At 48.3% G+C, this 240257-nt stretch overlaps 5 protein-coding genes and 1 long non-coding RNA gene across 16 annotated transcripts in view; 4 read left to right on the top strand and 2 right to left on the bottom strand.

Annotated features, from left to right (window-relative positions):
* The first annotated feature begins 15375 nt into the window (after positions 1-15375).
* Positions 15376-105331, top strand: MTMR14 (myotubularin related protein 14). Of its 3 annotated transcripts, none has more exons than XM_082209700.1 (19): positions 15377-15755; positions 17247-17395; positions 30833-30941; positions 31567-31642; positions 34246-34306; positions 35525-35647; positions 37469-37542; positions 41639-41709; positions 47248-47322; positions 54855-54921; positions 56599-56684; positions 57962-58038; positions 58774-58810; positions 59942-60012; positions 61242-61291; positions 65700-65838; positions 72213-72389; positions 91724-91867; positions 104805-105331. In XM_082209700.1, the coding sequence occupies exons 1-19, from the start codon at positions 15438-15440 to the stop codon at positions 104980-104982; spliced, it is 2082 nt and encodes a 693-aa protein (XP_082065826.1). In that variant the 5' UTR covers positions 15377-15437; the 3' UTR covers positions 104983-105331. The 3 variants fall into 3 exon arrangements, with proteins under 3 accessions (XP_082065827.1, XP_082065826.1, XP_082065828.1); XM_082209702.1 differs by having other exon boundaries at positions 15510-15531; XM_082209701.1 differs by lacking the exon at positions 91724-91867 and having other exon boundaries at positions 15376-15755.
* LOC309525484 lies at positions 61873-65692 on the bottom strand. The gene is made up of 2 exons (XR_014216336.1): positions 64944-65692; positions 61873-64572 (listed from the first exon to the last, which is right to left on the bottom strand). It is a non-coding gene; the product is annotated as an uncharacterized lncRNA (long non-coding RNA).
* A 1436-nt stretch (positions 105332-106767) lies between the features above and the next one.
* CPNE9 (copine family member 9) lies at positions 106768-168932 on the top strand. 6 transcript variants are annotated; one of them, XM_082210024.1, is made up of 20 exons: positions 106768-107374; positions 121289-121329; positions 129348-129394; positions 131137-131240; positions 132500-132539; positions 136356-136432; positions 139366-139429; positions 141448-141551; positions 142879-142983; positions 144199-144240; positions 148283-148358; positions 158082-158135; positions 159593-159654; positions 160897-160943; positions 161840-162021; positions 165697-165824; positions 166687-166789; positions 167821-167878; positions 168194-168267; positions 168381-168932. In XM_082210024.1, exons 1-20 carry the CDS (start codon positions 107298-107300, stop codon positions 168531-168533), a joined length of 1638 nt encoding a protein of 545 aa, XP_082066150.1. In that variant the 5' UTR covers positions 106768-107297; the 3' UTR covers positions 168534-168932. The 6 variants fall into 6 exon arrangements, with proteins under 6 accessions (XP_082066150.1, XP_082066153.1, XP_082066151.1 ...); XM_082210027.1 differs by lacking the exons at positions 106768-107374; positions 121289-121329; positions 129348-129394; ... (1 more) ...; positions 132500-132539; positions 136356-136432 and adding an exon at positions 138405-138733; XM_082210025.1 differs by lacking the exons at positions 106768-107374; positions 121289-121329; positions 129348-129394; ... (2 more) ...; positions 136356-136432; positions 139366-139429 and adding an exon at positions 139716-139806.
* Positions 168933-185648: 16716 nt separating this feature from the next.
* Positions 185649-208176, top strand: BRPF1 (bromodomain and PHD finger containing 1). 3 transcript variants are annotated; one of them, XM_082209220.1, is made up of 13 exons: positions 185649-186258; positions 189342-190298; positions 193757-193955; positions 194914-195048; positions 195968-196114; positions 198149-198455; positions 201045-201350; positions 203250-203528; positions 204244-204391; positions 205446-205582; positions 205687-205805; positions 206947-207101; positions 207301-208176. In XM_082209220.1, exons 1-13 carry the CDS (start codon positions 185663-185665, stop codon positions 207482-207484), a joined length of 3669 nt encoding a protein of 1222 aa, XP_082065346.1. In that variant the 5' UTR covers positions 185649-185662; the 3' UTR covers positions 207485-208176. The 3 variants fall into 3 exon arrangements, with proteins under 3 accessions (XP_082065346.1, XP_082065347.1, XP_082065345.1); XM_082209221.1 differs by having other exon boundaries at positions 194896-195048; positions 195968-196096; XM_082209219.1 differs by having other exon boundaries at positions 194896-195048.
* Positions 208177-210109: 1933 nt separating this feature from the next.
* OGG1 (8-oxoguanine DNA glycosylase) lies at positions 210110-224616 on the top strand. The gene is made up of 7 exons (XM_082210334.1): positions 210110-210403; positions 212189-212562; positions 215195-215374; positions 217198-217379; positions 218240-218387; positions 220343-220392; positions 222517-224616. The coding sequence occupies exons 1-7, from the start codon at positions 210153-210155 to the stop codon at positions 222622-222624; spliced, it is 1293 nt and encodes a 430-aa protein (XP_082066460.1). The 5' UTR covers positions 210110-210152; the 3' UTR covers positions 222625-224616.
* Positions 224617-224772: 156 nt separating this feature from the next.
* Positions 224773-240257, bottom strand: part of CAMK1 (calcium/calmodulin dependent protein kinase I) — a 45562-nt gene continuing 30077 nt past the window's right edge. For both annotated transcript variants that reach the window (XM_082210444.1, XM_082210445.1), the window contains 7 exons: positions 235178-235304; positions 232858-232933; positions 231314-231426; positions 230916-230994; positions 229296-229383; positions 228010-228106; positions 224773-226457 (listed from right to left, as the gene is read on the bottom strand). In XM_082210444.1, coding sequence (XP_082066570.1) covers positions 226393-226457; positions 228010-228106; positions 229296-229383; positions 230916-230994; positions 231314-231426; positions 232858-232933; positions 235178-235304 — 645 coding nt within the window. In that variant the 3' untranslated portion in view covers positions 224773-226392. The remainder of the gene's footprint in view (positions 226458-228009; positions 228107-229295; positions 229384-230915; positions 230995-231313; positions 231427-232857; positions 232934-235177; positions 235305-240257) is intronic.

Here is a 240257-nt window from a genome sequence, read left to right as displayed (position 1 = left end):
CAGAGATCCTAGACAGTCACTGCCTGTCAGAATAGACAACAGTAAATGGACAAATGGTCTGATTCAGTATCACTGCATGTATTCATCTTCATGAGAGTCAGGCAATTAGTCAAGTCAGATTTATTTATGTATCCACTTCCTGCAATTAGTGCACTCCAAGTAGGCTTGCACCAGATATAAATGCATCATCATTCATTCTCTTTAACAGAGAACTCAGGTGGTGAGGGCTGACAGTTTTGCAACCAAAATGGGGCCAAGTGAGAAACGAGAGAGAGAGAGAGAGAGAAATTGGCATCCTTCGAGTAACTACAAGGTTTCTAGTACACTTTTTAAAACATCATCATCATCATATATTATTAATTATACCCCACCCATCTGGCTGGGTTTCCCCAGCCACTCTGGGCAGCACCCAACAGAATATTAAAAACACAACAAAACATGAAACATTAAAAACTTCAGTAAACAGGGCTGCCTTCAAATGTCTTTTAAAAGTCATATAGCTACTTATCTCCTTGACATCTGCTGGGAGGGCATTCCACAGGTCGGTCGCCACCACCGAGAAGGCCCTCTGCCTGTTTCCCTGTAACCTCACTTTTCGCAGTGAGGGAACCGCCAGAAGGCCCTCGGTGCTGGACCTCAGTGTTCGGGCTGAACTATGGGGGTGGAGACGTTCCTTCAGGTATACAGGGCCAAGGCTGTTTAGGGCTTTAAAGGTCAGCACCAACACTTGTTTGTGCCCAGAAACATACTGGGAGCCAAAGTAGGTATTTCAGGACCGGTGTTATACGACCTCAGTGGCCACTCCCAGTCACCAGTCTAACTGCCACATTCTGGATTAATTGTAGTTTCTGAGTCACCTTCAAAGGTAGCCCCACATAGAGTGCATCGCAGGCAAGTGGGAGATAACTATAACTAATAAAACAAACAAACAAAAACCTATTAAGGGCTAAATCCAGTGGTGCTTGTGCTCATTGGAACTGGTAGTGTGATAAGTAGGGAGACAAACAGTAGGTGGCGCTACAGCCAATGACAGACGGAGCCAACTGATTCCAAATTTGCCCCCATCCTCCTCCCTGCTGAGTTCTATAAGGACAACAGGGAAGCTAAAGAGGAAGATTATTTCAGGCAGTGCCACCTCCTGGTTGTAAGTAAAAAGACAAGGGTTTGGCTGAGGTTGGTGGAGCTGTGACCCATATACCCTGTTAGACCAGCCTCCACTGACTAAATCCCAACAGACCAACGAGAACAGAATAAGGGCGAAAGATGGAATATGGAAGGCCATAGCTAGCTAGTTGGCTGAAACCATATCAGACTATCTCTAGCATTTTCTTTCTGGCCCCACTCGTTTCCTCTAAGAGCAAACTCAGGTGGCTGAACGCTGATAGAATTGGAGCCCAAAACTGGGCCACTGAGAAACAAGGGGAAGACTTGTTTGGATGAGCACAGATGGAAATATCAATGCTATTGTTTTGAAGGCAACCCAAACAAGGCAACCCCTAATGACGCCTGAGCATGTTCAGTTGCTTCAGAAGGTTGAGTGTCATTTGGAAAACCAGGGTGTGGGAGAGCGAATTGGTGTGTTTGAATGCCTTGCAACCTAATAGCATCCTGGAGGAAGTTAGGATGAGGCAGCTGGAATCCTGACCAGGAACACTCCTGTTGGGTGTGAGGCAAGGGCGTAGTCAGGATTTATGGTGCTGGAGGAGACTCTTGAGAGTCCCATGGACTGCAAGAAGATCAAACCTCTCCATTCTGAAGGAAATCAGCCCTGAGTGCTCACTGGAAGGACAGATCCTGAAGCTGAGGCTCCAATACTTTGGCCACCTCATGAGAAGAGAAGACTCCCTGGAAAAGACCCTGATGTTGGGAAAGATGGAGGGCACAAGAAGAAGGGGACAACAGAGGATGAGATGGTTGGACAGTGTTCTCGAAGCTACAAACATGAGTTTGACCAAACTGCGGGAGGCAGTGGAATACAGGAGTGCCTGGCGTGCTCTGGTCCATGGGGTCACGAAGAATCGGACACAACTAAATAACTAAACAACAACAACAACAGTGCCAGATTTACATATTAGCTAAACAAGCTATAGCTTAGGGCCCCACTCTCTTGGGGGCACCCAAAAAAAATTAAAGGAAAAAAAAACCAGGATGTACATTTCCAAAATGTAAGATAAAAAACTAATAAAATAAAATCTACATACAACAACAGTATTTTGTGTTGTGTAGGCTCCTATGGTGTAAGTAATAGATACCTATTAGGTCCATAAATTACCATACAGTATAGCATATATTCAACACAAAAAACAGCGACAATTTGTTGTTGACAAAGGACAGCTGGACATATAAAGGGCCCCATTACCTTCAGTAGCTTAGGGCCTCATCAAACCTAAATCCGGCCCTGTGTTAGAGGGGCAGGCTTCATTAAGTAGTTTTATTGATTTACTTGATTGGGGGGCAGCTGCCCCCCTTGGCTACGCCCATGGTGTGAGCCTGCAAACCTACCACACTCACATTCCATAATAATAAAATTTCCTTCAAAACACGACTAACCAAAAAAACACAGAACAAGCAATGCTAGCAATCAATACAGTCACAGTACATTTGCCCAAACTAGCATTTTAAACGTTATTTAATTGACTTGACACATTCAAAATCCCTTTGTAAGTACTAGTAGCTGCTTAATGCTTGAAACACTCTCCTACAGAATGAGGTTTTGCGCATCGTTCAACATTAAGAGTTCACGAGCTACAATAATCCAACACTATTTTGGCCCCAGCAAGCATTCGGATCTAACGAGCGCCTGTTCAAATTGCAAGCAAAATATGTTGGCTACTGGGATGCACATGAATGCCTCAAAAAGAGTCACCTGGGATATGTGGTGGCGATGGGGGAACCTAAACGGCTCTGCGAATCCACTCTCAGTAATATTCACGGGTGAATTTTCCTTAATTGTTTGCTGAACTTAGCAGTTGCAGGTATTCTCTCACTTGCTTCACACAGAATATTCCAAGGCGATGCCAAAGGTGTCTTGAAGATGCACGAAAATAGAACATGATGGGGCTAACACATTTATTCCTGACTGAGAGGTGCATAGGACAAAGCACTGGAGGAAAGTCTGGAGGCTACATGCTTTTGCAAGGAATCAAAGTGTATTTTACTCCTTCCCACGCAAATCAAACTTTATTTTTAGTTCAATCAGCGTTTTATTAATCGCTGCAGCAAAATTAATTGCTACTACTCAGTTTTAAGGTGGTGGGATGCAGTTTTAATTAGCACCCCCCCCAATCTTTATGTTTTTAATGGAATTTTTTACATCACTTGGAATGGTAGTTGTGTCTTGAATTGATGATTTATTTAACAAATAAGTATTGCATTTTCTTGGCTGGGTAACAATTCCTCAGCAGTAATCACTGCTGTCTGGTTTTTAAAAGGCAAGGTTTCTAGTCCTTAAAGCTGTGTTTGAAAGTATAATGCAACACACTGCGAAATCTCGGAAACCCGAAGAGAGAGCCGAGTAGGATTTTTGGAAGGCAGTGGGTAGAACCTCAGATGAAACTATGAAAATATGAAAATATAGACAGATTTTCTTAAGGGGCATGGTTTATTCTTTTGTCCCTCCCCATGTCCTATTTCTGGGCTTCCCAGGGACACCAGGTTGGCCACTGCGTAGGAAAGAGGATGCCAGACTAGATCGACTCTGTGGTCTGATGGTGCAAAGAGGGCCCTGCTCATGTTCTCTTTCAACTGTGCAGCTCAAAGCCAAACGTGCAGAAGACACTGCTGATGCAGAAAGGTACAATATGGCTTGGGATTGTCGTGATCCCCTGGACGGAACCATTGTTGTGCATCCCCTGGACTGAACCATTTAGGGAACGCAGTGGATGTAGCCTACCTTGATTTCAGCAAGGCATTTGACAAGGTGCCCCATGATATTCTTGTAAAGAAGCTGGTAAAATGTGGTCTTGACTATGCTACCACTCAGTGGATTTGTAACTGGCTGACTGACCGAACCCAAAGGGTGCTCATCAATGGTTCCTCTTCATCCTGGAGAAGAGTGACTAGTGGTGTGCCACAGGGTTCTGTCTTGGGCCCAGTCTTATTCAACATCTTTATCAACGACTTGGATGATGGACTCAAGGGCATCCTGATCAAATTTGCAGATGACACCAAACTGGGAGGGGTGGCTAACACCCCAGAGGACAGGATCACACTTCAAAACGACCTTGACAGATTAGAGAACTGGGCCAAAACAAACAAGATGAACTTTAACAGGGAGAAATGTAAAGTATTGCACTTGGGCAAAAAAAATGAGAGGCACAAATACAAGATGGGTGACACCTGGCTTGAGAGCAGTACATGTGAAAAGGATCTAGGAGTCTTGGTTGACCACAAACTTGACATGAGCCAAGAGTGTGACGCGGCAGCTAAAAAAGCCAATGCAATTCTGGGCTGCATCAATAGGAGTATAGCATCTAGATCAAGGGAAGTAATAGTGCCACTATATTCTGCTCTGGTCAGACCTCACCTGGAGTACTGTGTCCAGTTCTGGGCACCACAGTTCAAGAAGGACACTGACAAACTGGAACGTGTCCAGAGGAGAGCAACCAAAATGGTCAAGGGCCTGGAAACGATGCCTTATGAGGAACGGCTAAGGGAGCTGGGCATGTTTAGCCTGGAGAAGAGGAAGTTAAGGGGTGATATGATAGCCATGTTCAAATATATAAAAGGATGTCATATGGAGGAGGGAGAAAGGTTGTTTTCTGCTGCTCCAGAGAAGCGGACACAGAGCAATGGATCCAAACTACAAGAAAGAAGATTCCACCTAAACATTAGGAAGAACTTCCTGACAGTAAGAGCTGTTTGACAGTGGAATTTGCTGCCAAGGAGTGTGGTGGAGTCTCCTACTTTGGAGGTCTTTAAGCAGAGGCTTGACAACCATATGTCAGGAGTGCTCTGATGGTGTTTCCTGCTTGGCAGGGGGTTGGACTTGATGGCCCTTGTGGTCTCTTCCAACTCTATGATTCTATGATCTGCAGATATAGATGGCAGATCTCTTGCCTGTGCAAGATGCCTGGTCCCCTTCAGCAGATGCATCACGACCCAAGTCATGATGTGCCACAGGTAGGCCTATATGTCTGAACTAAAGCCTGCTCTGCTTCCATTTTCACCAAGGCTACATCAGACTGGAAATCACAATTCCCTATGCAGGTCTAATCAGAAGAAGGCTTCCTTATATTCTCAAATAAGTATACAGTGGTGCCTCGGGTTACAGACGCTTCAGGTTACAGACTCTGCTAACCCAGAAAATATACCTCGGGTTAAGAACTTTGCTTCAGGATGAGAACAGAAATCGTGCTCCGGCGGCAGCAGGAGGCCCCATTAGGTAAAGTGGTGCTTCAGCTTAAGAACAGTTTCAGGTTAAGAACAGACCTCCAGAACGAATTAAGTTCTTAACCCGAGGTACCACTGTTCTGGAAAGCAAGGGAAAGCAATTGTAATAAAAAGATAAAATTTGTTTCTGATTTTTGTGTGTGTGAACACTCCCCTCTCTCCAACCACACATATACACAAAGAAAGGCTACAGCGGAAGACTACCAATTTGTACTCAGATAGCTGGCGTGTGTGTGTAAATGTGTGCGTGTCTTATTTTCCAGCAACTCATACAGTGGAGTGGAGGAATCAAATTTTTAAAAATCAATTCATTAAGATGGCCCCTTGCCATTTCCACACCCTATACAACTACATAGACTCAGGACAAATTGCAAGAAGCATTTAATCAGCGAGAGAAAGACAGGGGGAATCAAGGAGGGTAACAAACTGGAAGGCACTGTTGTGAGATAGAAGAATGTGTTTGGGGAATGCTTTGGGAAGCATCTGAGGCTGCATCCGATAAAGGGTCGTGTGGGGAGGGGGTGGTTTAAGCCCAAATGACCTCCTCCAAGCCCCCCTAAGACGCTGCGACGGCCACCTTTTGAGCAATTCACTCCAGGCATCATTCAGAAACCCGGCGCGTTCTCCTAGCCTCTTGGAAACGAATCAACGCGCCTTGCATTGCTCATTGGCTCCGGCAAGGCCCCAGGCAAGCGAGGAGGCCTTTTACTACTCGCTTGCGGGAGAGCCGCTCTGTAACAGGGAATCCGCATCGCGTGCACGGTTCCCAGGCGGGCGGCGGCGCCCTTCCTCTCATCCTCCTTGCGCAGGGATGCCAAAAAAAGCAGCAGCCCGGGTCCTCCCTAGCATATTAACCAATCGCCGCAGCAGAGGCGTCTCGGAGGATGCTCTGCAGCCAATCCGGCTGCGTCATGATGCTTCTGGTACCTGCGGTGCTGGGGGGGGGGGGGAGAGAGGAGGGAGCCCACCTCCGTTGTGCCAAAAGCTGGTGGTGGAAGCTGCAGGCAGGCAGGCAGGGAGAAGGCAAAGCGGAGCATTGGTGGGAAGAGGAGCGGCTGCCCTGCTTCCCGGGCTCCCTTTCACTCCGTTTGGATCAGATCACGTCTCTTTCCAGAGACTGCTGCAGCCAAGCTGGTGCCAATTAATTGCTCTGCTGTCCTTTGGGCACAGCCATACACAAGGCCTTGCAGAGCCAGGCAGAGGCCCAGGCCAGGTAGATAATGTGCCCCCCCTTTTTTTAACCCATGGGACAACTAAAGTCTTATAAATAAATAAGTATGTATATAAATAAATTTATTTATTTATACTTATATAAATTTATATTTATATATTTTATATTTATAAATTTATAAATATAAATATAAATTTCCCATTTTTACCCACAATGCCCTAGAATGATACTAGGTCTGATGCATTAGGTTAGAAAATGGTTCCCAAGCTGTCATGTCAACACAGTTGCTGCTGCTCTTACTTACAGCCTTGGATAAAGGAGGGTGAGAGAAAAACAATGGTACTGCCACCAGAACAGGGATGCGGGTGGTGCTGTGGGTTAAACCACAGAGCCTAGGACTTGCCAATCAGAAGGTCGGTGGTTCGAATCCCTGCGACGGGGTGAGCCACCGTTGCTCGGTCCCAGCTCCTGTCCACCTAGCAGTTTGAAAGCACGTCAAAGTGCAAGTAGATAAATAGGTACCACTCTGGCGTGAAGGTAAATGGTGTTTCCGTGCGCTGCTCTGGTTCGTCAGAAGCGGCTTAGTCATGCTGGCCACATGACCCGGAAGCTGTACGCCGGCTCCCTCAGCCAATAAAGCGAAATGAGCGCCACAACCCCAGAGTCAGCCATGACTGGACCTAATGGTCAGGGGTCCCTTTACCTTTTAAGCAGCTGGTACCTTAGGATAAAGGACAAGTAATAACAATAATTCCTCCTGCCCTGGAGCAATTCACTGAAATGTTCCATCCACTTTCTTTGCCCACATATACAGTGGATATATTTGATAAGCCATTTGCACACAGCTCTGGTGGGAAGCATCATTGCACATAAGAACCCAAAGGCAAGCACTGCTGGATCAGGTCGAGGGCTTGTTCAGCATCCCGTTCTCACAGAGGCCACCCAGATGCCTGCAGAAAGCCTGCAAGCCACTCTCCCCTCCTACGGTTTCCACCAACTGGTATCCAGAGGCTTAGGGAAATGGGTGGCGCTGTGGTCTAAACCACTGAGCCTCTTGAGCCAATCAGAAGGTTGGCAGTTCGAATCCCCGCAATGGGGTAAGCTCCTGTTGCTCTGTCCCAGCTCCTGCCAACCTAGCAGTTCGAAAGCACGCCAGTACACGTAGATAAATAGGTACCACTACGGCATAAATGGCATTTCCGTGCGCTCTGGTTTCCATCATGGAGTTCTGTTGTGCCAGAAGCGATTTAGTCCTGCTGGCCACATGACCCGGAAAGCTGTCTGTGGACAAACGCCGGCTCCCTCGGCCTAAAAGCGAGTTGAACGCCACAACCCCATAGTAGCCTTTGACTGGACATAACTGTCCAGGGGTCCTTTACTTTCATCTTTTACCTTATTCAGAGACTTGATGCTTCTGACGGTGAAGGGAGAACAGTGGCTAGTACACTCATCATACAATCAAGCGTCTCATGATGAACAGTTTCCAAGTTGTTGTTTTTTAATGGCGTTTCCCAAAACCTTCCAAACCTGAAATTTCCAAATTTCAGGTTTATATATGCCACTTTTCAATGAACAGAAGCTCGCAAGGGGCAGTTTACAAAGCGAAAACAATGCCAAACCCCATTCGTAGCCCCCACCCCAATAAAACTATAGTGGCCAGAGGTGGCAGAAAGCAGGAGAAAAGAAATGCAGACATACCTCAAAGGGAATGGTGTGGGTATCCTATAATACTCTTTATCATCCTCTACCTCTAGCTATATGGGACGTGGGTGGCGCTGTGTGTTAAACCACAGAGCTTAGGACTTGCCGATCAGAAGGTCGGCGTTTCAAATCCGGGACGGGGTGAGCTCCCGTTGCATGGTCCCAGCTCCTGCCAACCTAGCAGTTCGAAAGCACGTCAAAGTGCAAGTAGATAAATAGGCACCGCTCCGGCGGGAAGGTAAACGCCGTTTCTGTGCACTGCTCTGGTTCGCCAGAAGCAGCTTAGTCATGCTGGCCACATGACCCAGAAGCTGTACACTGGCTCCCTCGGCCAATAAAGCGAGATGAGCTCCGCAACCCCAGAGTCGGCCATGACTGGACCTAATGGTCGGGGGCCCCTTTATCTTTACCTTTACCTCTAGCTATATCAGGGGTCAGCAAACTTTTTCAGCAGAGGGCCAGTCCACTGTCCCTCAGACCTTGTGGTGGGCTGGACTATATTTTGAAAAAAGAAGAAGAACGAATTCCTATGCTCCACAAATAACCCAGAGATGCATTTTAAATAAAAGCACACATTCTACTCATGTAAAAACACCAGGCACGCCCCACAAATAACCCAGAGCTGCATTTTAAATAAAAGGACATTCTACTCATGTAAAAACACGCTGATTCCTGGACCGTCCCCCGGCCGGATTTAGAAGGTGATTGGGCTGGATCCGGCCCCCAGGCCTTAGTGTGCCTACCCATGAGCTAGATTTATGAACAGCAGGAGTCTCATTGCAGTCAGGTGACGCCGGGAGCCCTCTCTAAATGCAAACACTTCATTTTCGGCGGGAGACGGAGGTGGTAATAATACCACCCCTGGGCATTTAAGTAGCATATTTCCAGGGTTCAGGGCACCTCCTATTAATTGCATTGATGCCCCTCACGACAGCCTTGCAAAGCAGGCCAGTGTCACCATTCTCCCTGTTGCAGGTGAGGGCTAATGGAATTTGAGCAAATAGTGGCTTCCCCAGGGAGGCTGAGCCCAGGGATTCCCCAACTCGCACTGAATGATGCGCTGTGTCAGCTCTCCTGCAGCTGCTGCTCCATGGAAATGTATTAGTAGCAAGGGGGACTACGGAGAGAGTTGCATCTGGTAATAATCCAAGCTGTGCTTTCCAAAAGTGGCAAAGGGAGACAGGAAAACAGAGCGAGAAGAAAACAGAGCTCTAGCACCACCTGGTGGTTGCAATCCAAAGCTCGTCATGTCTTTAAAAAAAATAATATTTTGGGGGGCTTTTTTTCCCTTTGGGCTAGTTAACAAACCTACTTCCATCTCAGTTCATTTCCACAACAGGGTCCTGTTATCCAGAATTGCAACCTAATTCTTACATCACCGTGTCACATGGAAACACAACCTCCATTCCCTCTGCTACCCTAATCAGTCTACCCAGAACCGGCCCTATCCCTAGACAGAATGAGGCCAATGCTTTGGCTGGTGGATGCAGGAGGGCAGCAGCAACAGCCTCCTGTTTCTCTTCAGTGCCCTGGTTTGCACCATGTGGCCTGTCCTGTACCTCAGAACTACCTTGCTGCCCTCAGGTGAGATGGAAGACACTGCCCCATTGCCGGTATAGGAATAGGTAAAGGTAAAGAGACCCCTGACCATTAGGTCAGGTCGTGGCCGACTCTGGGGTTGCGGCGCTCATCTCGCTTTATTGGCCGAGGGAGCCGGCGTACAGCTTCCGGGTCATGTGGCCAGCATGACTAAGCCGCTTCTGGCGAACCAGAGCAGTGCACGGAAACGCCGTTTACCATCCCACCGGAGCGGTACCTATTTATCTACTTGCACGTTGACGTGCTTTCGAACTGCTAGGTCGGCAGGAGCTGGAACTGAGCAACGGGAGCTCACCCCATCACGGGGATTCAAACCTCTGACCTTTTGATTGGCAAGTCCTAGGCTCTGTGGTTTAACCCACAGCGCCACCCATGTCCCGGTATAGGAATAATAAGATTCAGTTGCCCACCTGGTTGGCTTCTGTATGTGTCCTGTTGTGAGGCAGCAAAATATATTAGGCTGGCCCCTGTCAACCATCCGTTGTTCTGAAGGGCCACTTCAAGAAAGGAGTGTTGTGAGATGGGCCTCAACCTTTATCTCCTAAGCCTAACGTTTAAAAAACACATTGCCACAAATTTCTGCTTTTTATGGTTGGCAATTGGGGAAAGAGGAGGTATGTTCTTTCTGGAGAGCTGGATTTGTCCATGGGATGCTGTTTCTGATTCCTATTGTGCTGCCTAAGTCCTTGCTGGGAAGAATTAATGTCTGAAACTCTGGATAGTTCCTTCCAGTCAGTGCTAACAACCCTGAAGTAGATGGAACCATGGTCTGACTCAGTATAAGGCCTCTTCCAACATAAAATTACAAGCCTCCATTTCAGCCTTTCGAGGGCTGTGTGTGGATATAGCCCTATTTGTTTGACATGAATTACTTTTTTCTGCGTGCGAGATCTGAATCTTCTCAGATCACAATCTGAATTATTTCAGCACACTGGGGACGTGTACACGCCATACATTTAAAGCAAAATACTTTCACCGAAGAATCCTGGGGTCTTTACTTTGTTAAAAGTGCTGGGAATTGTAGTTCTGGGAGGGGTATGCGACAGTTCCCAGCATTCTTTGGGTCTTTTGCTCTAAAAGAATGGTGTATACAGCTATCTGCTCAGTGCTGGCCCTACCACTGGGTAGCAAACGGTTCATATTGTTTTTTCGTTATTAAATTTTATTTATACTTTTCAGATATATACATTTCACTGATTTTACAATCATATTGACATTTTAAAACTCGACTTCCTTCCCTTAAATTTATTTTTAATATCTTCTGCATACCCAAATTAACACAACTTAGTCATTTATTTATCACACATGCACACTTATGTAGCTGCAGGTTATTACAATAATCCTGCCAGTGTTTTTATCTGTTTACAATTTATCTGTAAATATTCAATAAATCATTTCCATTCTTTTATAAAAAGACCGTTATCTTGATTTCTTATTCTTCCGGTAAGTTTCGCCATGTCTTCTTTTCCTAGGACTTCTTTCCATTTGGGGGGCAAGTAACGTTCTTGTTCAGACAGTTCATAATTCAATGTATTTTTATTTATTTTTTCAGCAGTGAGGTGTGTGTGTGGGGGGGGAGAGATAAGGGTGAGATTTTCCTGCTTCAGGTGCCACAATAACTTGGCTGGCTTTGGATACGAGGCGCTTTGACTTACTGAGCATGTGTGTGGCATTTGCTTCTCCACCTCAGAAAATATCTTCCGCCTGCTGAAGGCTATGGAAAGGAGAAATGGGGAAGAGTTCACAGAGACATCTTGTTATTCCTTGCAGAGTCTGAGCTCCACCTCCGCTATGAACCCGCTCACTGGAACTAGAAGCCTGCTGAGGCATGAAAAGGCCTGGCAAAACGGCCTGTCTGGTTTCCACCACCCTGCGGTACCCTCTGCTGAGCCTTGTTACTGGCTAGCACTTCAGCACGTAGCTCAGAGGGGAAACAGCTGACCCTGTCAGGTCTCTGAAAGGGAAGCTGCTCCACAATGCAATGTGACAAAAGCGGGTGGCAGCCGCTAGGATAGCTCCGAGAGCAGCGGCGGTGGTGGTGATGGCAACAGCGGCTGCAGCAGCGTAAGTACCAGAGATCAGGAAGTGGGTTGCTTGCAAGCACTGCCCTTGCTGACTGGCCTTTCATGTATAAACCAGCACTGTATTAAAGGATGGGGAGAGCCTAGGCGAAGCTATATTCCTTCGCCATTCCCCCAGAAAAAGCAGGGTGGTCAGTTACTGCACCTTAGCTTCCTAAGGAGAATTCAGGGAAAGTAAGAAGAGAGAGAGAGAGAGAGAGAGAGAGAGAGAGAGAGGTCTACTGGATTGGGCAGTGGCCCATCTAGTCCAGTGAAATATACTCAAGAGTCGAGAGTGGATTTCATGCTCTTTATTCAGCTCATAGTGGTGAGGAGGAATGAATGTCCCCTCAAAGTATCTGCTTTATATACATTATTTACACAATGGGCTGCACGTGATTGACTAATTCCAGAATTCTCCTGTAGGCCAATCAGGTTGTGGATTCACTTCCACCTGGAGCCGGATTGGGTGGCTCCTGCAGGCCAATCATACTGCTGCATTGTTCTAGGACCAATCAGACTGCTGCATTCTGAATCCTATTGTTCTAGGACCAATCAGACTGCTGCATTTTGGATCCTATTGTTCTAGGACCAATCAGACTGCTGCATTTTGGATCCTATTCAACTCAGTACATAACATCCAGCATCTATTTCTCACAGCAGCAGCCAACTAGATGCCTATGGGAAACCCATAAGCTCAGCAGCGCTCTCACCTGCTTGCAACTGGTATTTAGAGACATATAGCCTCCGGCAGTGGAGTCTCTCCCAGCCCTACCTGAAAATGCTGCCTGCAGCTTTCTGTGTGCACAGCAGATGAACTATTGCTGAACTACGGGCCCTGCTCCTGTTATTTAGAGGCATACTGCATGCGAATGCAGATGACCATGCGCGTAAACTGCAGCTCTTGATCAGACCCTGAACGGCTGGACCCCTGCATCAGTTTCTCAATTTCTGATCCTGTAAATGCAGACCACCAGAGGGCTCAATAAATCCTATTATTTGCTGCCTGCCATAGACAGCAGGAATTGTCAAGCATAAACAACGGTTAGGCTATGTCCGGTTTGGCACATCACAACACCCCCATCCATGGTACATCCAACTTTAAAACTAGCCACATGTGCAGGCATTTGGAGGTTCTCTCTCCATGTTGCTAAACAGTTTCAGCTGCTGATTTCTGCAGTTTGAGGTGCAATTAAAGACACAGGAGCTGATCAGTTGGCAATCTTGGCACTTGATATCATGGACTCTTGTTTTTCTGTTGCCATAGAGCTATGCTGATTAAGACTTATTCCCCCCTCCCCAACACCTGTGTATTTGTAAGTTGTGGTCAGAGTGCCTAGGAGTAAAGGTAAAGGGACCCCTGACCATTAGGTCCAGTCGTGGCCGACTCTGGGGTTGCGGTGCTCATCTCGCTTTACTGGCCAAGGGAGCCGGCGTACAGCTTCCAGGTCATGTGGCCAGCATGACTAAGCTGCTTCTGGCGAACCAGAGCAGCGCACGGAAATGCCGTTTACTTTCCCGCTGTAGCGGTACGTATTTATCTACTTGCACATTGACATGCTTTTGAAATGCTAGGTTGGTAGGAGCAGGGACCGAGCAATGGGAGCTCACCCCGTTGCGGGGATTTGAACCGCCGACCTTCTGATCAGCAAGCCCTAGGCTCTGTGATTTAACCCACAGCGCCACGCGTGTAATTGTAAGTTGTGGTCAGAGTGCCTGAGAGACCAGCATTCAAATCCCCACTCAGCCAGGAAGCCCACTGGGTGACACACACTTACAACACTCACATCATGAATCTGATTAAGACAAAGGTGGGGAACCTTTTTCAACCCACTTTACCCTCCAAGTGTAACTGAAAGTGGAGAATCACCACCAGCTTCTCCAAACATCCTTGTCCCCAAAGCGGATTTTCGCTACTGGGCAATCCAGGGAGGTCTTGTTAAGGAGGGCATGCACCATGGCTTCATTCAAGGCAGATGGTACTTCCCCTCTTCCCTGGACCCATCCAGTCAGTTCCCTACAGCCAGGCCTAAGGAACCACACTGCTTCAAGCAGCTTAGCCACATCCTCAGGTCACAAGAACTGAAACGGATCCAGCATGGATGGAACAGGGAACAGGCAGTGCTCTGCATGCCTCCATCAGACTTGCTCTAGGCGTGGCATCCAACACTATCCAAACCTGTAGCCTGGGGAGTTTGGGGAGAATCGCCAAGCATGGGTAGAGACAACCACACTCATCCACTGGGCCTGAAATCCTGGTCCTTAAGTGGAATCCTGCTCACTTGAGAAATCCACAAGGCGTTGCACGTTTCTTTCTCTCATTTTTTGTTGCAACAGACCAAGGTGTTAGCCTGTTGCATTAACTGGTGGTAAGCCAGGGCTACAACCAAATTACCTGAAATCCAATCTTCGTGTTGTTGTTTTTTATGGTAACAATCAGTGCTTTTTTCTATTAAAAAAAATGTTTAGAGGTACTCTCATTTTGACTTGAGAAAATCACTATTTTATAGTTCAAATCGGGGGGGGGGGGATACACTAAATGAGACAGAAGTACAAGGATTCAAGACATGTTTAGGGGTATGCGTCCCCCTGCGTCCCCCCCAGGAAAAAAAAGCACTGCTGATAATATACATCAGAGTGCAGAAACCGATATTCTTCTTGGCAAAGCATTACTGGGTATTAATAATATTGTTTGTTGTTGTTTAGTCGTGTCCGACTCTTCGTGACCCCATGGACCAGAGCATGCCAGGCACTCCTGTCTTCCACTGCCTCCTTCAGTTTGGTCAAACTCATGCTGGTAGCTTCGAGAACACTATCCAACCATCTCGTCCTCTGTCGTCCCCTTCTCCTTGTGCTCTCCATCTTTCCCAACATCAGGGTCTTCTCCAGGGAGCCTTCTCTTCTCATGAGGTGGCCAAAGTATTGGAGCCTCAGCTTCAGGATCAGTCCTTCCAGTGAGCACTCAGGGCTGATTTCCTTCAGAATGGAGAGGTTTGATCTTCTTGCAGTCCATGGGACTCTCAAGAGTCTCCTCCAGCACCATAATTCAAAAGCACCAATTCTTGGCCTTCTTTATGGTCCAGCTCTCACTTCCATACATCACTCTATATTGTTAGTAGTATCAATAATAACTGATCCACTTGCACGTGCACGCGAGTGGCCAAAGTTTCCATCCTGCAGTCTCTTTTCGCTTTGGGTGCGCGCGCCACAGGAAACACACACAAAAAAAACCCTCGCCGCTGCCACCAAAGTTCCACACGCAGCCATTGGCTCGCAGCCCCGCAATTCCCAGAGCCGGAGTCCGGCCCCGCCCACATAGCCCCGCCCACGGACACGCCCCCTCACATCTCCTCCTCCTTAAGCCCCGCCCTTCCGCTTCTTCCTTTTCTTCCCCTGGAAGAGGCAGAGAGGGAGGGAGGGGGGTGTTTTCGCGCTCTCTTCGGGCCAATAGGGAAGGGGTATCCTTTCCGGGCGGCCGGTGGTGGTGTTGGTGTTCGCTCTCGTGTCGCGCTGTAATGACGGCATCGCTCTCCTTTCCCGGAAGCGGAAGGCGGTTGGGATGGAGAAGGCGCTGGCGCTGCAGGGGCGGCGAGTCCGGGGCTCGGGCCCGTGAGTGCGGGGCGGGGATGGCAGGAGCCCCGGGCGACCCCACCTCCTCCCTTCAGGGGCCCGGCGCCGGGGAGCGCGCTTTTGCGGAGCTGCTGCTGGAGTTCTCGAGGGCGCAGTACCGGGCCCGGGATGGAGGGGGCGGTAGCGGGGGAGGCGGTGGCGGCGGAGGAGGCACCTCTGCAGGTGGAGGCAGCGGCAGCGGCGGGGCCGGCAGCAGCGCCAAGGTGAGCCTGAGGGGTGGGCTGGGCCTGCCTCGTTCAGCGCCGCTCTGCATGGCCCTTGCCTTAAACTGTCCCCCCAGGTTGCTACTGATCCCTCTCCTCTGATATGTGCATGACTGGCACAAAAACAAAAAAAACAACACTCCCACTGGTGAACAATTTCTTCCAGCTTGGAGATGCCTTTTCATTATTATTCCCCACCGACCATCAAAGGCATAAGCAGGACGGCAGCCGGACATTCCTCTGCCGTGCCTGCAACCCAGACGCAGTTGAGAATTGTTTTGTTTTATTATTTGTACCCAGCCCACCACGCTGGGTTTTATAGTCTTGCCTTTCCTCCACCCAGCGGGATCAAGGCACTCGCTTACAGATAAAAATAAGAACTGCTAAAAGCATTGGGGGGAAACCACAACAAGAAGAAAGATAAAAAAATCTGAGAAGTGTTTTTGTGTTGCATTTTAATTGCCTTCCAGAGAGGAGGCCGCATTAGCAGCAAAAGAGGGCTTATCTATAAAGATGTGTCAAATCCATTACAGCGTAAGCTTCTGTTGCTCTGCAGTCTGTCTGATACGTGAAGTGTTACCTGTAGTTGGGTCAATTTGTAATTTACTGTGAACCAATTTTGGAGCCATGCTTTGGCTGAAAAGAGTGGATAGGTGAATCACCATCTGTTCTCTGCAGCGTAAAATCCCTGTCCATTAAAAGAGATCCTTACACAATCCCTGTTAATACTGCAAACCTTCTCCCTTATTTTAGTTCAGTTGTTTTAAAACGAATCCTTATATGGGGATTTTCTGGGTTTCTTGTATGGTGCTTCATTGCAAAATAAACCCTAGGAAAAACAAATTAGGAAAGGAAGGTGGGGTGGAGAGAGAAGGTACTGTGTTGCATGAAGTCATAACTTCCCTAACACAAGTAGACAATACTAGCATCCCTGGTTACTCCATGTCTATACTCCCAAGTGCACAATCGGATTCTCCATGGCCTTTGTGGGTTGGATGTGCTTCATTGATGCACCTTGTCCTCGTTTATAGAGTAACCTAATGCTCACGTGGTGAACATTGCGAGTCTTGTGTTTCCTCTGTCCAAAGGTTGCCAGATAACCAGAATTCTAATGATAAGCATTTTAAATGCTGCAAGTTCATGGGATAGATGCCAGCTATACAGAGGGTCTCATTACTGGATTTTTGGGGCAGCAAAGTTTTCCTTAAGATCAAATGTTTTGCTCCATACTTGCATTTATTTAACCCATATATACAGTGTTTGTACAATGTACCAGGCCTTTGGTTTGGATCACAGTACAGGCAACTCCCCACTTGTGCGCAATCAGAACATGTGTGGCTGCTGACATGCGTGCCATTAGGAGGTGGGACAGGGGCGGAGCGGACTGGAGGGGACTTAGACTTGTCCTGCTGATGTCCCGAGAACGTTACCCCCATGTATAAATAACAATAATTCTGTAATAACTGTTGGTTTGTTCTTTGACTTGACTAGATAGAGCGCATTGAGAAATGCTGCCTTGAGTTGTTCGGCAAGGACTACTGCTTCAGCGTGATCCACAATGGGAATGGTGAAATCTGCAGCCATTACCCCCGCCTGATTGTCTTCTTGGAGTATGAGAGCACAGATCAAGAGAGGCACACGTAAGTCGTGACTGCTTTTGGGAGGACTGTGTCTTACCCAAATTAACCTGAGCACATTTGTGGCCTGCAGAGTGCATCACTGGTTTTTTTGGGAGATGTACTACAGTACTAGCAAGTTACTAATCAGTCTTTTCGTTCCATTTACTTGGCTCTAAAATTGGCTGTTCACATAAATATGCACAATTATTGGGTGCTGCCCTGGTGTTTTTTCTAATGAATGAGAGGCTACTGTGGTGTGTGAGTTAATTAGCAACCAGTGAACATAAAAAACCCTGCTGGATTAGACCCATCTAAGTACAACTTCCTGTTATCACAGTGGCTAACCAGATGCTTGTGGACAGCCTGCAAGGCAGGACCTGATTATAACAACACTCTCCCCTCTTGAGGTTTCCAGAAAATGGTATTTGAAATGGTACTGCCTCCGACAGTGGAGGTGGAACATAGCCATCAGAGTTAGTAGCCATTGATAGCCTTATCCTCTGTGAATTTGTCTAATCCTCTTTTAAACTTCCATGCTGGTGCAACAAGATGGCCTAGATCGGTGGTGTTGCCATCACAAGTGACATTGGGGCTGGCTCAGGATTCAGCAGATCCTACAATGGGCCCTCCTGATGCTATTTCAGGGGTTTCCGCTGATGGGAATGCCACTGTAGGTAACTTCCGTCTACCTGCTGTTCAGGCAGTGCATTGAGGTGCCCCGTGCCAGTGGGATTCCTGTACGCCCGCAGCGCTGGGCAGAGGGACACATCTGCGCTATTCAAACCCTCTTCAGCACAGTGCATCAGTGGCTTGAATTGTTCTGCCTCTTAGATACATGTTGCATGTCATGGGGTCCATCCAGTGATAGCCGAGTAGAAATTCAAGCATATGACAGATCTGCACAGTTGGAGAAGGGTGGGGTGGACTTCCTCTTTTGTTTTCACTTTTCCCACTCCTGTTCTTTGAAACACTTTAGAGTTGCTTCATACAGAACTCAATTCCCATGCAGAACTTGAATCTGCATGCCAATTTTGTCGTGTTGCATGTTCCTTGATAAATTTACCACTATTTTTTTATACTGGCCAGCTCTGTAAGCTTGTTTATAATCCTTTGCTTGCAGTGAGGCCTAACTGCACTTGTTGTTGTTGTTGTTGTTTAGTCATTTAATCGTGTCTGACTCTTCGAGACCCCATGGACCAAAGCACGCCAGGCACTCCTGTCTTCCACTTCCTCCTGCAGTTTGGTCAAACTCATGCTAGTAGCTTCGAGAACACTGTCCAACCATCTCGTCCTCTGTCATCCCCTTCTCCTTGTACCCTCCATCTTTCCCAACATCAGGGTCTTTTCCAGGGAGTCTTCTCTTCTCATGAGGTGGCCAATGTATTGGAGCCTCAGCTTCAGGATCTGTCCTTCCAGTGAGCACCCAGGGCTGATTTCCTTCAGAATGGAGAGGTTTGATCTTCTTGCAGTCCATGGGACTCTCAAGAGTCTCCTCCAGCGCCATAATTCAAAAGCATCAATTCTTTGGCGATCAGCCTTCTATATGGTCCAGCTCTCACTTCCATATGCCACTACTTGGAAAACCATAACTTTAACTATATGGACCTTTGTTAGCAAGATGATGTCTCTGCTTTTTTAACTGTGCTTACCTTCTAACAAGCCTGAGTGTAGCCATAACCATGAGGCAGGTTGCTGATATTTCCAAGGTATGTTGATATCACTAGATGTCACAGACCACCTCTCCCCAGATAAACCAACCCGGACTTTGCAATCATCATCCCAGGCCCTTCTCTTTGCGTGCCTCTTCTATGTGAGGTCCAGAGAGTGGCAACTTGGGAACAGGCCTTTTCAGCAGTGGCTCCCCGTCTGTGGAATGTTCATCCCAGGGAGGTTCACATGGCGCCTTCATTATACACTTTTAGGCACTAGGCGAAAACGTTCCCCTTTAACCATGCCTTTGGCTGACTGATATCCAATGTTCTTTTAAAATGGGTGGGTAGGAGTTACTGTTTTGTTTTGTTATTTGTCTTGTTTAGTTTTTGGTCTGTTATTATGTACTTGGTGGGTTTATTCTGTATTTTAAAGTGTCTTTATTCTGTGAACCTCCTTGAGATCTTTGGATGAAGGATGGTATACAAATTCAGTAAACAACAACAACAACAAGGTATCCAGGAGATACGCACTTGTTCCTTCATAGGGAGTTCATCCCCATCCAGAAGCCCTGCCCTGAAGTGTCAAACGCCATCAATATAGGTGGACTTCTCTTTTTCCATCTTTAATGGCTAAGCCATTAAAGTTATTACCATTTGCAAATTTGACTCATGCACAGCAGCGCTTAGCTGTTAGTAAAGTTATTACCATTTGCAAATTTGACTCATGCACAGCAGCGCTTAGCTGTGCTGCTTCTTAATGTGCCCACCAGCTGCAGGGTGTACCCATGTGATGTTTTTCATGCCTGAGTAGCTTTCGTCGCCCTTTTGGTTCCTCTTAATTTTTTTCACTTCAGCTTTCTTGCTTCTTGGAAAACCAAAACGACGACTTGGATGTAAGCTGTACAGTTTGATAATACTGTCTAGATCAGAAGGTAGAAAGCGGCTTCTGGCCCTGAAGATGGAATCTGAGGATTTTGCAAAAGCAGTTGAAAAATTCTGAGTTTAGTTTCAGTCCCCTCATATTTGTAGTGAGAACTCAGAAAGGTGTGGCGAGTTGCAAAATTCAGTGAGTTGGAAAGGAGGTCTGTCTTGTCCAGGAGTTGGACTGAATCAATGCACCATCTTTTCCCTTCAGCTACCAAACCTTTGCCTGCTCTTTCTGAGGTTGCACTGAGACAGGAGAGGTGGAGACTGCAGCAGCGTCAATTGAATGACGCTTCGTTTTTATTCGAACTTCCCATTGGAGATTTAATTCAAGATTGGATTGGTGTTTCATGAGGTTGCCAAACCGTGATGCATCCTGCCTGGTTAACCAAACCACTAAAACACGCTGCTCTGCAAGGATTCGGGGAGGGAATGCTACTTTCCTGTATTGCAGCTTTGTGCTTCGCTTCTCCTCCTCCTGTGTTACACACCTCACCTGCTTTGCCCCAACACCAACTCCAGTACAGTGGTGCCCCGCAAGACGAATGCCTCGCAAGACGGAAAACTCACTAGACGAAAGAGTTTTCCGTTTTGGAGGTGCTTCGCAAAACGAATCTCCTATGGGCGTGCTTCGCAAGACGAAAATGTCTTGCGGGTTCCTGCGGGTTTTTTTCCTCCCCCCTTTTTTCTAAGCCGCTAAGCCGCTTATCAGCTGATCCGATAAGCCGCTAATAGCGCTAATCTGCTAATCCGTCAATGGGCTTGCTTCGCAAGACGAAAAAAACGCTAGACGAAGAGAATCACAGAACGGATTCTTTTCGTCTTGCGAGGCACCACTGTATCGTAAAGGAGCTAACATGTTTCCCAGCATTGCTTATTGTGCCCCATTTGCCCTTGTCTGTTTGACAGCTAAGGGCGCAGAGCTTACTAACGGTGAAGTGGCTTTTCCAGAAAATTATTGTTGGAAGATCTTCCTATGCATTAGATACTTCTTCTCTATACATGCTAGAGTTGTGCTTGAAAATCTCTAGCCCACGGGCCCAATTAGCCCTGCCAGACTTCCGAGGCTGGCCCGCCAAGCCATTTTTGGCAGGCCAAGCTCCGTAGGGAATATGGCAAAATGCTGTTGATATGATCTTCAGACATTAGCATTTTCACCCACAGCATTGAGTTCTTGACACGTTTCCAGGGCTTAGATCGGTGCAGCCATGGAGCTCTTTGTTTCCTGATACCTCTCGGGGCCATTTTTGCACTTGGTGGTTGCTTGTTTTCTGTATAGTGCAGTATCTGCCCTCTTTGGTTTGAGTCTTGGAGCCCTTTCCCCCCACTTTGCAGTCATAAAACATTGAGGCCTTTTACACGAGAGGAGCCTAGTGATGATGGTAGGCCACTGGGCACCACAGCTCCCACTTCTTGCCCCTCTGGTCTAGTTAGGTGTCCAGCGTCAGTGTGTCCTCCACTCAAATCCCACCTCCCCCTAGTATGCAAGACGCAACTTTAGAACAAAAAGTGGCTGATGGAAATTACCAGGACAGTGACTGACCTCTGCTCGAAGGATTTGTGCAAGATTCTGTACTGCGTAGGGAACCAGCCACGCTGCCTCCTCTTGTCAGAATGAGCAAGCTTCCAACCTACAAAAACATTACTTATGTGGTGCAATAGGAAAGTAACCAAGTATGAGCTGCACAATGTAAGGGTGGTGTGGGGTTGTGTGCTCCCCCCATGTGTATACCCATTTCCTCCTGAAGGGTGCATCATTCTGAATCTGTTCAATTCCGTCTTTGAGACTGGAAAAGGATTTCCCTTCCAAGTTCATGAACGCCCATGAAGAGGGATTTGCTTCCCTGCTATGGCTCGCTTGAAACGTTTGGTATCATTTGCTATAAACTCAGGATCTACGAAGCACCTCCCAGGTGCTTGTGGGATACTGAGACAGCAATGCACAGTTTGACCTCTGCAGAGACAATTCCGTGGAAGTCAGCCCTGTTTGGAATGATTTTGGTCCTTCCACAACTTTTTAAGCAGCCACTTTGCAATAGGTAGCCCCCCCCCCCCCGTCGCAAAAGTACGTTACGTTCCTGGTGTGCTGGCTTCAAGTCATCTCATTTGCTGCCCACAACCAGGATGAGTAAACTTCCGCTTTTCTTCTGAGTGTTGACAAGCTGACAGCTGGCACTGGAAAACATGAGCAGACCTCTGGCTTTACTCCTGAGGAACTTCTATGCCTTCCTTGAACCCAGAGGCATTCAAGATGTGTGAAAGAAAAAGTCAGTTGCCCACTCCTATGTTGTTGTTTTTTTAATATACATTTTTATTAGTTTTTACATATATTTTACAAACATATATTTGCCCACCCCTAAGTCGACAACTTCAGTGTCCTGTGTTTCTGTGTTAATATATTGAAAGTTGTTTTCAGCTTATTTTTATGTTTTGAAAAGTGACCAGTAATTGCAGTTAGCAATTGTAATGGTGACACACTTGCTTACTTTGCCAAACCTTTATTAGGCATTACAAATATAGGCCATCATAAAACATCCATATATATAATTTTTAAAATATATTTTTAAAATATATACAAATAAACAGCCATCTAAAAATATGTAATAATGATGATTTTCATTGGACTTTCTTCCTGTTAAATAGTGCCATTCACCACTCTGAGAGATACTATTGATAAAAAACTCAGCCATCCTTGCAGTTACTTCCGGGTTAATGTCAGACAGATAGAATCTGATGTTCTCATTGTGCCATGATGTTAGAATACTCAAAAAAGGGGATAACACGTTTGCGTAGCTGGTTGTACAATGGAGAGTAGAAACGAATATGTTCTACTGTGTCTGGCATATTCAAAAAACATTTGCAATGTCTATCGTTTCTGGGGATGTTTAAATATCTGCCCTTGACAAAAGCTGAGGGGGAAACGTTCAGTCGGGCTAACATAAAGGCCCTGCGTTGGATTGGAATTATTAATTTTGAAATATAAGCAACCCTGTTACCTGTTGTATTTAAACCATAAAACTTGGGGGGAGCAAATTTTATTTATAGCTGATTCAATGTTTTGTTTTTCAATGTCCCTTAATCTGATTGGAATATGATGATGATGACGACAACGATAATAATTTATTATTTATACCGCACCCATCTGGCTGGGTTTTCGCAGCCACTCTGGGCAGCTTCCAACAGAATATTAAAATACAATAACCTATTAAACATTACAAGCTTCCCTAAACAGGGCTGCCTTCAGATGTCTTCTAAAAGTCTGGTAGTTGTTTTCTCTTTGACATCTGGTGGGAGTGCATTCCATAGCGCGGGTGCCACTACTGAGAAGGCCCTCTGTCTGGTTCCCTGTAACTTGGCTTCTCGCAGTGAGGGAACCGCCAGAAGGCCCTCGGAGCTGGACCTCAGTGTCCGGGCAGAACGATGGGGGTGGAGGCGCTCCTTCAGGTATACTGAACCGAGGCCGTTTATTTTGCTCACTTGAATTATACAAGTGTTCCAAGTCAATACCAATAGATCTGATGTTGCTATGTAAGAGTTGGAACCATCTGGATTTATAAGAGTCCTTAAGTAAGTCAGAAAGCAGACTTGAAGGCTGGCAACGGAAATGGCAGCACAACCAATATTTTATAGTACCTGCCCACACTCAGTATTCTATCGTGTGTATACCTAGTTCTGCACACATAATTTCATACTTGATTGAACTTGGGAGCCCCAGGATACATCTACAGAAACTTGAGTGTATCTTATCTAAATCACTATTATATGCTTGTATTCATATTGGGATCCCAAAAAGTAGCTGGGACGATAGAATAGCAGCTGGTATAAATGGGTTGCCTTTCTGAAAATAAAAGCAAACTGCTGCTGACGAGGTACACCTGGCCTGTTTTATAGCACTTCTGCGATGGTTTGACCAACCTGAGTTGCTCTGGAATAAAATTTCGATATACTTGTGCATCTTTACTTGCTAGATTTCTTGCCCTCTTATTTTCCATTTCTCTAGTTTCCCATCATTTATTATTTGTCTTCCCATCATTTATTGAGAGCTTATTGGTTTCACAATAGGAAATCTGGGAGAGTAAAAGACGTTGCAGACCTCTCTTCATCAGTGATAATAAAGCCACATCATCCGCATGCCGAAACAGTGGGACCGGGTTTTGATTGATGGGGCAGGGGCACGTGAATCTATTTTTTTAATGTTCTCTGGAAGGCCTGATAAAAATGAATTAACAAGAAAAGGGGCGAGAACACACCCTTGTTTCTGACATGCATAAATCTGACCAGTTATAGTTAACCGCTCCGTGTACTGAAGACAGGAGGACCAGCGGAATATGGAATAGGTTGCACAGCAAATCAAAACTACAGGGTTACCTCGGGTTACAGACGCTTCAGGTTACAGACGCTTCAGGTTACAGACTCCGCTAACCCAGAAATAGTACCTCGGGTGAAGAACTTTGCTTCAGGATGAGAACAGAAATCGTGCGGCGGCAGCGGGAGGCCCCATTAGCTAAAGTGGTACCTCAGGCTAAGAACAGTTTCAGGTTAAGAACGGACCTCCAGAACAAATTAAGTTCTTAACCCGAGGTACCACTGTACAGCTGCCACTTCTAATTTACACTTGATTCCGGGTTTTAAATACATAGTGTGTGCCTGCCCCCCTGCTGTGTTTACAGCAACCCTGTGAGGCGGGTAAGGATGAAGGCGTTTGTGAATGACCCGTGGTCACTCAGAGGGCATTTGAACCTGCATCTCCTTGGCCTTTAGCGTCGCATCCTAGCCACTGTGCCATATTGGCTGCTGCTCGTCCTTCCATGTCAAACCCTGCCCAGTTCCTCTTCTGACGCCAGTGAGGGATTACTAGCTCTGTTCAGATACTTTGTGCACGCCAGCAAGCTGTTCGCCAACGAATGCTTGCAAGGTTCTCTGCAAGCAGAACATGAGTGCTCGTTTTGTGGTGGGGGAGGCATAAGGCTCCTTTAAAAGAGAGCCAGTGTGGTGTAGTGGTTAAGAGCGGTAGTCTCGTAATCTGGGGAACCAGGTTCGTGTCTCCGCTCCTCCACATGCAGCTGCTGAGTGACCTTGGGCTAGTCACACTTCTCTGAAGTCTCTCAGCCCCACTCACCCCACAGAGTGTTTGTTGTGGGGGAGGAAGGGAAAGGAGAATGTTAGCCGCTTGGAGACTCCTTAAAGGGAGTGAAAGGCGGGATATCAAATCCAAAACTCTTCTTCTCTCTCTTCTAAAAGCACTCCCTTCTTCCCCATCCAAAATAACTGAGAACTGATTCAGCCCTTCATTCTGTGACCAGATCATACAAGTCCTTTCCCTCCTTGGCTGGGAAATTCTGCTGCTGCAATCCAGACTCCACTTCATTTGCAGATTACTTAGCTGGCAGAAGAACTGAATCATCCCAGCTGCTAGTGGGCTGGGCGGTGTCTGTTTGTGTGTGAGAGAGAGAGAGAAAGAGAGAAAGAGAGAAAGAGAGAGAAAATCTATTGCTGATAAATATCTTGGAGGGACCAAACAGCTCATATAGAGCCAGATCTGTAGTGCAGAGACCCGTGAAACGGCAGAGCAAATGAACTGCAATTCTGTAGGCAACTTTTTTTTTTTTAAGAGTTCCTGTTTTAAATGAGGAAGGGCTGAGGGGACAAGGAATAACAACCCTGCCCAATGAGGCATTCTTGCCCAAATTAGAATTAGCTCCTTTCCTCAAAACCTACCTTCCTCCTTCCCAGAAAGCAAAAGCAGACATGGCCAGGGCGATTGCTTGGAAACCAGAGGAAGGATAGGATCATAGGAAGCTGCTTTTGTGCCAGTACTTCAGAGCTTTGCGGCTCCTGAGTGGGCCCTTGCCATTCTTCGCTTCATAAGGAACAGGAAGCTGCCCTGGACAGTCAGGCCATTGATCCATTTCTCTCAGCATTGTCTACACCAGAGGTTGCCAAATAACTAAATACGGTAGTACCTCTGGTTACATACTTAATTCATTCCAGAGATCCATTCTTAACCTGAAACTGTTCTTAACCTGAGGTACCACTTTAGCTAATGGGGCCTCCCGCTGCCGCCGTGCAATTTCAAATCCACTCTGATAATAATAATATAATAATAATAATAATTTATTCCCCGCCCATCTGGCTGAGTTTCCCCAGCCACTCTGGGCGGCTCCCAATCAGTGTTAAAAACAGTGCAGCATTACATATTAAAAACTTCCCTGAACAGGGCTGCCTTAAGATGTCAGGTACAGTGGTGCCCCGCAAGACGAAATTAATTCGTTCCGCAATTTTTGCCGTCTAACGAATTTTTCTTCTTGCGAAGCACGGTTTAAACGGTTTAACAAAGTCGCAAGACGTTTTCGTCTTGCGAAGCAAGCGCATAGGGGAATTCGTCTTGCGAGGCAAATCGCGAATGAAAAAACCTTTCGTCTAGCGAGTTTTTTGTCTTGCGAGGCATTCGTCTTGCGGGGCACCACTGTAATTATTTATCTCTTTGACATCTGATGGGAGGGCGCCACTACCGAGAAGGCCCTCTGTCTGGTTCCCTGTAGCCTCACTTCTCGCAATGAGGGAACCGCCAGAAGGCCCTCGGTGCTGGATCTCAGTGTCTGGGCTGAACGATGGGGGTGGAGATGCTCCTTCAGGTATACAGGACCGATTTTGAGCATTCCACTGTTCCTTTGCACATACATGCCCCCTGTGTTCAGGGAATTGGCCACCATTGCCCTCTTTGCCCGTCCAACTGAATGGGGCAGGGCGGTGGTGGTGGTGGTTCTGTGAACCCCCCTAGAGGAGTTACTGCTTTGCCCCTTACCCCTTAATGGCGGGGGGGGGGGAGTGCTGCGGCAGCAGCAGCTACGTGACCAGATAAAGCAGACTGTTTTAGGGGTTGGATGTGTGAACTGCACAGGGTAATAGAATATTCTATGGGACTTTAAGCTGGCGCTACTTGCTTCCTCGCTCGTCCTTAAAAGAGTTTTTTTTTTTTAAAAAAAACCACACAACTGGAAATGTTGTACGTTATGTATTTTTCATAAGCAGGGGTCTGGGTTGCCATAGCAACCCTTTGGCTTACAGAAGCTTTTAAGAGGGCTTGGGAAGTTTAATGGAGTTGGCATAAAATCATTGCGCTTTGGGCACGGTTTTCGGCTGGGCACCGGCTCCTGCCTGGCATAACCGCAGCGTTCTCCTGTGTGTCGGAGGGAACTGCAGCCGCGAGTTCAAAAGCGTCCAGTTCCCTGGCACCAATGGGTGGCCGGATGTGTGTTCCTGGCATCCTCCGTCTGGGCAGGTGGCAGGGCTTTTCTCCTGTCCCCGAGGTCGGCGCACATAGACAAGGTGCCCAAACGGCAGCTGTGCCACACGAAATGTTCCATGCTTCTTCTTCTTCTTCTTCTTTTTTTACTAACGCTACGCCGACATCCGTGGAGAAAGAGAAAGCCACTTGCTCCCCCCTAATAAGCAGGAGCTACAGTTCAGGGATTGTCTGTAATGGGGTCATATTATACAACTCATTGGCTGCTGGTGCAAAATAGAAGGATTCTTTCCAGGCGCGATTCAAAGTCCTGGTTATTTCGTTTTGGGAAGCCCCAAAGCAGCTTGGGTTCAGGGTACTTGAAGGATGATGGGGCAGTTGCCTTGGATGATCACCAACTGGGATGGTTTTGAAAGAGGATCATCAGACAAATTCAGGGAGGATAAGACTAGCAGTGGCTGGTAGCCACAATGGTTGTGCTCTGCCTCCATGTTCAGGGGCAGCAAAAGGTCTGCATACCAGTTGCTGTAAAACCTGCTTTGATCCTTAATATTGTCAACTTCCCCCATCCTGCTAAAAAGAAGAACAGTTCTCATATTGTTACGTCCCTTATTGCATGCACACAGCCGGATTTCCTAAAGTGCCAAGCACCAATTATAAGTTTATGTTATAATGCATAAAATATGTTTTAACACTGGAGAAAAATACCTACAGTGGTACCTCAGGTTACATACGCTTCAGATTACGGACTCAGCTAATCCAGAAATAGTACCTCGGGTTAAGAACTTTGCTTCAGGATGAGAACAGAAATCGTGCTCTGGCGGTGCAGCAGCAGCAAGAGGCCCCATTAGCTAAAGTGGTGCTTCAGGTTAAGAACAGTTTCAGGTTAAGAACGGACCTCCGGAACAAATTAAGCACTTAACCCGAGGTACCACTGTATGTGCTTTTAGCATATATATAAAATTATATGATGCAGAAATAACGTACCACATGCGGCTCGTCACTTTTGCATTTCTGTTTCTAAAAAAAAAGCCAAACTCTATGCAAAATTAGATGGGGAAAAAAAATCTTACACAATACATATAACATGCTTCTTCTTCTTCTTCTTCTTCTTCTTCTTCTTCTTCTTCTTCTTCTTCTTTTGCAAAAACAGCAATGCAAAAGGGGCTTAAAATCAGGCGTCTGATGCAGGAGGTGGTCCAGTGTGAGGAAAGCAACACATCTGATATTTCTAGTATTTGGTCTAACTTGTAGATGAGTTCCTCTCCCCATCCCACCTCGGCATTTTTTTGGGGTAGCAAAACATTGAGAGGTGGATTGTTAAAGGTGATCGTTTCAAGGAAGACTTTGCCAGTCTTGTGCCCTCTAGACATTTTAGACTACAAGTCTCAAACATCTGGGGGGCACCAGATGTGGCAAAGGAGCTATCTGGAATATTGTGGAGTTGCAGTGTATCTGTCAGAAAGCTTCGTTTTGCTGCTGTGAGGCATTCGAGCGAACCAGAGTAGCTCTTGAGAGACAAGTTTATTGGAGAGTGCTTTGCACTAAGGCGAAGCTTTGAGCCAGATGCTGTTCCAGGGAACCTCATCCAATGCCGTGTCTCAGTGATGGAGGGGGGGGGCTGTGTGGTTTGGGGTGGATCACAGCTTAATTTGTGGCGCTTCATATATCCCAGTTGCTTACCCAGGCTGAACCTTTGAATTAAATACAGAGGGACCAGGAGCCAACTTAAGCCTCATTAAGGTAATAGAAAGAGTGAGGGGCCAGATCTTTTGATTTGACTACTGGAATAAATTTGAAACCATCAAGTGCTAATTGGCATCCCTTGGGAACTGGCTGCAGTTGACCCTACCCCTCACATGCTCCTTCCCCGGACCTTGGGAGAGTCTCTCAATCAAGCCACTGTTTCTCCAGTGTCTCTCAAGAATCGTGTAGTCAGCAAAGCCTTTCATGGGCAAAGCTACCTTATTTCTCCTCAACTGCTCCTCTTTCACTCTTCTTTTCATCTCTCATCTTTGAATTCATTTAGCAAATACAGACCTCTCTGTGGGGGGAAAGACATTTTTAGCCTTTGTGTTCTCTTATGCAGGCTATATTCAGGTGATCACGCCACAGCTTATTACTCACCATCTGACTGTATGTCCGCTCCTTTCCTCCTTGGTGTGCCACAGTTAAACCTGAAATTCTTCAACTAACCACAGTTTCCTGTTTCATCTGGACCAGGAAACAATGGTTATCAGATTGGAACAAGCCAGGATCTTAAACCACATGCCTAAATAGGTTTAACATCCCGGCTTGTGAAAGATTTCACTGAAATGGGAAACTAGGCTTAATTTGAAGACTTACTGTCTTATTGTGGCGCATTATGGGGTGGGGAAGAGGTGGTATGAGGCTGGAGCAGTTAGGCAAAAGGTTTAGGCATATCTCTGTTTATGAAGCCAAGATATGATGATCCAGAGGTGGCCAATTGGTGCCTATTAAAAGCTGGATTTGTTTTTATCCAGAAATAAAGCAGCAGGTACTCAGACCAAAGTGGAAATAATAAGTGGCATGGAGGTGTGTTAGATCCCTTCCCAGGATTTTTGGTAATCACCTGATCCTGCCTCGTCCCCCCTTCCCATTAAATGCCCACTTTGTTGAGAAGGGATCCAGGCTCACTCATTTTCCATTCTTGGGCAGTGTGTTTGAGCATATGGACACATCTCTGCTCCAGATGTTACTGGATAGTCAAAAAAGATGGCATTCAAGCCCTGGTTGTGGGGCAGACGACTTTGGTAGATCCATATTGGGAAGGCGCAGTATGTCCTAGTTGGTTCTGCTGGACCTCTTTCTTGGAAGCTTTCAGTACTATTGACCATTTGTTCTAGACCACCTGACTGGGGTGGAACTTTTATCATTTTTTTCATGGTGGCTCCAGTACTTCTTTGAGGGACAGTTCAAGAATGTGGCGCTGGGAGGCTTCTAGTGTGTCCTCCCATCTTGTCTCCCCTGCTGTTCAACATCTACATGAAAACACCGAGAGAGGTCATCCAGGGATTTGGAGTTCAGTCTCATCAGTATGCTCGTGACACCCTCTGTCTCCTTTCCATCCAACTCCAAGGAATCCATTATCAGTTCTGAATCGGTGTCTGATATTAGTGGTGGTGAATAAATGGAAACCTGATCATTCTAGACGGTGGAGATCTGCGTTTGGGTCTCTCCTCGGCGATGACCATCAGCCTTGTAGCCATTGCCATCTCTCTGCTTACTTACATACGCTATTCTGGTGGGGAGAGCAGGGTTAAAATTTCCTTCTATTTGCTAGTTAATCTGAGTCTGGATCCAGGATCTGTTAAATTTGCGGCCACTGAGCCTTTTAAACAAGAAGACAGTGAAAGGTGAGGGGCACATCCTTGGTGGCTGTGGAGTTAACAAAATCAAGCCTTTGGTTAGTGGAAGTCTCACCCCCTGCCCCATTCACCCTGAAGTGTTGGCTTCAAAACAAGATGACAGAAGCTACCAGGCTTTACACTGAATGTATGCCAAGATGAGATTTTGCAGTCACTCGTAGCCTGAGAAGCACATCAAGGCAACACCTGTCCCCTCCAATCTGCAATTGGTGCCTGTGCAGGTAATGGCCTGTTTTGCCTCCAATAGATTTGAGAGCACCGTCCAAGTTGGCAAGCTGCAAGACCTCATCCACCGCAGTAAAATGGCCAGGTGTAGAGGGCGGTTTGTCTGCCCCGTCATCCTCTACAAGGGCAAGGTAAGGCTCTCTCTGTCTCTGTGTCTTGTGACTTTCATAGTTTTCTTATGTGAATGTCTCATTGTAGCTTTTGCACGATTTACTGGAGGGTGCCTTCAGCCATGAGCAGAAGGGTCTAGAAAGCGGGTGCAACAATCTCTTGACAACCTTTTTTCGATGCTCCCAAGTCAAGCGGGCATGCACCCGTGCAGACTGAGGCCGGGCTGGCGCCTTTGATAAGCTGCTCCATAACTTGCAGATTTGTTTCAGCTCTGCTACCGATAGGTGAACTTAAAGAGGATCCTGCGGGGACCAGCCTAATCCCGTTCATTAACGGTTTGAGGGAGAGATGGTTCAAAGAGCATGTTAATGAAGCGCACAAGGCTGATATTAGTTAAAAAGGAATTGCAAATAGTGGTGCAAAGTAGAATCATGGGGAAATGTAGCTTAGCAGAGGGTTGGGAAGTAATTAAGCCTGACCTGTGAGCCATGCAGACCTCCATCTGGAAGGCGCAGTGCAGACCACGAGTGCAAAGCTAGACTCTCTTGAGTTGGGAATGAGAAAAGGCTGGGAGAGGAGGAGAAGGAGGGCCCATTGCTTCTCTGTGCTTTGATGGTCATGTGTTGCATCTCTCTCTTTCCTCAGCATATATGCCGATCGGCCACCCTGGCGGGGTGGGGGGAACTTTATGGGCGCACAGGATACAACTACATTTTCTCAGGTAAGGGAGGTGTAGGTTTGGTAATAGTTGCCATGTGTTATCTGTTAACGCTAGTTGGGGGAGCATCCTTGAAAACTGGTGTGAGCAGCAGGCTTGAGCTGCCATTGAGGACAGTGGCTTAGTTCAAAACAGAAACCAAACTCATGTTCCCTAGAAAGCCAAAGCTGGCAAGTTCTGCAAGGAGAGAAAGATGCATAGGGTACTGTCAGGTGGTGGTAACCATTTGTGGCCTTGTCTTGTGGGTCTGCAAGCTCCTCTGTAAGCTTCCTGTTTCAGTATTGGAGTCTGCTCCCAAGGGCATCTTTGTTGCACGTCTTCAGTGATGAAGCAATTGCGGGAATCCCTGGTTGCGCAAGAGAACTGTGACCAGGGTGGCTTTTTTTGTTCTTCAGACACTGCTGCATAGATTCTGCATTTCAGAAACAAAGCAAAACCTGTGGGCCAAGGGAGCTACCCTGTTGCACAAAGAAAATCTGATTTCCAACTTTCAAGTTATGCAAAATATGACATTTAGACAGTTGTCCTCTTAATTATGGGGACACGGGTGGTGCTGTGGGTTAAACCACAGGGCCTAGGACTTGCCGATCAGAAGGTCGGCGGTTCGAATCCCTGCGACGGGGTGAGCTCCCGTTGCTCAGTCCTTGCTCCTGCCAACCTAGCAGTTCGAAAGCACATCAAGTGCAAATAGATAAATAGGTACTGCTCCGGCGGAAAGGTAAACGGTGTTTCTGTGTGCTGCTCTGGTTTGCCAGAAGCAGCTTAGTCATGCTGGCCACATGACCCAGAAGCTGTACTCTGGCTCCCTCGGCCAATAAAGCGAGATGAGTGCCGCAACCCCAGAGTTGGCCACGACTGGACCTAATGGTCCGGGGTCCCTTTGCCTTTACCTTTACCTCTTAATTATGGGGAGCTGCACTCAATGCTAAGACTCCCCTCCCCTATTTTCTGATTGGCCATACACCTTCAGGAGGTCACAGCATCATTAATGTCTTTAACTTGAGTGGGAAACCTCTGGCCATATTTGGTCCAGCACAGGTCTCAATCTGGCTGGTGAGGCTGTGTCCCCCAAACCACACCCAGCTGCTCCATAGCTGACGTCACATATGAGGAGTCAAGTGTAGGGCAGGTACAAGTGCAACTGGATAGGCTGCGTGACAGACTTCCTTGTGGGGCAGCCTGATCACACAGCCTATCGCTGCAGAAAGCAGTATTGAAGTCCCCACCCATCAGCTAAATGGGTGGTGAGGTTACGCCTATTGTGATTGGCTGTGTGCCGGAGTTGTGCTGATGGCCAGTGACTGCAGCCCTGCTTTCTGCAAAGGATCCTCTGCATGACTCAGTTTCCTGAAGGCATCTCTGTTGCATTGCTGATCTCTGCAGAAAGTGGCTGAGCCAGAGCCCTGTCCCTGGTGTCTGGGAAGCACTGAGCAGGACGCTTGAGCAGGTGAGCTGGGCAGGCCATATGTCAATCATCTGACATCATTGTGATGTCAGGTGGTTGTCAAGTAAGCTGTCCCATGGGGTGGAGGCAAATAAGGATCTGGCCCACCGGGCCAAAAAAGTTCCCCAATCCTGTTTTTTGTTTTGTTTCTTTAAAGAAAGAGTTGAAACTGTTAGTGTTACCATGCATCAATTTCTTCACTTAGACTAAATGAACAGTCTTGATTTATGGCCAGCACCACTTGCTTTACCATGCAGGAAGTAGGCACCCGTTCCTTATCCACTCAATAAGTTTCATGTCAAAAAACACTTTTAATACAGTGGTGCCTCGCAAGACGAAAAGAATCCGTTCTGTGATTCTCTTCGTCTAGCGGTTTTTTCGTCTTGCGAAGCAAGGCCATTGACGGATTAGCGCTATTAGCGGCTTTTAGCGGCTTATTTGCTGATCGGATCAGCTGATAAGCGGCTTAGAGGCTTAGAAAAAGGGGGGGAGGGGAAAAAACCAGCAGGAACTCGCAAGACATTGTCGTCTTGCGAAGCAAGCCCATAGGAAATTCGTTTTGCGAAGCACCTCCAAAACGGAAAACTCTTTCGTCTAGCGAGTTTTCCGTCTTGCGAGGCATTCGTCTTGCGGGGCACCACTGTATAATATTTAATGTTATACATAGCACTGAAAAGTAAAAAGATAGGTGTAGTGTCAAATATTCCTGGGTGGTCCAGGAGAATATACGAGCGTGGGACTCTGATCTCTTCAGAGCCATGAAGTCATTGAGTGCCAGTATGGTGTAACTTGTGTCATCTTAGCTGCTATATCTCAGCCTCGCCTACCTCTCAGGGTCGTTTTCAGGGTCTACATCACCTTGGAGCAATTCCCCATCAATGAAACGAGGGGTGGGACTGAAGGCAAAAGCTCTGTAATAAAGCTGGTCCTGTTGGTAGTATCCTTCCAGTTTGTGAGGCGGCAAGCGGGTCGCTTACATGGGACGAGCCTGATGATTTTAGGACATCACAAACGGCATCTTACATTATTGGAACACGTGGGAAGTCCAGAACCATGCTTTGTGGGAGAAGTGCTGAGATTCTTATACCAGCTGATCCAGTCTGTTTAGGGCAGAGGTTGTGACTACTAATATATTGAACTTCTCTCGGTGTCTTCTCTGCAGGGGGCACAGACGATGCCTGGGCAGATACAGAGGACATGTCAGAAGAGGACTCTGCTTTCAGGTCTGTTTGACCCAACCACTTCCTACAAATGTGTCAGACAAAGTTTTGACTCCTTTTTCTTCATGGATCTGCTTTACGCTGGCATGGCAGGGAGAAAATGTAAGAGGGACCTTTCCTGCCACCATGGAGCTGCAGTAACGGAAAAACGTGCACTTCCATAATTTCATCTCTCCCAAGGCAGGGAAGCACTTGGCTGTTGTGGGTCACAAAACAATGGTTGGTGTTCTGTGAGAACAGGGCAGTCCAATGATGCTTTTTCTGGGCTGCAGTAGAGTTCGTGGGGGAAGTAAGGATCGTATGAGAGGTGGACTGAGAGCAAGTCCCACGCACTTGCTGCCAATATTTCTTCTTGGGTTTGCTTGTTTTTTTAATTCCACGAACCTATAGCCTGCTGTACTATATTAAAGCACTTGGAAGTGCTTCAGAGTAGAATTTAAAACAAAACCGGAGAACAACTCATAAAAAGCAGTCCTAAAATCTCAGCATAGAAATATCAATAATAAAATACTTTCAGACTTCGGCAAGATCAAAAGAACAGTTTGAAGCAAAACTTTAAAAACCCATCGGCAGAATGGGCTCCATTGTTAATGCATAGCTTGCAGTTTTAAGATTATTCCTTCTGGTAATTTTAGGCCAATTAAAATCCTCTCTCAAGGACTTGCTTGTTTGCCACTCACAGGGCAGTGTTGGACGTGTGTGACTTCTAAATTTGATTGTTTAACTGGTTTGGCTTTGCTTTCCCCCCTCTCCCAAAGTGAATTCTGGAGGCCTTAATTCTGGAGGTTGTTGGGAACCTCTTTGGAGTTCTCAGCAACTCCTACAGAACCACCCACAGAATATGGGGTGAGGTCAGGACACCTAAATCAATGTACGTTTGCATAGTAGATGTGCTCCCTTACAAGAACCTCCAGAGATTTGGATAAAAAATGTAACCCATTTTCCTAAAGAGGTTCTTCAGATGCTTTTACTACTGAGCTGGGGCACCATCCATCAGGAAAGCTCTCCTGCAAAAGCCACGTTGAAATCAACAGGTCTTGCACAGGAGAATCGCCCGGCTTATCATGTCCTTGGTCTTGGCCATTGTAGAGCATTAGCGCTGTTGTGTGAAGCATTTTGTGTTGGCTTGTAGGACTTGCTTATGCCTCGATTGTGCTAATCTGAGCCTTCTGCATTTCCTCCTCTGGGCGGAAAACCTCACCTCCTTGTCCTGTATTTCAGAAATGCAGACTCGCAGCTGTTCGACAAGGTCCGAGGTCATGACATCAAGCTCTTGAGGTACCTGTCGGTTGCGTACATCTGTGACTTGATGGTGGAGAACAAGAAAGTGAAGTTTGGCTTGAAGTAAGTACGGGTGCCATTTTTGTGTTGTGCGTCCCAATTGGCTGCTGGCAAATTTTGAGAAGCACTGCAGGTGAAGGATGCTCCTGAGAGCAGGTGTAGGACAGCAGTCAGATTTGTTGTTGTTGTTTAGTCGTTTAGTCGTTTCCGACTCTTCGTGACCCCATGGACCAGAGCACGCCAGGCACCGTTGCCTAAAGCTTCCTGAGTAACTAACTTTGAGCAGGTCCCTATCACTCAGCCTCAGCTGCCTTCAAGGGGGTATTGCGAGGATAAAAGGCAGGAGGGTAGAGTTGGGACGGGGAAGCTGTAGCACTCCAGATATTGAACTGCATCTCCCATCATCCCTGACTATTGGCCATGCTGGCTGGGGCTGATGGGAGTTGGAGTTCAGTAACATATCAAGGTTTCTCCATTCCTACTGCGGAGAAAAGGGTGGGATAAAAATATATTGAAATGAGTTTTAAAAAGTAAAGGAAGCCAATTTATTGCTGCTATCTGGATATAGCAACCAGGTTTCATTTTCAGCAGACGTTCCTAGAGTCGTTCTCTCTCTTTTGACTTCTCTTCTCCTGCCCTGCTAGGAAGAGCCCCCAAATGGAGGAATGTGCCGAGTGCCTCTCTGTGTTTTTGGCCTAGGTTTGTTTTTCCTCTAGCGTAGAGCACCCTGAAGTGTGGTTGCAGATAGTTGTTCTGCACATAATGCAAGGATAGAATGCTAGATAGCAGCACTTCAGAATGCAAATGGGTGAGGAAGTTTATTTTTTATTATTATGGTCCCATACATTAAAATGCAAGGACACGGGTGGCGCTGTGGGTTAAACCACTGAGCCTAGGACTTGCCGATCAGAAGGTCGGCGGTTCGAATCCCCACGATGGGGTGAGCTCCCGTTGTTTGGTCCCTGCTCCTGCCAACCTAGCCATTCGAAAATACATCAAAGTGCAAGTAGATGAATAGGTACCGCTCCAGCGGGAAGGTAAACAGGGTTTCCGTGTGCTGCTCTGGTTCGCCAGAAGCAGCTTATTCATGCTGGCCACAGGGCCTGGAAGCTGTATGCCGGCTCCCTCGGCCAATAAAGCGAGATGAGCGCCGCAACCCCAGAGTCGGTCACGACTGGACCTAATGGTCAGGGGTCCCTTTACCTTTACCTTACATTAAAATGCTCTTTGTGTGTAGCAAAATAGAGGTGTCAGGGAGAAGACTACACTGAACTTTTCTCTTATGAGTTTGCTCGCTATGTGCAGGAATAATGTTTTATAGTGCGTTGATCAGCTCAAAGTCTCTGCCATAAGATGCTTGCTTAATTAGGCAGGGTGTTTTTGTTTTTGTTGTTGTTGTTGCTGCAGGGAGCTCTTCCAGGTCTTGGCAGGATGCCTGCCACTTGGTAGCCATGAGCTTAAAAAACTTGGCTTGCTTCATAAATGAAATTGGTTTGTGGCGTTCTGCATTCAGCGTGATGCCATTTCTAATTCCCCACCCCAGACTCATCAAAATTAAAAACAAACAAGCTTCTGTTGGAGAGTAGGCGTGAAGGGTAATCCAGCCAGGTACTTCTTTGTAATCTTCAAGAAAAGGAAAAGAAAAAGAATGCCAGATGGGATAATTTAAGCACAAAGACTAGCTCATGCCTTAATTGGAAAGAGATCCTGAATGTGCAGTTATTCTCTGTAAACTTTGTTGGGGGAAAGCTGAGATTATTCGGGGTGGGGGCGGGGAGCAGCAAGGGAAATTGGGCTGACTTTGTTGAGGTTGGCCCACAATTGCCACGCCACGCTAGCCAGCTTCACACACGTGTAGTGCGTTTCTCTGTTTTCCTTCCTTAGCGTGACGTCTTCCGAGAAGGTGGATAAAGCACAGCGCTATGCAGACTTCACCCTCCTCTCCATCCCGTACCCAGGTAGGAAGGAAGCGTTCTGAGGGACGAGCAGCAATTCTGCACAGCTGTCTAGTGCAGCCTTCCTTAGCCTGGTTCCTTCCAGATGTTTTGGCCTACAACTCTCAACAGCCCCAGCCAGTGCAGTGCAGTACAGTACAGTGGTACCTCGGGTTACAAACACCTTGGGTTACAAACACTTCGGGTTACAGACTTCGCTAACCCGGAAGTAGTACCTCAGGTTAAGAACTTTACCTCAGGATGAGAATAGAAATTGCGCGCCAGCGGGAGGCCCCATTAGCTAAAGTGGTACCTCAGGTTAAGAACAGTTTCAGGTTAAGAACGGCCCTCCGGAACGAATTAAGTACGTAACCAGAGGTACCACTGTATGTCGGGCCCTGGGGCTGATGGGCGTTGTGGTTCAAAACACCCTGAGGACCATTAGGTTGGGGAAAGCTTTCCTACTGGGAAGAGGGCAGAATGGCTGAGTTGTTTCTCCCACAGTAAAATAGGAGCACCTCCAAGGAGACAAAACTCGTTAAGGGGTGCGGAATAAAATCACCTCTTTCATTTACAAAATTGTTCCAGTTTCTTTATCGCACCCAAAGTGTTTCAAGAATTGCATGGTCTCTTATCAGAGTCCCTGCTTGTCTCGTGATGGAGGAGTTCCTTTGTCTTTTGGGAGAAAACTCTGGAAATATAAGGTTCCTCAGTCAGAGTCTAGCAGTCTGTGCCCATGGCTTTTAGACCGGGTCTGGGTTGCCCTTCCATGCTCTCACTCCCACAAACCCCCACGGGAACATAGCCAGTAGCACATTGAAAGTGGATGTTGCTGCAAATGGATGTCGCATGCCGGGATAATGGGTGACAGCAGGAAGGATGCGTCCTTGAATTTGGCATCGCCGCTCACCCACAATGCTGGAATTCGGGCTTTACCCTCCCTGCTATTTCCAAGCCTGGGATTCTGCTGCTAGGAAACAGCGAGGAAACTCACGGCAAGCAGGTGCTGACCTGGAAACTCTGCAAAGTCTTGAAATGCTGTGGGATGTTCCTCGAGAGGCATTACGTGGGGGGAATGAGCACATGCTTAGGTGCTCGACATCTTCTAATGGATGGGAGACCCACACTGGGAGTGTTCCAATTAAGGTCGCATCAAGCCATGGGTGAATTGTCACCACCAGAACATGGCTCTGTAATTGCCAAGGTTGTTTTTATTATTATTAAAGTTTGTGAAGGCTTCTCAAACCAATCTAGGAAGTGCCTTTATGTGTGTGTGTACATATATATTTATATGTATGAGAATCCATTTTGAATTCAAGCGGCATGATGCTCTAATCGTAACTGGCCCAAACCTTGTCCCAGTTTGGCATGACCACTATGCTTCATATAGCCTAGCTTAAGGTCACATCCGCTCCAAACATTTAAAGCACTATTAAACCACTTTCAGCAGCCCTGGAGGATCTCGGGCACTGCAGTTTGTTCAAGAGTGCCGGGAACTGTAACCCTGCAAAGTTAGCACCCTTAAGAACCTACAGTTGTTGGGATCTTCGCTCAGCCAAGCTGATAAAGCTCATTTTCTTCCCCCGAGTCCTTCAGAATCGCCTCCTGACGTGTTTAACGACCTGAGCCTTTGATAAGGCTCCAGGGCACGTTCTATTCAGCAGAGTTTCCAGCACAGGAAAGAGACGAGAGGTTTGGGCTACATGGTTAAAGAGTTTTATTTCTTAACCATGCAGACAAAAAACACACCCTCTCTCTATGAAAGCAGAGAGCAACTGAACAAAGGAAACAGGAAACCAGTAACGTCACATCCGTCTCTAGTCTCCCGTGAGACTTCCAATAGCCTGGACTGTCTCTGGAATGTAAACAGAGTCCTGTGACTCCAAGCAGCTTCTCAGTGGCAAAACAGAAACTAACACAGTTCCCAGGGTTCTTTGGAGGAAGACATGACTGTTAAAGTGGGAAATAATTCTTTAAATGTATGGCCTGGATGGAGAGGAACTACACTCTCATTCTGAGAGAATGTTTTAAAAATCGGCCAGCCAGTGCAGTGTTGTGGTTAAGAACCCGCGTTCAGATGCCCACTGGTCATGACACTCACTGGGTGAGCTTGGGCCCAGTCATTACCTCTCAGCCTAAGCTACCTGAACATACCTCACAGGGTGGTTGTGGGAATTAAATGGAGAGGAGAACCCTGTACATCGCCTTCAGCTCCTTGGGAGAAAAAGGTGGGGCATAAGTCAAACAAACAAACAATATTGTGTATCTGAAGAAGTGTGCATGCACACAAAAGCTCATACCAATAACAAACTGAGTTGGTCTCTAAGGTGCTACTGGAGGGACGCGGGTGGCGCTGTGGGTTAAACCACAGAGCCTAGGACTTGCTGATCAGAAGGTCAGCGGTTCAAATCCCCGTGACAGGGTGAGCTCCCATTGCTCGATCCCTGCTCCAACCTAGCAGTTTGAAAGCATATCAAAGTGCAAGTAGATAAATTGTGGGAAGGTAAACGGTGTTTCCGTGTTCTGCTTTGGTTCACCAGAAGCGACTTAGTCATGCTGGCCACATGACCCGGAAGCTGTACACCAGCTCCCATGGCCAATAAAGCAAGATGAGCGCCGCAACCCCAGAGTCGGCCACGACTGGACCTAATGGTCAGGGGTCCCTTTACCTTTAAAGTGCTACTGGAAGGAGTTTATAAATTTATGATGATGTTGATGATTAAAAATAGACACCCGTTCCTTCTTCCCAAAGGAACCCGGGGACATTTTCATATGGCTACGTGCAAATAACCCCTGAGCATGCATATCGCTTTGCAGGCATGTTGTGGAATAAAACTGTTCAGGAGCAAACGCTTTAAAACATGGTTTGAAGAACCAATGTGTCGCAAACTGTGTTCCCCGCCCTGTGGCCTCTTCTTCACTGCAGCTATTCCAAGCGAGGGGATTTCAGGCTTCTCCCCTGCCAGCAAACACCATTTCAAGAGTCTCTTCCTTTTCCAAACCAGCTTTGGGGGGTGGGGAAGCGGGTAGCTGAGAACCATGTGCCAATGCATGAAATGCACTGGCTGGGGCAGAGTTTGAGAGCGCGGTCCCTTGGCTGGTTTCAGCTTCTGGCAACAAGCCTTGCCTGCTGCCTGGTGAGGGCTGCCAGTCCCTGCTTCCTTGCTTGCCACCAAGCCTCCTGTGACCCCTTGGTGCCGGGCTGGTGGTGGTGATGACAGTGGTTTGCAGCCTGGTTGCTGCAGACCAGGCTGACTGCTTGTCTGACGTCTTGTGACCCAGCAACCGGCTCTAGCCCTTAACACACTGCTTGTCCTGGACTCTTGATTCTGGAGAAGAGACACAGAGTGTATCCTCCCTCTATCTCAGAAGCAGCTGAGTGGCAGGGTGGATAAAAAAACCAATGGTTTTTAAAAATAAAAAACGGGTATTTAAAATTTAAATCAGATTTTTATTATTTAAATTGGGTTTTTAAAATAAAATGCTTCTGGAGGAAAAATCTTCTTAAAGATAGTTTTCTATTTAGGTTACATTATAGTCCAAAGGCTATTTGTCAGGAAATAAGGATTTGTTTTAAGTTTTTCATGTGTGCTAAAACTGAGTCTATTTAAAAAATTAAAAAAAAGTTTAACCACACCACTTAACAAACACGGATGCATATGCTATAATGTTATTGCTTTAGTTAAATAAATTGTTTAAATTGTTATTAAGAACATGATTGTTTTTCTCCTTCCAATAAAGTGCAGCAGAAAAGTTGTCCAAATATAAACAGTTAACTTATTAAACCTCACAATCATTTCATCATTATCTGTCTGTGTGTTTCTAATAGTACAACTAAATCAGTAATTTTTTATGTAACTGTAAAAGCTACTCTGAAAATTTATTATTCCAAAAATGAAACCTTCATCTGGTTGTAAATATTAAGATTATACCAGCAAGAATTAGTCTTTCTGTAAAAAAAATGATTTAAATCAAGTCTTACTGACTAGTGATTTAAGTCGGGATTTAAATCGATTTGATTTAAATCCACCCTGCTGAGTGGGAAGTCAAGTCTGGATACTACCCTGTGCACGTTCATTCACGGATTCCCTCTCACCCTCTCCTTTTTCTCTTCACGCAGGCTGTGAATTTTTCAAGGAGTACAAAGAGCGGGGCTACCGGGCAGAAGGGCTTGTTTTTAACTGGAAGCAGGTACGGGGGCAGGCCGTGAAGCAGAGTTGCCGCGAATCTGTTCCAAAATAAACTTTTTCGTTTTTGCCAATGGCCCAAGCTGTTTGCGAACCAACTCAGGGAGCAGAGACCTGGCATTTGTTTCTCCGTAGTCACCGGAATCTCTTCACAGGCTTAATTTTGCGCCAGAGTCCATGTTCCCAGTGCTAGGACTCAATCCTGGAATGTGAAACAAGTGGGGTTTACGGCCAGCCGGCTGTGTCCTTTCCCAGACTCCTCTGTTTCCTTTTTCTGCCTGCGCTTTTCCACTTCTGAGGGCCCCAAACACTTGATTTCTCTGGCCACTGAGCACTGGGTTCTTTTGGGGTCTCCTTTTTGGGAGTGGGGCTCAGTTTTTTGCACACATATGCAACGCCCAGGGTTCCCCCCCCCCAAGCCCTCTTGTGTGTTGATAGATATGCTTTGGCATAACTATCAACACACAACTATTACAACGATTAAGGATTGTAACTTGGCGAAGGAGTTTCCCATTAGTATGTGCAAGTAGGGGTCACTGCAACATTGACTTGTTTCTCTTCAGGTTTCCATCGTCCCTATTCCATCCCTTCTTTCATAGGTTCCTCTGCTCAACAAGCAGATAATTCAACAGATTACCGTATTTTTCGCTCTGTAGGACGCACCTAGTTTTAGAGGGGGAGAACAAGGAAAAAATATTCTCTCCCCCTCTGCGCAGCGCCCCTTCAGCGAAGCGGCAGGAGAAACAGAGCCCCTTCCATTTCTCCTCCCGCTTCGCTGGAGAAGTGCTGCGCAGAGAGGGAAAGGTGAGCAGCGCCTCTCCAGCAAAGTGAAGCCGGGAGAGCAAGAGGGATCGGTGCGCACCGATCCCTCTTGCTCTCTAGGCTTCAGCGGTTATCACTGAAGCAAGGAGAGTCTTCAGGCGGCTATCCCTGAAGCCTGGAGGCTTCAGGCTTCAGGGAAAGCAACGCAAAGCCTCCAGATCATGGCGGGAGCGCTCCTGCTGCGTTTCGGAGGCTTCACATTGCTTTCGCTGAAGCTATGGCGCCTGCATTCACTTCATAAAATGCGCACACATTTCCCCTTAATTTTTGGAGGGGGAAAAGTGTGTCTTATAGAGCGAGAAATACGGTAATCAGCATGCTGTGCCTGTTGAACATGCTCAGTGGGCTGTTTTGTGCCCCTTTTTTTCTTAAAAATAAAATGGTGAGGGGTAGTCCATTGTGAAGCTATCCAGACAGCAAGATGGTTCATTTGACCCTTTGCATATATCTTTGTTCTCCCCCTTCTAGTTATCTCCTCCCACCGCAGCATTCCACGCTACTTGAGCTATTAAGGGATTATTGGGGTTTTTAGGATTTTCCTTGCTGATTTTGTGCATCCGTTTTGGCTACACAAAGCTGAGAAGGCTCAGATTGGTGTACAGGTTGCCCCTGAGCAGTTAAAAGGATTCATTTCGTTCACCAGGGAATGGGCAGAAGAGCTGTTGGGTCAGAGGGCGGTGTTCCAGGGCAAATGAACCTTGGTGCTATTTTCCTGAAAGTCAGAGAGTGTCTGCTTAGGTCAGTGTTTCCCAACCACTGTTCCGCGGCACACTAGTGTGCCGCGAGATGTTGCCTGGTGTGCCGCGGGAAAAAGTAAAAAATTTGAAAGATTTTTTTTTTTTAAGTCAAATTTTCGATTGGGGCGCCGTCACTAGATGACCCCTGGGGTTCCCTCCCTCCCTCCCGCTCTGCGCCTCCCTCCTCCTCCTCCTGCTCCGGGGAGGCCCTTCCTGGCTCTCGGCCAAGGCTTGGCGGCTGCCACTCACTCACTCGCTTGCCCACCCGTCCCTCCATCCCTGCACCCGGCCTCTCCCCCTCCGTTCCCGGCGCGGAGGCTGCCGGGATCCGTAGTCCCCTCGCCCTTGGGCTCCGCGTCCGCGCGGGGTGCGCAAACTACGTTTCCCAGCGTGGCCTGGCGGGCCGGGCGTTTTGTTTGAAGCGCTCTTCTCCCGGCCATGGAATGAGCGCGGCGGCGGCGGCCGGGCGGGCAGGGGCTCTTCCGCGCAGACCCCGTGCAGCCTGCCTGCGCCCCCGCGGAGATCGGCCGGCAGGATGGAGCCCGGGGATCCCCGCGGAGCGGCGGAGGCGGAGGCTGCCCCCCAGTTTTTGCAATGCTGCATCCGCGCCGGAGGGGACGCATCGGACCGCGGGGAGACCCCTTGGCGGGCGTGCAAGGCAATGCATGCGTGCAGGCGTTGCATGGAATGCAGTGCAATGCAATGGCAATGCAGCGCCCTGCATGCATGCATGCAACTTCCACGGGCGCTCCGGACTTGGCAGGTGAGGGGGTCCCCAGTGGGCGGCAGAGAGAGCCGGGAGGGCGAAGGGGAGCCGGGGGGGAGCAGCGCTGCTCCCCGAGCCCGGGGGGAAACTTCGGCGTCATTGCGCTGGGTGTTGGAAGCGGAGGCTGGCGGGGCCCCCTCACCTGCAAAACCTGGTCGCCTCTCATATATTTCGTGCATTGCATTCATCGCCCGCTTTCTCCTCCAAGGAGCTCCCGGGGGCGCGCGTGGTTCTCCCCGTGTTATCCTCGCAACAACAGCCCTGCAAGGTGGGTCAGGCGAGTGGCCCAAGGGAGCACCCAGGGATTGTCCTGGCCAGGTGGGGTGATTTGAACCCTGCTCTCTGCCCGGTCTTCTTCCTCATTTAGCCCCCACATGTGCATGACTGTGCATGACTGAGGTTTTCCCCCCTCGTCTTGGCTATGGTGTGAGTCTGTCCTGTTAATTAATGGGGTTCTGCCTTGGGAGAAGATGAGCCAGCCCTCAAGGAGGTGATTATGTAATTTGCTAGCAATTCATGTCCCTCCCGGCGTGACGCTGCGTGCTGACATCACGGGGCTGTAATGGTGGTGTGCCTCGAGATTTTTTTCATGAAACAAGTGTACCTTTGCCCAAAAAAGGTTGGGAAACACTGGCTTAGGTGATAGCCGGTCTTGGCAGCACAGTCTCAGGCAGCCCCACCTTCACACTTGCAGCCACAAGAGGGCCTAGAATCTGCAGCAGTTTTGGGAATTGCTTCTTCTGTCTTTCCCCTTCCCCACTGCTGCTCAGGCGGTCCTCTCTGAGAAATCCTTTTGAAAGCATTCAGCCGAGAGGCTTGTTCCTCCCATAGAAAAGGACGCCACAGTAACGCGCTTCACAACGGGGAGACGTAACTCAGGTGGAATACGGTTGCTGTGAAATCTAGCAGGCGTGCAATGCCACACTCCACGGTGTCTTCTTCAGCACTTATGAACCGCCGTAAATCAGGATTCGGAGCTCAGGAGGAAGGCTTTGAAAGCCACTTAATTGTAGAGAAACGGGGCCATTCATTTAGGTAGGGATTGCCAGCTTCTGTATTCCAGGCAGCCAGTGATGTTTCGCTCCCAGGCTGGTCTTGGGAGGGGCAGAAGGGCATATTTTGCTGCACAAACTGGCTTTTTCAGAGATGTGTGGAGCTGAGAGGGACCTTGGGGGTCGTCTCATTCATATATGTGTGTGTGTGTATATACAGTGGTGCCTCACAAGACGAAAATAATCCGTTCCGCGAGTGTCTTCGTCTAGCGGTTTTTTCGTCTTGCGAAGCAACCCTATTAGCGGATTAGCGGCTATTAAAGGCTTAGCAGCTTAGCGGCTAAAAGGCTATTAGCGGCTTAGCGGCTTAGAAAAAGGGGGGAGCGGGGGGAAATCGGAACACTCGCAAGACGTTTTTGTCTTGCGAAGCAAGCCCATAGGGAAATTCGTCTTGCGAAGCAGCTCAAAAACTGAAAACCCTTTCGTCTAGCGGGTTTTCCGTCTTGTGAGGCATTCGTCTTGCGGGGCACCACTGTATATATATATATGTATATATGTGTGTGTGTGTATATACACACACACACACCGTATTTTTCGCTCTATAAGACACACCAGACCACAAGACGCACCTAGTTTTTGGAGGAGGAAAACAAGAAAAAAAGTATTCTGAATCTCAGAAGCCAGAACAGCAAGAGGGATCGCTGCGCAGTCAAAGCAGCAATCCCTCTTGCTGTTCTGGCTTCTGGGATAGCTGCGCAGCCTGCATTCGCTCCATAAGACGCACATACATTTCCCTTTACTTTTTAGGAGGGAAAAAATGAGTCTTATAGAGCAAAAAATATGGTATAGATAGATAGATAGATAGATAGATAGTCTGTTGAAGGAAAAGCTAGACACTTCCTAAGCCAGCCCCTGTCTCACTGTCAAACAGCTTTTACCAGGAGGAAGCTTCTAGCACTTAGCCGAAATCTCCTTCCCTGCAGACTCCACCCATTTGTTCTAGCCCTGCTCTCTGGAGCAACGGGAAAACAAATTTGCACCGTTTTCTGGGGTCTGAGCCTGCTCAGTGGACACAGAATGCTGACTGGGGCAGAGACCCAGAAAAAGACAGAATGAAATAGAAAAGATGGAAGCCTGAAGACAGCCCTTCAGATATTTGAATACGAACATGTCTCCCCTTAATCTTTGCTCCTCCCGGCTAAACATATCCAGATATTTCAAATGTTTCTTATAAGACCTTGTTTCTAGACATCCTGGTCTCCCTTCTCTGGGCATGTTTCAGTTTGTCAGTGTCTTCCTTAAAACGTGCCCAGAACAGGATAGATTACTGATGATGATTAGCCAGAATAGTGCAGTACAGAGCCGAATTCCTGCTTCTCATGATCAGAGCACTATATGTCTATTAATGCATGAGTAGTGCAGGCACCATAATAAAGCCTGTGCCATCTAGTCATAGGGGCTTCTAATGAATGAAATACATGTTGTTAGGCTTGCGGCTGTACACTTAAAAATGTTTGCCACGTGTAAACAAACGAGGGATAGGAAGGCTATCTTAACATGTGAAATATTTTTTTAAATCTGAAAACACTGCCTTTGTATATGTGGAACCGAGTTGAACTTTTGACCCTACCTCATTTTAAATTTTGTAGGACTGATCATTTGAGTGGGGGGCAACTGGCCGTTCCCAATTTAGGCGATGAGAAAATTCAGTGCCTGGAAAAGTCGTTGAGATGCATAGAGAAGTCATTGGGGGAAATGGCTTACAGTGACAACTGGCATGAGACAGCCAGCATAGTGTATTGACTGTAACGTCATACTAAGACTGGGAAGACCTGAGTTCAAATCCTACCCAGGTATGAACCTTCAGGAGGTACCTGGAGCCACCCACTGTCTCTCAACCTCACCTTATCTTAACAGGGTTTTTCTGAAGATAAAATGGGAAGTCCCGTTTGTATCAGGCGAGAGATAGAAATGAAATAAGCAAATGATACACCAGGATACAACTAAGGCTGCAAGTGGTCTTGGGAGCAAACTCCCCCTGAACTCATAGGGACTTAATTACGAGCAAATCTGCATGGGCTCGGGCTGAAAGTCTTGGACCCAAAGCTAAGCTTTAGTTGAGAGGAATAGTCAAATACACAGACCTGTTTGTAGTACAGGATTTCTAGTACATCCTTCATTACATCATCCTACCCCTGATGGACCTTGTGCCTCTTTCTTTGCAGGATTATGTTGATGCTCCTCTCAGCATCCCAGTCTCTCTCACCGAGCGGTTGAACATTGACTGGAGCGAGTATCAGGTAAGATGGCAGGTCGCAAGGACCAAGTTTTCCCCTGACCCCTGGATGGTAGACAGGGCATAATGTCTTACACCATAACCAGTGTTTCTCAAAATTGGACCCCCAGCTGTGTTGGACTACAACTCCCATCATCCCTGACCACTAGTCCTGCTAGCTAGGGATGATGGGATTTGTAGTCTAGCAACAGCTGAGGACCCAAGTTTGAGGAATACTACCATAAAATCATGAGGATGTTTGGTATGGCTAATGTTCTATATTTGTGTTGATGTGATTCTCTCTCCTGACAGCTACTTAATTTGCTTAGTTTATTTCTAGTATTTTATACAAAGTTGTACGGATTCTTTTTTGCTACTGGTATTAACTATGAACTCTGAATTACAATCATTGTTCCCCTGATACGTTGAGAACCATTTTGGGCACAATTTTGCGGGAAAGTTCTACAGAAATCAACAAAGAAATGATACTCCAGTAATTGTTCCACATAAGAGTTTCCAGAGGCGATCTGTGGACTCCTGGAGAGAAAGGTTGGTGACGGTGGTAAACAGTATGCACATTTGAAAAGTGCTTTTATGGTCTGTGTCTGAGTTGAGGGGCCCCGCCCCAATAACCTTATGAGCCTACCATCAGAATAACTTCACCTTACCTGCTTTTTCTCCCTAGACCTGAGAGCAGTTTAATTCTTGGTTCTTGGGCAACCTCCCACCCAGGTAGCTTGCCCTGCTTGGCTTCCTTCAGTTGCAAAATTTCATTGTGTCCTTTCTAGCCATTTTCTGAGCCAATTGGGGTCGGAACAGCAGTGAGTCCACTTAAGAAGGAGCCCTGCTGGACCAGAGTGAGGCTACTTCCAGTGTGGCACTCTGTTTGCAATAGTGAACCGCCAGAAAACTACACACAAGGCACAAAGGGAATAGCTCTTCTCTTGGCATGTCCCAAGCCCATGGTATTCAGAGATACGCAGGTGTACTCTTTCAAGCCGGGGCGCACATTTCCGGGGTAAATTTGCAGCCTACTTTTCTGACAAGCAGTTTATATCCAAAATGCTTACAGTACGTCTTAAAAATGTATGAATGGCATGTAATAATAATAACACAGCTGTCCACTTTTCCTTTTTCTTGCGAGGAATCCTATTCTTTTTTCTTTTTCCTTTCTCCTCCTGTGATGAGGCTGCATTTTAATATTTTAATGTTTCAATCTTTTAATTGTTGTATTTTAATCTTGTTTTTAAGTTATATTCATTCAACTTGTTTTTATTATTGCTTGTTAGCCGCCCTGAGCCCGGCCTTGGCTGGGGAGGGCGGGGTATAAATAAAAATTATTATTATTATTATTCGGAATAAGGGAATTTCCCTTAAAAAAGGGAAAAGTTGACAGCTAATAATAATAATAATAATAGTGTTAAAACAATTTATGTGTTACCTTTAATTTTGAGAAGAAAGACCAAGGCACTTCTCAAACAAACAAAAGCCGACAGCAGAAAAACGGGTACAAAACGGGACTCTAAATCAGGAATGTATAAATAACGCCATTAAAAAGTTTCAAGTGCCTCGAAACCTAAAGCGGCGCCTCTTTAATTGCAAAACACGGTGAAAACATGCTCACAATGGGAGGGCATGTTATCAGAGAGCAGCAATCCATTAAAAGCCTGCATAAATAAGTGGTTTTTTCAATTCCCTTGTGTGGATTAAGCTGAAGCCATTCCGTGTATGTATATAACGGGTGTGTAGGTCAGAGGGGGAGGCGCACTTGAGCAGCTTTCTCAGATGTAGCCCGAAACTTGGGTTCGTGTGGAGAGGAAACACATAAAGAGATGGAGATCTGGCATGACCCCACGTTTTGCTTGCTATCATCTGGACAGCATTGGGAGAATTCTTTACTGAGCACTCCTGTGCTTGTGAGTAGTTTGTTAGACGATAGAGCAGGGCGGTCCGGGCCGTGGGTTGCATGCGACCCGCAAGGCCTGTTTTGGCAGCCCTTGGCAACATTCAAGAAAAAATAAATCTTAAACCTTAAAAAGATTTTTTTTGTGTCAGGCGTGGTTAACGAAAGTGCGTACACCCGTGTATTAGCTTTGCTTTATAATTATATGTATTATTTGTGTATTTAATTATATTTAAATAACTTAATTGTGCTTATTAAATAATATTAAACATATTGCGAACACTTTAATTTACGATATGGTAATTGAGTTAAGTGTGTGGCGGCTTCTGTGTCGAAGTACAGTGGTACCTCGGGTTACATACGCTTCAGGTTACATATGCTTCAGGTTACAGACTCCGCTAACCCAGAAATAGTACCTCGGGTTAAGAACTTTGCTTCAGGATGAGAACAGAAATCATGCTCTGGCGGCGCGGCAGCAGCAGGAGGCCCCATTAGCTAAAGTGCTGTTTCAGGTTAAGAACAGTTTCAGGTTAAGAACAGATCTCCGGAACAAATTAAGTACTTAACCCGAGGTACCACTGTATAGTACTCTTGCGGCCCGCTTGGTATGAAAGGTTGGACTGCTCTGTTATAGAGCAATAAATGTGCCTGAATAGTTGTGATTCCATCCTGTACTGTCTTCTGGGAAACAGGCTTGAGAAAACTTTTCAGAGGATCCTGTCCGTCTGTCTCTCACTCTCTCACAACCACAATTTCCGCATGTGTTGTTCTGAAACAGGCTTCAAGTACCAGAGCATTTTTGCTGCTGACTGACAACCTTTTCCCTGTCTTCGAGGATCTCATTCTACATTCCCTCCCATGCCTAAACCAAGTGCAGTGGTACCTTGGGTTACATACGCTTCAGGTTACATACACTTCAGGTTACAGACTCTGCTAACCCAGAAATAGTACCTCGGGTTAAGAACTTTGCTTCAGGATGAGAAGAGAAATCGTGCTCCGATGGTGCAGCGGCAGCAGGAGGCCCCATTAGCTAAAGTGGTGCTTCAGGTTAAGAACAGTTTCAGGTTAAGAATGGATCTCCGGAACGAATTAAGTACTTAACCCGAGGTACCACTGTATTTCTCACCAGCCCCCCCCCCTTTCCCTTTGACACACACAGCATTTAAGGTTGGAATCAAGGTTCCCTTTATTTCTGTCCTAGTCCTTTCTTTTGAAGCAGGACTTCCCTGCTTAGCCTTAGAGATTTCAAGATAAGTGCTTCCACCCAAAGACACGTGCTAACCGCCATTTCCCAGAACAGGAACAGCATGTGTCTTCTATGAAGAAAAACAAGGGAGGGCCTGGAACTGACTAGGCCGCTGCAAGACTAGGTGGACTGTGTCCCTCACCTCTTGTAGGTGACTTCCTTAAAAATAACATTCGCTGTAACATTCAACACATGCGGAGTAGTGTCTCTGCACTGTGCTGAAAATCTGACGACAATGCAATGGCCTGTAGCGTTCTGCTGGTGCCCTGCAATTTCACCTCAATTCTGCCAAGCATGGCTTGCCGTTAATTGCATTTTTGAGCACATCCTTGCCGGAGAGAGCTTCGCGACGGAATGTCAGTCATTTTCTTTTGATTCCTCGGCAGCCAGTTGGCGCTCGCATCTTGGTGCGTGAGAGGAGATAACCCACCTGTTCCTGTGGCAGGTTTGGCCTTCAGTCCCCACCCACCAGCCTAAGATACTCTTGACTGGCAGCTGCAGGTTGTTAAAAACAAAATGAAACCCTGCTATGCAGAATGTGAATTTGTTTAGAGCTGAATTGTGGAGAAGACGAGAGAGAATTTGTGGGAAATGAATGGCCAAGTATATAGATGGCCAGTCATATGTCTTATAAGGTTAAACCACAGAGCCTAGGACTTGCTGATCAGAAGGTCGGTGGTTCAAATCCCTGCGACGGGGTGAGCTCCTGTTGCTCGGTCCCTGCTCATGCCAACCTAGCAGTTCGAAAGCACGCCCAAGTGCAAGTAGATAAATAGGTACCACTCCAGCAAGAAGGTAAACGGTGTTTCCGTGCGCTGCTCTGGTTCACCAGAAGCAGCTTAGTCATGCTGGCCACATGGCCTGGAAGCTGTACGCCAGCTCCCTCAGCCAATAAAGCGAGATGAGCGCCACAACCCCAGAGTCGGCCACGACTGGACCTAATGGTTAGGGGTCCCTTTACCTTTACCTTAATATGTCTTATGTAGCGCTCTAGGGTGACTTCTGGGGAATCACTTGTCATGGGCCCCATTTTTCTAGAGCATTGATCAGTGCTTTGCAGCTTCTACCATTCAACTTCCCCACAGTGCCCCTAAAATAGTATTGCTCTGTGGGAATTGTGGGAAACCTTTTTTCCTATTTTTTATTTTTATTTTTAATTTTGACAAAGTAATAATCATAAATAAATAAGGATAAAAATGTGCACCCCACCACCGAGGCCATTCCATTGTAACTATCCAACCTCCCAAAATTTCAACACCTCTTGCGATGGTTTGACCTTTCCGTTTCAACAGTACAAATTCTGCAAACGCCTTCCATAAAATCATTTCTCCTGCGTATTCCCCGTCTTACCTTCATGGCACATGTTAATTTATCATGAAAGGCTGGAATTGTGGGAAACTTAAATGGCAGAAGTTGCCCTAGTCTGATCAGAGTGCTACAGATGCCAATTGCCAGTGCCTGTATTACTGTTACTATTTATTAAGATTTATAATACCGCCTTTCATCACAAGAGCTCAGGGCAGTTCACAATTAAGCCCAGGTTGGTTGCTGAATGTTTTCGGAAGTCTAACGGACTTCTGGATTGGATTCCGTTTGACAACCAAGGTGCGGCTGTATTTGAAAAAGGAGGAATGTCTTTAGCAGGCGCTGAAAAGGCAGCATAGAAGGTGTCAGTTACTATTTGTTGGGAGTGGGGGAGTTTCAAAGGGTATCTGCCACCATGATTGGTTGGGTATATAAAAGCCGAAAATACCTTTTGAGTCTCATTATCGTACGTAAGACCATGCTCAAAGCAGCTTACAACATGATTGCATCATTGCCAACAACAAAAGTAAGGTAACCGTTAAGTCCAGTCGCGGACGACTCTGGGGTTGCGGCACTCATCTCGCTTTACTGGCCGAGGGAGCCGGCATTTGTCTGCAGACAGCTTCCGGGTCATGTGGCCAGCATGACTAAGCCGCTTCTGGTGATACCAGAGTAGCGCACGGAAACGCTGTTTACCTTCCTGCCAGAGCGCTACCTATTTATCTACTTGCACTTTAACGTGTTTTAGAACTGCTAGGTGGACAGGAGCAGGGACCAAGCAACGGGAGCTCACCCCATTGCGGGGATTCGAACTGCCGACCTTCCGATCGGCAAGTCATAGGCTCTGTGGTTTAACCCACAGCGCCACCCGCGTCCCAGTACAACAAAAGTAGTCCTAGGCAATAAGGAAAACACATCAAAAGCTATGCCACCAAACTGAACAGTTTCCACATAAGTCATAATAAGATCTAGGAATAAAGGTAAAACGAATTAACACCAATAGCAGCAGCAGCAGCAACAACAAAAACCCAATGGAAACTCCTAAACAATACCCTGGCCCAAGAAGTCTTTTCAGCGGGCTCAGCTTTTGTAGCTGGAGTCAGTCCAGGGCTCCAGGTGGGGGGAAAAGGCTAACCTGGTCCCAAGCCGCATAAGGCTTTATGCACCAAAACTAGCACCTTGAACTTAACCTGGTAGCTGATTGGCAGCCTGTGGAATTATTCCAGCAGAGGGGTAATGTGGGAACGCTGTTCCCAGTGACCCGATGAGCCACTGCATTTTGTGTCAGCTCCAGCTCCGTGTCCGTGTCCAGCCCTACATATAGTGCATTGCCGTAACCCAACCACTAGAAACTTGCAGTGGAAAGATTCCCAAAAGCGCTAACCTTCAGGATATAAACTGGTATGGTGGATGCCGAGTTCTGCCATTCTTTACCAGCCCAGCCCATCACCACTAGAATCTCTCTCTCTCTCTCTCTCTCTCTCTCTCTCTCTCTCTCTCTTTCTCTCTCTCTCTCTCTCTCTCTGTCTGTCTGTCTGTCTGTCTCTCTCCACGGACAATGTGTGATGCAACTTGGGTGAGAGGGAATGCCCTTTCTAGTCTTTGACCAGAGCAGCCATTCTTCATTCCCAAAGTTTGATGGATCCCTGTTGTGTTTGTCTTTTAGCTCTCTTGAGTCACCTCTGAATAATAAATGACAGGATCTTGGGGGTGGGGGGGACAGACACTGCCTGGTAAACATCTGTGGGGGCTTGAAGACTCCTCTCCCTCCTGACTTGCTGTCCCTGGGATCTTGTCAAGCCAGCCAATCCCATGCCAGCTGCTGAAAGTGGGTTAGGACTCTGCAGGCAGCTCGGTGGGGTCATTCCAAGAAATTTCTGGCCCAGCCACCCCAATTACTGGGGGAGGCTGCTGTTCCTAGGAGGGTAGCGGTTTTCCCTTCCCCTGTCCATTCCAACGCCCTCCTGTTACTCACACACTGTATCTGTTTTCCGCTGTGAAGAGCTCATAGACTGAGCTTCCCCATTTTTTTGGGGGGGGGTGTCACTTGCTGAAGTGGGTCGGGACGCAGCAGGGCGTTCATAGACTCTAATCAATGTTTCAGAACGCGCTCCGCCGCTGGACTGTAACAGTTCTTTACTTTAGGGGGTCCTGGACGCACTGTGTGATTCTGTAGGAACCAAATTCTCCTGAACAACTGAGTAATGAGTCAGAAATTAGAGCTCTGTTTCCTTCTCCTCCCACTGCATTCTGAAGTTTCCTTCCAGATTTCTTTTTGGGTAAAACAGTTACGCAAGCGTTCCATGCTTTGCTTCCAATCCAAACGTCACAACTAAGAAACTTAACTGATGTTGCAGCTGGACCAAGAGTTGCAGCGTTGTGCGGCAAAGTAGAATCTACTAAGTAGATTGTGAACTTGCAGGAGAAGTCCCTGCTCAGATATAGGATCATCGAGTCAGAAGAGGGAGCATAGGGAAGACAAGAGAAGGCCTGCTTGTGTACGTTCTAGTTCCTGAGCCTCCTGCAGAAACCATTTGCCTTCACTACCACGGAGACCAGAAACTTTCCCATCTTTCTTTCAAAATGAAAACCCTTTTCTAGGCCTTGCAGATGCATGTGCCCATCAGAGCCTCTGCCTTGCCCCAAAGTAGCCTTTCCCCCTTTAACGTTTGTGTTGTGACCTAGAGAGCGTGCAGCCCTCTTTCCCTTGTGATCCCACGGATGAAGATGGTGGTTGTCAATCTCCTTTGGGGAACTTGGCAAGTGGAGAGGCTTAAGCGTCTGCCCCTAAGAACAGAGAGCTTAAGATGCACGTTCTCCAACAATGCAAGAGGGCTCTATGAGAGTCGCCGCATAGACGTGGTTTCCTGCAAAGTAAGGGCGGCTCTGCATTCTCCTACTTCTTGCTTGCATGCCAGTCCCCCCTAACTTGCAAAATGTAGACACGAAGCAGGTTAGCACAGGTAATAAAATGCGGGTTAAGTGTTTCAGGTAACGAGTGTTGAGCAGGATTGCAAAGATGCTCCAATACGCATCACTTTATCTGTTTTGTTTTCTCTCTCTCTCCTCTCTTTCTCATCTATTGCCCTCCCCTCCCCTGCAGAGCTGGGACCTGGTGCAACAGACACAGAACTACCTGAAGCTCCTGATCTCCATCATTAATGGTGACGGTGAGGTTCTCTTCTTGTTGTGGAGAAGGTGGGAAATGGGGGGAGGGTACCTTTTGGGGGTGGCTTATTTGACTACTTTAGAAAACTCTGGTGTGTGTGTGTGTGTGTGTGAGAGAGAGAGAGAGAGAGAGAGAGAGTGTTTTGGAGAAAACTCAATGGCAAAGAAACCTCATGGCTAAAAGCAGAGGAATTGAGGGTTGGGCTTGTAGACTTAAATACAGTGGTGCCTCGGGTTACATATGCTTCAGGTTACAGACTCTGCTAACCCAGAAATAGTACCTTGGGTTAAGAACTTTGCTTCAGGATGAGAACAGAAATCGTGCGGCGGCGTGGCAGCAGTGGGAGGCCCCGTTAGCTAAAGTGGTGCTTCAGGTTAAGAACAGTTTCAGGTTAAGAATGGACCTCCGGAACGAATTAAGTACGTAACCCGAGGTACCACTGTATTGGCATCCCCTTTCAGTAATCTGAGCTGAGCTGCAGAGTGCTGCTCCCTATGCATTTGACCTTATGAAAGGCCTGTTGCCTCTGGTCTCCTTTGCTCACTGCACCCTGCATGTCTCCCAAGAAAGCTCTTCTGTGGCTGAGAATTTTGGACGCAGCCACTCCATATACCCTGCTTTTCAGAGGCCTCTCATTTCGCTTCGCTCCGTGAGCTTTGAGGCGCCTGTTGCGAGCTCTGCCCCTGTAGCCGACTTGCCTCCCGATCTGCCCCCTCTGATTCGCTCATCAGGGCTGAATATAAAAAGGTAAAGGGACCCCTGAACATTAGGACCAGTCGTGACTGACTCTGGGGTTGTGGCTTTACATCTCGCTTTACTGGCTGAGGGAGCCGGCGTACAGCTTCCGGGTCATGTGGCCAGCATGACTAAGCCGCTTCTGGCGAACCAGAGCAGCGCATGGAAACGCCGTTTACCTTCCCACCGGAGCGGTACCTATTTATCTACTTGCACTTGGACGTGCTTTCGAACTGCTAGGTTGGCAGGAGCAGGGACCGAGCAACGAGAGCTCACCCCATCGCGGGGATTCGAACCGCCGACCTTCTGATCAGCAAGCCCTAGGCTCTGTGGTTTAACCCACAGCGCCACGCGTGTATTTGTAAGTTGTGGTCAGAGTGCCTGAGAGACCAGCATTCAAATCCCCGCTCAGCCAGGAAGCCCACTGGGTGACACACACTTACAACACTCACATCATGAATCTGATTAAGACGAAGGTGGGGAACCTTTTTCAACCCACATTACCCTCCAAGTGTAACTGAAAGTGGAGAATCACCACCACCTTCTCCAAACATCCTAGCAAGTCCTAGGCTCTGTGGTTTAACCCCCAGCGCCACCTGCGTCGCTGGGGCTGAATATACAGGGCAGTTATTTGGCTGGATTTTACTCACAGTGAACCTATTTAAATCCACAGGCCTAACTCAGTAATTTTCAGTAGGTCCTTCTGTTGTTTCCTTTCTCCCGTCCCCCAGGCTTCATATAGTCCCTTGTTGCCTGCCTTGCGGAGCCTGTCCCCGGAGAACGCTGTGCCTTGTGCATCTGGCCTGGCATATGCCACCGCATCTCCTGGGGGGCTAGCGGAGCCCTCGGTGCCCCGGGGGGCTTTTGATCCTGAATGCCATGCAAGTAACACAGCCTTTTCCCCTCCCGCCTTTTGCTTTGCCTTCCTGCTGGCTCAGCGCAGATGACAGTGGGCTCCTGATACACTGTATATCCGGCTGGGACAGGACGCCTCTCTTCATCTCCCTCCTGCGCCTCTCCCTGTGGGCTGTGAGTACCAATGGGCATGTTTCCGCAGGCGAGGCAGTCACCAAGGGGTGCAGCTGGGACCTAGGAAGGGGGCAGGGTGTGTGGAGAGGGGGGTGGTCGCTTTTCATTCGTACCTGATTTGGCAACAAGGGGACCTCTCTGGTTCTTGCCGTGATGCTTCACCCCCCTCCACTTTCTTCTTCAAATGCACGAATCTGCTAGTAGAAAACACAATGTTCAACATGCTAAATTACACGGGGCGCTTTTTGCATTGCTGGTACAGTTGGAAGAGGCGGCAGCTTTCAGACCTGAGGACACCTTGCCCCACTATTCGACTGGGGAAGAAGGTGGGGGTTTGTGGAGCAATTAGGGCTGCCTTTGGGGACAGAGAGGGCTGGAGGATATGGGACAACTTGAGTTGCACCGAATTAAAATCTTGCACTCCTTGTCTGCTGGAGCCTCCGTACAGAGCTAATTCCAGAGGGGCAGGGAAGGAAGTGAGGTCAAACATTTGCTGGCACCTCCAGACTGGCAAAGGAATCACTGCCAGGGGCAGAGCAAGAAGGCTTGGTTTGTGTGTGACCTTTATTTTCAGGTGAAGGGCCCCCCGCTGTGGACCCCTGAAATCCTTAAACTTAATATTCTCTCCCATTTTGGTTTCTAGGCTGTGAATAGCTGAAACTTTTACTCCTCCCTTCCCTGTGACCTTAGAGGCCAGAGTCTCACACACTCTCTCTCTTAACAAAAACTGAATTCCTTGATGTCCTCTGATCCACATCCCTTATTGTTCCTTACCGTTTCTTGTTCCGCAGCAGGAGCAAATTGTGTTCGCTCAAGCAAAAGTGCGTTGAGTCTTTTGCATTTGCATAATTTTCATTTGCTGATAAAGCTGGGATGTCGGGAAATGCAGGGGAAAAAATCTCTGGAATGAGAGGCGACAGGAAGGGTGGAGAAGCAGCAAAAAAAAAAGGGGGTGCCTCTTCAGAACTGTGGGTGTCAAATTTGTCCCATGGTGTTTGTAAAACGTCACGGCTTTTTTCTCTCTTATAACACTGAGGACGAGAAGCTTGCTTTTCAAAAATGGTTTTCAGTCTGGAGCTCCCCCCATGACATAGCTTTGGAGAGAATTGCTGGCATAGCTTCATTGCATTGACAAGAAACCATTTCTCAGTCATAGGAACACAGCGCTTTGGCTTATAACCTGTTTGGGTCTCTCTTCCACACAGCTGCAGGGGGAAATGCAGGACAGCTGAATGTCACTGTCATTTGTGATGTATTGTCAGTTTTTCGTTCCTTAGGATGGGCTGATCCATGCATCCCTGGAACCTGCGGAGATCCTTTATCTGACCGTGGCCTATGACTGGTTCCTCTTTGGGTAAGCATGCTGGATGCTAGCCCTGCCTTGGCTGGGACCAGGGAGGGAACAGTAGGACCAGCTTCAGATTGGATTAATGCAGTTTCCCTTAACTATTTGAATTGAGGGTGGGGGCTCCTTACGCCACACCAGCCATTTGTTTTGAAGGTAAGCATATAGAGACCCTTTCACACAGTTGCACCTGTGCACCCAGCCTACAGCTGTGAGTGATAATCTGTGTACTGGGGCATTGATCATAGAAGGGTATCTCTGATTTCCCCAGACCATGCAGATAGAAGCTTAACTATAACAACAACAACAACAACAACAACAACAACAACAACAACAACAACAACAACAACAACAATTTATTACTTATACCCCGCCCATCTGGCTGGGCTTCCCCAGCCACTCTGGGTGGCTTCCAAAAAAATACTAAAATACCGTAATACAACTTAAAGCTGCCATTGAAGGCTCTGTCCTTCCCAGATTAGTTGGTGATTCTGCGACCAGCAAATCCAGCATTGGCAAATCGGAACCTGTTTGCCAGGAGACCTTCAGTCCAACCTACTTCGCAGCTAGCAGGGGACGGAAAGCTCCAAGCTAGGCCTGTCTCAAGATCCTCCCCTCTTGTGTGAATTCTTCTCATAGTCTGAAGAAACATTGGGTGGGCAATGGAGAAACAGACTGACAGCCTCTGTTTCCTTGCTTGCTCTTGAGTTTGAACGCTACTCGGTTTCCCTCTTTCTCTTGCAGGCACATGCTAGTGGATCGACTCAGCAAAGGGGAGGAGGTGAGTGTCGCTCTCATCAAAAGAGCGGCAGTGATGTCAGCATCCCATGGCGGACTCCACCCAGGCAGGGAGGGGTTGGGGTGAGGGAACGGTAGCCAGAGGCGTGCAGGTCTTGCCTGCGCCCGAAATTTTAGCAGGATAAGCTTAAAAATTTGCATCCTGCGCCACGGGAAGCCAAAGAGCTTCCTATTTCCCATAATGGCCCAGAGCAGAAACCTCCAGCAAGCCTGTAGGCAGTAGACGTCGAACGGTGCAGCGATTGGCGTGTTTCAGTTTAGAGAAGAAAGGCAAGTAAATTAGACATGATAGCAGCGTGGAGAAAGCGGATAGAGGGTTTTGCTCCTTCTGCAATGTAGAGAAAGTGGATAGAAGCTTTTCTCCCTCTCGCACAATCAGTCAAAGCCAGAATTAGCCCCTGAAGCTGGATGGTGGCGATTCAGCGCAGAAAAAAAGGAAGCACTGCTTTGCCCTGTCCCTTAGTTAAACTGGGATGCACCACTCCAAGATTTAACTATGTCTGCCAACTTGGATGTCTCTGAAAAAGGAGTGTTGGGCAAACTTGTGGTGGATAAGGTTAGGTCATAATGAGTACTGGTTGCTAGAGATCACAAACAGGTAAATGCTCGTGGCATTCATGTTTGGCTTATGGGCTTCCCATAGGTATTTCCTTGGTGGGATGCTTGACTGAAATTTGGCTGCATTGGCCAAGGAGTGCAAGCGTGGCTTCCTAATCGTCCTTGCATGGGTTTTCCTCTTCAAATAAAACCCCTGCGCCATGATTTGTTCTTTTAAATTCCAGGATGCCAAAGTGATTTGTAACTCGGCGGGTTCCTAGACCCTCCGGTCATCTTGACTTGGGCATGTGCAACACCTTTCCATAGCCATGTCTCCACTTTAATAATGTCAGCTCTGTGTGTTTGTGTTGTTCTGCCTTCTCACAAGCAGTGCTCAGGCCTGGCCAGCAGGAGACCCCTGGAAAAGTGTTGGCTTATGAGGGGGTCTTGTGTGGTGGTGACGGCCCCCTTCCTGCAGAGATGAGGAAGGCGTACAGTATGACAGCTGTCAATTACCAAGTGCTGTCGCCCCTTGCTCTCTCTTACGCTTTCTCCTCCCTCTCTCTCTTGGCTCCAGATTTTCTTTTTCTGCTTCGATTTTCTGAAGCACATCACCTCTGAGGACTTCTCGGCTGCTAAGCCGCCAAGGTAAGGAGAGCCCCCAGTAGGAGCTTCCTGCTACCAAAGGCAGCCTAAAAGAACGGAGAATCTTGTTAGCGCACGCTCTTTCTACTGGGAGATGGGAGACCCAGGTGCCTTGGCCCAATTTGCTTTAATTTATTCTGCAGCGAAAACGGGGCCACATCACTTTCTCCGAAGAGGTTTGGGCTGCAAAGTCCTACATAAGAAAAAAAAAGTGGCCGTGAGTTTGGGGTGGATTAACGGGCAAAAGGGCCTCTCGCCTCGTACCTGTTGCTCTTGAAACAGCACTGCAGCTGTGGCAGTAGCATCACACCCCTTGAAGATGGTCCAGAAGCAGCAAGCAGAGCAGAATTTGGCGGCCAGGTGCCCCAAAGCGGAATTGTGTCACCCATCCTTAAAGAGCTGCCCTGACTGTCTCTTTCTTACTGGGCACAATTTAAGGTGTTTACCGTAGAGCCCTATACAGCAGGGGACCCACGTCCATTGCATGCCAGCCTATGCCTTAGGGTCTGAAAGGAGATATCCTGCTTGCAGTTCCATCCACAGTTGTGGTTTGCTGTGTGACAGGACAGCCCAGGGCCTTCCTTTTCTGTTAATGGCCCCTGGGATGTGGAACTCTCTCCCACTGGAGAGAACAGATGTCCCCCAGATTACCGTATTTTTTGCTCTATAAGACTCACTTTTTCCCTCCTAAAAAGTAAGGGGAAATGTGTGTGCGTCTTATGGAGCGAATGCAGGCTGCGCAGCTATCCCAGAAGCCAGAACAGCAAGAGGGATTGCTGCTTTCGCTGCACAGCGATCCCTCTTGTTGTTCAGCGTTATATCTCGAAATGGTGGCTAGCAAGAGACTTCTGGGCAGAGCCCAGTCAGGACAAACTCCTATTGTTTACCGGCCCAACTATGAGGCAGGGTGAGGCTGCCACCTCAGGCGGCAGAAGCCCCCAACGCCACGCTGGCAGTGGAGAAACAGCACCAGCGCTAGTTTCCAGTGAACTCTCACAAGACCTTGCCAAAATCTCTCAAGTTCTTGTGGCGTTCACTTCCACTTGTATTTGTATTTTTTTAAGCCAAATACTTCCAAAAATTCCTTTCTTCTGTGGCAGGGCTAAATTCCCTCCTGGTCAGTAGCTGTTTAACCAGTCAAGACCTGGAGGAATCCTGTTTCCAAATCCTTTTTCCATTGGTGGTTCAGTGGCATCTGATGACTTGTCATGTTTTGTCTCTCCCCGCCCTAGAAGGAAGAGCCTGCCACCCGGATTTACTTTGGAAGAGATCTGTATGCTGAGTGAGTGTCTCTTGCCGCCTCCTAACCAGTCCCCCCTCTAGCCTCAGCTGGGTCTGCTTTCTGATGGCATGGGGGGCCAGCAATGTTTCGCTCACTAGGGGAATTTGGGAAAAGCCTTTGAGAGCCCATAGCTCATCGCAGTTTCACAGGAAGGTGGCCAGGTCGCTGGATTCAGATTCCAGAAAAGTTTGGTGTCTCTACAACTGTAACAAAAATCTACTTCAGCTGCTGATTGAAAATGAGGATAACAAAAGGGGCCTGCAACAAAATGTTGCAGTGTAGAGCACTCCCCACTTCCAGGGTATCTCCCCCTTCTCCCCCTGCCCCTCACCAGTTTTCTATTTCCTCGCAAACAGTCAACCAGCCCCCCCTGAGCACGCTCAGTCATCACTGGGCTGCTTGGAGTTCCTTCCCATTTCAAGTTTCCCCCTCCATAAAAAATTTTGTACTAATGCAATGCCGTCCTGTTAGCAAAAAGACTTCTGTTAGTGCAATGGAACTTTCCCTCTTTCCCTGTGTGCCCCCTTCCCTCCCCAAATCTGCTCCAGAGGGACCCCCAAAACATTTTTCTTTTTTGGAGTGGGGGAACACATGGGGAGAAATTTGATTCCACAAACGGTGCACATGGGACGACTTTGCTGGATACAACCATGCTTGTTACATAAGGGCCTATGGGATAAATCCTTGAAACCGCTGAGGGACAAGTGTGTGTTCTGAGATAACCAGACAACTGCAGTTGGTGTGCATGTGCTGCCGCAGAATGTGGCAATAATTCGATTTCCTGAGAACTTGTCACCCTGATCAAAGCACACATACACAAACTGCCCAGTCCTCTTAGATTGGAAGACCCAAGAGTATGTGTGCAGTGCCTGCTGAAATTTCAGGATCTAGAGAGGTGGCAGAGTCAGACCCCATCTACCCTAGATGTTTAAAGTGGTATTGTATCACTTTATAAACAGTCATGGCTTCTCTCTGGGAACTGTAAGGGGAGCCCTATTTCCCCTCAGCGAAATACAGCTCTCAGAGTAACCTCAGAGGAGGGATTGATTGTTAAACCACTGTGGGAATTGCAGCTCCTAACAACTCTCATGACCCTCAACAAACTACAGTTCGCAGGATTTTTCAGGAAGAGCCACGACTGTTTCAAGCGGTCTGGTACTGTGCAGATGCGGCATAAGATTTCCAGTGATGGTGGCGGGAATTGACTTTCCTGCATAAGTCCTTCTTCCCCTTGACACTCCCAGCAGCAGTTTTTCAAAGTTACGCAAAATCAAAGCAGTCGTGCAGGTGTGCTTAATACGCCTAATCCACTGGGCTGCAGCATTTCCTGGTCAGAGAACTTGGCACTAAATTCTGAGTATATACATGCCCCTGGTTATAACTCTTAAGGAGAAAAAAATCTCACATCACGGGTGAGAAGCATAAGATGCTGTTCCCTCCCATTTTGCAGGTGGGGAGCTGTGCTTGGAAAGGTGGGGTGTTGCCCCAGGGACCCCCCCCCCAGCAAGTTTGTCGCTGGGCTGAGATCTGAAAGCAGGTCTGAGTCCGCAATGCTCTCAGATGGGGCTTTGCTGATGGTGGGCAAAGGCCTGCTTGCTGTTGACTAGGATTGTAAAAGACTGCCTGTTTATCTTTAAAAAGAAAAGCTCCGGTTCACCAAGAGGATATAGCAAGCTCTGACTCCCGCCTCACTATTGGCCCATTTATGACTTGTGACCCACACAGTGGGTAGGAGAGGAGAGTGGGCAAATGGGGTCTGCGTCTTCTTAGCCCAGAGTAGTGAACCTGTGGTCCTTCAGGTGTCGGATGTTGTAAACAAAAATTGCCCTTTTCCCTTATAGGGTATCCAAGAGGCCATATAGAATCCTTACATAGGTTCCCTATTGGTAGGAGAAAATAGCAGAGGGCAACCAGAGAATATTGAGAAGCAAAGCAGCTAGTAAGCTTGATCTTTATTGATCTGTTGCAACAGGGTGCTCCCCTCACCCGCAGGAGAGAGGAGGGACCCAGAAAAATGGCGTGCAAGGCCTTATAAAGACTTTTGAAACTGCCACCCTGTAGATCAAGACCACCCTCAGAAACATCATACATCACAGAAGGGGTGTAACCTAAGACCACCCCTCAGATACATCACACCTACATCACAGAAAAGGCGGTCTAAAACAGAAATTTGAATACTGTTTTTCTCCTGTTGTTGTTTATCTCCTGTCTGGCAGATTACTTGATTGGATTGCCTGGGAAGCCTGGCCAGTCTTTTGTAATGATAAATACTTAGTTCCTGGGCCAGGTCACAGGCTCACACCCTATTCAAACACAGACATACCCTTAAGACAGGATTTGTGAAGGAACAGACAATGGGGAGGCTTTTCCACTTTGACCTTGCAGAGAAAACATTTGCTCAGTTTAGGAATAAAAATGGCTTCAGGTTGGCCTTCCTGTGCTGATCTATGTACGTGCGGTTATGAACCTTGCCATATATCTAAGACCTCAAAATTCCTGTCACATGGACTACAACTCCCATCAGCCCCCTCTTTGGGGAGAGGCTGTGGCTCAGTGGCAAAGCACATGCTTGACCCCGGGCAGGCACCAGGCAGCTCCCTGTGTTCCCCATTCCTGGCTTTGCTGCCCTGGGGCTGCTACGCATTTGGGAAGTCGGCAGCATCTGGAATGGCCGCAGCTTCCCCACCTTTTCCTTGCCCCTCCTGAGCTCTTAAATAAACAGGTGCTGCTTCTGAACCGGAGAGCCTGGCAACTCTTGCTCTCACCACTGCAGGTGGTAATGCTCAGTCTTGTGACAGATCACTGAACTGTCATCTTTGCTAGTAATTAAAACAAAAAAAACCAGCCGCCCCTCTTAAGTTCTGCCATGTTTTTGTCAGCTGCAGCTTGGAAACGGTTTGGCTGTTTCTGAGAAGTGCAGAATTGGAGCTACATATATTCCGTGGCAAGAAGAGCCAAGTTCCGTGGTCTGTGTAAATAAGCAACTGTATAAACAGCTCACGCTCTTCTCATTATGGATATGTCTGCTGATACCTTTTGCGCCCATCTCTGGCTACGATGTGGGACACCCGAGTCCCATTTCTGACCACATGGAACCACATTATAACATTGCCTCACCTTCCCCCACCCTTAAAAAAAACCAAAACGCCAATTTTGAAATCTCATCAGGCAGTGAAGCTTGTTTTCTTAACTTTTTTTTTTAAAAAAAAAACCTTTTGCACCCGGTAATCTTATGCTTCTTCAGCATAACTGCACAATGTACATGCAATCTCATGTGATACCTGTTTGCGTAAAGGTAAAGGTACCCCTGCCCGTACGGGCCAGTCTTGCCAGACTCTAGGGTTGTGCGCTCATCTCACTCTATAGGCCGGGAGCCAGCGCTGTCCACAGACACTTCTGGGTCACATGGCCAGCGTGACAAGCTGCATCTGGCGAGCCAGCGCAGCACACGGAACGCCGTTTACCTTCCCGCTGGTAAGCGGTCCCTATTTATCTACTTGCACCCGGGGGTGCTTTCGAACTGCTAGGTTGGCAGGCGCTGGGACCGAACGACGGGAGCGCACCCCGCCGCGGGGATTCGAACCGCCGACCATGCGATCGGCAAGTCCTAGGCGCTGAGGCTTTTACCCACAGCGCCACCCGCGTCCCTTACCTGTTTGCATAGAGTTCATAAACAAGCTCCTGTTCTTTTTGCAAGACTGCAGTTAGACTTGTATGGACTGTACTGAAAAATTGAATCCAAAATATGCCTCCGAACCTCCTGCCTATCACATAGGAGCTATTTATTATGAGTAAGCATACAGATGTTTCTCCTTCTGATTAAAGCTGTTAATAATAAAAAAAAATTATTTATACCCCGCCCTCCCTGGCCAGAGCCAGGCTCAGGGCGGCTAACAACAGTGAAATTACAGTAAAAACATAATGGGGGGGTCACAATTTAAAATACAGGTTAAAATGCAATTTAAAATGCAGCCTCATCAGAACCATAAAGGGAGGGAAACATAAGGGTCAGACTGAGTCCGAACCGAAGGCCAGGCGGAACAGCTCTGTCTTGCAGGCCCTGCGGAAAGATGTCAAGTTCCGCAGGGCCCTAGTCTCTTGTGACAGAGCGTTCCACCAATTTGGGGCCAGTACTGAAAAGGCCCTGGCCCTAGTTATGACCAATCTGACCACCTTGTGACCTGGGACCTCCAAAATGTTGTCATTTGTGGACCTTAAGGTCCTCCGCGGGACATACCAGGAGAGGTGGTCCCGCAGGTACGTAGATCCTAGGCCGCAAATATTAAAATGAACCGTTGCGTGAGTTCATGTGTGGTGGGGATCTCCGTGTGAGGTTTGTTTGCGGGAATGCTGGGTCTGCTACTTGATAGAAGAAAGATAGTCCGACGTTGCTCTCTTTGTGTTCCAGAGCAGAGGGACCGGGGCAGCCCTACTAGTCTCAGCAGCGACTTCTCTCTTGTGATGGAGAACTCACCTGGGGCTGCAGGGAGCTTCACCTACGAAGCAGTGGAGCTGATGCCAGCAGGGTCTCAAACACAGGCTGCTTGGTAAGACCATGTGTGCGTGTATGCATGTGCCTTCAACCATGGGGCGGGTGTATGTGGGGCAGAGCGTGCATGGCTTTAGTGTGCCACAAAAGCAGTCCGTTACAATAGCTTAGACAGGGCCTAAGGTAGCAGCAGCTACATCCAGGCCTCCCACCCTTCCCAATTTTTGAAGTAGTGACCCCAAAGGTACCTTGAGCCAACCTCACCCTCGGTGTGTTGCTGGGCTGGCTGAGGTTCCAACACGCCTCACACGACATCCAGGTGCAAAATTAGGCATGCACATAAACTCAGTATTATTGCAGAGGCCCTGGGGAACCCCTTCATTTGGCAGAGGGCACCTGTCAAGTCAGAAATGGCCTGTCTAGTACCCCATACACACACAGTGCATTCATCTCACCTCACTGGTTCCTCTCCCAGTACTGAATTAGAAAGCCTCTAGGACATTGTGCAGTGGTACCTCGGGTTAAGTACTTAATTGGTTCCGGAAGTCCGTTCTTAACCTGAAGCGGACTTTCCCATTGAAAGTAATGGAATGTGGATTGATCCGTTCCAGACGATGAAAAACACCCCCTAAAACAGCAATTTAACATGAATTTTACTGTTTCACAAGACCACCGATCCATAAAATGAAGGCAACAATCAATGTACTGTACTATAAAATAAATAAGACAGTATTTTAGATGAAAAAAATTAACATTTATTTCTTTTCTTACGTGCACTCATTGTTTGGATGGGGGCTCGGTCCTCTTCCACAATCACAGTCGGCTTGGCTCCTGGCATTTGCAGAGGCCTCAGAGAGCTCCGACGGCTGGAGCCCAGTCGCAGAGCCTCTGCAGACCCTGCAGATGTCGGGGCTTGGTTCCCGGCATTCGCGGAGGCCTCAGAGAGCTCCGTAGGCCCCGCGGATATCTGGGTTTGCCTCCAGGCAGCGGCGAGGCCTCCGAGAGCTCGGACAACTTACTTCTGGGTTACAATCGTTTGTAACCCAAAAAACGTAAGTTGAAGCGTTCGTAACCCAAGGTACTACTGTACAGTCATAGAGTTGGAAGGATCCCGCAGGGGTCATCCATTCCAACTGCCTGCAATACAAGAATCTCAGCGAAAGCATCCATGATAGATAGCAACCCTCTCACTTATAACTAGGAATGTTCTTCAGCCTGGGCATGGGGGGCCCTTCCAAGCCAAGGGGCGGGAGGCAGGCAGGCAGGAGTGACTCAATGGATATAGGGTTCTACCTTCCGTCCCCCATCTTGACTGCACAAAATCCACCTCCTAGGGCTAAAGTTGGCCGTCCTCCATTCCGGAATGCCACTCTGTGATCTGCTGGCAGCAGGGCTTGCGAAGGCTCCTTTCTGGGAAACTGGAGAACCGCTGCCTGTCACCATAGATGACGCTGAGCTTGATGGTCCAGATGATTAAGCAGATGGACTGGATGATTAGGAAGAAGGCAGCTTCCTCTGTAGAAAAGGCTCTCAAATCCAGGGGGGAAGCCAGCCAACCAATTTCGTCCAAGGATGGCATACCACTTGGCCCTAGGATAGGCGGATCCTTGACAGTGAAGGTCGTTCCGCCGTGGCGGGGGGGGGGGGCTTGTCCTTCCCTCCCTTCCATTAGCCTGGACCTTGAAGTCTATGCAGGAGAGGAGCTAGCGGGAGAAGAGGAGAAGCTCTCCCACATGACGGGAGGGTAGGGAGCCAAAGGCTGGGGATTTCAGAGCCTTGCCCGCGGGCCTGCCCTGCTCAGTTTAATTTTTCTTTCTCCTCCCCAAGCACGTGTGCTAATGATATTTTACAGTGCAATTATTCTGAGCTAAATCTGGGCTGTGCTGAGAGGCAGCTGGAAATCCTCTGGGCAACAGTGAACCCTCAGCTTGCTGTTGCATGCCTGGCTTCTTGAAGTGCAAGGGAGAGAGAGAGAGAGAGAGAGAGAGAGAGAGAGAGAGAGAGAGAGATCTGTTCAGAGCATGGGCAGCCCTCAAAATGGTGGCCCTGCCAAGTCTGCTCAGCACCCCAGTCAAATTGCAGGCGGCACACAGTAGCTGACAGTGAAAACCTTGCAGGGAAAGAAGGGCTGGCAGATGATTCCGCAGGAGCTGGAAGCTGTCCTGGGTTGCCCGAGTTGTGTGCAGGGCTGTCTGGAATTCTGAGCTGGAAGGCAGATTCTGTAGCCAGAGGACTTCTTTGTGTGCACACACCGTCTCTGTATTTCTCAATTTACAGCATGTGCAAGGATAATCCTGGTCCCGTGGGGGCTGTTGTATGTGTTGGAAGGGAAACTTGGAGGAGTGTCGGGGGGAACCAGCTGGGGAACCCCCCAAGAGAGGAAGGCTCAGAGCCAGGGGATTGGTGGTGGGACAATGACAAGTGGCCAGAGGGAGAAGAGGGAGCAGACTTGGGGGGAGGAGGCGTCAGAAGCTGAAGAGGCAACAGGGTTTAATGAGCAGGAGGAAGCTGGGACAGAGAGCAGTCCTGATTCAGAAGCTGGAGAGGAGGGAGGCCAGGAGAGAGAGGAGGCCGGCTGCAGAAGAATACAGGGAGTCTCCTGCTGCTGCTACTGCAACCAGCTCCCCCTCCCTCCTGGTCTCCCAGAACACACAGAGAAATGCAAAGAGCAGAGGAGAGATTGATTGTGCACAGGCACAGTCTCCGATTGCTTGGCAAAAACCCTGGAGACTTAGGCAGCCGTGGAAAGGCAGGGACTTTGAGTCCTTGCACCTGCCTCATTGGGGCAAGACCTGCGGGGAAGAGTTGCTGGGATCACTAGGCCTGCACTGTTTTGGGTTCTTCAAATAAAGAGTTAACTTCATTGACATTGTGGGTTTTTATCAGTGACCTACACCTGACTCCGGGACGCGGGTGGCCTAGAACTTGCCGATCAAAAGGTCAGCGGTTCAAATCCCCACGACGCGAGTAAGCTCCCATTGCTCGGTCCCTGCTCCTGCCAACCTAGCAGTTCGAAAGCACGTCAAAGTGCAAGTAGATAAATAGGTACCACTCCGGCGGGAAGGTAAACGGCGTTTCCGTGCGCTGCTCTGGTTTGCCAGAACCAGCTTAGTCATGCTGGCCACATGACCCGGAAGCTGTACGCCGGCTCCCTCGGCCTATAGAGCGAGATGAGCGCCGCAACCCCAGAGTCGGCCACGACTGGACCTAATGGTCAGGGGTCCCTTTACCTTTACCTTTACACCTGACTGCAGTTGCTGACAAGGAGGAAGTTGGTACTCAGCCCAGGAATCGTAGAGTTGAAAGGGACCTTGGCTTATTCGGTCTCCTCTGACCCGGGACCTTCCTTTAACCCAGATGTGCATTTGGGAAAAGGGCCATGGCTCCTTGGGTCGCTGTCTCCAACATGGGTCCCTCCAGGTGTTGGGACTACAAGTCCCATCATCCCTTGCAGCAGCATGGCCACGCTGACTTGGAACTCAACATCATCTGGAGGGTGCCTGGTTGGAGAAGTTTGGCATAAGACATCGGCCGTGTAGGCGGTTTGGCGCAAACCATAGTACACTCTGTCTCCACAGTCAGAGGCACCAGCCCTCCTGGATGTCAGTTGCTGGAAACCGCAGGATGCGGGGAGAGTGCCTTTGTGCTTGCATTCTGCTTGCAGGTTTCCTACAGGCTGGCCACTGCGAGAACAGGATGCTGGGCTAGATGGCCGGATCCTGCAGGGCTCTTCTTGCGTGCAAGGGAGAAAATCGAATCTCTTCCATGCAAGGAAGCCCATTTTTAGCTGCCAGTTCTGGGCCTCTCTCTCTCTCCCCCCCCCCCGTGTGCTCCCCACCCCCCTCACAAAAGCTGGGACGGTTGCGGAAGCTGCGGGGAGCCCTGTCCTGTTTTTAAAAGCCTCTCTCTTTTTTTAATTGCCTCTCTTCTCTGCCTGCCTGCTTGAGTGCCTGTGGCTGTGTTATTAGGCACTTCATTAAGTCGCAGCCTTGTGCCCGCGCACAATGCAGCAATCACAAGGCAAGGGAGTGCATAAAGGCTCTCGAAAGCCTGGCCCCGCTGCCTCGCCGCTCTGGAGAGCGAGTCGCCGAGGGTCTTGCGAGGAAATCCTGGGGTTTCAGGAGAGCCCTTATTAACGTGCACAGCAAGGGGTAATAAGCCATGCCTCTGATAATTGCTCAGCAGGCAGCGAGGGAAACAGAAAGCATTGGGGCAGCAGGGAGGGGGAACGGCTGTGGAAGGTTCAGGTCTCCCAGCTGCTAAGGGCTGGCTTGCACCAAACCTCCCCTTGAACACGAGCAGCCCTATAGCTCTTCCAGGGCTATGTGTGTCTGCAATTGAGAAGGGTGGTTTGTGCAAATCTGGCCGTAGCTAAAGGCAGCCTGCAGGTGTTCCTGTGATCACAGCAGCTGGGGAGAAGGTGCCGCTGTGCAATGGCTGCAGCCCACCTTCCGGATTCACCTAAATGCTATCCTGCTTAATCCTAGCAACGTCTACATTAGACATAGGAAACCCTCTGTGAATTCACCCTTTGGGGCAAAGAATTCCTGGCACCTCTCCTTGGGAGTGGGGAGATGGCTCCCAAGGCTGCATGGTAACACCTGGGAAAGCAGAACGAGATGGAAGAGAGAGCAAATTTGTCACAATTCTGCTCTTAAGCGTGTGTCTGTCCCCCTCCCCCCCAATCTTTTTTCTCTGCTGAGAATCAGTTCTGCAAAGATTAGTATTTGCTGCGTGCACTTTAGCTTGCTTCCAAAATGTAGCCTGTCCTCAGAATTTCGGTACAGTGGTACCTCGGGTTACAGACGCTTCAGGTTACAGACGCTTCAGGTTACAGACTCTGCTAACTCAGAAATAGTACCTCAGGTTAAGAACTTTGCTTCAGGATGAGAACAGAAATTGCGCGGCAGCAGCAGGAGGCCCCATTAGCTAAAGTGGTACCTCAGGCTAAAAACAGTTTCAGGTTAAGAACGGACCTCCGGTACGAATTAAGTTCTTACCCCGAGGTACCACTGTATTTTTGGAAGGGCTTGACTGATAGAAGGTGAGGGAACGATGAATATGAAAGCCCAGAATACAAAGGGAGGAGGGGGAAAGGTAAAGTCCTGGTGTTTTTAGGTCGTGCGGGTGATAAACGTCATGGAAATGTTCAGAGAGCAGAAATGGCACCTGTCACTCAGTGCAAGCTTATCCCAGTCAAGTTTGGGTCTATCTCGCCCTTCTCAGCTCAGGATCCAAGCTTTGCTTCACAATAGCAGGTGCTTGGAAATCAAAAGAGTGAATCTCCATAGCAGCAGCAGCAGCAGCAAAGCCCCATTGTCTTGGGAACCTGAATTAAGAACTGCAGAATAGGCAGCTGCTGGAAGTGCTTGGGGTCTGGCCCCGAGAGAGCTGCTGTAGTAGCAGAGAGACTCAGAGCAGGGGAGGTGAGCTGGAAAGTTTCCTGGTTCAGATCTTGCCCCAGCCATAAACTCGCTGTGCTGACTTTAGGCTTATCATTGTTCTCTTGGGCGTAGCCTTCCCATCTGCGAAATGGGAATAATAGCGACTCTGTAGGCTGTAGAGCGCTATGTAAATGCCCTCTTCAGCAGTCTTTCACCTGACGGCTAAAAATCTTCTAATAAGGCTTTTAGGGTATGAATAGCTTTCAGCTCCTGTTCTGATTGTGATTTGCTGTGTTGCTGGAGGGTGATTGTCCCTTTGTATTCTGGGCTTTCAATTTTTTTTTTTTTTTTATGACAGTGTAACTCCAAAAGTTCAGTAGATTAACCTATTGTTAGCTGCCGTGAGCCATTTCTAACGGAGAGGTGGAATAGAAGTGTTTTATATATATATATATATTATCTCTTTTTCTTGTTGTATAGATTATTATTTTTTAAAAGGGGGGAAAGATCCATGATTATGGGAATGGGCGACCCCCCTGGCTGCTGTTCTCTTTGGAGAGGATGCTGAGCTCCAGTTAATGGTCTGAGCATTTTGAGAGTCCAGGGGAATACCTTATAAACCTTTGGCCTGACCTCCCTGGAAGCCTTTCTGGTGGAGAGGGAGTGGAGCAGTTATGAGGCAAGGAGGAACCTGCCTTGAGGCGGCCTAGACTTCCAGCGTGGTGTAGTGCTTAAGAGGAGTAGTCTTGTAATCTGGGGAACCAGGTTCGCGTCCCCGCTCCTCCACATGCAGCTGCTGGGTGACCTTGGGCCAGTCACGCTTCTTTGAAGTCTCTCAGCCCCACTCACCTCACAGAGTGTTTGTTGTGGGGGAGGAAGGGAAAGGAGAATGTTAGCCGCTTTGAGACTCCTTCAGGTAGTGATAAAGCGGGATATCAAATCAAAACTCTTCTTCTTCTTCTTCCCCACTTGGCTTGGCACTCGCAGCCCAAGTAGGTGCGTTTGCTTATTTTTTCTGTACTACTATTTTAATTTTAATTTTTTGCAGGAGGAAAAACTGCGCCTCCTCCCCACAGACAGTCCTCTGGGGTCGGCCGCAACCGTCCGAGGAACGGCTGCCCGTCCAGGGCGTGCTCGAAGCCAAGTCCTCCAGCTCCTCCTCTTCCAACCACTCGGAGAACTTCTCAAGGCTGGGCAGCAGTCCTCTGGAAGTGCCCAAAGCCAGGTGAGAGACGGAGTGAGGCTTGTATCACTTTGGAGAGTGGGGGGGTTGGGGCAGGTTGCCAAGCTGCGCACGACATTGGTGATGGTCTGCAGGAGAAGCGATGGTGGCAGCATTCTAGCAGCTGCCTATGAAAGAAACCCTCCTTTCCCCCTTTTAGAAAAACCGGGCTTTAGGAAGGAATCGATCATGCAAATGTACACAAATTTCCTTCTCAGGCAGCAGTTTGGGAACTTTTCGCCAAGTGCCGCCGCAAGGAAAAAGCACCCGCTGCCCTTCCCCTTGCGGTAAAAATATAATTAAAGTGGCAATTTGCTGCTCTTTTGTTCCACCCGGATTCTGCCACCTGAGATGTCTGCTCCTGCTGCCTCAGTTCTGGGCCCGGTGCCGACTTAGCAGAATGAGGAGAGGAAGAAAAGCACTGAGTTTGGGGGATGGCAGACTTTGAGGCTGGAGGGGGTCAAGAAACTTCACTGGGTTGTACTGGCTACACAAGAAGCAGTACAGTGGTACCTCGGGTTACAGGCGCTTCAGGTTACAGACTCTGCTACCCAGAAATAGTACCTCAGGTTAAGAACTTTGCTTCAGGATGAGAACAGAAATCACACGGTGGCAGCAGGAGGCCCCATTAGCAAAAGTGGTACCTCAGGTTAAGAACAGTTTCAGGTTAAGAACAGACCTCTGGAACGAATTAAGTTCTTAACCAGAGGTACCACTGTACTAGGTCGATCCAGGTATCCCTAAAAATTCCTGCGTAGCCCTTTTACGGCTTTAGGGATTTCCCACTGTCTGCAGTTTTCAGTTTGTCCATGAGCTCTGGAATTTTTAATTCTGAAAAAAGAGAGTGGGTTCATATTTTTGGCGGTGCCAGAAGTGGTGCTTCCGGGCTTCAGATTATGCGTGTGGCCCAGCAAATCCAGGGACACCTAGGAAAGTGCCCTGTTTATGTCTGTTTGTAAAAGCACCCAGAGGCACTCTGGTACTTTCTCTGCATCTTGCTTTGGAAGGGAATGCTAGAGGACTGTGTTAAAACGTAGGCATGGCTAGCAGGGGGCTGTGCCCATGAATGCTGGAATTGGGGGCTTGGGGAAGAAGGTGCCACGCCATCCGTGGGCAAGAGAAGTTGGGCCGCCTGAAGGAAGCTTTCGGTATCATGCAGGTATAGCTCGATGCAAAATTGTTGAACAACTGCTCCAAATTCGACTCTGCAAATTGTGTGTCTCTTCTCCCTCTCCTGCGGTGTTGAACAAACCCGTCGTAAAGATTTGTTTTAAGTGCTTGAGCACGTTTGGGTGGGTAGGGAGTCTGGGAAGAAGACAACAATTGGTTAGTGCCACGTGAAATCCTTTAGGGACCAGGATCTGCAGTGTTTTAGGAACTACATGGTCTCGCTGTTGAACTTGAAAAGATGTGCAGGTTACCAGCTGCCTTATGCTGGAGATGTGGTCGGCGTTACGTCAGATTTAGTTGTATTTAGAGGAAATGCAAACAGAAAGATTTTTGGGGGCTAAATTGCAATGGAAATCGATCAAATTGTCGTTTATGAGTCAACGATGGGCGCCGCGATTTTTTATTTTAAGGTACCGTATTTTTCGCTCTATAAGACGCACCAGACCACAAGACGCACCTAGTTTTTGGAGGAGGAAAACAATAAAAAAAATATTCTGAATCTCAGCAGCCAGAACAGCAAGAGGGATCGCTGCGCAGTGAAAGCAGCAATCCCTCTTGCTGTTCTGGCTTCTGGGATAGCTGTGCAGCCTGCATTCGCTCCATAAGACGCACATACATTTCCCCGTACTTTTTAGGAGGGAAAAAGTGAGTCTTATAGAGCAAAACATACGGTACATACATCCAACGAAAGAGGGTGAGTTTGGTGGTGCATTCGTTAGCCTTGGCGCATGTATTAATTAGCAAAATATTGGGGGGAAACTGCAGATCCCATCAGTGAATGGGGAAAAGCAATGTGCTTATTTTAAACGTATAAAGGACTCTCTCATGTGGCTTGAAGCCCTGGAGTGTTACTTCCAACCCTTAAGCCAACCAGAGGCCTCTTGAGTCATTAACCAGGCAAGTCTTGAACTATCTGAAGTGCTTTTCTAAAAATGTCAGGGCATTGATTGCAATAAGAAACTAAAACTGGCTCAAATCAAATGCAGTTCTTGTCAAGGAACATGAGTTTGGAAAGGCAGAGAGATGAAAAGCATAGAAGATTTAAGAACTATAGATCTGAACCAAAACAGATCACACACACACACTCAATCTGTAGCAAGGAAGGAATTGGTTATACGAACTGAAAGCGCATAGCAAAGAAAACCACAAAGCTGAAATCTAGATAGCATACAAGTGAGATAGTGCTAAATGTTTCAGAGTAGTGTTTCAAATTTCGGGAATGTGCTCTGCTCGCTTTCTCCCATAGCCCACCCTCGGCTGCAGCCAGAGTTGCTTTAGAGCTGTCTCTTGTTCTGTCCATTGGTGTAAGAGGAGACTTTGCTCGTCCCCCTTCCATTTGAAGAGGAAGGTGGCCTGTGCCCGCAGGCAGGTGATATCTCTTTGCGATGGCACCCAATTCAGGAAATTAATGTACTTACAGAAATTTATCTCCAACTATCTTTGGCAGCGCTGTAAAGCCTCTCCCCCCCCCCCCTTAATTCAGGTGTGCGGTTCGCTGATCTTCCTCCAGCACCGTTCGCGCTTTGTCACTTGTGCAATTGTCTGACTTCGAGATTTTTACCCTTAGGTCTAATTGTATGTTGTATTTCAAATGAGATGGTGCCGCCAAACCTTGCCCTCCCATATCCACCCTGCCATGGAGACGATACCTTGGTTTTGTATCTTCCCTGAACAAAATAAAAAAATTCCTTCCTGTAGCACCTTTGAGACCAACTAAGTTTGTTATTGGTATGAGCTTTCGTGTGCATGCACACTTGGTGTCTGAAGAAGTGTGCATGAACACGAAAGCTCATACCCATAACAAACTTAGCTGGTCTCTAAGGTGCTACTGGAAGGAATTCTTTTATTTCGTTTCGACTATGGCAGACCAACACGGCGGCCTACCTGTAACTATCTTCCCTGAGTACAGGATGGTATCCTATCCGTGGTGTGGCCTGGCTGTTGCATTTGTTCCCTCTGCATATTTTAAATTGGGGTGGTATTTGCAGAGGCTGCTCTGTTGCCAGCATCGTAGTTTGGGCTGTGCACTCCATCTCCTCTCAAGACAGGCAGACCCCAACAACAACTAAGGCTACAACTGCCAGGGAATAAACCTGGGGCCCCTCTGCCTGCAAAACGTGCACTGTGCCTCTGAGCTGTGGTCTCCTCCTCCTGCTTTTGCTCCGGAAAAGGCATGTTCCAGTGTCTTCTGCTTTGGGGGCCGCTTGCCAGGGAGGACCCAGCCCCCTTCTCCCATAGGGTGACGACATTGTTGTGTGTGTGTATGTGTTTGGCGTTACAAGGGTCTTTTCCCGGGAGCGTGTGGCCCCTCAGGCCCAGCTGCTCTGCCGTTGCAGATTTATTTTGGGGAGAGCTGCGGGCAAGGTAGCCACGCTCTTGAACGTTCCATGGCGGCACTGGGGGGCCCTGCCACGCTGGCAGGCTCAGCTATGCTATCTCGGCTGAGGGGCCGGCACAGAGCCTTGCCAACCCGGAGGAAGGAGATGGCTGCGCGTGGCTTTCAGATCTTCTGGACCCGTGGCCATGGCAACAAAGCACTTAGCGTTTGCCGCAGCGGAGGAAGCGGGGCATTCCGGTGGGCCAGCAGCTACTACAATAGGTAACTTAATTGGCTACCTGCCACTTCCCGAGCGCACTGACAGGCAGGAGGCAAGCAGGGCAAGTCACGCTGAGGCCGCTGGGAGTAGGAGGAGGGCGTGAGAGGAGCGCAGCGCATGCTAGCTTGGGAGAAGGAAGGAAAGCTGGGGGGGTGTTTCTCTTCCCCTCCCTTCCCCAAGAGAGGGAGTGGGGAGCCTGCCAGTGCCTGGGCAAACTGGCAGGCCAGGCAGAAGGAAACCCCCGCGGTTGTCTGTCTCCGCAGACTGGATCAGGGAAGCTTAATTGAAGCCAAATAGGCATATTGGTAGTTAAGCTGGCAAGCACACGCATCCCTGCACTCCCGATTGCCTGAAGCTGTGACTGAGCGGAAGGAAAGGGCATCGTTCAGTATTGCCCTGTGGGGGTTTGTCTACTTTCTTAACAACAGGGCCGAGGAAGCCTCAAGCGCCTGGAGGGTCCGTTCAGGCCTCTCCCACCTGTCCCATGCGAGGGCAGCCAAAGAGCTTGCCTGCTGGGCCACCCATTTGAGCGACCGCCCCCTGTCATCTCAATCTAATCAGCATGTGCCCCATTAACAAACGAAATGCGCCACAGCAATGTATTTACTGACCTGTGCCACATTTTAATGGGGGAAGCTGTATGTGTGTCGTCGTTCCCCCCACATCCCCCCACATGGATCTCTGTTGTGTTAATATTGCCCATGAAGGTAGCTAATCTCAAAACGTTCTGCAGAAAAGCTGGGGTAGTCTGGTACCGTGAGAAAAGAATCTTGGCTGCTTCAGGCAAACGCTTGCAGGCAGGATTGCACCTTCTTGCACCTTCTTATTACGATCGGCTAGGCTGTGCAAAATGGGCCCTGGGCTGCAGAGTCTGTTCCACTGTTGCCGTTTACCTTGGGAGCAAGATTCCTCCGCTGCAGAAGCGTTCCTGGGTGTCCGCAGGCGGCGGGATTAACGCCGTGTAAGATGCGCGCAGGACAGTAATGTGGCTTAGCAAACTGGCTAAGCCGCGCCTGAATGCGCTTTTGCTAAACCCATTAAACAAAGCTGGCACAATGCGCTCAGATCCGCCGAGGAGCTCGGAGTCTGGAGACAGCTTTGTCGAAATGCGTAAAGCACAGCGGCAACTGCTCCCGGTCGGCTAGCGAGCACGGGAAGAGCCATCGCGATGGGGTTGGAGCTTCCCACAGAGCTTCGAGATGCTGTGTTTTCTGTACTTCCTCGTTTCCCTTGTATGTGTGCGAGGCGGTTCTTCAGCCACTGAACCTGCGGTGGAATGATACCAGGGACCGAGGGAGCTAGTTCTCTAGGTCTGCCTTTTGGCAGCTGAACCCGGCCTCTGTTCCCGTGCATCTATTTCACAGAGTTAACTAGACCGTTGGAAGGTTCGGGACACCTGAAAACAAGAGCTTTTTTATGCAGCGCGTAGTTGACCTGTGGAACTCCCTCCCACCAGAGGCAGCGATGGGCCCCCAACTGGGGTGGCTTTCAAAGAGGATTAGACTCATTCCGGGAGGAGAGGGCTGTCGAGGGCTGCTGGCTGTGCTCTGTTTCCACAGTTGGAGGCAGCAGTGCTTGCTGGAAACCACAGAAGGAGTTTTTGTGCTTGAATCCTACTTCCTGGTTTCCCTCCGGCATCTGACTGGCCACTGTGAGAACAGGACGCTGGACTGGACGGGCCATTGGTCTGTCCCCACGGGCTCTTGAGTTCTTCTATCCCAGCACTTCTCTATGATCAGGGGAAGCCCATGATGTCATCCCGATGATCCGCTGGTTTCCACTGCTTGAGGTTGTGGAGGAAGCTGCTGCTGCTGTGTGCTGTGAGCAAATACCCTTCTCCTTGCACGCAAGCGTCCTGGCTCTTGGCCTTAATGGCCCTGTAATTATTACCCTGGGTCAGGCCGGTAAATGCTCTAATGTGACAGCAAACAGGCATGGCTGAAGCAAAGTGCTGCTGGCTGCCAAGTGCGTCGCTCACTTGCCGGCTGTGCTTCTGGGCCCTGCACAAAGATCTCCTGCCATCCAGCTGCTGTTAATAGAGTAATTATTAGCTTTCTGGTCTTTATGGTTAAATATTTATGTCCTGGGAGCGCTCCTTAACGCCATGTCTGCTTTTTGCAGGCAGCTGATTAAAGCAGGCAGGCGCAAAGAGGCAACCGCCGGCCCAAAGGTGGCGGCGGTCGTGGGGGAAGCGCCGTACCAAGCAAGTGAGCAAAGGTTCTGTGCCTGGACAACCCAGATTTCCCCACCACTACCACCAACAAAGGGACGCAGGTGGCGCTGTGGGTTAAACCACAGAGCCTAGGGCTTGCCGATCAGAAGGTCAGCAGTTCGAATCCCCGCGACGGGGTGAGCTCCCGTTGCTCGGTCCCTGCTCCTGCCAACCTAGCAGTTCGAAAGCATGTCAAAGTGCAAGTAGATAAATAGGTACCGCTCCGGTGGGAAGGTAAATGGCGTTTCTGTGCGCTGCTCTGGTTCGCCAGAAGTGGCTTGTCATGCTGGCCACATGACCCAGAAGCGAGATGAGCGCCGCAACCCCAGAGTCGGCCACGACTGGACCTAATGGTCAGGGGTCCCCTTTACCTTTACCACCACCAAGGAAAGCTGGAATTTGCATTCTGTACAACTGCATAGAGGACTGCGTGAATTGCACCAAGGGGATTTTTTTGCAAATTTATTTGGCTTATTTTAAATGCAGAATTTAATTCCGTGTTTGTACTGTAAACCACCCTGCGATCCTCAGATGAAGGGCAGCACATAATACATAACAACAATAATTTTAAATACTGCTGGGAGCTGGGGTTGCACAGTGCAAACCACAGAGAATCTCAGAGGGAGCTCTTGAGTTCATAAATTTTGGGCAGTGTTGCTTGCCCACTTTTTTCCAAGTGCACTTTTGCCAGTCCTCAGAATTTAGTTTCCCCCCTTAAATGAAAGCGGAGAGTCTTTGGAAATGTAAATCTGCCCCTGTTGCCACGTTCTCCTTTTCTGCATTGGGGGTAGTATTATGGTATGGATATGCATATAGCTGAGGCTATATTGGCTGATTCTACATTGGACAGCTGATCTAAGGCAGAGAACAGGACAACAAGCTCATTACTGTAAAGAGGTCCACCAGCAGGGCAATGAGAACCTTTCAGTATCAAGGATCTAATTAGTGGGTAAATTTTCCCCAACCTGGTGCCCTCTGGCCATTGTTGGACTACAAATCCCAGCAGGGACGCAGGTGGCACTGTGGTCTAAACCACTGAGCCTCTTGGGCTTGCTGATCAGAAGGTCAGCGGTTCGAATCCCCATGATGGGGTGAGCTCCCGTTGCTCTGTCCCAGCTCCTGCCAACCTTGCAGTTCGAAAGCACGCCAGTGCAAGTAGATAAATAGGTACTGCTGTGGTGGGAAGGTAAGTGGCATTTCTGTGCGCTCTGTTTTCCACCATGGTGTTCCATTGCGCCAGAAGTAGTTTAGTCCTGCTGGCCACATGATCCGGAAACCTGTCTGTGGACAAACACCGGCTCCCTTGGCCTGAAAGCGAGATGACTGCTGCAACCCCATAGTCGCCTTTGACTGGACTTAACCATCCAGGGGTCCTTTACCTTATCCCAGCACCCACAGTCAGCATGCCCAGTAGTGAGGGAGTTGGAGGCCAGCAACCCCTGGAAGGTACCAGGCTGGGCGAGGCTGTTTTAAGCTATGGGGCTGGCCTCAAGCCAGGGCTCAACTCTGGAGGAGAAGGCCCAAGCTGTGAAGCATGAGGTTTACTGCTTTTGAGCATCCCTTGTGGGGTGAAATCCTGGAAAGCTGCTGTCATGGAGTGTAGACAGAACTGCACTTCTTAGGAACCCTCTACCTGAGAGCTTGCTGAGCTGCTGCCAATTGTTGTTGTTGTTTAGTCGTTTAGTCGTGTCCGACTCTTCGTGACCCCATGGACCAGAGCACGCCAGGCACTCCTTTCTTCCACTGCCTCCGGCAGTTTGGTCAAACTCATGCTGGTAGCCTCGAGAACACTGTCCAACCATCTCGTCCTCTGTCGTCCCCTTCTCCTTGTGCCCTCGCATCTTTCCCAACATCAGGGTCTTTTCCAGGGAGTCTTCTCTTCTCATGAGGTGGCCAAAGTATTGGAGCCTCAGCTTCAGGATCTGTCCTTCCAGTGAGCACTCAGGGCTGATTTCCTTAAGAATAGATAGGTTTGATCTTCTTGCAGTTCATGGGACTCTCAAGAGTCTCCTCCAGCACCATAATTCAAAAGCATTAATTCTTCTGCGATCAGCCTTCTTTATGGTCCAGCACTCACTTCCATACGTCACTCTATATTGTTAGTAGGTGATGTCTCTGCTTTTTAAGATGCGGTCTAGGTTTGTCATTGCTTTTCTCCCAAGAAGCAGGCGTCTTTTAATTTCGTGGCTGCTGTCTGCAGTGATCCCGGAGCCCAAGAAAGCAAAATCTCTCACTGCCTCCATTTCTTCCCCTTCTATCCGCCAGGGTGTGATGGGACCAGTGGCCATGATCTCTGCTGCCAGTTAGAGCAGCCAATATAGGGTACAGAGGGGTAAGGCATAGTCATAGCTTCACATGCAGAGCTGTTTCAAAAATTAAGCCCAAACTGAACCCTGCACCAAAGCCGGAATTCCATTCTTAGGCCACCACAGGTTGGTGGTATTTGTGGATTTTAGGTTCTCTCCCACCCCCGTTCCTTGCTAGCTTGAGTGATGGATGTGAAGAAAGAGAAGCCAGAGCTGTCAGAAACCTATATAGCTCTTCCTGGGAGGGAAGGGTGGTGCAGTGGAGAGGAGTGACCTAATTAAACGAAGCCCTTTCTCCGGAGCTGGAGCTTGAAAGAATCTGGGCTGCTTGAAGACCCAGCAGATCTGAACGTTCTTCCTGCTAGAGGAATGGGCAGCAGCAAGACTCTCCCTGTCTGTTTTGCCTCGCCTTTATCCTGCTTTTTCTTCCAAGGGGCTGACTTCCAAGGAAGCTGCCTTATACAGAGTCAGACAGAAGCTTGTTATTATACACATGGACAGCTCTCCAGGGTTTCAGATGCAGGATATTCCCAGCCCAACCCATTTACTGGGGAGATCCCAGTAAATATTTATCGGCTTGGTGGATTTCTGGAGGTTGTTCCCCCGTCCTTTCTACCTGTGCTGCCAACGAAGCATCGCCGACTCTGCTTTTTATATATAATTTTTATTAGTTTTTCTGTTTTACAATTTAAAGTACTCATTTTAACATCCTTAAAATATCAGTGACTTCCCTTCTTCTCTTTCCATGGTTCATTTTACATATAATACATCCCCGCATCTTTTACAAAACTAAACCATTCAGTATTCCATTATTGCATCCATCAAAACTTATTTACACTGTTTAATTTATCTTAATGCTGCCAATGTTTTCATGTCTACACAGGTTTTCCCCCCATAGAGTCAATAAACAGTTTCCAATCTTCTCTAAAAGTATGCTCTTCTTGTTCTCTTATTCTATATGTTAAGTCTGCAAGCTGAGCATATTCTGTCAGCTTAAGTTGCCATTCTTCTTTGGTTGGGACCTCGCTCGTTTTCCATTTTGGGGCTAACGAAACACAGGCCGCAGTAGCAGCATACATAAAGAACCCTTTTTGACACCTGGGAATTCCAGTCTGAATTATCCCCAACAGAAAGGACTCTGGTTTTTTTGGGAAAAGTACGTTTAAACATTTTCTTCAATTCATTATGGATTATTTCCCAACGCTCTTTTACCCTTTTACAAGTCCGCCACATGTGAAAGAACATTCCCTCCACCTCTCTGTATCTCCAGCACTTATCTGATTCAGTCGCCACCCCTGTTCTGATTCAGCGTCAAAGTAGTTGAGTTCTACTTGACTCCATCGCCCCAGGAAAAGGCAGCGAGTTTTCACCTGTGTGAGTAAGAGAGCTTAGGTGAATCAGGGAAGCAGAGGTGTCTGGGAAGGTTTACGTATGGGATGCCGCCTGGCAACACAAGAAGATTACAAGGGCAGTAGGAGCAAACAAGTCATTCTGTTTCCTGAGCTCAGGGATAGCCAACATGTTCCGTTCCAATTGCTGATGGACTCCAGCTCCCATAAGCCCCAGCCAATGCAGCCGAGGATAATGGGAGTAGGAGTCCAGCCAGAACATCCAGGGGTGCAACACCGCACTGGCCACTCCTGCTTTAGTTAACAGAAACAGAAACTAGCAGAAATACCATAATTCTGACACAGCTCTTGAGGTTGACTGTAGACCAGGGGTCAGCAAACTTTTTCAGCAGGGGACCGGTCCACTGTCCCTCAGACCTTGTGGGGGGCCAGGCTATATTTTTTTTGGGGGGTAATGAATTCTTATGCCCCACAAATAACCCAGAGATGCATTTTAAATAAAAGCACACATTCTACTCATGTAAAAACACGCTGATTCCCAGACTGTCCGCCGGTCGGATTTAGAAGGCGACTGGGCCGGATCCAGCCTACCCATGCTGTAGAGCCACAGCAGCACATACATTTCAGAGAGACGGCACTACTTGCTAAAACAATTTTTTTGAAAAAAATTTCACCACCAATTGGGTCCCTGGTATTAAAAGATTCTTATTGCCCTGCCAGTGGGCCTCTTTGCAGTTAATTGGCTTGTTAGTCCCTCTGCTGTTCTCTTCCTTAGATCAGCTGTACTCGAGCACATCACTGAGGTCTTTTTTGTCCAGCATGAGTCTGGAGTAGAAAGGGAAGATGAATCCATGGTTTGAAGTGCTGGCTAGTCTTGCCATCTCGCCTCCCACCCCTCCCTTTATTGTTGTTCTCGTGGCTTTCTGCTTTGTCCAAAGATCATAAGCCAAATTAATCCTCTGTATCGGCGCTCTAGTGTCTGTTCTTGGCGGAAGACTGGGCTTGAAACTCTAATAAGGTCGTGTGGGATGAAGGCTGGAGAGCTCTGCTTGCCAGGGTGAAAGGATTAGAGCTGGAGAGTTTCCGGAACATTCTCCCCAGCAGAAGAGGATGAGTTACTCTTCGGATAGATAAAGCTACTTTTGTGTTGACAACACCAACGGCGTTGTCTGCTTCAGGCTTCCCCAACCTGGTGCCCTTTAGCTGGTGTCGGACTATAATTCCCATTGGCCCTCTGGCTGAGGCTGATGGATATTGTAGTTCTACAGCATCTGGAAAGGGTACCTCGCAGGATGTCCTGGTCTACCGCAGTGGGCAGTGGCTTTCCAGTGCCTTGGATAGAAGTAGCTCCTCCTGAACTTGTGTCGTGGGCTGGCTGGATACAGAGGAGCTGGATACAGATACGCCAGCTGGAGAACCCCCCAGGGGAAGAAGGCTCAGAGCCAGGCGATTGGTGGTGGGATGATGATGATGATGCGTGCTCAGAGGGAGAAGAGGAGGAGGCGTCGGAAGCTGAAGAAGCAACAGGGCTTAGTGATCAGGAGGAGTCTGGGGCAGAGAGCAGTCCAGAATCGGAGGCAGAAGCAGAGGCTGGAGAGGACCAAGAGGCAGAAGAGGAGGCCTCATTGGGGTCAAGACCTCCTGGGAACAGTTGCTGGGTTCACTAGGCCTCCAGCGCTGTTTTGGTTTCTTTGAATAAAGATATTGCTAACCTGCTCCTGACTCCAGCTCCAGACACCCTTCCATTTGCAGTCCTTCAACCTGAGACCTCCTTCATGCAAGCCATGCGAGAAGGGCCTTTCACACAAAAAATGTTTCAGGCACTCTGGTATACTGATATCCAAGGGATTAAATATTCTTCAGAGAGCTTGATTCTAGGCTCTGCTGGTGCCGTTCACAACTCTTCACGACTGTTTTATCCTCTGCTCCCAGATAATGTCACTGGTTCCTGCCTCTTTTCCTTCCTTCCTTCCTTCCTTCCTTCCTTCCTTCCTTCCTTCCTTCCTCTCTCTGTCTCTCTGTCTCTCATTGTTTGTCATAAACAAAATATCTCTCCTAAAATCGCCAGATTTACGGAGGTTCTCTCTGCATTTAAAATGTAACTTATTCAGTGACCCAATGTGACTACAGCACTATGCTTGCATCAGTTGTGTCAACCATGTACACTTGGGGAAATTGTTTCATTTTCACAGTGGAAGTTTGCAGGAGTTGGGCTTTTGTGCAGCTTTGAAGAAAGAGAGCAAGGCAAGAAGGGGGGGGCATGTATTTGAAGGAGTAGGCGCAGAAACTGATGGGCACCCTGCCCAAATCACTTTTTTCCTCAATACTTCTCTGGTGCACTGAGGGGCTGGAAACTTGCTTTTTAAAAAACGGAAGCAGAAAATGGACTCTAAATCAGCTAGTAGAGTCTATCATCTGGACCCCACAGGTGGTTGAAATTGCAGAGTTATTGGGTAATCCCTTGGCTTTGAATCCTCTCTGGCTGTGTCTGCAAACTTCATGGTTGGCTTTGTGCTTCTGTGGCCATTCCAGATCTCTCTCTATTTCTGGCTTCCCTCTTCCCCTTCTGCTTTGCTGACCAAGCAACTGGCGTTTCTCTCCTTCCTGCACTCGGCTCTTGGCAGCCGGCTTCCTACCGATTTCCAATCCCTGGTCCGGCCGCTTCATTGGCGAGCCGAGTTGCGTGAGCTTTGCCAGAGTGTACAAGAAGGCCAGACTCCCCAAATTTCTGGAAACATGATCCACCCAAAGCAGTATGTGTTCAGGTTAATTTAGACTTGAGGCCAAGAGTTCCTGAGTCACATTCTCTCTACCCGACATTCTAATAAGTCTTGCTGCCCCTGCTGCTCTGCCTTGAGCCTCCTCCTTTCACCGCACTAAGACAATCTTCGGCGCCTCACATTCTCTTGTTACAGGGCAATTCCTCTTTGCTAGAACAGTCTTTCCTTCCAGCTAGCCCTGCGTAAGGTCTCTCTACCTTCTGCACTCCACTGTGGAGATCTGTGGCCTCTCAACTTTGTCTCTCCGCAGCCCCTTATCTCCACATTCACAATGTTAATGTCCTACCAGTCATGAAGAATATTCTTTTTTCTTTTTTTTAAAATGATATTTATTGAAAATTTTAGAATTACAAAAGAAAACAAAGAAGAAAAGAAAGAAAGAAAAAACAAAAAAGACAAACCACAATCCAACAAATACAGATTAATAAAAATCAAGATCAAAAAATAACACAACACAATTAAAAAAAAAACAAAAATATGTCACAAACATTTATAAACAAATCCAATATTCTCAACTCTCCACTGTCATTACCTTCTTTCTTTGACCTCCTCCTCCTCCCATTTTTGTATCCTAGTTGTTAATTGTTGCAGCAAATCCTTTCCATATTTCGTAATATTCTGTCATTACTTTACCTTAATCTATTTTAATCCTATCTTATTATGAAAACCTTAAAACTTAAATCTTATTTTTACCAATTTCTAATGACCATAATATTCTTACATAATTCTTTAAACATTTTTACTAGAGCCAAATAATTTCGTTTCAACATCTTTCTAACATTCATCAATTTTATAAAGCATAATAAATAAATAAAGATTAACAATCCAATCTTCATCCAGCGTCTCTTCCTCCTGGACCCGGGTTTTGTCAGTCCTTTCTATCCCATCAATCTGGCGCATTACCCTGGTAACCTTATATCCGAGGCTCTTAAGTCCCTTCCATGTCCCTTCCGCAGCTCTTCTTCATATTTATAGCTGTATTTTCCTTTATCTCCTAGTTCTTTCACTCAACTCCAGCTTGAGAATGCTTTTAACCCTTCTCAACAAATCAGCCCCTTTTCCATAGTCCACACTAAGCTCCATGTGATATTTAAGAACATGTTTCAAAGTCCCTCCAAAATTGAGAGCCCCCATAACCCCAAACATCTCACGGCCCATTGCCAGACTTGAAAAGTCCAAACCTCCCTGCACAGGGGGGTCTATCCAACCCCCCATTTCCAAGCCAAACCAAACTTTATCTTTCCAAATCTGGCTTTTTCCAAGTTCATTTGTCAAGTCCAAGAATTCATGTTCCTGCTGGGCCGCAACTCCCTCCATCTCTGGCGCCCGAGATTCAGCAGCAGCATCTTCCCTCATCTGTTCTGTCAGGGCACACTCCTGATCTAATTCCTGGGTGGGCTCTATATAGTTTCCCACTGCCTGTCCAAAATTTCTAATCGCATCAGTCATCAGTCTAATCGCATCAGTCATAAAATCCGTCTTCTCATGTAGCTGTTCCAATAGGGCACTTGTTTTACAGAAAGCACTCAACAGAGCTTCTGAGTACATTGTCCTGCAAGGTCAGAAGTCTATTCCTACGATCGTAATCTGTAACAGCTGCTGGCTCCCCGATTCAAAATTGGTTACAGTTTCACAGGCTCCCTCTAGGGGAAGAACTTCTGTTTGTTCTTTTCTTTTTAAAAACAGATCTAGCAACAAAGTTTCCTTTTTCAAATATTTTGTCAGTATTTGTTCCTTTAAAAAGCGAAGGGGAACAATGAAATCACTATGTATCTCTTCCTTTGAAGAATATTCTTTTTTCTCCCCTTCTTCAGCCATTTGCTCTAAGCCCTTTCTTCTGTTCGCACAAAGGCTTTAATAGAAGAATACAGCGGTACCTTGGGTTACATACACTTCAGGTTACGGACGCTTCAGGTTACAGACCCCGCTAACCCAGAAATAGTACCTCGGGTCAAGAACTTTGCTTCAGGATGAGAAGAGAAATCATGCTCCGGCGGCACAACAGCAGCGTAGGCCCCATTAGCTAAAGTGGTGCTTCAGGTTAAGAACAGTTTCAGCTTAAGAATGGACCTCCGGAACGAATTAAGTACTTAACCTGAGGTACCACTGTACTGGCAGCAGCTCTCCAGGGTTTCAGGCACAGGTGTTTGTAGAAGATTGTGGAATTGTAAAGTTGGAAGGGACCACGGGGATCAGCTAATCCAACCCCCTGCAATGTAGGAATCTTTTGCCCAACCTGGGGCTCAAACCCACAACCCTAAGATAAAAGAGTCTCATGCTCTACCAACTGAATGATTCTGGGGCCAGTGTTTCCCCAGCCCTTCCTGGGCTTTTATGTATTACAGTGGTACCTCAGGTTACAGACACTTCAGGTTACATACACTTCAGGTTACAGACTCCGCTAACCCAGAAATAGCACCTCGGGTTAAGAACTTTGCTTCAGGATGAGAACAGAAATCGCGCGACGGCAGCGGGAGGCCCCATTAGCTAAAGTGGTACCTCAGGTTAAGAACAGTTTCAGGTTAAGAACGGACCTTCAGAACAAATTACAGTGGTGCCCCGCAAGACGAATGCTTCGCAAGACAGAAAACTCGCTAGACGAAAGAGTTTTCCGTTTTGGAGGTGCTTCGCAAAACGAATCTCCTATGGGCTTGCTTCGCAAGACGACAATGTCTTGCGAGTTCCTGCGGGGTTTTTTCCTCCCCCCCTTTTTCTAAGCCGCTAAGCCGCTTATCAGCTGATCCGATAAGCTGATAAGCCGCTAATAGCGCTAATCCTCTAATCCGTCAATGGGCTTGCTTCGCAAGATGAAAAAACCGCTAGACGAAGAGAATCACGGAACGGATTCTTTTCATCTTGCGAGGCACCACTGTAAGTTCTTAACCCGAGGTACCACTGTATAGATTTTTATATATTGTAAAGTGTCCCATGATCCAGCGTGGTATGGAAATTATATAATAAAGAATTAAAATAGAATTGTAGAGTTTGAAAGAACTCAAAAGCGTCGTCTAGTCCAGGCACGTCGAACTCCCAAGAGACTGCGATCTACTCCCTGTATTAAAAAAAACTGGCAGTGATATACCCAATGTCATTGCCAAGAGTTGTTGAGCTGTTTTTAGGGGAGAGTGACCATAATTGTTGAGCTTCTTTTGGGAAGGATGACCCAGAGTTGTTGTGCTTTTGGGGGGGGTGCCCAGAGTTGTTTACCGTTTTTTTGGGGGGGATTGGTAAGGAGCACAACAGCCATCACTTAAAATAATACCGCAATCGACCAGGAGATAGCAATCGACCTGTTGGACATGCCTGGTCTAGTTCAACTTCCTGCAATGCAGGAATAGCAGCTGAGAAACGCCGACAGATGGGCCCATCCATGTTGCCCTCCAGACATCCATCATCAAAGGTGGGGAAATGATGGCTGTGACCGCGATGGAGGAAGTCTCTGTGGGAGTTGCTTTGAGGAATCACCAATGCTTGATCCTAACAGATACAGTGGTACCTCGGGTTACATACGCTTCAGGTTACAGACTCTGCTAACCCAGAAATAATGCTTCAGGTTAAGAACTTTGCTTCAGGATAAGAACAGAAATCGTGCTCCGGCGACAGCAGGACGCCCCATTAGCTAAAGTGGTGCTTCAGGTTAAGAACAGTTTCAGGTTAACCCGATAATAAATGTTGGAAATGTAAAGAAACTGAAGGTACATTCTTTCACCTTTGGTGGACGTGCCCAAGGATTAAGGCTTTCTGGGAGACGATATATAATGAATTGAAAAAGGTATTTAAATATACCTTCTTGAAGAAACCAGAGGCCTTTCTCCTGGGCATAGTTGGCCAATCGGTGCCAAAGAAGGACAGAACTTTTTAAATGTATGCCACAACAGCAGCAAGAATACTCATTGCAAAGTATTGGAAGACACAAGATCTACCCACCCTGGAAGAATGGCAGATGAAGGTGATGGACTACATGGAACTGGCGGAAATGACTGGCAGAATCCGAGACCAGGGAGAAGAGTTGGTGGAAGAAGATTGGAAGAAATTTAAAGAATATTTACAGAAATATTGTAAAATTAATGAATTTTAGAATGATGGTGGATAGAAATTAAGGGGTTTTCAGCTGTAATACTATAAAGGAATATGATAAATGGATTATTAAGAGGTAAAAATTTAATGTTACAATAGCTTAAGATTAAAGACTAGGATAAACAAAGAGGGTAAGGATTTGCTGAACCAACAAACTGAACTGGAATACAAAAAAGGGAGGCGTGAGGAGGTCCGGGAAATAAGCTAATGAAAAATAAGTAATGGAAAGAATGAGTTGTTTTTAACTATTTTTATTTTTTGTATTTTCTTACTTTTGTATTTTTATTTTGTAACACTTTGAAAATCTTAATAAATATCTTATAAAAAAAAGAGAACAGTTTCAGGTTAAGAACGGACCTCCGGAATGAATTAAGTACTTAACCCAAGGTACCACTGTAAATCTCTTCCTTTCCCCCCACCCCTTTCACTTTCTTTGTACTACTAATTCCGCCACATCGATGCTTCTCCTTGCTTCCGCATCCTTGTAAGCGAAACTTGCCAGCTGCCTCCCTTTTCAAGTCCTGTCCTGCTTTTTGGAACTCTTGCTATAAACAGCTTCAAAGCTAAGAGCCAGTAGGCGTCTGGGTATTCGTCCCTTTCTCCACCCCCACCCAAAAAAACCCTCTTTGCTTCAGAATGCTATGAGCGCACCTGTGGATCTCTCTGCAGTCAGACAGCCGGGGATTGCAATGAAGGAGTCCGTTTTGTCTTTATTTCTGACGCGTTTCTCTGATGGGAATCCGCTTCGCCGCCAAAGTTGTCGGGAGAAGGGAAAGAGGAGCCAGCGAGTCTCTTTGCTTGGCATGTACAGGCGCTTGGAACGGGAGTTGATTGACGGCCACCGTCTAGTCAGGGTGGCTGTCTAGAACTTCCACGTTCAGAGTATTTTGTACGTCCCTGGGTACCAGAAGGAGGAGGGAGTAATTGTCTTCATGTCCTGCTTCTGATCGGCCACCATGGGAAGAGTGATACAGTGGTACCTCGGGTTACGTATGCTTCAGGTTGCAGACGCTTCAGGTTACAGACTCCGCTAACCCAGAAATAGTACCTTGGGTTAAGAACTTTGCTTCAGGATGAGAAGAGAAATTGCGCAGCAGCAGTGGGAGGCCCCATTAGCTAAAGTGGTGCTTCAGGTTAAGAACAGTTTCAGGTTAAGAACGGACCTTCAGAACGAATTAAGTACGTAACCAGAGGTACCACTCTAGCATAGTTGATGCTTTGGCATGACCCAGCACAGCTGCTCTTCACCTTTCCTAAACTCATGAGAGACTGCATTATCCCACAACCTTTGCACAAGCCTAGACGGTTGGTCATAAAAGCTGAGATTTGCTTTCTTTAAAAAAGGCTGGATTGTAAGACGCTTTGGAGACTTTGTGGCTGAAAAGGGCAGGGTGTAAATAAATTTGTGTGGAAGAGCATCCTCTTTTGGCAAGGGCCCAGTGACCTATTGTGCCCAGTCGGTTGATGAGCCTGTTCTTGCAAGAAACCGGAGAGCAAATCCCTTTTTATTCACCTTTCCTTGTTCCCCAAGCAGTGAGTTTTGGGGACAGAGAGAGGGGTGGTGATAGGGAACAAGCGCCAAAAGTAGAAGTCTGTTTAACCCTACAGCATTGTGCCTTTCTCCCCCAAACTGGAAATCTGGATTATTCCCCGTACATTGAAATGACCTTTTCAGGTAAGAGGGAGCCTAACGCTTCTGCAAAATGCCAGCAGCTGCTGCTGCTCCGACTGAAGGCGGTTTGCCTGAAGGGCCTCTTTAAAATAAAAATAAAGGGCTTCCTTGTGAGCTGGGCTTGCCGCCTCGCAGCCGATGCTTCCTTGCTCCCATCGGATTCATTTCTTCCAAATCGGCCAGCTTGCCGTATTGCTTAACACTTAGCGCCGCGTGTCACTCCTGAGCCGCCAGCTAAGCATTCTGGGACCTTGGAGGAAGGACGTGGCCAGGGGCTGAAAGGCTTGCCTTTGGAAGGAGGACGAGAACGGGACTGCTGCACGGTTTCTGCTCTGCAATCCGCTGGGAACTCCTCTCTGTCTTTCCGCTCTGCTGCCCTCTGGGCCACTTTCTTCGATTAAGTGCTACTGCTGCTTTCTTGCTTTCTACCAACTCACGGCCGTTGTGGTCCCACGCTGCCTCTCACCTTCCAGGAAAAGAAAACCGGGGATGTCGTGTCAGGATCTGAGCACTCCACTGGCTGGAAGGGCCAGGGGACAAGTAGAAGTTCCTCCCGGAAGCACAAATCTCGTAGGAACCTTAGGAAGTTGCTTCGTACTGAGTCAGATCCCTGATCCATCCTTCTTAGTACTTCCTGCACTGACCAGCAGCAGCTCTCCAAGGTTTCAGGTGGGGGTCTCTCCCAGCCCCTCCTCCCGGAGATGCCGTTGGGAATCGAATCAGGGACCTTCTGCATGCAAATAGGATGCTCTGCCACCCTTCCCGCTTGCGTCGCTCCATGCGCTCCGCAAACGTCCATTGGGCCTGCATGACGACCGCACCTTTGGGAACAGCGTCAGGGTTTTTGGGCTCTCTTGGCAAGATGGTTCTTGGCTTTTGCAGTTCCTGCATGACATTAACAGCTGGTTTGCCCGCCACAGCGATTCAGCGCTTTCGCCCTCCTTAACAAGCTCAGCATCTTCTTCCTTCTCGCTTTAGAAAGGCCTGCCGTCAGCCGTACACCCTCAATGCCATTCTTGAGATGATGATGATGGCAGTGTAAACTCAAGAGGGGCAGGAGACCAACGAGGGCTTGAGCAAAAGGGACGTTCTGCTGAACAAAGCCACTGACTTGCATCGTCTCCTCTTTCTCTTTCTTTCTCTCTCTCTCTCTCTCCCCCTCTCTCTGCCCCAGATCTGCAGACCATTCTCTGCCTGGATCCTCCATCTCTACAGACTTTGGCAGCTGGCAGATGGTAACGGGGAATGGCAGTATACAGGAGCAAGCAGACTCCTCCCTCCCTTGCAGCTTCCCGGATGAGCTCCCTAACAGTTCCCTGTAAGTGTGCTGAGAACGACGCGTTGGGAGGGGCTGCGCTGTGCATAATAACCCAATGCCTCCGGTTCGGACTTCCAGCATCCTGAAACGATAGCTTCTCTCCCAGAAGACCCGCAAGGACCATTACTGATTTGATCGTACCAGGCTAGCTAGGTCCAGCGGTCTAACTCGGTGTGACAGTTCCTTATAGGCCTTCTCGCTAGCGAGAACATGCTGGTGGCTTGCGGTGCAAGCTGACTCTTCCCACCCGAACACCCCCAGAGCGCATGGGATGCAGATATGTCTTTCACAACTCACAGGGATGTCTGCGAACTTTCCCCTTTTTTCAGCCATCACAGGTACTTCCATGCAGATGCATGTCTCGTCTTGATATCAGTCCTGTTGCTAAAAGGCAAATGCTCCATAGATGTGAGCTGGGCCCCTCCGGGGAAGCACAACCAGTTCTGAATCTTGATTTCAATGTGCTCTCTCGTCGGGCTGGTCCTTTTCCTTTCTCGTCCTCTTCAGCAGTGCAGCGCATGGAGCTGTGGAACTTGGCCTTCTTTGATTCAGTTCATTTACACAGAGGTTTTCAAGACAACTTTTGCGCGTTGTTGTTTTTCCCCACTCAGCCGAACCTTTCGTTTTCCATGGAGTTCCTTTATCTTGCAACTTTTATTTACCAGGCGGAGACCATGGCACTGTCATTTGATCCCTCTTTCTTCTGCTCCAACAGTCCAATCCTAGGAGTTCCTGCCAAGGGGCTACTGTTGCATCCACTGAACCAAGGACAGATCAGAGTGGTCAATAGCCTCTTCATTTTCTCTTCCTCATTTCAGAAGTTTTCATTTTAATAACGATAATTTTGTTATTTGTGCCCCGCCCATCTGACTGGGTTGCTATGTGGATTGGGGAGATGCACTGCTTTTGCAATTCTGTGGGGCCGGCCCTATACTCTTGGCAGCTGTTGCCCTACAAATACGCATGTCTAGCTGTGTCCCTCAAAGTGTGTTGGGACTTGAACTCATTGATTGCACCAGAACTCATTGATAGACCTCGTCCTCTTCCTTGCTGGCATCTTGTGGCTTCTTTGGTCAGTGGTCTATAACCCTTTATGTTAGTTTCACGTTCAGACCAGTGCCAGCTGAATCCTTTGTGGTCTTGCTATAAGAGGACTGTGCTCGCATTGCCCCTCTATAGCTACTCTCTCATTTGCCCCTAGCCCTTCTCACCAGGCTCAGCCAGAACCTTGCACCACGAAGTTGCTCAGTTTAAAATGCCACACTGACGGCAGCATCCTTGGCACGATAGTTCCCTGGGGTATTGACGCTTCTCCTCCTAGCATTGGAGCGAGGATGGGTCTTCTGTACAGTTGGCAATAGAGTAGAAGGTTTGGGAAATATTTGGAATGGGGCTTTGGCTGAAGCGGTGTCTCGGTGAACTATCCTGGAGGCACAGAAACGAGAAGAAGAAAGCTTAATGAGCAGTAGTCCTGTTGGTTTAGTATGGATTCATTACTTCCAGAAAAGCTAAGTCCATAAGTTGGCTAGGGCCACAGTGTAGGTCTGTAGATAAAAGACATTATACCTCCAACAGATGGCTGTTGTTGAGTAGAACTGATCTGGCTTCTGGCACTGAAACCTGGGTGGAATTGACCTCTCGGCTACATCCACCCAAGTACTCAATTCAGTGCCAGCAGGGACTAGAGAGATGATGTTGCCATGATCTATGAGAATTGCATCTCTCTCTCTCTCTCTCTCTCTCTCTCTCTCTCTCTCTCTCTCTCTCTCCAGGCTTCCTGTCTGGGTTGCAGAACTCTTGAGTATTGAGTTCTCTTGAGTATCCTTGTGTTGCACAATCAGGGCAGACTAGGGGTTGTGCTGTTTACTACCCAACCTGCGGCCCATGGGGAAGGACTGGTTAAGAGCCAGGCACAGTCCAGACGATATGGAGGCGCTGCGGGCAAGCGGTCCATCTGTCCAAGGAAATGGCTAAAATAGCGTTCCACCTGAAGAAACAGGTTTGCAGCTTAGGGTTTGCCTTGCCCGATCTTCCTCGCTTGCGGCACAAGTTGCTTCTGTGGTACAGTGTGCCTTTTAACGACCTAGCCTGGCGACCCACTTGTGGCCCACCCTGTCTGGACAGGAAAAAGCCTAGCCTTGTTTGCTTTTGGCCGGCCTCCAGGGTAGATGGCTGTAATGTGTGCTATACATGGGGCTGCCTTTGAAAACTGTTCTGAAACTGCAATTAAGGCAGAAAACGGATGCGGCCGTTGGATTACTCCCTGCGACTGGATGTTGTGGTCGTATTGTACCTGTCAGTGTCGGCTGCTGTGGCTTCCACATTGTTTCCAGGTACGTTTCAAAGTGACTTTCACAGCTTAGAACCCAGGTTACTTGAAGGTCTGCCTGTCTCTATATGTACCTACCCATACATTAAGATCTTCAGTGGAGAGCCTCCTAAGGGTGCCATCACTGTTCGAGGTGAAGCGAATTTCCTGGGGTGAAACACTCCACAGAGGTTTCCTGTTTGTTTCTTGCTTTCGTGCCCTTTTTCTCATCAGGCAAAACCTCTTTTTATCTCCCCAGAGTTTTTCAGTGCTGTTTTAATCCTGCTGACTCTGTTGCGCTGCTTGGTATAATGGCGCGTTTTGGCTTTTATATTTACATTTTAAGTGTATTCTTTCGATGAACTGCTGTGGGAATAATTGAAGGCCAGTTTTTTGTTTTAGTGCTTCAAATAAATTGAGTTGCATAGGAGGATGACAATAGTGGTACTTTTTAAGTTCGTTCCATGTTGCATGTATTCCCCCCAAGAATACAGAAATGGAGTGCAGTAGCAGACAGGATCTGCGCAAGGAGGAGGCGCAAGGTGTTAGTCTGCTAAGTTTCACTCCGAGTAGGCCTACTGAAATTAATGGGCTTACCTTGGTCAGTGTGGTCATTAATTTCAATGGGTGGGATTCAATGTGGTGACAAATGATCCATCCACACTACCATTTGAGCTTGCCAGATGGAACAATTCTTCCCTCCTCCTCCCAAGCACTCCTCTGGGGTTCTCCTGAACCCCCCCAAGGCATTTTTTAGGGGACTCACAGAGGAGAGGAGAGGAGAGGGAGAGAAAGCCCCACTGCGCAATCCTCTACTGATAGGGCTTGTGAGGTGAATCCCACCCAATGGGTCTAAACTTAATTGAATAACATCCATGGTATATATCAGGCATTTCCAACTGGTCAATTAGAATCATAGAATCATAGAGTTGGAAGAGACCACAAGGGCCATCGAGTCCAACCCCCTGCCAAGCAGGAAACACCATCAGAGCACTCCTGACATATGGTTGTCAAGCCTCTGCTTAAAGACCTCCAAAGTAGGAGACTCCACCACACTCCTTGGCAGCAAATTCCACTGTCGAACAGCTCTTACTGTCAGGAAGTTCTTCCTAATGTTTAGGTGGAATCTTCTTTCTTGTAGTTTGGATCCATTGCTCCGTGTCCGCTTCTCTGGAGCAGCAGAAAACAACCTTTCTCCCTCCTCTATATGACATCCTTTTATATATTTGAACATGGCTATCATATCACCCCTTAACCTCCTCTTCTCCAGGCTAAACATGCCCAGCTCCCTTAGCCGTTCCTCATAAGGCATCGTTTCCAGGCCTTTGACCATTTTGGTTGCCCTCCTCTGGACACGTTCCAGTTTGTCAGTGTTATTCATGAACTGTGGTGCCCAGAACTGGACACAGTACTCCAGGTGAGGTCTGACCAGAGCAGAATACAGTGGCACTATAACTTCCCTTGATCTAGATGCTATACTCCTATTGATGCAGCCCAGAATTGCATTGGCTTTTTTAGCTGCCGCGTCACACTGTTGGCTCATGTCAAGTTTGTGGTCAACCAAGACTCCTAGATCCTTTTCACATGTACTGCTCTCAAGCCAGGTGTCACCCGTCTTGTATTTGTGCCTCTCATTTTTTTTTGCCCAAGTGCAATACTTTACATTTCTCCCTGTTAAAGTTCATCTTGTTTGTTTTTGCCCAGTTCTCTAATCTGTCAAGGTCGTTTTGAAGTGTGATCCTGTCCTCTGGGGTGTTAGCCCCCCCCCCTCCCAGTTTGGTGTCATCTGCAAATTTGATCAGGATGCCCTTGAGTCCATCATCCAAGTCGTTGATAAAGATGTTGAATAAGACCGGGCCCAAGACAGAACCCTGTGGCACCCCACTAGTCACTCTTCTCCAGGATGAAGAGGAACCATTGATGAGCACCCTTTGGGTTCGGTCAGTCAGCCAGTTACAAATCCACTGAGTGGTAGCATAGTCAAGACCGCATTTTACCAGCTTCTTTACAAGAATATCATGGGGCACCTTGTCAAATGCCTTGCTGAAATCAAGGTAGGCTACATCCACTGCGTTCCCTTCATCTACCAGGCTTGTAATTCTGTCAAAAAACGAGATCAGGTTAGTCTGACATGACTTATTTTTCAGAAATCCATGCTGACTATTGGTGATCACAGCATTCCTTTCTAGGTGCTCACAGACTGTTTGCTTAATGATCTGCTCCAGAATCTTCCCTGCTATTGATGTCAGACTGACTGGGCGGTAATTATTTGGGTCCTCTCTTTCCCCCTTTTTGAAAATAGGGACAACATTTGCCCTCCTCCAGTCTGCCGGGACTTTGCCTGTTCTCCAGGAATTCTCAAAGATGACTGCCAGTGGTTCTGAGATCACATCTGCCAGTTCTTTTAATACTCTTGGATGCAGTTCATCTGGCCCTGGAGACTTGAATACATCTAAACTAGCCAAGTATTCTTGTACTATCTCCTTAGTTATTCTGGGCTGTGTTTCCTTTGCTGAATCATTTGCTCCAAATTCTTCAGGTCGGGCATTGTTTTCTTTATCGGAGAAGACTGAGGCAAAGAAGACGTTGAGGAGTTCAGCCCTTTCTGTGTCCCCTGTTTGCATTTCACCATCCTCTCCTCTGAGTGACCCCACTGTTTCTTTGTTCTTCCTTTGGCTACGGACATACCCATAAAAGCCTTTTTTGTTGCTTTTAACCTCTCTAGCAAGCCTGAGTTCATTCTGTGCTTTAGCTTTTCTGACTTTGTGTCTACATGTGCTGGCTATTTGTTTGAATTCCTCTTTGGTGGTTTCCCCCCTTTTCCATTTTTTGTACACATCCTTTTTTAATCTTAACTCAGTTAAAAGTTCTTTAGATAGCCACCCTGGCTTCTTTAGGCACCTTCCATGTTTTCGTCTCATTGGTATTGCCTGAAGTTGTGCTTTTACTATCTCCCTCTTAACAAACTCCCAGCCATCATGAACTCCCTTTCCTTTTAGTATTACTGTCCATGGGATCTCACCCAGCACTTCCCTAAGTTTTATGAAGTCGGCTTTCTTAAAGTCAAGATATTGAGTCCTAGTATGCTTGGCTGCTCCTTTCCGCTGTATAGTAAACTTCAGAAGAGCATGATCACTCGCGCCTAATGATCCTTCCACTTCTACCCCACTAACCAGGTCATCAACATTGGTTAGGACCAGATCTAAAATGGCTGTTCCTCTTGTTGCTTCTCCCACTTTCTGGACAATGAAGTTGTCTGCAAGGCCAGTGAGGAATCTGTTTGACCTTATGCTCTTGGCTGAGTTTGACATCCAACAAATATCCGGGTAATTGAAGTCCCCCATTACTACTATCTCCCTTCCTTTTGCATGCTTGGCCATCTGTTCCAGGAAGGTATCATCTATGTCCTCCGTTTGGCTTTGGGATCTATAGTAAACTCCCACAATGAGGTCTCTGTTATTCTTCTCTCCCTTAATTTTGACCCAAATGCTCTCACTTTGGCTTTGAGTTTCTAAATCTTGGATCTCTTCACAGGTATACACATCCCTGACATATAACGCCACTCCTCCTCCTTTCTTGTCTGGTCTGTTTCTCTGAAATAGATTGTATCCCTCCATTATTACATTCCAATCGTGGGACTTATCCCACCAGGTTTTGCGATCTACCTATCGATTGCTGGGTGTCCCTGGTTGATCCTGGTCAACCGCGTGATCCTGATGGATCGCCCAAGGAAAAATAAAAGCTGAACAACTCTGGTCAATCCAATGGGTAGATCACTATCAGTTTATTTATAGTGGGAGTAGATCACAGTCTCTTGGAAGTTGGATGCGCCTGGTATTTATACATTGAGACTTAACAGAAACCATACAGGATACTTCCAGTGTTTTGCTTTAAAAACCACATATTAATAAATGCTCATAATTTTTCATTATAAGTGCAGGCTTAGCGCTCACAAACAAAAATTTGAATCTTAGCCTTTAAAAAAAATTATAATTCTAAAAGATATCAGTTCAGCCCTTACTGCGACGTCCTACAATTTATCCATTCATTTATATCTGGTAATTTCCAGTATTTAGAATGGATTATCACAGCAGGTGCTGTCATGCAGCTAGTCAGTTCACGATGTTCTTTTTGTATTAGATCTTAAGTTTAAACAAGCAAGTAAAGGGGTCCAATATCTTATCCGTTAAAAGCTTTCATTTTCTTCTGGTATTTAGTGCAAGGGCATGTTCACCGCATGTGGCAGAAGCCCCTTTGTTTTTTGTTCTTTTAGACACTTACAACAGCAGATATTGCAAATGCTTATTTTATTTACCATGCCATCTTGTAGCGGCACAGGGAAAATTATTTCTGGTCGATAAGCTACAGCCCTCCAGTTGTTAGAAACTTGTACCCACTTCTCCATGTGCAGCGGACTAAATTATGCTAAGTATTTTGAAATACGTTTGACTTGCGTTAGGTAGGCAAGATTCAACTTTTCCCTGCGCGGAACTCTTGACTGGAGTGTTTTTGTTTAAGTAATGACCTAGCTTGACTCATGGGCTTCCCAAAAGGCAGGCACATGGGTGAGACTTGCAGGGGTGCAAAATCAGCGAGTGATGGTTAACCCTGACCTGCCTGCCCAGTTCTCCCCTGCAAAATGCCCCATAAGCCATGCCTTGGCTTCTAGCTAGATGGCCAAACCAGCTTGGTGGAGAAACTGCCCATAGTGGGGCACGTTTGCAGAGAAGAATTGGCAGACAAGGGGTTACTCTTGTCTCCTGCAGACCCAGGAACGGGAGCATGCATGTGCTCCCAGATTGTGTAGGGTGTGTGTGTTGTTTTGAAGATAACAGATGCCTCTGGTGTGAGCGAATTCCTTCAGAGGACATGGAATCCTCACCCTGAGCCATATCCTGGGGTCCTTCCTCTCCTACCACTGCCATGTCTGCACAGTGGCAGCATGCTTCTGTCCCTCCTCCCCCCCCCCTTACCAGCCTCCCCCCACTTCCATGTCTTTGGTAGCTTATCAGGCTGCCAGGATCTGAATTCTCCTACCGCTGGGCAAATGGCCACAGCCTGGGCCTTGCAACGAAGGAAGCACAGCTGCTGCGTTCCGAGTGGCAAGGAATTTTTAAAGGAGCCGGAGCTGTATCTCTGGAGGAAGTCGCATGGGGGCGGCGGGGAGACAGCTTTCCTACGCGCTTAATCCAGGCCTCTTTCTCCGGCTGACCTGTAATTGGAATTATGTAGGCCAGTCTGTAATGAGGTTGGTGTGGTTTTGTCCATTGAGAATCCTGCCTTTATAAGGAGCCGGGGGAGGGAGATTCTCCTATAAGCAGGCGTGGCTAACCTGTGGCTCACCAGATGTGGCTGAACTACAGCTCCCATCATCCCTGCCCGTTGGCCATGCAGGCTGGGGCTGATGGGAGATGGAGTTCAACACAGCCTGGAGCCCGTAGGTTAGTCACGCCTGCTCTACAGCTTCAGACACATTGCAGCCCTTTGACTTCTCCTAGAATTGGGGTGGATGGGAAGAATCATGCAAGTGCGTTCTGCTCATGGTGGCCACAGTCAAATGCAGTGTGTGCTTTTATTTTTGATGTTATTTATTTGTTGCATTAAGGGACGCAGGTGGCGCTGTGGGTTAAACTACAGAGCCTAGGACTTTCCGATCAGAAGGTTGGAGGTTCGAATCCCCACAATGGGGTGAGCTCTCGTTGCTCGGTCCCTGCTCCTGCCAGCCTAGCAGTTCAAAAGCATATCAAAGTGCAAGTAGATAAATAGGTACCACTCCAGCGGGAAGGTAAACGGCGTTTCTGTGCGCTGCTCTGGTTTGCCAGAAGCGGCTTAGTCATGCTGGCCACATGACCCGGAAGCTGCACACTGGCTCCCTCGGCCAATAAAGCGAGATGAGTGCTGCAACCCCAGAGTCGGCCACGACTGGACCTAATGGTCAGGGGTCCCTTTACCTTTATTTGTTGCATTTATATCCCTCTTTCTCTCCAAGGAGCTTGAGGTGGCATACATGGTTCTCCCCCTCCTCATCTAATCCCCCACAACTACCCTGTGAGGTAGATTGGGCTGAGAGGCAGCGACTGGCCTCCAAGGCCACCCACCGAGCATCATGGCCAAGTCTGACACACTACCCACCATGCCACACTGGCTCCCTTGTTGGTGAGAAGGGGTATCTATGTACATGCACCTACACAGCACCAGGTGCAGATCAAGGAAGCCGGAAACTAAGAAATACCGAGCACAAAGCTAGATATGTGTACGGTTTTCTTTCAAGCCTCCTGCAACCCATCTTCAATAGATGCTTTGAGTTCCAGGAAATGCATGTTTATGGCAGCCCGTAGCTTAAATCTGGGAGATATTACGAATGAGCTTAATGACTTCCTGCAGCAGAAGGAAGAAAAAGAGTAAGTGAAGCTAGCTTACAACTCCTGCAAGCCAGTGTCCCCTACAAGGAAATGGGGGATTCTAAAAAGCTGACCCTCTCTGCAAGCCCTGTGGGCTTGTTTCCAAATACCAAGCAAGGAGCTGCTTCTGCTACAGACTTTTCTCCCCTGCCCTCCCCATCCAGTCTGGAGAGCTGCAGTGTCACTAAACGGGTAATTTCACCGAGGAAGCAGCATGTGGCCAAAGCCAGGGCTTATGCCAAAGTCTTGTGTAATCTCCTGCTAGCGCTGTTTGTGCCTTGGGAGTTTCTTGGGGGAGAGCCGCTAGCTTATTTGTAGTGGGGCAAATAAGCAGGGATCTCTCCTTCCTCACCGAGCCGCGTGTGTAGGTTTTCAGAGCTTGGAATTAGGTGGGTTATAATAAGGTGGTGGGGAGAAGAGCGCAAGTTCCTTCTCTCCCTGCAGTTGTTCTAGTTTGCCCAGCCTCTCACACATTCCCTGGCCTGGGGGAGCCCTGCTGCAACATGCAAACGCTGCCGTTTTGTATTAGGAGGGGGGAGAAGGGGAGATGGTAGAGTGGGGTGCATAGCTTGAAGCCCATGAGCCCATGTGGGAGCCATACCCTAAGCAGGGGGTGGGGAATCTGCAGACTCCACCTCCTATCAGCTTCAGGCCAAGGATGATGGGCATTGTAGTCCAGACCCATTTAAATAACCATTACTCTGAGATTCTTGGGGGGTCCACATTTGGCTGTGAATCTGACGAGGCTTCCTGGATCAGACTAAACCTGCGTCTAATCCCGGGTTCAGGTTCTGTCGGGAGCCTTCCAGGTGGAACCGCAGGAGAGGGGCAGGAGCATCCCTGGATGTGAAGAGGAGGAAGCCTGATGTTTCAAGGGAAGCCAAGGACAAACCCCTGCAGCCCATTCCTACACATGCTTCTTCAGAATCTAGGGTACACAGCCCTGGGCCCACTGAACCTGGGAATAAGTCCCTTGGAATTCAGTGGGGCTTGCTTCTTAGCCAGAAAGATAGCCTTGGGGCCAGATTCGGCTGCTTGGTTCCATTAGCAGAAGAAGCCAAGTGCAAGACTCCTCTGCTGGTGCAATGGTGCAATTTCCTCTCCTCTCCTCCCCTGGATACGGAGGGTTGGGAGGACTCCCAGGATAGCATGTCAGGGAAGGAAAGACAGAGGGGTCATTCCAGCAGACAAGCAGATATGTTTGCACTGGTGGAACAATCTCCTTTGCACTGTGTCGAATTCCAGTGTTCAACAGGGCTTACTCCCAGAGGAAATACAGATAGGATCGAAGCTTTTGCTGTAGCTCTCTGCTTCAGATCCTGCGATCCACCAGCCCCTTTGGGACTGGTGCGGAAGTTTTCTTTGCGAACTTCCCAATCCCGCTTAGTCCTGGACCTTTAAAAAGCATTTGGAGGAAGACTCAACAAACTTGTGCTTCCTTGCTGCGGTTTCTGAGTCTCTCGCCCCTATTCTGGCAAAACAGCAACATTTCTCTGCTTTTGCGCAGTTTCATCTTCAAATATGCATTCCCCCCTTTGACTAGTCCTGTGACATGGAGTTCCATGGGCTAGTCGTGGGGCCGCCGGAAAGGCCCTTTCCCCTTTCTGTCACACTCTTCCAAACTGTTCACTCGACGAGCCAAGCGGGCTGAATAAACCGGCTGCCTCTCTCCCTGGGCTCTTGTGTTTTTTTGTATTATTATTTTTCTTTCTAATCCAAGCCTTTCCGCCATGTCCCCTCGCTGCTCTTTCCGGACTCGAAGCTGGTGGCAGTGGGTGGCTTTCTCCTGCTTTCCATTCAAATTGACGGTGCCAGTTCCTAAGCCGGTGAAAACACTGGGGAGATGAAAGGGAATGCTTGATGGGCAGGTTTGTGCCGTGCCCTTGGGATGACCTTTTTTAAAGGGATGTCTTATTCTCTTTGAGAGAAAATGGTGAGAGAGAGAGAGAAAGAGTGTGTGTGTGTGTGTGTGTGTGTGTGTGTGTGTGTTTGAGAGAGATGCGTGTATGCACGGCGACAAAGATTGTTTTTCTTAAGACAGCTCTGAACAGATGCCTTTGAACAGTAATCTCCCTTTGCGCAGCTCTCATCTGGAATGTCTTGTTTGCTTCTCTCTCTCCCCCCCCCCCGCCACCCTGGCTTCCTCCCCACCGTACCATAGATCAGATGGAGAGGAGGCTGGTCACAGGGGGACGCCTTGCCCTACTCTACAGGATGCATTGCTCTCTTGCACCTCTTTTTCACAGAACGGGAGGGTGGGGAGTGGCAGTGATGTGGGGGGTGGAGAGAATAGCTTCCTGCTAGCAGGCACAGCCAGAAGCTCTTGGTTTCTACTCTCCCCCAGCTCCCTTTCTCTCCATCTCTGGAGATTACACTCTCAACTTGGACCCTGTGGAAGGAGGGGGAAGGAGGTGGGAGTTGGAGGAGGAGGAGGAGAAGAAGTGGACGAGGAGGAGGCCAGCAAGCGTCGGGGTAATGGAGCCGGAGGAGCGTTACTAATACAGAAGCTCTTGGCCAGAAGGCTTTATCCCAAAAGCACTTTGAGGAACGGCTGGCAGAATGCAGCACACAGTTCCTTCTCCATCTCTCTCTCCTCCCTGCAGTGGGCTTTAGGGATGGGAAGGGAAGCGTAGAAGATAAAGTTCAAGGAGAGAAGGTGGAGATCATGGCCTTTTTCTTTGCTCGAATGTTGGCTTTGAGGTTCCTCCTCAGCGCAGCAGCAGGAGACGGCAAGTGGGGCGGGCGCTCTAATTGGGGCTGGTGCAGCAAGCCGAGAGGGGGGGGGAGCAGGAATTCTTTTCGGCGGAATAATGATCTGGCCCTATGGGCGGTGGAGATGGAGGTGCGGGTTCTGACATTCCAAAGAGTTTGGCCTTCGTGGCTTCCTGAGCCTCTCCCATGGCTGTGATTCTCCCCACCTACCCAGACAAACAAACACAAAAATTCTGGGCCCTAACTATAACCGCTCGGCCAGTTTCCCCTCGTTGCGTCTCCTTTTGCCTTCTCCTCACTCTCAAGCCAAGGCGGCCCAGAAATTCTTCGGTGCAAAGGCAACTGAGCATACGAAGCTGTCTTACACAATCAGGCGCAGCTCAGTATTGCTGACACAGACTGGCAGCACCTCTCCAGGGCTACAGGCAGGGCTCTCCCCCAGTCCTACCTGGAGATGCTGGGGATTTAACTTGAATTCTTCTGCACGCAGAGCGGGGGCTCTCCTGCTGAGTTTTGCCCCTTCCCCAAACCAGCGCGGAGTGCCAGAGTTCAGGCCGCCCCAGAAGCAGCTGCCTTGAGCAGACGTTGCTTCTGTTCTGTTCTGAAGCCCTGTCAGGGACCGGGGGAGTGTTTGCCTCTGATTTGGAAGGCCCTGAGCAGCTTTCTGCCGCAGCCGACCGGGTTCCGGGACTCGTGCTTCGGTCACAGTCTCCTCGCTCGCATGGCGAGATGCAGGCGGCGAAAAGGTGCAGAAGCTTGCCAGTGGGCGTCTGTTTTCCTTTCCCCCTCCGTGCCACCGGAGGAAAGGGAAGCCAGCTGGCTTTGAAGTGTCAATCACTCCCGGAGCTGTGTGAAATGAAGTCGCGCATTTCACTGGCATCTTGAGAGAGCTGGTGGCCAAAAGGCCGAGCTGTGAAGTATGAAGTTTAGAACTTGTGGACTTCCCCCATGGAGGAAGGCCTATAGCTCAGCGGTAGGACATTGCTTTGCATGCAGAAGGTCCCAGGATCAATCCCTGCGGTCTCTAGGTAGGGCTAGGAAGAGGTTCCACGTCTGAAATCCTGGAGAGCCACTGCTATGGAGTGCAGACGATGTTGAGCTAGGCAGACAAGTGGTCCAGCTCTTGTTTTAAGGCAGCTTCCTGTATTGCCAAAGAAAAGGATTGGCCTGGAGGGGCTGGTAGAAAAGGTTGCTTAGCGTTCCTCCCTGCCTCGCAGGAATAACTCATTGGGACCAAATCCTAGCTGGTTCTCGCAAGTTTCAAATCTGGCTTCTGCTATGGCCTGGGCAAGCTACTCTCCCCACCCGTCTGCAATATAGGACACTGACACACTTCTGCAGAGGATACGGATTTCATAGAGTCGTAGAAATGGAAGGGACCCCACAGGACAGACAGCCCTGCAGTGCGGGAATCTCCACTAAAGCATCCATGAGAGATGGGTGCTAGCCAATGGGGTTTTAAGGGGAGCCCTTTGAACAGTTCCAAAAACTGCCGTTTCCTTCCTTGTCCTTACAGCCTGGTGACGCTGACGGAGAGGGAGACCCGGCTGGAGGACGTGCGCTCGGCGTTTCTGGCGGCCTACAACAGCACGGTGGGCCTGAAGCCTGTGATGCCCAGCCCATCGGGAGCCATCGGTGGCCTTCTGGAGCAGTTTGCCCGTGGCGTTGGACTAAGAGGAAGCAGCGTTCTTTGAGACCCCCTCCCACCACCACCCACCACTACCGACAACGCTGCCCTGTCTGGGTTGCTTTCTAGTCCGGAAGGTGAAGGAACCTCATAAGCCATGAGAGCCCAGTTGCCAGCTTCTGGCTTGGGCCAGAGCATCAGGCCATGCTCTCCTCTGTACGCTACCTGACTGCCAGCCCTTCTGGGTCCATCACTGACTGACTGACTGACTGACTGGTCACAGCTTTCAGCTGCCTTGGGCTGGGCTGGTTTCCACTAGAATGATGAGCTGGGGGAGCGGTTCTCTCTCCCCCCCCCACTCATACAGGATTTGGCTAGCTCTGACAAATCACCACAGTAAAATGTGTCAAACACCCCGTCTTCTGGTTCTGTCTTTGTGATTTCTCTTTGCGTTGGGCAGTGAGCTCTGCACAAAGCCTTTAGACAGGCGAGGCTTGTAGCTCTCGCCACCCCAGGCAATCTAGAGCTGAGGAGGAGGGGTCCAACCACATCTGGAAGGCTGCTGGGTCCCTCACCCTTTCGTTTACATAGAGGCCTGGTTCCCAAAGTGGGAGGAGCCTTTAAGGGAGGTTGAATCTATACATCCCACTCTGCAAAACTCCCGCAGCCCCCGTTGGGCTGTGAGCTTAAAATTAAGGTTCTTGTCCTCCATTGATCTGAATCAAGCTTTTGCATTCTTCCTGTTTGCATAATTCTGTACCTTTTCATATTTTTGCTGGACACGGGTTCGTTTGTCACCTGAAGGAGCTCCATGCCAGCCCAGTCTAACTGGCTTTCGAGGTGTCTCAGCAGACAGTCCCCAGGCAAACTTCCCAACAATCCCAACAATCTTCTTTATGCTGAATCAAACCATCAGCCCAGGGCTCATCAATGCACTTGCATCTGTTTTCTATCTCTCAGTCCTCTTTCTCCTCTTACTGTTGCAGATACAGTTTTCCCAAAACTTGTGGTAGGGTTGGATGGGCCAAAATGGCAAACTGTGTGTTTTTATTGGGGGGGAGGGGAGAGAGAGAGAATACTTCCAAAACAATGCTGCGTCCCCGGTAATCTACTTGTAAGCCTGACTGGCTGAGCTCATTTCTGTCCTATGGGTGAGGGTGGAAGTGCTCAAAAGAACTAGAAATCAACTTGTAGGACTGCCTGCCTCTCCCAGCAATCTATGAAAGCTTCAGAAAAGGCTGGATAAAATAAATAGATATAATGTTGCCTTCCCTATGGATGGCTGGGGCTCCCGTCTTGAAACCTGCAATAACGAAGCTAGGGGACGTATTAACATTTTTAAGCACTGTAGCGCCCCTCCAATTCACCCCACAAGCCCTTCAAACTCTGGATCTTGGTTGTATCAGGCTTCGGATTTCAATCAGTTTGTACACCCTGGAAATTAACCCCTCTGAACTCAGTGAAACTTGGCTCCTGAGTAAACCAGAATGGGAAATGCGATGTTTTGCACCCCATTGCCAGACCGGTTCCGCGAAAAGGCGCCTCCGCTCCGCCTAGAAGAAAACATCAACTCACTCCGATTATCTTGGAGCTGCGCAACCTCTCTCCAGCTTGGTCGCAGAGGCGAACAAGTTTCAACTTCCCCTTATACAATCGTATTCGTATTTTTATTTTAACTTTTTTTTTTTTTGCGGGGATCACGCCGGATGGTGCCCCAATCCCCGCCACCCCCTCGCGGCGCTGGGCGAGCGCTTCAAGGCAAGACCCGGGGTCGCGCCGCGCCGCTCCTCCGCCTTCCTCTCCCGGTCTATAAATAGCCCAACCCACGCATCGGAACAGCGGCGGAGCTTTCAAACTGGCCCGCTTTACTGAGAGCCGGGAGAGAGATCCAGAGAGATCTGCCCCGGTCCCATCTCTTCTCTGGCTCCCATCTGGGCGGAGCCGTAAGAAAAAGGGCGCCGAGGGAGGGTGCGAGGGGCGACCCGCTGAAAAGCCGACAAGGAAGCGAGGATCGGCTTGGACAGCCCTGCGCGCCTTTGGAAAGGCAGCCGCGGTCGGGTTGGATTTCAGCACGTCGGACAGCTCCCCGCGCCTCTCCGACGGGCGCCGGCGCCTGAGCGCGAAGGGCGCCCCCTGGGGGCGGGCAAAGGCGGGAAGCAGGAAGGGCGGGAGAGTGGGGAGCCCGCCCTGCCCTACAGCGGTCCCTCCCCACCCCACCCCCCAACATACACACGTGCTGCCACCTGGAGCGGGAGCGGACGCGGCTAGACGGAGCGAGCCAGAGCGGCGATCGAAGGAGCCTCCTGCGCTCCGGTGCTTCCGGCTGCCCGCCCCATGGAGCGCGCCGCGCTTCGCCCCTAGCGCGACTGGAGCCCGGCGGGGATGGCGTCTCCCGGAGATCTGGAGTCCGCGCCCTCCAGGGTGCCGGCCACCAAGGTGGAACTCACCGTCTCCTGCAGGTGAGAGGGGTGGGCGGCGGGGAAGGCGGGCAGGGAGGGAGGCAAGGAAGGAGGAAGCGCCCCCGAAAACCCGCTCCTCTCGCCCCGTTATTACACCTCGCGCGTGGATCGGGTGCATCCCTTCTTGTCTCAGGGCTTACAGTACTTCGGGGAGGGAAACCTGACGGAGAGAGAAACGCCTCCCCGCTCGCGAGCCCTGCAGGATGCGCGTGGATTTGTCCCGATGTAAACAGTGCCCGGGAAGCGCCCGGGGTGGGCGCACGCTTGTGCAAAAAAAAGTGCACCACGATTGTCCAACAGTGTGTGAGGGGGGTAACTAGGAGCCTAGCGTGCAAGTCATGTTGCTATACAATTTGTACGTCTCAGGAGCCCAGTGAATTGGTGCCTCGGAGAGGTGTGGGTGTGTGTACAGTTTTGTGCGTGCCACCCTGGACACAGCGAGGGCACATGAATTTGTTTGTGTGTATATATGTGTGCATGCCGTAGTCAAGTGTTACGCATGTCATTTACCTGTGTGTATGTATGTGTGTGCATGCGACGCTTAGGCTCAGCATGTGTGGTTCTCTCTGTTTGCAGCCTTCACAGATTTTCCCCGGCTGTATGTGCTCTTTCAGGTCAGCAATCCTGTTCCATTCACATATTGCAGTGAGCGTGGAGGTGCCCATATGCATTTGGTACACTCAGCATGTCAGCAGCCGGCGTGTGTTTGTATCACCCTTGGAGAGTGCTTTTCAAACATGATGTTCTTGCTCCTTCCTTTGCAATATCGTTCGTGTTTCGTGTTGGTGCTTGAATGGACCCAATCTCCATATAAGTTTAATCGGCATCTAAATGTGCGTAGCACCGGTTTTGCACTGGTGTCACTGTGTAAGTGCAATGTGCTTGAATCACAGGTTTGGAAGACGCCTGGGGTTTCTGTTGGCTCCAGCTGCTTGCCCTGACAAAATACCTGGAAAGGGAGGGTGTTCATTACTGGACAATTACTCACCTTTTAGGACTTCTTAATCACCTTATTCCCCCCCCCCTAGTTTGTTTCTGGTTAAGCTTAGCTTGATATTACCACGTACAGTTTCCTCAAAACTCATCGTCACAGCAAAACTCTGGATTTGTCCGCAACACAAAATCCAGTACTTTAGGCAGAATCCTAACATCCCCTTAGCAAAATAAGCAGGTGTCTAGTCCTCATGAAAGATGTGCAAAGCTGTTGCTGGTTGCTCCTAGTACAGAGATACTAGGTGGGGCTTCTGATGGTCTGGAGATAAGAGTTTGTTCCTCTTTAAAGCTCTACTGGTCAAGAAGATAGGCATGGAGTTCACCCCTGGCACTCTGCTCTTACATATCTAATTCTCTTTTCTCCCTTCATTTTAAATTTCTGTTTCCCTTACCCTTATTTTGATACCCAACACAGAAACTCCAAACCACCAATTTGGTCCAAAAACATGTTCAGAGAGATTCAAGCCTACTTATTAATGGTGTTTGTTTTGGGTAAGCTTGCCCGATTTATTCTGATGATCGGAATGCAAGTTTTGCTTCTGGTTGCAGAATTTGAAACCTGTGTAATAAATACAGTGCTGTATTTTAGACCTATGGAGTGTATGCAGATAAGGTATCTGGGAAACACGCTTCCTCCTCTCTTTCCTGTGGGCAGAGTGTTGGGAGGATGGGTGCGAGGGTAGCTAGAAGGGTGGAGGGGAACCTGGGCTGCAGGGAGAAGGCCTGCGCACCGCGGCAATGCCTGTAAGCCAATCAATCCAAGCCCCTGGAGGCTGTGTTTAAAAATAGACCTGAATGGACAGAGAAAATAAGCCTTCCTACTGTCAGGCAGAGGAGAGTGGTTACCACAGGCGATAAGCATCACCCACTTCACTTGGAGAATAGCAGAAATCTATGTCCCACGGTGAACAGAAGGGATGTCTCTCTCCGCAGCGAGATGCTGGGCTGGGCTGCTGAGAAAGACGCCAAGTCCGCTCGGGGGCCAAGGCATGAAGCCGAGGGTGCCGTGCCAAGGAGGGTAGCTCCTCCGAAATCCTAGCCGCGATGGTGGAATGGAGCCTCCACGTTCAGCTGCAGTAGGCTGCTGAGCCCAGTAGTGATGTATGGAAGAGAGAGCTGGACCATAAAGAAGGCTGATCGCCAAAGAATAGTTGCTTTTGAATTATGGTGCTGGAGGAGACTCTTGAGAGTCCCATGGACTGCAAGAAGAGCAAACCTCTCCATTCTGAAGGAAATCAGCCCTGAGTGCTCACTGGAAGGACAGATCCTGAAGCTGAGGCTCCAATACTTTGGCCACCTCATGAGAAGAGAAGACTCCCTGGAAAAGACCCTGATGTTGGGAAAGATGGAGGGCACAAGGAGAAGGGGACGACAGAGGACGAGATGGTTGGACAGTGTTCTCGAAGCTCCCAGCATGAGTTTGACCAAACTGCGGGAGGCAGTGGAAGACAGGAGTGCCTGGCGTGCTCTGGTCCACGGGGTCATGAAGAGTCGGACATGACTAAACGACTAAACAACAACAGGCTGCTGAGCCCCAGAGGCTGGAGACGAAGTACAGATATGGGCTCTCGCCTTCGTGCCCTGCTGGCATCCAGGTGGTCGCAGAACTCAGGACTTTACAGGCTTTTCAACCCATCTAGCCAGGCTCCTAACCAGAAAGACCTAGTCCACGGGGCTTAAAATGTCTTTAAATGGTCCCCCACCTGTCCCATGGCTCAGTCTTGCTACCTGTGACTACAGGGCTGGGGATGATGTGGTCTCCAAAAGTTGGTGGACGACAACACTCATCCTTCCCTGCCGGTTGGCTTTGCTGCGAGTCGAATCTCAACAACTCCTGTAGGGCCACAGTTCCCCAAGACTAATCTGATTTTTTTGCCCTCAAAATATGTTTTCCTTCATGGTTCATTTGTGACGCTAGGCAGTTTGCATGCACCTTCCTGCTTCCCCGCACTGCCCCTTTCCGATTTCACCAGTTTTGGGTCAATGTGCGTCTTCCTAGTTATTGAGTTATGAAGCTTCAGGTGTGCTGCTCCACAATCAGCACCACATTCTACCCAGCTGAGCCTCGACTTTTTGCTTGGGTCCTGGGAAGCAGTTAATGAAAAAGTCTGCTCACAAGAGCCAGTGTGGCGTAGTGGTTAAGAGCGGTAGACTCGTAATCTGGTGAACCGGGTTCGATTCCCTGCTCCTCCACCTGCAGCTGCTGGGTGACCTTGGGCCAGTCACCCTTCTCTGAAGTCTCTCAGCCCCACTCACCTCACAGAGTGTTTGTTGTGGGGAAGGAAGGGAAAGGAGAATGTTTGCCGCTTGGAGACTCCTTAGGGTAGTGATAAAGCGGGATATCAAATCCAAACTCTTCTTCTTCATCATCTCCACCCCCTCCTACCTATCATATGTTTTTCTGTTGTAGTCAGAAGCACCAGGGGTGTAGATGGACACCCCCCCATGTCCAAGGTGAAACGTCTGTCTGTGGCTCTCACCAAATTCTCTCCCCTTAGGACTTCCTGCACAGGATTGGGTTATTTGGTCCTGACTGTAGGAGTTGTGGGTGGGTGTGGACCATGGCACAATGCCAGTTGGTCCAGGTCTCACAGAGCAGTCAAACTACACAGGAAGGCAGGAAGCTGCCCTGTGATCCAGTACGCTTCCAAGCACAATTCAAAGTGTATACCTGAAGGAGCGTCTCCACCCCCATCGTTCAGCCTGGACGCTGAGGTCCAGCGCTGAGAGCCTTCTGGCTGTTCCCTCGCTGTGAGAAGTAAAGCTACAGGGAACCAGGCAGAGGGCCTTCTCGGTAGTGGCACCCACCCTGTGGAACGCCCTCCCACCAGATGTCAAAGAGATAAACAACTACCTGACATTTAGAAGACATCTGAAGGCAGCCCTGTTCAGGGAAGTTTTTAATGTATTTTTAATCTTTGTTGGAAGCCGCCCAGAGTGGCTGGGGAGGCCCAGCCAGATGGGCGGGGTACAATTATTATTATTATTATTATTATTATTATTATTATTATTATTATTATCCACCCAGCTCAGTATCTTCTACACTGAAAGGCAGTAGCTCCTCCATCGTTTCAGGAAGGAGGAATAGGATGGAACTGGGCACATTTTTCCTGCATGCAAAACTGATTCTCTTCCACTGAGCTACAGCCCTAATCTGGCTTCTGTGGGGTTTTTTGTTTCCTTTTGTGAAGACTTAGAACCATAGAGTTAGAAGGGACCCCGAGGGACATCTAGTCCAATCCCCTGTAATGCAGGAATATTTTGGGACTTGAGCCCAGGACCCTGATATTAAGAGCCTCGTGCTCCACCGACTGAGCCATCCCAGCTGAAGCTTATACATGAGCTATTGTGCTTTTCAGACTAGGACCTGTGAGGTCCGGGTTCAAATCCAGCCAGCACATTTCCAGACCCTGCCTATTACCTGCTGTCGCCTGGTATTTATTTATTTTTAACATTGAGATCCTGCCATTCCCCCATGAAGCTCAGTCTGGTGTGTCTGGTTCTACTGCTCCCCATTTTATCCCCAGTCGAAGTCGATACAAGGGGAGGCGGAATTAATATGAGTGATAACTGGGGTACCTATAATGATTTGTGAGATTTTCCAGAAAGAGAGCCAAAAATGAGAAAAATGGACGAGATTAAAGAAGATACATCGGACTGGCTAAACCAGGCATAGGCAAACTCTGGCCCTCCAGATGTTTGGGACTACAGTTCCCATCATCCCTGACCACTGGTCCTGTTAGCTATGAATGATGGGAACTGTAGTCCCAAACATCTGGAGGGCCGGGGTTTGCCTATGCCTGGGCTAAACTATCATCAGGCTGAGAAAGTCTTCCTGACCCAAAGTCACCCAGTGAGCCTCATGGATGAGTGAGGATTTGAACCCAGGTCTTCCAGGCCCATGTGCAACACTCTAAAGGACTACACCACGCTAACTGAGGATGCCAGGGACTGAAGCTGGGAAGACCAGTGGGGCGAGGGGAGTTGCAAGACAGTGGGGCTCTGGGAATTTTTTCAGGGCAGGAGCAATTGCCTCCTGTGCTGGGGCACCTGGGTAATTGATGGCCTCCTGCCCTGGAAAGTGCATGAGGTGATAACAAGGCTTTCAAGTTGGTTGGTAGGTAGGTTGGTTTGAGAAAAGTAATCCAGAAGAAGATGGAAACGTGTTTCCTTTTCTTTGGTGCCATTCCTGAGTCATGTACTGTTGTTGTTTGTTGTGCAGCTTACCTGCATTGTCGGATATTTCTTGTGGGTTTGGCAGTTAATATGAGTCCCTATCCCTCAAAATGTATCACAGTGCTACTGCCTGGGACCTTCTGCATGGAACCCTTGAATTTATTTATTTTATTGATCACATTTTTTTGGTAGGCATCCAATGGATTGCATATAGTGTTTGAATGATTTTTTTTAAAAAATGACAAGAACAGCAAAAAAATACAAAAATTCAAAGCAGTTCCCAAGCAATTGTACAATGAAAGGAAGCTGAAAACAACATACACTAAGTGAACTTTAAAAATTCAGAGTGCAAAGCAGACGCGTTATGTAAAACACATGAGCTCTGCTACTGAGAATGATGGTCCCTCCATTTCAACCAAAGCAGAAATTGCAACTGGGCATCAGAGGAGCATACACAGGATACAGAGAACTGTGTTAAAAGAAGGGGAAGCCAGCCTGTTACAATGCCAAGGAGGCAATAAAAGGTTTGTTCAAAATTAAAATTAAAATTAAAAATTTATACTTCGGTTTTATGTTGCAGTTCTCTCCTCCTGCCCACTTGTAGGTTATTAAACTATTGAGTTAGACACACTATTAATTGCAGCCATTTAGGACAGACTCCTTCCCTGGGGGGTCTTTCCTTTGCAGAACTGACACAGAGGTAGACGGAGGCAGCCGCTTAAACGTCACCAAAAAGAAGAGCGCAGGATTGGACACAGACCTGCATAAGATGTGGCTGGTAACTTTACCCGCAGGTGCAAATTCAGAAATAATGACTACGATTCAAATTGGGAGTACGATACGTCTCGCAGAAGCCGGCAGGGCGACTTGTCTGCTGCCAGGTAGTGCTGCAAATGGTCAGCTTCAAATCCCCAAGCCCTTGCTCCCCTTTCAAGGGACCGTTCTCTTTAAAAGAAAGAAAGAAAGATAGATAGATATCTGGACTGGATAGCTCTTTTTGAAAAAATGTATTTAATCCATTTTTCGATACAAACATCAACCGCAAAAGACACATACAACAAAAACCATAATAACAGTAATAACACAATTTGACAATTCAGATTTGGATACACTGATATACCTATGACTACACTTTTTTTAACAATATTTTCCCACCTCTCTCACCTCCCTCTACTTCCCAACACTTATTGCTTAAATATTTGTTCCAGATTTCTTCATATTTATCCATTCTTATTTTGCGTCAACATGCAATTCATTTGTATGTAGCTAATCTGTCCATATTATCAATCCATGTGCTTGATGGAATCTCTTCCAATTCATCAAAACAAGGTTGGTTTTTTTGCTTCTAATAGCTCTGGATAGCTCTTGAAACAGAGGACTCTTTCAAATCGAGGGCTGGCCCCTGTAAAGTAGGGCACATAGAATTGTAGACTTGGAAGAGACCCTGAGGATCACCTAGTCCAGTGTTTCCCAAACTTGGCTCTCCAACTCTTTTTGGAATACAGTTCCCATCATCCCTGACCACTGGTCCTGCTAGCTAGGGATGCTGGGAGTTGTAGTCCAAAAACAGCTGGAGACCTAAGTTTGGGAAACACTGATCTAGTCCGACTCCCTGCATTGCAGGAATATGCCGCTGCCCCATATGGGGATCAAACCTGCGACCTTGGTGTTATCAGCACCGTGCTCTAACCAACTGAGCTATCCAGTTGTTAGTAGCCAAGTAGAAACCTACCACATAGTCCTTCTAGGACAAACATCCCTAACTTGCCCTCCAGCTGTTCTTGGGCTACATCATCCTCAGCCATCACCTCTGACCATTGGCTATGTAGGTTGAGACTCATGGGCGCTGGAGTCTCACAACATTTGGAGGATCGCAGATTAGGATAGGCTGTTGTAAGATCCCTGCAAGTACAGTGGTACCCTGGGTTAAGAATCTAATTCGTTCTGGAGGTCCGTTCTTAACCTGAAACTGTTCTTAACCTGAAGTACCACTTTAGCTAATGGGGCCTCCCGCTGTCGCCGCACGATTTCTGTTCTCATCCTGAAGCAAAGTTCTTAACCCGAGGTACTATTTCTGGGTTAGCGGAGTCTGTAACCTGAAGCGTCTGTAACCCGAGGTACCACTGCAGTAAACAATGCCTCCGAATTTCAGCCACTTGCCATTTTCCGTCTTCTTCCTCTGTGAGCAAAAAGGAGATGGAACATCACATATTCCCAAAAATCTATTGGTTTTTGTTGTGTTTTGTTTTTTTGCCACTGGGTTGTTGTTTTTTGTCCTAATGAACGTAAAGTGTTAGGGTGACAAATGTCCTGCCTGGGTTGGAATGAGGGGAATCGAACAAAAGCTGATTTGGAAAACCAGACGACATGATGTATAGCTCAGTCGGTAGAAGCATGAGACTGTTAATCTCAGGGTTGTGGATTCAAGTCCCACGTTGGACCAAAGGTTCCTGCATCGCAGGGGGGTTGGACTAGATGACCCTCGTGGTCCCTTCCAACTCTACGACTCTGTAATTCTGCAATTAGGGTCATGGCTCAGCTGTAAAGCATCTCAGTTAGGACTCGGAGAGAAAGAGACCCCTGGCTGAAGCCCCAGAGAAACACCTCCCATCAGACAATACTCAGCTATATGGAGCAACGGTGTGTCTCAGTGTGTTCCTATACAGTAGAATTTGAGTTGGGGTGGTAAAACCATCTGTGCTGAGTTAGTTTTGTTGTTACGTTGTGGCTGCGCAGGACAGCTATGCGGAGGACAACCTTGGCTTGTCGATGGCTGCTGTGCCTCAGGTATTGAACCTGCCCTGTGCAGAAAGGTGTACTGTCATCATAGAATCATAGAAGAGTTGGAAGAGACCACAAGGGCCACCGAGTCCAACCCCCTGCCAAGCAGGAAACACCATCAGAGCACTCCTGACATATAGTTGTCAAGCCTCTGCTTAAAGACCTCCAAAGAAGGAGACTTCACCACACTCCTTGGCAGCAAATTCCACTGTCGAACAGCTCTTACTGTCAGGAAGTTCTTCAAGAGGTTCTTATTTGATTCTGTAATAGCAACATATATATATATAAAGAAAAGAGCCTGATTTCTGCCTGGTGCAGCCCATAATGAGAGAATTTGTGTTTCTGCTTCGTTTAGCAGCAGACGAAACTCCTTTGACAGCCTCGTGTCTACAGGCAGAAGTTGTTTTGGGGAAAGCGCCCGTAGATTAACTTGATCTGGGCTGCTGTTAAGGAGCACACAGGGGCCAGGGAAGGCAGACAGGGTGGCCACGAAGCAGGCTTGAGTTGCACGTAATCGGATTGGAAGCGATGCTTGCAATCTCCAGGGGATTTTCCCTCGCCTTGCTTCCTGCTACGCACCTTCTGCATCTTGGGCCCAAAGTGCAGAATGCTGTAGAAGCAGCAGCAGCAGCAGCACAGATGCAGAGCAGCAAGAAAGCGAATCCAGCAAAGAGGCTGATGTCACAAATTATTATGATCACTTTATTTATTATCATTTTGATTTATTAACCACCTTTCGCCATAAGGTTCCAGGGTGGGTCACAGCAGTTTTTGCAGCACAAGCTTCCCTAAACCCTCTGAAAGCTTATTCCACAATAAGCTTGCTAGTCCTTTTTTGCAGGTGGGATTCAAGCGCGCGCCGAGAAAGTTAGGTCTGTGCAACTAAAGTGAATTATAGCACCCTGTAGCACTTAAAACAACAGCAAGAGCAACCAGACTTTTTGCTGTTTAGAAAGTGACTGGAAGTCCGCTGAAAAGTGTGGAACGAACTAATGAATTAATGAGGCAAGAGGTGTAATTCCCCATGATGAATGTAGAATGAACATTCGCCGTCGTGTAACTTCCCCGCATACCAGTTGGAACAAATACTCAGTAAAGACCGGATTTAACCTCTGTGGATGTTTTGTACAAGCAAATAAGGAAGAATGCCAATTTGGAGGAGCCTTTAAGGGGATGCAACTCTCCAGTTATTTCGATGGAGGAGCCCCTCAATTTGTGCAGGGCTTCTTTAAACCAAAATAGACACGATACTAGGTTATCGGAAGTGTTAGTCTCTTACAGGGATAAGGAAGAAGTGCTGTGACACATTAACAAATTTGTTAAGGCATCGTAAGGTTTTACGGATCGCGCTCTGTTTCATCAGCTGCATTATACGGAGTTGTAAACAGTGAGGTCAGGAGGGAAAGACATGCAGTACCAACTGTGATCATCGGATCATTAGCAGTGGCCATTGACACCCCCACAAAAGATACACAGATGTTGTAGCATTGGAAAGCCAATTATAGGCAACTCCCCCTTTGACTGGACTTAACCGTCCAGGGGTCCTTTAAATTTACCTTTACATTCTGAGGCTCTGTGCATTTAAGTGAAATCACGTATACTGGGGACACCGTTGAAAAAGCTTCCAAACACCCTCCAAACCTCCTTTCTCAAACTCCAACTCTCCATAGACCTCAAAGGCCAGTGCAAAGGCTACTAAGGACTGCACTTGCAAAGGATTGCTAGAGACTGTTTTCGCATTTCTGGGTTTGTGGTGATGGTCGTGTGCATGTTCATACATACCTTAAATGTGCATAAATGGGGAGTTGCCTGTAGTACATGTTTTTTTTTATTAATCATCTATTGTGCCAATTCAGTCCACACACGACAGCACGGAACCTCTTTGATGAACTGTATTTCATCAGTTTCACAAAACTCTTCTATAAAACTCTTGAAGATGTAGGAGCACTGTTTCCCGTCCCCACCTGTGTGGACCACCAGGGATGCATCTCCCTGAAGCAGGGATGGACTGCCTGCAGCCTGAAAGGGATGAACTACAACTCCCATGATCCATGACGGTTGGCCATGCTGGCTGGGGTGAATGACAGATGCTGCCCAGCCACATTTGCAGGGCGAGGGGCCACAAGTTTCTCAACCCTTCCCTTGAGTAAAGAACACAGGAGTGGTTCCTCTCGCACAGCTCTGGCTCTTAGCTTTACCCAGGAAGGGCTAAAAATGCTTCCTGTTCAGGCTGGGCCTTTGCCTGGGGTGCGAGAGATGTCCTCCCCAACCGAGTTTCACCTAATGGCTACCTATTGCCTAGCTATGAGAAAAAGATGAATCAAGCGCGATGCATTTAAGGCAGTATCACGTCACTTTAAACAGTCATGGCCTCCCGCAAAGAATCCTAGGGCGTGTAGTTTGTTAAGTAGGCTGAGAGTTGTTAGGAGGCCCCTATTCCTCTCCCAGAGCCACAATTCCCAGAATCCCCTGGTTAAAAAAAAAGGCAAAGGACCTCTGGACGGTTAAGTCCAGTCAAAGGCGACTATGGGGTTGCGGCACTCATCTCGCTTTCAGGCCAAGGGAGCCGGCGTTTGTCCACAGACAGCCTTCCAGGTCATGTGGCCAGCAGGACTAAACCGCTTCTGGCACAACAGGACCATTTCCCTTCCCTCTGCAGTGGTACCTATTTATCTGCTTGCACTGGTGTGCTTTCGAACTGCTAGGTTGGCAGGAGCTGGGACAGAGCAATGGGAACTCACCCCGTCGCAGGGATTTGAACTGCCGACCTTCCAATCGGCAAGTCCAAGAGGCTCAGTAGTTTAGACCACAGCGCCACCTGCTCCCAGTACTTCCCTGGGAAGAGGGATTGACTGCTAAGCCACCCTAGTGCAGATGGTGCCTCCCACAGCTGCCCCGCTGGAATGATTGAAATGAATGGGGGCTGCTGGTCAGGGTGGGGAGCCTGTAAGCCCAGTGTTGATAACCAGCTTCCTTGAGCTGTCCTTCTGTGGGAGGCCAAAGCATCTGCCCTAACGCTCCGTAACAGCATGCCAATTTAGGACAAGTTGGGGGCTGAGGGGGGGGAGACGAATGTTGCCCTGAGAGCAGGCCGGATGCACTCAGCATCGAAAGCCTCCCGACTTCTGTTCCATGGAAACCTCAGATCTGTACTCAGAATGAATTATGCAACTCGGGTACATCTGCATATATCCAGTTTGGCTACATAATTCATTCGGTTTCTAAGATTAACAGTTTCAAAGAATGGGAAAGTGTTTGGCAAGGGCAGGGGTGGCAGAGAGAGCAAGGAGATGAGAGGATCGCTCGTGGGGGAAAGGCATGAAAGAGAGATGTACTCCCTGCCCCACTGCGATTGTTTTGGCCTCGCTGCCCCCACCCCCCCCCCACATCTGGTTTGCCAAACTGCACCACACCACAGCCAAGGGTTTCCAAGCTTTTCTAACCAACCAGGATGGCTTTAAAAAAATAAAAGTGAATGAGTCTCCAAGTGTTTCTAATCAACCATAAGGGCTAGAAAGTTGCTTTTTTTAAAAAAAATGAGTTACCAATCTTTTCTAACCAAGATGCGCTAGCATCTTGCTGCTGCTTCTTTTTTTAAAATGAAAGAGTTCACAAGCTCCATATTAAATGTGTGATTCTGTGTACATTAAGCCCACAACTTTACAGGCGTTACGTTCCAGGGATCATGCCTAAAGCAAAAATCACATATAATCATCTTGGGTTTGATGGTGGGTGGGATTGCCAAAGTCTTCCCCCCCCCCGGACGTCCACCGCTTTCCTGCCCCCGTATTATTTCTTTCTGGGATGCGGGTGGCGCTGTGGTCTAAGCCACTGAGCCTCTTGGGCTTGCCGATCGGAAGGTCAACAGTTCGAATCCGCACGATGGGGTGAGCTCCCATTGCTCTGTCCCAGCTCCTGCCAACCTAGCAGTTTGAAAGCACACCAGTGCAAGTAGATCAGGGTAGTCAACCTTTTTATACCTATGACCTGTTAATGTATCTTTCTTGATGGTGAAATTTCCTTACCACCCACTAGTGCTCGATGGACGGAGGATTCAGCTTGTGCCATAGAACCCCCCTACCGCCCACCTAGAATTCTGAAACGCCCACTAGTAGGCGGTAGCGACCAGGTTGACAACTCCTAGAGTAAATAAATAGGTATTGCTGCAGCGGGAAGGTAAACGGCGTTTCCATGCGCTCTGGTTTCCGTCACTGTGTTCCGTTGCACCAGAAGCGGTTTAGTCCTGCTGGCCACATGACCTAGAAAGCTGTCTGTGGACAAACACTGGCTCCTTTGGCCTGAAAGCGAGATGAGCACTGCAACCCCAGACGCCTTTGACTGGACTTAACTGTCCAGGGGTCCTTTACCTTTTAACTTTTACCTATTCTCTTTCTTTCTACATTTTTTGCCAAGCCCGCAAAGCTGTATGCGCACAAGTTAAATGTACATAAGTTGCAGGCTTACTGTAGTGGAAAACAAGGATTTGCCTAGCTCAGAGGGGGAGCATGACCAATTTTGCTGACCCACAGATGGGGAAAGAAAGCAATCCAGGAAAATGATAACTTCTGTTTGGCTTGAACGTTCCTATTTGTCCATCACCTCAGAGATTGGAGTGGTCTATGCATTATTGCCTAAAATGCTGCCACTGGCCTCTAAAACCACCCTACTTGGTTTGTATTGATTTAGGGGGGCAGCTAAATCTTGACTACACCCATGTCCTAAGACCTCTGCACATGTTCAAACTAATCTTCCTTCTCGACTAGAAACTTAAGGAAGCTTTGCTTGTATTATTTTCAGGGGAAATATTAAAATAACCCCTGAAAAATTACAATAATGAAGAAGATAATCGATTAGCCGGAAGCTTGCCAAACATAGGGAGTCGCCTTTGATTGGGACAGGCCACTTGTCCATCTAGCTCAGTCAGTATTGCCAACACTGGCTGGCAGCCTCCCGAATGGTATACTTCTGTGACCAAGGGAGAGATTTAAATTTCAGTTGCTTATTCAAGTTGTTTGCAGAGTTCTGGGCTGAATACAGAACTGCTGGGTTTTCTCACCCAGTTGGAGTCAGATCTGTGACAATAGCCTGGCAATCGTGACTGTTAATTGTACTTAAACCTCAGTTGAAGTGTCCTAGCAACAGAGGGGAAGGGATTCTGCATCCAATAAGGGCACAAGGTCTCGCCATGAGGGGGGCCTGTAAGTAGACTCACCTTGCCCCCTCATCTTCCTTGTTTTCATTCTCAGGTCTACTGCTTAGAAATTCTTCCCTGAGGATTTTCTTGGGGGCAGAGAGGGCTGTGAATTGGCTCTTTCCTCCTCTCTCCAGCACGAAGCTGCGACTGACTACGGATTTGATTGCCTCTTTTAATGATCTTAATTCAGATGCATTAATAAAGCTAACAACACAAGAGAAGGGAAGTGGCTGAGAACGGTCAAGGTGACTTTGCTGTCGGGGGAAACGGAAGGGAAGGGAACAAATCCTAGGCTTATAACTTTGATCCGTAAGCCCTGCCTGCACCATTGCATATTTGAAGCCGTATTATGAACAGTCGCGGCTTCCCCCAAAGAATCCTGGGAGCTGTAGTTTGGTTAGGGTGCTGAGAATTCTTGGGAGACCCCTCGTCTCCTCACAGAACTACGATTCCCAGAGTCCCTTGCAGAGAATTGAGAGGAAGAGGGGTCTCTTAGCAACTCTCTGCACCCTTAACATGCCACATTTCCCATGATTCCTTGTGGGGGAGCCATGACTGTTTAAAGTGGTATGATACTGCTTTAGAAGCATAGTGTAGATGGGACCTCAATATCTCAATCTCTCTCACACACACACACCACTTCACTTCACTTCACTTCACTTCACTTCACTTCACCTCACTTCACTTCACTTCACTTTCTGGCCTTTCTCTTATTTCCAAACTCACATTCTTATCTTTCTTTCTACCCCTTTGCTTATCGATCTCCCCAGGAACCTGTTGGACATGGATACTTTCTCCAAGTCTGATCCTGGTAAGTGTGCCAAGCTGTCGATACTTGGTGAGGAGGTGGGGTGGGCAGTATGTCACTGTCCTTGGTGGGAGGTGACGAATCTGGTCGAAAAGCCCAAAGAATATTTGTCAAGTAGGTTGGCTGCTAGAATCTGCTTCACCACCTGGGCAGCACGGAGGGCAGGGAGATCTTCTGGTCCACCTCAAAGCGCTACTGAAGTGAAGTCAAATAATGGCAGTGCTTACAAAACAATTAAAACATTTGAAATAAAATCTTACTTGTTTATCGTACTACGAGAAAGCAGAAAATTGGCTTGAACCTTAGAAATGGCCAGTAGAAGGTGGCCCATGAGGGTGGAAGGGCCACTGCCCCACCAACCTTCAGCCTGCCCTCAACCAACCCCACCTGCCTGCAGCCAATCAGGGGGCGGTTGTGCCTGCCGTTGGCTCTGGCTCCCCCTACTGGTGGCCTCCCTGCCTTCCGCCCAACCAGCCCCCACTGGTCTCCAGTGACCAATAGATGCTGCCCAATTAAATCTCGCCGCTGCTGAAAATGGATTCTAACGCCTTCACATCTGTCGTGGAGCTTTTTCCTAATATAGCTAATGGGGGAAACCTCGTTCTCATCAGAATTAATCCTCCTCCAATGGACAATGGGTAGACAGGCAGACAGCTCATTATGCCTGCAAGCCTGGAACATTTCTCATGCCGTGAGGTTCCCCCCATTGCTTAAATGCCAACTTCTCATCTCATAGCCTGCTTTTTCTCCCATCTCTTGCCTACAAGAGCTGAGGCTGCAATCTTTCATGGCAGTCACCTGGGAACGGGTTCCATGGAACTCAGTGGGCATTACTCCTGAGTAGACATATAGCAGATGTGTCCTATAAAATAGGAAACTGTTGGGCCCTTAGTACATGGGTAGGCAAACTAAGGCCCGGGTGCTGGATGCGGCCCAATCGCCTTCTAAATCCGGCCCGCAGACGGTCCAGGGATCAGCATGTTTTTACACGAGTAGAATCTGTCCTTTTATTTAAAATGCATCTCTGGGTTATTTGTGGGGCCTGCCTGGTGCCTATGTAAAGAGTAGAATGTGTGCTTTTATTTAAAATGCATCTCTGGGTTATTTGTGGGGCATAGGAATTCGTTCATTTTTTTCCTTCAAAATATAGTCTGGCCCCCCACAAGGTCTGAGGGACAGTGGACCGGCCCCCTACTGAAAAAGTTTTCTGACTGCTTGAAAAAGTTTGCATCTGCTTGAAAACCTCCAAGGAAGGAGAGTCCACCACCTTCTGAGGGAGTCTGTTCCCCTGTCGAACAGCTCTTAAAGTTCTTCCGTATTTTCAGTCGGACTCTCCTTTCTTATTACTTGAAGCCACTGGTTAGAGTCCTACCCTCCAGAGCAGGAGCAAACAAGCATGCTCCATTTTCCATCTGACAGCCCTTGAGATGTTTGAAGATGGCTATCACCTCTCCTCTTAGTCTCCTCTTTTCCATGCTAAACACACCCAGCTCCTTCAACTGTTCCTCACAAGGCTTGGTTTCCAGACCCTCCCTTGATCATCTTGATCACCCTCCTCTGCACATGGTCCAGCTTGTCAACATCCTTCTTAAATTGTGGTACCAGAATTGGACACAGTCTTCCAAGTGTGGTCTGACCAAGGCAGAATAGAGCAGTACTATGACTTCCCTTGATCTGGACACTAGACTTCTGTTGATGTAGCCTAGAATAGCATTAGCCTTTTCTGCCATTGCATCACACTGTTGACTCATGTTAAGCCTGTGGTCCACCAAAATCCCTGGGACCTTTTCACATGTACTACTAGTAAGCCGAGGACGCGGGTGGCGCTGTGGGTTAAACCACAGAGCCTAGGACTTGCCGATCAGAAGGTCAGCAGTTCGAATCCCCGCAATGGGGTGAGCTCCCGTTGCTTGGTCCCAGCTCCTCCAACCTAGCAGTTCAAAAGCACATCAAAGTGCAAGTAGATAAATAGGTACCACTCTGGCGGGAAGGTAAACGGTGTTTCCGCGCGCTGATCTGGTTTTGCCAGGAGCAGCTTAGTCATGTTGGCCAAATGACCTGGAAGCTGTACGCCGGCTCCCTCGGCCAATAAAGCGAGATGAGCGTCGCAACCCCAGAGTCGGCCATGACTGGACCTAATGGTCAGGGGTCCCTTTACTTACTAGTAAGCCAGGCATCCCTCATCTTATATTTGTGCTGCTGGTTCTTTCTGCCTTAGTGCAGAACCTTACATTTGTCCCATGGAGACCTTGGGGTCTTAACCTAGGACGTCCTAGGTTCAGATGTTCTGTCGCCGATCTAAGAGGCCTACCCCTTGGGTTTCTAGTGTAAATAGATGGTAGCCCTGGATGAATTTTATGCCCCATCCCGTAGACAAGCCCTCAATGTGAAGGGCATTTTACAAAACAGAGGAGGACAGCTGCCTGCCCTGAGGAGCTTGCATGCTGTAATTTAAAAATGGGGAGGCAAGAGAGAAAGGGGAGAGAAATGGAGGCAGGGGGAAAGTTGCCATTTATTTCAGTTGCACAAACAGAGGGCTCAGCACCTAGGACTTGCCAATCAGAAGGTCGGCGGTTCGAATCCCCGCGACGGGGTGAGCTCCCATTGCTTGGTCCCTTCTCCTGCCAACCTAGCAGTTCGAAAGCATGTCAAAGTGCAAGTAGATAAATAGGTACCACTCTGGCAGGAAGGTAAACGGCATTTCCATGCGCTGCTCTGGTTCGCCAGAAGCGGCTTAGTCATGCTGGCCACATGACCTGGAAGCTGTACGCCGGCTCCCTCGGCCAGTAAAGCGAGATGAGTGCCGCAACCCCAGAGTCGGCCACGACTGGACCTAATGGTCAGGGGCCCCTTTACCTTTACCTGCGTCTAGAAAGCACGGGTCCAATCGGTTTCCCACTTGTCTCGTGCTTTCTAGGTTGTGCTTTTGTTCAGCTGGGATGCCCCAGAGTGCCGTTCCGGCACCTCTCAGGTGTGCATCATAGCGGGCCGGTATCACGGCGCTTTAAATGTATGGGCATCAATATGTAGCCTAGGTTTCCTTGAACTGAGTCAGGCTTAGTTCTGGGACACAATGTAGAAACATATCCTGAAGAAATGTGAGGAGGAGCTCAACGGAAAGATGGGAGGAAGCAAGTGTGAAGCCGCAGTTTGTTTAACGTGGATTGTGGAATTATCCAGCTGTAGAGACCAGCTCATGTACCTGCTTGTACGGCAACAGCGGCCTACATGATCTCTCAGCAGATTTGAGGCCCCAGAGACAGGATTCAGACATACACAGACACATACACACAGAGAGAGGCTGTCTCAGAGGAGACATTCTGGTGAACGTCTAAAAGGGGCATCCAATTACAGAGAGTCTCTCTCTGCTGGTGGCTGAACCACAGAAAGCCCAGGTATTCTTTTTAAGTGGGATCAGCCTCATAATGACTGCGAGACGAGCAGAGACTTTTGGCAAGGGCTTCTTTCGAAGGGCACTTCCAGAACCGTCACGTGGGATTCAGTCACATGGCAGCGGATTCAGGCTGCGCTGTTTGTTGACTGGGTCATCTTGCAAAACAAAGCCGCTTCTTCAAAACGGCGGACTTTTTTTTTTTTGCGATAAGGAGCGTGACGGGAAAATGCACTAGGAAAGTGTGGGGTGACGCTCACTTTGCCACAACATCATCTAACCTCCGTGCAAGCAAATCAGAAACGAATGCTCAGTAAACAGGTCACCTAGAAACGCCCAATATTTTAAAACATTAGGGGTTCAAGGAGGGATGGCTCCAGGCACTGTGGGACGCTACAGTTGTGGTGAAGTTAAGAACACTGACATATATCTAAAAATGACTTTTTAAATAGACTCCTTTTTTAAAAAGATGGCTTCTAGTTAATTACATGGGGAGGGATAACCTATTCAGTAGCTAGAATGTGAATTTTCTGCATTGACTGTGTGGACAATGTGTTCCTGAAATGACCTAGTTACATTTTATTTTATCAGCTGTTGTACATGAATATAAAATCAACAATGCTTACATAAAATCCTTTCTACGAACGTGTGCCTTCTTAATGATCTTCATAAGCCGCTCTGGGAGCCTTTTTGGCTGAAGACCGAGTTTAAAAGGCTTTAATGTTTTTTAATGTAAATATTCTTGCTAAATATTTGGCTGCTTAACTTTGAATCAATGTGAAATAATCAGTCTGCCTGGTTTTGTTTTGTTTTTTACTCCCCTCATTTTGTGCCTCTTTTGTTTTCAACGGGGTCATCTCACTTCCTCCCCAGCCAGCTATATGGCCCTGTGACACCCCCATACCTCACAGCCCTTGAAGAGGTTTACTCCCAGCCAAAATGCCCACTTCCCTCACAACAGCTATATTGATTGTAAACATTCCGTGACCTCAGAATGTTTGTGAACGTCCCATTACATCAACAGCAAGGGAACTCCTTTTGGCCTGTGAACCAGATCCAGTTGTGGGCTACATTTGGCAAGGGGGCTGGACTGGGCTGCCCACTTGGCAATCGCCTGCTGTAGTAAAACGTTCAGTGAATCCAGCCCCTAGACGTAGTGGTGCAGCTTGCATTAAACACAGCTTCAGTTTGGTGCCAAAGGCAAGTCGCGCTGGCAAAGGCAAGCCGCTCTGCTGTGGTCGGATACGCTAGGGAGCTCCTCTTTGCAGGAGTTCCTGGCTGGATCGGATGTTTGCTAAAAGCAGCGCTGCTTTTAGCAGACTTCTGATGCCGTCGGAAGCTCCCAAGTGCATCCGATCCCAGCAGAGAGGTTTGCCAAGTTTCATTTTCATTTATTTATTTCATAAAAGGTATGCCCTGCTTGATTGCAAACACACACACACACACAAACACACATACCATGCCTTAGAGCATCAAATGTCAGCTGCGCTCGCAAAGGACTGGCCTGGAATGTACTCTTTAGTGTCCCCGATCTTCCTTTGCAGGTGAGTGGCAGGTGCGTGTGGCCGGGAGGAAACAGCCCCACGGACCTCTGACAGGCTTCTTTGGGGCTGGAGGCCAGAGGTTCCCTGTGACTGCATCACATCATTGCAGCCTGAGCATGTCAATGTGGAACATAGCACAACATTCACGGAAATAAAGCAGCTTTTCCCAGACGCAGGCTGGGGTACATGGCAATCTTCCTGTTGTCCAGACTGACAGGTGGCCCTGCCATTATCTCTAAAGCAAAGTGGCCGCGTCAGATGCTGGGTTGTTCCTTGCCAGCCCTGCAAAAACCTCAGGCACAATAGAGAATGTTGCTTGTGGCCAGTACTGAAGTAAGTTTACACTACCATTCCAGAAAGTGATGGACTGTTTCCTTTGCTGGAGGTTTCCAAACAGACGTTGGATCTGTCAGGGATCCTCTAGCTGTGATTCCACCACAGCAGAACTACATGGCCCGTGGGATCCCTTCCATCTCTACAGTTCTAGGATTCTGTTATTCTGTGCAGGAGAAGGCCCCATCTTGTCTTTTGCCTCAGGAAGTCAGTTTTGCAACCATAAAACCATTGACTTGGCAGGGACCTTGGGGTTCTCCAGTTCAATTTCAGCCCCATAGTAGTGCTGTTTTAAGGTTTTTGTATAGTGGCATTTGATAACCATGGAAACGTGACAAAATCTACCTGATATGTTCCATTTGTTGGTGATGCAGTCATGTAAAGATTGACTTGATAAATACATGAATACAGATGTTTTGGTCCCAGATAACTGATTGGAAAATATTGCAGATGTGGTCTGGATCCAAGGAGAGTCTTGTTAGGCTATTTTAAAAAGCTGGATTCGGAGCAGGAAGCTGAATACATTTGCTATCCATTAATGTCTGCAAAAATCTAAAAGTCTGACATTCAGCAGGAATTGAGATAGCTTAAGTTATACACTGAGGCTGATACCCAGCTAAGATGCTCATTTACAAAAGTCAGTTGATTTCAATGGGTTTACTCTGCATACGACTAATATCAGATATAACTCCGAGAAATTCTGTTGATCAGTGATCTGGCATTTAAAACTGTCCTTTTAAAAGTTCAGAAATGGCAAAACCATTCAGAGAAGATGGGTATGATAGCGTTCAGCATTTGAGCTGAAATATTAATCTCGCTGAATTTAATTGTGTTGACATATTGGATCAGGTGATGGTAATGGATTGCCCAAGATGGATAAACGTTAAGGCAGGATATGGCACTGTAATATTAAATCTTTGCCTTGATATTAATTGTGATTGCTATACATATAATATTTATCGTATGATTCATTAGGCCGCTTTTGTCATAACCCATGTGTAGTTTTGATACATTTCCCAATAAAGCAATGTTGACAAGATGCGTAGACACATTATTAAAAGAATGCTGTCAATTCTTTTGTCTAATTCATGATATCGCAGAGCAGTTTCGGGCTAAATTGCAAAAGCAGCTCATGGGGAGTTTGCTTCGCCTGATCTTAAATGCCAATCTCATTGTTTAGGAAATCTGTGTGATGAAGGTGCAAGCTAGGACTGTCAACAGATTAAAAGATATTGTAGCTGATGGATGATCAATAACATCTAGACAGACATCACAGCAGGTTCTGCTCCTGCAGTAGAAACCTGGCTTCCTTTCAACATCACAAATTAAAGGAGAGTTGCACAACGGACTAGTAACTCAAAGGCTGCCTTGTCCCTCACTCTTCCTCCTTGCCTCATGCTTCAAACAGGCTGCTGACATTTTTTTTAAAGTGCCATGCACACCTTTACCTAGCCACAGTTAATGCTTGCCTTGCTGTTGTTTTTAGTTACTGAAACTATTTTAAAAGTACTGCAAACTGCTTCAGAAAGAGAGGGTTTGTGACGTCACCAGTGCCAGCCAGTTAGTACTCAGTACAGTGGTCCCTTGGTTCTCAAACTTAATCCGTTCCGGAAGTCCGTTCCAAAACCAAGGTGTTCTAAAACCAATGCGTAATGCAAAATGGATTAATACGTTCCAGACTTTTAAAAACAACCACTAAAACAGCAATATAACATGAATTTTACTATCTAATGAGACCATTGATCCATAAAATGAAGGCAATAAACAATGTACTGTAGTCAGGCAATCAATCAATTGGTAGCTGAACTGGGTTCCACACAGTCACAAAAACAAAACAAAAAGAGCCGCAAAAACAGACAGACCTCAGCGTAACACTCAAAAGTGTGGCACTCAAAAGGGAAGCATAACACTCAAGATGGAGCATGTTCAGTTTCCAAAAAAAGTTTGCAAACCGGAACACTTACTTCCGGGTTTGCAGCGTTTGGGTTCCAAGTTGTTTGAGAACCAAGGTACTACTGTACTCAGGGAACATAGGGAAAGTTGCTGTATCCCAGGTCAGACTATCCGGTGACAGGCAGCATCTCTCTTGAGTGTCTTTTCCGGGCTCACTTGCAAATGCTAGGGAGTGAATCTGAGAGCTTTGCATGTGGCCAAGTCAAATCTGCCACTGAGCTACGACAGGGATGTTGGAGCATTAAAACTCCAATATTGCCTAGTATAGTATTTGCAGCTGGCACCCATTGTCTGTTCTTAATTTAGCTTATAAAACAAAAAACCTTCTGCAGAACAATGGGAAATTGTTATTAATTAATTTACATTTAGCTTAATGCCACGACAGGCATCTAAGCAGTTTACAAATATAAAAAAACAGCTTACACTGGAACTAAAATATAAACATCCATCATTAAAATACATAATGAAACATAATAATACTTACAACAAACCTAGCAATTGTGCAATTAAAACTTAAGCTGCGTGCCTGCCAGCTATTTAAAGTGCATTCCTTCCCAAATAGAATCCTGGGGACCGCAACACACCTACAATTCCCAGCACCCTTAACAAACTACAGTTCCTGTGACTCTTTGAAGGGAAGGTGTGTTTTAAATATAGGGTGCCTACAAAACCTTTGGCTGCAAAAGGTGCCTTGGGAGTATGACATGGAAAACACAAGTGCATGTGTAAAAAATGCAATTGTACGGAATAAGATTTCTTTTTCTGCTCTGAATGTGTTCTTCTGACATCTCTCCTTGCAGTTGTGATTCTTTACATCCAAGGAACTGCGGACAAGGAATGGAGAGAGGTGAGCAGCCGCAGGCACACACACACACACACCGTTCTGCTTCCAACGCACCTGTTACATCAAACTGGGAAAGCACTCTTGTTGCAGAATATGGCCTTGCCGCAATTTACCAGCACAGACCCTCATTGGTCAAACCTGCTGGGAGGTCAGCCAATGAGCTGCCTGCTGCCTACCTTTCCTCTGTCAAGTCCAATCCACATGGTCACCATCAGACATACTTGGCAGGTGCTGCGGTTGCATCCAGGAGATCTGAACTCTGACGCTGAAGTCCCCCTGTGCTGTGGGTGGCGTGGCGGATGTGGTCTGTGCTTGCCGCTAGATTTATTTTAGAGTCTAGACTTGATGGGTCTTACATCCCCCCCGCCCTGTTTGGAATGAGAATGTCCCACTTGCTTCAACTGAGTTTCTCACCCTGGGGCCTGGTCCTCCAACCCAAATCCTGCCCAGGAAACAACCATTGGGTATAGCTTCCTTGGCGCTTGGGGGCAAATTGCTCCCCAGCAGCTGCCGCTTCCACCAAACCTTGACTTTTTCTGGAGGGACAGCTTTTCTTTGCCCAGAGGCATGTGGCTCTTCTAGGCTGGGGTGAGAAACCTGTTGGCCTCTAGATCACTGGTGAGCCATTGGGTCATGTATAGACCGAAGTTAGCGAAGTGTAGGTGGGTTCCCACGAGGCAAGACACAGTGATAACAGCAAGAACCTTTATTGAACTACATAACTGAGAAACAGAGGCAAAGCAACTGCTTGTATACATTTCTGAAAGGTTGGGCCACTCCCCCTCCCAACGTGATTGGCTGTTTAAACTTCCAAACTGCGAATCACATCTCAAGAGTTCTAGGGCCAATGGCAGAGGCCCAAATCCTGAAGTGTTCTGTGATTGGACAACATGTATCGAATCAGGAGCTCAGAATCCTTAGTCCAGACTCAAGCTCAGACCACTGAATACATAACAGTTGGGGTTTGGCAGCGGGACCGTCACCATACAAGTGTATGTTTAGAAAAATAAGCAGTGGGCCCAAATGGGTGTTTGGGTTAAAGGCAGTTCCCGGATCTGAAAACGAAAGACTGTTTCTATTCCTGGACTACAACTCCCATCATCCCTGACCATTGGTCATGCTGGCTGGGGCCGACCAACACCACCTGGCAAGGCCACAGACTCGCCACCCTTGATCTAAGCTATGGATTGGGAGGGTTATGAGTCAACAACCCAAGAGCCCTGCCAGCCCTGTCCTCCATGCAAACATACAAGGATTGAGTATACAGTGATACCTCGGGTTAAGTACTTAATTCATTCCGGAGGTCCGTTCTTAACCTGAAACTGTTCTTAACCTGAAGCACCACTTTAGCTAATGGGGCCTCCTGCTGCCGCCGGGCCGCCGGAGCACAATTTCTGTTCTCATCCTGAAGCAAAGTTCTTAACCTGAAGCACTATTTCTGGGTTAGCCGAGTCTATAATCTGAAGCGTATGTAACCTGAAGCGTATGTAACCCGAGGTACCACTGTACACCAAACATGCAAAGTGCATGGCTTCCTGCCAAAGAATCCTGGGAACTGCAGTTTACCCCACCGCAATGCTACAATTCCCAGTACCTGTAACACACCAGTTTCCATGATTATTTCCTCCCCAAGGAGGGTGCTTTAAAGGTGTGGTGTGTTCACAGTTCATATATGCAAGGGGTTGCTACTGCCACCTCTTTAACCTGCATGTCTCCTTGTGTTTTTTCTTACCTCCCTGTCCCAGTTTGGTCGCACGGAGGTGATCGACAACACGCTGAACCCAGAGTTTGTCCGGAAATTTGTGCTTGACTATTACTTTGAGGAGAAGCAGAACCTTCGTTTTGATGTGTGAGTCGCTCCTGGTCCTCTCCCCGACTTTGTGCCCCTGCCCTGACCCCCTTTTCTCTTACCACCCCTCTGCTTGCTTGATTCCTGGTTCTCTTTTCATAGAACCATAGAATGGTGGAGTCGGAAGGGACCTTGGGCGGTCATCTAGTCCAACCCCCCCTAAATTAAGGCTCGAACCCACAACCCTGAGATTAAGAGGCTCGTTGCCAGGGGCATCGCTGGATCCTTAAAAGACTTTTGGCACAAGCCCATAACAACCGGGGCTCCATCCCTGGCACAGCTGAAACTTTAGAGTCACTTTCAAAGGGAAAGCCATCCTGAAAGCGAAACTTTTTTTAAAAAAATTAGGTTTTAAGAGGGGAGGAAGGAAGGAGATCCGGGGTCCGATGCAAAAGGGTAGGACTCAGCTCCCATGGTCCACCTCTGGCAGTGCCCCTGCCTTCTACATTCCTGTCCCAGATTGCAGTGTTGAGGCCTGCTTTCAAACCCTATTCCAAGCCAGACCTTCAATATGTTCCAGGGCCGGATTTAGGTTTGATGAGGCCCTAAGCTACTGAAGGTAATGGGGCCCTTTATATGTCCAGCTGCCCTTTGTCAAAAACAAATTCTCGCTGGTTTTTTGTGTGTTGAATACCGTATTCTTTGCTCTATAAGACTCACCTTTTCCCTCCTAAAAAGTAAGGGGAAATGTGTGTGCATCTTATGGAGCGAATGCAGGCTGCGCAGCTATCCCAAAAGCCAGAACAGCAAGAAGGATTGCTGCTTTCAGTGCGCAGTGATCCCTCTTGCTGTTCTGGCTTCTGAGATTCAGAATATTTTTGTCTTGTATTCCTCCTCCAAAAACTAGGCGCGTCTTGTGGTCTGGTGCGTCTTATAGAGCGAAAAATACGGTATGTGCTATATGGTAATTTATGGACCTAATAGGTATCTAAAGCCATTTGCACATAACAAAATATGTATTTTATCAAAGTAATTGTTGAACTGAAATACAATTAAGTGTAATAATAGTGAAATACAATTAAGAAGAAGTATATGAATAGTGAAATAATTATTAAGCTCTAACTGTATGTAGGTTTTATTTTATTAGTTTCTTATCTTATATTTTGGAAATGTACATCCAGTTGTTTTTTTCCGTTAATTTTTTGGGGGTCCCCAAGAGAGTGGAGCCCTAAGCTACAGCTTATTTAGCTTTTCATAAATCCGACACTGATATGTTCTAACACCAAGGCAGTAATGCACTTTCTCTGTGCTTTTCCCAGCTACAATGTGGACTCCAAGACTAGCAACCTTCCCAAAAGCGTGAGTACATACCTCCCTAAATACGCAAAGGGGTTTGCTGCAGAGATGAGACCTAGAAAATGCAGTTATAGTTGAGGTCCTGGAAAGTCTGTTGCAAGTTGAAGGGAGGGAGGGAGGGAGGGAGGAAGTGCTGTGTTTTCCAAAAAAAGAACACAAAATGTTGGGCAGGAAAATAACCATCTGCCTTGGGCAATGAGCATTAATATCCGGAGAGCCCAGGATATTTTAGAATTGTAGAGCTGGAAGGGCCCACAAGATCCATCTAATAGCCCAACCCTCTGAAAATGTAGGAATCTCAACTGCTTAACAACCTCTAGGGAAGTAGAGTCCATCATCTTCCAAGGGAACCTGTTCCGCTGGCAAGCAGCTGAAATATACAGTGGTGCCCCGCAAGACGAATGCCTCGCAAGACGGAAAACTCGCTAGACGAAAGAGTTTTCCGTTTTGGAGGTGCTTCGCAAAACGAATCTCCTATGGGCTTGCTTCGCAAGACGAAAATGTCTTGCGAGTTCCTGCGGGGTTTTTTCCTCCCCCCCCTTCTAAGCCGCTAAGCCCCTTATCCGCTAAGCCGATAAGCCGCTAAAAGCCGCTAATAGCACTAATAGCGCTAATCCGCTAATCCGTCAATGGGCTTGCTTCGCAAGACGAAAAAACCACTAGACGAAGAGACTCACAGAACGGATTCTTTTCGTCTTGCGAGGCACCACTGTACTCGGAATCAAGATTGGATTTCATGCTCTTTATTCAGCTCATAGTGGTGAGGAGGAATGGAAGTTCCCCCAGAATGTCTGCTTTATATACATTATTTACACAATGGGCCCCACGTGATTGGCTAATTCCGGGATTCACCTCTAGGCCAACCAGGTTGCGGATTCACTTCCACCTGGAGCTGGATTGGGTGGCTCCTGTGGACCAATCAGACTGCTGCATTCTGAATCCTGTTGTTCTAGGATCAATCCGACTGCTGCCTTTTGGGTCCTATTCAACTCAGTACATAACACCAGCTCTTACCATCAAAAAGTTCCTCCTGATCATAGAACTGTAGATTTGGAACCGCAAGTCATCTAGTTCAGGGGTCTGCAACCCGCGGCTCCGGAGCCGCATGTGGCTCTTTTACACCTTTGCCGCGGCTCCGGGGCGGATACTAGCGAGGGGAGGAGGCACATTGTGCGCCCCGACACTCCCCACTGTGGTGGGCACTGTACTGGCTGTGACGTCGCATGGGGGCGGTGCGTGTGTTAGTCACGCACCGTCCCAACGTCACCTTCCCGCCCGCTGTCAGATTGCGGCTCCGGAGATATATTTGTTTTAAATGTCGCAATGGTTTTGCGGCTCCCAGTTTTTTCCCCTCAGAAACGGGTCCAAGTGGCTCTTTTTGTCTTAAAGGTTGCAGACCCCTGATCTAGTTCAACCCCTCGCAGTGGTGTAGCGTGGGGGTGCAGGGGGGGCCGGCCGCACCGGGTGCAACATCTGGGGTTTAGGGTTAGGGGGCGCAAATCCACGGGTTAGGGGGCGCAAATTACTTGCCTTGCCCCGGGTGCTGACAACCCACGCTACGCCACTGACCCCTCGCAATACAGGAACCTTCTTGCCCAACGTGGGACTCGAACCCACAGCCCCGAGATGAAAAGTCTCGCGCTCTACAACTGAGCTGTCTGTTTAGTCGGGATCACAGTTTGTGCCATTTGCTCACACGACATGTTTTACAGTGGGTTTGGGGTCTCTCCAGAACAGATTTCTTGGGGACGCTTTGAGCCAAGCCCAAAGTGGAAATTTGGGGTAAGGTGGGGGAACTCTTTGGGGGTTCCTGAATAGTAGCAGGGATGGTGCCTCTAACTCCTGTATCTTGAATTTTATTTCCATGCTGCGTTTCCCATTATGACCTGCGTAGAAGGTAAGCTAAGTTCCGCCCCTTGAAGCGGCCACGCTGCCCTCTGCTGGTGGAGCCGGGTAGAGTGTGGTTGGGCTGGACCAAGCCAGGTTAGCAACATAGGAAATTGCCTTACAACAAGGCAGAGGGTTGCATACTCTCCAACATGCTGCAGAGGAAAATCGGGATGCGGGTCTTTTGGAGCCACGCTCCTGCGTCAGACACATGGCTCGCAAGAGAGCACAGGCCCACAATTTTTTTTGGGGGGTTGCGATTTTGTGGGAGCCAAAACAGGACGTTCCAGGATCCAGTCTGAAGCTGGGATGGCTTCTGTATTTCTGGGATGTCCTGTGATCGGCCCATTGAACACAGAGCATTGTTGACATGCTGCCTGGCAGCAGCTCTCTGGCATTCCCAGGTGGGAGTCTGTCCCAAGCTCTACCTGGAGACACCAGCAATTGCAAGTGGGACTTTTTGCATGCAGTGCTCTTGCTGCGGCCCTTGCCATGGGTTGGGAGGGGATCAGCGATGGGAGACAGCACCCGTCTCAGCCAGCTTTTGTGTACATAGACCACGCCTGGTGTAAAAACAGTCACCACCCTGGCTCCATGCCTGAGCACAGCGACTCCAGGGCATGGGCAAAAAATAGCAGAGCAGTAGACTGCCTTAAGGAACACAGGTGGTGCTGTGGGTTAAACCACAGAGCCTAGGACTTGCTGATCCGAAGGTCGGCAGTTCGAATCCCCGTGACGGGGTGAGTTCTCGTTGCTCAGTCCCTGCTCCTGCCAACCTAGCAGCTCGAAAGCACGTCAAAGTGCAAGTAGATAAATAGGTACCGCTCCAGCAGGAAGGTAAACGGTGTTTCCGTGCGCTGCTCTGGTTTGCCAGAAGCGGCTTAGTCATGCTGGCCACATGACCCGGAAGCTGTATGCCGGCTCCCTCGGCCAGTAAAGCGAGATGAGCGCTGCAACCCCAGAGTCGGTCACGACTGGACCTAATGGTCAGGGGTCCCTTTACCTTTAGACTGCCTTAAGCGCAGCTCTCGAGTTGCTGAGCCCAAAGAAACACACATAGGCAGCAGAATTCACCAGCAATAGTTTACTGAGGTTTAAAAGAGCAAAATGGTTGCAAAGTCCAAGTTCTGACAGGATCCCCAGTAAGGTTCAGAAATACTTCTTCAGCTCATGAGAGCTCATCCAGTTACAGAAACAAAAGAACAGACAGGATAGATAGACTGTACAGAAAAGAGATACAGACCTGCTCTGCAGGCAGAAGATACAGACTGACCTCAGAGCAGGAGCCTTGGGTCTCACAGACTCACCTGATAAACAACAGCTTCAGGCTTGTCTGTTTAGAAAGCATGAGGAAGTTTTGCACCTATAAAACTCACAATCCCTGACATATTCAGAGTTGGGCAAATGGCCATGTTGGGCAAATGGCCATGTTTAAGACCTTGTGGGGGGCCGGACTATATTTTGGAGGGGGGAAATGAACAAATTCCTATGCCCCACAAATAACGCAGAGATACATTTTAAGTAAAAGCACACATTCTATTGATGTAAAAACACCAGGCAGGCCCCACAAATAACCCAGAGATGCATTTTAAATAAAAGGACACATTCTACTCATGTAAAAAACACACTGATTCTTGGACTGTCCGCGGGCCAGATTGAGGAGGCGATTGGGCCGGATCTGACCCCCGGGACTTAGTTTGCCTACCCATGTTCAAGTCCTTGCAATGCAGCTGGGATGAGAGGGTGCTTGGTGCTGAGTGGGAAAGTACCCACTAGATCTCACAGTTGCCGCAGAAAGCTGGCGATGCAAGAGGGCAGAAATGGGCATTAAATTACCAAATTGTTGGCTCTGTAATGAGGGGTGTGTGTCTCCCTTCCCATCCTCTCCTAACCCCGCAAATCATCTGTGATCTCTCTCTCTCTGCCTGGTAGGGCTTCCTAGGACAGGCGTACATGGCCCTGGGTGAGGTCATCGGTTCCCAAAGGGGTCGCCTGGAGCGGCCCCTCACGTGAGTCATCATCATCGTTTATGCTTTTAATTATTTCATAAAACTCGTACACAGCTTGATTGGTTTTTTTGGTTTTTTAAAAAAGCACCTCAAAGCCATTTACAAAAAGATGAAAGGAGATAATCAGGGGGAATACAACGATACTTTAAAAAAATACAAAAAGTTAAAGTAGTAAAAGAGAATAAAAAATTACCTACCCACCTTGGAAGAATGGCAGATGCAACTAATAGACTATATGGAGATGGTGGAAATGACTGGCAGAATCCGAGACCAGGGAGAAGAGTTGGTGGAAGAAGACTGGGGGAAGTTTAAAACTTATTTGCAGAAATATTGTAAAATTTTTGAATGCTGATGACATTGAAATGAATTGAAGGGGTTCTAGCAACAAGGTAAAATGTAAGATGGGACCAATAATAGATAAATTAATAGGACATGAATTTGCTGAACCAATTTCTAAAAGGGATACAAAAATGGGAGACGCGAGGAAGTCAGGAAAATAAGTTAACTAAAGATGAGAAAATAAGAAAGAGGGAACTTTTTCATTTATATGTGTTTTTTCTTTTTCTATTTTTGTGTTTAATGTATGTACTTTTGTATTTTGTAATTTTGTATCTTTTTCGTTTTTTGTATTTTTCTAAATTTTTCTATTGATAAAACCTAATAAAATATTATATATATAAAAAATTTATTTGAATGCCACCTTTCCATGGTAAATTGTCCTCAAGATCACTCCCTCCCGGCTGGGCAATAATTATTTGGGAAATAATTCACAAAAGCAAGACTTCCCTCCAGAGTGAATGACAGTTTGTTCGCTTCTAGGATGAAGAACCAGAGGTGATTTGTTTTATTTAGTTCGTTTTGCCAATATGTCTTTAAAATGGGGGTGGAGAATTTGTGTTGGACTCCAGGTCCCACTAGCCCAGGCCAGCATGGCCGATGATGGTCAAGGATAATAGGAGCTGTAGTCCAGCATGGACAGTACCCCATTTCCTCTTTAAAACATGGAGCTTCCACAATCACGGTTGTCCTTGAACGTGCTCGGGGGGTTTTATGCCCATTTTAGCTCCGGTTTGTAAATGTTTGATACCCCCAAAGGTAATGAGAAAGAAAATATTAATAAAGGCCTTTCAGTGCTGTAGCTTTCGTTTGTTAAATTCTAAGTGCAGGGAGACTTTTCAGCATCCTTTGCCCCCCCGGAAAGGGCACGTCTGATTCGCGTGTTTTAATTTTTCTTAAAAGTGAAGTAATTGACGAATCAGTTCAAAGCATCCTCGTTAATTGATTTATTAAGACGTTTAATTGATTGGCAGCCTAGTGAAAAGCAGAATCTAGCTCCCTAGAGGGGCATGCCAGCCAAGTGGACAGAAAGGGATGCTTATTTCAACTCTCCAAACCTGGAGATATGTTCTGCTGACCAGCTGTAGGGTCTGAGTAGCCGGTTTGAAGATTTGAGTGAGAAGCGTTAAGGTTGGGGACGTTCCCAAAATGAAGCCCGTTGGCTTGAAACACCTTGCGCCGAATGCCTCCTGCTGTGACGCAAAGGCCCCGCCAGAACCGCCCGTCTCCCCCCTTGGGGGCTTTTTAGCTAGCAGCAAGGGCAAAATGGAGGCTATCAGGATCTGTCGCTCCTTCCATCACTAATTATTTTTGACAGGGCGTCCTTCTCACCACTGCCTGTCTCCCAAATACACAAAGTCAGAATGGATTGGCCGCTGCCACACCGATTAAAGTCAATTTGCCATGTTGCAAAGGGGGGAACAGGCTTGTCACTGCCACGCTACCCACCCTCTGCACTACTCCCATCTCCCTCTATGTCTCCTCCAAGCAAGGGGTCTTGATCCCGCTAATAAGGCTCATGTCAGGGATGGGGGAAGCTACGGCCCTCCAGATTTTTTGGGACTCCTACTCCCAGCAGGTCCAGCTAGATGGTCAGTGGTCAAGGAGGATGGAAGTCAGACTCAAACAACTAGGGATGTGGGGTGGTGGTAATATAAGTGACTTTCCGTATCATGCTTCCCAAATGGCAGATTTCAGGTAGGTCCTGGGGGGTTCTTTGTCAATCTAATCTCCCTGTACCGCTTTTGTTTTCTAGTTCAGGGGAACTTTGACTTGAATGTTCAGAGTCACCCATGGTGGGCTGCTTGTTGTTCTGAAGCAATGCATTCTGGGGAATTCTCTGGCACTGAGTGCGGAGGAGTTCTTTATCTTGTGTTTTGCCAGCCACACACACAGAAAGTCACTTTATGAGGATTAGTTACATCTTAGCACCTTGTTAAGAGCCTGTTATCCCTTTTAGTTAAGGTGATTACGGAGGGATTAAAATACGGGAATTAGCAGCAAGGTAAAAGGCTGGGCCAAAAAGAGCTCGCTTTCACTTTGTTGCTGCTTTTCAGGGGTATTTCAGGGATGAGGAACCTGGGGCCCTTTAGACAGGACCAGGCTCCAACTTCCATCAGCCCCAGCCAGCATAGCCATTGGTCAAGGACAATGGGAGTTGTAGTCCAATATCTGGGAGGGCTGCCAGTTCCCCATCCTTCTTGCAGCGCCAAAAAGAGGCAGCCAAATTCTTGGCTGACAAGGCCTTCACTTGGTGGTTCAGAATAATATTTGAACTTTCTCCCCTGAGTCCTGCCCAGTTACTCCAGTAACGTTACCACACAAGTGTCAGGAAAGCCAGCACGAATGAGGCCTTTCTGTGTGCAGCCATGGGATATAGAGTACCGTATTTTTTGCACCATAACACTCACTTTTTCCCTCCTAAAAAGTAAGGGGAAATGTCTGTGCGTGTTATAGAGGGAATGCCTATGGGTGGCATGCCTACGGATTTTCCTCCTCTAAAAACTACGTGCGTGTTATGGTCGGGTGCGTGTTATAGAGCAAAAAATATGGTACTTTCGAACTAAACCTGTGTGTCTCTCTTTCTTTCCTTTTAGGGGGGTTCCAGGCAAGAAGTGCGGCACAATTGTGCTGTTCGCTGAGGAACTCAGCAATTGTCGGGTGAGTTGCCTCCCAAGGTTGCCGGGAACCGTAGTTTCTGCCTCACGAAGCTACCCTTCCTAGCACCTGCAGCAAACTACAGTTCCCAGAATTCTTTGAGGGGAAAGTCACGTGCTTTAAATGTATGTTGAATGCAGTTTGAATGTATAGCATGCATCTGCACTCACTGAACGCAGCGGGGCTTTCTTCAGAAATGTATAGGATCGCACTATAAATCAATTGTGGCAGTGATGCATTTAGGTGGATTTTTGAATCCCTGTTACATTTCGGTCAGGGCGAGCCAATTCAGTGCCCTCCAGATGTTGTGGACTACAACTCCCATCATCCCTAATCACTGGCTATGTCGGCTGGCTCCAGCAATATCTGGAGAGCCACAGGTTCCCTGTCTCTGTTTAAAAGGATGCTTCCTTCACTGGGCATAGAGGACCAGTGAAGTGGCAGTTGAGGGGAGACCCTGAGCACAACCCAAAATAAACCCTCTGGGTGGATATAACCTTATTGTTATCCCCAACCGGCGATTTCGCCAACAACTGGTGACTGAGTGGTTCTCTGGGCTCAGGGCCACAGAGTGGGATGAAGTAAGGCAACAACATGTTGGGGCAACAACTGTCCAAAAAGGAAACTGGAGTCCAGGATTTTGCAGGCCTCTGATGACTGACCTGCCTCACATTAGTTGTATCCATCCACCATTTCCCACCCTCTTGCCCTTAGCCCATGGGTAGGAAATCCGGCCCAATCGCCTTCTAAATCCGGCCCACAGACTCCCACGTCCGGGAATCAGCGTGTTTTTACATGAGTAGAATATATCCTTTTATTTAAAATGCATCTCTGGGTTATTTGTGGGGCCTGCCTGGCGTTTTTACATGAGTAGACTGTGTTCTTTTATTTAAGAAACATCTCTGGGTTATTTGTGGGGCATAGGAATTCGTTCATATATTTTTTTCAAAATATAGTCCAGCCCCCCACAAGGTCGGAGGGACAGTGGACTGGCCCCCTGCTTAAAAAGTTTGCTGACCCCTGCCTTAGCCCCTTCTTATATGCTGACCGCCACTTCAGTATGCTTCAGGTACATCACCTGACGCCTCCTTGATTTCAGGCTATAAAGCTTTCTTTCTGCTTCCCCCCCCCCTGCCGTATCGGTTTCTTCTACCCACAAACTGTTCACTCTACAAGCACAGCACCCCTTGCACTAAGCTTGTGCTGTTGGCTCTGTCCTCACGCTACAGTAAGCCCACAACTTACACAGGGGTTACCTTCCAGGGATCACACCTAAAGCCGAAACAGGCAGCGACTGTTTTGCACACATCCAACTGATGCGCGACTACTGACACATGGGTCCTTTAGGACCCGGAGGAGGGCACAAAGGGGGCAGAACTGGGGGGGGGGGCTTATGCCCTTTTAAAATGGCACCTCCTATGCCCCTTTTGTGCCTGGCGTGCTCTGGTCCATGGGGTCACGAAGAGTTGGACACGACTAAACGACTAAACAACAACAATGGCCCTTTTAAAATCTGGGGGTTTTTTTGAGGAGGGGTTATTGCTTTTATTTTGACAATATATCTTGTGGTTTTATATTTTGATTTTGTTCTGTGAACCGACCGCCCTGAGACCTCTGGGTATAGGGCGGTATATAAATTCAATAAAAAATTATTATGTGCCTTGCGCCAACATGCACAGGGACCACGAACAAACGCGCGCCCCCTGCAGAGTGGTCACCACCCGTATGGTCAAAACACATTAGGTTCAATGGCTGGTGGGATTGCCAAAGTCAATTCCCTGGAAACCCCAGGAAACTTCCTCCTCCTTGGTCTCAGTGTTGCCCTTGTAAGGAAGAGGATGGCGGAGACAAAATGATAATTCATTAGCCCTGCCTACGATTGGCTGCAGCTGTGCCTCTCATGGGCTCTGGCGCCACCTGCTGTTGTCCTCCTGCCTTACGCTCTGCCAGTCCCATGAGCTATGCATATATTAGTCTTGACGATGTCCCCACCTCAATCTGATATAGCTTTTCCCTTCCAGGACATTATCACCATGCAGCTGTGTGCGAACAAGCTGGACAAGAAGGATTTCTTTGGCAAATCCGACCCCTTCCTTGTCTTCTACCGCAGCAACGAGGATGGCACGTACGCAAGAAATACCTGACACCCGCCTTAACTGTAATGTTTGTGGCAGAGCCATTCCTTGATCCAGAACACGAATTCCAGAACGCTCCGGGCTTGCAGTAGGCAGAGGGAGAGGGGAGTTCTGGAAGGAAGAAGGTCTAGCCTGCGTGTAGCTGTAAGCAAGGAAGGATCTCTAAAATATACCTCCTGCCTAATAAGAGTGGCCTGAGTCCAGGTTCTTATTTCCCAGGACTCTGAATACAACACATGTAGAATTGTAGCTCTGGAAGGAACCCCACAGGTCACCCAGTCCAACCTCCCTGCAATGCAGCAGTTTCTGTGCTTTACTCATATTCCATTTTACATTGTGGCTCCATGTGCACTACGTATTTAAAGCAGCATCGTACCACTTCAAACAGGGCTTCCCCTTGCCCCAATGAATCCTGGGAACTGTAGTTTGTTAAGGGTGCTGAGAGTTGTCAGGAGACCCCCCCCCCATGGTCCTCACAGAGCTACAGTTCCCTGAGTTGTTCAAGAGCCAATCCCTCTTCCCAGAGAGCTCTGAGAATTGTGGCTCTGTGAAGGGTAATGGAGGTCTCCTCACAACTCTCAGCACCCTTAGCAAACTACAGTTCCCAGGATTCTCTGGGGGAAGCCGGGCGCTTTAGGAGCAAGATATGGGCAGACGCTTACCATATCACACATGCTTTTTAATGCGTGTGTAGTAGAAAGGAAAATATTGAGATCTGCAGCTAAACACGATGTGCTGCGGTCTATGGTTTCTGCTTAAAGGTAAAGGGACCCCTGACCATTAGGTCCAGTTGTGGCCGACTCTGGGGTTGCGGCACTCATCTTGCTTTATTGGCCGAGGGAGCTTCCGGGTCATGTGGCCAGCATGTCTAAGCCGCTTCTGGCAAACCAGAGCAGCGCACGGAAACGCCGTTTACATTCCCGCTGGAGTGGTACCTATTTATCTACTTGCACTTTGACATGCTTTCGAACTGCTAGGTTGGCAGGAACTGGGACCGAGCAATGGGAGCTCACCCCGTTGCGAGGATTCAAACCGGCGACCTTCGGATCGGCAAGTCCTAGGCTCTGTGGTTTAACCCACAGCGCCACCCGCGTCCCTTATGGTTTCTGCTTAGATGTAGCTAGAAGTACAGGACCCTTGTGCTCATGAGATGAATCCCTAACGTATCGTACGGCCTGCCCAAGTCATAACCCTTAACCATCCATTACCCGCCATGCCTATATTGCCTTTTCGTTTCTGCCGCCATGCCCACAAACACACACAGCAGCGCTTCCTGTTCTCCTGTGCCCATTGCCATGACCCTTTTCCTGGTTCCAGGTTCACCATCTGCCACAAGACGGAGGTCGTGAAGAACAACCTGAATCCCGTGTGGCAGCCATTTTCCATCCCTGTGCGGGCCCTGTGCAATGGGGACTATGACAGGTCAGAGTTTATATACCGTTCTGATAATTGTAAGGTTCTCACACACACTGTGGGCCGCACTACAAAAAAAAACTTCCATCAAAATTGAGAAGTACAGCGGTACCTCAGTTTTCGAGCATCTCGGAAGCCAAACGTTTCGTTTTTTTCTAACACCGAAAACCCAGAAGTAATTGCTTCCGTTTTTGAACACTTTTCGGAAGTCGAATGACTTCCGCTGTATTTTTTTTTTTAAAATCAATTGACTTTGCTGACCAACATTTGCGCCTCAGCTGTCAAACGTTTTGGAAGTCAAACGGTCTTCCAGAACAGATTACCGTACAGTGGTACCTAGGGTTACATATGCTTCAGGTTACATATGCTTCAGGTTACAGACTCCGCTAACCCAGAAATAGTGCTTCAGGTTAAGAACTTTGCTTCAGGTTGAGAACAGAAATTGTGCTCCGGCGGCGCAGCGGCAGCAGGAGGTCCCATTAGCTAAAGTGGTTAAGAACAGTTTCAGGTTAAGAACAGACCTCCAGAATGAATTAAGTACTTAACCCGAGGTACCACTGTATGTTCAACAACCGAAGTACCACTGTATTCCCTGGAAACAATAAGGCACATTGTTTTAGCACATGGAACAATCCTGAAGCCATCTTGCCTGTCTTAGTGACCCCAAATATTTCCCCTGAGGTAGAAGGATGTGCCTTGAGGGGGGGGCGGGGAGGGGAACGCTTTTCCAACCTTTCTTTTCACTTACAAATCTTTCAAATCCTGTTGAAAGAGCATATTTTGTGTATGAATAGGAGGGGGGTGGGCAGATCTGTGACAATGGTTTCAGAAACTAGGGTATTTTTACCACTTCAAAGGAATGGCCCTGCAATCAGCAACCATTATCAGGTATCTTGACAAACAGGAGAAAAAGCCACACTTCAGAATCTCCACATAGGGATGGCAGAGACCCCGGCCTGTAATTCAAAAGAGAGATTCTGTCCACTACTGTAGACAGTACTAAGCTACATGCAGTATTGCTGGGTTAAGGCAGCGGTCTGTGTTCCTGTGTATGGCATCAGTGCTAGCTCCAAGGGTTGAGTATTTCTGACAAAGGCCCTCGCAGAGCACCCAAACAGATCAGGCATTGTGGGAAAGAGTTTCACACACACAAGCCCCGCAAGTCGGGGACCTTCTCAGAACCGTAATATTTCTTTCAGCCTTGGTTTGTCACTTGCATTCCAGGACGGTGAAGATTGACGTCTTTGACTGGGACCGGGATGGCAGGTGAGGAGGTGGTGGGGTCTGCATAGTCTCTAGAGCATTCTCTAGTTCTGTGGAAGAACCAATCTATGGGTTATTTTGAGGATCAGTCACTCAAGTCAGGATATAAATCACATACATGTGCGATCTTGTAGTGCAGTCCTGTGCACATTTACTTGGAAATATTTTCTTTCTTCTTCTTTGGCGATCACTCGTAGTCGAGTAAGACTATCTTAACAGTGAGCAACACGGTCTTAACAGTGAGTCTGTAAGTGACTGTGGAGGCCAATTCTGGATCCACACGTCCTTCCACAGTGGGGACACAGGTTTCCAGGCGGGAGTTGATCATGGTGAGGGTTTGCCAAGCATGCCTTCCCTCTTTCGTCCTGAGTTTGAGCATCTTCAAAGTCCATGACACGTTTGGTAAAGGCTGTTCTCCAATTGGAGCACTCGCAGACAAGTGTTTCCTAGTTGTCAGTGTTTATACTGTGTTTTTTTAGATTTGCCTTGAGTCTTTAAACTTCTTTTGTTGACCACCAGCATTACACTTTCCATTTTTAAGTTCGGAATAGAGTCGTTGTTTGGAAGACGGTAATCAGGCATCCAAACAACATGACCAGTCCAACAAAGTTGATGCTGAAGAATCATTTGCCTGGAAATATATCACGTTGAAGTTGCAGGGTTTTCTCCTGAGTTACGTGTGTATAGGACTGCAGCTATTTAGGCTTGAATTAGTCTCTGCCAACCCGGTGCCCTGCGGATGTTCGGGGCTATAATTCTCATCAGCCCCACATGCTGGCTGTGGGGTTAAGAGAGTCACAGTCCAGGTTGATGAACTCTGACTTTAATAATGAAAATAAAGAAGCAGCAGAAGAAAAATTCCAAACAACACCATTTTCAAAGTAATTGAGTTGTTCTGTCTTGAACTGAGGCTGGAAGTAGCAAGGAAGACTTGGCCAGGGCTAAGGGAGAATCATCCCAGGACATCTAATGTAGCAAATACAGTGGTGCCCCGCAAGACGAATGCCTCGCAAGACGAAAAACTCGCAAGACGAAAGGGTTTTGCGGTTTTTGAGCTGCTTCGCAAGACAAATTTCCCTATGGGCTTGCTTTGCAAGACGAAAACATCTTGCGTTTTTTGCAAGTTTGTTTCCTTTTTCTTAACACCGTTAATACAGTTGCGACTTGACTTCGAGGAGCAACTCATAGAACGCGGTGTGGTAGCCTTTTTTGAGGTTTTTGGTGATTTTTGAAGCTTTTCCAAAACTTTTCCGACACCGTGCTTCGCAAGACGAAAAAAATCGCTAGACGAAAAAACTCGCGGAACGAATTAATTTCACCTTGCGAGGCACCGCTGTACGACATTATTAGCAAATAGGCACATAGGCATAAAAGGTTTAAATAGGCACATAGGCATAAAAGTGAGGAAAGCACTGTGTGAATAGAATAAAGGAACAGCACTAGGGTCAGAAAAGCAGAGTTGCCCTGAAGCAACGGAGGGATCTGCCTCTGCGTTAGGGGTCCCTGAGAGCATCCTCTCTGCTCCTGTTTGCAGAAATATTTCCGCTCTTCCCATTCCCGGCTTCCAAGGCCCTTTCAAAAACATTCGACCCGAAAGTGCTTTCAGCGCTCCCGTTTTGTGCAGTTCTTTACAAAAAATATATATATCACAGCCTCTGTTTTCTTTCTGAATAGGGCCAAGATCCATGCATGAAAAAGGTGGCAGAGTGAACTGTACCACTTCCGGCTGCAGGTGGGAGATACCATTTCTAATGCTCCCCTGAAAGGAACCTGCAGTTTGTGGGGAGAGAGAGAAATAAAGGAGAGAGAGAGGTTTTACCTCAGCACACTCCCTGCTGTGATTAATTCCCTGCTTGCAGGTTTCTGTTTCTGAATGCAGGAGAGCACTCAGAAACAGTTATCTCCTTCCCCGCCTGCTTTCTGGACTGGTACATTTTACCATCTCAATCTGCTGCAGCCTGGAGGGCACGAAGTTGGCCAAGGTTGTTCTGGTGTATATGTAGATCTATGAAGCAGGAGTGCAGATCCTGTGGCCTGCTGCTGCTGCTGCTAGACTACCAGATCTCATCAACCCCAGCTAACATGGCCATTTTGTCTGGGCCTGAGATGGCAGCTGAAGTCTAGCAGCCTTTCACAGAATCATAGCGCTGGAAGGGGCCACACGGGTCATCTAGGCCAACCTCCTGCAATGCAGGAATCTTTTTGCCCAACACAGGGCTCGAACCCACGACCCTGAGATTCAAGGCTCATAGGTATACCACTCTTCTAGAAAAGCAAAGAGTCTCTGGTGAGAACTGGAATAGGTGAAGTAGCTGAGATTGTCTTGGGGAGTAGGAGCTCAATGCTTGGTGTTCTGGAATTATTATTATTATTATTATTATTATTATTATTATTATTATTACTGTTCAGGGAAGTTTTTAATGTATGACATTTTAGTATGTTTTTGGTCTCTGTGGAAGCCTCCCAGGGTGGCTGGGGAAACCCAGCCAGATAGGCGGGGTACAAATAATAAGGTAAAAGGTAAAGGTACCCCTGCCCGTACGGGCCAGTCTTGACAGACTCTAGGGTTGTGCGCTCATCTCACTCTAGAGGCCGGGAGCCAGCGCTGTCCGCAGACACTTCCGGGTCACGTGGCCAGCGTGACAAAGCTCCTCTGGCGAGCCAGCGCAGCACACACGGAAACGCCGTTTACCTTCCCGCTAGTAAGCGGTCCCTATTTATCTACTTGCACCCGGGGGTGCTTTCGAACTGCTAGGTTGGCAGGCGCTGGGACCGAGCAGCGGGAGCACACCCCACCGCGGGGATTCAAACCGCCGACCATGCGATCGGCAAGTCCTAGGTGCTGAGGTTTTACCCACAGCGCCACCCGCGTCCCTACAAATAATAAATTATTATTATTATTATTATTACTACTACTACTACCCATCCTTCAGCCTAATTTCCTAGGGCACGTTTCAGCATTGAAACTCAACATTGAAACACAATAAAAAGGTAAAGGGACCCCTGACCGTTAGGTCCAGTCGTGACCAACTCTGGGGTTGCGGTGCTCATCTTGCTTTATTGGCTGAGGGAGCTTCCGGGTCATGTGGCCAGCATGACTAAGCCGCTTCTGGCAAACCAGAGCAGCGCACTAAGGCAGAAAGAACCAGCAGCACAAATATAAGATGAGGGATGCCTGGCTTACTAGTAAGTAAAGGGACCCCTGACCATTAGGTCCAGTCATGGCCGACTCTGGGGTTGCGGCGCTCATCTCGCTTTATTGGCCGAGGGAGCAGGCATACAGCTTCCAGGTCAAGTGGCTAGCATAACTAAGCTGCTTCTGGCGAACCAGAGCAGCACACGGAAACGCCGTTTACCTTCCCACCGGAGCGGTACCTATTTATCTACTTGCACTTTGACGTGCTTTCCCTGGCAGGAGCAGGGACCGAGCAATGGGAGCTCACCCCGTCGCGGGGATTCGAACCACCGACCTTCTTATCGGCAAGTCCTAGGCTCTGTGGTTTAACCCACAGCGCCACCCGCGTCCTGAAACACAATATAGAAACAATTTAAAACAACTTTCAGTTGCAGTTTTTAGGTGGCTCCCCAAAATATGCACCTCATGGGTCAAAAGCCAGGGCAAAGAGATGCATATTCAGCAATCACAGGAGAAGCTGTATAATAAAGATGCCAGGATATAGCATCTGTGGGATGGAAGCTCCACCACTTAGGGGCTACTACAGAGAATGCCCTCTCCAAGATTGCCCCACCTCAAGCTTCTGAGAGCGGAGGAACTACCAATAGGACTCCCTCTGCCCATCTTGGTACCCAAGAGGATCTGTAGGAGAGGAGACAGACTTCCAGGTGTTCGGTGCCCAGGTCATTTAGGGCTTTGCACACTTAACTTGAGCACCTCAAATGGGGTGCTTGAATTGACAGCCAGCGCAGCTGTTTTAACACAGGGGTGCCTTCAAGCAGGTATGCTTAAATAGCTGAGCTCTGACATGAGTTTAAGACTGTGCCAGAACCAATTGGCTGAACTGTTTCTTCCTCTTTGGCCCAACAGCCATGATTTTATCGGGGAGTTTGCCACAAGCTACAGAGAGCTCTCTCGGGCCCAGAACCAGTTCACCGTCTATGAGGTAAGCTTCTTTCAACTTAGATACTTAACACTGAGCAACGCTAGTTTTTGTATGTGGGGTTGTTTTTTGCATGGCTAGAGTTGTAACTTGAATCAACAGATTGTGTTTCTAGAGTGGAATCCTCTGAATGTACCAGACTTGTAAGAGCTGTGAATGGCGTTGTTCTTGTTTTTTGTAAAAACTTCATGTTTCTAGTCCCCATTGGTATGGGGGGAAAGCTCAAAAGAATGAAGGCCATGGTCTGGATTTGGTTTCCACTGTGGACTTTTTCAGGCTGTGTACAGACTATACCTTTAAAACACACTCTTTCCCTCAAAGAATTCTGGGCCCTGTAGTTTGCAAAGGATTGCTGGGAATTGTAACTCTGTGAGGAATAAACTACAGGGCCCAGAATTCTTTGAGGGGGGAAACATACTCTGAATGTGTTTTAAAGGAACAGGTGGTGTGCAGCCTTAGCTGCCAGCTTTTGAACTGGCCCCTGTCAATGTCCCTTTAATGGTGATTTGATCCACAACAATTAATAGGTGATAAGCTTTGGCCAGGGGTCAGCAGACTTTTTCAGCAGGGGGCTGGTCCACTGTCCCTCAGATCTTGTGGGGGGGCTGGACTATATTTTGGAGGGAAAAAATGAACAAATTCCTATGCCCCACAAATAACCCAGAGATGCATTTTAAATAAAAGGACACATTCTACTCATGTAAAAACACGCTGATTCCCGGACCGTCTGCGGGCCAGATTTAGAAGGCGATTGGGCCGGATCCGGCCCCCGGGCCTTAGTTTGCCTACCCATGGCTTTGGCTCTTTCCATGCTGCAATAAGCTTCAGCACTTGATTTCTGCTGATCAGGCTGATCAGTTGAAGGCAGAAGAGGGGCCGCAGCTGAGAGTCAGAGGACATACCGTATTTTTCGCTCTATAGGACGCACTTTTTCCCCTCCCTCCAAAAATGAAGGGGAAATGTGTGTGCATCCTATGGAGCAAATGCAGGCTTTCACTGAAGCCTGGAGAATTTTTTTTTCTTTATTTCCCCCCCTAAAAACTAGGTGCGCCCTATGGAGCGAAAAATACGGTACTTTTCATGCATAAGGCGCCAGGTTTAATCCTTGGCAACTACATCAGGAAATAGGAAAGAACCCTGGAGAGCTGCTGCCATCCAAGTAGACAGTATTGGGCTAGGTAGACAAATAGTCTGACCTATTCTTAGGAGCAGACTGGACTGCATTTGGAAGCTGACTTGTATTGAGTCAGACCATTGCTCCATCAATCTAGCTCAATATTGTCTACACTGACTGGCAGCAACTCTCCAGGGTTAAAGGTACAGACACTCCTAGCCATGCCTGGAGATGCAGGGAATTGAACCCAGGACGTTCTGTGTGCAAAGCAGGTGCTTTACCCCTGAGCTCTTAGATGTTTCTTTTCTTTTCTGGCCAGTTGGCAACCCAGTCATTACTCCCCAGCCACTGCTTAATGGTTTCCAATATCTCAACTCCCATTATTCCTCCCCCGCCCTAACTGTTTGGTATTGAGAACAAACCATGTACATACCCACCCTAGATGATGCTGTCTCAATAAGTATTATTATCACTTTGGGTGATGTTGCACAGTTTGCGCCTGCAGTTTAATAAAATCCAGCATCTCTGATCTGGCAGAGGGAATAAATAATCATCCTGAATCTGCTCACAGCAAACTTCAGCGTGCGGCGTTATGAGAAATAGGGGGAGCATTAGGGGCTGGCGAGAGGTGGGATACCAAACAAGATTTCTTTGGGATGCCTTGGCAGGCAGACTCTGCTCGTGCTCAGAGTTGCTTCGGATAATATATTTAGCATGCAGCCACGTCGCACGGTATATGCTAAAAAAGTTACCATTGTGTTCAATAATATACAGTGGTACCTCGGGTTAAGTACTTAATTCGTTGTGGAGGTCCATACTTAACCTGAAACTGTTCTTAACCTGAAGTACCACTTTAGCTAATCGGGCCTCCCACTGCCGCCACGCCGCCGGACAACGATTTCTGTTCTTATCCTGAAGCAAAGTTCTTAACCTGAAGCACTATTTCTGGGTTAGCAGAGTCTGTAACCTGAAGTGTATGTAACCTGAGGTACCACTGTACAGTCGTACAGTGGAAGTCGAACGGAATCCATTCCGGAAGTCCGTTCGACTTCCAAAACGTTCGGAAACCAAAGTATGGCTTCTGATTGGCTGCAGGAAGCTCCTGCAGCCCATCGAAAGCCGCGGAAGTCCCATCGGACATTCAGGTTCCAAAGAACATTCGTAAACACTCACTTCCAGGTTTGCAGCATTCGGAAGCCAAAACATCCGAGTACCAAGGTTTTTAGGGATCCAAAGTCTGACTGTATATGGATGTGTGAAGGAAAGAATTTTCCCCACAGCTGCTGCTCCCCACCCCAAAATGCTGCTTGCCCATCCCAGTCCCTGGCACTCTCCCAATTTTGTTGGGCTCCATCTCCCATCAGCCCCAGCCAGAAGGGTCAGGGATGATGGGAACTGTAGTCCAAAACATCTGGAGGGCACCACGTTGGGGGAAAGGCGTAGCTCAGCTGGCAGAGCATCAGGTTTGAATGCAAAAGGTTCCAGGTTCTGTCTCTGGCTGAGAAAGACTTCTCTGGAGAGCAACTGGCCACCAGTGTGTTCTGTTTATTTATTTCCTATCCCACCCTTCCTCTATAAGGAGCTCAAGAAGATCTACACGGTTCCCTTTCTTATTTTATCCTCGCAACAGGTAGGTTAGGATGAGAAACGGTAGCTGGCTCAAGCTCACAGGGAGCGTTGTGGCTGAGCGGGGATTCGAACCCTGCTCTCCCAGGTCTTAGTCCAACACTCTAACCACTGCACCATGCTGGTTCTCACCACTGAACTGCTGTAGATCAGGGGTCAGCAAGCTAAGGCCCATGGGCCGGAAGCAGCCGGCGGAGGTCATTTGACCTGCCCATGAGCCCCAGACTGAGCTGCCTGCTCTCGCACTGTGCTGAACCGGCGCATTGTGGCGCAGGGACCCACTTCCGCGGCACCAGAAATCACATCTGCGCATGCGCAGACGCTGGAAATCACAGGCATGGGCGCTCATGCACTCGCACAATCCTGCCCACAGAGGGATCTCTGTGGGACCGTTCTGGCCCAGGCAAGATGGCCGCAGGGTCTGTAAGGAAGCAGCCAAGAAGGTGCGTTGGCTAGTGACTAGTGGGGGAGCCAGGCTGGAGTGCGTCTTTCCTTGAATCCGGGCCCCGGCATCTGGAACTATTTCCGCATATAAACTATTTGCAGGGCGGCAGTTCTCCGCTTGTGGCAATCTGAAATGGCCAACAGATATCTCTGTGGTACCCACTCCGTTGCTGAGACAAAAAGTGTTATGTACTGACGTTCTCACCCTGGGCCAGCAGGGGGATACTGTAGATAGTTATGCAAATAAGGGATCGAAAATGACGTTCAGTGATTGGATAGTTTTAGAAAATTGTTACAGTTACGTTGTACTGGAGCTCTATATCAGCAGGCTGACTGAACCCTTCAGTTCAATTCTGTTCTGGCCTGTGAATAAACAAGAACTGTTTGAAGAATCGCTGTGTTGTCTGATATGTTCACCCACAACGTAACAAAAAGTATGGGCACAGGGCGCATGGAGGAGACCCTTCATGAACTCCACAAGGCCCGCCCCGACTCTCGCCAGATTTAGCCCCATCACCCTGCCTCATGTAGCATTCTTAAAATGGTAGCTGAGTGGGGCGTCTGCCTGTATTCCTAGCATGGGGTCACACGGTGTATTTTGCCACACAAACAGAAGAGCGTTGGGATGCTCAAGGAAGCTGCCGGCTGGCCCCCCAGAAGGAAATGCACTACAATCCGTATTGCACTGCAATCTAGATAATTGCCCTAGATGGGAATTCAAAGCAAAAAACGGTTGTGGCAGAAAAGTGACTGGATCTGAGAGAACGTGCTGGTCTCATCTCTCTCTTTTTCTTTTGCTGGCAAACCAGACCCACAGGATCACTTTTGAGTTATCTGGATTTCTAGTAGTGGCTTTGTCTATTAAAAAGGAATGAGGCAAATCCCCTATGATTGATTGCCAGCATGATTTAGAATAATGAAGGTGGATGAAGGATGTCAGGCAGGAAGGGGACTGCCGACTCTGTTGCTAAAGTGTTGGGTCGAATTGTAAATGAGCAGTATCCTTTTTTGTTTTATTTTTTTGGTAGTGAGAGTTACAGTGAAAGTTCTGTAGTTGTTCTCCTTGCAAAAGATACAGGATACCGCATAGGATCAGATGCTGCAACAGACACTGCACTCTTCTTACTCTGTTTTCATTATATTTTGAGTGGTGATGTTGTTGTTGTTGTTGTTGTTGTTACTATTATTATTATTATTATTATTATTATTATTATTATTATTAGATTTGGCAATAGCTCTTGGATAAGCAATAAACGTTTGATTTGATTTTGAGTTATAGATCGCTTTACGTACAAGATCCCCAAAGAGATGTGATGTTCAGAACCTGTCTGGCAACCCGGAAAACAAGTTTGCTTTCCCTTAAGTCAGGCATAGGCAACCTCAGCACTTCAGGTCTTTTGGGACTACAACTCCCATGATCCCTAGCTAACAGGACCAGTGGTCAGGGATGATGGGAATTGTAGTCTCTAAACATCTGGAGGGCCGAGTCTGCCTATGCCTGCCTTAAGTGAAACTACAAGCAAACTTTGAGCCATACCCCAGTTGCTTCTATCTCAGCTATCTAGTTTGGAACTGACATCCTTCCTTTGGGCCTCGTCATCCCCTCTCTCCACCCCTCAAAGAAGCCGTTGCAACACCCATCATCTGCCCTGGTTCTTACTAAAGTTTCCTGTTGCTAGACAGGACTAATAGAAATTATTGAAAAATATTGATCATGGCAACAGATCTTCTTCTTCTTCTTCTTCTTCTTCTTCCTCCTCCTCCTCCTCCTCCTCCTCCTCCTCTTTTCATTTTATTTCCATACTACTTTATATTTTTAAGGGGAGAAAATCTCAAAGCAGTTTACAACCTACATTAAAACAGCAAATAAAACAATCCAGAATAAAACCTTACTGAAGAAACCCGAATAAAAATTATACATTTAAATACAATTAACATTCATTCAAACATAATTAACAGGAAACTAAAATATTATCCTAAACATTTTTTTAAAAAAAACACAGACTACTGCAGAACACACGTTTAGCAGAGCAAAGTTAACAAAAGAATTATCTTAAACATTTCCAAATTAAAGCATCACTAAGTGAAGTCAAATATAAAACAGCATAAGTAGCAAAAGAATAAAATATTCTCATAAGCACAGAACATATCTGCTGCTGTAGCTGCAAATCCTGCCAATGGTGGTTCATGGCCGGGGCTGTGGACGCTCATGCTATATGAGCTGGGTCTGCACCAAAAGGCAATCAAGAGAGACTCTGCCCTCTTCAGCAGGTTCAGCTTTTGTAGCTGGAGTCAATCCGGGCCCTGCGCTCCCAGGCCAGGTAGAAAAACTCCTGTAAGGCAGAAGCAGGTCTTCCAGGACTCACAGCCAACTTAGATGAGCAGTTACAGTGGTACCTCGGGTTACACACGCTTCAGGTTACAGACGCTTCAGGTTACAGACTCCGCTAACCCAGAAATAGTACCTCAGGTTAAGAACTTTACCACAGAATGAGAACAGAAATCGGGTGGCGGCAGCAGGAGGCCCGATTAGCTAAAGTGGCACCTCAGGTTAAGAACAGTTTCAGGTTAAGAATGGACCTCCAGAACGAAATAAGTTCTTAACCCGAGGTACCTCTGTATTAGGAATGTAGAAGGCTGCCTTATACAGTGGTACCTTCAAGGGGCCACTAGGGGCGCATCGGAAGATGGCTGACAATAACATCTCTCCGACCCACACAAGGTAATTAGGAGGCTGTGACGGGAGTAAATAGCCTCCCTACCCCCCCCCCCAAGGATGTGGGGGGGCTGCCCTTGCCTGCTGTGCCCTACACCACCCCCGAATTTGTGGGGATGGGGGCACTAGGCAGAACCCTCCTGTGGATCTCGGGCTCCTGGACGCTGTCTCTGATCCGCGCCTCTAGCTGCAATAACTTCAAAAGAAACAATTAGGAGGAAGCGAATGCACATATTTCAAGGAAGGTGGGGGAGTAAAGACTGCTAACTGAAGAGATCTCTGATAAACAAGACGGGTCGGAGGAACAAGGATAAATCATGAGAAGATCACCAAGGCTCGGTATGGCAAAGGGACTGGATGGGGGAGGGGGAAAAAAACCTTTCCTTTCTTTCCTCTATGTGATTAACCAAGAATCCCCCCCCCGCAAGTCAGAAATGTCATTTTAATGACTTAAGCTGTGGATTTATGTCTGTGTGGAGATAATTTTCTAACCAAAGCATGTTTCAAGAAGATCGTGGAAAGTATAAGAGCTTTGGAATGACACAGTTAAAAATACCGTCGCCATGTTGGCAAGTTCTGTCGGAGGACTTGAGTCTGGAAGGAGGAACAGAGCTGTTTTTATATTGTGGGTGAGACTCCTCAGAGGGACTTAAGAGCGACAGATCTGCGAGATTAATGATGGAAAGAGCGATGTTATTTATGAAAGCGATGATATATGGAAACCATCTTGATATGAGGATTGGACGAACGGAAAAATTCACACAGGATTATAATTGGTGTTTATCTGCTTAAGGAGATTATCAGAAGAGATCATAAAGAAAAAAATAAAAAAATATACGGTCAAGATGAGATGTGGAAACAGCAAGATAAGACTGGATAGAATTATGAACATTATTTGGACTGATTTTGATATTAACGCAGTAGCAAGAAGATGATCGGAATCCCCCTTCGGAACTTGAAATATGGGTCCCCTCAACAAAAATTTAAAATTCGGCTTTGTAATTCGGAATTTATGTGATGTGATTTGATTTGATTGGTCAGCTAATAAAAATTATTTTAAAAAAATAAATAAATTATACAGTGGTACCTTGGTTCTCAAACTTAATCCGTTCCGGAGGTCCTTTCCAAAACCAAGACACACTTTCCCATAGAAAGTAAAGCAAAATGGATTAATCCGTTCTAGACTTTTCAAAACAACCACTAAATCAGCAATTTAACATCAATTTTACTATCTAACGGGACCATGGATCCATAAAATGAAAGCAATAAACAACGTACAGTGGTACCTCAGGTTAAGTACTTAATTCGTTCCGAATGTCCGTTCTTAACCTGAAACTGTTCTTAACCTGAAGCACCACTTTAGCTAATGGGGCCTCCTGCCACCACTGCACTGCCGGAGCATGATTTCTGTTCTCATCCTGAAGCAAAGTTCTTAACCCGAGGTACTATTTCTGGGTTAGCGGAGTCTGTAACCTGAAGCGTATGTAACCCAAGGTACCACTGTACTGCAGTCACACAATCTATCAGTATCTGAACTGGGTTCCACACAGTCACAAAAACAAAACACAAAAGCTGCAAAAACACAAAAGAAATAGCAAAAGCAGACGGACCTCAGCAGAAGTGTGGCACTCAAATTGGAAATGTCACACTCAAAACGGAGCACGTTTGGCTTCTGGAAAACATTCGCAATCCAGAACACTTCTGGGTTTGCAGTGTTTGGGTTCCAAGTTGTTTGAGTACCAAGGTGTTTGAGAACCAAGGTACCACTGTACTTAACTTATTCCTGCATTGCAGGGTGTTGGCCTAGATGACTCTTGGGGTCCCTTCCAACTCTATGATTCTATGACTGAGGCCCTTGGCCCACAGCGCTCAGAATTGTCTACATTGATTTGGCAGTGGCACTCCAGGGTTTGAGGCAGTGGATCTTCCCATCCCCACCTGGAGATACCAGGTATTGAACCGGCAGCCTTCTGGATATTGCTGGATAATGAATCGCTATACTGTGCTGTGTTGGACCTTCATTTGAGCTCTTTTTCCAACTGAAAAGCATTGAAGAGCGTGCAAGCAAGCAATCCTCTTGCACAAGCCGGAACAAGTTAGACCAGGGGTCAACAAACTTTTTCAGCAGGGGGCCGGTCCACTGTCCCTCAGGCCTTGTGGGGGGCCGGACTATATTTTGGAGGGGGGAAATGAACGGATTCCTATGCCCCACAAATAACCCAGAGATGCATTTTAAATAAAAGCTGACCCAAAACACCCACCCACCCCACTCTCACATGAAAACAAAGACCACCACAGCCAACCACAAATGAATAACCACACCCTAGGCCAACCCCAACCTCTCTCGCCACCAAAGGAACACAAGCGAACAGCAAAGAACCTGCACAAGCAACGCTGACACCAAACCCTACATATAGTAAGTAAAATAGAAACACCGCCACCCGACCCCACCCCCACCCATCTCCCCCCCCTCCACCTCTTTCCCCCTTTTCTTCCTAATGTCTCGACAAATGACACTGATTTGTAAAAATGTTCCATGGGGGGGAAATACGAGAGAAATATTGCACACGCTTTTGTAAATCAAGAAAATCTTTAATAAAATAAATAAATAAAATAAAATAAAAGCACACATTCTACTCATGTAAAAAAACACCAGGCAGGCCCCACAAATAACCCAGAGATGCATTTTAAATAAAAGGACACATTCTACTCATGTAAAAACACGTCCGTGAGCCAGATTTAGAAGGCGATTGGGCCGGATCCGGTCCCCAGGCCTTAGTCTGCCTACCCACGAGTTAGACAGAAATGAAACCATGGGCAAGACTACAGAATGTCTGTTGGTGATTGCTAGTCTGAAATTACTTATTATTGCTGCTGTTTATTGAATTTATAACGCTAATGCAGCAGTTCACCCTTGGAGGTGCCGTCCGCTGTCTCTCTCGAGACAGATGGATGCCAACAGTGATTGGCATCCCGCCTTTCCTCCCCACAGATCCCAGGGTGGCAAGCAAATGCACCATTTAACAATAAAAATGGAGCAGCAATATTCTGAAACTGCTAAAACACGCTAAAAGCAATTTGCATTTAAAAATATCTAAAAGCCGTTTCAGTTAAAAACATTCTGTCAGAAACTGCACTTATAAACACCATTCTATCCAACGTTTATGGGGGGAACAGGAATACTTTCAAGTTCTTCATGCAAGTTAATAATGATGGAGACAGGCAAACCTCACTAGGGAGGGCATTCCACAACCGGGGAGCCACCACTAAAAAGGCCCTGTCGCAGTTAATCATCAACCAGGCAGCCCCCAGTGGCAGGACCATCCGCAAGACCTCACCTGGTGATTACAGTGGTACCTCAAGTTACAGATGCTTCAGGTTACAGACTCCGCTAACCCAGAAATAGTACCTCAGGTTAAGAACTTTGCTTCAGGATGGGAACAGAAATCGCGCGGCGGTGGCGGGAGGCCCCATTAGACAAAGTGGTACCTCAGGTTAAGATCAGTTTCAGGTTAAGAACAGACCTCCAGAACAAATTAAGTTCTTAACCTGAGATACCACTGTATAGTGTCCAAGATGGTTGATAAAAGATGGATAACTTTTTACTTTGTATAAGGGATTGGATTTGGCTTTCCGGACTGTTTAATTGGTCCTTAAAATTCCACAATCTGTGTAGCTGCTCAGCTGAGGTTATGATAATGGCCACAAATATGAAGTATAATGGTTGCAAAGGATACAACTTTGGTGACGGTTGTTGGGAGACAAAATGGTGGCTGGAGAGTTGACAACAGAGTCACCTTTCCTTGTTCTTCTGTTTCAACCCCAGGTTTCTAATCCTAGGAAGAAATGCAAGAAGAAAAAATACGTTAACTCTGGGACAGTAAGTATGTGGGATGTTATGTTCTTCTCCTCTCCCCCCACCTTGAATTGCTAAGCGCCAGCTCCAGTTGCTGAAGGGTCTGGCTTGAACCTGTAAGACGAGGGATAGAAAATCTCATGGCTTTCCAGATGTTGCTGGACTACAACTCCCATCAGTCCTCAACCACTGTGGATCAGGGATGATGGGACTTTGAGTCCATCAGCATCTAGAGGAGTGTAGGTACCCTAATCTGCCGCAGAGCATAGATGATCTGGTGGACTGGAGTGGGTTGCTAAGATTCCTGTGTTATTTTGGGAGGCGGGACAAAAATTCCCACCGGTACCACCAGTCCTTCCTTCTGGTCACAGGGGAAGCTGATCTGGATCAGGACGGAGTGGGCAGAGGTTTAAAGCCCTCTTTCCCCTCCCCCCAGGGTCCAGATCCGCCCCCCCACATCACCAACTTCTTATTTACGTTTCCAAAAGTGGTTTGCACAGTTGCTCATTGGGTGAACCGTGTCACACGCCATGCATTGAAAACACACGGGGAGAAATTCAGTTCAGCACTATGGCGAATTTTCTGCCCGTGCAAGCTTTTCTGGTTGCCGGATGGAATGATCCCTCCCCCCCGTCCCTTAGGCTGTTCTGGGGGTTCCCCTGACCTTCCCAAGCCATTTTGGGAGGGGCGGAGAGGGGTGGAATGCCCCGTTGAGCTGGCAGATACCCTTCTGTGGGTTTCCACTGGCAGGACTCGGGAGCTGAACACAGTAGGGAGTTTAGAAATGGAAGGGCAATCCCACAAATTTTCTCTATCACAAATACCCTCAATCTTTTAGGGGGGAAGCAAGCTTGTTGTGCAAGGTCAACCGTAATTCTGCAACCTGAATTTGCCAGCATGTGATCATATCCCACTCCCAAAATAGCAACGGTCTAGAACAGGGGTCTGCAACCTTTAAGACAAAAAGAGCCACTTGGACCCGTTTCCGAAAAAACAAACAAACTGGGAGCCGCAAAACTCGTCATTATAAAAATAACTTTTTTGTCACTTTTTATTATTTCTTTGTTTGACCCCTCAGAATTACTCCTCCTCATAGAAATAAACATTAAATTAACAAGTTCCCTTTTTGTGTGTGTGTGTTCACTCACCTTCAAAACAGTGACCAGCGTACATGCCCCCTTTCAATGCAGTGACCAGCGTACATGCCCCTTGCATGGGCCCCCATGCGACGTCACAGCCAGTACAGCGCCCGCCACAGTGGGGAGTGTCGGGGCGCACAATGTGCCTCCTCCCCTTGCTAGTATCCGCCCTGGAGCCGCGGCAAAGGTGTAAAAGAGCCACGTGCGGCTCCGGAGCTGCAGGTTGCAGACCCCTGGTCTAGAAGCACCTTTAGGCTGCTACAGAACAGAGCCTCCAAGCTGCCTTTCTGACTACATGCGTTTCACATGTTGTTTTTTTCTGCCTGTCTCTGTTTCCGGTAGGTAACGCTGCTGTCCTTCGCAGTGCAGTCGGAATACACCTTTGTCGACTACATTCGAGGCGGGTGCGTTGGTTGAAAAGCTTGGGTGCCTCCTTGGGGCCCTGAATCTGGAGGGCCAGGGGCTGGCTGCCCTGTTATTGATGGATGGAATGCCCATCTTTCACCCTAAGGTCCCAGGGTGGGTTACAACACTGAAATGCCACTTTGCAATACGATATTAAGTCCTGAAGGACCTACATTGGCTCCCAGTACGTTTCCGAGCACAATTCAAAGTGTTGGTGCTGACCTTTAAAGCCCTAAACGGCCTCAGCCCAGTATACCTGAAGGAGCATCTCCACCCCTATCATTCGACCCGGACACTGAGGTCCAGCTCTGAGGGCCTTCTGGCGGTTCCCTCACTGCGAGAAGTGAGGTTACAAGGAACCAGGCAGAGGGCCTTCTTGGTAGTGGCGCCCGCTCTGTGGAACACCTTCCCATCAGATGTCAAGGAAATAAACAACTATCTGACTTTTAGAAGACATCTGAAGGCAGCCCTGTTCAAGGAAGTTTTTAATGTTTGATGTTTTATCAATTATTCTTCTCATTATTATTCTGTTGGGAGCCACACAGAGTGGCTGGGGAATCCCAGCCAGATGGGCAGGATATAAATAATGAAATTCTTCTTCTTCTCATTATTATTATTATTAGTCATTTAAAACAACTTACCATTTCAGAAATATCTATCCTAAAAATATATTCCAAAATTATACACCTCAAGCATCAAAAGCCAAGGTAAAGAGGTTCGTCTTCGGCATTCTCCGAAAGGTGTATAAAGAAGGTGCAGACACGCTTCTGCGGGGAGTTCCACAGCTTAGGGGCCACCATGGAGAAGGCCCTCTCGCAGGTCACCACTCCCACGCCCAAGCCTCTGATGGCAGAGGAACTACCAGCAGTGCCAATCTCAGCACCTGAGAGGATCTGTAGGGAAGGAGGCTGGGCTTCAGATATTTGGTCTCTGAGTTGTTTAGAGCTTGAAGCACCAACGCCAGCCTTCACAGCTTCTCGGGTATTGCCCAGGAGGAGACTAGACAAGGGTGGGCTAGGCAGGAAGGCAGAACAAGACAAGCGTGTGAAGCATTGAGAGAATAGCATGCCTGAAGTCTGGCAGAGACCTTTGAGGTTGGGGCTCTGATTTTGGGGTACTGGCAGGAGACCAAAGGGCGCTGGTGGGATTAACCTATGAGGAAGAACACAGCTAAGGGCATTTTGGGGGGCTCGCAAGAATGATAGCATCCATTTCTCTCTCTCCTCCATCCCACCCCTTAGGACACAGCTGAATTTCACCGTCGCCATTGATTTCACCGCCTCCAACGGTGAGTGCAGCACAGCCCTGAGTCGCTATGGGAACAGAGGGAGAGTTTAGCTGCCGGTAACCAGGCAGCCGAGGACCCTTGGGCTAAAGGCAGATCTTTAACCTTCCACCTCTGTGGGGTTGCCTGCCCCCGCTCTCAAATGTGGGGCTGTGGGAATCCTCCCACAAAGAACTTCCACACTTCCATACCAGAGTTTGGTCACAGGACAGGGTGAGGGGAGAGAAATGCCATTGTCCCAGTGTCTGAGGAGTCAAGGAAGAGGGGAATTCACCTGTGGGAGAATGAAGTGGAAGTATTAGGCCAAGTATTGGGACGCGGGTGGCGCTGTGTGTTAAACCACAGAGCCTAGGGCTTGCCGATCAAAAGGTCAGTGGTTCGAATCCCCGCGATGGGGTGAGCTCCCGTTGCTCGGTCCCTGCTCCTGCCAACCTAGCAGTTCAAAAGCATGTCAAAGTGCAAGTAGATAAATAGGTACCGCTCTGGCAGGAAGGTAAACGGTGTTTCCGTGTGCTGCTCTGGTTCACCAGAAGTGGCTTAGTCATGCTGGCCACATGACTTGGAAGCTGTACGCCAGCTCCCTCGGCCAATAAAGCAAGATGAGTGCCACAACCCCAGAGTTGTCCGCGACTGGACCTAATGGTCAGGGGTCCCTTTACCTTATTAGGCCAATCAAGGTGCCATTGAGGAGAAGAAGGAAAGTATGAAGAGCTACCCAAGGTTCTGTGAATTCCCAGAGGAGGGAGAGAGCCAAGCCAAGCCAAGATGGCGGAGGGTTGCTGGCTTTTTGACATGGGTTTCCGAATGCTGTGTGTACGGCCTGTGGGAAGCCGTGGGGCTGAATTGCTGGGGGAATGGGGTTGTGGGATTCTGGAGGCTGACCAAATGCCTTTTCACAGGGATTCCCTCCCAGCCCACCTCCCTCCATTACATGAGCCCCTACCAGCTCAGCTCCTACGCCATGGCTCTGAAGGCCGTTGGAGAAATCATCCAGGACTACGACAGCGACAAGCTTTTCCCGGCCTACGGCTTCGGAGCCAAAGTCCCGCCAGACGGCAAGGTGTCCCACCAGTTCCCTTTGGTAGGTGGGAAACCCCCCAGTTGCAATGATAAGAGGGGTCTGATGTGTGTATGGCCCCAGATTCAATCCCTGGTGTCTCCATTTGCTCGCATCTGGAGTAGCAAACATACTGCCAAGTCAGATAGGGCAAAACTGGGCTAGAGGGATCATTGTCCTGATTTATGAGGCAGTTTTTTTGCATACCTGCGGAGTCGGGTCTTAGGGAAATCTCTGTGGGTTAAACCACAGAGCCTAGGGCTTGCCGATCAGAAGGTCAGCGGTTCGAATCCCCGCGATGGGGTGAGCTCCCATTGTTCGGTCCCAGCTCCTGCCAACCTAGCAGTTCGAAAGCACGTCCAAGTGCAAGTAGATAAATAGGTATCGCTCCGGCGGGAAGGTAAATGGCGTTTCTGTGTGCTGCTCTGGTTCACCAGAAGCAGCTTAGTCATGCTGGCCACATGACCCGGAAGCTGTACACCGGCTCCCTCGGCCAATAAAGCGAGATGAGCGCCGCAACCCCAGAGTTGGTCACGACTGGACCTAATGGTCAGGGGTCCCTTTACCTTTACCTTACCTGGATCGTTGTATTCCCCAGAGGTTCACAAGCTGAGCTCCATGGACCATTAATGGTCAGTGAGCTCTGTTGAGGTGATTTGTGGAAAGGCTTTGGAACAGTCAAGCCATTTGTACCTAGTTTTGTGCTTGATTTTCTTTTCCCCCTGACAACGGAGATCAAGACTGTCTTAACCAGAGCCAGATTGACCAGCCTGGGACTCTGGATTTTCATAATATATAGTTTTCCCTTTAAAATATGCTAGTCAAAGAGGCTGTTCTCAGAACACCTTGGCCCCTGACTTTCCTAATACGGTACTGGTTTTGAGAACGAACCTCCATTGTCTCCCAAGATGGATGCCATCAACAACAGCAACAACAATTTTGTATGGATCATTTTGATGTTTTATTTTATATTGTTGAAAACCACTTAGAAGTGTTTGGTTTTTGGTGCTGTTTTTTTCCTCCTTGCTTTTTTTTGTACATTCAAACAGTATATAAATGCTGTCAAATAATTTGATAAATCAGTGATGGCGGCACCATGGTTAAGTACATGGTTTGCCAAGACATCTCACCCTAGGAACTTTGCAGTGGGGCAGGGGGAGTTAGAGAACTACCATTACATAGACCCCAAAAAGAAATTCAGAGTGTGTAGTCAAGACTTGCTGCTTGCTCTCTGTAATGACACCTGGTGGATCTGCAAGAGCAAGAAGATTCAAGGTTGTTGCCAATAACTACGTTCGCTGCAACACACAACACACTCCACTTCTGAGCCACTGCAGAAGCCTTTGCCCTACTGTAAGTAGCAAGCATGTTACAACGCAACAACAAACCAGGCAGGCAGCCTTATAGGGGACATTGATATCCATCAAACCAGCTTTTTAAAAAACCCACTCTGTATCTCCCTTTGTATTATGAAGTGAATTGCCTAACCTGCATCCATAGTTACCCAACTGTTCACATCCAACTCTTGTCTTCGTTTTCCTTCTCCTTTGCTCCAGTTACTGGTCAGTGCTGCATTCCTTTTCAAGACTAGCACAGGTGATGGGATGCAGTGATGAGTTTGTGGCAGAACTCCAGGGCTCAGGCCTCTAACCTGTTTCCAACGCCAAGTTTTATCTCTGGATTGTGCAGAACAGACACATGTCCCTCTCCACCAAATAAATGAAGCCCCTTGCTCACTGTTCTGTGGTTAGTGGGGCAGGTCTTCCAGCTCAGGGTTTGTCTTCCAACAGAGGTTCCTTAATCGCCCCTTTCTAAAAGTTTAGTAGTGGTGGAAGGATCCTTAATATTGTTTTGCTCATCACCTGTTTTCTATGGCTTTTAGTGCTTACAGTATGAAACATGCCACAGGTATCAACAAATGCGTGTGACCGAGCTTCTTTAGAAAAACCAGATTGTGGGGAGGGAAGGAAGCTTAACTTTTTTACACGCACACAAAGTCTCCATTCCTCATGCCTCTAAATACTTCTTAAATGCGTAAAGACAGCCGTAGCTACAGGCGAGCTAGCCGGGTATTTTGCCCTGGGTGAAGCCTCCAGAGGGGCGCCATTGAGTCTCCCAGCCTGTGTGTGGCAGGGGTGCCAAACTGGGTCTTTAACCCGGGTGAAAGAAAGCCTAGTTTCACACCTGGCAAGGAATTATCTGCTAAGGACTGGGGGGGGGGGGAATCACACTTCCTAAATAGGGAAGTCAGCCCAGTTTGCACTGCCTTCAATAAAGCACACCTGATCCAAACTCTGGAGCTGGGATTGCTGCCGGCTGAGCTGTCCTAAGCCCGATAGAGGGAAAGCAAGCCTTTGAAATAAGAGTTTTCAATGCCATCCTTTTGGCAAGCATTAGTTCCATTAGGTTAGTTTCCAAGCTGAAAAGGGGCTCATCCCGACTTCCCTTTGCCCTGGACGCTCTCTCGGGAAAACAAGCAATTTGCCATTTGTTCTGATTCAGAGGTAAATAGAGTGTTCTCGGGGGGAAAGCTGCAGAGCAAACGCAAATCCACTCGGACCCAGAAGGCACTTTCTAGGCACGGAACCAGCAGAAGTGTGGACAAGCTCAAAGTTAGGGTCCAGCATAAGTCCCCACTGCCTGGTCCAATCCCTGCCACTCCCTGCTTTTCAGGGCTTATGCTAGAGTAAGGTCCACTGGTCTTTATATACCGCATTTTTTGCTCTATAAGATGCACCAGACCACAAGACGCACCTAGTTTTTGGAGGAGGAAAACAAGAAAAAAAAATATTCTGAATCTCAGAAGCCAGTACAGCAAGAGGGATCGCTGCACAGTGAAAGCAGCAATCCCTCTTGCTATTTTGGCTTCTGGGATAGCTGTGCAGACTGCATTGGCTCCATAAGACGCACACACATTTCCCTTTACTTTTTAGGAGGGAAAAAGTGAGTCTTATAGAGCAAAAAATACGGTATATTAATTTTTTAACATATCATTTTCAACAATTATTAAACATACTCTCAGGGGTTTTATATCTTATACAAGTTTTTTTACTTCCAGCGATCACATCTGAAAATTTTCCAATCTCTTCACTTAATTTACATTTCTTACTTTCACTATTACATTTAAATATCATAACTAATGTCTCTCTTCTTTGCAATGTTTCATATATTTCTCCTTACAAACTTCTTGTAGTCCTACTAGCGTAATTTGTTGATTACTGTTGCTCTTCAAATAATTCGTATATTTCTTCCAATCTTCTGTAAATCTCTGGTCCCGCAGATTTCGAATCCTTCCTGTCATTTTATCCAATTCTGCGTAGTCCATTAATTTTGTCTGCCATTCTTCTTTCGTCGGTATTTCTTCTTGTTTCCATTTCTGGGCCAACAATACTCCTGCCGCTGTTGTTGCATATAAAAACAATTTAACATCTTGTCTATTAATATCCTCACTTAAGGTCCACTAGTCTTAGCTCTAGCTAAGCCAGGATTAGGGAGCTCCACTGGTATAGCCCGGCGGTGGTAGGAACTGGGTGGCTGAGCCAGAAATCCACCAGATCCTATCTTGCAGATCTCGGCTTTGGGTTCACCTGTTACTGGCTGTTGTTGTTGTTGTTGGGGTTATCTTGGCAAAAAATATCCATTTACCTCCCTTCCTATAAAATATGTCGTGTTTGCTAAACAGCACTGTTCTTTCCTTAGAATCACAACCCAGACAACCCCAGCTGCGAGGGCATCGAGGGAGTGCTGGAATCTTATTTCCACAGCTTACGCACAGTGCAGCTATACGGACCCACCAACTTTGCGCCAGTCATCAACCAGGTGGCACGGTAAGTGGGCACTGGAAAAGGTCCTGCCCTCTTTCCTTTTGGGAGCCTTGCGTTGGGCTGGGGGCAGAACATCTCTGAGTTGGTCTTTCCAAGACACAGTTGTTGCAACACCCAGACCAAAGTCACCTCTGCCTTCAAAGGACCCCAGTCTGGCTCCAGGGCTTGCATGTTTTCAATGGCACCTTAGGGAACATCCCCTGTTGCCCGGCCGATCCGAGCAGCACGATTTGAACCAGTGAGGACAGCGGTGGAGAAAGGTGGAGGAACCGCCAACCCAAACCTTCTCGGTAGTGGTGCCCTCCCTGTGGAACACCCTCGCTTCAGATGTCAAGGAGATAAGGAATTACGCAACTTTTAGAAGACATCTGAAGACAGCCCCGTATCGGGAGGTTTATAACGTTTGATGTTTTTAATTATGGTTTTAGATACACTGCAAGCCGACCAGAGTGGCTTGGGAAACGCAGCCAGATGGGCGGGGTATAATAATAATAATACTACAGTGGTACCTCGGGTTAAGAACTTAATTCGTACTGGAGGTCCGTTCTTAACCTGAAACTGTTCTTAATCTGAGGTACCACTTTAGCTAATGGGGCCTCCCGCTGCCGCTGCACAATTTCTGTTCTCATCCTGAAGCAAAGTTCTTAACCCGAGGTACTATTTCTGGGTTAGCGGAGTCTGTAACCCGAAGTGTCTGTAACCTGAAGCATCTGTAACCTGAAGTACCACTGTAATAATCATGCCCTCTGTTTCAACTCTCCGGCTGAGAACTCTGTTTGCTTGGCGGGCAGAGCTCCATAGTGCAGTGGGAAACGGTGAAGAAGCAAGGCATGTCTTTGTCCTCTCGACTCTCCCTCTTCCTCAGGTTGGCAGCCCAGGAGACCGACGGGTCCCAATATTACGTCCTGCTCATCATCACGGACGGAGTCATCTCTGACATGCTGCAAACCAAGGAAGCCATTGTCAGCGTGAGTCCAAACTCTGTCTTTCCATGCTAGGAGAGGGGTGGGGAAGAAAAGGAACACCCTCAAGACTTAAGGGGAGGCATGAAAGCCGGTCACCAGCAGCTCCCAATGTCACCTTAAATGCCTTCTTGAAGAAACCGGTGGTCTCCACCTGCCCTCACCGCCTTCTCGATTGAATTTGCAGTAAAGTGGTGAACACAGAATTCCTCATTGCCCACCCCCCCAAACCCCATAAAAGGCCTTCTTTACATAAACGATGGTGCGGACATTAACCACCGGCAGAATAAGGCTGAGAGGTCCCAGTTGTGCTGAAGGGTAAACAGCTTTGCAGCCAAGATACTTAGCAATGTCTACTGCGCATTGCTGTTGTATGTAACATGTTTTTGCATGTGTGCATACATAGCTGCAAATGTGTGGGTTTAGATTAGTCCAGGGCTCCTTGTGGCCTTGATCTGGATCTGCAAGGCTAAACACCATGCGGGCATAGCTGTCAACGTTTCCCTTTTTTAAAGGGAAATTCCCTTATTCCCAATAGGATTTCCCTTTAAAAAGGAGGAAAGGTTTTTTTTAAAAAAAAAAAATATTTATTAAGATTTCAAGAGCAAAAAATTACACAAAAGACAATGAAAAATATAAAGAGAAAAGAGAAAAAACATACAAAATGCAAAGTATAGAAAAAATATATATATAAAAAAAACCCTTAGAAACAAATTTATCCTTCCGTATCTTACATTTCATTTCCTTACTTTCCTGACCTCCTCTCACCTCCCTTTTTTGTATTCTGGTTCAATTGGTTATTTCAGCAATTCCTTTCCCTCTTTGTCTTAGTCCTTTAACTTAATGTGTTATAACTTTAAATTCTCACCTATTAACCAGCCATTTTTTCATACAGCTTTATGACATTGCTGCTAGAACCACTTAATTTCATTCTGACATCATTCTAACATTCATTAAAGTTGACAGCTATGCATGTGGGGGAAAGTTGACAGCTACGCATGTGGGATGCATCTCAGACAATGTGGTTCTCCCCACAGGCCTCGTCTTTGCCAATGTCTATCATCATCGTGGGAGTAGGGCCGGCTGATTTTCTGGGTAAGTGTTGCCCTGATCCAAGATGTGTGATGGGCCAATGATGGGAATTGTGTTGGGTGGGCCTGGACCAACCCGGTCCGACAGGGTGACACAACGACAAAGTCGGTGACTTGCTATGCTTCAGCACTTCGCACAAAGCACAAAGCGGCGAGAGGGCCACCACCAAAGGCCATGCTGCGAGGCCGATGACTAGGCCTTGTGGAGCTGGGTTGCATGCAGGGAAGAGGGGCTTTTGTAGGTACCCTGTACTTGGGCAGCGACCCAAGGAGGAGGGCAACGAATCTTAGCAGTAATTCATTCTTGTGTGATCCTCAGCTATGGAAGAGCTGGACGGAGATGAAGTGCGAGTCTCCTCCAGGGGGCGCTATGCTGAGAGAGACATTGTGCAGGTAACTCTTTTCCAGAGAGCATGGATGGATCAGCAATGCCAAAGGGTGGTGGTGGGGTTTGGGGGGGCGGGATCTGGCCAAGCACCCACCCCCTTCTCTCTCTTTCCGCCCAGTTTGTGCCATTCCGGGATTACGTGGACCATTCTGGGAACCACGTCTTGAGCATGGCACGCCTGGCAAAGGACGTCCTGGCAGAAATCCCCGAGCAGCTCCTCTCCTACATGAAGACCCGCGACATCAAGCCCCTTTCTGCTAGTCCGCAGTAGTTCCGCCCTCTGCCATAGCCTGAGCCAATGAGGGTGTTCCGCTCCGGCTGGGACTGAGACAACTCCTACTAATTGGGCAACGTTGGCTGTCCCCAATGGGCCGGGTGGCTGGGACAGCTCTGTGGGAGGTGGGCTGGGGCGTGACCTCCCTGCCTCGCACAGGTGCCCTCGGAGATGCCAGCACAAAAGCATGAACCCACCCAGAATCTCCCAAGGGATGGCACCAGAGTTCACAAACCAGCCCTTGGCAAGGGGCACGGACCAGGAAGGAGTTCGGAAGGAAGCCTGCATTTCGCGGAGGGCAGCCAGGGACGATGTTTTTCTTCAGGTTCGCTAAATAAGGCGCCACCGAGTTCTGTTTCTGCCTGGTTATCGACAATAAACCATCCTTGGTCCCAGGTTCTCTTGCGTGCGTGTGTTGTTGTTGTGTCAATGAGGGATTGTGGAAACCATGCCTTGTGAGGAACGGTTGAGGCAGTTGGGTATGATTAGCCCAGATAAGAGACGACCGAGAGACGATTTGATAGCCATCTTCAAATATCTGAAGGGCTGTCAAATGGGAGGTGGAGTGCGCTTGTTTTCCGCTGCTCTGGAAGGTAAGACCCGAACCGATGGGTTCAAATGACAAGGAAGGAGATTCCCACTAAACATCAGGAAGAACTTTCTGGCGGCAAGAGCTGTTTGAAAGTGGAACGGATAATAATAATAATAATAATAATAATAATAATAATAATAATAATAATTTATTATTTGTACCCCGCCCATCTGGCTGGGATTCCCCAGCCACTCTGGGCGGCTTCCATAGAAACCAAAAAACACTAAAATATCATACCTTAAAAACTTCCCTGAACAGGGCTGCCTTAAGATGTCTTCTGAATGTCAGGTAGTTGTTTATTGTTTTGACATCTGATGGGAGGACGTTCCACAGGGCGGGCACCAAAGAGGCAAAAATAGTTGTAATATTTCATTTAACTTTTCAGAGTCCAACATCATCTGTTTTTAAAAGAAATATAAATACTTCAACATTGGGCAATATATTGGTTTGGTGTAACTACAAATGTTATGCAGTTTCAGTCTTCTTTAAGGTATGGACTTGAAAACAAAATAATTATTGAGGTGGAGTTGGAATGTATTCCTCAGTTCCATTGGAAGGTGGCGGACTCTCCTTCGTTGGAGGGATTTAAAACAGAGGTCGGGTGGCCATCTGTCAGGGATTCGTTAGCTGTGATTCCTGCACTGCTGGGGTTGGACTAGATGACCCTCAGGATCCCTTCCAACTTTACAAAGTTCTATAATTCTATGATGTTACAGGGTAGTTGTCCCAGTGGGGTGAACCAGCTGTGGGGTTGTGGCTTTCTGCCATCTCAGGCTATGCTTCCCAGTTAAAGACCAGCTCAAGAGTTAGGCCTAGTAAAGTTGCAGGGCTTTTTAAAGATTCAGTTTACTGATAGCAACAACACCACAGCCCCAAGTACAAAATGAATTGCTAATCTGATGAAGCCACCGGGATGTGGGGATTTTGGACAAGAAAACACAGCACTGGCAACAGAGGCAAGGAAGGCAAAAGTTATTTTCTTCATTTAATAGCTTAATTCAGAAAAGATCAGAACTTAGGCTAGAAACATATACCAGACCGTGGTAACATTTTAAAAGGCACACAGTTTTCTAGCCACACAGGCACCTGCTTTTCCAAGCCCTTTGAAACAGAAGCTTCTTCCATGGCCAGAGCCCAGGCCAAATATCCCATTTGCCCAATGGCACCTCGAGAACAGCAACTGAACACTGCTGGGTTGTTCTTTTGCAGACTAAGGATATACCCACCATACTATGAAAGCACATGAAACGCATATGGCTTTCACACACAAACAACATTGGGAACTATAGTTTGCCCCTCAGCAGTGCTACAATTTCCAGCACCTTTAACAAACCTCAGTTCCTAGGATTCCTTGGTGGGGGAGCCCATGTGCTTGAAATGTTTGGTGTGGCTCTGACCTAAGTTTTAGGACAAATCTTTCATTTCCCTGACAGATGGGGAAACCCTGATATTGTAAGCCTATAAGCTAGGAGCTTCTTTCCACCGATGCAGCAATTCTCCAGCCCCCTAAGACTCTCCAGGAGGGATATTTCGGTGCACAGCAGCGGCAGCGGCCCAGCCTGGTGAGGCTCAATTGTTTGAAGCCAGCAAGCAGATGGGAAGGGAGTATTCCCGCGGCAGGGCGTTTGGCCTACTTTATCTCTGCTCTCAGGAAGCGAAAGCGCAGCCCAGGGCTGAGCCTGCCTGAATAAAACATGGAACAGCAGAAGCTGGCAGGATGCCTCCGCTCATCTGATCCAGCGGGAGGGCCACCTTTCAAAGGCTTCCCATCATCGCCATCACCCCCCACTCCTCCCACATCCCTGGCTGGGGGTCCACCTTTTGTCTTTGGCCAAGAAGGTGCAGGTAACTCGGGGAGGGGCTAGATTCCTGGGCAGTTTCTCGTGAAGGGCAGGCAGTATGCTTAGCAAACGGCCTTGGCAGTGTGTAAACCCTTAACTGCGTGGGAAGCAATGATGGAAGGTGACCTGATAGGACAGAAAGCAAGGAGGCCAACAGCAGGGGGCACCGCAGAGCCAATGACAGGCACTGCCAACCAAGGGTGTGTTCACACTACCACTGACCCTGTTAAGTTGTGGGTGAACATATCAGACGACACAGCGATTCTTCAAACAGCTCTTGTTTATTCATAGGCCAGAACAGACCTGAACTGAAGAGTTCAGTCAGCCTGCTTATATAGAGCTCCAGTACAACGTAACTGTAACAATTTTCTAAAACTATCCAATCACTGAACGTCACTTTCAATCCCTTATTTGCATATGTGGACCTGAGTGAAAACTATCCCCCTGCTGGCCCAGGATGAGGACTTCAGTACATAACAGACCCCACACCCAGTGTGCTGCCACGGCTAGTTTTTCAAGCCACATTCACACGGTGTTTGCCACAGTCTACATCGGTCCTGGACTTTCTTGACAAATATTGTTGTCGGATGTGTGTGTTTTCCCCTCAGACCAGCTTCAATCCAGCTGGAAAATTTAAGCCCCACTCACTTTGGGCTTCCTCACAGTGTGAATGTTTATTTGAGACGGCCGTTGTGCATGCACAGACGACAGCTTCCTTTGTGCTGTGCATCCCAAACACCTGAAAGCCAGCCTGGTGGGCGTGGTTTGGAGTAAATGGCCCAACTGGGACCCATGCTGGGCCAAATTTGACCCATGGGCTTGGGGAGTCCTACTCTAGGTTGACCCAATGGCCTGACTGTAAAAGGCAGTATCTTATGTTCTAATGACTATAAATAGGAACTAAGAACAGGCTAGAGTGACAAAGAGCTGTCTCTTCTTGTTCTAGAGAAACCTCAATTTGTGGGGAAGGAGGATGATTCACATAGAGAAAGACAGTCTGATCCTACATTTGCCTGGCATTAGTCACCACCACCAAAATGGCCACTTTCAGTTAGAAACAGGACATTCCGCCTTAGCGTCATTATGACGAGGGTACCTTGGTTCCATGGCAACTGGTGTAAGCAGAAAATGAAGACCTCTGGGTGAATATAGGAAGTGGCCACAAATGTTAAGAATGGCCAGCAAGGCTGCTTTTAGGAACTAACAAGGAATTTCTAGAGCTGCCTAGTTACAGCCGCCTAGAAAAGTCTTCCTTAAAGAGATATCCAAGGAGAAAGAGCGTTCATAGATTTCTCCCAGGTCAGTCCTGAGTTCGCCTAAGTTTCTGGATTTTCCAACAAAATAAGTTTGTTTCTCTGCTCTTTTTTTACTCTAGCCATGGTGGAAATTCAGGACAGCCTTTAGGCTGCAATCCTACACATTCACCTTGGAGCAAGTAGCCTTTAACTAAATAGGACTAACTTCTGAGTAGGCCTTCATAGGATTGTACTATGAGTATATTTGTAATAAATAATCGGCAATGTCTCCTAAATCTTCGCGCACGTAAATAAACAGGGGTGCACAGCTATACACACATAGGCTGGCGGTCGGCTTGTTGTCTAATCTAGGTTGACTGGGCCTCACCTCTTAGCAACTACGACCTGGTTTGCACGTAACATTAAACCCTGGTTTAAATCAACCTTAGTGAGTGAGTTAGTCTTAAATGCGAATCCAGCCCAGTATCTCAACTATGGTTTATTAATTATAGTTTGTTAAGGAAAATAAGAATCAAAGAAATGTAGAATTGGAGGGACCACTAAGATCATCTAATCCAACCCCCTGCAATGCAAAAATCTTTTACCCAACATGGGCTTGAACTCACAACCCTGGAATTCAGAGTCTCAAACTCCACCAACTGAGCTATCCCAGAAGCTTGTTGTTGGCTTACTTGATCTCAGCTATGGGTTTATATGTGAACCTGGACTATGCCACACCAGGCAAATATGGTTTTATGCATCCTGTGACACAGCAGGACAACTCACATTTCAGATTCTCAGGACGGCCCCGTTCCGTGGACGTTGTTCCTTAACCATGATCATTCCTAAGAACAGATCCCAGAAGCAAAAACAGCCCTGCAGCAACATCAAGAGTGACAAAACAACCGTGGGCTTCCTGCTTGCCATCTGAAGCCATCTGGCTGAGCTCTGAAGAAACAGGAAACTGGAGTAGATGGGCCTTTTGGTCTGATCCAGCAGGGCTGTTCTTCTGTTCCTACATAATGGTGTCATAAGCATTTGTCAAAAGAACGAATTGACCAGTGAAGACAAACTCTAGGGGGAGAGAGCCATCCCTTTCTCAAGCGAAATACTCCCCTCCGAAGAGTATTTTCAATGACCAATCTCAAGTCCTCAGCCTTTGGGTCAAGATATGCTCGAAATGGTAAATAAACAGCTTGCCTCAGCTTACAGCCTCCACCATGGCTTTATTAAAAAACATCATGTAATAATTATAGATTCTTTCCTTAAGGTTCTGTGATTAATGGGAGTAATTGACTCACTAAGAGGCCCCTGATGTAACAGCAGGCTCCAAGACTAGGCAGCTCAAATGAAAATCAGGTTGTTTTTCCTCCTTTTGCTGACATGGAAATAGGAAGATTATTATTTTTTTGCAGCACTTGAGTGACGATACAAGATTTCATTACTTATTTTTTTTCTTAAGAACATAGGAAGCTGATTTGTTCTGAGTCAGGTCACCATTGGTCCAGCAATTATGTATGATGTTTGGCTCCAGGTCTCCAAGATTTCAGATGGGGGAATGCCAGTCACGGAACCTGGAGCCCACTTCCCGCCCCACACGTATACAAAACATGAAATCACCACCCATTATCAGATCCCCAATTAACACACTGCCAGGAAACAACAACAGACTCTGCTGCAAACAAAATAAGAGCCTACTGGATCAGGCCAATGGCCCATCTTAGCACAGCATCCTGTTGTCACTGTCGTCACCCAGGTCCCTGTAGGAAACCCGCAGGATCCAAGCAAGAGAGCCCTCTCTCCTCCTTTGGCATTCAGAAGCATTGCAGCCCAAGACCAATGAGGCAGAGCATAGTCATCATGGCTAGTAGCCTGAAAAATACTCGGAGTCGAGAGTGGATTTCATGCTCTTTATTCAGCTCATAGTGGTGAGGAGGGAATGGAAGTCCCCTCAAAGTATCTGCTTTATATACATTATTTACACAATGGGCTGCACGTGATTGGCTAATTCCGGAATTCTCCTGTAGGCCAATCAGGTTGTGGATTCACTTCTATCTGGAGCTGGATTGGGTGGCTCCTGCAGACCAATCATACTGCTGCATTGTTCTAGGACCAATCAGACTGCTGCATTCTGAATCCAATTGTTCTAGGACCAATCAGACTGCTGCATTTTGTATCCTATTGTTCTAGGACCAATCAGACTGCTGCAGTTTGGATCCTATTCAACTCAGTACATAACATAGCCATTGATAGCTTCCTGCCCCCCGCCCCCGAATTTGTCCATTCCTCTCTTAAAGGTAAAGGGACCCCTGACCATTAGGTCCAGTCGTGACCGACTCTGGGGTTGCGGCGCTCATCTTGCTTTATTGGCCGAGGGAGCCGGCGTACAGCTTCCGGGTCATGTGGCCAGCATGACTAAGCCGCTTCTGGCAAACCAGAGCAGCGCACGGAAACGCCGTTTACCTTCCCGCCGGAGTGGTACCTATTTATCTACTTGCACTTTGACGTGCTTTTGAGCTGCTAGGTTGGCAGGAGCAGGGACAGAGCAGCGGGAGCTTACCCCGTTGCAGGGATTCAAACTGCCCACTTTTGATTGGCGAGTCCTAGGCTCTGTGGTTTAACCCACAGCGCCACCCGCGTCCCTCTCTTAGTCACTGCCTCCTGTGAGAGCAGGTTCCGTAGTTCAGTTGCACGCTGCCGAAATGTAAACAAAATATAAACTTATCCTCAAGGTCAAAGATGCCTTGTGTCAATATCAGTAATTTATTAATAATAATAATAATAATAATAATAATAATAATAATAATAATAATTTATTTATACCCCCGCCCATCCTGCTGGGTTTCCCCAGCCACTCTGGGTGGCTTCCAACCAAATATTAAAATATTAAATTTTAATTTTAAGGAGCCAGTGTGGTGTAGTGGTTAAGAGCGGTGGACTCGTAATCTGGTGAACCGGGTTCGCTTCCCCGCTCCTCCACATGCAGCTGCTGGGTGACCTTGGGCCAGTCACACTTCTCTGAAGTCTCTCAGCCTCACTCACCCCACAGAGTGTTTGTTGTGGGGGAGGAAGGGAAAGGAGATTGTGAGCCGCTTTGAGACTCCTTCGGGTAGTGATAAAGCGGGATATCAAATCCAAACTCCTCCTCCTATTAAAAACAATACAGCATCAGACATTAAAAACTTCCCTCAACAGGGCCGCCTTCAGTTGTCTTTTAATAGTTGTTTATTGCCTTGACATCTGCTGGGCAGGCGCCACTACCGAGAAGGCCCTCTGGCTGGTTCCCTGTAACCTCACTTCTCACAGCGAGGGAACCGCCAGAAGAAGGCCCTCGGTGCTGGACCTCAGTGCTGGATGATGGGGGTGGAGATGCTGCTTCAGGTATACCGGACCGAGGCTGTTTAGAGCTTTAAAAGTCAGCACCAACACTTTGAATTGTGCTCGGAAACGTACTGGGAGCCAATGAAGATCTTGTTATATGGTCTTGGCGGCCACTCCCAGTCACCAGTCTAGCTGCCGCATTCTGGAAGCAGCCTAAGCAAACAGAAATTATTTACTGGACAGCAGACAGCCCATGAATTTATATGAATTATATGGATTTGTATAAAAGTGTACAAAAGAGATAAAGGAGCAAAACTGGGTTTCTTCCTAGTGATTTTTTTTATTGGTTAGTTTCTTTGTGGCGTGTTGGTGGGACTTTGCATGGTGTGTTCTGCTTGGTTTAGCCATGTTTTGGCTAGAGACAGTTCTTTATCATTTTAATTAAATTTTCCATTTTATAAATTAGAATACTCCTTTAAACATCCTTAAAATATCAGTGACTTCCCTTCTTCTCTTTCCATGGTTCATTTTGCATATCATAAATCCCTGCATATTTTACATAAACTTCCGTTCTTACCCGATATGGGTAGTTTGGACTAAATGAGCCCAGAATATTTAGAATACGCACTAACAGAAGTGGCTTTAGAAAGGAGTAGGTACGTTCATGTCCTGCACTGAAGCAGCAAGGCTGAATGACAAGGCCTCATCCAACTCCAGGATTCTATAAAGGGGTGGTGCTGTGGGTTAAACCACAGAGCCTAGGACTTGCCGATCAGAAGGTCAGCGGTTCGAATCCCCGCGACGGAGTGAGTTCCCGTTGCTCGGTCCCTGCTCCTGCCAACCTAGCAGTTCAAAAGCACATCGAAGTGCAAGTAGATAAATAGGTACCACTCCAGCGGGGAGGTAAACGGCGTTTCTGTGCGCTGCTCCGGTTCGCCAGAAGCGGCTTAGTCATGCTGGCCACATGACCCGGAAGCTGTACGCCGGCTCCCTCGGCCAATAAAGCGAGATAAGCACCACAACCCCAGAGTCGGCCACGACTGGACCTAATGGTCAGGGGTCCCTTTACTATCGATGACTACTACCTCTGAGAATAATAATGTTTCTCCTGTGTCGGTTTTTAGACTGCAAGCTCCTCAGGGCAGGGACCTATCCTCGTGTAATCTGGCAAGTGAATGGACACCAATACAGCTATATACAGCGCCAGAAATTGAGTATCAGAGGTAAGCTGCCTCTGATTTCAAGATATGAGGGACTAATGCTAGAGGGTTGGCTGGTTTCATCAGCCTCAGTGGTGATGAGAGCGAGCACTGAGCTCAGTGGACTTTGATGCTAAGCTCCTTCCAGATTCCATGATTATTCACATTTTCTTTATCCCCTGGATTTTGTTCACTCAACAGCTTGAGGCAGAGAAAGATCCCGTGGTTCCTGGCTACCAATTTTTATTTTTATTTTTTTGTTTATTGCATCCTGCATCTCAGAGGAATAATCTTCCACCCTCATTACATCACTTGTGTCAAAGGGTTGTTTCGTTTGAAGTAGCTGTTTTAAATCTCAGATGTGCAGCTTCTTTGGCTTGCGGTCTCTCTCTAGAGAAAGACAAGATTATAATGAAAAGCTGGCAGCTGGCAACAGAGGTACATCTGCTACCTTTTCCATCAAGGGGAGGCCCTCTCCCGCTTGAGGCCCTAGCAGCAAATGCACCCAGGGTTAGCTGATGTCACAGCGCCACCTCTCGGCCATTTCACTTTCGGCGGTTCCTTAGGTTTTAAAATCAGAATCTGTTTTTTATTTTTTAAGGAATACGTGTTCCTGTTTTTATGGGCCTGGGATAGTTTAATGCCTTTCAATTTGCCCCTTAAAAGCTCTTAATTGCCATTTCCTGTTTACACTCACAGGGATTGAATAGTGAAAGGTCAACTCACCGCCTCTCCCGGTATGCCCCGCGGAGGTCCATAAATAGCAACACCCTAGAGGTCCCGGGCCCTAAGGAAGTCAGATTAGCCTCAAACAGAGCCAGGGCCTTCTCAGCACTGGCTCCAGCCTGGTGGAACGCTCTGCCTCATGAGACCAGGGCCCTGCAGGATCTGCTTTCTTTCCGCAGGGCCTGTAAGACAGAGTTGTTCCTCCTGGCCTTTGGCTTGGAATCAACTTGATCCCCTCGCCCTCTTTACTTTTTCCTTTCTCTTTCTGTGATGGAACTCCTATTTGGGGACTTCCCTGGCTTTTTTCTGGCCCACGTAGGACCAGTCTGGATAGTTGGCCTTGGTGAAGATTTGACGTTTTCATCCCCAAGAAGTTTTTGATTTGAGTGTCTACTGAAATGAGGCTGCATTTTAATGTTGTATTTTAATCTTGTTTTTAAGTTGTATTTTAATCAATTGTTTATATACCTGGTGTTAGCCGCCCTGAGCCCGGTCTTGGCTGGGGAGGGTGGGATATAAATAAAATGTATTATTATTATTATTATTATTATTTACCCAATGGTTCACTACACTCTGCAGGCAAGTGCCTTGTCAGAAGGCCCAGCCTGCAAAATGTGGGAATGAGGCCTTTAGTGTTGCTGCACACCAGCCTTTGGAATCCCCTTCTCCTGATTCTTAGGCAGGCCTAGTCTCTGCTATCTTTTCAGCACTTCCACTTTCAAATTGGGAATAGTGGAAGTCTGATTTTACAAACCTTTTGATTAGTTCAAGGGGCTGTCTATCTAAAGTTCCAGAAATTACCGGTAGATGCTAACTGCTGCTTGTAAACTGTTAACAACTAGGGGGACGGGACAAACTCCTTTGTTAGAGGAACTGAAAAGAAGTATATGAAATAGGTTACTGGGGGGGGGGGTTATATAAAAAAAGCATATTATAATAAATTTAAGGGAGGACGCAGAACTCAAAGACACTTTTTGGAATGTTGGTATAATTTCATACAATATTGGAATGAAAGAACATTAATCACCAAAAGGCTGAAAAAAGTAGGTTATGTTGAAATAAATGAGGGATTCGTCTAAAATTATGTTGAGAAATCTGATGTTTTACCTTCCCTGCCTCCTCTTAACTCCCCGACTGCACACATTTTATTTAACAATAGCAATAAAAGCAGCAGCAAATGTGCACATGGAACTTAAAACTACAATCCTGCACTCCAAGGGTGAGGGACCTCAGGCCTGGAGGCTGAATGTGGCTCTCAAGGCCTCTCTCTCTAGCCCTCAAAGGTCTCCCCACATCACATTCCTCACTGGCTTTCCTCCCTACCCAGACAGTGCACTGATCTTCTGCTGGATGGAGATGGGTGTATAAACTTGAAGCTTTTGCATGGCTGGAATCTAGCCCACGGTACAGAGGCAACAGTCAATTACATTTCCCCAACCACTTTTCACCTTTGAACCTGCCACTGGCATGTGCTTCCCCACCCAGAAGGTTGCCTATGTTACGAGAAAAAACTGCTCCGTTTCCCTTATGGGGTACCCAAGAGCCCATATAGAGTCCTTTTGTAGTTTCTCTATCGGTAGAAGAATAATAACAGAGACCAACCAGAGAATATTGAGAAGCAAAGCAGCTAGTAAGCCTGATCTTTTTTAAAGCTATTGCAACAGGGTGCTCCCACACACAGAGAGGGAAGGAGGGACCCAGAACAAAGGTGTGCTCACCCTTATATAGTTGTTGTTGTTTATTTGTGTCTGGCTCTTCGTGACCCCATAGACCAGAGCACGCCAGGCACTTCTGTCTTCCACTGCCTCCCGCAGTTTGGTCAGACTCATGCTGATAGTTTCAAGAACACTGTCCAACCATCTCGTTCTCTTCTCCTTGTGCCCTCCATCTTTCCCAACATCAGGGTCTTTTCCAGGAAGTCTTCTTTTCTCATGAGGTGGCCAAAATATTGGAGCCTCAGCTTCAGGATGTGCCCTTATATAGACTTTTTAAATTGCCCACCCTCAAACTCCAGACCACCCCCAGAAACATAATAAATACATCACAGAAGGGGTGTATCCCAGGACCACCTCCCCCAATACATCATACATACATCACAGGGGGCGGTCTAAAACAGAATCCTGAGTGTGTTGTTTATCTCCTGTCTGCCATTTACCTGATTGCATTATCTGGGTTTTGGCCACTCTTTTGTTATTAAAACTACTTAATTCCTGAATCCGGGTCACAGGTCACAGGCTCACCCTATTCACACCTTAAATGTGCCCTTAAGGCAGGATTTGTGAGCAAAGAGACAATGGGGAGATTTCCCATTTCCTTTGACCTTGCAGAGAAATATTTGAGGCCATTTTGGGAGACAGAAAATGGTTTCAGGACTTTTCTATGGGTTTCAGACATGTGGTTTACATATTTGTATGTGTTTGCTTGATACATTTATGAACATCTATTATATATATCTAAGACCTTAAAATTCTTAGAACATCTATCAGAGATTGTTACTCTCAGGTGGTTAAAGTTTCCCCATCCCTGCTATAAAACTCACTTGGGAAGAACGCTGTGTACCATTTTCTCTGCACTGCGTTCACTGCACTCCCACTGCTGGTTTGGGAAGAAGTGTGCATACAGCAACAGTCATTTTGAGAAATGTTGCATTTTGATGCACCCCGCCCCCCCAAAAAAACCCCCAGTTTCCTTCCTTCTCTCGTAAACTGTTATGTACTGAGTTGAATAGGATCCAAACTGAAGCAGTCTGATTGGTCTTAGAACAATAGGATCCAATGTGGATAGATCCATGTTGGAAGATTCAGGCCAGACAAAAGAAAGTACTTATCACACAATGCACAGTGAAACTATGGACCCACAGAATGCAGTGATGGCCACCTATTTGGATGGCTTTAAAAGAGCAATGGACAAGTTCATGGAGAGCAGGCTCTCAGTAGTGGCCATGGAAGCGTTTCTGGGTACTGTGATACGGACTCTATATGGGCTCTTGGATACCCCATAAGGGAAAAAGGGCAGATTTTATTTACAACAGTACCAGTTGTTGGAAACTGCAGGAGGGGCAAATGCTTTTCTGCTCAGGTCCTGATTGTGGGTTTTCACAGGCATCTGGGTGCATAGGCGAAGCAGGCCTTTTGTTGAAGGAGCAGGCTTTTCTTATGAGAGGGGGGAGAATCTCAGTTTGCTATGTATTTTATTAATTGGGGGCTGCTCCTCCTTGGCTACACCCATGTCTGGGTGGCCACAGTGAGAACAGGATGCTGATCTACATATGGACCGCAGGCCTGATCCAGGAAGCCTTTCTTATGTTCTTATGATCCGGACTAAGAAAAAGAACGACCCGGCTGCATTTTAAGCTAGCGATAGGGCCTACATCTGCACACTCTATAAGAACTGAGCCTAGGTTCATATGTTGCCTCTGCCAGCACCTGCATGAATACCAGCCTAACAGTCACCTTTCTTGCAAAGCAGCGCTCGGGAACTTGTGGTCTTCCCATGACGGCAGGCTGGGGCAACTGCGGTCCCCTAGATGTTGCTGGATTTCAGTTCTAACCAGCAAGGCCAGTGATGGAAGTTGCAGCCCAGCAACCCCTGTTTCCCTATCCCTGCTCAAAAGCAATGATGGTCAGCAAGAGCAATATTATTATTGTCGTGGAAAGCGACATTTGCTATTGTTACACATCCCTGAATGAATGTCCAACCACCTAGAAGGTCTTCCAGGCCAAGCTTTGCGCCTCTCGTTTTATAATTCGCCTTTGGAGCCTCAGCAGCAACCTCTCCTCTCTTTCCCTGGGGAAAGCTGTCAAGAGAGGGGTGGGGCTCCACTCCCCAGCCCCCTACTCCTGCCTGGATGCCCTGGGAGTTGGGGTGGGGGGTGTACGAAAGTCCCAGTCCAAACCCCGGTGGCCCGGAAACGGGGCTCCCCCTCCTCCTCCTCCCGGAGCTGGCCCGGAGAAGGACCCAGGAGTCCTGAGCGGGAGACCCCCTCCACGCTCCCCCCTCTTCACTCTCGACGGCAGCACAGCCTTGACATTGGCGCCAGCAGATTCGCCCATGGCCGTCGGCCGGGAAGTCTGACCTTGCAAATTGGAAGAAGACGGGGTGTGGGAGGGAAACACCGGGGTGCGTGTGTGGCGAGGCGGGGGGGATCGGCAGGTGCCCCCCACATACACAAACACGGAGGGCGAGCTGGGTGGCGAAAGTGCGGTTGCCAAGGAGCGGCTTTACCCAGCGGGGCCTCCCCGCGCAGGAGCTGCTGCTGCTGCCGCCGCCGCCGCCGGAGCCTCCTCCTCCTTCTCCATTGTCCGGGCCGGGCCGGGCTGGGCCCATGGGCCCTGCCGCCACGAGAGCCGCCCAGCAGCCGCCCAGCCGCCGCCGCCGCGGGCGGGGGGCCTGAGGCCGAGCGCGGTGAGAGAGCCTGCGGGCGGGGAAGAGGAGGGGAGCGGGGAGCGGCGAGGGGAAGCCGCCCGGCGGGCGGGCGGGTTTCTCCCGCGGAAACAGCGAGGGAACGGGGGCTGCTGCTGCTGCTTCTGCGTGGGTCTGTGTGCGCCTTGCAAAGGGGGGAGAAGGCGGCGGGCAAAGCATTGCCGGGCCGGCTGCCATTTCCTCCGATATCCCCCCCTCCCGCACCGCTCCTGCCCCGCCAACCCACAAGCCGCCTTCTTCTCCTGCCCCACATCCGACCCACACTTCCCCCACACACACCTCCGATGCATGCAGGAAGTGCGCGCGCGTGGGAATGAGAGAGAGAGAGTGCGCGCGCTTGACAGCCCCTCTCCCTCCCATTGCAGCAGGTATCCGTGGGGCGCCCCCCCCCCAGGGGTGATGGGTTTGCTGTGAGCCGCCCTGAGATCTACGGGGGGAAGGGCGGTCTACAAATCCAGCACATCAGAATAATAATAATAATAATAATAATAATAATAATAATAATAATAGGAGCAGCGTTGTTGTCCAGCAATATCTAGGGAGGGCAACAGCTCTTTAGTGCCCACTGGGACAATGTGCCCAGCAGCAGGGGATGTGGCGTGCGGACTTCTCTGTGCCCCCCTCCCTGCTCTCTCACCACCACCATGAAGAGGGAGAGAGAGAGACTTGACAGCTGCTTTGCCCAGGTTGCCCCCTCCCATGACAGCTGCTGCCCTGCTGTTGGGGGAGGTGGTGTGGGGTTTGCATGAACCACGGGCACCAGACCTGGGAGAGATTGGCGTTTCCGTGCCTGCTCTTTTGCCCTGCCCACCTATGCTGGAAGATGCCACAAAGGTCCAGGGAGCGAAAGGTGGGTAGCCTGATGGCTGCCACCTGTTTGCCCTCCTGCTACACCGCAGGGTTACTTGGACAAAGGTGGTGGCATACTGGGTTGGCGTCTTTCTCTGCCTTCTCTGCTACCCACTCATTCTCCTGTGATCTCTCTGTGGCAGAGGGTGCCTTGGAGATAGGGAAGGTGGTGTGTGATGGGAGCAGCTTCACGGCCACCCGCCCTCCCTCGTTCTTCTCCCTTAGTTATCGTTCTCCTTATAGCTGCTGGCACAGCGTGGGATGAGAGAGGTAATGTAAGGTTTGCAGTGTGTAAAGCAGGGTCAAGCCTCTCTATCTGCTTTCCTATCCTTTCTGTGCTAATTCTTCTTCCTTGCTCCAAGCAAAGGATGCCGCAGGTGAGAAAGGCAATGTGGGAGTTATCAGGGCCAAAAGGTGTGGTGGGCTGATGGGCGTCCTTCAGTATTCTCTTTCAGCCCTTTTCTGTTTATTCCTGGTGCTACAACAACAACACATGCACACAAACAAACACAGAGTGTACTGCTAAAGGGAAAGAGCAGTTGGGAGATATTGTTTGTTACTATGTTGCACATTTTTGTGTTTTTATATTGTAAATTGTGATCCTCGGATGGAGGGCGGTATAGAAATGTAGTAAACAACAACAACAGGTGCAATGAGGAGTTGGAGGCTGCACACACAGGCAAAGCTTGGGATTTTCATTCCTAGTACAGTCTGATTCCTGATGTAGAAAGGAAGTCAATGCAACCTGGGGTGCCTGACACCTTTCCCATTAATTTTCATTTCCTCTCCAGCTAGGGGACACCATGGCATGACAGAGGCAATGTGTGAGACAGAGCCTGAGCAAGAAGTGGCAAGTGACAGCCATTCTTTCGCTTCCCTTTTTGATGTTGCTACCAGTTGCACAACTGTGGGTAGTATTAAATCGAGGGCCATTCATGTTGCTAGCCAGACTTTCCTTGTCTTAGTTGTCATTCTCTGCTGCTACGTAAAGGTAAAGGGACCCCTGACCATTAGGTCAAGTCGTAACCCACTCTGGGGTTGCGGTGCTCATCTCGCTTTATTGGCTGAGGGAGCCGGCGTACAGCTTCCGGGTCATGTGGCCGGCATGACTAAGCCGCTTCTGGCGAACCAGAGCAGCGCACGGAAACGCCGTTTACCTTCCCGCCGGAGTGGTACCTATTTATCTACTTGCACTTTGACGTGCTTTCGAACTGCTAGGTTGGCAGGAGCTGGGACAGAGCAACGGGAGGGATTCGAACCGCCGACCTTCTGACTGACAAAAGTCCTAGGCTCTGTGGCTTAACCCACAGTGCCACCCGCGTCCCTGCAGCTAGTTTACATTAAAAGCCGGGGTGAACAAAAGCCTTCAGCTGGTGCTGAAAAAGCTGGTGCTGAAAAGGAAGTGGTGCTTTGCCATCTACCTCACTTCAGAGTGGGCCTTGGAAGGGGGATATGTTCGTGGGGAGGAAAAGGTAGCACTTTAGATACCTGGCTATTCAGAGCTTTAAAGCTGAGAACCAGAAATGGATTGGAGCTGGTTGAGTTGTTTCAGAACTTCTGATTCACGTTTCATTCTGCCAGTTGCAGTTAACATTCTAAGCCACTGTATTGCATCCCAGCTGAAATTCCAGAGTAGTCTTCAAGGGCAGACCAGCATGTAACACATTTCAGTAGACCACATGGGATGTTACCAGAGCCTGGATAACTGTAGCCCAGCTTGTCTCTTATGCAGCTGCGGGGTAGTGGGAGGATACCATGAGTAATTTGGTTAATGCTAATACTCTCAAACTCTTCCCCTTCCTCGCCGCTGCCAGACTCCTGCTGCTTTAAAATTTAGTGGTAGCAGCGTGCCTAACAAAGAACAGAAAAGACAAGTGAGAAGGATCCCTGTCTAGAGGGCTTACGGCCTGCCTTGGATGGAGAGAGAAGATGGGAATGGATAAAAGGGTAAAAATGGCTTTGAATGTTGCAGGACATCACAGGTGTAAAGGTCACAAAAAACAAAATACGAAGGGAAGGAAACTGGCCCCATGCCTTATAAATAGAGGTGGACACAACAGAGACTTGTTACATGGTTGTGGCTTATTGGTGCAGCCAATTGGTGGTATTTTTGGAGCTGCGTGCCTTGCCTTTGCAGTTTACCACGCCAAGCACTATTAGAAGTCCCCTGCCGACAATGCTATATTAGTTGGCTCTGTGAGGCTGAAATACAGGGAAGTCAGACGGCAAGAAAGTGAAGAGGTTCAGGAAAAGCTTTGCTGAAAAAGTGGGCTTTGAGGAGTAATTTGTAGGAGGAGTGGAGAACAGCTAGACCAGGGATGAGAACCTCAAGGCTCTCCAAATGTTCGACTGCAGCTCCCATCAGCTGCAGCCAGCATGGCCGTCTGTCAGGGGATGATGGGAGTTGTAGTCCGGCAACACCTCGAGGGCCACAGGTTTCATGTCCCTGAGCTAGACAGACAGAAAACCGGAACCTGTTCTGCTCCCTGCTCAACCAGCAGAAATTCCTTAGATGAGCAGCATCAGGCAGGGTGAGTAGAATAACATCCCACGTCCCTAGTGCCCAGATGGCTGCTGCCCACGTTTTTCCTTGTGTGATTTAGCAATAACCCGGGAGAAAGAGGACGAGGTGTAATACCTGGTTAGGGAAAAGAAGCAGTACAGTTCTGTGCAAAATTTTGCACAACAGTCTCTGATGTGGTTGTCACGTTCGTGCCAGTCTGCCTCTGGGAATTGGCCTGGTCCCAGTGTGCATTTTGTGCTAGATCAGTCTGGGAGTGGAGCAGGTCCTGTTACGACGTGCTAGAAGCCTGTTTGCGAAGCTCCTGGCTCCTCCCGGCACAGTGTTTTGGGTCGTATCTGTTGGTAGGTATCCGGGTGGTGCGCCAGCCCTGACCTCTCCGCTCTTGGTTCCCCCTTCCCTACAGAGCTAGGAGGCGCCATGGGGGTGGACTTTGACGTGAAGACGTTCTGCCACAACCTGCGGGCCACCAAGCCGCCGTACGAGTGCCCCGTGGACACCTGCCGCAAGATCTACAAGAGCTACAGCGGCATCGAGTACCACCTCTACCACTACGACCATGACAACCCCCCGCCCCCGCAAAGCACCCCTCTGCGAAAGCACAAGAAGAAGGGCCGGCACGGCCGGGCGGCCAACAAGCAGTCGCCCAGCCCCTCCGAGACCTCGCAGTCGCCGGGCCGAGAGGTCATGACCTACGCGCAGGCCCAGCGCATGGTGGAAGTGGACCTGCACGGCCGCGTGCACCGCATCAGCATCTTCGACAACCTGGACGTGGTGTCTGAGGACGACGAGGCGCCCGAGGAGGTCCCGGAGAACAACAGCAACAAGGAAAACACGGAGACGCCATCCGTGGCCCCCAAAGCCGGGAAGCATAAGAATAAGGAGAAGCGGAAGGACTCCAACCATCACCACCACAGTGCCTCGGCGGGCAACATGCCCAAGCTCCCAGAGGCCGTGTACCGGGAGCTGGACCAGGACACACCTGACGCCCCTCCTCGCCCCTCCTCGTATTACAGGTACCACCTGTGGGTTGGGGGCACCCTGTGGAGCTGTGGTTCGGAGGGCTTTGCGGGGTCGTCTTTGGGTTTTGATTGTGTCCTATGTAAGCAACTTAAGAGATTCTTCTTCTTATATTATGTGGTATGTTGTTAGCACCCATCTGTCTCGAGAGACAATGGAGTTCACCTCCTGGGGTGAAGTCAAACCACTGGAGAATAGGGCTGGGCGATAACTGGTTTTTCAAAATCATGATATATTACCAGCTAAACATCGTGATATACCGACATATCACAATGTCTGAAATAAGGATGGAGCTATGTACAGGCATTGTCCGGCTTCACCGTTTCCCCCACATTGTGATTTTTTCATAGCACACACATCATGATTTGCAGTATTTTGTACCAGGTTAAAAAACTATGGAACCAATATCACAATATGGACTTCAAACTTGTTTTGGGCAATGTATCAATATATCACCCAGCCCTGCTGGAGAATCACAGCGCCTGCTGTGGCTGCGGAGAGTGGTAACTCGTAGCTGCTACCTCCCGTGTTGTTTTTGCTATATTAACAGCACTGAAGTGACCTCCCTGGGGCACCAGCCTGGGCAGTGTGTGGGGAGGACCTGGGCTGCCCAGCCTCGCTGATCTGGTCCGAAGGAAAGCAGAGCAGTACGTTTGGCACCAGCGTGGCTGCAGGAGTTGCAGGAAGGAGGTGTACAAGGTGCCATCCAACCGCCTTAGGGACCCCACTCAGGATTTGTGTGGGTTTACTCCATGGGTAGGCAAACTAAGGCCCAGGGGCTGGATCCAGCCCAATTGCCTTCTCTTGTCCAGCCTGCAGACGGTCCGAGAATCAACGTGTTTTTACATGAGTAGAAGGTGTCCTTTTATTTAAAATGCATCTCTGGGTTATTTTTGGGGCATAGGAATTCCTCCCCCCTTCAAAATAGAGTCTGGCCCCCCACAAGGTCTGAGGGACAGTGGACTGGCCCCCTGCTGAAAACGTTTGCTGACCCCTGGTTTACTCCTTAGCTTTTTCTTCTCCTGATGGTATCCTGCAAGGCAGTGGTGGTTTAGGATCAGAGTTTTCCTTCTCCTAGATGGGCTAGGTGCCCCCTTAAGTGGTATAGTAAAGGTAAAGGGTAAAGGGACCCCTGACCATTAGGTCCAGTCGCGGGCGACTCTGGTGTTGCGGCGCACATCCCCATCACGGGGATTCGAACCGCCGACCTTCTGATCGGCAAGTCCTAGGCTCTGTGGTTTAACCCACAGCGCCACCCGCATCCCTTCTTAAGTAGTATACAATATTATTAATCATACCATCTCCATCCAAGCTGAGGTTCTCAAATGGGGAGGAGAGCACTTTAAGGAGGTGCTGCTGAGCATTTCTCAGGGGGCCTCTGCACTTCCCTCTCAGAGGGCATCACCTGGCTGCGCCTTGCTGCAGCTTGGAGACCGAGGCAGCCTGTGTCCCTTGGGCAAAGGAAGAGTTCTTCCCTTCCTAACGGGGGGGGGGGGGTTGCACCTCGGGAGGAGAATCAGGAACAGCAGTATTCCTACCCAGTGGCCACAGAATTCCCTGGCATCAGGGGGCAGGGTAGAAAAAAGGTGCTCTTGCCTGGAGAGACACCTTAACTCTCCAACACCACCTCCCTACCCCTGACTTTTGAGAGGTACGTTACGCTGAAGTTGGAAGACTTTGTCTGATTGTAGTGGTGTTTCGCCCAGTCCGGTTCACTCACCTGTAAGTAGTGCGGTGGCTTGCATGAAAGGATTTTCACAAAGTGACGTGATAGGTTTCTCTCCCCACCCCACCCCAGGTCAAAGAAAAAAGGACTTGGATGGCTGTGACCCGAATTCTCAGCATAGAGGAAGAGGGATGGCATGCAGAGCTCATGCTGGTACTCAGCTGATTCTGCCAGGAAGAGAGCATTGAAGCAGCCAGTCGTGGCTCAGTCAGTAGAGCATGAGACCCTTAATCTCAGGGTCGTGGGTTCGAAGCCCACATTCTCTACATAAAATGGTGCAGGTGAACAAATGATAAGTGACTCTAAAGGTGGAACAAACTGGCAACACTTAGTATTAGGCTGCCAGTCAAAATCTGTCCTGTTGTGCTCCTGCTTTCAGGCCTAGGGGTAACAGGTCTCCCTCTGTAGGTCAAAGCAACCAAACCTTAACGCTTTTGAAACAGACTGTGTAGCTTCAGAACTGGGCTAGATGCAGGTCAACACCCTAGCTGTCAACCTTCCCCTTTTTTGCGGGAAATTCCCTTATTCCAGCTCCGTTTCCCGCTGTTATCCCGGATTGTTAGATATCCCGTAGACTGTCCTCAGGACAGGTGAGGCTGCTGATCCCTTATTTTCGAGGCTGCTGATCCCTTATTTTCAAATCTGAAAGCTCACAGCTATGGTCAACACACAAGACGCAGAGTTAGGCAGTGTAGTTAATTCTTGATTTGAGAAAACTGCACACAGCTCAGCGACACATCCCGACAGGACTTGCCCCTACAGAGCAGTTGCCAGGACCGATGGTCAACTTCTTTACCCCATCTAAGTTTCCTCCCTCTGCCAGACCTTTCCCAAGCAGCCTCAAACTACGTCAGGCCTCCTGCAATCTCTGTTCCGCCCTATGCATCGCCCTGTGTGACCTTAGAGACAACGAGGGGAGGAGCTCGTTGCAGCAGGAGAGGCAGATTCCTGGGATTCTCCTGCAGCCTCTTGTTCCCTCTGTGCTTCATCCTCTGGGTCTGAGCTGCTCCCTGTCACAGGCTCTCCTTGCTCACTAAAGCCTGTTGCTTCTTCAGCATCCAACCATTCCTCCCTCCCATTTTCCCTCGGACCTCTCCTCTGTGTCCCACCACCAATCCCCAGGCTCGGAGCCTTCCTCCTCTGGGGCTTCCCTTGTGGGTCTCCCAGCTGCTGCCTCCCACTGCTCCTCATCATCTCCCCTGACATCTAGCACTTAAAGGGCAGGCCCGGGTGGAAAGATGCAAGTAACAGCCAACAACCCTATAGTCGCTTTTCTCAGTTGTAAAGGCGCTCAGTCGCTCCCGGTCACCGAGCTGTGTGCTTTTGTCCCTTTCCTTCCCCGCTCGCCCCCAGATACATTGAGAAGTCGGCCGAGGAGCTGGACGAGGAGGTCGAGTACGACATGGACGAGGAGGATTACATCTGGCTGGACATTATGAACGAGCGCCGGAAGACGGAGGGCGTGAGCCCCATCCCCCAGGAGATCTTTGAGTACCTGATGGACCGGCTGGAGAAGGAGTCCTACTTTGAGAGCCACAACAAGGGGGACCCCAACGCCTTGGTGGACGAGGATGCCGTCTGCTGCATCTGCAACGACGGCGAGTGCCAGAACAGCAACGTCATCCTCTTCTGCGACATGTGCAACCTGGCCGTGCACCAGGAGTGCTACGGCGTCCCCTACATCCCCGAAGGCCAGTGGCTGTGCCGCCGCTGCCTGCAGTCCCCCTCCCGGGCCGTGGACTGCGCCCTGTGCCCCAACAAAGGGGGCGCTTTCAAGCAGACGGACGACGGGCGCTGGGCCCATGTGGTGTGCGCCCTCTGGATCCCGGAGGTGTGCTTTGCCAACACGGTCTTCCTGGAGCCCATCGACAGCATCGAGCACATCCCGCCCGCCCGCTGGAAGCTGACCTGCTACATCTGCAAGCAGCGAGGCTCGGGCGCCTGCATCCAGTGCCACAAAGCCAACTGCTACACCGCCTTCCACGTCACCTGCGCCCAGCAGGCCGGGCTCTACATGAAAATGGAGCCCGTCCGCGAGACGGGGGCCAACGGGACCTCCTTCAGCGTCCGCAAGACGGCCTACTGCGACATCCACACGCCGCCCGGCTCCATGCGGCGCCTGCCCGCCCTCTCGCACAGCGAGGGGGAGGAGGAAGAGGAGGAGGAGGAGGACGGGAAAGGCTGGAGCTCGGAGAAAGTGAAGAAGGCCAAGGCCAAGTCCCGGATTAAGATGAAGAAGGCGAGGAAGATCCTGGCTGAGAAGAGAGCGGCTGCGCCGGTGGTGTCGGTGCCCTGCATTCCTCCCCACAGGTAGGGCGCCCTCTCTCCCCACCCCACCCCAGCCGCTCGTTCCACATCCTTAATGAGTTGGAACCACATCACAAAGCGGCGAGGTTGTTGTCTGGGTTACTTGGGGCTTTGCAGGCCGGTCTGTATGGCCCAGGCAAAAAATAATCCCTGGGTTTTTATTATTTATTCTTATTTGTATATTTGCCCTATACATGTAGATCTCAGGGCACTTCACGGCATAAAAGTACAATATAAAAAACCACAAAATATATAATAAAGTAAGAACAGGAGCAAACCAGTCATACCCCACCCATTTAAAGGGGCATCGGATGTCAATCAATATTTGGGGCGCCTAATCCAGAGGCCTGCTATGTACAAACTGTCTTGGGCTGCATCCATCCGCTTGAGACAAAAAAGTGTTGGGTCCTTGTGAAAGGGCTCCTTTTTTATTTACTACGTTTGTCGTTCGTCTACTTTCAAGATAGCGTTTTAGCCTCAGAGTAACGAGTGGGATAATCTCCAGAGAGGCTGGCTTGTCCAAGATCACTGTGCAAGCTCCACTGCTGATCAGGGGCTTAAACTGGGCTTTTCTGAGACCTTGCATACATTGCTGGACTCCAGCTCCCATTGGCCATGCCATCTGATGGGAATTGGAGTCCGGCTTTATCTGGAGGGCCACAGATTCCCCATTCGCTTCTCAAGCTACTGTGCACATGTCTCTGCACGAGGGTGCAAGTTATTTTATTTTTTACCATCATGGGAGTTATGTTCAGTAAGTTTGCATGCGACTGTTCAAGATTTAATTTTAAAAAATAACTTAATATATCATTTTTTTGCTAAAGGAGATGCACTTTGGGAATAAGTGGAGAAGGGCTACTGCTAATGTTGCCATGGACAAACATTTCAGGAGTTAGGGGCTGTGCTTTTTTCTGGGGATACTCAAGGGTACCTTATGTTTCTTTAAAAAAAAATAACACTGTTTAGGGGTGTGTATTTATTTTATCCATTTTACAAAAATTCATATATCACTCCGCCGTCATGAAACCCCTGAGCGGATTACTATCAATAAAACAACAATTTAAAAACATTTTAGAAACTGTCCGTAAACAGCACCCCGTTTTTTAAGCGGTAAGGTGGTGCTCCTGTTTCTTCCTTCCTTTTCAACTCCTCTCTCTGTGAGTACAGACAATTGTTTATGGCCAGAGAAACTGTTCACCCAACGGTTTGATGACAAGGTTGGGCAGGACTCCATTCTGTGTTCCCTTGGAACCCTGCTTTTGAATTTGTCTCCCCTCTGTGGGCAAAACGGCAAGGCAGCAAATTACGCCAGGCTGAATGTAACTTTCACTGTGTGGTGAAAAATGCTCTCCTGCTGGACGGCGGTTCTGCGATCCTGTCCGTTGGGAGCAGGAAACAAGCCCGGCAGTGGTGGGTGTTTCCTCCGCTGTGTGTCACCACATCCCCGAGCAACCCTTGTTGCTTTGCTTTGGGTTTCTCAAGAGTAACACGGCCGGCTGTGGCTGTTAACAGAATGCTGGTCTCGATGGACGCTGGTCTGTTTTGCCGACAAGGCAAACCTTTAATTTGTTGCTGCATACTTTTTGAGCACCTTTTCCAGTGTACAAAATGCTTTTAAAAAAATACAGAATTCCATCCCACCGCAGCTAATGAAACCAGCCTTGTAGCAAAGGCAAATTGCCTGCAAATCTGTACCTTAAGGTCCTCAGAGGATAAGGCTGCCAATAGCTACAAGCCTTATTGGCTAGATGCTCCCTTCAGGTTCAGAAGCAACACGCTTCTGAGTCCCAGTTGCACCAGCAGCTAAGAAAGCTGTTGCCCTGATGTTCTGCTCTGCAGGCTTCTCGTAAGAGAGCCAAATGTGGTGTCGTGACTGGGGTGTTTGACTAGGAGCTGGGAGGTAAAGGTAAAGGGACCCCTGACCATTAGGTCCAGTCGTGGCCGACTCTGGGGTTGCAGCGCTCATCTCGCTTTATTGGCCGAGGGAGCCGGCGTACAGCTTCCGGGTCATGTGGCCAGCATGACTAAGCCGCTTCTGGCGAACCAGAGCAGTGCATGGAAACGCCATTTACCTTTCCGCCGGAGCGGTACCTATTTATCTACTTTCACTTTGACGTATTTTCAAACTGCTAGGTTGGCAGGAGCAAGGACCAAGCAATGGGAGCTCACCCCGTCGCGGGGATTCGAACCGCCGACCTTCTAATCGGCAAACCCTAGGCTCTGTGGTTTAACCCACAGCGCCACCCACGTCCCTAGGAGCTGGGAGACCAGGGTTCAAATCCCTACTTGGCCGTGAAGCCCGCTGGGTGGCCTTGGGCCAAACACAGCCTCTCAGCCTAACTTAACTCGTAGGGTTGATGCGAGGATAAAATGGGGAGGCAGAGAACACCTGTGCCCCCTTGAGCTCTGTGGAGAGGAAAGGTGAGATATAAATGTCATAATCAATCAATAGAATAACATTACTATTTTCCAGGGCAGGGGCTCCCAGCGGTTTTGTTGCTGCAGCCACCAGCCACTCGTCTTCCTGACTGCAGAGAAGTGCTCTTGTCCCATGCAGGGGCGAAGAGGCAAGTGGCAACTGTGGCTCGGGGTTAAGCAGAGAGACAGTGAATTGGCGGCTTAGGAGAGATTTGAGGCCAGGTCAGATCCAAAAAGTTGTCCACTAAACCTCAGTCATCCCAGGTGCATCCTGGTGCTTTAGTTGGCAGTGTGATGTTTTCAGGAAAGGAATTCCACCCCACCAGATTCTTCGGAGGCCAACAATGGGATGCCAAGCAGGCTATTTTAGCCATGGAGAAAGTTGGTGGGTGGATATTGCCCCCTGTTCAGGATCTAACCGGGTGCCACATCCATTTCACAGGCTGTCCCAGGCTTGGGCAAACCAATTTTAGCCTCATCCTTCACCTAGCTCAGGGCTGCGGGACCTTTGGCCGTCCAGATATTTTGCAGGACTACAACTCCCATCAGCCCCAGCCATCATAGTTGATGGCGGCGGATGATGGGAACTTGTAGTCCAGCAGCATCAGGAAGGCCAAAGTTTCCCTGCTCGTGACCTAGTTCCTTGGCTGCCCTTCCTCTGGTCTCCTAGCGGTGCACAGATGGACGACTTCTGAAGCAGGGCAGAGTGAAAAGGCCACTGCAGAACTCTCATTCACCAGCAACGTAGCAATAATAACATTAACGCCACATCTCTGACTTTGTGGTTGATGAAAGTGGTGGAAAAGGCTGAGAGCTAGCAACACGGCCGAGGCTGCTCCACGACCTTCCAGTTGCGTAGGAGATTTGAACCCAGGTTTTCTTTCCCCCCCATCTCCAAACCCCGCTGTCAGTGTGTTCTGCAATACAGTAACGCCGCTTAACTATTTTCCTTGGGCCTGTGGTACAGGCGGAACAGCTGTGCCTCCCTGGCCTTGCCACACGACCGCTTGACCCTCCCCACTCCGCCCCTTCTCCCCCTGCAGGCTCAGTAAGATCACCAACCGCTTGACCCTCCAGAGGAAGAGCCAGTTCATGCAGAGATTGCACAGCTACTGGACCCTGAAGAGGCAGTCCCGCAATGGAGTGCCCTTGCTGCGCCGGCTCCAAACACACCTGCAGTCGCATAGGAACTGCGAGCCCGGGAGGCCGGCCCCTCCTCCTCCCGTGTCCAAGGCTGAACAGGTACGTCTTGCCTTGAAGTTGGGGGCCAGGGCGAACGTGTGGGGAGGGGAAAGAGTGGGGCGTGACTGCCGGGTGCCTGCAGGGCCAAGAGCAAGGCCTCTGGTGCCTGGCCACCCGCTTGCCATCGTTTGTTGGACTTGAAGGAGCATGGGGTTGTGCGGGAGAAGCTGAGGCTGATTTCGCGGCAAGGCCGGGCAATGTGCTCCCCAGTTTGCATGCAGGAAGGAAGGCCTTGGCTGCTGCGGCAAGACGTGGTGGGTGCGGGGACCTATGGATTTCCTCCGGCCAAGGCCAAAGCCAGCATGAGCTTAACCCATGGGTAAGCAAACTAAGAACTGGGGGCCGGATCCGGCCCAATCGCCTTCTCAATCCGGCCCGTGGACAGTCGAGGAATCAGCGTGTTTTTACATGCGTAGAATGTGTCCTTTTATTTACAATGCATCTCTGGGTTATTTGTGGGGCATAGGAATTCATTCAATTTTCTCCCCAAAATATAGTCCGGCCCCCCCACAAGGTCTGAGGGACAGTGAACCGGTCCCCTGCTGAAAAAGTTTGCTGACCCCTGGCTTAACCCAAAAGGACCAGCTTTGCATGCAAAAAGTCTCAGGCTCACTCGGCGGGCGGGAGGGTGGAAAGCCCTCTTCCATGACCATAGAGTTGCCGCCATTCAGGGTAGACAGTCCATGCAGGGCGCTCTGACTCTGTGCAAGGCAGCTCTGCGCATCTTCCTTCTGCCAGGAGGGAGAGAGAAGGCACCGGGCCTCCTCTTGCAACCCCGCCAAAGGGGTCTCTGCCCTCGCCATGCCCCGTTCCGCTCTGGCGTTTGCCACTGCCCCCCCCCCCAGCTCCTGGCAGCAACCCTGGGCGGAGCCAGCTGCCGCTCTTCTTTTGAGAGCCGTGGAAACCTGGCAGGGGGCAGGGATGCCCCTTCCTCTCATAGACTCTGATGTTCCTGCAGCGAGATAACACAGAGGATAAGAACTGGGCCCTGAAAGAGCAGCTGAAATCTTGGCAGCGCCTCCGCCACGACCTGGAACGAGCGCGCTTGCTGGTGGAGTTAATACGCAAGCGGGAGAAGCTCAAGAGAGAGACGGTAACTGCGGCGGGAGAGGGAGATTGGGGCGTCCTCTCCTGGGGAGGGGAGGGAGGGAGACGCGCTTAAGGGAAGCGCTCGACCTCTGCAGCATAGCCAAGTGGCACGATAGGAGGGGAGCACTGGGCTTTCCTGGGGGAGTTACGGGATGAGGTGGTAGAACCTTTCCAGAAGGGGTTGTCTGAGGGGTGTTTGGGGAGGTGTCAAGCTTCTCCAGATAATAATAATAATAATAATAATAATAATAATAATAATAATAATAATAATAATAATAATAATAATAATAATAATTTTATTATTTTTATGCCACTCATCTTTCTGGGTTGCTCCAGGCATTCTGGGCAGCTCCCAACGAAATATTAAAAAGGCAACGAAACATCAGCCGTTAAAAACTTCCCTGTGCAGATGTGACTTGTTGGCTCCAGTGCGAATTCTGCTCCCCTCTTGTTCGCACTTAGTTCCCGTTGTCCCCAGAGCTCGCTCACAGGCCGTGTTCCGACATGGCAGGAGCAAAGCAGCACCAGGATTGCCCATGATGCACCTCTGCATTCCCCGGGAGGAGTGGGGGGGGTAAGGGTGTATTACAGCAGCGCATTAGGGGCTTCCACAAGATCCATAATGGCAGGCCAGCTGCCCCAAAGACGGCTCGGTCGCCCCGTAAGTGAAATTCTCTTACAGCGCAGAGTTTCTGGGGGACTCCCAACTTCCGGCAAGCCCCAACTAGCACAGCCAGTGGTCAGGGACTTGGTGGGGTGGGTGGGGAGTTGTAGCACCTGGAGGGTCACCGGTTGCCCCTCCCCCCAGCCCCTCTGCCCTGGTGCTTTCTAACCCCATGCTACTTCAGAGGTCCCCGGCTGAGGCGCAGCGGACTGTCCCAGGGACCCGGGAGCTCAGTGTCTCCCCCCGCTCTGTGTTGCAGATCAAAATGCAGCAAGTGGCCCTGGAGATGCAGCTGACGCCTTTCCTCATCCTCCTGCGCCGGACGCTGGAGCAGCTCCAGGAGAAGGACACGGGCAACATCTTCAGCCAGCCGGTCCCGCTGTCTGAGGTAACAGAACTCTACGAAGTAAGAACCCCTCCACCCCCAATTTATACTTTGCTCTGTTCCCATCCAGCCCTGGCGCTGGGCCTGTCCTGTCCTGTGCCCCCAACGACCCCGACCCTTCCTTCGCACGCCCACAGAGTTGGGCCGTTGTGTGTGCGAAAGGCACCAGAGGCCCCGCTGGCTGGGCAAGTAGCTCGAATGTACTATGGTCCAAAACCTCCTGACAGGGTTAGACGCCGTTTCCAGGCCTGGCGTCAGTAGATGGCCTCCTTGCGCCTCCGTGCTCTGGGACGGCCCACTGCTGACACCTGCCCTGGGCCCTCTTTTTAAAAACAAAACGAAACCACCCCCGTCCACTCCAGTTGGCCGCCATCTTTGTTTTTGGTAACGAATGAGAAGGTAAATTCTAACGCCACCGTGAGTGGGGTGGGTTGCGGTCACTGTCACCACCGAAAATTGCTTTGGGAATTATCCGTTTTGCAGGGTGAGGAGAGGAGGGAGGCCAATGTGTTGAGTCACCCAGGTCACCAAGATAAAAGCCCCAGGGGTTTCCCGTGAAGGTGCAGGGAGGGGGTTACAGGTTGGCAATTTGACAAGGGCCGTCTAAACTCAAGCTGGACTGTTCTATTCCTTTTGATTTTGTATGGGGTTATGTGACTTCTCTTATAGAAGAGGATCTGTTTGCCCTACAGGCTGGTCACCACCAGGGGAAATAATGACACCGTTGCCCAGCCAGACCACTTTTAGAGCTTCTACACACACTCAAACTGGAGATAGAGGTTCGCAAAGTCCTCGTTCTGGTCATGCGGAAGGCAGTGAACGAGTTCAAGTCTCACTGTTGCTTGTTTACGTAGGACCAAGTCATGGTTTAGCGTTACATTCCCAACGTGGCCGGTCCTTCACACTCTAAGCCGTGCTGCTATTTAAGGTCAATGCGTCATTCGTATTAAGGAATTAAGGAATTAAGAAGATTGGAGTACACATCTTTATTGTTTTTAATTTCAATAAATACAGAAAGTAGAAAAGCTATGAAGAAGCCAAACTCAGCTTTCAAGGGATACCTTGTCTTCATCAGAAAGAGGGAACAATTCAGTCCAGGTTTAGATTCTGCTTCTAGGTTGGGCAGTTGGGAATCAGCACCACTCCATCAAAGTGAATTGTCTACTCTAAAGCCAAAGTGGTTTTTGTTGTTGTTGTTTTTAAAGGTTCATTTTACATTTCCCTTCTGACTGTTGATGAAAAACAAATTGTTTGAATAGATCACTGCAGGCTGGGGCAAATAGCTTACTGAAAATGTCTGGTTATCAGCCCCCTTTTTTTGCGGACGCTCTCTTATTTTATTTTTTTGCTGACCCACTTCTTAGCAGTACAAACTTGCCATCAGATTAGTCTTGCTCTATCCCATCCAGTACAGCATAATTATATTAAAAAACCCTGTTTTTCTGTCACACAGCTTTGTTATATATGGGAGGAGGAGGCAGGAACTGTCTTTGGCTAGAAAGAGGAAGAGGTCTGTCCCCAGCCTTAAATCAGAGTGGTGCCGGGCCTGGCAAGAGGGGTTTCGGAGAACCTCCTCTGATACAGAGAGAGAGTTGTGTGTTGAGACTGAGGCCTATTGAGAAAGGAAATTGAGAGGTGATAGGTGGGGTAGCCAGGTATGGCGAGGAAGACTGCAGGCAGACACTTTTAGGGGACTTGCAGCACATGCAGAGGAGCAGAGGTTGGGAGCAAGGTCCCAAACCTCTGCCAGCTTTGCTTTTGCTTCCCCTTGCAAGCCACCCGCCTTTCTGAATGTTCGCTCTTCTTTTTTCGGAAGGTGGGGGTGGGAGAACGCCGTTCACGGGGCCTTGGGGGAGGGTGCCCGACTTTGTGTGCCCGCGCTGAACGGCAGTGCCCCTTTCTCAGTGGGGAAATTGCTCCAGATTGGGCGAGAGGCTTTCGGGACTGCTTCTAACTTTTGTTTCGTCTTCTCTTGGAGCAGGAATCCCCCACCCCGGGGCGGCGATCTCCCCCATCTCTGAGCCGCGCCGCTCTCTCTCTCTCTGCCCGCTGCAGGTCCCTGACTACCTGGACCACATCAAGAAGCCGATGGACTTCTACACCATGAAGCAGAAGCTGGAGGGCTATCGCTACCTGAACCTGGACGAGTTCGAAGAGGACTTCAACCTGATCGTCAGCAACTGCTTGAAGTACAACGCCAAAGACACCATCTTCTACCGGGCAGCCGTCCGCTTGCGGGAGCAAGGGGAAGTCGTGCTGCGGCAGGCGCGCCGGCAAGCGGAGAAGATGGGCATCGACTTCGAGACGGGCATGCACTTCCCCATGGCCGCGGACGAGGCGCCTCTGCGAAGCACCGAGAACGGTCAGTATAAGTAACGGCTAATGCCCAGAGATTAGGATGGTGGCTGCCCGGGTAGGGGCAGGAGTGCCAGAGCTGAAACCTGCCCCAGGTTGCCTGGGCGGAAGCTGGCATTCACTCGGGTTGGATCCACTGGGAAGAAAGGGGTGTCTGAAGAGAAAGCCCCTGCCTTCTCTCCCCAGTGAGATTGCATCCATTGCCAAGATGCCTTCATCACAAAGCACAAAAAGGGTTTTGTGGGAGGGCTGAAGCTTCTGGCAGTGTTGGCTGCCTGCCCTAAGGGCACGTAGAGGGAGGGACCCGGCTGGCACCATCTGAGCTGCTGCGATTTTAGAAAGAGGCGGGCCTTCTGGGGAGGAAGTGTGGCGAAAGGAGGGGCTGGGCAAGGAGAGCCTCACGGAGGAAGATGGAAGTGGTCCAAGTGCGAGAGGAGCAGGTCACAGGGGTGAATTTGGAAAAGAGGAAGGCTAACTAAAGGAGGCTTTTCTGGAGCTGCAGGGGCTAAGAAAGTGGGAGCTTGGGCCAAAACTTCCCCGTTGCAGCAGCCCACCAGCTTTCAAAAATTGCAGTTTGGTATGTTGACAAGTTGCCAGAGGTGGCTTGCAGAATTTCAACTACTAGAATCCCTCTTGGCAACTTTCCCCTTCCTCTCCCGTGCAGGAAAAGTCCCAAGACAAGAGGTTGCCTAGTGGCATTTGGCTCACGTCTTTCTTCCTTTTACGGGGCACAAGCATTAAACAATGCTCCAGTGTGTATCTAGGCCAACAAATAAGAAGGTGGGGGGTGGGATTCATTTTCCTCCAGGAAGGAAAACGTCGTGATGTGCTTTCTTTACACAAACCATCCTCCGGCGGTCTATCCTCTCTCCGGTCTATCCTCTCTCCCATCTATCCTCTCACCCAGCAACTTACAATTACCCTGAGCCTCTACGGTTGTTTGTTTGCTACCTTGGCTTTTAGCCAAAAGGACCCTATGTTGCCTTGAATCCTTTTAGCACTGAGCCCTTTGTATTATGGGTTAGACTCAAGAATCTGCCCTCCTCTTTGCTTTGTGATGAAGAGGATGCAAAGATGATGATGATGATGATGATGATGATGATGATAATTTATTTATACCCCACCCATCCGGCTAGGTCTCCCCAGCCACTCTGGGTGGCTCCTACAGATTAAAAACTGAATAAAACATCAAACATTAAAAACTTCCCTAATCAGGGCTGCCTTCAGATGTCTTCTAAAAGTCAGATAGTTGTTTATCTCCTTGACATCTGAGGGCTTCTTTAAGAGCTGTTGGTACTGGTCTTGTCCTTCGGTCTTTAACACCCCTGTCTGAAAGATCTCTTTGATCTGCCCCCTAAAGAAAGTATGCAGACAACCGTGTTTTTCTTAAATATCTTCATTGTTTGTTTGTTTTTAAATTGCAATATTTAATTTATTCATTTTTGCAAGAATTACAAACCAGTCTGTTTCCAGTCCGTATCAGTCCCAGCCTTTCCTAACACCCTGGATGTTGATGGACTACAACTCTCATCATCCCTGGCCATTGGCCATGCATGCTGGGACTTGGAGCCCAAAACATCTGAAAAGCACCGGGCTGAGGAAGGCTGGTTTTCATGTGTTCAGCAATAAATTCCTTCCTTTCCATCTCCATACAGATCTGCATTTTTTAAAAAAAATCCATATCAACACGTGTACTCCAGATGTAGCTTTGAATGCATTTTCTCACACACTAAACATATTTTGTCTCAAAGGGACATATTTCTACACATTTTTTTTAAAGCACTTTTATGTGTATCTTAGTACTTTTTCAAGTCGAGAACTGTGCTGCAAAATTCAGAAAAGTGCAAAATCTGAAGGGTCTAGTCAGATCTGCACATCGGAGAAGCTAACCACCAAAGTCTGGTATATCTTTTTGTTAGAGCTTCATATGTTCCTCGCTTTTCCACATCATTGAAACTATTGGTGAGGCTTTCACCATGCCTTAAGATATTGGTAGCCAGGAGCCAGATAAGAATTATGTATGGGGCAGTGGTGGGTAGCTACAGTCCACGGCAGCCATCCTTATAGCTAGGCTGTTAACAGTTGGACTTGCTCATGCCAGAGTGCCCCAGAAACAGATGGTCCAATCTACTTTTCCATGTGCTTGGCTGCTGGAGAGGAGGAGGAAACTACACAGATCTTATCACCAGAAATCTGGAAACTAACAAACTTTCAACAAAAGGAGGCGGGGATACAAGCTACTTGAATTCCCAGGGATGTGAAATGCACCTAAAACTGCATGCATATGGAATTGTGGAAGGCAACCTCCCCCCTCCAGATGCTTTCCTGCTCTCCATTTCCCCTCCTTTTAGGGACTGAGATGCTGCATAACAATGGCAGGCCTGGGGAACCTGTGGTCCTCCGGCTGTTGTCTCATCCCAATTCCCAATATCCCCGGCCACAGGGGCTGATGGGAGTTGTAGTCCCGTAATGCCCAGAGAGCTACAGGTTCCCCCATCCCTGCCTCCTTTCTTTGCCTTCCCGGGTTCCGGTCTCTCCTCGGTCCATCGGCGGAAGCCTCCTTCTTATCCTGGGCTTTGTTTCCTTGTTGGCGCAGACGAGGAGCGGATGCTGTTGTCTGAGAACCAGAAGCACCTGCCCCTGGAAGACCAGCTGGGCCTGCTGGTGGAACGCCTGGCCGAGGTGAGCGCCGGGAAGCAGAGCGTGGGCCGCTGCCGGCGGGCCAAGATGATCAAGAAGGAGATTACGGCCTTGCGGCGCAAACTGGCGCACCAGCGGGAGTCGGGGAGGGATGGGCACGGCCCCCTGACCCGCATCATCCTGCCGGCCCATAACCCCTGCGAGAAGGACACGCAAACCGACAGTGCCGCCGAGGAGAGCAGCAGCCAGGAGACCGGCAAAGGTGGGTGGCGGGGCCTGGGACCGCATGGAGCAGCCAGGTCCCAGCCTGGGGTCGCTTGTACCACAAGCAGGGTACTCCACGAGTGGGAGGGGCTCGGGCAGGGGAGCAGTGAAGCACCTCCTTCTCGGGAGGATTCCCAGAAAATATTGCGCAGGGGCACTTCAGTTCATGATCCCTCAGGTCTGTGGAAAGGGGCATGGCAAGCAGACCGGGGTTGAGGTTCAAGGTATAACACCTAGGGCTTGGCGATACCTGGTTTTCACCATCGTGATACAGTGGTACCTCAGGTTACATACGCTTCAGGTTACAGACGCTGCTAACCCAGAAATAGTACCTCGGGTTAAGAACTTTGCTTCAGGATGAGAACAGAAAGTGTACAGCGGCAGCAGCGGGAGGCCCCATTAGCTAAAGTGGTGCTTCAGGTTAAGAACAGTTTCAGGTTAAGAACGAATTAAGTACTTAACCCAAGGTACCACTGTATTGGGCTTGCCAATCAGAAGGTTGGCGGTTTGAATCCTCGCGACGGGCTGAGCTCCCATTGCTCTGTCCCAGTTCCTGCCAACCCGGCAGTTCGAAAGCACACCAGTGCAAGCAGATAAATAGGTACTGCTGTGGCAGGAAGGTAAATGGCATTTCCTTGTGCTCTGGTTTCCGTCACGGTGTTCTGTGCACCGGAAGCAGTTTAGTCATGCTGGCCACATGACCCGGAAAGCTGTTTGTGAACAAACGCCAGCTCCCTTGGCCTGAAAAGCTAGATGAGCGCTGCAACCCCACAGTCGCCTTTAACTGAACTGTCCACGGGTCCTTTACCTTTAACTTTATTATGATATATCACCAGCTAAACATTGTGCTATACTGATATATCACAACATCTGCAATAAGGATGGAGCCATGTAGAGGCATTGGCTGGCTGCGGTTTTCCCCACATTGTGATTTTTGCATAGCACACACACACACCATGATTCATGATTTATAGCCAGGTCAAATAACTATTAACTATCACAGTATGGTCTTCAAACCAGTTTTGGAAGATATATCGCCCAGCCCTAACAGACATCACGATTCACCGTATATTGCCAGGTCAAAGATGATGAAACCTACATAATGATAGGCTTTGGATCATATATCAACGTATCACCCAGGCCTAGTAATGTCTTCCTTGGCATCAGCCCTAATAGATTCCCAGTGTTTACCCAGAGGCTCATAGAGTGGGATTTGCCACTTCCAATTAGCATTATCCCCTACTCTGGAACTCCTGAGTGAATGAATTTTATTATTTTGGTCACAGCCCACATACAATATCAAGGAAGTCATAAAACACGATAGGGATGTATTTGAATTTGCAATTAGGTATAACAGGGACAATACAGATATAGCAACAGTTTAAAAATACCGTATTTTTCGCTCTATACCACGCACTCGACCATAACACACACGTAGTTTTTAGAGGAGGAAAATCCGTAGGCATGCCACACGTAGGCATTCCCTCCATAACACGCACAGACATTTCCCCTTACTTTTTAGGAGGAAAAAAGTGAGTGTTATGGTGCAAAAAATACGGTATATAAATTGAAACTTTGTCACTAACATATAACCTAAAATTATCATTTAAGGCCTTAATCACAGCTTGTTCCCTAAGTTTTATGGCAATCGCACAGAATTTGGCCACCCTTAACATGATCTCAGGATTTGAGACATTGAAGTTCGGATTCAGAACTCCTGAGATCTGTTCAGCGGCTGCTGTGGGTGACTCCCATCACAGGAGAGGGGGCTGCTCAGTGTATAGGGGGAGCAATCCCTTCGAATGAACCCGTTCAGCTTCCAAGGACGGGCGGTGGGGATCCTGAAGGGAGATCCTCATGTTCATCCTCTGAGCAATGTCACCGCTTGCCCTTCCAGGCCTTGGCCCCAACTCATCCTCCACGCCTGCGCACGAAGTCGGCAGGAGAACCTCGGTGCTTTTCTCCAAGAAGAACCCCAAAACGGCCGGGCCCCCCAAGCGTCCGGGGCGCCCACCCAAGAACCGCGACAGCCAGCTGGCTCCGGGTCACGGGAACAGCCCCGTGGGACCCCCTCAGCTGCCAATCATGGTGTCCCGGCGGCCGCGCAAGAGGAGCCCGCGGCCCAGCTCCACCTCAGACAGCGACAGCGACAAATCGGCAGATGACGCTCCTATTGGTGAGTGAGGAATGGGTCCAAGTTGAGACGGTGTTTGGACGGTCTTCATTCCACAACAAGTCCCATGTCATGAGAGGAGATACTTAGATTGGAAGGGAGGTGGGATTTGCTGCAAACTCGGCATATGTGCAAGGAAGGAATTAAATAATGCAAGCCATTTTTGTTAGCTAGTGCCCTGCCGGTTTAGTTCAGTGCCACATAAAGTGGCCACAGTTTAATACGAGAGTATTGCCTGTGTCAGGTTAAGCATCTTGTCCCGGTTAACAAAGTGGTAAAAGTAACGTCAACAGTGAAAAGAGAGGGGCTGGGTCCTCTGGGAAGCCAGTGGGGCACAGAGGCTGAAAGTATATTGCTGGGAAGGGCACAGAAAGATGTAAAAAGCATGAGGGGGGAAGAACAGGGAAGGGACAGAACAGATGAAAAGAAAAGCTTGCAATGCAGTGTTTCCAAACTTGGGTCTCCAGCTCTTTTCGAACTACAGTTCCCATCATCCCTGACCAATGATCTTGCTATGTAGGGATGATGGGAGTTGTAGTCCAAAAACAGCTGGAGACCCAAGTTTGGGAAACGCTGTTGTAATGGATCCAGCTTTCACAATTCGTAGTGTAACGGTTGGCCAGGTAGAAAACCGTTGCACTTGCCAACTGGAGAATTCAGCTATAGGTATTATATCGTAGCCTGTTGTGATTTGCCCTCCCCTCCCCACCCTCTGCAGATCTGCCAGCCAACGGCTTCAGCAGCGGCAATCAGCCGGTCAAGAAGAGCTTCCTAGTTTATCGCAATGACTACAACCTTCCGCGCAGCAGCTCTGAATCTGAGTCCAGCAGCACAACCAGCAGCAGCGCCGCCTCGGACCGTACCAGGTACCAGGAGATCCTTCCCATTGTATTGAGCGGTGAAGCCTGGCCTCTTTCCCCCTTAGCCTAGGTGCACAGTGCAGAATAATGGATAGTCCCAGGTCAGGCAATTTCCCAGGTGGAAAGTGCGAACTCTGTAAACTGCCCTTCCGGTTTCAAAGGGAATCTTGTCAGACACATGCACCGCCCTGCCACAAGGTCTTAGCACAACCGCTCGCCGGGTATGCATTGATATGTTCCGGATAATGGTGGGCCAAAAGCAGAAGAACTGTGCCACAAGGAAATGACTGATTTAGCAAAAGTAGTGGCTTTGACAAGGTTCTAGGCAGTGTATCGTGAGTCATGGCCATGCATCAGGCACTGTTCCAGATGAAGCAGTGTACACAACACGCCTTTCAGTGCTGCTTGCGTTTGTATGCCTCTATAAAAAGAAATTTATGCACATTTCAAGGCTATGAGCGACTAGTAGTCAAGTTACCTGCATGCTGTTTCCAGTATCAGGTTGGCCGCAGCAAGAAACAGGATGTGGGATTAGGTAGGCCTGTGGTCTGCTCCACGAGGGCTTCTCTGACATATGCCGCAATGAGAGGCTGAGGACATTTTCTTCACTTGCCATGCTTGCCCAAAGTTCTGGTGGCGAGATCAGTCCTGGCATTGAACGCAGGAAGTTCCTGCAGTACAGTCGTACCCCGGGTTGAAGTAGCTTCGGGATGAATATTTTCGGGTTGCGCTCCGCAGCGACCTGGAAGTAATGGAGCGCATTACTTCCGGGTTTCACCGCATGCGCAGACACTCAAAATGATGTCACGCGCATGCACGGAAGCAGCGAATCGCAACCTGCGCAGACGCACGGACGCAGGTTGTGTTCGCTTCAGGATGCAAACGGGGCTCTGGAACAGATTCCGTTCGCATCCAGAGGTACCACTGTGCATCCTTCTTGGACTTCCCAGGGAACGGGTCTCATTCCATTCCCCCTTCCGTGTTTAATGCGGAGGTAGCAATCTCCCAGGCTTCTGCGGAACGTGGAAAGTTAACGTTACTTCTGCTTCCTCCCATTTAGCACAACTCCTTCCAAACAAGGCAGAGGGAAGCCCTCTTTCTCCCGCGTGAATTTCCCGGAGGACAGCAGCGAAGACACGTCGGGAACAGAAAACGAGTCCTACTCGGTGGGAACCGGCCGAGGGGTGGGCCATGGCAGTGAGTATTCGGGGCAGCGTTTCCTCTGCTTTCCTCTCTGGAGATGGGGCTGGTGAGAAGGATGGCAATTACACCCTTTCCCCTCTCGTTCTGTCTTTGTGCAGTGGTGCGGAAGAGCATCAGCCGATCGGCCGGCTGGCTGTCCGAGGATGAGGACTCCCCTCTGGATGCCCTGGACCTGGTGTGGGCCAAGTGCAGGGGTTACCCCTCTTATCCGGCACTGGTGGGTTTGATGAGCACGCCTACGTATGCACTGAGGAGGGTTAAGGAGGGTTAAGCCACTGGAAACCTTGGTAGGGGTGATGCCCCTTTTGAAACAATAGTAGAAAATGAGATGAACCAAGTGAAGGTTCAAGGACAGTTCTTGCGAGATAGTAAAGTTTATGCAGAATAGAAAATGCTACTTAGTGTAGAAACCAACAGAAACACAGTATTCAGTTGTTGCTTTTTAGTGAACTTTTCTAATTCTTGCGGAGAAAAAATAGGGTAGTTTTGTGTGTGTAAGAGAGAGAGAGAAAAAACTGACTCGCATCAGCCCCAGCCGACATGGCCAATAGTCAAGGGCGATGGGAGCTGTAGTCCAGCAACATCTGGATGAGCAAGGGTCCCCAGCTTCTGCCTTACTACCTTCTGTCAGTGCTTTTTTTTGTTGAAAATTGAACTCAGGATTTCAGCCTCCACATCCTTAAACCCTAAACTGTGCAACCATAAAACGATATAGATGGACTACTTGCATAATCAGTACCTTTTAGCATAAGCCTGGTGTTAATGGAAACGTTAAATTAAGTAATTTATTCTAAATGCAACATTTAAGTCTTAAGATTGCGCACTTTTCTAATGTCTCATCACGTTACTGTGCACGACACAGCCTTTGAAATGTTTCTTCGACACCCATGAAGGACAGAAACCTGTTTTAAGGGGAGAAGGGACAGGAAGAATCGCAGACAGCAAAGGTTTGGGGGAGAATCCCAATTATGTGACTGCCAGCAGCATACATGTGCAATTGCGAGCGGTGAACAACTCAGGCTGTTTAATGGGTAAAGGCCATATTGGTCCTTAAAGCCTCAATGCTGAGTTGCCCAATCTGTTTACTTGTCACATTTCCATCTCCTCCAAGCAGCTCAGGGCAGTCAATTTGCATGCTGTGTGGGTTAGGCTGACATATACAAACTTGCACAAGGCCAGCTGGTGAGTTCCACAGTTAAACTGGGGCTTGAACCTGGGAGTTTCCCCACTCCAGCACTCTACATATGAGTGCAGCCTTTCCTTGTCTGGTGTGTGTGTGTGTTCACGCGCAACGATTTCTCTATTGCAACATCTGTGTAGCTGCCCTTCTCTGATGTCCGATCTTCCCCTGTTGGCAGATCATTGACCCTAAGATGCCACGGGAAGGGATGTTCCACCACGGCGTCCCCATCCCCGTCCCCCCCTTGGAGGTGCTGAAGCTGGGAGAGCAGATGACTCAGGAAGCCCGGGAGCATCTCTACCTGGTCCTCTTCTTTGACAACAAGCGTACCTGGTAAGGGCCTACGAGGGAAGTTGGCAGAGATGGGGGGCTGCCATGTCTGGACCGAAACCTGGTGGATAAAGTTGGGGGTGGAGCTGCCCCATACCGAGAAAGGATGAGGGGGGCGAGACTTGGGAGAACGCGGAAGCCCTCTCCTTTCAGGGGAGGCAAGCACCCCTAGTGAGTTTGGGTCTCTCCGTTTCCTTTGCAGGCAGTGGTTGCCCCGCACCAAACTCGTGCCCCTGGGTGTGAACCAGGACCTGGACAAGGAGAAGATGCTGGAAGGGCGCAAGTCCAACATCCGCAAGTCTGTCCAGATCGCCTACCACCGGGCCATGCAGCACCGCAACAAGGTGCAAGGGGAGCAGAGCAGCGACTCCAGCGAGAGCGACTGACCTTCCCCGGGGCTCCCGCCCAGGCTGCTCGCTCGGTGCAGCTGGACTGTACGGGAGAGGGGAGCGGGGAGCTCCAGCCTCGAGAAGCCCGGGCCCTCGGTGGCCAGGCTGCGGGAGCTTGCGTAGAGCACCCAACGGCCCCTCCAGTGTGCTGAGCACACCCCCAGAGCACTGTGCCCTCCGTGTGGGCAAGCCTACCTCTTGTGCCAGCCTGCCGTTCCTTCTTCCATGCCTGGAATTGCCCTGACCAGCTGCGTGAGCAACACCCAGCTGCCTGTATAGCTCCCAAGGACAATACCCCACTGTCTGGGTCCTGAGGTCCCCTGGGCCTGTGTAAAATACTGTACAATAGTGGGAGAATGTAAATTATTTGGGCTGCTCCATAAACACTCACCAACACACAGACCCCGGCCCCTCCTTTCCCTGCATCATAGTACCTGCCCTGATCCATTATCCTTTCCTCGGCCCAGTCCTACCGACACTCTGCAGAGCAGGGCCGCTGTCTTCTCACTCGCACATTTTGATACTATAGCTTTTTGGAACCTGGCTCTGCCTGATCCCACCCCCCCCCCTTGCCCTGTAGGCCCCCGGCTCTTCTTTCTGCTGCAGCCGGGTGGGCATTTGTACTTGTATTTATTTTGGAGGAAGAAGATCTCTATCAATTCTTAGAAAATAAAATGGCTCTTTTGGAACCAACGGTGTCTGTTTTCTCTCTCTCTCTTTCTTTCTTTCTTTCTTTCTTTCTTTCTTTCTTTCTTTCTTGTTACCAGAAGAGATGAGGGAAAGTGTTTTGTTTTTTCATGTTCTCCTGCCTTTTTATACTTTTGTCCATTCTTGGTCTGAAAGCATGGAGTTGTGTAGCTGCAGATTCAACTCTGCTGCCAGGGTGAAAACACCACTGCTGCCATTATTTTCTGTTCATTTAGCACTAACAATATGTGCCCAAGTGCTGATGTGATTTTGGTTACCTCATTTGCTTTTTAAAAAGTGATTTTGGTAACCTCATTTGCTTTTTAAAAAGTGATTTTGGTAACCTCATTTGCTTTTTAAAAAGCAACCACCAGAAACAACATATGGATAAGGTACCTTTTTTAACAATCCCTATGTTTCTCTTACCCAGCTCACTCCAGAGGACTCAAAGCAGGCTAAATATGGTTCCCGAGGGGCCTCCCATCCTGGGAGTTCACAGAACCAGGTTAGATTCATTCAGCAGCAGAAGTGCATCAGATCATTCTCTGAGCCACATTTTGGGATAGTGATGCTGAAAGTCACTACAGCCTTTAAAAAAATAGCACTTTTAAAAAACCCACTTTATTCTATGGAGAGCCTTCCAATCATCTGAACTAATTCTTGCACACTGTACATTGCGTGCTTCAGGTATTGAATCTCCACATTTCCAGCACTCTCAACAGCAACATAATTTCTCCCTACTTTGTCCCCCATCTCACAACCTGATCTGCATTCTGGTCTGTGGGACCAACAAGCCTGTGGAAGAGACTTGATGTGAAGTGATGCTTCAGAGTTCTTCTCAGTACGTAATTGTATCATGGGTGGTGGCAGGAACGCGGACACAAACCCCTTTCGCAACGGGGTGTGCACCACAGCCTTGATTCCATTTTACAGAGAAAAGAAGTGCAAATGCCAATTTGCACAAAACACACTAGCTTCTCTTTCAGGTGGGGGATATGAATTTTATTCGATTTCGGCCCAAAGGCAAACCATTACAAGTATTTCTTGCTTAGAATCAGTCAGGTGTTTGCTTGTTTACTGACCTAGTCAGTGTTGAGGGCAGTTTTTAATGTTTGATGTTTTATCAAGAGCCAGTGTGGTGTAGCGGTTAAAAGTGGTGGACTCATAATCTGGGGAACCGGGTTCGCGTCTCCGCTCCTCCACATGCAGCTGCTGGGTGACCTTGGGCCAGTCACACTTCTTTGAAGTCTCTCAGCCCCACTCACCTCACAGAGTGTTTGTTGTGGGGGAGGAAGGGAAAAGGAGATTGTTAGCCGCTTTCAGACTCCTTCGGGTAGTGATAAAGCAATTGTGTTTTGAATATTGTGTTGTGAGTCACCCAGAGTGGCTGGCGAAACCCAGCCAGATGGGCGAGGTATAAATAACAAATTATTATTGCATTATTATTATTATGGTCTCCACTGCGGGACTTTAATTTAATAGAATGTATTGAAAAGAGTAAGCAGAGAGAAAGGACTTCCCCAATCATCTGTCCCATGTTGTGGCCATATGGATAAAAGATACAGAAAGTACTGTGCCATCTCGAACTACAGATATATACATATATTTAATAATGCATTAATAATATATTTAATAAATACACATATAGTGTAACAGGTAGAGTGTAATGTCTATAGATATTATTCGATATATAGTGTTGAACTGAGCGGGGGGGAGGGCCACAAACAACCTCCCCTCCCTTCCATTTTGTGGCCGTTTCTCCTGAGAGGCCTAGCTCGCGGCGCCCGCCCAATTCCCAGGCGCAGGAACGGGCTTCTCAGGGACGCCTCCCAGGCCAGTACTTCCGCCCACTCGAGCCACAGAGTATACCCCAGCGGCCTAGAGCGGGCAGCGCCGGCGCTCCGTCTACCCCTGCGCGAACTCGGCGGAGAGCGAGGGGGCGGTGGGGGGGGGAGAGAGGGAAACCAACAACAACTCTATGGTGATTTTGCGGGCTTCTTCGGAGCTGCTCTGGTCTGGCGCTCGGCTGCAGCTGCAACAACGGCGGCGGCAGGAGCAGCACCCCCGCGTCCACCCCGAAGGCGGCGGCAGCTGCAGCAGCAGCAGAAGGAGGAACGGCATGGAGTCCCGCCCGGCCCCGCTGCCTCGCGCTACCCCCTGGCGCTCCCTGCCTTGCCCGCGCGCCCAACTCCGCCTCGACCTGGTGCTCTGTGGCGGGCAGACCTTCCGGTTAGTTGCGCCCCCTGGCGGCTCCCGAGCGCGGAATGGCAGCCTGCTAAGAAAGGGTGTCCCGTCCCCCTCTTGCTCCCTCCCTTGTATTATTATCTCCAAGGTGCCCCTGTCTCGCTGCCCCCCCTTGCCTGCTCCCCCTCTCTCGGGTTGCCACCTTCTCTCTCTCTCCTCTTTCTGCAAGGCTCTTGTGCAGTGCAGTCCCCCCCCCCTCGTTGGCATGGAGATGAAGCTGCGCGTCCGAAAAGCACAAAAAAGCCTCCATATATGTATAAATATGGCCAGCTCTGCCCTCTTGCCGATGGCTCTGCATTGCGCTTTCAGCAAAGCACCATTGTGTCTCCCGCACGGAACCTCAAGATCACCTGCAAATTCTATTCATCCTGGCCACGGGCTTGCAAAGGATGGGTTGCTTAGTTATTATGGCAACTGCTCTTTTTTTAATAATTCGGGAGAGAGAATCCGTTTTGGGAAAAATGGACTCTTATTTAGACTGGCGGGCTACAGCACAATTCTAACCAGGGCTGTTTTTTTCTAGAAAAGGGTGCCAGAACTCACCATGAACAGCAATGAATGGCGCCCACCTGAGAGGTGCCGGAACTGAGCTCCTGTGAGTTCTCCCTGGGGAAAAAGCCCTGATTCTAACAGTGTCTACTCAGACATACGTCCTATTGAATTCAGTGGGGCTTACTCTCTGGTAGGTGAGGTTAGGATTGCAGCTTTAACTCCACGTCTCTCCTGCTCTCCACAACCATCTGCGGAAAACAACTGTGATCAGCGTTAGAACCTCATATGGTCGTACCTTGGTTTTCGAACAGAATGTGTTCCGAAAGTCCATTTGATTGGCTTCCAATTGTGCAGGTGCGCCAGAAACAATAGCGGAAGCCGCATCAGATGTTTGGCTTCTGTAAAAATGTTCAGAAACTGGAACACACACTCCCAGTTTTCAGTCGTTTGGGAGCCGAAATGTATGAATACCAAGGTGTTCGACAACCAAGGTACGACTATACAGTATATAAAAACTAGGCAGCAGGTTAAACTAGGGTTGCAGTCGCTGAAACGGAATGCCTAGTTGCCATTTGGGGGCCAGACGGCTTGAAAGCCGTATTTTTCAATACGACTTTTTGCTTCCTGACATTCATCTATCTGACTGCACAGATAGAATTCTACAGGATGTGTTGCTAGTGTGTGAAAAACGTCAAGATCCAAGGATCCCCAGACATGTACTTCCAGGTGGTGGAAACATCAGGCATCATCCTGGTACCTGAGTGTCTTTGCTTGGTTGCGAGTGGCTGATAGCCAGGTGCAAAATGTGCCTGGCGCCTGGTGAATCTCGAATGCTGGCTGTGATATGTCAGAGGGGTATATCTGTCTGTGTGGCAGAGTGCGTGCGTTGCATACGCTTCAGGTTACAGACTCCGCTAACCCAGAAATAGTACCTCGGGTTAAGAACTTTGCTTCAGGATGAGAACAGAAATCGCATGGCAGCGGGAGGCCCCATTAGCTAAAGTGGTGCTTCAGGTTAAGAACAGTTTCAGGTTAAGAACGGACCTCCAGAACGAATTAAGTTCTTAACCTGAGGTACCACTGTAGTTGGTGGAAGTGTACTGTAGGATAGTGTAGCATAGCTGTGGCTGTGAGGTGGTGACGGGCCTTGTGACTCCAAAGATACAGGTCTTGCCACCTTCTGGAGCATAAAGGGACAGGCGGAGGAAGGCCTAGGTTAGCTTCTCCAAACTGCAGTCGGTCTGTCCCTGCTGCTAATTAGCCTTGCGTTCCTCTCAGGTGGTCCGAAACCAGCCCTGGCTACTGGACTGGTGTGTTGGCAGGCCGTGTCTGGACCCTCACCCAGTCAGAAGAACAGCTCTGGTACACGCTTCATGAAGAGGAGAAGGAGGATGGCAGCAGAGAAGAAGACAGCCTCTCTGAGCCACCGCTGAAGAAAGGCAGGAAGCAGGCACAGCCCGAAGCCATCCGCGCTGGTACCAGCGAGCGCCCGGGCGGCCATTTGTCAGGAGAGCTGGTCCGGGGGACGGATGGGCTGACTCCCTCGCAGATCCTCCAGGATTATTTCCAGCTGCACGTCAACTTGTCTGCATTGTACCAGGGCTGGTCCTATGTGGACTCTCACTTCCGAGAAGTGGCCATCAAGTTCCCAGGTAGGTGAGGTTCAGGATGGCATTGCAACTCGATTAACTGTGATGGCACCAGGGAAGGATAACTAATATGATGGAAGAGAGAGATGAGAGGGTGCAGTTTTCCCAGTTAGTTCACCAGCACATCTCAGGAGATGGAGGCAGGTGGCCTTGGTGTTTTTGCTGTTTCCTTTACCTAGGACTAATAGAGCTACGTCAGGACTGCATCGCACGATACCAAATGCACACATTTTCACACAGAAGCAGGTGTGAGACTTGGACTCCCAGTCATTTTAGCTTCATTTCCCCCTTCTTATTTTAAGGGAATAACATGTCTTGTCCTTCCGGCTGCAGCAAGGTCTTTGGATACATGCAGACAAGCAATGTTAAAGAGGGGATCTATTGTTCTGATCGCCATATGTAGTAATAATAATAATAATAATAATAATAATAATAATAATAATAATAATAATAATAATAATTTATTATTTATACCCCGCCCATCTGGCTGAGTTTCCCCAGCCACTCTGGGTGGCTCCCAATCGAGTGTTAAAAACAATACAGCATTAAATATTAAAAATTTCCCTAAATAGGGCTGCCTTCAGATGTCTTTTAAAGATAAGATAGCTGCTTATTTCCTTCACATCTGAAGGGAGGGCGTTCCACAGGGCGGGCGCCACTACCTAGAAGGCCCTCTGTCTGGTTCCCTGTAACCTTTCTTCTCGCAATGAGGGAACCGCCAGAAGGCCCTCGGTGCTGGACCTCAGTGTCCGGGCTGAATGATGGGGGTGGAGACGCTCCTTCAGGTATACTGGACTGAGGCCGTTTAGGGCTTTAAAGGTCAGCACCAACACTTTGAATTGTGCCTGGAAATGTACTGGGAGCCAATGCAGATCTCTCAGGACCAGTGTTATGTAGCCCTAGTGTTTGCCACGACGGCTTTCTACTACTGCATTTGAAAAGTCCAGAAATCTGCTGCAAAGTCACCTCTGTCCAGCAGCAAAAAAAAAAAAAAAAAAAGTTACATCGCATTACTTGTATAAATAATGCCAACTAGGTACATTTGCTCAGTTTGCTAATTTGAGAGTCTTCTGCTTTTAATGGAAGATTGGGAGGAGGTCCTGGATTCCCGTTTCAGGCCAACAAACCACAAGCCTACTTGGCCTCATTTTCCCTCTCCGCAAGGTATATGCCTCTTGTATTTCACAATTTGTTGCCTACATGTCTTCAACCCTAGTTTGCTGCCTCAGAGACTAGAAACTAACTTGGGGGTTGGGGGTTGGGGTTAAAACACACTGTACCTGATAATGAATTTGACAGGGTTGTTCAGTGCATACAGCCCTTAGCCACCGAGAGCCATCAGTCTGGGGACACCCTTTTCAGCTTATTTGAAAAGTGTGTGTGTGTGTGTGTGTGTGTGTGTGTGTGTGTGTGTTTCAAGCTCTATCAGTTAGGTGGGTGTTGGTTATAATAATAATAATAATAATAAAAATATTTCTATCCCGCCCTTCCCGGTTCTGAAAACCGGGCTCAAGGCGGCTAACAACAAATTTAAAACACTAAATTGATGCAACAAAACCAGCATAAAATACAGTATAAAACGTGAATAATAATTTCAGAATTCAAAAATCAATTTAGGGGGAAAATCCATCCAATAAACATTAGATGATCACCAGGGCTAGCTGGCTAAATTAGTCCTATCTGGGCCAGTGAGGAGACCAGGGGAGAATTAGCTGTGGGATCCCATAAAAAGGGGAGAGGGAGGGAAGGAAGGGGAATAAAAGAACAGGCTAAGTTCAAATTGAAAGTCAGGCGGAATAGCTCTGTCTTACAGGCCCTGCGGAAGGAAGTTAAATCCTGCAGGGCCCTGGTCTCATGGGACAGAGCATTCCACCAGGTCGGAGCCATCCCTGAGAAGGCCCTGGCCCTGGTGGAGGATAGTCTGACTTCCTTAGGGCACAGGACCTCTAAACTATGGTTATTCATGGACCTTAAGGTCCTCAGCGGGGCATACTGCAGAATGCTCCTTACAGGGTCCTTGCTGAGGGATCACATTCACCCAGTGCTTTACCAACTGCACTGGCTCCCGGTGGAGTGCAGGGTCAGGTTTAAGGTGCTGGTTTTGACCTTTAAAGCCCTATGCAGCCTAGAACCCACATACCTACGGGTATGCCCCGTGGAGGACCTTAAGGTCCACAAATGACAACACCTTGGAGGTCCCAAGTCGCAAGGTGGTTAGATTGGTCTCAACTAGGGCCAGGGCCTTTGCAGTACTGGCCCTGACATGGTGGAACACTCTGTCACAAGAGACTAGGGCCCTGTGGGACTTGACATCTTTCCGCAGGGCCTGCAAGACAGAGCTGTTCCGCTAGGCTTTTGGTTTGGACTCAGTCTGACCCTTATGTTTTCCTCCCCTTATGGTCTTGATTTATCAGCTATTTTAAAATGAGGCTGCATTTTAAATTGCATTTTAACCTGTATTTTAAATTGGGGGTTTTTTTACTGTGATTTTATTTTATTGGTGTCAGCCGCCCTGAGCCCGGCTCTGGCCGGGGAGGGCGGGGTATAAATAAAAATTATTATTATTATTGTTATACCAGGAGAGACTGTCCTGTAAATATGACGTTGCCTCCCTCCCACCCTCTTATCTTCTCAGGGGTGCGGGTGCTGCGACAGGACCCTGTAGAATGCCTCTTCTCCTTCATCTGCACCTCCAACAACCACTTGTCGCGCATCACCAACATGATCCAGCATCTGTGCCAGGTCTTTGGGCGCCGCCTCTGTCAGCTGGACACCAAGACGTACCACGCATTCCCCTCGCTGCAGGCAATGGCAGGTAAGGATGCTCTTCACGGGTGACCCAAGAGGAATCTGGACTCAAACTGCATGGCGGCTGCTGTGCCTTAACAACTGAGCATGGAATATGGTGAAATGCTATAAAATCTTTGCCTCAAGTAGCTTTTACCTGGTTGCCTTTGTTGGTGCTGCTTCTTGAGTATCTGGAACAATGAAAGGCGGCAAATTTATTGACTGCTGCAGAAACTGAGATGTGTGGAATTAGGACGTGGGTGGTGCTGTGGGTTAAACCACAGAGCCTAGGACTTGCCGATCAGAAGGTCAGCAGTTTGAATCCCCGCGATGGGGTGCGCTCTCGTTGCTCGGTCCCTGCTCCTGCCAACCTAGCAGTTCGAAAGCACGTCAAAGTGTAAGTAGATAAATAGGTACCGCTCCGGCGGGAAGGTAAACGGCGTTTCCGTGTGCTGCTCTGGTTCGCCAGAAGCGGCTTAGTCATGCTGGTCACATGACCCAGAAGCTGTACGCCGGCTCCCTCGGCCAATAAAGCGAGATGAGCGCCACAACCCCAGAGTCGTCCACGACTTTAGGGGTCCCTTTACCTTAATGTGTGGAATTATCCAAAGGGGCCTTCTGTGAAGGATTGGCTGACATTCTTTTGAGAGACTGAAAAGGGAGCGGGTGGCGCTGTGGCCTAAACCGCTGAGCCTTTTGGGCTTGCCGATCGGAAGGTCGGCAATTTGAATCCTCACGACGGGGTGAGCTCCCGTTGCTCTGTCTCAGCTCCTGCGAACCTAGCAGTTCGAAAGCACACCAGTGCAAGTAGATAAACAGGTACTGCTGCAGCAGGAAGGTAAATGGCATTTCTGTGCGCTCTGGCTTCCATCACAATGTTCTGTTGCGCCAGACGCGGTTTAGTCCTGCTGGCCACATGACCCGGAAAGCTGTCTGCAGACAAATGCTGGCTCCCTTGGCCTGAAAAGCAAGGCAAGCACCACACCCCTAGTCCCCTTTGACTTGACATAACCGTCCAGGGGTCCTTTGCCTTTTTTGCCTTAATGTTGATTTAAGGAGGATAAATCTCCTGAGGGTTAGGAAAGGATAGCCTATAACAAATTCCAGGTGGATACACGGAATTAATTATCTTTATTTGCGTTCTATTGAGAGTATTACAGTGAGTTAAAGTAAATAAGAAAGAGAAGAGAAGAGTAAAAAGAAAAAGAAAAACATACATTAAAAGAATTAAAAAAACAGGAAAACAACAATAACAAAATAACAAAAATATATAATTAAGGTTGCAGAACTATGTAGTATATATGTAAATAAATAAACTTATTGTTTTCCTCAAGCATACGCTGGTTCATCAGTCATTATGGTGTCGATAAATAGGTTCCAAAGATACAAAGATACGCTTCAGATTACATACGCTTCAGGTTACATACGCTTCAGGTTACGGACTCCACTAACCCAGAAATAGTACCTCGGGTTAAGAACTTTGCTTCAGGATGAGAACAGAAATCGTGTTCTGGCAGCGCGGCAGCAGCAGGAGGCCCCGTTAGCTAAAGTGATGCTTCAGGTTAAGAACAGTTTCAGGTTAAGTACGGACCTCCGGGACGAATTAAGTACTTAACCCGAGGTACCACTGTATTTGTTTTTGGGATGTGGAGCGTGCGTGTTACAGTGGCATTGTAGCCAACCTGTAAGCTGTGTGCTCATCTTTTATTTTAGAGGACTGGTTAATTGACCAATGTTGTGTTAGCCATTTCTTTTAGGAAATAATAATGGCTGCCGGACAGGCGTCTTTCTCTAGACGACCGTAGCGTTTCTTCAAAAGGCTGCCATCCTTCTTTGGGTGTCCTGTTGCAGGAGCAGACACAGAAGCCCGGCTGCGGGACCTTGGTTTCGGATATCGGGCGAGGTTTGTTAGCGAGAGTGCCCGCGCTGTTCTGAAGACCCTTGGGGGTGCTGCCGGCCTGCAGCAGTTGAGAGCCGTTCCTTATGAACAGGCTCGACACGCCTTGTGTACGCTGCCTGGAGTGGGAGCCAAGGTGAGTACAAATTAGGCACCTTATCCCTCTGTTATTATTGTCCACCAAGCGCCTCCGTTAACATCTTTTGGGTGCCAGGTAAAGACTTGGGGTTTCCCATGCAATATGATGTTGTTTAGCTACTAAGCGTGTTACCAAAGATTCCTGTGGCTTTTACAGGGTTTGTTTCATTCTGCTTTTATGGCATATTGTATTTTTATGTTTTCAGTGCGTTGTAAGTCAATTGGAGTCAATTGGAAACTAACAAGTTTGAAGATGGTGTTGATAATGTTAACAATAGTTGTATTTTATTTTATTGTTCTTTCCGACTGTTGTTCCTGATTTGTGTTATAGTAGGGTAGGAGAACTGGTGGAGGAGGGGAGCTACACATCTGGCAACCAATGCGCCCCTTTGGTTTCATATAATACATGGGTAGACGAGTCTAAAAAGCCCAGGATGCAAATTTTCACAGCCCTCTAGCCGCTATGGTGGCTCATTTACCAGAAGTAATGTACAGTATTTAGCGTTAATTCTAGAAGTGTTTGTTTGTTTGTTTATACATACAGTGGTGCCCCGCAAGACGAATGCCTCGCAAGACGGAAAACTCGCTAGACGAAAGGGTTTTCCGTTTTGGAGGTGCTTCGCAAAACGAATCTCCTATGGGCTTGCTTCGCAAGACGACAATGTCTTGCGAGTTCCTGCTGGTTTTTTTTCCTCCCCCCCCCCTTTATCCGATCAGCAGATAAGCCGCTAAAAGCCGCTAATAGCGCTAATCCGCTAATCCATCAATGGGATTGTAGCTGCTTGTAGCTGTGTGTCCTCCAGCAGTGGCAAACAAGGGCCACTATCGTGGTGCAATTTTCTTTGCTTCCCTTTGCAGGTGGCCGACTGCGTGTGTCTCATGTCTCTGGACAAGGCGGAGGCCGTGCCGGTGGACACCCATATATGGCAGGTTGCCAAGCGCTACTACGGCCAAGAGCTCGGCATGGGGGCCCGCAGTGTGACCGAGCGGGTGCACCGAGAGATCGGTGAGGGCCAGTGGGGTCAGGTGCCTGCCTCTTGTGAACCCTTCCTGGATTTCGGTTCAGAATGCAACCTCAGACTTGCATTCCACATTGGGACCCTTGCCACAGTGGGTGGCACTGTGGTCTAAGCCACTGAGCCTCTTGGGCTTGCTGATTGGAAGGTCGGTGGTTCAAATCCCCGCGACAGGGTGAGCTCCCGTTGCTCTGTCCCAGCTCCTGCCAACCTAGCAGTTTGAAAGCATACCAGTGCAAGTAGATAAGTAGGTACCGCTGCAGTGGGAAGGTAAACGGAGTTTCCATGCGCTCTGGCTTCCGTCACGGTGTCTCATTGCGCCAGAAGCGGTTTAGTCCTGCTGGCCACATGACCCAGAAAACTGTCTGTGGACAAACGCCAGCTCCCTTGGCCTGAAAAGCGAGATGCGCGCCATAACCCCATAGTCGCCTTTGACTGGACTTAACTGTCCAGGGGTCCTTTACCTTTAGGTCTCACTGCCTGCTGCTGTATACTGCCAGAATAACTTTAAAACAAGGTGACGGTGACAAAGTGGACAGCAATGCCCACTGCTTCAGAAAAGCGGCAGAAAATACACAATTCGCTTGCTCAAGGCCCAGAGGCTTGCAGAGGCTTCATCAAATAGAGGGGTTAATGGTTTGCTGAGATGCCACTCAACTGTGGCTGCTCAGTTGCAACTTCTCAAACTCACTCTCACCTTCCTCCCAAAAAGCAGGGGGCAGCAGAGCCCTTTCAGTTATGGAACAAGTTGGAACCAATCATTGCCAATTGCTGCAAGTGCTCACTATGGTTTGTCAGGGAACTCCTCTCCTAAATATAAAGAGATTAGGGCTCTAATCTCCAGAATGGGGGTGGAAACATCCGTGTAGATAGGAAGCATTCTGGCCAATGCGAGCCAAGGAAGAGATATCACCATGTTTTGGCGGTAAAACACCTGCTTTGAGTGCAGAAAGTCCCATGTTTTGTCCAAACCTGGAGAGGCAGGGCAGACAGTACACAGCTAGATAATAATAATTTATTATTTGTACCCTGCCCATCTGGCTGGGTTTCCCCAGCCACTCTGGGCGGCTTCCAAGAAAGATTAAAAATACATTAAAATGTCACACATTAAAAACTTCCCTGAAAAAGGATGTCTTCTAAATGTCAGGTAGTTGTTTATCTCTTTGACATCTGATGGGAGGGCGCCACTACCAAGAAGGCCCTCTGCCTGGTTCCATGTAGCTTTGCTTCTCACAGTGATGTGAGAAGGCCCTCAGTGCTGGACCTCAGTGTCTGGGCAGAACGATGGGGGGTGGAGACGCTCCTTCAGGTATACTAGGCCAAAGCCATTTAGGGTCAACACCAACACTTTGAATTGTGCTTGGAAACGTACTGGGAGCCAATGCAGATCTCTCAGGACCGGTGTTATATGGTCTCAGCAGCCGCTCCCAGTCACCAGTCTAGCTGCGTCATTCTGGATTAGTTGTAGTTTGCGGGTCACCTTCAAAGGTAGCCCCACGTACAGCGCATTGCAGTAGTCCAAGCCGGAGATAACCAGAGCATGCACCACTCTGGCCAGACAGTCCGTGGGCAGGTAGGGTCTCAGCCTGTGTACCAGGTGGAGCTGGTAGACAGCTGCCCTGGACACGGATTTAACCTGTGCCTCCATGGACAGCTGTGAGTCCAAAATGACTCCCAGGCTGCGCACCTGGTCCTTCAGGGGCACAGTTACCCCATTCAGGACCAGGGAGTCCTGCATACCTGCCCACCCCCTGTCCCCCCAAAACAGTACTTCTTTCTTGTCAGGATTCAACCTCAATCCATTAGCCGCCCTCCATCCAATGGGTCTTGCTTGGTATAAGGGCGCTTCCTTTGAAGAACTGGTTGTGTTAATCCACTCCCTTGTCAAGGCAGCTTGTTGCCTTCCAACTCACTAAGGCTGCCCTCTTGACTGCTCTGCCTTCAGGGAACTTCTTCCGGAGCCTGTGGGGACCATATGCTGGATGGGCACAAGCGGTGAGTAAATGAGTGGAAAATCCTCTTCTTTTTCTTCTGCGGCTTTGTTCAAGGCCATGCGTGAGAAGGGAGCACACAAGAACAGCTAGATCGTCCAGCTGCAGGAATCGGCTTGAGGGTAAAGTAATTCAGAATTGTAAGAATCTTAGCTTTCATTGATTTTATTTTTTTAAGGGCATCTGAGTGAATGGTCAGTGTCTGGGGATTATCTCAGAAGCAGGAACAGTTAAATAAATCTGATCCAGCTTTTCTTGCCACAGCGACTTGTAGGGGAATATTTACTTCATCTAGGCCAGGGGTCAGCAAACTTATCGCGCCTCGGGCCGGTGTCTCCAGTGCCGATCACATGGCAGGCCAGAGGGCGGGGGAGTGCATCCCCATATGCATGTGCATGTGCTATTTCCGGCGCATTTCCGGGTCGGAGGAGCACCAGAAAGAGCCTGTGCACATGTGAACGGGCCTCCTCCGACCCAGATGTGCACCGGAAATAACACTTGCACATGCGCAAATAACGCTTGCACATGCGCAAATAACGCTTGCACATGCGCGCAAGCTATTTCCGGTGCTCCTCCAACCCAGTAGTGGGCAGCCGCGCAGTGCCGGTAAGTGCAGGTGGTGAGGGTTGCCGCAGGCCGGATAAACAAGTCCCTCGGGCCTTAGTTTGGGGACCCCTGTTCTGGGCTATGTTAAAACGTAAGAAGAGACCTGCTGGACCAGACCCAGAGTCCACCTGGTTTAGCATCTTCCTTGCTGTAATGGCCAGCCAGGTGCTCCCAGGAAGCTCGCAAGCAGGCCTTGGAGGCGGTAGCTCTCCCCACTCCTCCCCAGCACTGGCGGAGGAAGAGGGGTGCGGGGGGAACACACCGCTCCCGGCAGCTTGATCCCGGTGGGGTGCCATCGCGGCTGCCCCCCCCCGGTGCCGTGCCCCCGCAGGTGGCGTGCCACACCCCTAGGATGTGCGCCAGCCCCTTCCCTTCCTGCTCTCCTCCCCCCACCCCACCCCGGTGCCGGAGCGCGAAGCTCCGCCACTGCTCCCCCGTCATCGGTATTTTTGTGGAATACTTCCTCTGAATATTAGCCAACGTGGAGAACAGGCATTGACAACTGGGACCAGCAAGTTTTTGTCCCATGTTTTTGCTGTTCCAGGTCCCTCTCCCCGCATGTCACTCTTCTCTGCCTCCTCTATTCCTCGCTTTCCTCACCTCCTCCTTTCACTTTCTACTTTGGATGCAAAGTTGTCTCCCCCCTTTTATCCATGAGTGCGGGAGAGATGTGGTGGCTGTCTCTTTTTCCTATGTGCCTCTGCAAGTCCAAGGATTCTCTGGAGCCTGCAGTGGACCCTATTGTTTCCGAGTGGAACGGTTCGCCATCCATAACAATCAGAACACCTTGCTTGAATTGGCCATTAGAAGGAACAATAGACCCACCACCCAAATTACCTGTTTCCCTTTTCAAGCCTTCTGGCTTAGGTGACCATCCCTTGGTTTTGTGGCAGTATGTTCTCCAAATTAATCAACATGTTGTATGAAGAAGTTTCTTCCTTCAGTCTGTATATACAGACAAAATAATACAGAAAATGCTAATCTGAGGTATGCTTACCTGCACTGTTTTAAACTGGTCTGAATGGTGCATTTGTGCATACCGCCTTTTTGCCTCTAGGCCTGTTTTTGTTTTGTCTTGGCCTCAGTGTAAAATTGCCAATTTGTGTATACCATATTTTTTGCTCTATAAGACGCACCTTTTCCCTCCTAAAAAGTAAGGGGAAATGTGTGTGCGTCTTATGGAGCGAATGCAGGCTGCGCAGCTATCCCAGAAGCCAGAACAGCAAGAGGGATTGCTGCTTTCACTGTGCAGCGATCCCTCTTGCTGTTCTGGCTTCTGAGATTCAGAATTTTTTTTTTCTTGTTTTCCTCCTCCAAAAACTAGGTGCGTCTTGTGGTCTGGTGCGTCTTATAGAGCGAAAAATACAGGTTGACATTTGCTTCTTCTGACACAGCTGGCAAAACTCTTACCTGGCTCACACAGAAACCTGCTTCCTCCTTACTAGGGGGCCTATTTCCAAACCACCTTTCGTAAACATTCCCCCCCCCCGCGCAATTCTGACTCTCTGCCCTCCTTCACCAGGTTCTTTTTTGCGCCGATCTACGAAAGTACCAGGAATCTTCCGATCCGGATGCCAAGCACCGCTGTGTCAAAGTTGCCAGGAGCACCCTTCCCACCTTGACGTCGTAACCTCTCCCACAGCCTCCTGTTTTGTGTGCCTGGCTTGGGCAAGTAAGAAAAACCATTTCCTCTACAGGTCTGGAGAGGCACAGGAACATCCACACCGAGAACAGGGGCTGCCAGAGAGAGGCAGGCTGGTGTGCTGTGGAGCTCTCCTCTTAGTTAAACTGCTGTTGTCTTTTTCCACCAGGGGTCTCCTGTGGTGGTTGTAAGCTTGATGTGTAACCGCAATGTATTATAGAATAGAATCCTCTTTTTTTGTTTTGTTTTGTTCCTGTGGCTTTGGTCATTTGCTTTGGGGTACAGTATTAAGTGTGGCGTAGGCCAGTTTCTCAGTTCAGGCCAATTCAGAGGCCCTCCTTATCAGAACCAGGGTCTTGGTTCTATAGACCTAGACCTAGGAGTTACCTCACTTCAAAAAGTATTTCTATACATAATGGATGTGTGACAGGTAGACTTGAAGGCCAGCTGCTGAGGGCTGGAGTCTCGTCGATATCTGTGATCTTGTTGACATTGGGTGGGGAGTTAGCTGGTGGCGGTTTTCCCAGATCCCACCATGCTTAGCAATTTCGGTGGGTCCTATTAAACTTTAATCTAGGTGTGGTTTAAAAGTTAGGCTAGAGTGTCCTTTGAAATGAGAAGATTTTAAGTCGTGTGTATGCGCGCGCAAGGGAGCAGAGAAAACGCTTTTAACTCCACGGCGCTCTCATTTTGTACGTAACTTGTAAATGTACATGTTTGTATATACATACATACAACGGTGTCTTTGTGCATGTGCCCTGCGACGGCAAAACCCTCGCCGCTGGTTGGATTAAGGAATTCCCACTGTTTGCCGGACATCAGTTTGTGCAGCAAAATACACTCTCACTCTGCTGGGCCTGAGGAACAAGTTTGTAATGAACTCAAGTCCCCTTGCTTTCAGAGGGACCAAGGCTGAAATTGCAGGCATGCTTACCCAGGAGTAAGCCCCACTGAACCCAATGGGATTTACTTCTGAGTAGAGGCATACAATTGTGTGGCTCATCGGGACCAGTTTTAGTTGAACTGGGGTTATTGTGTTTTGCTGGTGATCAGCTTTCTAGGGAGAGGACTAGCCACCCGCTGTCAAGGTGGGGATAGCGGAGAACGCCAGGTGGTTTGCTGGTATTCCAGACACTAAAAATGGCTGCTATTTGGGCCGAAGCCCAGCCCAAGAAGCTCCCCTCTTGCCTCCCTTCTGGCTTCATATTATATTCCCCATTCCAACCACTGAAGAAGTACCTTCTGGCCTTGAAAAGCAGGCCGTCTTCCCCCTCCCTATATGCATCCATAAACATCTACCAACACATTCACCCTTCTGGCTTTTGCATCAACATAGTCTCCATCTGAAGGAACGTTCGTCTTGTTTATTTAACAAGCCCAAGTTGAGTTTTCTTCCTTTATTCTAGTCTGGGCTTTTAACCTCATTTTTTTTCTGCTCGAACCTAAAACCTCTTGTTGTATTAAATATTATTATCCCTTTTCTCTTCCTTCCACTAATATGGAATGTTGTTCCTGAATACATTCACTGCAGCTCAATATGTTATCTTTTTTAACATCTTTGTCTTTCTTTCTTAAGTGTCCTTTTCCCTCAATTTCTGTTTGTTTGTTTTGGTAAAACATCCTCCATTTCTATAGTGGAGTTTAAAATTACATTTTGTAACCTGTACCGTGAGAATGCGCTATGGTCAGAGCTAAGCCCTTTAAAATCCCGCTGATTTCACTGGGAGAGACTTAAGCGTGCTTGTTTCTTCCCCATCAAAATCCATAGGATTTGAAAAGCTGGCTGTTTTGGTTTTTTTTAATCATCCAGCGATTTGACTTGCCGTTCCCTATACCAACCCCTGCCTTTTTCGTCTTGACTATTTCTAGATTGTAAGCTGCTTTGGGCAGAGACCTATTTATTTCTACCCTTTTATAAAGTGCTTAGCTGACTTCGAGGTGCTGTAACGATAACAATAAACAAGTTGTGTCCTCCTAAAACTCTCCTGGCCTTCTTTCACTTTCAGAAACAGACCTAGACACTGCTGGGTGTCTGCAGTGCCCTCCTTCGGTTGGTTGCTGGGTGAGGGGGCACCAGCGGCAGCTCCCTTCTTTCCCCCCACCCCTTTGCCCGCAGACAGGGTAGATGAAGACATGTGCGCTTTCTTCCTTTTTAATACAAGAACAAGCAACAAAATAGAAACTTCGAGTTAGAAAGTCCTCTGGAACCAAGAGAGTGCAGAGACAGAGAGAAACATGGAGCTGTGAGCGTCAAGAGCAGGCAGGAGAGCGAGAGGGGAAGGGGACCCAGCCAGTCTTCTTCAGTCTGGTGCTTCTCCAAACGTTGTTGGAGAAAGCTGACTACAGAACTCCCATCACCCCCCTAGACATTGGCTGTGCTGGATGGGAGTTGTCGTCCAAAACCTCTGGAAGTCACCAGGATGGGGAAGCCTGGACTCTATACACAGTGGGAAGAATCCTGGTTCTGCCAGTTGGGTGGTGCAAAGGCCAGCTTGGATGAAGGCAGACCCAGCGCTTCAAGGGCTGCCTCAGTGGGAGCGTCGTCTATGGTGTGAACTTCCCTTTTCGGCAACTGGCGTTGCAAACGCATCGGCCCAACAAGCCGAATCCTGCATCGGCGAGTTGCTTCCCGTGCCGAAACGATGTTTCAACAACCACTCAATCTTGCCTTCCCCCTTCTGCTCCAACGCTGTTTTCGAAAACAGAGGCATACACATATCTCTGCAAGTGCGCTCCTTCTTCCCTGACCCCCCCGCAAAAAGAAAAATACAAAACGCAAAGCATTTTAAAAACAGCTGCAGGATTGCTCTGGAGGCCGATGGTATGGTATGGGCCATGGGCAGGAACTGACAAGGTACCCAAACACAGTTCCCTTTTCCCCATAGTTCAACCGGAACCATACGGAAAGTCGCCAAACTGTTTCTCTCCCACCTATGCCTGGGTATATATATATATATGTTTAAAACATACATCTGTGTCAAGAGTAGCTGTGGTTCTATCAAACCACCACTCTTAAAAAATAACGTGTCCTCGCCCACAGACAGCCAAATGACACCAGAAGATTGAAACGGCCTTTCAATCTAGCTTCACGTTTCTCGACAGTGGAAATGCACTTATTGGGAGGCGCGCCTCAAGATCAAATTGGGAAGGGTCCACAAGCAGCTTTTGTTTTCCTTCGTGACATGATTAGGGTGATCTAGAGTTAGGCTTGCTCTTTGTGAACCTGCTTGCTGGCTGGAGGTGATATGATCTGAGTGGGGGACTTGGTTAGGGTTTTTTATGGGGGGGGTGAGGCATCCTCAAGCTCCACAGCTGCTGCAAAGGGCCTGAGCAGGCCACTGTGTGGTCTTTCCTAGACAACACCACGCAATTGGGCGAGGAGGAGGACGACATTGTCAGCTCGGGTAGGGGGTCAGCATAGGGCATAGACAGAGCTGGCTGGCTGCGGCCAGCATTTGGCTGCTCTGTGTTAGAGAGAGAAGAAGAAAAAGAAGAAGAAGAAGAAGCATCTCCAGGGAAGTGTGGGGCTTATGAAGGATCAAGCCCCATGTCCAGATTCAGGAGGGCGTGGCTTAGCAAGGGAAGCTTTCCCTGCAGTGGGGCTCAGCCACACTTAATTGGGAGGGGTGTGGGGCAGTCCCAAACCCTTCCCTGGCTCCACTTGTGGTAGCACAGCAGAGTGGGGCTTCGGCCACCCGCCCCACAGTGGGTTGATCCTGGCACCACCATCTGTGTCCTCTGTCCACTGGGGAACGTTCAGTCCCGCATCTGACGGTGAGAACCATTCCCCAAGGATTCCTCGCTGCTACTGGACGCTGAGCCTGCCGAAGAGAAAAGGGACTGTCAGGACTGGGCTAACTGGTACTACAAGCACAACACAACACAACCACCACAGCACAAAGTCAGCGAGGCAAAGCTGCCTAGCCACTGTCTTCTGGTCAGCAGACTACAAAGGATAGGCTTTTGCACTAGGTTATATATAGCACCTTAATCCTTTTGTGTTTACAGGGAATCCCAGCTGCGAGCAAAACCTCATTTTTCAGCCGTGGTAAAGGGAATCCCTAACAGACCATGCCTAAGTTGCTATTGCCATGCCACCCAAATGGCGTCTCATTGACTGGCCAAACTGCAAGGTGAAGCAAGGGAAGGGGGACTGCCCCCAAAGGTTAATCAATATACCCAATTTAAGTGTGTGCATATTGTGTTCAAAGCATGTAAACTTTTTTAAAATAAAAAGAAGTGTGGAAAGCAGTTAACGTGTTTAATTTTGATATAAAGCGCGCACACACAGGGGAAAATACAGTTTAGTTTCAAAACAAGCTGTAACGTCCTCCTTCACCCACATCCTACTCCCAAATCCCCCCATTCTTTCTCCACAAGCCCACCCATCCTTCCCAGACAAATACTAAATTTGCTGAATTTCGGACAACAGTAATTGGTGAAGCAACAAGACATTTTCCTTATTTTCTAGCTCAGGAAAGGCCAGGCAGTGGCTCCCTGGACAAAGCAAACAGGAGTGAGTTTTCAGGGGCACCAGGAAGGAAATGGGAGTTGCCTTTTCCCGTTTTCTGACATTGCCATCACTAGATGGCAGAAGCTATAAATGGCGGGAAAAGACAGTGGGAGTTACAAGGACAGGGAACTTGTGGCCTTTCAGGTGCTGGACTGCAACTTCCATCAGCCCCGGCTAGGGATGATGGGAGTTGTAGTCTGGAAAAACGTCCAAAGGGTGTCCAACGGATCCCCAACACTGGAATAAAACCTTACAAAGGGCGAGGGAGGGAACATTAAGTCAAGTGTGAGGGTATCACAGAGAAGCAACTGTGAGGGAAGCTGTTGATGCACGGCCAGTTCGTGAGCCCACAGAACAGCATATGCCTGAATACAGGTCATGCGCCTTTGAAACTGCTAGCCCTTACAACCATTTATACCAATTTACTGCCATTCTGTCCCAAATAATAAATGGAAAAAGAGGAGAGGAAATCCTCCAGCTTTGGAGAAAGTGTGTTTGTTAACAGGAAGGAGGGGATGGGATTGGGGTCAAAGGGATACAAGCTTTCGTGTGTATTTAACTTGACATCACTCACTGCTTTCAATTTAGCCATTCAAGTTCCAAATGCAGAATGTCAACACTGAAGCAAAATTTTACCTCAGAATTCAAATGCCTAGGATTTGTCAGTGTATCCGGGGGTGTGGGTGTGTGTCAAATAGTAAGATCAAACCTTGCCAGATACCAGACACAAATATTAAACACCAGCCATGAGTGAATATCAAGATTCACCGACAAAGGTCTTGAGGATAAAATCTGTTTCAGCCCTGCAGTACACAGAGAGGAATACCCTATGGCACCAGAGGCCATTCCCAGCCTCTCACCATTGCTCTCTTGCATGGCTTGACCAGGCCCATCTTGGCTGGTTCCAAGCTGTAGCTTCCTCATATGCCTGATCACAGCAGTTGCGTTGAAGGCTTGCTGCGTAGGACAAAAAAGAAAGAAAAAAAGAAAAGCAGATTGCTGTCAAAGATGGGAGAGATGCTGGCACTGTACACCCCATTCCCTTAAAGCACATCATTTCCCCCCAAAGAATCTTGGGAACTGTAGTTTACGGCTGCTGGAATTTGTAGCTCTGTGTGGAGTAAAACTGCACTTCCCAGAATTATTGGGGCGGGGGGGAGTCACGTCTCTAAATGTATGGGGTGTGTGCAGCCTGTGTGGCAAATGAGACAAACAGAAAATGAAAGCCTTTCTTCTTTTCCCTAGCTGTCGGCACCAAGGAAACTCGAAACTGCAAATATCTATTCTCAGCTGTGTTTACTATAGAAGTATATCTTCACCATGGACCTAAACTAGATCAATAAGTTGCTTCCTTTTTCCGGGGCGTTCCTGGGATGGGGATAGATAGGAATCTCAAAACAAAATTCTAAACAGCTTCAACAAACGAGTTCCTAGGAGATTTTGAGGGAGGTTACCATCCCCATCAGGCAGGTGGCGCTGTGGGTTAAACCACAGAGCCTAGGACTTGCTGATCAGAAGCTCGGCGGTTCGAATCCCCGCTCCCGTTGCTCGGTCCCTGCTCCTGCCAACCTAGCACTTCAAAAGCATGTAAAAGTGCAAGTAGATAAATAGGTACCGCTCCGGCGGGAAGGTAAACGGCGTTTCCGTATGCCACTCTGGTTCGCCAGAAGCTGTACGGCGGCTCCCTCGGCCAACAAAGCGAGATGAGCGCTGCAACCCCAGAGTCGGTCACGACTGGACCTAATGGTCAGGGGTCCCTTTACCTTTACCTTACCATCCCCATCTGCTTAATTTGTATGCCACATTCCCACAAAATTGTGCCAAAGTTCACAACATAGCAAATGAACAGTAAGTATAACGATTCCCCCCCAAAAAATTAGCAGGAACAGTTAGAAATAATCATAAAATCAATAATACAAAAAATCCATCCATACAACTGTATATTAAATACTAAAAATATGCAAGAGACTCTGACATGCCACAAGTGAATATCATTGGTAAAGGTTATACTAAGGCAAAGAGCAAGCATATATTCTGGCGGACAAAGGCTTTGCATACACGTTGCAGTCTGATTTGAGCAGGGACAGATTTAAGGTTCGTGGGTAAAAGCACCCACTGACTGCTTCTCTGCAGGACGTGCCCTTACCTTCCACTTGCTCTTGGCAAAATTCTTTTTGATCTGCTCGCTGACTGACTGGTGGATGTTCTTATCTAGTGCGGTGTCTCCAGCAATCCTGGAAGAAAGAGCAGATTGGTTCTTATTAACACGCCCCATAGGAGAGCCTTTGGCCTGTAAAGCCTTCTACGGTCCAGGGCCCCTGTACTTAAAGGACCACCTTTCACCATGTCAACCCACCAGGATCCCAAGATCAACATCTATACAAGGCATTGAATACCAATAGATGCCTTCACCATTCCAAGCGATGCGAACTGCTAATAAGAACAGGACCTAAGGGAATTCCTGTTCCGATCAGTTCGCCTGGTGCCACCTTTGAAATCCTGTAGGCCAGCCTTCTCCAAACCAATGGCATCCAGATATTTGCAGCTACAACTCTCATCAGGTACAATAGGAATACAGTGGTACTTTGGTTTACGAACTTAATCCATTCCAGAAGTCCGTTCTTAAACCAAGGCGTGCTTTCCCATAGCTGCGAGGGACTCAATTTACAAAGGAAACACACTCAACAGGAAGCAGAACATGTTCTTATTCCAAGGCAAAGTTCACAAACCAAAACACCTACCTCCAGGTTTGCAGCGTTCTTAATCCAAGTTGTTCATAAACTAAACTGTTCTTAAACCAAGGTACCACTGTACAATGAGAGGCTTACTCTCAAGTGGGTGCAAGATCACAGCATTGATTGTATTCCCACTTTCTTTCATTATATATATATATATTTAATGCCACTTTTCTTAGACAATTATCATCTCCCATCAATTAGGAGGGAGGGAGAGAAGTCCTACCATCAGGCTTGCAAACTGAAAAGAAATGACACACAAGGAAAGGCGAGTGGAGGGAAAAGGCAGAGGGGAGAGATCGCTTCTCCAACGCCAGAATAAAATGGTGAGCTATAAAAGGGCATTTACATCCAGTTCAGACCAGGCTCATCTTCTTGGCTGGTAAAAAGTAAAGTAAAGGGACCCCTGACCATTAGGTCCAGTCATGACTGACTCTGGGTTTGCAGCACTCATCTCGCTTTACTGGCCGAGGGAGCCGGCGTACAGCTTCCGGGTCATGTGGCCAGCATGACTAAGCCGCTTCTGGCAAACCAGAGCAGCGCACGGAAACGCCGTTTACCTTCCCGCCAGAGTGGTACCTATTTATCTACTTGCACTTTGATGTGCTTTCGAACTGCTAGGTTGGCAGGAGCAGGGACCAAGCAACAGGAGCTCACCCCGTCACGGGGATTCAAACCGCCGACCTTCTGATCGGCAAGTCCTAGGCTCAGTGGTTTAATCCACAGCGCCACCCGCATCCCTTTCTTGGCTGGTATTCCTGCTCAAATAGCAATTGACGCCCCTTGTTCCTTTGGCCAATGAATGGTAGCCAATGTGCCCTTTCTTCTTGCTTCCGCAGTCCCAGGGCACCGGACAGCTGGAGCTTAATGATCTTTCAGACAGGGAGGAGGAAGGAAAAAGCAAACTTCCTGCAGGTGCTCCTTCTCTGACCAGGTTGGTCTCCCCCTTACTTGCCTTTTACAACTGGACAACAGGAGCCAAGAGACTCAAAGCCAGCTAAATGGATGATGGGGTGCAGATTCCTCCTTACCATGGGTGTTGTAGTGCCTGCTCACAGGTGAAGCGTTTCTTAGGGTCCCTCTCCATTAAATGCTGGATGAAATCTTTGGCTGAGAGGAGAAAGGAAGTGAATGAAGGCCTGAGTTAGCCAGTGAGCGGTGCCACTGGCCTCCTCCCACAGCACAGATCCACTTGATTCCGTTTATTATTATTTTTAATTAATGAGAGTTATCTACCAATTGATTAATTTTTTTTAAAGCCCACTAAGCTGTTTAGATAAAGCGATCTAAAATATCCGCAAGAAAATACTGAAAAAACAAGCAATAAATGTTATCAAATCAGCAGTTAAAAAAACACAACAAATATACATAATATGTGCCTTGGTTCTAGCATTGGCATTCAGAGAAGCCACCATTTCCTTTCCCTCACCTGATTCTGATATGTCGTCCCAGTAGGGGGAGTCAAATTCATATTCGGCCTTCAGGATCTGCTCAAAGAGCTTCGTGTCATTCTCATCGTAGAAGGGGGGATAGCCACACAGTCTGAGGGGAGAAAGTGGGGACAGGGCATGTGTGACACTCAGAAGGCATGGCAATATACAACGGGGAGAGTTGGAAATAAATGTATAGGCTGTGAAGGAGCAAAAGAATGTGGGGAACTGAGGTAAATGGACTGGAAAGCGAGGGGAGAGAAGAAGAAAAAAGACAGAAGGTTACTTCCTGACCAGGGGATTAGAGGGGTAGAATCCTTGTCAGGGCCGGCCCACCTATGAGGCAAGGTGAGGCAACCACCTCAGGTGGCAAGATTCACCTGGGCTGCAGAGCCCAAAGTTGATCTTTTCTTCCCCTCCGTTTTCCTGAAGTTGATCTCCCCTGACCCCTTGTTTCCTGGCAGAGAGAGGGGGAGCCATTTCTGGGTCCGCCTCAGGTGCCAAAATGTCTTTGCCTTGCCCAGATAACAGCAGTTGCACCGTTTTTGTTTGTTTTACGACGGCATCTCTCTTTTTTGGTGCTTTTCTATTGTAAACCACCCTGTGATCTTCAGATGAAGGGCGGAATAGAAATTTAATAAATAAATAATAGTTGCCGAAAGAGAGAGGCGGAGCTGTTTCATTTGGGGGGTGGCGGCCTGCCCTCTCCTGGACACACCGAGGCACCAAGCGAGTCTGCTGCTTGATGCGCCTCCTAAGCCATTCACTGACCAATCTTCTTACACAGTAGCGATGGGCAAACCAGTTTGTTTTCATGTCATCTGCATGTGTCTTTACCCATAAGTCCATTCCAGCCCATTTCCAACCGGGGGATTTGTTGCTTCTGCAAGTAGGAGATTGTGAGTGGTGATTCTGCGGGTGATTGGTGAGTGTGGCAAGGGCTGCCATTGATTGGCTGCTGTTGTGGCAATTGGGCGGGCAAATGGCGGCTGCTTGCAGCGATCGGGCAGGCGATTGTTGGGTTATGCGACGTGTGCACGTTGCAGCATTGGACAGTCTGGCGAGCAATTTTTGGCATTCTCCCCCCCAAGAAAAGCTCCAAAACTCTGGGCAATTCCCCCCTATCAAAAGCTCAGCAACTCTGGACAATCACACTCCCCATTTTCTAAATTTCGAGTCCCACAAAATACATGGGGGTGTGTTATACACGGATAAATACAGTAATAATCCCCAAGAGAGGATGTACCACCTCTGTGGGCGGTAAAGGGTTAAAGGTGGCTCTGGTGGTTGAGTTGTGGGCCTTGGTGGGGGACAATATTATGAAACTTTTCAAGCTGTCTGTAAAGGAGAAATGAAAGGCCCATAAATGAACGGGCAAAAGTAGCTGTGTGGTGCCAGAAGCGCCGTGGAAGGAGAAGAGTGGAAGGGAGTGTCCAGTGTTTGGCTGAATAGGACTCCCTTTGCATATGTGAATTCAGGAGCAATAGGAGGCAGGGCCTCTGGCTGCAGGCCCTCTGCCATCTCAATTCAACTCAGTACGTACAAGATGTAAGCGATGACTCCAATGGACCAGCAATCCACCGCTTTGCTGTAAGGCTTCTGTGCCAACACCTCAGGAGCTGGACCAGACCCAAGGGGGGAAAGAGGAAGAAAGTGACCATTAGAGATGGAAATTCCCTGTTGCCCAAATGTTGTTTGCGGACAGATGGGGAAATGCAACCCTTGTACTAGGGATTTCCTTCTAAAGGCTTGCTCTCCCAGGAACAAACACACACACACACACACACACCATGCCAGCCATCTCTCCCTTGTAAAGATTTCCACCTTCCACAACCCCGACTTGTAAGTCTTCTCCAAACTTATTTCATCCCTAAGTGACATTCTCACCAAAGTCCATTGGTACCTCTGGTTACGTACTTAATTCGTTCCAGAGGTCTGTTCTTAACCTAAACTGTTCTTAACCTGAAGCACCACTTTAGCTAATGGGGCCTCCCGCTGCCGCCGCTGCACAATTTCTGTTCTCATCCTGAAGTAAAGTTCTTAACCTGAAGCACTATTTTTGGGTTAGTGGAGTCTGTAACCTGAAGCGTATGTAACCCGAGGTACCACTGTAGCTAAGTTGCAGTCCAGGTTGACCCAAAATACAACAGGGTGGACAACAAAACATTGGTGAAACAATTGGCAACCAAGCCTTTCGCCCACAAGCTGGTTTCTCCAAAATGTATAGTTAAAAAGAGGGCTACCAGAGAAAGTTTTAAGTATATAGATGAAGAGCTGCAAACTCAACCCTTGGGATATGATATGGTGAGGAATAATCCTGATGGGATGACTATGAATTCCTGGCTGAGCTATCAGAAATTAGCTTCAAATGAAATAGGTGGTCCTCCCCCGAGAATCAAAAAAATATACTAACACCGTCGAATGGGTTCCCACTGATAATAGGAATGGAAGCATTTTTTTAGATGAAATTGGGTATCTGGACAAAGTGGAAATGACAAGCACAGAGCCTGAAAGGAACTGGGGCTAAAACTGATGCCATGGAAGAAAGAAGGTTGGCGTTCAAAGCAGAATAATAAACAGCTATTTTTGAGCAATTTGATATTATTCTGCTACAAGAAACATGGCACAATGACTCTATAATGCTTAATGGATACAAATGTCCAGCCCTTTTTTTCTATAAAAAAAATGTTTAGGGGTACTCTCATTTTGACTCACCATTTTGTAGTTCAAATTGGAGGGAAATAAATACAGTAAATGGACAAAAGTACAAAGATTCACAAAATGTTTAGGGGTATGCGTACCCCTGCGGCCCACCCCAGAAAAACAGTACTGCAAATGCTCATTGACAGCCACTCCCTCAACAAAAGATGGTAGGGCCAGTGGCGGGTTGAGTATGTTTCATCTCCCGCAAAGTTGAATGAAACTTATTTCATCCCACCCCAGGCTGCCATTCTGTCCTGTAAAGTCCCAGCGAAAGGACTGTTTTAGATATTTCAGTTTTAGTACCCCTGTGCCGGAAACAAAGCATGAAATCCTCATGCATTTATTTTAAACATCTATCTATCTAATCTGAATTTGCAACTATAACAGGAGAGGGGAAAGATAGAAATATCTCCCTCTGACATATGAAAACACTCCAGCAATAGTAATTTAAACATTTACTGTACATTAACGTAAGCAGTCCATACTGTACAGTAGATCATTAATAATAATAATAATAATAATAATAATAATAATAATTTATACCCCACCCATCTGGCTGGGTTTCCCCAGCTACTCTGGGTGGCTTCCAACAAAAGACCCAAAATACATTTAAAAATGCGTACATTGAGCACATGTTGGGAGGTTGTGGCCAATCATAATTTCACATGGCGAAACACATGAATGGTGCCCCTCTTACAATGTACAGTGGTACCTCAGGTTAAGTACTTAATTTGTTCTGGAGGTCCGTACTTAACCTGAAACTGTTCTTAACCAGAAGCACCACTTTAGTTAATGGGGCCTCCTGCTGCCACCGCGCCGCCAGAGCACAATTTCTGTTCTCATCCTGAAGCAAAGTTCTTAACCTGAAGCACTATTTCTGGGTTAGCGGAGTCTGTAACCTGAAGCGTATGTAACCTGAAGCATATGTAACCTGAGGTACCACTGTACACTGGATTTACATGCTTTTTCCTACACTGAAGTGCTATCCATATTTAGAAAGGCACTTAATACATCCCTCCTGTCTGGAAAGCTGGAGGCAAACTGTAGCCCCACCTCCTCTTAAAACCCCCCTCATGGCATGCAGTGATTGTCTTTGTCAGCCAGATCCACTCTTCTCAACTGGGGGGCAGGGGGCGGAATAAGAAACCTCTGCAGCTCACCCACATAACCTGGAGTCCCACATGCCGTAGACATGACACTTCCTGATCCTTCTATCTTCGACAGCCCAAAGTCGCTAATCATGATCTTGGAATCTTCATCCAGACTGTAATAGAGCAGGTTTTCGGGCTAACAAGGGCGGAGAGCAGAGGGGAAAGAGGGAGGTAAATACTGTCAGACTAGAGCTCCAAGTAACAATTTATTTAAAGCATATTTTTTTAATCCCATACTTCAGCCCCCTCACAAAAAGGGTCCTAGTGTGGCTTACAGAAGAGTAAAAAAACAAGACAGTTCCTGCCCTCTATGCTTACAGTCTAAAAGACACGACACAAAAGGGGAAAAGGATGAGGAGGGTAGAGGAAAACAACAAAACTCAGGCACTAGTTGTTAAAGTGCAGTTCTTATAACGACCAGTTGGGACAGTTCAGGTAGCATGGTAGAATGCAGAAAGAAATTATGCAGGCAGTAGGGAGAAAAGACCATTCTAAGCATCTTAAGAAAGAACCCCACACAAAGCCAAATAACCAAGACAAGCTTGGTCCAGAAAAGAACACGGAACTGTCCTCCACTGGAGGTTCTTAAGCAGTGGTTGGATGGCCATCTGTCATGGATGCTTTAGTTGAGATTCCTGTATTGCAGGGGGTTGGACTAGATGACCGTCAGGGTCCCTTCCAACTCTACAGTTCTATTCTATGGACATAAGTAAATCAAATGTGCATAAGAAATGCATGGATTGATCTGTTAAACTTACTTCTAAAAGCTGATTAAATTTAGACTTATCGCAATAAGGTAAACATAAGATTTTGGGGGGGGGGGGCATTACACAATACATTATTTGAGATACCAATTATTTTTCTCCTGGAGCTCATTAGCCCCTCACCGAACTAAAGTTCCCTGAGGGAAGAGGAAGAGGTCAAGCTGCAATAGTTAAATTGTAAGTGTGTAATGTTAAATGCCTGCCAATCGCTACAACCACGAGACTTGAGATTCTTGAAATCTTACTGCTCAAAGTGGAATTAGCAATTATGATGTAAAGCGAAGAAGGAGGGGAAACCTCAGAGGTTAGGACAAGCAACAAAAACATCTAAATGCCAAAGCTAGATGTTTCTGCCTTATTGCCTGAAAGCTTTTATCACTCAAAAAGAGGCAGCTAAGAAAACATGGTTTCTACAAGAGAGAGCTGGAACAGTCCAGGCTATCAAGTTACGGTATGTAAAATAATTCCAGACTAAGTGCTCTGACCTAAAATGAGGCTGCATTTTAAATTGTATTTTAACCCGTATTTTATCCCGTATTTTAATTAACCCTTTTTCCTTTTTCTATTACGTTTTATTGTAATTTGATTGGTGTTAGCTGCCCTGAGCCTAGTTCTGGCTGAGGAGGGCGGGGTATAAATAATAATAAAAAATTATTCATTATTCTTTATTTAGTACAGAGCAGCATATGAGAAGCCACTTCATAGACTCACATTTGAGTGTGAAATGGTGCCAAGTTGCCATCTGAGAAAATTTGTCTTTTAGCAGAATACCACCCTTATTATAAATACCATCCTTATCTGTTTCCTTTGGGCATTCGGACCTGTTTTGCAGGTTGAAAAAATCTCAACCTGTTTTGGTTCTGTGAGCTAATTCTTATCTAATCTTTTGTGGTTATATCCTTGTAGTTGTGCCAGCCATTGATATTTAAGTGCTGTACAGGGATAGGGTTTGAAAGCCAAAAAACGTCATCCGTTTTGTAATCTCCCGTTCAAAGCAACTGCTACATAGGAAAGCCAGCCTTGCCCTGAGGAAAACAGTAATCTGAGCTCTGTGCTATCGTTGGGTTTTTAAGTTAGTACACCTTCTGTACTTCATTAGAACTCAGGGGCTGCTAAAGTGGTTGTATTGATTTGTCCAGTATGCAAGACATCAGGTTTGGGGATAGTTTCCCCAAAAATCTCAATTGGCCTAGAACACAGAGTTCATGATGCATAGATGCTGAAATGGAAGCCCAAACCAAAATAGAAAGCTGAGAAGATGATGGCTGGAGGCAGTAATGCTTCTGAATAGCAGTTGCACAGAAGTACAGGATCAGGTTTAAGGTGCTGGTTTTAACCTTTAAAGCCCTATACGGTCTAGGACCCTCGTACCTATGGGACTGCCTCTCCCGGTATGTCCCACGGAGGACCTTACGGTCTTCAGACAAAAACATATTGGAGGTCCCAGGCCACAGGGAGGTTAGGCTGGCCTCAACAAGAGCCAGGGCTTTTTCGGCTGTGGCTCCGATCTGGTGGAACGCTCTGCCACAAGAGACTAGGGCCCTGCGGGACTTGACATCTTTCCGCAGGGCTTGCAAGACAGAGCTGTTCCACCAGGCTTTTGGCCAGGGCACAGCCTGACCCCCTCTCTCTTTCTGTAATCCTCATAGAACTCAAGCCCAATGCTGCCATCAATTTGATTTGAATTAATTTTATAATGAAATGATTTTAGAATGTTGTATTATTTTATTGTTGTTAGCCGCCCTGAGCCCGGCTTCGGCTGGGGAGGGCGGGATATAAATAAAAAATTGTTGTTGTTGTTGTTGTTGGAAACTGCAGAAAGAAACAGTGCCTTTGTTAGTCTGGCTTATGGGTTTGCCACAGATATCTGGTTGGCCATGGTGAAGACAAGATGGTGGACAAGTTGGGCCATTGGCCTGAGGCAGCAGGTTCTTCTTAAGCTCTTACGAGACATCTAAGTTTCTGTTCCAAAACCCATGCGCTAATCCAAGTGGGCCAGCAATGGGAGAAGCAAATGTTCACTTAGAGACATGTGAGGCTGTGGTTGCAGCCATGGCCAAAAGAACACAGATGCATGGAATTCATCACCCAACAGGGGGGGAAATGGTTCTCAGTAGATCCGTACTAAGGCAATACAGTGGTGCCCCGCAAGACGAATGCCTCGCAAGACGGAAAACTCGCTAGACGAAAGAGTTTTCCGTTTTGGAGGTGCTTCGCAAAACGAATCTCCTATGGGCTTGCTTCGCAAGACGACAATGTCTTGTGAGTTCCTGCGGGTCCCCCCCTTTTTCTAAGCCGCTAAGCCGCTTATCAGCTGATCCGATAAGCCGCTAAAAGCCGCTAATAGTGCTAATCCGCTAATCGGCTTGCTTCGCAAGACGAAAAAACCGCTAGACAAAGAGAATCACAGAACAGATTCTTTTCGTCTTGCAAGGCACCACTGTAGAGGCCAATCAAATGTCACAAAGCAGTGTGCAAGCTTTCCAAGTTCTATCATCAATAGCATGCAAATTATTAATAATAATAATAATAATAATAATAATAATAATAATAATAATAATAATTATACCCCACCCTCCCCGGCCAGAGCTGGGCTCAGGGCGGCCAACACCAGTAAAATTACAGTAAAAACGTAATAGGGGGAAAAAACACAATTTAAAATACAGGTTAAAATGCCATTTAAAATGCAGCCTCATTTTAAAAGTAGTTCATAAATCAAAACCATAAGGGGAGGGAAACATAAGGGTCAGACTGATTCCAAACCAAAGGCCAGGCGGAACAGCTCCGTCTTACTACAGGAAAAAAGCAGCCCATCCATTTTCCCAAGACACAGAAACGTGCAAAACTGGAAAGTTTGCAATAAGGCAATTGGTCAAAATCTGCTGCACAGACTGGCAGAGGACTAAGAGAGGTTACTAAATGAGATCAGTAATGGCAAAGCAGCTTCCATGAAAATTGGCTTGTTGGGCACTGCCAGCCTTCCCTTGTGACACCATGCAGCCATTGGGCAGTACAGATGGTGTTCTAGGGTGCACTCTTAGTTCATTTGGGGCTTCAATGAGGCCCAGACAGGCATACTGCAAGAACTGAGAACGCACCCTAGAATTCTCCACAGGGCCTGCCCTACCATTAGGCGGAGTGTAGGACAGACTACAGCAAGGTGCTGGAGGACAGAGATGAACAGCCACCAAACTTGTTGCTCTTCCCTCTTTTGCTGAATGATCCAAGGAGTGCTATACTGGGAAGAATTGTTCTCTCTTTGTCCTGAGCCAGCCGAGGTGAAAAGAGCCATTCTCTCCTCCCTGCTCGCTAGCGGCAACAACATCCCGATTTGTATTTTTCATAGCTGGAGCTAGCAACAACATATGGTGGTAAAGACATTCAGCCTCAAAAGGCCAAAGGCCAAGTAAGTTCAGGAAGGAGACTTCCTCAATTGAGCCACGAACCGTGTTTGTGACCCAACTTCTGGAAGAAAGCATGAAGTGAAACTGTGCCGTCCATTCCGTAAAATAAAATTAGGCGAACAGCAGCATGTTATGTACATATGTAAGCACACAGTTGCCAAGCTCACAGGGAAATCAAAACACATGCAAAAGAGCAATCAACTATTGGCAGAGTGCCAGCCTAAATCATTGGGCTGCTATAGATGCCCAGGCCCAAAATTAAATGTGCCTGTGTTGCATTTTCTAGGCAATTTCCCACCGATATACATATATTGAATTTGATGGTGTTGTGGTCACTGTTCCCAAGAAGGTCCTCCTTTGACTTGGAAAACCACCACACCATGCACTCCCTTCCCATAGTATTCTTTCTACAGATTTAACATCCATGGGTTATAAGTATCCAATTGTTTCTAATATTCCCACTGTGTCCTGTTCTCTTTTTAATATGGCACACTCTTAATTCACCCACCTTCAATCTGAGGCATTCAGAATTGGCCTAAAGAATAATTCCCTTTTTTATGTAAGTCTTTCTTTTTCCTTTGGGGTTTTTCCTATGCTATTTTTGACTACTTGAACGGCTCTCCATTGTCTCTGCATGTTGTTTATCAACTTGTATCCTGTCCTCAACTTTGAGGGCACAGAACCATTTCCACCACAACCACGGGACCTGTTATCCCAGAATCAGAACTTCTCTAAGGGACAAAATCAAGATGTTGCGAGAGTAGTGGACTCTCCTAATGTTTTTCTCAGCAGAGATTGGGAGTTTAACCCCCCCTTCCTACACCAGTTCTCTGGTACAAAAATCACTCTTTCCACATAGCTTCCTGAAGTTGCTCTTGAACACAGGGCCCAGACTGTGTGTGTGTGTGTGTGTGTGTGTGT

The sequence above is a fragment of the Podarcis vaucheri genome (genome assembly GCF_965113315.1).
Source record: "Podarcis vaucheri genome assembly, chromosome: 2".
NCBI lineage: Eukaryota > Metazoa > Chordata > Lepidosauria > Squamata > Lacertidae > Podarcis > Podarcis vaucheri.
The sequence above is the reverse complement of the archived record's forward strand: the minus strand, read 5'-3'. Positions and strand labels throughout refer to the sequence as shown.

Bases quoted from the DNA above. Each gene is read 5' to 3' on its own strand.
- MTMR14 (XM_082209700.1), top strand. From the start codon at position 15,438: ATGACGGCATCGCTCTCCTTTCCCGGAAGCGGAAGGCGGTTGGGATGG. The intron at 34,307-35,524 runs GTCTGTTTGACC...CCTGTATTTCAG, and splicing joins GAAGAGGACTCTGCTTTCAG to AAATGCAGACTCGCAGCTGT. The intron at 54,922-56,598 runs GTGAGGTTCTCT...GGCTCAGCGCAG, and splicing joins CTCCATCATTAATGGTGACG to ATGACAGTGGGCTCCTGATA.
- CPNE9 (XM_082210024.1), top strand. From the start codon at position 107,298: ATGGCGTCTCCCGGAGATCTGGAGTCCGCGCCCTCCAGGGTGCCGGCC. The intron at 136,433-139,365 runs GTGAGTCATCAT...CTTTCCTTTTAG, and splicing joins CGCCTGGAGCGGCCCCTCAC to GGGGGTTCCAGGCAAGAAGT. The intron at 142,984-144,198 runs GTCAGAGTTTAT...CTTGCATTCCAG, and splicing joins TGCAATGGGGACTATGACAG to GACGGTGAAGATTGACGTCT.
- BRPF1 (XM_082209219.1), top strand. From the start codon at position 185,663: ATGGGGGTGGACTTTGACGTGAAGACGTTCTGCCACAACCTGCGGGCC. The intron at 186,259-189,341 runs GTACCACCTGTG...GCTCGCCCCCAG, and splicing joins CGCCCCTCCTCGTATTACAG to ATACATTGAGAAGTCGGCCG. The intron at 205,806-206,946 runs GTGGGTTTGATG...CCCTGTTGGCAG, and splicing joins ACCCCTCTTATCCGGCACTG to ATCATTGACCCTAAGATGCC.
- OGG1 (XM_082210334.1), top strand. From the start codon at position 210,153: ATGGTGATTTTGCGGGCTTCTTCGGAGCTGCTCTGGTCTGGCGCTCGG. The intron at 210,404-212,188 runs GTTAGTTGCGCC...CGTTCCTCTCAG, and splicing joins TGTGGCGGGCAGACCTTCCG to GTGGTCCGAAACCAGCCCTG. The intron at 215,375-217,197 runs GTAAGGATGCTC...GTCCTGTTGCAG, and splicing joins CTCGCTGCAGGCAATGGCAG to GAGCAGACACAGAAGCCCGG.